This window comes from Platichthys flesus, chromosome 1 (assembly GCF_949316205.1).
Source record: "Platichthys flesus chromosome 1, fPlaFle2.1, whole genome shotgun sequence".
NCBI lineage: Eukaryota > Metazoa > Chordata > Actinopteri > Pleuronectiformes > Pleuronectidae > Platichthys > Platichthys flesus.
In genome coordinates, this window is record NC_084945.1 from 12,053,325 (window position 1) to 12,341,682 (window position 288,358).

Sequence of the window (288,358 nt, forward strand, 5' to 3'; positions counted from 1 at the left end):
TCCATGAATTTTCTCTTATTACAGTGATTTGTTTGATCAGACAGATTTACAACATGGAAAGGAAAGGCCTCTGAATTAATAAACTGTATAAATTGGCACAGAAGAAAATAAAACAGCTAACTGTTTTAATATTCTTCATTAATAGAAAATGTATGAATTAAGTAGCTGAGTTCTATGGCTCTTTGCTGCCATCTTGAGTATCGGGATAGGCATTACACATTTTAGGACCATAGGTTAATGTCCTGAGGCAGGAGATGAGTTTAACAGTTGTCAGTATATGCACAAGCAGTGCACTCCTTGAATGCTTTCTGCAGGAAGTCTGAACTCAATAACATCTGGGTCATTAAAAATTGCAAGTCGTAAATGTTTGACAAAATATTCAACATCAGCCTTTGTGCAGTCATCCGCTACCTCTGCCTCAAGGGTTTATCACCCGACAAGGATATTTTGGCCACACGAGGGGATAAAGCCCCTTCTTACAGCATGCTTATAAACTGGCTGGCTGCTGGCATACATATAAGAGACTGGAAGATGATGTCCTCCTGGGAGGTCAGTGCCGTCACCACACAAGAAACCTTTGTCAAGATCCAACTTGTACTAAAAAGGGCTCTGTATGCTCCAAAACCACTAGACTAAGTGTGGAAATATGAGAGGTTTCTAAAGCTGGTTCCTTCTACCATAATTGGATCCGTTTTTATTACATTAATGGAGTTCTTTTATTTTATACTAAGTTGTTTTTGATTTGCACTCAGGTTGATGTTCTATAGGATATATAATACGCAGGCTATATTAGATAAACATTTACATAGGAAAAGTAGAGTAGCAGAGACTAGTAAGCCAAGAAAAATAATAGCAATGGGCTATTATAACTCATGAAAGATCTTGGAAATTCTATATTCCTTTCTTCTCTTTGATATTAAAATCCTAATTTATACATTGCACAATTATAAGCCATGTGGTTCTCTCTCGCTTTGAATTTAATGTTATGCACAAAGTTCATCCTGAAATTCAACTGGAGGGGATCTAGATCACATACAAAAGTTTCATTACCACTGACATGTAAGAAGCCAAATTAGGCCCAGAAATTAGATCAAATTAAACCCAGCAGAATTGGCTGTAGTGTTCACCGTAGAACATTATGAATATAGTATGAAAGTGTTGTATTATTAAAAAAGGCTCTTCAAGCCGGCAGAATGTGTTTTTGGACCTGGGAATACTTACTGGTGTGTGGGACAAACGTCCAGACCACATTAATATATAGGCAGCCCCGGGGACAGAAGACTAACTTCAGTTTATATAATATCTATGGACTGTATGGATAAAAACGAGGGCATTTCTAAAGGGCTGGATTGATATATTGGATTGATATATTCTTGTTTGCTAACTATGACCTCCTTGATGCAGGTGGAGGCAATGGTTTAACAGAAATTTGATGGATCAGTACTCTACATATATCAGATCAGCATTAGAATTGAATTAAGACAAATACTGGTTGATGGTCAATTACCATCAATCCATCACATTTGTTAAGCTTTTGGCCAAGCACAATATCCACAACAAAGCAGAAGTACGATGAAGGGAGCAGTATTCCATTAGTTAGTAGACTGCAGACTGATAGACTGCATGTTATAACAAGTACGTTGTTGTATAATGATACTTTTTGCAAACTCAACACTGAAAACACAAACCTTTTGAGGTTTTACATGTCCCTGAAATGCAAGCAAAAATATGCAAGCGAAGGTTATTTATGTATTTATTAGCGCTGACATGAGAACCAAAACTTCTGTACCAAGCCCATGCCAAAATTCTAAAAATGTTGCATACAGTAAACTACAGTACCGGAGTACTGCAATATTGCATGTCCGGTGAACAGTGAGAGCATGACTATATATTTTGAGGATTGTTGATACTGAAAATGTTTATTAATATCCTAAATTTAATAACCATAAATAAAATATTTTGCACACAGGTTATCAAGGCACTCAACATCTTGATTGGATTAATGGTCCTGTGTGGAAACACTTGGCAAGGCAGTAAAACATTAGAGGTTTCAGAAATAACTTGAGAATTCTGCCTCTGAGCCCTTTACATTAATTTATCTTTGTTTACTTATCACTGAGAAATCCACAGGTAAATGCAACACTGCTGTTGGAACAATGCACCTGCTTTGCCACATGGTGGCACTGTAGTGCAAAAAAAAACGGTTCTGAGCACTGGTGTATTTTTATCGGAATTGCAATGTACTCAGCCATGCATTACACAGGATACAAATTTGTGTCAGTGCAAGAATAAGGCCACCTCTCGTTGCAGTTTTCGTTTTCCAGCCATCTACTAAGGTGCCATGGGATTAAACAAAACGCCAACAGTCCAGGCACCTCTAGCAGCGTTACAGCTGCAGCAGCAGCAGAAGGTAACTCCAGCTCTGCAGAAACTTCAGGCCTCACCAACATGTTTTGTCAGAAACTTGGCGAAACTCAGCGCGGGCGAAAAACATCACAGTAACAATTGCCAAGTTTATATGTAAAGACATGCGACCCTAAAATGTGGTTGAAAATCCAGGGTACCAGTTACCGAGCTGACCACAATTCTCCGAAAAGATCAACCCTGAACTGTACGAGAGTACTAAGAATGATGTGAAGATGTCAAGCTGAACAACAGACCGCTATAATGGCAACTCTGATGTCCAAGGATCTGCGAAAAGGGGGCACAGATGTAGGCACGCTGAGGGAGAGTGATATTGCCAACATGGAGGACATTGTTCAGTTGATGGGTCCTGTCAAAATGGCAACCACTGTGATGTGTGAAGAAGAACAGCCAACTCTCTCTGTAATTGCTCCTCTTCGAGCAAAACTTCTGAAACACAGCCATGCAAAGACGACTCCACCCTGGTTGCAGAGATTAAGAGGGTGATGGCCAATAACCTCTCCACACACTACAAAGGCACCCGAGATGCTCTCAACATAGGTTATTAATTTGGATTCTAAATTAAAATCAACCTTGGTTATTAGACTCTATTAATTTGTAAAACGCCAAACCTTTGAGTTTTAAGTTTTAAGTTGAGTTGATTTTTTTTCATATGGAAAGGTAAACAAGATATCTTCAATACAATTTCTTAGTTCATGGTGGCTTTACCTCATTGCTGTGCCATTTCTTTTTTTAATGAAAATACTAAAGTTTAATCTCTTGATTATTTTGTGTATGAACAGGTGGTATTGCAATGTCAGGTCAACTTAATTTAATAATGCAATGCAATACTCCTGTTCTTTAAACAGCATCAGCGTTGGACCCGCGATTCAAAGAACTGCCCTACCTGGAAAAAGAGCACAGAGAACAGGTCTATGCAAAACTGGTTCTTGAGGCACAAAAGGTAACTCTTCTCTCCTCTCCTCTTTCCTCTCTCCTCTCCTCCTTTGACTGAAAATGCCATGAAGTGGTGGAGATCATAGGAGAAAGAGCTACCACTACTTTCAACACTTGCTAAACGGTACCTCTGTATCCCAGGCACCACTGTACCAGCAGAGCGACTTTTTAGTACTGCTGGGGATATAGTAAACGCACAGAGAAGTGTTCTGCGACCAGATCATGTGGATCAGCTGATATTTTTGAAAAAAAGTCTGTAGAGTCATTGAAGATTAGTTGGTTACACCTGATCTTTTGTTCAATATTAGTGCACTGCTGTTTGTTTATTAAAATCAGAGTAGTAGCAGGTTCAACCACTGCTCATTTAACCTGAAAAGAAGTTGTTTGCACTTTATTATTGTTCTCTTTTTATCTTGAAAACCTCTGCAACAGCAGAAGTAGCAGGTAAACCCACTGTTAATTCAACCTGAAGAATGTTGGTTGCACTTTATTTTTGATACTGTATTATTTTTATGTTGAATTCAACAGCAGAAGTAGCAGGTGGTTGCACTTTATTGTGTAATGTTTACATTGAAAATGGTTGCACTTGATTCAAATAAAAGGTTAATACATTTGCCATTAATTGTTATTTGCTTGTTTATAATATCCATAATTAATTTAAACCTGATTTGCTTACAAGAAACAACAGGGATCTCTGTAACTTTGCCTGCACTGTCCAGTAAAGTTACTGAATCAATTTCAAGTCACTGAATTGAACCGAATCGTTCTAAATTAACCAAGATCGTCCTTGAATCGAATCGGCAACCATGAATCGTGATTCAAATCGAATCGTTGTTAAAATGAAATGAATCGTTACACCCCTACTTCTCCCCTATGTTACCAGAAGTTCCCTGTTGTCCCACATGTACAGAAAACTTGTAGCAACCAGCTGGCAGCCACCAAAAGTTCTCGATCTTTTGTTTAACAGATAAAATAAAAGTAAGATAATGCAGCTATCACTTTTTTCCTCCAGATGGTGAAGAGACGAAAGTGACAGATGCTCGTCCCTGAATACTCAAGAGATTTGGCAACTCAAACAGTTCCTCTGAGGCTCTGAAGGAACTCGAACACCAGCCCTTGTCTCCTTCATTAGCTGTGTTTGGGAGTTTGCACATGGCTACTCACATCCAACAGTCGCCTCATTCTCTGCTGTCTAATCAACTGAGATATGTGTTGTCGGTCAACACTCGGGAGAGCTGCAAACAGCCTTCTTCGAAACATCCAATAAAGCCATGTTGAAGTCTGTTTTTCAACATGCACTACCACACCAAGGCAATTTCCTGTATGTGCAAATATACATGGCAATAAAAAGAATTCTGATTCTGATTCTGATCATTATTATAGTATTTGTTTGTTTTATTTGTTTAACTTCCTAAAAAAAAAATTCTTCATCAGGAACATTACTATATGATAACTTTAAGTACTTAGCTGGATAACAAGATATAAAATGAAAATCAGCTAATAAGCTACAAAAATGGCATAAACTATCCAAGCTACACATGGATACCTACAGCGTCTGCCAGAGAAACAACACTCAGATATGTTTCCGCAGTTGATTGATACTTGCAGGCCCACATCAATGACACTTATTCAAATATAATTCACCACCATGGGACTAGGTGACACACCGGACATGTGACTGGAGGGGTTTCCCCTTCCATATATCACACTATTCTGATCAACATCTTATTATAATTACTATATTTATTTATCAGACACAAGGCTTTGATCTGTGCTACAATGAATACACCTCTGCGTATTACAGTTATATTCTAATAATCCCTTGTTGCTGATACTCCAAGTTTCAAAAAGCCTCCGCTCTCTGAAGAGACAACAGAATGGATGAGTGAAACAACTGGTAGAATAAGGATGTTAATTAGGGAAGACCAGCAGGCGTGAAGCTCAAGGTCTGTTAGACAAGAACTCCAGAGAAATAGTGACAATACTCAAGGGGAGTGTTAAGCATATAACAAGTGGTTCCTGGGGACATTCTTCATTCTACAAAGGAAGGTCACACCAACTGCTGTTATAAAGGAACATGTGTAAAATGGAGTTCTAACCGAGAAAACTAAAATCTGTACATTTAGTAATGTAAATTTGTGTCATGAGAGTATAGGTGCAGATTATTTACTACCACCACAGACAAAGCACCAGTGTTTTACTCAGGTGGTGTTATGTCAGGGTCCACTCACCAACTGGAATTGTTTGTCCATTGCAAATACTTGCACTCATTTCCACTTTCTGTGGAAACTTTATTGTTGGTCTGTTAGTTCAAGGCTTGACAGACAACCATCAAACACAACATCCAAAAATGTCGATTATATCATCAGGGGGCATTTCCTCCTTTAACCTCAAGAGTCCTCAGATGTCTGCTTCTCCCGCCACTAACCAAGACCAATAAAATGGCATAAACCCGGAAATATCCATCCAGGCTAACAATCTACTAGTTCTATTCCATATGTAAATCATATTTCCACCAACCAAGACACGAGATCATCATCTACACCTGTAGATAGAAAAGAGCATAAGCGCTGAGTATCCAGGCTCATGGTCTTCTACATGTTGGAGCAACTACAGAATCATGAGCCTGAAGTGATCGCTCAGGGCTCTGATCCTTTTTTAGTGAGTTTCTGGTGTTGTGTCTATAGTTTGGTGGCAGCATGAGGCTGATGCTAGTTCTCTGCACATAGACAACCTGATCCCAAAACCAATCACAATGGATTGGTCTTGTCTGACTTTCTTTGACCGCGACATTTCGATGATTATTGTTCTTCAGCTGCATTTCTAACCTTTTGTTTTAACTAAATCAAAGCTTGACCATGTCATGTGATTTACTCCTTTAGCACATAAATACTAGCAGGATCACCCCATTAACATTTAAAATCATATTGACACAATTTGGCTCTTTGATAACATGCACTCCAGCCATATTGGTTTGGCCCAGTCTTTGTATGCCTCCATTTGAATGGTGCTATGGTTTTTGTTGTAGCTGCTTGAGATACTTTGATATACATATTTGCTCAGATGAATAATTACACAAATAAGGTGAGCAGGCTGACTCACACCCCCTCAGATACATGGGGTTGATTATCTGTCAGTTGTCACTTTTTTGCACATTTAAAACAATATTTGTCAACTTAAAGATATTTTAAATATTTAAATCCAAATGTTAAATGTTGCACTTAAATGTTAAATTTAAATGCTACATCTAAATCTAAATGTGAAATCTAAATGTTTAATCTAAATCTAAATGTTAAATCTAAATGTTAAATCTAAATGTTAAATCTAAATGTTAAATCTAAATCTAAATGTTAAATTTAAATTTAAATCTAAATGTTAAATCTAAATGATAAATCTAAATCTAAATGTTAAATCTGAATAAAAATCTTCAGATTTATATCAGATTTAATCCATGTCCAAGAGTCCATTTCTCCGGATAAGATTTATTCGTTATTTGCCACTATAAACACACTCTGACCTCCTCAAGCTTTTATTTTGTTACTTCCTGTTAACGGCATTTTAATTTGCATATTAGTTAAATATTTAGTTTCACCCGAAACACTTAGATTTAACGTTTAGATTTAGATTTACCATTTAGATTAACCATTTAGATTTACCATTTAGATTTACCATTTAGATTTAACATTTAACATTTAACATTTAGATTTAGATTTAACATTTAGATTTAACATTTAGATTTAGATTAAACATTTAGATTTCACATTTAGATTTAAATTTAACATTTAGATTTAGATTAGCATTTAGATTTAGATTAGTATTTAGATTTAACATTTAACATTTAAGTGTAACATTTAACCTTTTGGATTTAAATATTTAAAATATCTCTAAGTTGACAAATATTGTTGTAAATGTGCAAAAAAGTGACTCAAAAATTCACACCAGTTTTTTAAACATGGTTTGAAGCTAAATGTGACAAAATGTTGATGTTGTTCTCAGCGTGAGCTGCTTTTCAAACGGCACCCCATACCCTTGAGCTCTAAGCAGCAGGTGTTGATTGTCTGCGCGTTCAGGTGATGACGGGATAATCGGAAAAAGCAAATCTCGACTGGAGGAACATTCACCTCAATGCAACCTTAAAGGGATGGTTCACCCGAAAGAATGACAATACACTCATTATCCACTCACCACTCTGCCGATGGAGGGTGGGTGAAGGGTTTGGGTCCAAAAATCATTTGCGACTTAACTGATATTTTGGCTAAAAAACATTGAGTCGAATTTGAATGTCAGGGCTACAGACACTTGGATGACACCGAAGAAGCAGTATGGAGGTTTTATGTTGTTTTGACGTTTGAAGAATCTGTCCCCAGTTATTTCAGTTAAATTGGAGCTTTTAATGTAAACTTGTCAAATGTTTCAATTTTGTCATTTTCAAGCTGCATGTCCATCCCCCACAAGCACCAAAAACTGGCTTTTGCAGACAACACACATGTTTTAAAGATGGGTTTTGCATTATTTACATGCCTGTTACACCTGATCCTTTGCCTCTTTCCTTTCTTTATGATGAGAATATTGGAAAGAGGTGTCAGGGTTTTGTGTAAATGCTGTTGATAAATCAATAAAACACATTTGGTTTACAGTGTCCATGTTTTTCCCACAAACCGACTTCAGAGCTAGTGATCATACCCCGGTATATGGGACTTCTCCAAGAAGCATTTGAATGGACCATTTCTTCTGTTCCTTCATTTATAATTTTTTTGTACGATTTCACAAGCTATTTTCTAGCTTGTCAGGATTAAAAAAGGCTTGTAATTCCCCACAGTGAATATGATCCACGCTGATCCTCTAACTGGTTCAATCAGAAGCAAAAACATATCTCCCTTCTCTCATCTCTTCAACCAAATCACACAAATGTATTGGTCTGAGCTCCTTTTGATAATTAATGTTATAACTAATGTAGCATTTGTTCACTTCCATTAGTTTCCACTGTGGAGCCTCTTGGGAGACAAGAGAACATCCTGCATTTGTTCATATTATGTTTGTCCAAAGGTTTAGTCTCATATTCACCTTTGCTCTGCAATCACATGAGCACTCAAGTCTTCACTGTTGTCTATGATTATCTCACTGCATACAGGAAAAATAAATGTGTAAAGTAATTCTCAGCTCCAGGGGGAGGTGCATGAGGTCTGAGAATTTACCATCAGTGACAGTAGAGCCTGACATCAGTCAGTCTGGTTGAGGTTCAGGGTTAATGGCTTTTTAACTGCTACATGTATTCTACAGCCAAATTTATTCTTTCATTAACCTAATTCAGTTGCATCACATCACAATATATTTATTAGTGTTTATCAGTATCATTGTATAAAATCAAGTATGTTTTATAGCAAGTATAGAACTTGTAAGGTGGGGAAGCAGCCAAAACCATATATTTAACTGAAACAACATACAAATTTTACTAGAAATACATTATCCTCATTTAAGACACTATGACTTCAATGGATCTCCATAGCCAATGAAAAAGCAGTGACGTGTTAGCACCACCGGAGGGTGAAGTCAGCCAGGTGTGGCCACAGTTTTTATAAAATTGATATACTTTCAACCAGTTTGGAGATGATCTAATTATGTGCCTGGATAGTAAGTATGAAAAGTGAATATCATATACAACATGGTTTTATTTTATAAGCATATCACATTATCTGTACATTTTCTAAATGATTGTAGTCAAACAAAAACACGGTCGGACATTGAAAGCCTCATGTAGCTAAAATACAATTTATTCTTGCTTTCAATTCACAGGTCTTACTACATTTGAAACTCTTGCATTGTGCATTATGATGAACGAAGAGATAGACATCAAGGCTACATACCGGGTCAGCCTCACAGGTTAAGGGCTTAACTGGCAGATGTGCATAAAAATACTTCATCAACACACTGTACAGCAGAGACAGGTCAGAAGTGCACAAGAAAAGACAAAGAAGTAAATTCTCATCTCTCTAAACAGAAGGAAATATATTCCAAGTTACAGTTAACGACAATGATACACATACTAGTCATTTCTCTGTTTTTAATCACAGATTAGAAATTAAAACTGGCATCTGTGTGGTCGCCTGAAAGCAAAACAGCAGTCCTTGTTTGCGACAGGTATTTTTTCAACATTTCTAGAGTTTGACGATGGATGATGATGCAGTTTTGTCACTGAGTGGGAGATCTCAGTCCTAGAAAATAAACAAAAGGAGACAGAAGAAACAGTTATCAAACATTGGCTCAAAGGCCACAGTAAAGTCAGAAAAGATTCAGATTTGTTTTAGGTTCTTGTGGGTCACCCGGCTTTATAACCTAATTTGACAGTATAGTGCAACAGCCACTATAGTTAAATTTCTGTTTATGTAGACCGATCGCGTTTTCCAATATTTGTTTTTATATGCATAAAGAAACTTAGTCAATTTACATGGTACAGAATGGTACATTACATTTCCGGAACATCAAATAAAATACAGTATTTTGGATTTGAAAGAACCATGATTTAGAACACAAGGCAGGTACAGTGACTTGAAAGTTTGGTGTGCTAACGTACCTTTGTGTTCCCTCTGGTGCTTAAACATTGCCGTGCCGCTTCCGTCTGCCAAACGCCTTGGCGCCCACGTTGGTGGGAACAAAGTTGTTGTATCCAAGTCCCCCCGTCCGACTCAGCAAGTCGGCCAAGCGATGGGTCACACAGGTGGATGTGTTACATCCTCGCTTCTGTGCTGTGACATTGCTTTTCAGAAAGATGATCAAACACAGTTTGTTAAGATTAGCGCAGATATCTGTTTTTTAAATATATTCTGTAGACAATAACAAATTAAACAGTGTGAGCCTTATAGACAGGCATACTTACCATTTTCTTAATTTTCACATTCATGCATGTTTTAACTGTTGAAAGAATTATATGCAGGTTTCATGTAAAGATGCATTTATTTTCTTAATTGTATTGTACAGAAATGCCAATTACACTTTAGTTGCTAATTCTTAGATCTAAATTCTCTGTCAGAATCGGATGTCAGCCAACAGCAAATAAAGCAATGATGTTTTGTAAGTAAGTCTGACGAACAGGTCCTGCATGCATCAACAGTCTTGAGGATGGATAGAGCTGGATGAAAAAGCAGCTCATGCAGACGAGGAGCAGACGGGGGGCAGCCTCAGTTGAAGGAGCTGCCGGGGTTCTCATACTGCTCAGACAGACTTCTCTTCTTGCCCGGTGTCCCCGCTCCCACGTTGGTGCGGGGATATGTTTGCAGTTTGTGAATATCCTGGGAGAGTTTGCCCAGCACACAAGTGCTCAGGCCGGTGCAGCGCTTAGTCATGGCTCTGTCCAGGCTGCCAGAGACGGAGACAAACATGCAGATACAGACTTACAGTGGATGTGGCATGCCGATAAATATGATATGTACGCGTATGTTCTCTTTTCTCTAAAAATGTCATGCTTTAACATTTCAAAGTCATGCTAACAGATCCAGAAGATTTGTAGTTTACATGCTGTACACTACTAATGTATGAGACTTATGTTTGTCATGCACATTCTCTTGAGTTCTCTGATATCATGCTGACTTAAGGACAATCTACTACAGACACATGAGTTAATACTGAATGACTCAATGAATCAATGAATGAAGTCCATATAGTGAGGGATTGTGGCAGAGAATAGATTTACATGAATTGCTCTGTGAACCTTCATAATCAATGCACACCAAAGTTGAAGCTGTTGGACTCATAAACAGAAGTGCGTTAATAGAAATAAAGATATTATATGGTATATAAAGAGAATATAGAGAGATAGGTAAGAGCCATACCTGTTCCCATCAGCTGCTCGGGGGTCATGCTCATCTGAAGTTATCTGCATCAACTCCTTGAAGGCTCTGAGAAAAGTTTGAGCGTCTTCGTTTGTTAGTGTGACTCCATCTGACATCAACTCCTGGCTTGATCTGGGAAGAAGAAACAGTATTGTTTGGAAAAAAATATATAAATACAGCAGTAATGGAAAGTTAAAAACATTTGTTCACTTTATAAAGTTCATAGGAAGCTAAATTGATTAGTTTGCATTATCAGGACGTTGCATTACTGTTGGTGATGAAGAACAAATCATATAAAGTCATGCTTGGGAAACTGAGGAAATGGAGTTGATATAAATATCTATGATTAGTAATGGTAAAAAACATTTTTTCAAATTGAAAAAGTATTGGTTATACTAATAATTATATGAGTTTTACAAGGTTCTACCTGGATGGAGCTGCCTGTGAGACGTATATCTGACAAATGATCAGCGCGTTGCCAAGAAGGAGAGTCCACAGCTTCAGCATTATCATGCCTCCCTGTGGAAAACACACACGGTATCAAACATGGTCATTTGCATTATTGCTTGTCCACAACATGTTGTACCATTAAACAGATTTTCTATCGACTTTGGTTAACATTGTTAAATCCTCTGTCTCTGTCCCATTCCATGCAGGGAGAGACGTTTTTAGTGATAAACTGATATTAGATGCTTGATCGGCAACTAGCCCATTAGCAGAATTGGCTGATAGAACAGTATATACCTCAGATAGGAAAATATCATCAAACCAGCCGAGAAGACTCTAGGCTGTGTTTATAACCAGTAGCACAAGTACAGTAACAAGATATTCAGCTTTCACCTTCCTCAAAAACCAGAGCATCGTATCTAGTATTTCTAACTGTTTAGATCAACAGTCTATGATCTAAACAAGCAGCGTTTAGTCAATACTCACCATAAGATAACAAATCTTCTGCTGATGAAGAATTAAATGATGAGACTGTATCTGCTGAGCACCTCCACAGTACAGGGTTTTATATATGTTCCCCATGGGTTTCCCTATTCACCCAGTGAGCACTTGATGATCGTCCATTGGCCAGTCAGATACTTCACCACAAGCTGCGAGCCAATCAGAAGGTCTAAGACACTCCCAGCGAGCTAATAAAAGAGCTTGTGTGTTAGTTACATGTAAATAATGTCCATTCACCAAAATCTGTAGAATAAGGAAGAGAATCTGTTTCAACACAATGAGACAGATACTGTTACTGACACTTCCACACAGTGACTGAGGGTCTTATCCACCTGATGTCCCAGCTTGGATCATTGATGCTGCTCAGAGAACATGAAGACGAGTCATCACTGCATCTGTTCTTCGAGGGAATCAATGACATTTTATTGTGGCTTCATTTCATCATCACATGTTTATGATGTACAGGGATAATGAGGGGCATGTATTCTACAGGTGGCCAGAACATATTCAGACTGGGAAGGAATCTGTTGATACCTTTAGATGCCATTATTTCAGATGCTTTTTTATTTCAGGAACAGCAGGATTCCCCTTGTCCAGGCTCATAATCAAACAGGAAACAGTTGATCCACTGGGAAACACTTAAGAAAGTGTCGGCTCCCTCACATGTTTCAGGGCACTATCGCCCTATCTGACAGTGCTGAACAAAATAACTTTGTTATATATTTTACAGTTGTATATTTATTTATGGTCATTTCTGAGTTGGGTTTCAACACAACAAAGAGTTTAGAGGAGTTTAGGATCCAGTCCATTCTGTAGAGTAGGTTGAGTGTGAGCAATTTGGTGCAGCCTGATTGAACTGAAGGAGACTAAGGACTGTCATTCTAGTTTTGTATGGGGATGACATCACTGTGAGGGCTCCATGGATTCACTGGTGTTCCTCCGGTGTTTCTGAGCTAGTTACTGGGCTACTGGTCTCTGGCCATCTTCTAATTCCCATTATGTAACCATATTGGATGATGTTTCATAAAGCATCCTGCCTCGTTTTTGTAATTTCGCGTCACAAGGAAACTCATTAGAGTTGCAGGTCCCAGACAGATACGCACGTGTGTAGCTGGAGAAAGAGGTTTCAAATACACACACAGACACAATGCTCAATATTAATAGTCTTTTCTCATTTGTGGAACTTCCAGAAACATTTTAATTCTATATATTTATCCTAAAGGTAACAATCTGAAGTTTGGAAATAATGGTGTAAATTTGCAGAAAAGGAGTGTGTCAAGTGCCAACCTCACAAGTCAAGCAGTTCAGATGCACCTTAGTTTTAGTCTAAAGAAAAGTTTTGGACTCGGAGCTGCTCCCACGCCTCAAATCACCACTGCCTGCTCTGACCCGGCGACATGAGTTTGATGCAGAGAGTTGACATTCCAAGGGGGAGAGCGTATTGTCAAGAACGCAATTAGCTCACGCTGTTCGCGTCCCCAAATTTTAGGCATGAATTGGTCTGGAAAAATAATTACAACACAGGAGAGCATTCATGACAGAGAGGGCAGCGCTACGCTCAGTGCGGCGCTCATCAGGGACAGACTCCGCTGAGTCAGTGTGACCTCATCTGTCTTGTCAGAGTTCCAGCATCTTTCTTGAGTGCAGAATTCAGTGAAAAAAAGAAAACGTCATAAAGAGAATTTCCCTCAAATCTAAATCGTCACCTTGCGTTATTTGGACAGGCAGCAGGAATCTGGCACCAGCTGAAGCAATGGAAAAGGGACAGAGTTTTGTGAAGCCTCCGGTCTGTTGAGGACGTTTCTGCATCTTCAAACAGAACATTATATTCAGGCTTGTGGATTTATAGACAGTAAATCCTCAAGCTCTCCATTAGGAAGCCAACAAAATCTAACCTAACATTTAAACAGCTGGCCAGTGGTTGCACAGGGATTACGGGACTTCTTGCTGCACCTTTTAGTGTCATTATGCAGTTGGAAAACAGAGGTTCTGGACAGCATTAGGGAAGCTCTCTTATTCGATTTTCCACATGCACTTGATGATTCTGCTTATTCAGATGGTAAATAATTTACTGCAGATCCAGGGTCGTTAAGGGACCCACACAAAACAAATAGTGTATGCACATGCCCCGCAGTATGGATAGACCGGAAGAACCCTCTTTATAATGTAGAGGCTGATTCTGTTCTAGCACAGTAACAGCATTAAACCCCTGATGCACTGATCAGGACCAAATAAAATTAACCCTGAATAGAGTTTTGCTATATGACGATATATACTGCATCCTGTGAGCCAGTATTGACTTGTTTGGCCACAACATTTATATATAGTGGTGGCTTCTATTCCAATATCTTTACTAACATTACATCTTTGTAAATATAAAAAAAACTCCGGCAATATTTGTTGAATAAACATAATTTGATCAAATTTCCAAAGGAGCCCACATTTCAATATGTATTTCACTGGTCTCCTACTGTCTCCTATAAAACAAAGCATCCAAGCAAAGTCTGAAGTTTTTCTCCCCTGACTGAATAGAAAGATGGACGTCATGACCGCTCCCTAAATGTGGAGCCAATCATCTTCATTGCCCCCTGGTGGCTGAATGTTAGTGGACTTGTTGTGGCCTGAACTAAAACGTACACATTAAATCAATTTTTCCCATAGACTGTGTCTTTAATTTTAGGTAGTTCTCAACACACTGATGCATGTGCAAGTGTTGGTGGTTCAGTTGGTTTTGATTTTTCCTAATGCTTTTTTTTTTAAATGGAATAAAACTGAATTGCGATATTTCTTAAGAACCTCTATACCACAGCTTCCGATTCTGATGCCAAAAATGCAAGATGGCGGCGCCCTTATACAGGATATTTGTACAATGGGAGGAAGTTGAGTCCATCTTTACACACAGTCAATGGTTTGTAACACTCCAGGAGATAGAGGGATCTGCAGGAAAGATGTGGGGTTTAAATATTGCGGCTGATGAGTGTGCAGGAGAGTTCTAGGGAGCAGGTAACTGGAGGCCACGCCCACCTGGATGAACACACACACAGACAGAACTACGTACCAACAGGGGACAAACCACACACTAGAACCAATCAGGAAAGGGAAACAAAGGAGAACCAGGAGAATGCAGAGTTAGGCTAACTGTTTTCATCTTGGGGTCTTTAAATAGGATAAATAAGTTAATATAAGTTCAAATGAATACCATCCAGACAAACACAATTTTGATGTGCCTCTTTCAAATACTGGCAGAATTTAGTACATGAAATATTTTGGAGATCTGATTCCGATTTGTTCTGAATGCAGGCAGTTCCACAGACAGGAAACATTCCTGTTGCTGGTTTTGTGATTAACATGACCACTAACAAGATGATGCAACAGTGAGTTGTTCACTTGATTAAAATTGACAGATTGGTTTAATGCTTCCAGAACAGCTGATGAGTCTGGGGAGCCGGCAGGAAGCGAAGAGAGTCATTTGCAAGAATGTCCTCATTAGGTAGCCCTGACAAATCTGAATGACGGGGGGGGGGGGGGGGGGGGGGGGGTCTGTCTAGGCCAGTTGAGGCTTCGGAGACAGAAAAAAAAAACATCTTCCAGCTGCCTCAGCAGGAAGGAACAGCTGGATAAACAACTTCACGTCTGATGAGGAGCAACTGATGACACGGAGAAGTGGTGAGCACGGTTTTACAAAAGTGCAAATTGTTTAAAGTTTTAAAACCACCTCAGTGAGATGGTAATTGTTACCCGAGTTAAACTCTGTGCGTTCTCTACTGCGAAGGCAGAAAAAAAAAATGAGGGAATAAACAGTTGCTTTGTCTGGGAAAGGGATCATTTTAAAAATATTTATAAAATAGTTTCTCATGTGCATCTTTATTGATTTGTCAGATTATTCAAGCTTGGTACCATTTTTTCCCCCAACACACCTCAATCCTGGGGCGTCTGGACGAGCTCAGGTTTTTGGACCGCAAGACCAAAACGTCTGGAATGTGGCTCATGCCTTAACCTTTGACCTTAACCTCTGACCTCTGAATGCAGTGCATAAACTATGGAGGTGAAGGAACCTACAGCCGCTTACTGGGGCAAAGTTTAGTTGCCTAAAAACTAAAATGGGGGAAAACACTAAGGGGCTTTATTGGGAATCCTCAGATAATTATACCTCCTTACCTGTTTTTTTTGTTATTTTGTTGTTATCCATTTAATTCCTTTAGAAAAAAAAATAATGATACAATCTAGCAATAACATTTAAGTAAAACATATATTGATACAAATGTTGTTGTGATATAATGAAAAATGAACAATATGTAAACTCGACAAAAGCATTGTTCAAAAGAGAGCCTATAAGCCAATGTATCATAACAAACAAATACAATTCAATGTTGAAATATTACAGAACGTAAAAATATATATTTCAAATAGCAATTTTAGAAATCTGTTGTGTTTTAATGGATAGTTCATATTATATTAAGATAACTTGCTTATTTATATTGTCAAAACTGCTTATATCAACGTTACATATTTTAATAAATACAAACAGATGTGGTTTATAAAATCAGCATGTTCCGAACTATCATTGTATAACAACAGACTTCATCATTGCTTTGCACGTACACACATAGAAACTAAATCTGTTTAAAACCCTTTTCCATCGTGTTCTCTTCTGCTTGGTGTTGGATTATTCCGAAAGTTTAAAATTGCATTCATGATATAATCTCTCACTTAAAGGTCTTGCTGCCAATATCCCAATTGTTTAAATACACATTACCTTGGACAGTGAGGTGTCTGTGTACAGACACATGATGGTAACATGTCCTTGCAGCCTACATGTATGGTGACAACCCGCAGCCATGTTATCAGAGAGGCGCTGATCACCTGTTCAGTGACCCCACATAATACACGGCTCATCTGTCGCTCCGATCCACCGTCCCACCGTCAGCTGGTGACTGGCAGTCAGTCTCTCTCCTGTCTGACTTTGACACTTTTGTACCTTCTTATTAATTTTATCTGCAGGAAAAGTTGACTCCGAGCTGGGAGTCGTTTGGTAACTGACAGTGTGTGACCTTCTCTCTCTGTGCTGCCGTTAACAAAAGTTGCTTTCACTGCTGCACTGATTCAACACGGTCAACACAAATCACACTTATGTCCGGGGGCATTTTTTTTTAAATATTTTTGTTTATTGGAAGTAGTTTCAAGAGATACAACAATATAACAGGGAAAACTTCCATCTTACATTTTTTCCCATCTTTTTTTTATCCCTCCCACATTCCCATCCCCAGCACCCATAACAAACCCATAAACACGAAAAAACAACCAAATATAAAAATAAATAAATAAATAAATAAAATAAAATAAATAATTAAAGGGGAAGGGTGAATTGTTATTAAAAATAAAATAAATGGGGGGGAGGGGGGGCTCAGTCATCACCATAACGCAGAGATGTCAAAGACTCAATATGACTTAAGAGAGGTCTCCAAGTCTTTTCAAATGAATTTAAGGAACCATTCAGGGAAAATCTAAGCTTTTCAAGACTCATGAACAGTAAAACTTCTTCAACCCACCTACTGTGAGATGGGGGTTGAGGGTGTTTCCATTTAAAGAGTATAAGGCGTCTGGCCAACAGGGTGGTAAAGGCAAGGACATTCTGTATAACTCTAGAGGCAATAGGCTGTAGGGGGGCCCCAAACAAAGCCAAGAGAGGTTGAGGAGAGATGGTAATGTTATATGCTGTGCTAAGAGTTTTAAAGATTTCAGACCAGAATGTGGCAAGCCCGGGACAGGACCAGAACATATGAGAATGATCTGCTGGGGATTGTTTGCACCTGTTACAGGAGTCAGTTACATTGGGATAAATTCGAGATAGCCTCAAGTTAGTGTAGTGAACTTTGTGCACTACTTTACATTGTAGGAGGCCATGCCTCGCACAGATTGAAGAGGAATGAACCAACCGTCCAGGGGCATTTTGAAGGCTAATGATATTAAGAAGTCCATAATTTGAGTGTCAAACAATTTTAGTTTAATAACCTGGCTGGATGTTGGGTGGATTCTTACCTTTTTTCAAAATGATCATATTGGTGTTCTCAGCTCATTCGTCACCTGAGCCTGTAACAGTTAAATGAATCTCTGCTCTGTCCCCTCATTCAAAGCTAATCTGCATCCTGAAATCTGCTTTATGTTTGGTCAACTGAGATTTAATCTAGCCTCTGACATTATCCGAACTCTGCTTCCCAGAAATCCTTGTTTAACTCAAAGTTCATGGTTCCTGCAGCATGTGTAACATTTAGGGTGCACAGGCAAGTCATTAAATTAGATTCAAATTAGCATTTATTATGAAAGTCCCAAAAATTTAGTTTCCTGGGAACACATGTACAAGTGATCAAGATTTCGAGCAATACACAGTATTTCACTGTGAATGATCAAAAAACCCACACAAGCACTTTTGAACTTTAACGTGCTGCAGGATTTTCCATGTACTGCTCTTATAGGAAACACGCTTCCAGACTGTGTTTGCAATGTAACACAACCCCCCCACCCCCCCCACCCACACACACACACACACACGCACACATACACAAAGACACACAGTCATGTAATATGATATATTTAAATCACTCTGCAGCAAGTCTGTGAGGCCAATTAGCGCGTCTGACAGTTATTATCTGACTTGTTGCATCTACACATTATCCTGCGCATTTGAGTCAACTTTAATAAGTTTCACGACAGACCAGTTGATGTGAGTGTGTGTGTGTGCGCGCGCGACCGGCTCCTGCAGGGCTGTTGTGCCCCAGCCCCCTCTGAGACTTTTTATTTGGGTTAAAGGAACCAAAAACTCAACCAGCACCTACAAATGATCCCCATCATTGATCGAGTGCAGAACAAAGTTCAGCAACAGTTAACTCCGACTTACTGGCCAATCTTGGCTTTAGAGGCGGGGGATAGAAAATGTGCAAGATGATACATATGTGCAGGAGTCGGTGTGAGGGAGAGCTGCAGTCAGCAGGGCTGTAGTCTGCAGGGGGACACACGCTGCACGGCTCTGTGGGGGAAAGATGGTTTCGATCAAGTCGGCGTCTCTGGTGCCGGTGTCCGGGGCTCAGGCTCTGCTCGCGGGGGTCTGCCTGGCAGTCGCCCTGCTCGCCTTCCTGCTGGTCCGGCAGCTCTTCAAGCAGAGGAGACCCCCGGGCTTCCCCCCCGGACCCTCTCCTATCCCTGTCATAGGAAACATACTGTCCCTGGCCACCGAGCCGCACGTCTTCCTCAAGAAGCAGAGTGAAGTTCATGGACAGGTAACACCCGCACACACACACGCACATGCACACACACTTATGCAAGCACGTGCACATATCCAGACGCTCGCATGCACGGACCCACTGCAGGAAAGGAACAATAGAGGCTCGCCCTTAAATCAGGCGGTCTACTTTCTTGCAGGAGAATATGTTGCTCCCAAAAAAGTAGAGCCCCCTCCTCAAAATAAACACACATCTATGGACAAAGAGTTCAGTATGATAAGATTGTATCTTTTAGAATGTAAGCAAAGATGAAGACTGTCCTGTTAAATGTCCTGAAAGTTAAAAATCAACCACACCCTCCTCCTGGCTCACGAAACACCTTAATGTTGCAGTGTTGTCTGTAACTGTGAAATATATAGATGTCTCTGTGTGTGTGTGTGAGGAACAAAAGCAGCAGCGTTTAAATCACTGTGTTCTTTTCAGATTTTCAGTCTTGACCTGGGAGGCATCCTGACGGTGGTGTTGAATGGATATGATTGTGTGAGGGAGTGTCTCTACCATCAGAGTGAGGTGTTCGCTGATCGCCCGTCGCTGCCTTTATTCATGAAAATGACCAAAATGGGCGGTAAGACTTCACCATGTGATCACAGTGCAGTTACACGACAGTTGGAAACATTTAATTGCCAGGAGTTTTATCTGTATTTCATGTGTTTGTTTTCCTTCACCGCCACTCACAGGCCTTCTGAACTGTAAATATGGCAAAGGCTGGATCGAGCACCGCAAACTGGCATGCAACTCTTTCCGTTACTTCGGCAGTGGCCAGAGGCAGTTCGAGAGGAGGATCTCCGAGGAGTGCATGTTCTTCGTCGACGCCATCGACAAGCACAAGGGGAAGCCCTTCAACCCCAAGCACCTCGTGACCAACGCCGTGTCCAACATCACCAACCTGATCATCTTCGGACAACGCTTCACCTACGACGACAGCAACTTCCAGCACATGATCGAGCTCTTCAGCGAGAACGTGGAGTTGGCGGTGAGCGGCTGGGCCCTTCTCTACAACGCCTTCCCGTGTATTGAGTACTTGCCGTTTGGAAAACACCAGAAGCTGTTCCGCAATGCTGCAGAGGTTTATGATTTCTTACTGCAGGTGATACAGACTTTCTCTCAGGGCAGGGTGCCACATGCACCTCGACACTATGTCGACGCTTATTTGGATGATTTGGAACAGAATGCCGGAGACCCCACTTCCTCTTTTTCCTACGAGAACCTCATCTATTCAGTTGGCGAGCTCATCATTGCTGGAACAGAGACCACAACCAACACCCTGCGCTGGGCCATGCTGTACATGGCCCTCTACCCCAACATCCAAGGTCAGTTGTAGTGGAAGCAGCGTCCCAGTATGAGAATATGTCATGGAGTACAAAAGAGATGTGTTTTGTTTAATGGTAATGTCATGTGAATAAATGCCTGATGGTGCCTGTTTTTCTCCGATAAGAGAGGGTGCACAGAGAGATCGACAGCGTTCTCTCCAACGGGAGGGCGCCCACGCTGGAGGACAAGCAGAAGATGCCCTTCGTGGAGGCCGTTCTGCACGAGATCCTTCGCTTCTGCAACATCGTGCCGCTTGGCATTTTCCGTGCCACCTCCCAGGATGCAAAGGTCAAGGGGTACTCGATACCTAAAGGCACCATGGTGATTACGAACCTCTACTCTGTGCACTTTGATGAGAAGTACTGGAACGACCCCGGCGTTTTCTTACCGGAGAGGTTTCTGGACAGCAATGGCAACTTTGTGAGGCGCGAGGCCTTCCTTCCCTTCTCCTTGGGTTAGTCTCTTTATGTTTCCCTCCAGCTGCAAAACTACTGCTCTGTCTATTATCTACAGCTTTGAACAAGATTTTATAAAGGATTGTTTCGTCTTGTCTCTTAAACATTTTTCCACTCAGGGTAATTTAAATTTCAGATAGGTTTCTTGTGTGCATTTTCCATGGGTCAATATAAAAGTCTCTCTCTTTTTATTCAGGGAAGCGTTGTTGCTTAGGTGAGCAACTGGCCCGGATGGAGATGTTCCTCTTTTTCACCACTTTGCTGCAGAGGTTTCACCTCCAGTTCCCTCCAGGAAGCGTCCCAAGCCTCACTCCCAAACTGGGCATGACCCTGCAGCCCAAACCCTACTCCATCTGTGCCGTCCGCCGACAACAGAGAGTCCCGTCCCCTGGAGACACTCCTTACCACAAGTAGGCAGGCAGGCATCCGTAACAGCTTGTCAGGCTGTTCAAGACAGGTTTACTATTTTGCACAGCAATGCAACCGAAATGATACGGGTACATCAGACTGTATCGCTGGAGTGTATCCAGATCCGGTGCATCTTCCCAAAGCGACCAAGGTGGCTCTACAGCCGAGCACGGGATCCAGTTTATTCAGGTACTGTTAAATTCTCTTACTGAGCAGGATGCATGTTTGCACAATGCCTCTGCAGCAGCAGGGGAGCTGACGAGACTCTGTGCTGAGAGGACATCCGAGGAACACAAGTGTGCTATTGATACAGGGCCCTAAAGCTGGGGAAATGAAATGTCTGTGAACCTTGGTGCTGCAGCGGTAGGTTTGGTGTCAATGATTGACAGTAAGTACACCCACTGTGGTTCAAAGGCCTGCCTTCTTGGGACAGCTTCAGGTCAGACAGATGACACCACAAATTTGTACTTCAGGGGCGCAACAGGACGAACAGGCTTTCCAGGAAAGTTCTGGACGCTGTACCGGGGCTGGACGAGAGCCAAGATTTACGTCACCTGGACTGACTCTGACCCCGTCTACAGGGAGAGATTTCGGTGGAAAGTCTTTCTCTGAGAAATGCAACAAATGCAACGGTGGGGGATTTCTAATAACTGACGATGCAACACTGATTTCTACTAAATGGTGCTGAGCAGTACAAACAAAGTACTGTTATATGTGTTAAGGTTAACTTTTGTCTGTCTGTTTTTGTAATGTTGGTGTTTACTTTTTGTGTCAATTCATAAAGTCTTTGTTAAGATACTGATGTCTTTTTTTTAACTACACCCTGAAATGTTACTGCTGTTCTGGGCGGAGTTTATTTTAAATGGATTTTTTGATACATTTCTGTAAGCAGGTTTCTGTTGATGAGAGCATTTAGATTGAACATTGGCCATAAAACCATAGACTGTTCATAAAGATGGACAGCACATCTCCACTTCGGCCAAATGTCCAGAAATAAGTCAAAATATCCCGGGACACATACGCTGCCATTTTGCACCAATGACAGCAATGGGAGTTAAATTCTGTGGAGCTGTGATGAGGTTCTTCCGATACATGCCCTCAGCCAATCACGAGTCAGTCTCAGCTGTCTGACGGTTCCATCCACTAACACGGAAGAGGCGGGAATTATGACCTGTACCGCAGCCAGCCACCAGGCGGCGATGAAGACACTTGGCTTCACTTTTGAGGAGCAGACATGCTGTCCATCTTTATATACGGCCTACGCATAAAACCAAAACAAAGTGCACAAAGACTCTAAAATGTTGTCTGCTGCTGCTGAAAGGGAAGTGTAGAGTTCACATTGGACATATAGATACGGTCTTGATACAAAATATATATATTTGAAATCATATATAACAACAGCTTTTAAGTGTCGGCAGCACAGCAACATCTGAGCAGACGTCTAAAAAGCTAATAACTGGAACCTGTCTGTGTTTGTATGTGTATTTCTTCTCCTGTTTACTTCGAGTGGAATGGAGGAACAACACAAAGGGGTGTTAAATAAAACAAACACACAAAGACCAATAAAAAGAACCAATGAGAGCTGCTTTAGGGATGGTGTTTTATGACAGCTATAAATAACAACAAAAATCAGTTGCCCCCACAATGTAGATAAAGGGTGAATGGTTACATTAGACAAACGTACATATATCGATGCTACATAAGGGAAACAACCATTCATAGATGTATTTATGGCACAATCATTAGAGGACACCGTGGTTTGACAGACTGCACAGTGATAAGCCAACAGAGTTCTACAACTTAATGAGTCTGAAACATGTCGGGTCGGGGGCTACCCGGGCTTTATGATCCAGCCTGCGTCCGTGTGAACAAACAGAATGTGTATGGCTCTGACCTGAGTTCAACTCCGACTCCTACCATTGTCCCTTTAAACCCAGTGGACCATTTGAATCAATGAGCTTCTCTTGTGTGAACGGCACCGGAGCCCAAAAAGAAACGTCCGCCGAATCAGCCAATCACAGCCCGGGAAACTACTGCATGTAGGTAAAGTTTGGCACTAGTTGGGTCGACAGCGATAGAGGGAGGGAGATGATGGAGAATACAAGAGTGGTTATGAAACAGAACAGGGAGAGGCTAAGAGTGAGTGACAAATCAGAACTCAAAAACCCGACAATTCCACACCTGTGAAGAGAAGCAGGTTCTAAACTCTGCGGACACAACGGCAGTTACAGGATCTCCATGTACAATATGTCAGCTGCATGTAGAAAACAGATGCATTCATTTGATTATTTCAAAAAATATATATAATTTATATGCACCTACTCTTTTGTACAGTGGCTAAACACTTGTTTGGTAATAAAATGTGCACACGTTATCTACTTTTTTGTCTTTAAATATCTCTATCCTGATTTACACTGCTTTACTTAACGTTCTGTCCAGAGATTATGATTTAATAAGGTGGGGGGGAGGCGACAACTCCGCCTTCCCTTTATTAAAAACATATTTTTCTAGTGGAATGCCAAGAGTTCTGAGAGAATACAATAGAGAACTAGTAGTTTTTTTTTAAACCTTTATCATAAAATATAGATATGTATAAACAAAACCAAAGTGACATGAAACCCTGGATCCCTTCATTACACACTGGCCGAGTTATGGGTTCGGTAACAAAACTCAAAATAAAGAGTAAATGCGGAAATGAGGAGATGGGTGAGCTCTCAAGTTTGTCTAAACGTCAGCGTGTGGTTGCTCAGCGAAACACAGACACCCAGACGTTGTGTTTGTTTAAAAACAACGCGGGGAGCGTTGAACTAAGAAAACTTGACTTGCTCCGTACTGTTGTAGAGCAACGTTGTGCAGATGTGTTGTGTTGCTGCAGGAGAGAGACTTTTGCGGTCTGCCGACGATCGAGATAAGCTTCGTTTTTTTCTCTCTCCAGTGAGGTGGTGAAAAGTTTACGCAGACAGTGTAAGATTGGCCAGGAGACGGCACAGACTGAACGCTCCTCTGTCACAGAGGATTTGAATTGCTTGGATTGGTTCGTAATCAAGTTGCTCATCGAGATATTACAAACTACTTTAGTCACCCAGATTTTTTTAATTGTCTCTGTGAAGTTTTCATTTTAATGACACAAATTCTTGCAAAATAATTATTCAACTTTGCATGAATCCTGAGTAACCTTTAAAAAAATACTTAGAATCAAAAAGAGGAAAGTGAAGAATCCATTCATTGAGACAGCACTCCTGGTCTGAATGCAACATGTTAAAACACCAGAGGACATCTCACTGGTTAGAAACCAACCATTAATGAAAGGACACAAAGACACACACACAAATTACATACTAAAATAATTAAAAATGTGCTCTCTTTCTCCCGACTCATTCGCTCCATCACATTCCCACCAAAAACATATTCACGCACACACAGACAAAATGAAGCGAGGGGAGTTAAAGGGTCAAAAAAGGAACAACAAAATAAAAGACAGGTGGTACACATGAGTAAAAGCATCAAAAATGATGCAGATATAATGCTAATAATCAGTCAACATTTCAATAATGTCTCTTTGACTGAGTCTTATACAGTGTTTCGTGTCGCCAGCAAGAAGAGAGAACTACACAAGCCTCGGCTCTGGGCCAAAATGGACTCAGTAAAGGTTCAGACAGGCACATTTGATATATATATATATATATATATTCATGTATGTATATATATATAATTCAAAAATAAACCTGACACTGAGGCTGAAACAGTCTCAGTCTCTCATCTTTCTCCGTGTTTGAACGGTTCACTTTGGTAAAGGGTATCCATCACTCGATGATGTTGCTCGCGTCATTATTTTTCCTCTACCTTTCGTTTCTTAAATAGACGGGAATTTTTTGTACCTAAGGGAGGTGTAAGCGCTTTGCATTCAAGGCAGCATCACAGCCAGGTGACCATGGGGTCGACGCTGGACCCCGTCCGCTCTCTTCCTCCGCACCCTCCTCCTCAGTTCTGGTGCTTTTCCCCCCTCTCTTTCTGTCTGGGTGCACTCGACTCTCCATGGGGGTGAAAGTGCATAGGAGTTTGGCTCCCACCGTTGCAGCAAGGATCCGCTCACAGTAGTAAGGCCTTTTTGTTTCTCCAAGATCAATGTGACTGCTTAAGTCTGCACAGTGAATCTTTAAATGTGTGTGTGTGTGAGAGAGAGAGAAAAGTGTGTTTTATGTGCATTTGTCAAATGTCTGTGTGTGTTCCTCATGTCTGTGTTCATGTCGGTGAAAGGCAGGTGGTCGAGGGACTCGTGACTCTAGCCATCTTCTTTTTTCACGCGTCTCTGTTTCTTTACTTCTTCCTCCTGCTACTGACGCTCGTCTCCCTCCTCCTCCTCCTGGATGACCTGGATGTCGTCTGACGGGGAGGCAGGCAGGCTGGCGGGCAGGCTGTCCGGCGGCTGCTGTTTGCCGAGCTCTTTGCTCTTCTCCTCCTCGTCGATGATCTTCTTCCACACCTTGTGGTTCTCCGTCAAGTGCTGCATGATGCTGCAGAACAACCTGCGGTGGCTCTTCTTCCTTTCTACAACGAGCACGTGGCAGAGAAGAAATGATTTAGCAAACTGTAGATCGTAAACACAGATTTCAAAATAAGGGTTTAAATCTTACTTGGTGCAAGCTCATCTTCTAGCTCATCTTCCTCGTCTTCATCGGTGTCAGTGTCCACCTGCCCCTCTTCTTCGTCCTCGTCTGATCCCGCCTCATTGATCCAGTGGCCGGGGAGAAGGCCAGCAGCGTCGTAGGAGTTACAAAGTGGTCCAACAATATGTGTGATGAAGGACTCCTGCAGCTTGGCCAGCTGCGGGGAGGAGCGGTCCATGAAGGGGCTGACGGGTAATCCCAGCTGAGCCTCCTCGTCGCCCTGCGGATCAATAACGAGGATTACGGATGAGAACCTTTTCCACAGAGACAGAAGTCTTCAGTGATTCAGAATGACATCAGTTGTGGTGAATCACATTCTCAATTCTCTCTCACTCGCTCTACTTCTTCCGATCAGATGACTGTCGGTAATCCAATCAGATATGGCTGTGATCTCAATAACCCATTCATGCAAAAACTTCAAACGTGTTCCGTCTCTGTCTCTCTGTCAGTCATTGATCCTCCCCTCAGTGTCCTGGTCACCTCATCTCAACTCATTCAGATCCTCAACACTCTACATCCCTCCAACCAAGACCGGTGTCCAGACACAGGGGGCTTTACATAGCTACACACAGCATCACCCATTTATATCAAATCACTTCTCACGTGCACACGACATTTTGTTTTCAAGTGAAGTTTCTCCTCATTGACCTGATATTAGTTCGGTGTTACTTTTCTGCTTCTGTTTTGAGGAAAAAATATTTTCAATATTTTCAATATTTTTGTCTTTTAAATATGTGACTATATGTGGGATATACTACAGAGGGATTAGCAAACGTCACCAATATTATTAATGTTTGACCTTGTGTATTGTATTTGTGACCTTGATTATATATATACTGTAAATGTGTTCTGTCTGAAGGTGTTTGTGGTTGGACTGGATTATTTAGGGTATAAATTATGGTTCCTTTTAACTCAAGTGTCTTTAAAAAAAATTAAAATACAATATAAAGATATAAAGAAACGACCTTTGTTAATGTAATCCACTCAGCAGTGATAGCATGCAGTCTGTACCTGCTCATAAAACTCATTGACAATTCCCTCTGTCCACTTGAGATGCAGGTCACGGACTTTGGCGGGTCCATTGATGTCTGCCAGCTTAATACACACTTGGCACACCAGCAGTCGGTCATTCTCATTGGTCCAGTCGATTCCTGGACTGTTCACATCGTTCACCTGTGAACAAACAAAGATGACGTTTTATTGCAACAGGTCAATGTTATCGTTTTTCTTTCATCTGCACTCAGAATGCTGCATGTCCAACTAAATGTCAACGTACCATCCTGCTAATAATTCAATCAAAAAAACTTTGCCAGAAATTAGAGGATCAATAAATAGATAATTATCTATTCTGATCATAAAACTCTGCAAACAGTAAAGATTTCTTCATCTCAGACCTTGGCATTGAACTCAGCCAGGAAGTCAAAGTGCTTCTTGAGGTCTGTGGCCAGTATGGCCTCGATGACGAGGAAGCGGAATCGCTTGAACTCCACGTGATCCAGGTTGACCAGGAAGTTGAACTCGGGCTGGGAGAGGTAGAGGCTCCAGGCAGAAGCAGCGTGGTGGTTCTCCAGCACCGAGCGATCGTTGTACAGCACTGCCTGCAGCGAACGAGAGGGAAAAAAGCAGAGTGGTGACAGAGGGAAAGATGACACACTAAGAAGATTCCTTCAACCTCCTCTAAAATGCCAGTAATGGACTTGCTTACATAATGGGAGTGCATACGTGTTACACAATTTGTGATGCTTTCAAAAATAGCAAGCACTAAGCAAATGAGACAAAAGGGGGCATGAGGGTATTGGTTATGAAAGTAGAAATGCAGCAGGCTCTAGCGCTGGTTACAGAGACACCAAGACAGACTTCAACGATCCTTCCAGCAGACACATGGTGGTTATCAACATCATAAGCGATCAATAGGTTCAGGGTTCCCTATCCTTTCTCTTAACCCACTTTCCTGGGACTTACAAAACCCAGACAGTGTGAGTGTTATCACTGGACATGTTGTGAAAATACAATATTTAAACAGAGGCACCCAGTTAACCTTTTCACCCCCATTAACATGGCCGACCACAATGAGAGAGGGAGGGGATAACAGACTATGGTGGTCGACTGAGGAGAATCACTGCAGGCTGAAAAATCCACTAGTTTTGTATTATTATTATTTTATTATGGCCTGGCTTATCATTATAAAGCATATAAACCTTCATTTAGTGATCCTGTGTTTCTGAAAACATGAATGATTGTGGCATTAACATCTGTCCTGGGATCACCAGCAGACACCGCCAAGTAAGGGTGTTAGGGTTCTTTGAGGACACATTGGAGATTGGATTAAGGCAAAAATTCTGATATCAATAAAGAAAATATTTTCATATCAGTTGATATCAATAGAAATCAAGATAAAAGTCAGATTATTATTGATTTTCAGTTTCAAGACTTATCTGAATTTAGGTTCTAAACTCTTGTAAATGAGCAGAGATTGACACTTGATAAACAGCTGAACATTTTACACGACTGAGTTGGATCAATAGTGAGTTATACCTCCTCACCAAGCTTTTATATCGATGTATATTTCACTGTGGTCTCAGACCTTAAGTGTAATGTGGCCTAAAACGCAACATTTGTTTAGCTCTGTGAACGCACTTGTGTGCTGGGCCACAATGACCGACGGTCTATTTACCTGACATCCTCTGAACTGCTACAGTATTATTAGGAAAAGATAATATAACTTTTATTTGTGGCCACTGGCACAATATCAACACTGATTATTTCAAATGTGTAAACACAGCGGACCAGTATGTCAAAGTCAGATAAATCAAGCAAAACAAGCCAACATCACATGGTCTCCTAAATAAATGACTTATGTCTGTGTGTTTGCATTAGTGAGCGGCTCTTGCCACATTTTTCTGTCTGAACCTGTCGAAGCCCCAGAGGAAACAAATGAGCTCCACCCGGACCTGAGAGGTCTTCTGTTTTTTTGTTTTCGAACATTAAAGGCACGTTTGGTGTTAAAAAGATCTAGACGATAGGCCAGACAAAGTGACGGAACCCAACCCAACCCCAATATCATTTCAACATTTTTGCCAGGTATCCACATGGGTAACCACACTCTAATTTAACTGTTGAGCAGAGACGCGTGAATCCGATTACAGCTCATGAGGAGACACATTCTAATGTCAGGTGTGACCTGATAACAGCTGTCCACTTGTGGATGTTAAGGCCAGGTCTAAACAGGGCCCATTGGTCCCTGTGGGCTAGAATAAGTTTGTTGAATCAATCGAACAGGATTTTAAAATACTAATAAATACTGTGGGTTACCTGATGTGCATTAGTGGCTACTAGAAAGGCATTTGTGCGACCAGGGTGGTCATAGTCGTGCATTGCAGCTGCTACATAAAGGGCCATGAGCTCCAGGGCAGGTATGTTCCAGGCCAGGCAGCCATAGCTGTCGTCTGAAATGGAGGAGCTCTTGGAGGAGGCATAGGATATCCTGCCAGGAGAGATCCCACTATCTGAATCTGGAACATGACAGCAAACAAGATGGACGTCACTGAATGTCTCACTGACTGAAAATTAAGAGAAGAGCTATGGTGCCTTTGTAAAAGCAGGTTAGAAGAGCAGTTTTTTCCATATTTAAGCAGAGAAATCACACACACACACCCATACATGCACACGCACACGCACACACACACACCCCTCCATTCTCATTTACACACTGTCACACTCAATCTCTCATATCACTGCCATGTTCTCATCTCCTTCTCTCTACGGCCCCTTATCAAATGACAGCTGCGTCAGTGGGGGACGTCAGTGGATAAGCCTCAGATCATTTCTAATAGAGATAAAATATCAGCAGAGACAAGCACGAGAATCTCGGCTTTCTAAACCCAGCCATCTGTGTTCTCTAGAAAAAAGGCCTCGTCCAGTAAAAAAAAAGAGGATAATAGTATAAGTCACAAACATAATCAGTTAGAATTAAGAGATTTCTGACATCAGGATGTGGGCGGATAATGCAGTTGTAGCTTATGCATTTTCCAAAAAGAGCAATTAGCCGGAAAGAATAATGAGTGCACACTTTAATGCAAGTTCTATCTATGAGGAAAATCACAGGGAACAACTGTACAAACTGAAACAACAATTCGGTATCACTGTTGTTTACCTGTGTCGCTTCCTGTCACATGCTCACTGTGGATCTGCTGGAACCCAGGGATTGGTCGAGTGGTCAGGTACCAGACAGCATGTAGCACATCAGTAGCATGAACGCGGTTATGATCTGTGTGTTTTTAACCACAATAAGTTTGAATTGGTTTATTATACCATGCATACCAGCAATGATTTAGAATTTAAATTATAAGTCATAAAAAAAGACTTAATTCCTTCTAAAATACAAATGAAAACTCACAGGGAATGTCCCTGTAGCCGTTCTCCAGAGCAAAGAAGTACGACATGAACTCCCTCACCGGGATTTTGAAAATTTCAAACAGACATGTATCCTGGAAAAGAGTGTACGTCACCTGAGGAAACACAAGAGAGCTTTACTGTTACTCCAATCAGAAAAGAGGACAGCTCTATCGCTGATATTCAGTGTAACATTAAAATAACTATTAAATATATATCGTTAATATATTAATAAATAAAATGAATCAATTATGTATATTTATATTTTCAATGCTGTATATCTGTAGCTTGACTCTTATTTAGACAAAGTATCTGTTGGGAGCCTTAAGGAAACTGTACTCCTGCTGATGAGCTCATTATTGAGTCAACACCACCTCTACCTGCATTCTGTTACAATCCACTGCATTCTTCTTGTTCTACGCTTTATCAGCACGGCACTTTTATAGAGATTTAATACTGCAGCTACAGGAGATGATGGTTTCAAACTAACATAGCTAAGTATGCTTCCGGCCTTCCCTCCCGTTCTGTCCACCAGGTCAAAGATCTGGAAGTTCCAGGTGTTCATCCTCTCCATGAGAGCCTCGTGGTCCTCCAGCATAGGATCCAACCTGAACTCCCGCTCACCCTGAAAACCATCAGAACATGCACAAATTGTGGAGATTAATATAAATATAACTTCCACGGAAGGCAGAAGGATTGTGGGTTCAACTCTCAAAGTGACCACAACCCTTTTTTCTACTCCGTGAATACCATACTGAACCCCTGTACTCCAAATCATGATAAGCAAGTCAAGATAAAAGTATGAGCTAAAATGTAGGAGATGCCACAGTGGCAGGTGGGTCTAATTTGGTAATTTTAAATCTGTCCCATGTGTTATGCTGCAACAGACGGTCATCGCCAGAGCAGAAGCTGTCTGATAAAGCACACCTCTGATTCCTGATTCTGCTGGTCTGTGCTTGGGCTCTTCTCCTTCTGGTCGGTCAGCCCCTGGTTCCCTGCAGCATCTGGCCTCCCGTCTCCAGACGTGTCCACCTCCAGGCTCTCCTCCCTGATCAGGGCCTCGCCGCCAAACTCCAGATCACATCCTGCACAGTGAAGGGGAGAGTATATGGATACGTGCACACACAAACCAACGCGTGAAAAAAAAAATGTATAGCATGTACCGTTCATTTACTTTTTAAATTACCTTTTGGTGCTATAATTCCTTGTGTATAGTAAAGATGTGAAAGTCTAGCTAATCCAACCAAAGCTCCATGGTTTACCTGATTACAGGCACATGCAGAGTAAAAACATCAAGTAGATATGCCTGCTAACATGACTGCACCCATAAGATTTCAGAATTTTTGTTCGAACTGCCACATTCTACTGCACCTCTGCCCTGTTTGTGTGGTTCAAATTTCTTTATAGTTGGATTGCAGCACAACACAGCATTAACTCCGTGAACTGCTTATAGAATACCAAAGCCACCACTCTTCTCCACTGTATAATGTGCATCAAATGTACCTGAGCGCCTGCGCTGAGCCTCACTGCTGAATGATTGATGAGATTCCCCTGCATCACTGCTGGAAACTCCTTTGAGCATCTGACGACCGCAGCTGCAACGGACAGACACAACAAACACAGACAAGATCAGCTGCTGCATCTATCCATGTAGAACAACCGGTAACTAAAGGAGTGGATAAAATAAGAATCAGTAAAATGACACTTCAAATCAGAAACTCTTGCCTGGTGCAGAGGGGGAAGGGGGAGCCACGGAAAGCCTGCTGGAAATCAGGGGAGCTGAAGGTGTAGCTCAGGGGTTTGTGCAGGTTCAGACTGACGCTCGGCTTTGTCAGGAAGTCGGCAGTGTCGGGGAACTCCACGGGCGACCGTGTGACGAGGGACGATGAAGAGCCCATACCTACTGCAGGGGGACTGTGGTTTGGTGAGGTGACTGGGCTCAGGCTTGGAGATGCACCTGGAGAGGATGGAGGGAGTTCAGGAGGAGAGAGAGGGACATTTTCAATCAAAATATGAACAATTAACAAACATGTAGCATCTATGGGAAGCTTTAAGGTCTCACCAGCTCTCCTCGACCCTGCGTGGTATGTGAGGGTAACAGAGGAAGACCTCTGCTTGGGAATGGTAAGCAGGTTTGCACTGGGCCCATTGCACAGACTTGAGCTGGATCACAAAAAACACATATTCAAATAACTTAACTTTACACAGTTTCTATTCTCTAAACGCTGTCTTGCAATCAGATGTTTTGTATCATTTGGTGCATTACACACTTCTGTCCACGGCTGGATTATTGTTGGACAAATCAGTCCTACAACACCTCCTAAATAAAAAATTGTATGATGATGTAAAAGTCCAAAGAGGCTCTTTAGACAACAGTACCAGTCCTGTGCTGCCATCGTGTGGAGAAGCATATACACTGCACCTCAGTGTACGCAACACAAGTATGTTGGCCAAATAAATTTAAACTGTGTAAAAGAGTTGTTTACAGTCACTAAAGAAATCTGATTTTATGTCAGTACATGTAAACAGTATCATCATCGTATTTCTGTATTTCAACTTTGTCCTTGATTGGTTAAATTGTAGATCTGTTTCTTCATTTTCAATCAGAGAAGAGACATCACAAAATTGGCAGATTCAGGGTATTATATACAATTTAAAGCAGATAATGTATGGGAGCCTTTTTGAAAACTGTATGTATTTTCTGTGTCAGTACCTGGTCAGGTTGAGGTCGGGCTGAGGTCTCTTGCCATTGTTGCGCTCCCAGCGTAAGGAGGTGGATTCCAGAGGAGAGAGCGCAGAGGAGGAGGAGGTGGAGCTCCTCCTTGGCTGAGGGGTGGGGAGGCTGTTTCTGCTGCTCCAACCCTGATCAGGAAAGAACAAGTATTTTTACACAAATTGAAGATACTGCTTATGTGGCTGTGAGCATTTGTTAAAAGCCATGTTCAGATTCATAATTGTGCAGTATAAAAACAATTGTAAATATTAAGTCATTTCAGTGAGGCCCTTAGAAGAGTCTTTACCACAATGCAAGGCAGGGCAATCTATCTATACAACACAATATATGGCCAATATAGCCAATCACTCTGTAACAAGCTTGGGATGGGAATTGATAAGATCTTATTTGCACCACTGCCACAGTTGACCGTTCATCTATGTCGGGTTTGTGTTGATTAACAATGACTGATCAATTTTCTGAGTGGGTGGGAAAAGGTAGGCCTACATTTAAATTCAGGTTTTCTTTGTCATAGAAAGAATCTGAGGGTGCATTCGAATAGTCCATTTTGATTAAGAACCTTCCTAACTGAGTGAAATGACCCGGAAGTATTTCAGTAATAATAAGAGCTGTTTGAATTCTATAAATGATCAGGAAAGGAGCTTCAATGCTTCCTAACTTATCTGCTTTATCATATGAAACATCTTGTGCATATCTTCTGTTAAAAATAAAGTTGGTTTAACACAAAAAACGCAGAGTGTAAGTGGAGTTGGTTTTTCTCTGCGCCGTGGTTCTCCTTTACTAACTCCTTACGGCTTCTCAGAATTCTTTTATTTGCCAAGTATATTTGCACATACAGGAAATTGCCTTTCACATCTTTCCATAACCTTGTGATGTATTCCATCTTGGTAGAAGAATAACGATTCGGAGAAGTAGTTTATTTAGATTTTGCGAACTCAACCTGAAACTCAACCCTGCCAATGTTATTATAACAAAGGACATTTACCCTTGGTGATGGGTGTGCGTCTTGGTTGTGAAGCAGTGGCCCTCATGCATAAAACACATGGCATTCCTGGAATTTACACCCATGGTAAGAAGAACATTGTTTTAGCAAATTGATTGTGTTCCCATTGTTGTGCTCCCAGTGCAATTTTTTAGAGATTATAATCCACCACTTATGATTATTTTTTTTTCTCCGCTGAATGAAGCCATGCTTTGGTCTGTTACTTCCTCTCTGCCAGGACTCCTTCTTGCCAGCAGCATAGACGCACACCGTGCACCGTCATTGTTTGGAATGTAAAACTGTCAGATGGTTTTAAAAAGTTTGGATCTGGTTCTTGATTCCGGCCCCTCCAACTGACATAGTTCTATTATCTACCGCACAATCATCCGACGTAAAGATACTAGAGTTCCTTACTCATCAATTTAATGTATTCACGCTGGTGCAGTTGTAATGCTTGCTCACCTTAATGGTTTTCCTGTCCGGCCTCTCTACAGCATCCTCCACCTCGTCGCAGGGGTAGAAACCTGGGAAGGGGGTGAAGGGGTTGACCCTGGGACGGCACGAGCCGGAGAACGTCCCCATGAGGCTAGAGATGCTGCGCAGAGATGTGATGGTGTGGGGCGACAGAGACGAGTCCATCAGCAGGTCCGACACCAAGTTCCGAGCCTCGTTGATGACTGAGAGATCCACGCCGTTGCCACTCACCGCGCCCTGCGGCATGCACACGAAACGGCACACAGGTTAGGTGGAGGGAAGCAAAGGAACTTCATTTCTGTATTCTCACATTGGCTCTCTTGGACGTTTTGCAGACATTTTACAAGGGGCTGACAAGAAAAGTTCTGGAGAATCACTGGAGCAACTGACTCGGACATTTGTGTTCTCCCATACAGCCCCTCGAATAATTTCCGGAAAAATGTCTGGAATTAAGTGCCTGTCTGAAAGCAGTACGAGTGTCTTTGTGGGAAAGTTTTGCCCTCACAGTTTTCTTCCCATGTGAACATGTTGGCTAAATGGCTTGAGACAGTGTTGTCTACTGGCTTCCTGCTGGAGTGTACTGTGTTTGGAATATTGGTGTTGTTGTAGATCACGTCCATGGTGCTGTTGATGACCTCTCACCTTTCTCTCAACTTTACTCTGCTCCATTTTCATTTCTTGTAGCGATCCTAATTCCCCACGACTCACTCTGCTGATAGTTTCTACCTCTAACTTCCTCTCTCACCTAGACCCTCTCCTGCTCCTCTATTCGTCTAACACCACTACTGTATATTGGGAGGAAAATACACTTAATGTAGAGAGGTGTAGTGCTACGCTAATATGAAAATGATATTCCATAAACTGTAGGAACAGTTTGCCTCAAAATAGGTGAAATTCCTTCTGTGAGGGAAAATATTCTGACTGGCTCTGTCCTGTCTAACAAGAACAAATACTGACTTTCAGTCTGTATGAGCTAAATTCTTTGATAGATTACGCAAATAATTCAAACATCAAAAGAATGTCAGAGTAAGATAAAAGTGTGGCATGACAACAATGCCAAGGTCATTGTATGCCAGATTTTACACATTGTGTATTTTGCCTAGCCACAAGTCAGATATCAGGGAGAGAACTGAATGTCCTAAAGATGACTTATGGACAGCTGCTACTCGTGGGCCACAGAGACCCTTCTGTCTGAAAAGTTCTTTATTAGCTGAATGCTGACCGAAGGAACCACACACATGTACTGTCACAACATGGAGCTGAAATACTGACCTGATACTGGGGTTTGTACCAGTGTTTCAAATCCCAGTCCCATAGGATCATCTGAAAAACACCAGAGAGACACAGAAACAGTCAGTAAAATCGTCATCACTGTATACGTCCTGCTACATAACAGAGAGTAGGAAATGTATTAATATAGAAAGAGCCCAGGCTTTGACCTGCGCCGCACTTTGAGCATATTAGGATTTTCTTTCAGTGAGGGCGCTGGCGGGTCAGAAGGAGAGCATCAGAGCTTCTGCTGTTCTATTCTGCCTGTTATCTAAACACACAGTGTAGTAACAGTTCACATTAAGGATATCCTGCGCCACATGATGCACTCTCCTACTACAGGTATGCTAATGCACGTCACTTTAGCAACAACACACCGCACTGAGAGCGGCAGCAGAAGAAAAGCAAACCACTAAAACCACCTCAGTGCGTCTACAATGGAGCAATGAGATTTTATCAGGCCGCAGCTACGTCAATTGGCAGCATTTTCATGCTATCTGCTGGTAACCAAACAGCTCTCACACATTACAGTAGTGTGCAGTCAAAGCTGGTGCAGGCTGGACCTGAAATAACCTGGTGTCATTCACTATCAAAATACAACCAGATCCTGAGAGCAATAAGCCACAAAATCATGTCCCTTATTTGTAATATGATCTGATTATACTTTGGACTATTTTAATATTTTAAATAGCTGCCTGCATTACAAAAATAAATGCCATGCACACTTGGCAGAAAGCACTGGAATCTATAACTTCTGACACAACACCTGCTATTGTAATGGTATTATGTATAATAGTAATATAATATACATATTATAATATAATGTGAGGGGGGGGGGGTAAAGCAGTTTCTCATGTAAAAGTCAAGAGAGTAAACAAATCAAGGCCACTGTGCAGTCTCACCCCTTGCCACAAGGGGGACAGACTCTGAAGCCTTATGTGAGAAGGAGCTCCACTAACACTAACCACCACAACCTAACCTGTAAACACACACCACCTTCATATAGGCTTTCATTTTTTTTATCTCAGCCACAGATCATACCGACAGTAATAATCTATCAATAATCTATCACAACAAATATGATAAGTGAAAATGTGTCAAATAAAAGAAAAAAACGTCCCACATTTAACTTATACCATGCTGTTCTGATTTTATACATTTGTGTTTTGTATGTGAGCATGTGCAACATACAGGTCATGAAATCTATAACTGTGGTTGCTAAATAGATCAGCGGCTCCCTCCCATCTCCTCTAATCAGTAACCGTTTCATTGATCAAAGTGGGATGTTGGATGTTTGTCATCAGCATCTGTACAATGCTGCCAAACATTTAATATGGCAAATAGGCCCTGCCATGGCAACCTGACATAGAGGCCAGCAAACAATGCTCCATACACCATGGCAACAGGATGGCGGGAGACGGCTGGAGGACAGAGTTGTTGGCCTTCTGCTTATTTACGGAGACACACACGAGGGGCTAAAACAGAGACGAGACTGTGAAGGAAGGGAAGGAGAGTAAAGGACAAACACAGATAAAAGAAACGGAGACACGTCTCGACACAATGTGCACTCGTCCTTCCTTTAACTCAACCAAAGGATCGTGTTCTGTTGTCAGTTCCATTTTCTACTGACGCTCGTGATCACATACGCAGCACACGCCCAGTGACACACTCAAATGTCTGCAGCGTGTCACACGCTTTACAGCCTAGTATGTGTACATGCTGTCAGCACCTAACCCTGACAGTGAGCACTCCTCTTTACCTCTAATTATCCGTGCACAATGCACAAAAACCCAGACCCCTCTCTCAGTGCTACTCTGCTCGGAAACAGGAAAAGCTGGATGAAGGGGAGACACCACCGTCCCCATTAAAGCATGTGCCAAGCAACAAATTATTTACAGTGAGGGCCTTCTGCATGTGAAGAGATTAAAATCTTTCAATGAAAAGGAGAGATATTTTCTTTAGTGGTGTTATGAAAACATGACATGAGGGCAGACACATAGACAGACACACAACTCAGCAGCTGACTCCCAGACACCTGTTCACGCATGGATACACACAAACCCACAAGCACGTCACAAGACACATTCTACTGTTTCTCACCTCCACGACATTTAGGTTGTTCACAATATGCAAAGTAAATTGAGGTTGACTTTGTTTGTATACTGCGACTCATCTCAAGTTTCTCTTCACTGTGCAGAGTAAGATTTTAATTTTTTTAAACCTAAGGTTCTATCGATATTTTAAAAACGTATACATTCATATAGAACAAAAAAATCAACTGTTTTGTGTGTAATCCTTCTCCATAGTCTTTGTGGCTATTTCTTGTTCTGAATGATGTCCATTTCTCCCATTTTTCATCCAGCTCTGTTTATTGAAGCTCTTTTAAATTAAATATGAGACCAACTTATAAAAAATTATGCATTAATGTAACATATTTAAGTATTTCTACTAATAATGGAAAAAAAATGGTCACTAGAACGTCACTCAGTAGAGTCCAGTCCAGTGTTACATAACAGATTATTTTTTTTTCATCGAGATCCATGAATTAAGAAAATTAAGAAAAAGTTCCTGGATCCATCACCTGATCTGGATAGGCACCAAAATGTTATGAGTTCTTCCTTGGTAATCAATTGTGTCATTTTTTCGTAATCCTGCTCAGCAACAAACAGACAAAGGCAGAGGTAACCTTATTTACGCAGGTTATAAGATATATAGAGATAATAATAATAATAATAATAATAATAATAATAATAATAATAACAATAGAGAATATAGATACATATTTATTTTATTTATCTATATAAATATATGGTGCCGGTATTTCATTGGAGAAATAACTGCACTTTATGTGTCCACACCTGCATGTATGAAGAGGCACAAAGCAAACAAGGACAGTGAAACACGAGTGAACCTACTTAAATGTACAGGCAAAAAAAAGAAACACGTCAAAGTAGCTCCTCACATACACACAATTATTCAGCAAGAGACAAGTCGTAAATATTTCCTCACAGGAGTCAATAAACCTGTGCGATCTATTAGACTGCTGGTTGGTCACACCTGCATGTCATATGAGCGCGGCTCTGACACTGGGGTGCGAGAGGTGCTGGAACTGATAAAAAGACGCTAATAAGAGTGTGGGGGGGTGGGTGGGGTGAGGTGGGGTGCAGAGAAAAAGGTATCAATGGCAGACAGGCGGTGCATTTGTATGGAGAGGAGCAGGGCACTGCTGACGTCAGTGTGCAGCGACACACACACCGCGTCAGCAGCCCCTCTGCACATGCACACGCTGATAATGATTGGCTCTGGCTGTCGAGGCGAGGACGGGGAAGGGAAAAGATGATATGGACAGAGAGGAAAAGAGAGAACAGGCCGGCCTGATTCTTTTAAAACCCCTGTTCAGGAAAGAGAGTTAACAAGATGAGAGGTCTGCAGAGTGTGTGTGTGTGTGTGTGTGTGTGTGTGTGTGTGCGTGTGTGTGTGTGTGTGCGTGTGTGTGTGAGTGTGTGTGTGTGTGTGTGTGCGTGAGTGTGTTTTTCTGTGTGTGTGTCCTGTTGGTCTGACATAGCTTGAAGTACTGGGATAAGGCTGGGCCTGTATCTCAGTGGCACAGCTCAGACAGTGGAGCTGAGTGTAGGCCTGCAGCTGAAGGAAGGAGCAGGGATTAAAAAAAACTGTCTCTGAACTTTTGACCCAGACTGACTCACTAAAAAAGATGTGTCCTGCTATCAAACCCGCACGAAAACCTGACTTGTATGACAAAATATATCCCAGAGATGCAACATTTTCATTTCATCCACAAAATGCACTCTGATTGATTATCAATAGTAAATTCTACAACTTCGATCAAGTGTTTTAAGCTTGTGGAATGAAACCGAATTTTTTCAAAACTTAACCGTTATATTGCTCCCTCAGTATGTGGTGTTCATAATTAAATGGATAATGTAGATAATGATAAAAGCTAAATGGTTACAAATAAAAAGGAAAGACTGGAGCAGTGAACTAAGAATGACCCCAGAACAAAGATGAAGTTACGTGGTTAAAGGTGACAAGAAGGCTCTCAGAAGGAATATGAGCAAAATGTATCAAGTGCAAATGAAAACAGGAAGCACAGATAAGAAGTCACAAAACCTCAGAATGGACCGAGAGTTATGGGCCAGTGTTTATTTGTCATCCAACAAGCAGCTTCTAACGTGACATTCAGCAGCATGACTGGGGCTCGACCTAAACAACAAGCATTCACTGCATGCATTGCTTGATGTGTATCAAAATAACTCAAACACTGTACTCAGTATTTTTCCATTTGCTCTACAAAGTCTTAATAAATGCAGAACACAATCTGGAACTCTATGATGGATTCAACTTGGTACAGAAGACGATCAAAGTATGAACTGACTGAGCAGCTGTGTGTGAAATAAAGGAGGCGATACAGATCGTCCGACAGGACAGACAATCTACAGGACCAAACACTTTTTGCATTCTGAGTTGTTTGGATCGCCACCAGCCCACAGGTCAACAGGCCCAAACTGGAAAACTCCCGGTGCTCCAGATGGCCTGTCCGCCTATAAGGCTGTCACCAGTATCGTCGGGGCAACCTGACAGGACCATGGAAAATTCTTTGACGAGGGGAAGGAGCTTGTGCAAAATGTCATCCCTCTCTTTCACACTCATCTACCACTTCACTGGACTGGTGTTGTTCAGCGTGTGCCGTGCATAAAGCCAGGATCTGCTCATCTCCTTTGGAGTATTTTTAAGTACGTCTATAACAACATTGGTTTCTTGCTATCCGTGTGGTGTTTGTCCTACTTGGCGCAAATCTCAATTAAAAAAAACACCAAACAGTAGAGAAGTTACGATAACATTTTCCCCTTCCAGAAACTTATTCAAGTAACTCGACTTTTCTTATTGGCTGATACAGAGTACCGATCCGATAAAAGTGCATCCAAAAATATACCGTTTTATATAACAATTTAACAGCAACATGCCACTAACCCTGTATGGAAGTGATGATTGCTATCATTGTTGTATGATCTGGCTCAGGCTAACCTCTTTGCAAAAACAAATACATACAGTGAATGAATAAAATATAATTTTATTTATTATCTAGTTGGACAATCATAACTGAAAAGGACCACAAATAAATATATCTAGGAATACACAACACTTTTCACACTTTTGCAGGACTTTCCAACATAAAATATTGCGAAATAAGTGGCATTTTAGCTAGCTCTGCATGGCTAACGCTAAACTAGCATGCCCGAAATCTCTTTTTGTTCACCTCTCTGAAAACAGTGCTTGACAGTGGCAGTAAAGTGCAACTGCTGTTTTTGAGCAGCAAATTAAGAAGTGATATCAGGGAGAAGGTAATTGCAGTTTTATCTGGGTGAAACTAATATGCTTATTAAAACGTGGTATCAGCTCGCCCCCTAGCATTTTAGTTATACTTATTTTGGCATCGGAACATTTCCAATGAAGTTGGTACACAGTTTTCTCCTCAACAATAAAACACGATTCGCAGCCGTGGTTGTTTTCTAAGTGTTGCAAAAAGATGCCCCACACTGTGAGATACAAAAGGGTCCATCATACGTTTTCAGTTTCTTATCACAAACGTATGGGTTGGTTACACAAACACCACCACAGAGCACATTACTTGTTCATTTCATTCAACAAAGCTTGAGTTTGTAAATGGCACCCAAGAATGCCACAGTGGAAAAAACTGAATGTGTATTTATAGAAGCTAGGGTGTTCAACGGGAAGACACTCAGGCTAATGACGAGCGTGAAACGCTTCATTTGTCAGCAACCACAACATTTTCACCCCAAAAAAATCAGCCGTGAAGAACTTAAAGCAAGGCGGCAGGCTGGGGTCAAGACTAGAAAGAGCGACGTGGCATCTTCCTTAAGGTGAAGCCAGTGTCCCAATCACCACCTGGTGGCTGGCTGCGGTACATGTCATAAACACCACCTCCTCCATGTTAGTGGATGGATTTGAGCAAAACTAAAAAGTCAAAGTACACATTTTTCTCACAAATATGGTTTACGTCAGTTTCCGTAGATCTTATCATATGGATGTATGTTAATTTGCTTATGTTGAGATTGGTCAAGTGATTGTACTGATTGGACTTTACTACTGCAGCGCCATTCCTGATCTCTACTGCGTAGACTGTGGCAATTCCAAATTTAAAAATTAACAAAAATATCAAAGATAAGACTGTACACTATGATTGTGACTACATATGCAAAATTGAAATTTAAGTAGTTTATTTTACTTTCTACCTACCATAAATGTACCTACTGCACATGTATTGAAGTTTATTCTTTTGTGGACGTCCATTTAGCAAAAAATAAACAGTGATGGCCATTTATCTTATCACAGGAGCCAGGCATGAATAACAGCATGCATGACCTTTGGAGAGTGGCAGCGAGCCCAAGTGTAAATAGTTTGAATAGTGCTTCTCAAAGTCCTTTCTGCTGACATTGATTTGCTGATCTGCAGGTTCATGTGGTTTAACCAGCATTAATGCCAGTAATTATTAAAAGGAGTATTGACCTTGTGACACACAGAATGTACAATCAGAGCCTGATGAGACCTTTGTGTGTCATCAAAAAAATTAAAGAACCTATTTCCAAAAAGGTACAACAAGTATCCAGATCTGCCTCTAACGGACTGGACTGGCCTCCGTTTTGTTTTCCTTTTCTTACAGCTCTATTTCCTCACCTTATATCAGCCCAATGTTTGGTTTCTAGCAAGCTGGGTGAAGTTATCAACCACCCAGAGGACAAAGGTGATCTCAGTGCAAATATTTTCTGCTGAAATTTTGACTGGGCAGCCTGGGAACTGGAGGATTTTACTGTCTAGAAATTAATTAACCTGATTGAACTGCAAAATGCCAAAAACTGCAGCCTCCTGGTTAATTTCTGTGACACTAATAAATCTGCAATAGGAATTTATACAGCAGCCTGATAAATTGTTAATCAAATACGGCATATGCAAATGCACATTCTAGATGGATCAACTTGTTATGTGTTGACAGATTAGTAAGGGTTAGTCGTGACTTTATGTTCCAATCTTTGAAAACCTTCAGCTGTATGCCTTATTAGTACTTTAAAAACTGAAATGGTCATTTTGGACATGTTTATAAAGACACGTCCATAAATGAAACTGTCGATGTTGATTTCAAAACACTTATGGGAAAATTGTGATATTGACTAACTAGTTACATTAATTATAAAGCAGAAATTAAAATATAATAAACATTTTGGCGAAGGAAAATATTGATGTTATTGAAAACTCTTTAATCTCAGCGTGTCAAAATGTTATCGACTGCAATTAGGTTAGTTCTATTCTGACCGAGATTCTGATAATCTGAAAACAAATAGTCCACAGTTTCCATTATCAAAGTGCAAACGTGATGCATGTCCTTCGCACGCAACCTTTTTTGACCACTGTGGAGCCCAAGAGCAATGCTATAGTTTGGCGGCTGGGATGCCTGAGTACAACAGGAAGGTTATACCTGATATGGACATGAGCGCTAGATGAGGGAGGCTCAAAGCCTTTTAAGGGAACATCTGGTTTTATCATGGAATCAGGGAAGGCTCCTCTCATAAACACAACCTAACGCCTGAGCCCTGGAACTCTGGCCAATAACAAGCATGTGAACACAAACGCCATCCATCAGAGCCGAGCAAAGGAGGGAGGAGTTCACAGGGAAGTAGAGCGAGTGAGACAGACACAAAGAACAGTGAGAGAAGAAGAGACCACAACAGAAATTGTGTGTTGAGTAAATCATTTACAAGCCAGTGACCACTACTGGCTATACACAGCTTCTCAATTACAAAAACAACAAAATACTCAAGAAGCACTTGTACATGCGTCGACTTTAGGGTCATATCAATATAGTGCCTCAGCATCTGTCAGTATGAGAGTAATTTAACACAAATTCGTAATGGTAGTTTGAGCAACTCACAGCAACAGAGGACTTGCTGCAGGTGGTCTTTTCTACTCTTCTGATCAGCGTGTGTGTATCATAGAGTTAAAGGTCAGCATCATATAGACGTGTACTTTTCAAAAGTCTTCACAACTAAAACAACCAGAATTTTTGTCTGGAAGTTTTAGCTGAATATTATTTTTTACATGGTGCGGTAGTCAGGAGAAACTCTCAAGTATCTGTCTTTATAAAAAAACAAAATATTTAGAGCCTTTTAGACTATTCTGGGTCATTTTGGCTCAGCTGCTGCATATGTAGTGTAAAGTTCAGTCCACACAGTTCACAGCTCTCATCAAGCCCTGTTTCTAGCATCAGCCAAAACGATCTGGCTCGATTGGCTGTCCAATATTTGACCAGACAATGGGGTGAAGAAAGTGAAACAAGTATTTTTTCGGGAGTCGGTGGAGACCAAACCAGAGGTTAAAGTAAAGTGCACGTTGGACTGCTAGAAACATGAAAATATAATAATAGTGTTACCTGTATGTCTGATAGCCGCCAGTTTGCTAACTCAACCATTTCTACATTATAAGACCATGTTAAAGCTGTGTATTTGTTACCCTAGTTTGGGAGAAATTCTGCAATCAAGCTTCCAGAATCCAAGAAGGTAGCTTTTAGGTGTGTGTAGGGTCTGATCAGATAATATAAAAGACATTTCTGAATGAAAAAATGCACAAGACCGTACTGTAGTTGTCTCATTCTGCTTGGCACAGATGTTTCAGGCAAAACGCCCATTTTCATTGTGAGGCAATTACATGAGTGTGCAACAATCTGCTTCCTATGGCCAGACAATGGATAACTGTTTTCCACTATGCTTTCTCTGTGGGCACACTTTTACAACAAACTTTCTGAAAGTTTGCAGCACTAGCTACTAGGTACTTCAGGTCAGGGACAAACCCTGCATCAGTGTCAGGCCAAAAAAAAGGGATTTTGTTGCAATGTCCAGCCGAAATAACTTGATGTCTAATGTGAATAATCCAATCTGGCTTGGTACAAAGGTGGGGTATTTCGCATTGTGTAGTCCCCGGTGTTTAGTGCACACATAATGAAGACTGTTAACCTGCCAAGAGGTCGTTATGCACTCGCTGACTGACACAGCAATACAGAGCAGAGAGAAAGAGGCTAAAGCTGCTTTCAGACATGCACTGAACACTGTACATGATGGGTCTGTATGTGAGAACCCAAATGTCCGAGTCAGTTGCTCTGAACATTTACAAGAACTTTTCCTGCCAGACCCCTAGTAAAATGTCTGGAAAATGTCAGATTGAGACCATGTGTGAATATAGCAAGAAAATGTTTAAGCCACTGGGCATGTTGACATTTCTTAAACGGGACGGATGCAAAACTGACAGCATTAAAATATCACAGGATAAAAAAGCGGTGCAACACTTGATGCAGAGGACGATGTCAACTTGGAAAGACAACAAGATTTATACTTTATGTCTTGCCTCCTGCATCCTCTAATCTACAAAACTCCAGAAAATATTCAGAGTTCATGTCTGAAAATGGCTGAAGAGATTGAGTCCACCTATTCAATGAATCAAAGAAGAAAAGTGAGGAAGATCAGTTGAGATCAAGAGCAAAAGAAGTGTGTCAAAGGCAAGAAATGATTTTAATGTAATATAAGCTTGCATTCTTCATAGATCAGTGAGAACAGACACATGAATCAGTCATAATCACCACCACTAACATTCAACCGAAAAAACAATACTGAAAGCTTAAGCAAAAAGTTCCCCACCACAAAGAAACACACTTTCCTTCCTGCCTTTAAAAATGATTGCATCAACAATTTTGAATTTAAATAAAACAGGGGGGCTACTTGGGGGTGACCTTCATTACAGGATACATCAGTCACTCCTATTTCTCCTACTCCGACAACAACTGAGCACCAGATATCCAGTATATTTGTATTTAATTATCTTCTGCTATTGATGCATTCAACAAACACAAATCGCTGAGCCTGCACTGTTTAATAAACTCAATGCATCCAAAAGTGTTGCAAATCAACAATTCCTTAGGCTATACTTCCATCCTGCAGTTTGAACACAGGCTGAACAGTCAGAAGAGTTGGCTTTCTGAGTGACCTTCCCCTCGATATCCCGCCTTCAGAACGAGCAGACTCGGCAGGCATCACTGACAGAGAGTGGATCACAACACAATGCTGGAACCACCAGAGATCAGCGTTTTACATCTGTGAGTACAAACTCCAGAGCTCGGCAAACTCTGCCTGCATCACCTGAGACAGATGCCACATGGCATAAATACTGGAACACTGGCTGACTGTCAGATGAGTCAGAGTCACACAGACCAGAGGTAGGTTTACTAAACAGAGCTAAGGAGAGCAAAGGTGAGGCCTACATGTACCAAGTTCGCTTTGGTTTACATGTAACAGGATTTGTGTAGTATACAATCCTTTTTTTATTTTTGCGGGAGGACCTTTACATTTCTTGGTATTAAGGCACTATGGGGTTGCGCTTAAAGGGCACCGCTGGTCATAAATACAGAAAAATAAAGTTGCAAAAAGGGCAAAAACTTCCAAAGCAATTATCAGCAAAGATAGTTGGGAAGGATAAAGTTGAGTAAGGGAGAGCTAGAAAATGTAAATTTGCTTAAATGGTTGAAGTCATGATCCTTAAGTCAAGACACTGGTGACACACAAATTTGCATACCTTACATAACATATGCAATTGTTTTAACTCAGAATTTGTGAAATAATTTATTTAATCCCATTTAAATTTGAGTTTTAATGCTTTTCTAATTATATTATATGTTTTTTTTAATGTGACAGTATTTACATCCCTGTAGGTTGTAACCCCTAGATGGACAAATCAATTAACTACAGTATCATGATATATAAATGTTCTCTTAGGGAAACAACAAAAATAAAGGTTTGTTATGGAGACTAGTGTTGCCTGAATGTGACCTTTAGTTTCACTGCTTCACTATTTTCACTGCTCTGTTGCTCAAAGACAGGCTAACAGTTAACTTCAACACATTATCTGCATGGACAGCTTATCATGTGCCAAAAACATGACAAATGATCGACACCTCCATGATACGTTTAGTCTTTGGTAGAGCTGCTCAAATTAGTTTTGACTGGACCGGCTTCGGTCTTAGCTTCTTCTCCGAATGTCAGTGAGTGAGTGCGTCTGTGAAGCCGTTTTCTGAGATGACCCCCGGAGGATCGCAGGAGAATTGGGTCTGTACGTTCTCCAGAGGTTAATGTTTGCACATGTACACAGAAAGTCCCCAGGAATTTCCCCAATTTGCTATGCTTTTTCAAAATGGAATAGCATGACCAATTTGAACTACAATGGCTCTATGCAGGTCCCTCATAAATATGTCTAATTTTTGTAATCAAGATCTATGGATTATTTCCTTTGAAATCTGTGACAATGTCAAGATCTTGCAATGTTAAAGAAAGGAAAAATTGTCAGAATCTATTCCAAAATGTACTAGGTTATTTCTATAAGAAGTTGCGTGGGTGTTATTGGACCCATTTGGTGATTATATTTGTTTAAAAAAATACCACCTGTCCAATACAGTGACATTTTGGATAGCGGCATAGAGGCACTTTGTCAGAGGCTGTGTGCGACAGACAAGAGCTGCTTTGATACATTCACTACAACGCTGAATTTATCTAGACGCAACTTGGAGGAGCTGTATACCAGAAAGCAAATGTCCGAATCAGTTGAACCGGACATTAACCAGACATCATCCTGCTTGCTCCCTGGTACAAAGTTTGTTGTGTCTGATTGAGCCGAAGTGCAAACAGATGAAGCGCTGAAAGCAGCTGACATAAGATATAATGCAAATATGATACACTGACGTCAGAAATAGGTTAATTGGTGTATTGTGGTTCCTCAACTACATCTTAAATTTTGCATGCTTAAAAAATACAATTAAGGAGCAAATGAAAGACAATTAAAGTTGACTAGTTGGCTTACTTAATGATTCAAAAGTAATTTGCATCGTTTTTGCTACTTCTACAAACACCCAACCTGATGCATCAAAATGTTTTGACGACTTAGCAACTATAACACACTGGACACAACAGAAACTTTATATATTATCTGTGTTAAAAGAATATGTTTATTCTATGCCTAAACTCTGCAAACAACTGCTGTCTGTAGCTGAACACACAATTCCTTAGGCCCAATGTCTATGGTTTGACAACAATTCCACTGTTGATCAACTTGATCCAACGCTACAGCTTCAGGACAAAGGCAGATCCGACTGCTGCAATCCACAAGCATTGTATTGTATATAGAAATAGTAGACAGAAGCTTTAATAATATTAAAAAATATTAATATGGCATCTGTGTTTGAATAAATAAATAAATATTTCGCTTGCTTAACCCTTCTGAGTCAGATGTGCCCAAGAAGGTAAAAGGGATTTAGGCTACATGAGTACTAATATTTCTTGTTTTTTATAAACAGCGTTTTAAAACTAAAATCCTCTCCATCCACATGAGTCTTTTGGCTCCGTATCAGTCATGATTTTGTTGCCTTCATTTTGAGTCTTGACTGAATGAAAGGGAATTTGGGTGATCATCTCTGTTTTTGCCCGTTCAGACTATAACTTTGAGTTTTCAAACAAAAACCGGGCAAGCAGCATTTCCATTCTTCGTTTTAGGTGCTCGGATTAATGTGGACGGCAGGTGTAAACGTAGCCCGCAGTGATTTGTTTTAAACCAAAGTGTAGTAGTGTGGCTGTAGTCAGTGTCTTTGGTTTAATCCCATTTTCTCTAAACTGCACTTAGTCTTGAAGCAAAGTCTCTTAGGCCTCGACACCACTGCTGATCAGACCTCAAACCCCTAAATATCACTTTTCTAATATTCTTATGAGCACATCTTTTCAAGGCGTTCACATGGATCGCTGACAGTTTGGGACGGGCCACGGCTCAGACTGTATCTGATCAGCACAGTGTGCATTAGCGGCAATGACGGTGTGCGATTAAACCCTGAGCTCTGCCATCAGTAAGCTCCATATGACTCGGGCCGTGTCCTCTGCTGTGTAAAGAGACTGTGCGAATTTCTGTGTCATGGCTCTACAACTTCTCTTGCATAAAGAAAAACAAGGATTCTGCCTCAGGTGTGTCAGCCAAGCACGAGCAAATCATGTTCCGTTTTTAACCTCCCGATGACGCAGATAATACAAGCATCATGCTGCAAACGAAATGTCCGGCATTCTTACAAGATAATAATAAATAACTGCTCAGGAGAAGTGAGCAGAGGAAGTTTATTTCATTCTGACAGGTCAAATTTCGTGTGCAGTCACAGACGAGAGAGGCAAGGGGGGGGCACAAGTGGGTTGGGGAGAGGGAGGATGATACAGGTCCCTGGGAATTGATTACACTGAACAATTGCGAGCAGATCGAGAGCAACCTTGGCCATATGGGGGAGATATCACACTGAAGCTCGGAGTCAGAGACCTTCGTCAGACACAAAGTCTATCTACAAAATCTCACTTACATTATGTGAGGGGAAGAGGGGGGGTGTCTGGCATTTGAGCATTTGAGCTTTTGTGTGTGTGTGTGTGTGTGTGTGTGTGTGTGTGTTGGGGGAGGGGCGGATGAGGGTTAAAGTGAGAAAGAAAGGGAGACAGCGACAGACTAAAGAAAAAGTGAAGAAAAGGGGGTGGGGATTGGCCGGGTGCAGTTTCTCCAAAAACAATTTATCTAAAACCTCATCGTTCCACTTTCACAGATTTACTTTTTTACAATAAGTACTCCAAATAAATTGTGCACAGTTATTGGAAATGGCGATGGCGTTGGTTGAAGTTCGGGTTTTCATTGCAGTGACTAATAGTGCTTCACAGTTTTGCCCTTTTCAGTGGGATCTGCCCTCAGCTGCTAAACACACACAAGCCCTCCTCTGTAGCTGCGGCTGACGTCAACCGTCACTTAGCAACAGCCTTTTGGTGTAAAAGCAGCAGTGCTGACACCATTTTCAAAAGAGGCGCACAGAGAAAGACAGAGAGAAATTCAGAGAAAATGAGAAACAGAGCGAGAGTGAACAAAATAAAGACAGGAAAGTGGAGGGAGAAAGTGAGGAAATATTTCAAAATGTAAAATAAAAATAAGAGCTTTAATAATTCTCAATGCCACAAAAAAAAAACACTCTTGTCCAAATATCCCTTAGATCATCATGTAAAAAATCTAGCAAATATTGAAAGAAGGAAGAAGATGATTTTACACCAGCAAAGTCATTTGGTGACTATTGAGAGTCAGTAAAACCTCATGTTTTACTAGCAGCATGTATTCAGTTCAATAAAAAAAAATTACTACACCCTAAACCTATTTTCTCAAGCAGAATTTCAAACAAGGGCTCCCAGCACCTATGTCATAGCGGTCTTATTTAACCACACCGCCCCTCATCAAAATCTAACCATGCTCCCTCCCTCTACTCTCACCCTGTCATTGGACTGAGCAAACAGTCAACACATGCAAGGTTCAACAACCTCATCCTGAACTTAAAAGCTAAGCCACCTGAAATGTTTGCATTGTTGGAAACCTCATGGTGTTATCAAAAGCCTGCGAGATGACGAGCCGCACATAAAATCTACTCCGCTTCCTCAAACTAAAACGCTCAATTGTGTTGCAAATGGAGCGGGCGGCTTGGGGGAACATTTTGTCATTACTTATCTTATCTAGCCACTTCACATTTGCCAATTTTTCATGTAGTGAAAACAGGCAAAGTATGGGAAGCTGATACAACAGTTGCAGGAGAACAGGAGAAGAATTAAAAAAAGGGTCTAATTAGCCCAAACTTAGTTGATGGCAATGGTTTGGTACCCCCCCCCCCTCTCCAGCCTGGGCCTCAACAGTACACAAACTCAAACACGCTTTGTATACTGATAACAGCACAAGAAGATAGACAAGATAGGACGGACCAAGGATCAAGACTAATTAGAGATAAGGAGAGGTCATGCTGAACAGTTCATAACAAGAGCTTCAAAAAACTCATAACTCAAACTCTTTTTCTTAAATAATTATAATGCGTGGACCACAAATTCTCCTTAAAAGGGAAAAAGCAAACACAAAGCCGGTCTGAATATTTAGTGAGTCCTCTTTTGATGGCGACTGCTCAGACACCAGAGTCATCAGGCTAAGCTCTGGTAGTCCTATCATGAAAACTAAAGAGCTGCAAGCTAATTGCTGGAGATGATGACGCAAACCGTTTCCAGGGTAACCCGAGTTTTGGAGTACCCGCTCCAGCGTTTCCTCATCTGTTTGCACTCACACCAGCAGGCTGACAATGCAGTCGCTGCATCCTGTTTCACTCCGCAGTCAGCCAAACACACAGCACCCCGCTCGATTTAACCCTTTCTACTGGTCCTGCCGCGGCCGACAACGAAAAAATAAAAAGCAGCTACGCAAACTAGTTCTTAAAAAGGAAGTGGGATGAGAGTGTAATCCAACAGAAGCTGTCACCAGCGGGACATCTGGGTTCAATAACAACAAGCCACATTTTGACTAGTGCAGTTTCCAAAATAACAGAATTAAATGCTTATGTACATTGGTAGAAATACAGCAGATAAAAGGTTTCTATATTAACACACAGCATTCATAAATGCTGATTCAGCTCCTGGTTTGGCATTTCACAAAATGTTTACCATTACTATGAAAGCTACCTGTGGCATTGATAGGTAGTTGCTAAGCAATGAATTAGAACATCTTGGTCTTGATATTGCAACTGTTACACAAGCTCCGAAACACTTAGGTTAGCGCCACACGTCATTCTCCTTCAGCGCAACAACAGCACAGCTGAGACTTCATTTTATCAAATAGATTTACAGTTTATAATAATGTTCAGCTCAAAGTCACATGAACCACAATTTGACTGAAGATGGCCATATGTGCAATATAATTCAAAGTCAAACAAAATTAAGACATGTGTTATTAAAAAAACATATAATAGTGTACTTTTACATTTATTTATTTTTACATAGGCTGACAAAATGTTTTATAAAAATAAACATTACCTTAAACTGTGGACGACATTAGACATATTAGCTATAGTTAATTACAGATAGATTCAATAAAGCAAAAAAAGAATAAGCGCAACCATATCAAATTCTTTCAAGTGTATGTGAAACATCCTCAGCATGACAGAGGCCAATAGTGTGTGACGGGAATACAATAAGCTTTAATTTGGTAATCTTTATACATTTAATTGTTTAAAGCAAGTCAGACTTATATCAGGTTTTTGTAATCGCTTTGAAAATGGTGCAATAAATAGTGAATGTTTAATTAACTGTATACTGGAAAATAAAAAAAAAACTGCACACAGACACACACCAGCGTAAAGACACACACACACACACACACACACACACACACACACACACACACACACACACACACACACACACACACACACACACACACACACACACACACACACACACACACACACACACACACACACACACACACACACACACACACACACACACACACACACTTTGAATATAACACATGTTGTTCAGATGCTGGTTTTGTTTTGATAATAATGAGCCAAAGGCAAAAGAGCAAACAGAATGTGTGGATGTTTCTCCACACACAAATCAGATAAAGAGGCAGAGGGTGCAAACAGTCTCATTCTCACAAAATAAATAAATAAAAGGTTTTATACCATATATTTTTTATATTTAATATCAAATTTATTATAATTATTTTCTGGATAAAAAACCTAAGTGGGCTTTAAAGTACAATTGTCCGTGACACCTTTTCCCCCCTAAAACACTCTTTCTATTGCACACTGTCCAAATACGTACAATTTCTTCCTTTCTCATTACCGCTGGAGGCAGACACTATATTCTACAGGGCGATTAATAAGACTTGGCATTTTTTTTTTCTTCTATGCAATCACCCTGTGGTACGTCACTGGGTTGTGACGTCAATGTTATATCATTCCACATGGCTTTACAGCAAGCGAACGTGACAGCTGAGAGCTGCTCTGCGTTTTCGCTGCTCTCCTTTCCAACCTTTCTCCCTGCAGCCTGCTCCTCTTGTTCTTGCCTGGATGGGGGGGGGTAGTTAAGTGTATTATTTACCCCTGCTTGCCCCATGGAGTGGTTACCAGACAAAAAAGAAGGAGTTTCTCCCTGAATTCACAGCCGGCGCTGCATCTTGGGTGTTTCTCATGATGTAAAGCTTTTAGATTTTTTGCCATGAAAGCCAAAATGCAACAATCCTACCATAAAAGGATATTATCTCCCCTTTATTCTCTTCATCTGAAAAAAGTAACAGGGTCAATAATGCATCTATGTTGACACAATTCTGGGTAAGAACAGGTTATTGCTCAGGTTGGACAATAAAATAATTTTGTGGAAAACAGCTGTTTGAACAGCATGATTCTAGCGACCCACAACCAAAATATGAAGCATAATTATTTTATATATTTCTCACTAACAAATACTAGGTCTCTATTTGTGACCCTTGCGATTATTGGACCCTCTCAAAGTGAAACAGGATTGTAATAATAAAATTGCACATACAAAATTTAGCAGAGCTCCTTCACTATCACACCTACACGATTTACTGACTTATTTAGGTATTTATTAATTCAGATATTCAACTGAAGAAGAATCTAACTCAACTGAACACAGTTAATGGAATAACTCCAGGATTCAGTGAATCCGACTCCTGGTACCTAGTCAATCCACTTTTGTTGCGCAAGATGTTTTGTATACCATAACTGAAACAGGAACCTGATAATGAGACAAATCTATCTCCTACATAAAAAGGCTGTGTTTATAGTTTTATAAGTTGATCGTTCTGTCTCTAGTCGTACGTTTAACAACGTTCACACTTTTACAGAAAATCCTCATCTCAAAATTTGGTAATCAAACTGATTAATGCTGTGTAAATACACAGGGCCTTTTACATCGGCGTGGAATGAACAGATTCGTTCATAAGCGGAGCATACAAGCCATTTAAGAGAATGTGTGACACTCGCCGATTCTGTTCTGAGGTAAGAAGAAGTTTCTCGAGGACTCTGAACATTCGGTACGAGTCATTAAGAGAAAGTCTGGTCACAAGGGGGAAAAACACACAATCAAGTGGCCTAATTCTTATGATTGGTTCATTTGATTCACAGCGGGACCATTCCATGACATGCAAATGATGCTTGTGGTTTGTTTGAATGTTGCTTTAAGATCATGAACAGACAATAGTGGAAAGGATTACTCATGTGACATTGTACAATTCAATTTAGGACAATAAGTTTTCTTCAGAGTTAACTTAGGATTCTTGATATATGTTTCAAAGAATATTTATCGATGCCACAGCACCCTTCAGTTAAAAATAAACTTAAGAGCGTTTAAAAAACTTGAACTTGAGCAATATGTGATTGACTGGTATATCATACTTAAATCCTCTTGGTGTTAAAAATACTCTAAAAGACACAGGAGATTGACATCAACGTGTTGAAACTAGAAATACAAGTGCCTTTTGAAATGTGTGCCATCACACGGTTGAATTTGAATTAGGTGTTCCAAATCTGTAGGCAATCTATGGAGCTATACAGTGTGTGGGTATTTGTTTTAACATGTAGAGCTCATTGGAAGTTCACATTCAGTTCAAATTTAGACACTTGACAACCTCACCAGAGGTATTATATAGGCACTTGGAGACAATAATGATCTATTGAAATAAACTTTCAATTGAAGGCCTGAAGGAAAAAGGTGATTTTCTCAGTTAACCCAAATGTGTGGTTCTCAATACATGTAGGCCAAGTTTCTATTTAACTCTTCATATGTTTCACCCTTTTCATTTTAAAAATTAAGTTAACCGTCATAATTAAAGTGTTTTATGTATATGAAAGAACATGCATGACATCACCTTCCATTCATGTATATGAAGTTTTGCATGTGTCTTGTTTACTTAGTACATTGTAAAATTAACACCAATTTGATTATATCTACATTTAGTCTCTCACTCAAACGTAATATACATATTACAAGTATGAAATAATTGCAAGTGCATTTCCAATTCTCCCATTCTCCGAAGTTGCTGGCCAAATTTTTTAACTCATTCAGCTTGTCCAATCATGAACTGGTAAAAAAAATTTAATCCAGAAGGTGCCATTAATCACTTCTTTTTAACTTTCATGTTAGAAATGCAGCCTGAAATCAGCAAAAAAACTGTTTTTTCTGCAGTTTGACGAGGCCCAACCACCAACAGCAATGTCCTGAATTTTTTTTTTAAGTAAGAGCTACATAGCCCATTATCACAGAATATGTTTTTTACATTCTAAAATCATAAGCCTTATTCGCTTCCTCAATAAATATTCTGGCATCGCATCTGCGGCTGTTCATACGCACGATAAAGCATTGCTCTCTAGCAACACTAGTGGCCAAATTTCTTCAGTGTAGTTTCAGAACAATTGTTGGACCCTCCTACTGAACTTAAGATCCATGGTCTTAGTTTCAGTTTATCACATTGCCGACACATTGCAGCCTGTAAAAATATACAATGAACAACTGTTAATACATTTTTGGTGGAATAATACTCAGGTCTCTGTCAACACCAAAAATATCGGGAACCTTTGATTTGAAAACATATAGGTTCATACTCATGTCCTCACTTTGAACTCTGGATTTTCCAATTACAAAAACTGGGACTGTGGTTACAAACTATTTTCTGGTACGATTGTATTTTTAGATGAAAATATTACTCAGGTATTACCAATTCATATCTGAGCTGCTGCCGCTCTTAAATCCCTTCATATACATGAGAAATGTATACCTTACACCCCAACAACATGCAAATACTAAACTAACAAGCCAACTATTTTAAATATAAAAGTTCTGATCATACAAGCGTACACTGGTTGCACATCTCTCAACCTGGAGTCTTTCCGGTCATGGGGCACATTTGTCGGAAGCAGCACTTTTAGCTTGAATATTCATGATGCCTTGGACTTGCAGTAAATCTGTATCCACATTAGCAGAGTGGTTTTGAACACATCAGATGGTTCAAACATGAATATAAAATGTCAGAATGATTCATCACAATGTGGTGAAAAGGTGAATTGTAGAAAAAGAAATGCCTCATCTTTAATATTTAACAGCCCCTGAAATCTCAAATTCGCTTATTTCCACTTACCAGTGATTTAGGAAAAAATTATGATTATAGTAATTATTGAGTGTCTTCACTTTAACATGAGTCTACATCTCTAATGATGTGCCAGTGAACAGATGAACTGGATTTTATGTATAGCGACAGTTAGTTATACCATGGTCATTTACCGTGGATAAAAAGAAAAGCTGTGTTTACGACTACACATTTTTTTAGTTTGTTGGCCATGAGTCTTGGTGAGTTTCTTCTCAGCAGCGAGACCCATCTGTTCTAGTTACAGGGCGTCAAGAAAAGCACCATCTCTGTAGTTCAACATGTAATCCACACAATTAAAGACTGATGGTAAAACTGTTGTCTTTTCCGTGATGTCCTTTCATGTGATTTTAACAAGCACCTGAGAGTTTAAAAAGATTTGAGGATAAAGCGTTTAAATTGTTTTGAAAACCACATTTTCTGCCTCTAGTTTTAAGACGTAATTCACACACCTGTGTCTGTTATCAAGACCTAACCCAACATCTTGTCTTTCATCATGATGCCTAACCATGCGTCGACAGTGATGACGAACTTGCTGTATATCAAACCACGTGTTCCTGCAACCAAAAAATACGTCCACCCCCTTCTCTGCGAGTGAAAGAACATGCGTGACATCACCAGTGAACCCTGAGTGACTCCTTTCAAAGTCTTCCTTTGTGCCTCCTTGTGCCGTTCTCTGACGCAGGAACTGATGGTTTTTTGTACAGAATTAAACATTCATATGTGGAGACTCAATATTACAAACAGTTTTTTCTTATGCTCAGTTTAAAGGTCTTCATTCGTGCACTAGATTCTTTGATAAGCAGGGTTTCCCATCAGCTAGAGGGAAAAAAAGAAATAACCTTATTAAAAGAGCATCTAACAAAGCTTTTCCCATCGTTATGAGCTATGAAAGATATAATACCATCCTGATGAGGAAGATCTATCGCCAGCATGCAGTGGCCACAATACACCTGACTGGTTGCTAGTAAGCTGCTAAATAGGACTCACCCAAAACTATCAGGAAATTCACTTACTTCAGTGCACCTGTTTGGCATTTCTCATATGACACGCAGGTACTTTAAAAAAAGTGCATTTATGTTGTTAGTCCCTTTTCGTCACTGAGAACAACTTTAAAATGTTTACTGTGAGTCTGCCAAGTGTTTTTTTAAGGACAGTGTGAAGTCGACGTGGGTGATAACAATGGACTTTGCTTATCTCTTGACTCAATACGGATTAAAATGCATGTCACGGTATTTAGCTGATAAGATGTTCACGGCTTCACACTGTCGAGAACATCTTATCCACCACTTAAGCTCAAGTGTTTGTTGTTCTTTCCATACATTTTGTCAATTTTAAACAGGATCAAAGTGGTTTAGCGATCAGTTCAGTGACCTGGGACAAGAAAATAATTAGGAATCTGAACAAATCAATTAAAAAACGATTAGCAATGGAAAAAAAATGCATAGATTGTTGAATGAAAAAAAATGTCTTTTACATAACTATCATCAAAAACAAATTAAGAATAACAAAAGGAGAGATATTACATTTATATATATTTAATGAAATGTTTATTGTCTGACTCAGAGTGACTGCTAATCTGCTAACAGCCTTAAAACAATGAGGTGGAAAAACAACTGCTGGAAACAGGACAACTGAGACAAACTGGACTTACATTTTTAGATCTCTTATCATTTCTTACTACGCTCGAAGGACACACAGACAATGTGTGTGAGCAGACTGGCATCCATGAGCAGCTGCAGGTTTTGTGTTTTAAAATGTATTGTTTAAAATACTAACTTCTGTCAATTGTCCACTTTGTCTGGACACAAATGAAGGCAGCAGCTTGCTTCAGCTCTTTCTTGTCCCGCACACATACTAGTATGCAACACGATAGTCTTCATTTGGTGTGGATATCACTCGATATAGGTGGATTGGTTTACAAAAACTAATGCGGAGGAGAAAGGAGCATCTCTCTGCGCTGGACCCTGCGAGCTACTGTATGTAAACACATTGGTTTCATCCAAGCTTGCACGGGTCCATGTGTACAAGCAAAGAAAAAGGGAAAAGAAACAAGACAGTGAATCATGGCTGCCTGTGTTCACCATCATCGTGTTTTGTTGACTGTTGACTACAGTGATGTGGGAGTGTACGGGCCACATCACTGGGTTTGCTGCTGGTGTTGTTATTCTAATGTCCGACTTATATACTCACACTCCATCGATCATGTGGTGTGTGAACTTTTAAAAAGATTATATTCCCAGCCGAACGAAGAGGAACACGACTGATGGCAAGAAAGTGTTGCAGGAAAGTATGTGTAATCAAATCAGCGACTGCATATAATGTTGTGCAATGTCTTCGTTCTGGTGAGAGAGTATTCGCAGGTCCAGTGTCATATTAGCAATGTGATGCAGGAAAGTTTATTGCTGATATTTATTAAGAGAGAAAAAGCTGTTTCATCAGCTTTACATCAAATATTCATCAAGAAATGTTTGGATGGTGAAATCTACGATTTATAAATATCAAGCAATCTTTTGCTGATATAGACTCTAATCAAGTATCGGCAAGAATGGAATAAAGTAAAATGTAATATTTAAATAATTGGGTGAAGTTTAAACTAATAAAAAGTCAATATGGACATTATATTAGTGTAAAATATAAAGTGTGTGTGCCTGGAATGGCAAAGTGAAGCCATAGTCACAATACAAACTTCTCTTTTATGCCTCCTTAACTGAGCAGTTTCTTTATAAATATCTCCTCTTGGGTTGAAGGGGCAGTTTGTCCATGCAGGTCTGTGCATTCTTTGTGTTTGTGTGTTTTCCCCATCTCGTGCACATGTGTGGCTGTGCATGGTCGCTGGGCCTGCTGTCCTTAAAAACAACAACAGCCGTGGTCCTGCAGGAGGGGATGGGGGGGTTGGGACACCTACCTGTTCTCTGGAGATACAGGGCAACGAGGGTCTGCGGGGCATTTTACAGCTGCCATAATAGCTGGTGGACGTCTCCCCCAGCGACACACAGCTGGACCTTCTCCGGGGTCGGATCACTGGGACCTTCTCCTCCGCGCCGGAGGTCCCGCTCGGCGCCTCCCTCGACGGGTAGTAACGGTCGAAGCAGAGCCCCGTCAGGGAGCCGCACACCCCGGCGAGGCAGGCGAAGAGCGGCCGGAGCAGCGCGGGCAGTCCGCTCAAACTTGTCAAGGAGACGAGCCACACGACGCTGGCGAACACCAGCACCAGCACGCTGTGTTTGAGTTTGAGAGTGGGGATGAGCGTGAGCAGACCCACGCATCCCAGCACGAACAACAACCTGCCCACCATTTGCATCTGGTGCTGCTCCTCTCCCCATTGCAGGAACCGCAGCACCAGAAAATCCCCGAGGTAGCAGGACGCGGGCAGCGAGGCGAGCCAACACTTGCTGCTGCCCTGCTTCTTCCTCCGCAGGTACAGCGTCAGGAAGAAGAAAGCACATCCGATGCTGAACAGCGGGCTGGCGGACTGCGAGAAGCCCCACAGGAAAGTCCGCAAATCCCACGGCGAGTCACTTTGCAGGCTCCGAGAGACGAGGAGCGACGCCGCGACGACCACAAAGGCGCCCACGTAGAGGGCAGAGACCTTTAACAGCGTGGAGTGGAGCACGTCCTCATTGCAGAACCTGCACACGTTGAACAAAAAGCCCCGCTCGCGGTCCTGTTTGAGGGGGGTGACGCAGCTCTTCACGTAGCCGTTCCTGAAGCCCTCCGAGCTGTTTACACTTCCAGCCCCGTCGCGGTGCCTTGTTTTGCCGTGCGGGACCTCTCCTTCCTCCCGGGCGGCCATGGCTCGACTCGTGGCTCCGCTCCTCCGACTCGAAAGTCCCCCTCTTCTTCGCAATTCACGCCGTATTAACGCTGAACTCCATGACAGCCGACGCTCTCCGCGGTCACTCTAACGTGCTCCAGCACTTGGACTAAAGGAAGAAGGTGAGATGTTGTTTTTTTACACGGGAGCGGCCTCCGTGGCGCCGCCTACAGGCCACAACTCACAAGCCCGGGGCTCTGTCATGATGTGTGGAGCGCGGGACCGATCCTTAGCTGCAGCATAACTATAACACACTCATACACTGTATATACATATAACACAATCATAGACTGTACATAAACATAACCCAATCACTATGCTGTATATACATATAACATAATCATATACAGTTTATGAATATAAAAATCAATATAATGTATAAACATATAACATAATCATAAACCATATATAATATAAATCAATATACTGTATATAATTACAATAATCATTATATAAATATAAAACATTCAATTTACTGTATACAAATATATCACAATATATGTACTGATACTGTATGTATTATTACACAATCAATATACTTGATGTGGCTGCAGGTCACCAGGGAAGGTTTTTAAAAGTTACACTCACATCACGCAGGGTCATTATGTTTTTCAGGTAAATTCCTTCTATGTAATAGGCCATGTTTGTTATGTTTTGTGTTTTTTTTATTCCCATGGATTGTGTCTAGCACTTTATAACCTTGTTCAAATGAGTGCTATAGAGATATAGTTCAAGCTCATTACGATTATTGTTATTATTATTATTATTAATAGCATAATATTTTTTTATTTGATCATTTATTTGTATTGCTTCGTGTATACATTATTACTTCTTTGTTATTAACATTTATATTCAGAGTGTTAAAAATTTGTATACCATAATTAATTATTTTCTCTTTTTTATTTGTATTTACCTATTTAGTTATCATAGTATTGTTGTTGTTGATGTTGTTTAAGAATGTTTCCTTTTATTACAGGATTTTATCTGACCATAATCTGATCTAATCACTTTCCTTGAAATGGAGATACATTTATAAGTTAATTCGACTTCCAGTGTTGGAATTGTTTTCTTTTCCACTTGTGCCTCAGTTTCCTTCCTACGAACACAGTCTAAATAAACTTGGTTTACTGTAATTGTCGTAATGCTTTAGCATCGTAATATTAATTGCTTATGTTGTGTTTCCATTGCGTGTCTCTGCATCACGTTGCTCTGGGTTCGTTTAGTTCTCCTGCCCAGGGTCGATTGTCGAGTCAACGGATCAGAAAAACATGTACATATCATGTATCCAAACATTATTCAGTTGAACCAATTCTGCAGTAACACATGAAGATATGAATTTTCACTCCAGGCATCTACATTTTTAACGATGCAATGGATGCATTCTTTTAATGAGCTACACTTCTTCTCCCTGCAACACCAACATTTCCAATAAGGGTCACAAATCCTGCTCAACTATTTTGTGGGGAAGAGGAATTAAAGAGCACACTTTGCTGTTTGCTACTGAATTTAGGGGTGTGAGAGAGTTTCATGATTAAGACATCAAGCACTTTTATGATCTGGACGTGGACTGATCAGCGATGGTGAGAATGACAGAGGCAGGTGGGCTGGGTTTGCTCCTCAAAACACAGTTTAAAGAAACATTAAACGGTCCATTCACCCTAGTTACAAAAAATACTTTCTACTCTTGTGGAAAGGTATTTAGCCTTGTTTAGATATATTCGAGGTATTCATTTCCTTACCTTACTTTGAAGCAGGTGGTGAGATAGGACATGTGCCTGGGTGGAGGTATGGACTCAGAGAGCAGCTCTCACTCATTAACACTGTGTATACAGATGCAAAGCCTCCTTTCCTGCAAAAGCTAACTTGTAAAGTAATACCTCAAATTAAAAAGACAGAAGATGAGTCCCAGCCACAGACTGTGTTCAACATATTTCTCCAAAGTAAACCCAATCAGTTCAACTGCTAATACTAACATCCATTGTGTTCTTGGGTTTGACATTGGTATCTAAGTTTAAAAGCAAACATAAAACACGTGACTTGGGTCTCTTGTTTTCAATTGTTTCCCATGGTGAAAAATGCTACCCTTTAACACTCAATAAACGTATAGCTGTAAAGATACTTATTGATATGTGTGTGTTTTCACATCTCCTTTACTTCCATAGCCAGTATAGCACTGGTGTCAATGTTTAGAGACCTCAGCATAGCCTCAAATTAATGCTTGTATAGGCATCAATAACTTTTCTATGTCATGAATTCTACAATGTTTTTTCTTTACTTTTTATTTTTTCTTGCATACTTATTTTCTTCCCCTAAAATAATCTGAGTAGTAACAACATTATCTTCCTGACTTAAGAGAAACCATGCCCACAGAACCGATCTTATTAGCAGCAAGTTAGATAAGAATCCTACAGTAAACAGTTGTGTTAATAGCATATGGCGTAGATAGAAACACAAGGTTGGCCATTGTTCTTTGGTTAACAATTCTCTGTGATGTAAACAAACAATTTCCTCTTCACTCTGACCATAAACCCTCCTTATCACACCAACTCCAATTTGAATAGGTTGTGCAAAGAGATGCTTGCAGAAGTTTGTCAGTGTCATTTAAGCAAATCTCTCAACTATCACCCTGAATCAACAATTCATGAAATAAAGCAGGCGTTTCTGAATCTCCTAACCTACTAATGCTTATTGTTTTCAAGGCAAATGCCGGTAGCTAATTCCTCTCCATGGTCATCAGAAAACATAACACACATAACAGGACCACACTGCTGCACAGCCTTTTCATTATGATCCTTTCAGGAAGACACATATGGCCAATTATTAATTGTGTATTTTGGTCTTTTTATTGGATTAATTAATAGCCATAATAAAACGATAAATGAACCCCAGAATTATTTTATTTACATATTAAAACATATAATATAACATTAAATATATTTTCTGTTGTTTAGGTTTACCATATATGATCACTTTTGTTTTTGTAAGTGAAATATGTGAAGTATGTAGACAAATACAAGTATTTCCGTGATATTTACTGTATTTGCTTAGGGGGCTTTGTCAATGAGTGTACAGAGGAGCATTGGTGTACACAGCGAGATCATGAGTGAATGAACATTGACTTTGGAACATGGTTCAACTGTTTCACCAAGGCTAAGCTTCCACTGGAGGGTGCTGCATACCATTCAAATCTGTTCGACTGTTTTGTTGAAGCAAAAATGTAATTGAACTTAAATTATATCAGTAATATGTTTTTTACAATACATTTTAAATAATAACAATAGCAATATTTATATATAGGGCACTTTTCAAAACGTGCTTTACAAAGGCAGCAAGTCATAAACACACTGGTTATAAAACATCAAGTTAGGAAGAAAGCAGGTCAAATAAATGATTGTATAAATACCAGTGCAGTGTAAAATGCTCAATAAAATAAACTAAAAGACAGCTATAAAGAAAGTTAAGAAGAAATAATTTGTTTGTGTTTGTGATACTGAAAACGACTCCAACAGCACGGCCTGATAAACAAATACACTTTGAAGTGGAAATTTGGAAATGATGGACACTCTCCAAAGCTTCAGCTGCTTACAACTGCTACTGAATTGGTAATACATGATCAGTCATTAGGGACATGACTTATATTGTGCACCTTAGCGTCATGAAGTGTTTTGGCCTTGTAAGGTCAATCTGACTGGCTACTGGCTTGTATGGTAGTACTATGAAAGCCATGTGGCCCACTCAGTAGATCAGGCATCATAACCTCTATGGCTATGCCTTTTCAAACTAAACACTGAATAGCCCTTGTATGTTCAACCACACTAATTTATGCCTACCGCCAGTTGAGGTCAGCTGATGTTAGTGACCACCAGCGGTTGTTAGGGACATGTCTTCAGTTGTACTTTAAGGCTGTGTACAGATTTAGTAAACCTACACATTTTCTGTATCCTCTTTCTTAAAATACCTAAGATAAATACACAAGTGCTGCAGTGATCACTATTTACTATTCATGGTTTATATAAAAGAGCAGTTCTATTTTTGCTTCATCTTTTGGGAACCAAATAGTTTCTAGTGGGGACCCAGGATGGGACATGAACATATAAGTCTTACCGAATTACACATATATTCTATATTCTACACATGTTATTATTTTCTATTATTATATTTATTTGTGTTTTAATGGATGTCAGGATCACATTAAACATAACTTTTTTTTTTTGTCTCTTAATCGTACAGCACCCTCATACCTTTCTGATTTTGTTATTGCTAACGTGTTCATGATCATATTTCAAGTCTTTGATTTTATTGTAACGCACTTGGAGCTGCATTTTATCTATGAAAGGTCCTGTGTAAAGAAAACGTATTATTATTATTTTATCATGCGCGTTTGGTGTCGTTCATCCGACGTATGGTCCTCGCGGCGCACCGTAGCAGTGATGTGGCTCAGCAAGTAATCTTCCACGTCACTAGGAAGTGTTGGACAGGCAGCTCGCCGAGAGGAGCTCACTCTTTACAGATGTAAATATCCAAACCCGGACACTGAAGGCCACTTCGCAGGATACAGGTCGCGCTCTTAGGTGGGTTGTGTGTCCTTGTATTCATCTACACGTGTTGTTTCCTGAGCCGTATAAACTGTTATAACCACAGCTAGCTATCGTTATCTGTCCTCCATTTCAGTGCTAGCCTGGGCAGAAGCTAACATGGAGCTAGCCGCTGTTAGCAAGCTAGCATCTCATCATATCTCCTAATCTTGTTGACCTAACGTTTGAATGGTGGACAGACAAACTGGACTTTGGGTTGTATTGAGGTTTTTTGTTGTACAGGTGCTGTTGCTAACTCAGGTGACGCCATTAACGCGTTGCCGTTCACAGTAGCTGCTGTGGTGTCCGGTGGTTTTAACGCTTCGAGTCACTATTTACTCACCTGATAAAATAACACAACATTCAACTTTAAACCAGCGTTTCGTTTGGTGTCACAGTGACAACATGTTACTGTGATGGCAGCAGCTCCGTTTTCAAGGATCAGAAGCAACAGAAAGGCAGATGACGTGTAAACATGACTGCCGGTCTGTATTAAAGTAAAACTGTTATTGCTACCAAACTGGAAATACTCCAATGTCAAAGTATTGCTGAAGCAAAATCACGTATTAGCAGAAAGATGTACTTGCAGTATCAAAAGTCAAAGGACTTTCACAATTAATCAGTTTTCATAACTCTTATATTGATAATTTATTAAACATTTAATGAACGGATCACTATAACAAATGTAATTATTACAATTGATTAATGGTAATAAGTTAAAATATTATACACGGTTGTAGTTGGGTACTTTTTTACTCCACGCATTTTAAATATTTCTCTTTGGTAAAAGTTCATGTCATTTTAGCTGACGCTTTTATCCAAAGCGACTTACATTTTTTTAGAACACTCATCATTTTATGAGGGGCCATCTAGGGGTTCAGTATCTTGCCAAGGACACTTAGGCATGCAGATGGGATAGAGTGGGATTCGAACCGGCATGGAAATACCTAAATAAGTCAAACGTGCACTTAAGGACAGCATTTTGAAATGTACTTACTTTCTTTCCACAACTTTCTCTTAATATAAACACATGATGAATCTATTGAAGTATGATCAAGCTCCTCGCTTTTTACTGTGACACTTTATACTGTTTCCTCCGGAAAATGAATCATGTATTAAGCTTGCCTCTTATTGTAAGAATCAGGTTGACTTTTGTGCCAGAAAAGGCATAAAGTAATCTGATATAACATGAGCCTTTTAGTTGTTGATTGTATTCACAAGTTTTCATGAAACCAAAATACTTGTAAAACAGGTGTTCCAGTGGCATTAATACAAAATGTACATTACTTTAACAGCCTTATTTTGTTTGAGTGTAGGAAACTGTCTCAAACAAGGTGCCCTTATGGCAATTTGAAGCGTTTTTTTATTGTTGTATTCATCAAAAGTATACATCAGTATATATCTGACTAGTTTTCAGCTGAGTTTGGCAACTAAAGTGAGTTTCAGTTTTAAGTACAAAGTTCCCTTGTGATGTTGTTGTCTCCTCTGCTGGAAAGAAGAGACACAAAGAGTTAATTCTTTACTTAACAGAATTAGGAAACTCTCTTGATTTGTCTAACTCAGACTACTGAAGTATCATCGGTCTCGTATAAGCTAAACAAAGTCTGGCCTGTGGAAACTGAGAATTACCATGTAACACAGGAAAAACTACATCTGTCGTGAGTCTGCAGAGCTGCGCAGCCAGTCAGCCCCAGCTAAGAAGTATGTAAGATGTAGACTGTGTTTTATTGAAAGCTTATTATCATTTTAAACAGCCGTGGCAGCCAGCCTGGTATGTATTGTTTCTTCCTGGTTTGTGTGTGCAGGCAGGTGAATGCCTCATCGTAAAACACCTAGTGTTGTCACCCACAGAGCTGGTTTGAGTACCTTCACAGATGTTTGTGTCTCTGAGTTTGATTTTGTCACCACACTAGTGTCACAACCACACATTATAGAGGCATACAACTTAACACGGGTGTACTTGAGTTAAAATATTAAGCTATTAAAGAAACCTGCATGTTTTTATTCTGATTTATGCACTTGATGGTGTACACTGGATTCATCTCTTTGCTGCATTTATGTTTGTGCCTATGATTTTAGTTCAACCATTTCTTAAATCTCCTTTTTTCTGTTTCTCATAGGTAATATCCTGTAAGGATCTTTCACTGGGATTATCCTAAACACATAAAAGGCCAGCAGCAAAATGACGGCTGCAGAGAACGTTTGTTACACTCTCATCAATGTCGCATCCGAGTCTGAGCCGCCTTCGGAGGTCAGCCTCAAAGCGGATCTTGGTAACTATTTTTAATGCAAAGCTATGCTCAACAGATTTTTTAATAAGCCGCAATAAAAAATTTCTAAAACATCTTGCTCCACCTCAGTATCATGGAGGTGGGTGGAATTTGAAGTGATGTGCTCATAGCAGGAATCTTAACAGAATCCAAAACAAAACATCACTTTTAATAAACATTAGAAAATACTTTCAGTGAAAACTGTTGACTGTGAGGTCTGTGTTACGAAAAGCTGTAGCCAGTTTTTCTTTTAAATAACTTAAAAAACTACAACTCCCCTCTGTTCTAATCTGTAAAAACTATAATGCATGCTTAAGGCTGAGCTGACCCTGTTCATTGTAATAATAGTTATCATCTCTCTACAGAAAAGGGGGAGATCAAGGCAAAGACTGAAGCCTTGAAGAAGGTCATCATCATGATCTTGAATGGTGAGAAGTTGCCAGGGCTTCTGATGACAATCATCCGCTTCGTGCTGCCACTTCAGGACCACACCATTAAGAAGCTGCTGCTGGTTTTCTGGGAGATTGTCCCCAAAACAACTCCAGACGGCAAGCTGCTTCAGGAGATGATCCTGGTCTGTGACGCCTACAGAAAGGTAAGATAACCAATAGTTGCGATCAACTGAAATGAGTGATCAGCTCTATCTGTACATCTCTTCTTTGTAATAATAATGTTATAATGAAAATATTGCTTTTTTGTGGCATTTCTCTTAGAAAAGTTAAAAACGTGCTTCACAAAAGGATGAAAATAACAATATAAAGTTAAGAGTGAATTTTAAACTGTTTCAAGAAGGTATGTAAAAGTTCAGGGTCCCAGATAAGGCTTCCAATAAACCTCATCTGATTTATAGTCACAAAAGCTGATTTTAGTGTTTCCTTTATCTAGTTGTAATAATAGTATAACTGCTGAAATATTTACTTGGCTATTTTGGCAAAGCAATCATCGTGTGAAATCTTTATTTTTTTTCAATTTCAGGACTTGCAGCATCCCAATGAGTTTATTCGCGGCTCCACTCTGCGCTTCCTTTGCAAGCTGAAGGAGTCTGAACTGCTTGAGCCTCTGATGCCGGCGATCCGGGCCTGTCTGGAGCACCGTCACAGCTATGTGCGCCGCAATGCTGTCCTGGCCATTTACACCATTTACAGGTACAAACAGCTCAGTCACCTTTTCTACGAGGTATCTTGTACTTCATGTATTAGCGAACTGCATCCAACTGATGATATTCATTTGTTTTAGGAACTTTGAACATCTCATCCCTGATGCCCCAGAGCTGATCCATGATTTTCTTGTTAATGAGAAAGATGCCAGCTGCAAAAGAAATGCTTTCATGATGCTGATTCATGCAGATCAGGTTTGTGGCACATTTTCTCACTATTTCTACTATTTTGTGTCACTAGACCCACAATGTGTATTTCAGAGGCCTTCCTTAAACTATGTTACTCTTATATTCACATTTTACAGGACAGAGCTCTGGATTACCTCAGCACATGTATTGACCAAGTGCACACTTTTGGTGACATTCTCCAGCTGGTCATTGTGGAGCTGATTTACAAAGTGAGTCAAGGCCTTTATTAGTCTGATTGAAATTCTTTACCCCAACAGTGTATTATTAGAAGAAGAATAGCTGTTTTATTGTCTGAACTCCTGCTGTTTTTTTTCTGTCTGCTAGGTTTGCCATGCCAACCCCTCTGAGCGTGCCCGGTTCATCCGCTGCATCTACAACCTGTTGCAGTCTTCCAGCCCGGCTGTGAAGTATGAGGCTGCTGGCACTCTTGTAACCCTCTCCAGTGCTCCCACAGCCGTTAAGGTACATCACCAAAGTATTCATAGTATTATGCAGGTCACAGACCTCAGTTATTCAGGACTGATATTGTACTATGTTTGACCGAATAGTAGGAATGTTTTTGGTTAAGTACAGTCTCTGACACATTCTTTTGATGGACTCCAGGCCGCTGCCCAGTGCTATATTGATCTGATTATCAAGGAGAGCGACAACAATGTGAAGCTGATTGTTCTCGACCGCCTGATTGAACTGAAGGAGCATCCCACTCACGAGCGTGTACTCCAGGTACTATGAAGATTTAGAATTATGGCTGTGTTTTGTGTTACTGCTAAACTTTTCTTCCTGATTAACCGCAAAGACCATTTCCCCTTGATATCAAGAAAAAAACGTATTCCTGAGAACATCAACCAAGATTTGAGCCCATATATCATTTAATATCATTTAAATTAACATAGCAACAATAAAATGTATTTGAAATATATATATATATAATTTATTAAAGAAGTACCAGTTCTCTGCACCTACAGTGTATCACCTCTGTTGACTTAAGTTGGTTGTGACCGATGTCTCTTTGTCCAGGACCTGGTGATGGACATCCTGCGTGTCCTCAGCACTCCTGACCTGGAAGTTAGAAAGAAGACCTTGCAGCTGGCACTGGACCTGGTTTCTTCACGCAATGTAGAAGAGGTCAGCGGCCAGCACAGTGCCTCCAGACTTTTGCTGTTGTTTTCATGTCCTAGAATGTACACAGAGAAAATAGGAAATCCAAGTGAATGTCATGACATTTCTATGTTTTCCAGTTGGTGATTGTTTTGAAGAAAGAAGTGATCAAGACAAACAACGTGACGGAACATGAAGACACTGATAAGTACAGGCAGCTGTTGGTGCGCACTCTTCACTCTTGCAGTGTGCGTTTCCCTGATATGGCGGCCAATGTGATACCTGTGGTGAGCTTCCCATTATTTATTCACATTGAAAAGAAGCTGTGCGTGGTTTGAGATACCCAAATGTTTGTTTTTCGATATATATTGACTGTTCTGTGTGTTAATTTGATTTACAGCTGATGGAATTTTTAAGCGACACCAATGAGGCAGCTGCTGCTGATGTACTGGAGTTTGTACGGGAGGCAATTCAGAGATTTGAAAACTTGAGACCCCTCATCATCGAGAAGATGCTGGAAGTCTTTCATGCCATCAGAACTGTCAAGTAAGCCTTTCCAAATGACATGTCACATTTTGGTTTTCCTGATGAGTTTGGATAAATAGCAAATGCCTCCTTTGTTGCTCATTTTAATTTTGGTTTTCCTTAAGGCTCTACCTGTAAACTACCATTTACAATTGGTAATTGGTTGCCTACCTTGATGATGAAGCAAAAACATATGAAATGTACAAAACATGCCAACTTTTAAATTTTATCAGTAGGTTCCATTATTCGAGAAATGGAGATGGTTGGATTTTGGTCATTTAAGTCTCATGTCGTAATAGATAATTGTCACATTTGTCAAGCGTTTAATAAATTGGTATGAGTTTTGCATTAGTTTGTATGTGTGTGACATTTGTCACTATTTTGGTATTTCAGAATTTACAGGGGAGCGCTGTGGATCTTGGGAGAATACTGCAGCACCAAAGAAGACATCCAGAGTGTTATGACAGAAATACGCAGGTCCTTAGGAGAGGTATGTTTGCCCATTGTTGTCATTTAACAAAAAGGTGACCAGTAAGTTTCATTAACTTCATTAGAATTGTAACAAATGTCTGCTATCTGTGTCTGAACTTGGATAGATCCCAATTGTAGAGAATGAGATAAAGAGAGAGACAGGAGAGATGAAGACAGAAGATGAAGTGAGTGCAGCTCCAGCCCAGAAGCTGGTGACAGAGATGGGCACCTATGTGACACAGAGTGCCCTCAGCTCCTCCAGGCCTTCGAAGAAAGAGGAAGACAGGTAAACATTACACATTGTGGAGGAGTAGCATAAGTAGCCCAAAATATTCTATTGACTAGATGGAGTTAAACTGTCCAGCTCAGTAAACAACACTGATTTGTTTTGTTCCAGACCGCCACTCAGAGGCTTCCTGATGGACGGAGACTTCTATGTGGCAGCTTCCCTGGCCACCACACTAACCAAAGTGGCCTTGCGCTATGTTATTATTGTCCAAGACAAAAAGAAACACAATGTAAGATGTCCCCCTATTCACGTTCCCAATTATTTACTCAAGTGCCACATTCCTCTAACCTCTGCTCTCACTCACCTGTCCCCCTTAGTCATTCGTTGCGGAGGCCATGCTGATCATGGTCACTGTGCTGCACCTGGGAAAGTCTTCTCTGCCCAAGAAACCAATAACCGACGATGATGTGGACCGCATCTCACTTTGCCTGAAGGTCCTTTCAGAGTGCTCACCACTTATGAATGACATTTTCAACAAGGAGTGCCGCAAATCCCTGTCACACATGCTGACTGTCAGACTGGAGGAAGAGAAGCTGTCACAGAAGGTAATGACTTAGTGGCTTGAATTCAATATATATGATCCTGATAATCGTGCACAACTGCAACATTATCGCTATTTATTATCACTGTTCATTATTTTATAAACAAGGAAACTTAAGTTTAGAAAAATGTATGACCCTACAATCAAGAATTAATAAATAAGAATCAGGGTTTCTCTTGAAACTTTGGTTAATTAATGGTGACTTAAATTATTCTGCTAAAACTGACCGTGTTTATTTTTCTAACCACAGAAGGAATCTGAGAAACGTAATGTCACGGTGCAGGCAGACGACCCCATCTCCTTCATGCAGCTCACCGCCAAAAACGAGATGACTTCTAAGGAGGACCAGTTCCAGCTGAGTCTGCTGGCTGCTATGGGAAACACTCAGAGGAAGGAGGCTGCTGATCCCCTGGCTTCAAAGCTTAACAAGGTGCACCACCAGCTCTGCACAGATCTCAGTGTACAAGACAACTGGATCATACTACAGTAATCATTTGCATTTTGTTTTGTTACTATAATCAAATATTAAATGTCTATTGTTTTTCTCCAATCTAGGTGACTCAGTTGACGGGCTTCTCAGACCCAGTGTATGCTGAAGCCTATGTGCACGTCAACCAGTATGACATTGTGTTGGACGTGCTGGTTGTCAACCAAACCAGCGACACTCTCCAGAATTGCACCCTTGAGTTGGCCACTTTAGGTTAGTCTTGTTTAGTTTCTGCTGCAGTGGAGAAATGTACTGGTTCTCTTCTGTAATGCTGATTGGAGACAGAAGCATCTGCACCACTAAGCTGTGTTTTATCTTTCCATAGGTGATCTCAAGTTGGTTGAGAAACCCTCACCTCTAACTCTGGCTCCCCATGATTTTGCGAACATCAAGGCCAATGTCAAAGTGGCCTCAACTGAGAACGGAATTATATTTGGCAACATTGGTGAGAGACATATTTTGTGTTTAAGGATAATCATTCAAGTTGTTTATGTTTAGCTTTGTGTAAACAGAGCATGATTTCTTATTCTAATATATTTAATTCATTCTGTGCAGTCTATGACGTGTCGGGAGCTGCTAGCGACAGAAACTGCGTCGTCCTCAGTGACATCCACATTGACATCATGGACTACATCCAGCCTGCCTCCTGCACTGATGCAGAGTTCAGACAGATGTGGGCAGAGTTTGAATGGGAAAACAAGGTACGGTTTAATCATTTCATCTACTCTAATAACTTGCTTTACAAAAGTGAAAACCTTGATTTACTTTGAAAAAAAGACTATATTCAACCATATTTAGGGAAAGTAAAAAATAACCATTGTTCTTTGTTTGTTGTAGGTGACAGTGAACACCAATATCACTGATCTGAACGAATACCTGCAGCATATCCTCAGATCCACCAACATGAAGTGTCTGACGCCTGAGAAGGTTGGTGTGAGATCTTACATTTACCAAAGCAACGATGGCAAGCTATGTTTTAAAGCTGGTGGAACTTACAGAAGCCCAGCAATTAATACGTTTGGAGCAGGTTCTTGTTGGGAAAATATCACATGTGGCCTTTGTAGTGATGCAATTAAAATATTCAGCATCAAGGCTATCATATCAGCTGGATGTCTGCAAGGACTGGGTTGTGATAATAAAAGTCATTCTTTTCTTTTTGTCTTTCTAACCAGGCGCTGTCTGGCTTCTGTGGCTTCATGGCTGCCAACCTTTATGCTCGTTCTATCTTTGGAGAAGATGCTCTGGCTAATGTCAGCATCGAGAAGCCAATCCACCTGGGGCCTGATGCACCTGTCAACGGACACATACGCATTAGAGCCAAAAGCCAGGTGGGTCACAGCTGCTGCACTGCAAAATAAAGGCTCGGTTGAATTGATTTGCTCTCAACTTACGCATTGCGACCAGTTTGTCTTACGGAAGGATAATAATTTAAAGTGATGCCTCTTTCAAAGAATAGGGCTTAATTTATAAGGAAAGTTGATATATGAAATAACCGGTTAGATGTGATATAACCAGTATACATCCAATCTGTTGAAATATAAATCCCCCACCTTTTTCCACAGGGGATGGCCTTGAGCCTGGGAGACAAGATCAACCTCTCCCAAAAAAAGACCAACGTTTGAGACGACTCTGATCCAGCTGATCCCTCTGACTTTGTAAAAGTCACCCTCTGTTCTCTTGTATCGCTTGTTTTACAGCCTCTTCATCACAGAAAATTCAGAACTCTATATAATCAATTGCTTCTGTGCTGTCATTATTTTTTTTACATCACCTCCGTCTAAAAACATCTCAGTAATGTCCCTGTCCTGTCTGTTTTCAATAAACATATATATTAAAATGATGACAACTGGTTTTACCCTTTATTCATAGAGTCATAGCTTTTAATGTTGTATTGGGCAATTACTTCATGTGATTTCTGGCTTGAAATAAAGAAATGTATGTCTCTAAGTTAAGTGAAAGGGGGGGCCTTGATACCTATCTTGATTTTTCGTTTCTAGTACTCAGCATCTAAGTTGACTCAACAGAAATGATTATTATCCCCACAAAATTATCAATCATTATCAACTTTTTGAAGGCTGGGGTTTGGATGAAACATGATGATGCTTTGAACAGCTCCTCCCTGGGCGCTTTCTCCTAGAAAGTTTTGCTGTACATGTGGCCTGGTGTTAGATGTTAGTAAGGGATTTCAAACAAATTTGTTAATGTTTCCTAAAGGCGGTGGGGACTCAAAGTCAGTAGAACCTGTCTGGAGCTCATGCTGTGTCCAGCTTCATAGCTCCAGGCTCTAATTAAAAGTTCTCTAGTGCCTTTGAGCAATTTGTTGCACAGTCTGAAACCGGTTGGATTTTCTTCTGGAAGTACTCAGAAATGCAAACATATGCCAGACTAGGACATAATTTCTTCAGCCTTGATCCTATGAAGTACTGTGTGACGCAGGGATTTCAAAGCAAGCTGCAAGCCTTACCGGTTCTGTGGTAAGTAGATGGAGACGGATTAGTGTTAGCATAGACCAACATGTTCCTGTCGCCCTCCTGTTTATAATTTATGAGTAAAGGGACATTCCTGGGAATGTGCCAGATTAAAAGGTCACAGCCGTGATCATACATTGACAATATCTGTGAAATCAGTCCAGAGACGAAGGTGGCTATGAGGTCTGATAGTAAACAGTTGACAGTAGTGTCGCAGCCAACTGGTGTTTTCAGCCTCTTTACATTTAGTGTAGACATCGCTCATGTGTTACAATCACAGGGAAACCCCATACGTTTAGGATTGACCTTTTGAAGCCTGTGTTTTTGTTTAGATTTTTATATGACAGGCAACAGTTAAAGCAGTCACAAACATTCTTCAATTCCTCATTTGTGTATTTGAACAGTGTCTGGAACCGGGAATTTACAGCGGCTTTATTATATGTTGTATCAAGGCCCATGTCAAAGCCACTTCTGCTTTCTATCATTTAAAGTATCTGTAACTCTATTTCTTTAGACACATGGAGTTTTACTGTAGTGTTTTTATAGATGCCTGCACTTCATTAAATGAATTGCTCCAGCTTCCTCAGTTTCTAACAAACCTCAAACCCATGTAACTGAAGTCACTTTCATGCATGGCAGCAACACTCTCAGAACTATAGACGTGTGACTACTATAAATATTAAAGATTAAAACCTGTTTATCTACCTCACCACTTATAATAAAGACTTAAAAGGGCAAAGACATTCAAAGTCTCCGGTCGTGGTTCTCTCTTTCTACACTAGGTGGCAGTACAGGTGACAAAGCCAAAGCAAGTGAGGTGGAGTTCTAATATTTGAGTTGGATTAGTCATAACATGACACGGAATTGCCGTAGTGTTAATATAACTCAAACTTAGCATAGAACTTAACATTTCAGATAAACAAGCTTGAGTCTGTACTTTGGCCTGAATTTTTTACCTCCTTGAGTTATCATGAAACCACATGATTCAAAATAAAGGTAAACATGAACGTGTGGACATATTTATGATAAAGATGGTTAGAATAACAAGGCTCCTGAAGGTCATGTTTACTATCACTACATAAACACCAGTAAGCTGATGTTGCTTTTGCATGTGCAGGCTGTGTTTGAGGACAGGAATGTGACTGCAGGGGAGCCTGATATTAGTCTCAGGACAGTGCTGCAGTGTGTGTGTGTGCGTGCGGGCCTACGAACGTGTAATCGTTCTTGTTACCTCTTTAGGGCCTTTTTTTGGGGACTTTCACTAAGTGGAGGTTATGCTCAAACTGTGTGAGCATAGACCTTAAAAGTGAGGTTATTTTAGGAAAGTCAGGACAAGGATCCTAACAAGGATAGATGCTCAAACCTGTGTCTAGGTGTGTGCGTAATTGTACTCCTGTTTTTGCAAGAACTATTTTGAGTGTTGAACTTGACTTTAGGGGTTAAGACTTGCTTTTAGTGTTGTGGTTACAATTGAGTTAAGGTTAGGATTAGGCTAAGGCTTTTAGATGTGATGGTTGGGGTAAGGGGATAAGGAAAACATTATGCCCATGATTGTCCGTACTGAGAAGCACAAAGTTGTGTGCGTGTGTTTCCTCGCTAAAATATTTTTGGGATATTTTGCAATGTAGATGGGGGAGTTGTGTTTAGGGTTAAGGTTTGGGATAAAGTTTTAGTATGGCTGACCACAATGAATCAAAGTCAACGCAGTGTCCTAAAAAGGTTAGCTACTCAAACTTAAGTGTGTGTGTGTGTATGTGTGTGTTTATTTGTTAAAGCACCGACAGTGACAAAGGCATGTCAGGCCTGGTGATTTCTGGTTTAACCGATCTTCACGAAATTCGGTAGACATGTTTATCATGACCGGATTGAAAGAAAAAGTCCCAAGCACCAATTTGATTTTGCAAGAGGAGGTCTGCCATTTGGGATTTTGTGTCTATTTTGGCCGTTTTACACATTGTGTATTGTAACAAACTCCTCCTAGATCTTTCATTAGACTGATTTCAAATTCAGTGAGTGCCGTTTTAACAAGATTGAGATTAAAAGTCATACTGTGTGTTTGTGTCACATGGTGTGACCGTGGCTTCCGATTTTGATGAATCCCCATCAAAACGCGAGGTTGTTGTAGCTCGGAAATACATGATCCAATTGACTCCTAAGAGTCCCAGCATGATGACATCTACACAGAAATCATTACTTAAAATCACAGCGCACCCTGATGAAGACAGGAAATGTCTTGCTTTTTACACGTCTTACATTGTGATGTACTCCTCCTCATCCACTGTGAGTTAACCGTGGCGTGGCGTCAAAGTTTGCCAAAAAAGAGGGACTTATTATAACTCCTCTGTGCATTATCCAATCAGCATCAAACCTCTTTCTCGCGATCATAATCCGGCCCTGAACAGATCCATATGTCAATATTGACTCATCGTCACAGCGCTACCTGCTGGGGATAGCAAGTGACATGTTTTATGGTTTGATGCACTGCTCTTGGAGTTTTTTATATTTTTTTCAAAGCATACAACATACAGTTCAAATGAGCTCAGACAAGTCATAAGACCATAGTCGGAATTGTGACATTTCCTCAAACCTTGTAAACATCGAGGTGCAGCGAAGGTTGATCCTTCATCAAAGGAGACAAGGTTGTCATAACTCCACTTTGCATAGTCTAATAAGCACCAACATTTTGAGCTATGATCACAGATTATTCATCACATCAATCTAATAATTGTATACCGTTATATTTTGAGTTTTATTGTTGATCTCGCTATGGTAAGCTAGCCAGAGAAGCAGCTAGCTAGCTACAAGCTAGTTAGTATTGTACATATGTCTCGTTCTCATTAGTAAGGATTGTAAAATGAAACTTAAATGCATTAGATATGCAAAATCAGGTCCCTAGATCGTAAGTGCTCAGGCCCGCAGTGTAGCTCGCAGCCCTAGTTCTTGTTTCCTATACCTTTACCTATACCTTTATGGTTTTGGTTAGGCTGTCCACAATGAATGGAAGTAAAGGACAGCTACTCAATTCATGTTTCTGTACTTATATCTTTGCGTGAAACATTTTAAGCATAGACCATACAGAGTGCGGACACTTTTGGTATATGAGGACATTTCACTGTTCCTCAGTTTTCAAACATGTTTGTGTATCTGTAGTTGTTTTTGTTGCCTCTTTAAAACCTTTTTTGGGACGGTCACCATGTAAACTGTGGAACTGTGATTAGGTTTGGGATAAAGTGAATGCTGTACACAATGAATGGAAGTCAATGCAGAGTTCCAAAAAGGATAGCTACCCAAACGTGTGTGTGTATTCCTGTACTTATATTTTTGTGAGGACCATGTTAAGCATACAGAGTGAGGACATTTTTGGAAAGTCAGTGATTTAGTCTTTGTGTGTATGTCTGTGTGCGTGCGCGCGTGCGTGCGTCCGTGTGTGTGGCCTGTACAAGGGCCCCTAGCGTCAGACTGGAGTACTGCCCTGGCTGACGACGACTCCCACTTCAGGCTCCGCAACGTGATCACGCAGTGTTGGTCGCGGAGGCTGAAACGCGGTGAGGCGCACGGACAGGAGGCGCTCGTAGCTCCCGTCTCTCCCCGCCGATCTTACCCTTCTTCTGACCGGACTACACCGACGAGTCCCTTGGCCCGTTACACCTGGACTCTCCCTTCCCTGTCTCTGCTGCTGCTGCTCCGGCGTCTCCTCCACCACCGCAGGGCCCTCTTCAGTTTCTACAGGAGGAGGAGAAGACGAAGCGAGGGGGTGAAAAAGTGGGTGTTTGCTGCTCACTGGTGCTTCGGCGGCGGCGGCGGCGAAGTGTCCTCGATGGCCGGCTGGAAGGACGGCTCCGTGCAGGAGAAGTACCGGCTAGTCGTGGTCGGAGGCGGTGGCGTCGGGAAATCAGCGCTGACGATCCAGTTCATCCAGGTCAGTACATGTCCGAACCTCCCTCCCTCTCTGCCTCTCTCTCCCCCGAGCCGCCGCTTTGATTTCCCCTCCCCATGTTTATCCGAAAACACACCGCGAAAGACCGGGGGTGGTGGGGGGAGGCCACACTCTGGGACCCCGTAAGCGGATACCGGGCTCCTGTTTGCCTCCCCTCCCGTCCCCGCTACTTCACCGAGGCCTACAACTTAGTTCTGGTGTTTTCTAACGGGTGAGGATTCTTCACCGTTCGAGGTCCGCTGTCACTTTAACGCCACCATTTCCGACGAATCTACTTCCACTTTAGTCGAAAGAGAAAGGAGCATGAGTTTGATCAAGTTGTTTGGCCTCAGATTCAGACTCCACGCGAAGTTCCGATTGAGTCGGTGCAGATGCAGAACTATCCAGGAAATGCAAGCCGAAAATAAATGGAGAAAAAGTTGCTCAAAAGTCCCTGTAAGAGAATATCAGTGGAGGAGGGGTGGAAAGAAAACCTAGATCGCATTAGAAACATGTGAAGTTGGACAGTTTAAATCCTTCAGGGTTGAGTGACTGTGAAATAAGCAGCAGCACAAAATGTCCAGGGAAAGATGATTAACTTTCTCAGATCGGATGGAGCTGCTGGTAAACCTCAATTCAGAGCCCTGTTAACAGCAGGCAAAATATGCACATTCTCAAGATAGAAAGAATGGTTCAGCCTCCTCCAGGATAATTCAGGGGGTTTTGCTGCATGACTATTGTGTGTCACATATAAAGAAGGCATGTAAACAGTTTACCTCCCACTATCCCTGGTTACATTCCTACACACACTCACACACCCCTGCCTCGCTTTGACCTTCCAGGCTTTCACAATAGTCACTTAGCAGAGGACACACACACTCATACACATGCACACACTCTGTAGGAAAGCGATGACAAACTTTGGCCTTTTGGCTTATGCACCCCCCCCACACACACACACCTCCTCCACCTCCACCACCACCAGCAGCAGCTCGTGTCAGTGTGTTCTGGCTTCCAGGATACCAGACTGCAGGCAGCTGCATGTCTCCACACTGTCAGACAATAGTGGCCTGACACACGTTTTTCCGAGTGGGGGTTGAAAAGCTTGTGAGTGTGTGTGTGTGTTTGTGAGTGAGTGTTGGGGCTTGTGTCTAATGAGGGTTCAAAAAGCTCATTAACTGCATACCAACTAAAAAGGGATCAGTTAGCTGTGGCACAGATTTATTTTGCCGTAGCCTAGTGACCGCACTGACCTGAAGTAAAGGGAGCCTTTACAGCCGAACATTAAGGGATTGACGAAGTACTCAATTTGATTTCCTTAAAAGTACAAATAAATATATAAAAAAAGTACCAGAGTAAAAGTTAGAGTACCTCATTAACTTTGCAACTTGAGTAAAAGTCAATAAAACTTGCTTTTAAATATACTCAAAGTTTCATGAATGTGTTGCAGGGAGTAGCTTATTACCAAATAATGCAGCAGTGTACTACATCATAAACTGTGCCTACTGCATATTCTGTTTAATACATGAATAATACAGATTCTATGGTATTAATAAAGAATGTGCAGGTGATGCTACTGAAAATGCTTAATTATCACATTAATTACTGGCTGTCTCAGCGGTGGCCTCTTCCAGACCCAGTTTAGATGTTTCTTCACCATCTTACCTTAATTCTCTGATTGGATAAATGGACCAATCACAGAAACAGTACAGATATTTGCTGATATATGTAGCAGAGTAAAAGTGAACAGTACTGGAAAATAAATCTGCTAAAGTAAAGTAGTTACATGAAACATATACAGTAATGAATTAAATGTACTTTCTAACATCCCATCACTGTGAATGGGAAACTGACCGAAAACATTCCACTTGATTTAATTAGCAAATAACAGCACTGTGGATGTCATCCTAAATATCTCATTTATAATGTGAAGTTACAACATGCTGTCGCTAATAATACCAGAGTTATCTCGAAAACTCTGTGTTTGTGGATGGAAAATTATTCTGGATACCTGGATTCAAAGTACATGATAGATGCGGCAGAAAGGATTTTATCATTGCATTAAAGTGGCGGCACATGATCACAGAGATTTTACCAATAAAACTGCGGCTTCATAGGTGGAGTCTGTTGATGTTTCCTGGCAGAATAATGGATAGTCATATCAATCCAAAGCTCATTGTTGAATCACCTGAAGCGTATTATTTCTGCTAGGCGAGTGAGTTCAGCGACATCTGCTACAGTTTCGTAGACGATATAACCAAGCTGCCTGCACTGTGTTCCTTTCATAGATTCAATTTGGGAAGTAAATAGTCTAGAGTGTATGTATCATATGTTCGTGTGATATTGCAGGAACAACCAGTTTGCATTTATTTAGCTTTTAGGGTAATCCGCAGTTTAGTTACTGCACCTGCATGACTGGCATAAGCTGGTGCCGTGACAGTGAAAGAGATGGAGATGTTGACTTAAGGAGGAGAACATGCATCCTCCTCAGAAGTTTCTAGAAGTCGCCTGCCAGGGCGGAAAGACCTAACAGCTGGTTGCGAAGTTCAGGCTTTCCCAAGAACTATGTTGAGGGAGTGTTGGTTTTTTTGGGGGGGTGGGGTGGCTGATGGTGTGTTTGTGTGGGGGGGTCCGAGTCAGCCTGGGTGAGTTAATGGTCATGGACCATGTGGAATTTGGCCCTTCGGCAAAGGAAGTCCCTCCACTGCTGAGCTTAGGACCTCCTAGTTTCGTATGGAAAAACATGACCTGCTTCCTGACTCACTGGAATTACTTGCTTGTGTGTGTGTGTGTGTGTGTTATCATGACAGAGTATGAATTTGATTTAGTGCTCTGTGTTTTGTCAAATATATAAGGGCTCGACAAACTTCTCACCAAGAGTATTACTTTTATCAAAGATGATTACATTTCAAGCCCTTTTATAAACTATTTTCTATCATTAAATAAATAAACAGTTAATGTTATAAATAGACAAGTAAGGATAGACTACTCAATAGTTTTGCAACATACTTCTAATTTTCCTGTGGAGGAATCGGTGTGTCTGTGCGTGTGCGCGTGTGCGTGTGCGTGTGTGTGTGTGTGTGGCGGCGGCGGCGGCTGTGGGTGACCGCGACACATTAATCACTTTCAGAAGCACGCTTTTTTGTGACAATTGGATGTGTTCAACACCAGAGCCAATATAATTATTTTAAATACCATCATTTGATGAACATAAACATCTTCACAAACCCCTTTTTCAATCTAACAAAGTAAACCAAACTCGTAAAGTTGCCTTTGTAACACAAGCAGCTGTACTTTATCCATAATAAAAAAAGGGGGATGATCTACACCCTGATGCCAACTACAGTTTTGGATAATACTGGATTTTGTGGATACATCTCATTCATTTTTTTTAAAGTACTGGGGTTCGATACCCAGCACTTATCCTAATAGTGCTGAGCAGCGTCAAAGACAGTATACTTGGCTGAAACAGGTTTGTTTTTTAGGGAGTGAGAAGATAAAGGATGATATGGCTTGTTATAAGCAGAGTGGCAGGTTTCTTGGATTTGCTGGCCCCCCTAATGCCAAGCAGTTGACTGAAAGCTACATAGCTGGAATAGCACTGGGATGACGTAACTTTGAGTCATCTGACAAAAGTTGTGGAGCGCAGCGAGTTGTTTAATGTGACGTCCGTGGGTGGTGTGTGTGTGTGTCTTTCAAATAATACTAGAAGGCTATTAAGTACAGTGTATACCTCAGCAAGGGCCGCCAGTTCCCATAAGAAACCTCTTTTAAGTTCATTGGATCCAGATTTTGTTATACTCCTAAATATCAGTTACCAGAAGTGTTCTTGGAGAACTGAATAAAAATAATGCAAAATGGCCGTTCTCGCAACATTAAACAAATGATAGAAGACATCCTGTATCCTTGTCTGGATCGGCACCCAAATGTATTAGATCCCTGACCCATACGCCAGCCCTCAACCCAGTTTTGTGCTAACCCGTCAGTAGTTTTTGCATAAACTAGCTAACTTACGAACAAACAAATGGAAATGTGTGAAAACATAGGCTACATACACACTACAACCTTTTCAGTTGAAAGTGGCACTCACAAACTAAAACGATCTCTGTCCACACAAGCATTTTGGCCCCATATGAGTTTATACTAAAATGCCTTCACATGTTTATCACATGACCACTCACGTATGCTGGGCATGCACATGCCAGTGTCAACAGAAAGAGTTGGATGTCTGTAACAGTAAGAGCTAGGCTACAAACAAGAAGCAGCAAAAAGTAAAATACAGATTTTAAATGCACAACAGCTCTTAGCGAAGACAACAGGGTCCCAAAGCTCTGAATTGATTAACCATATTGCGTTCTACACTGGTAGCAGAGCCTAGTGCTGGTTGTTTGTTTCCAGAAGGGCATCATGTCCTATGTGTGACGCTATCGAAAATACCCAATCAGCAAGCAGTTGGTATTGTCTACATCATCGTTTCCAATCGTTTCCATTTTGCCTAGCTGGACTAAAACGCAGAACCCAGTACATTTCTGCAGTAGAGTGGAAAGCAGGCGTATCCATTGCAGAGTTAATGCATTTTCGAATGAAAACGTTGCAGAATAAATGTAGCCATAACCTCCTTGGTGGAGGTAAAACATAACAATGATTGACTTAGTAACCAAAGAAGCAGCTGGGATGAGATGGCTCTATAATGAGCTTTTGTGTTGTCTGATTGCTGGCTGAAAAGCATGGCGTTACTTGCTCACATGATGCTAATCTTAGCATGGTGGAAGCCCCTCGGCAATGGGCAACTCGTGCACAGGAGCGAAAACATCCCTACTGATCAAGTCCAGACAGATTAGTTTAGGATTCACCGTAGCTGGATTTACAGCTACAGCACATAAGTGACTTCCTCCCTCTCTCTATACTTCTTCTTTCACGTACTGTAGCTCACATATTTTCTAACTTGGCTTTGATTACTTGGATGTGAGGTCATTTAGGAGGAATGCTGCCACAAGTAGTAGTTCAACAGAATAAACAGGGTTTTTAAGGGCAGCCAAGCTCGGGCATGTGGAGGCAAGGTAGAGTAATGATAGTAGTGCTGGAGCTCAATGTGGTGGGTGCTGTTTCATCTGCGTTTCTCAGAAACAGCCACAAGTGGTTAGGCAAAGTGTTTGCAGCTACACTTGGTGCGTGTGTGCTCGGGACTCGAGTTTAGAAGCTTTGTTACATGTAACACAGAGCACTGCATGCTCTCTGCCCATTTTTGGATGCAGGCGCTTTTGTACGTTGTCACATGCCATACTGAGTGAGTGGAAACAATTCAATTTGTTCTACGAAGGGCGTTTCTTCATCTCCTTTAAGGGAGATCAGATCTTCTTATATAACAGAAGACTGAGCTACATCAGAGTGAGCTCTTCCTTAGAGGAGGGTTTACAGCTGTGGCAGTTGTGTGCGCGTGTTCTGTGCGTGTGTGTGCCTGAGCAGGTGATGAGAGTACATTGTGTGTTTAGCTCTCTCTGAGGGTCACCTGTTGATTTCTCACACACTATAACCACGAGAGCAAATAAGCAGTTCATTGGTTTTTCACAACGGCACTTAATCTGTTAAAACTTACATAAATAAATAAATATAGGGCAATAAAACAGTATTCCAAAACATATTATATATTAATATTCTGAAATATATACTAAAATAAAAATGTTCACTATAAATGTCATCAAAATCAATACAACATCAGTCCCTTTAATTAATAACTTAAATTAATTTTATTTTTGTACCTTCAACAATGAAAAAAAAGAAAACATACAATCAACAATAATTTGAAATTTTTCATAATTATCAATATTAACTGATACAGAAAATGTTGATATAAATTGAGTCCATATCGTCTAGCCCTATGTAAATATACTATATTAACAACAACAAATATACACCAACCAAACATGACCCATCCATCGTGTCGACAACATCCACATGCACAAATATTAAAGAAAAATACTTGTCCTCTGCTAATGTGTCATATTTTCCCTTTACCACCACCAGCCTCTACCCTCATTTGACCCATGTGCTGCTACACTGATCACTGTTCTCACCCACAAATATCACTTTCCCACACAAACCATTTGGCGAGGTATCGATGCTAAGTTCCACCAGCGTTGGAACTGTAATACTATAGGATTTCCTTATAAAAATGTAATGCTAACAGCATACACTGGGTATAGATTGGGTATATTGAGTATAATTTATGCTTAAGAGAGAGCTGAAAAAGAGGTGTAGAATTAGTATGAACGTTTTTAAAGTAACTTGCGCACTGTTGCTACGAGAGAGAAACAAAACACTGAAATGAATAACATGCATTGACCCGTTAAACCAGCCACGAAGGCAAGTTCGTCCTGCATCCCTGGGTTGTTTTAAAAGGGATTTTACTCTGCAGACATAAGAAAACATTTCATAGAGAACCTTTTAAAATAAAATCACCATTGGGCCTCAGCTGGGTATTTTCTCTTCCTCTTTTTCATGTCAGCATGGAAGTGATCATACTTGCCTTTTACTTGTCAAACCTCAGTGAACATCAGACTCTAACCAGATATTTCCATCCATCCATTTTCTATACTGCTTATCCTTAGTTTAGTGGGTCACAGGAAGGGGGCTGGAGCCAAACCCAGAAAACAGTGGGCAATAGGTAGGGGTACAAAATGAGCCGGGTCATACAGGCTGTATGCGTAGTTTTTAAAACTGCTTTTTTGATATAAAAAAGTGTTTCAGGTCTGCATCATTTTATCACATGACCATTTACGCACCCGTACAGAAAAAACTAGACTCTAGATTCTAGAGTCTCCAATTAACCAAACCCCTGTCTGCATGTCTTTGGACTGTGAAAGGAAGTAGACGGAGTAAAACCCACGCAGACACGGCTGAAATATGCAAACGCCACAAAGAAAGACCCCCAGATAATACTGATAACATAAATATCTTTCTAAAAGCAGTTTTCGTTACCGATCGGGTATGAATTCACATCAGGCCTTGATGTTTGTGTCTGAGCAGCACCGAGGCAGCAGAGTTTATAGTTTTCAGGGCTTACATAACTCTGAACTGTGCGGTCAGGTACCTGAGGTGTGTGAAAGTTGACATATTATGGCACCAGAGCTAATTTTTGCTGCCCAGAGAAGAAGATAGTTTTAAATAATTTGCCTATGCAGGTTTTTTTTACTCTTTAGTGCCCCCCTCAGGCAGAAAGGCCAACTGCTCTTTTAAGATAATCTCTGTGGAAGTTGTGTGTTCATGCTTGCAAGGAAATAAACCCCATTGAACATAATGAGTCCAAGACCTTTGCTCTTGTAGCACGTTAGATGCTTATGAGATAAAGGTCTAATCAGTGTATTGTTTGTGCAATCATGTACTGTGGGATATGGAACACTGCAACACCAAGGGCCTTACCTTTTTATTCTTGTTTAACTGCATGGATGAATGTCCTGTTGGTGAGATAATTCACTTGAATCTGGAAAAATACCACACAGCACACCATAGGAATGTTCATGCAGAAGGGAGTAAGACACTCCCACCCATCTGGGAAAGCTCAGGAGACGAGCAGGTCATTCTTTTTCGCTCAGAGCTAATGAGAAACTAATGACTGTCCTTGGAGGAAGACAGCACTTAATCAGCAATAGCTAAACGAACAATAACGACATAAGTACAACATGCGATTGGATTATTGTATGTTTTTGTGGTTGATTCCCTTCTGATTATATATAATTCTACATGTGTTTTATTGTCCGTAATGAATACGATCTATTGACCATTAAAATAACTACTAGGTGTAGATTTACTGTTATACAAATGGTTTGACACATATTTATCAGTTACCTTCCTTTTGTGTGGGTACTTCCTCATTCTTCAGAAAGAAGAGCTTTACCCTTGATGTTGGGCAACACAGTGTTTTATCTGTGGCAGGCATGAACGTATGATGCCCTCCTCAAGTCAAGAAGAATGTCTTGTACTCTTTGGTGTATTATGTACTGTATCTTATAAGGTAAGGAGGAAGAAAAGTCATTATAAGGAATGCCTTGTTAGTGATCAGATGCTCTCCAAAACTGCAGCCTCCTGTCTGCTGTGTAAAGTTGTTAGCCGGAGGCGAAGGTGTGATCCAGAATGTCGCCCATCAAACGTGACTGATCTAAGATCAGATGATAATTACAGCCACTCCCAGCTCACGGTCTTTCTCTGCTGCTGCCACAGGTTAGAATAATATGATGAATAGTATAGCATGTCATCACAAGTCTGTGAGTAAAGGGCAAAGAGAGATATGTGCAATGAAGGAAAACAATGTTAAATCAGTTTCTTACAGATGGAGTGTTAACAACTCGAGTTGAACTCATATTATTTTTTTTTTTTATAGTATGTTTATTGAGCACCGACAATACAAAATGAGGACATAAAAGAGTACAATGCTCACATTTTTTCAAATGTTTACAATTAACAGTAACCCCCCACCCCCAGCCCTCCTAACACACACCCATCCATCTCTACCTGTCTCTAGGTTTCTATATGTGAGAACGGTAACGCTGATTTTTGCAGAACTTTTTCTCTCAACTCACTCGTAAAATGTCCAGAAAATGTCAGAGTGGGCTCATGTGAGAAATCGCCAGGAAAATTCACAGCTGTGGGCGTGTTGATGATGTTTCTTACCAAGAGAGACGCAAAAGGGAGAAAAAAAACCTATACACAAATATCTTGAGATGGAAAATAGGTTCCATAAACTAAATTATGCTTCATAGATGTCCACTTGGAAAGAAAACAAGTTTAATGGTTTTGTGGTTGTGAACAAAACACGTGATTTCTGCAGGAGGATTTATACGTAATTTCCTGCCTCGTTCATGCTCTACACAGGCGCCAACCCTCACCTGCATGTTCCAGAGATTTTCCTGTTATTGTGAATGCATCTGTCCAGAAAAGCTCATGTTGTCTGAGTCCAATTTTCTAGAGGTCATGGCTAGAAAATGGCTTTTGTGGCTTGATTGAATAGATTAGTTCCCAGGCATGAATTTTTTTTTAAAAGCTATTGTTGATGCTGCAGATATTAAGAGTAAATCAGCTGCATGTACAGACAGTATTTAGTATCAGAACTGTCACATCCTTAAAGATGACCACGAGTGTATGGTCATATCGACAGTATTATCTTGTTTTCGTATTCTTTGGTCTAAGTTTCTGGGCTTCATTACAATTTTAGACTTATGTATTTCGGGGAAATCCTTGAATTGACACTTGAGAACTTCTGTTTTTTCTTTGCTACTAAATATTTATTAATACGTCTTACACTACATTCGTGCACCAAAAACAAAAATTACATGGAGCCATCGTGGATTTGATTTGAATTAATTTGTGGCAGAAAGTACAGTCAGAGTAGAACAATAGGACAGTGTTATGTTCCAGTGGAGAAAATGTAATGTTTGTTGGTCAACTTGTCTCCTCGTGTGCGTCTCACATTTCACCTCAAAGCTATGTTTCCCCAGTGTACTGCACATTCATGTTGTTGTCATAGAAAACACTTGGGGATGCGAGTGGAGAGGCCGTGTGGATGCACAGCCGCAACTGCCACCAAGGACAGTGGTCTGATCTGTGTTTGCGTCCCCTTAAAGCCATGATGATCATTTGTACTTAAATTGCTCATAAATCTGTATTTTCAGGTTTGTTTTTGTGCAGCATCTTTATTTTCTTCATTGTCTTCATAATGAGGGAATGTGCTTTACTCTTGTTTATTAAGGATATTGATGATTCATTTCAATACCTAAAATATATTTAGAGATTCTAAAAATAGTCACCACATGTTTCCTGTGTTAATAGAAAACAAACAGCGACTCAGTTTCTGTTTTCTGGAAACAGCCCGACCTCAGAGCCGCCAGGTCTCAACAGACTCTCACATGGTGCTTTTTAACCATGCAATATTATATAAAGCAAGATAATACTAAATATGCTAAATACAAGTAGCAAATGTCCTCCCTTTGTCAGATACATTTCTTTGTTGCTATATTCACCTGTGATAGTCCCACTTGTTTTCCGGTCACTGCCCCTCAGATAGTCAGACAGACACACAGGGCGGCGGGTTTCCCTGCGTTGGTTTTGGCTATTGTTGTTCTGTGTCTGTTTCAGAATAACTGGCCACAGTATCGGGTCTCCCATCTCAGAGTCATATAACAACAAGTCTGACTATGGGAAACTGACGCGCCGCTTTTTTTTGCAAACCGTTCCCACCACTCTTGAACATTTAACCTTCCAATTAAGGGCACAACTTTTTAATTGAGTAGCCTAGTTTTTATTATATGCGAGCTGCCGATGCAAGTGTTGATTATGTGTAGTGTATAGTGCTGGTTACGTCTACGTTATTTGATGTTGCAGTATGAGAGACAGTGTTTCAAAGGGGTGACAATGTGCATGAAACTCAGTTGAAGTAATACAGCGAGCGGTTCTTTTTATATGTCTGGGCTTGTCGCTGATGCTGAGCCCCAAGCTGTCTGCCAGGCAGCTGGTGGACATTTGGCACGTCTCACGCAGACACTGTCCCGAGGCCTGCGGGGCACCTGCCGTCTATCAGTGGGAGGTGAGGCCCGGAATGAGACAACCCCTCAACAGGTGACGCTACAGCACGACCCACTGTCCAAATGTGCTGGTGACAATGGCCAAGTGTCCCCCGACAAATGAGCCTCTGAGTCTCTCTCACGCAGATAACATCAGATTTAGAGGGGCTGCGCAGCAAACATCAGACACATGTGTAGAATATGTCAGCTTGGTTTAGTCAGTGACTCAGCTATTGTGTGACTGTTATGTTGATCTAACCCAGACACACACACCCAGCAACTGCATGCGATTCTGTGTCCACAGCACCAGTTGGTGTTGGCAAACCCAGTGTAGAATTCTAAATTGCCACACACCAGTGCACACCAAGTCAACAGCTGCCAAAAAGGGTTTGGTATGTCTAACCAAAACTCTGCCATGCCTCTCTAGATGCTAGTTTAGGCATGCAGCGCCCAGACGCCCCCACAACCACAACACACCTAGCTTACAAACTGGCAAGTTATTTTTTAAAAGTTCTACTCAACTAGTAGGTCTGCGAAGTCTGTGAATATCCAAGTGCTAAGAAACAGGTCAACTGGACCTAGTAACGTGCTGCTAGTAGCTACATCTACCTCTTCTAGAGGAGTTAAAGGAGATATGCTCATATTCAGGTTCATAATTGTTTTTTGGGTTATTACTTGAAAAGGTCTACATGCTCTAATGTTCAGACAACCTGTCACATGCTGCAGTTCCTCTTTTCAGCCTCCGTAATACCATAACTAAAACCAGCCAAATTCAATAGAAAAACGTCCGTCTTTTCTTTTGTCTCTTTTTTATTAAAGTGAGAAAGTTAACAACCTTGCTGTAACTGGAAGTCTGCGACTGGCTGCTGGTCCACAGGGCATATGTGCACGTCAGTGTTCACCATATAATTTCTTAAGAATAAATTGGATTTGCTGTTTCAATGCGGACCATTCCGGATCTGTGACTTCAAAGACCATAGTAAATGATTAACAAGCTTTACCAAACTCACGTGTAGAACCAACATGCTGCTAAGATGATGTGTGCTCCTCACACCTGACCTGTCGGAGCTCGATTTTGAGGCCCGTACTCAAATTTCACTTACAAGAGCATACTTTATCACCCGCTCACCAAACTTCCACTTCACTGTACTGCCCCCTGGTTCAGGTCTCTGAGGTGCTTGTCGTAACCGCTGCCTGAAACAGAGTATCTTGTTTTTGTGTTGTTCTGTCTGTTGCGTTGTACTTCATGTTTCTGCCTGTCCCTGTTGTGTTATGACGTGTGGTTTACAGTGCTGTGAAAAAGAATTGGCCAGAGGGAACAATAAAGTAAAACCAACTAACTATTCTCATTCACTGTTTTTTCTCCACCAATTATTATGTCTGCCAAGGAGCTTATGTCACCATCACTGTTTGTTTGATTACACAAAAACGGATGAACCGATTTCAATGAAACTTTGTGGGGGGGGGGGGGGGCATGACCCAAAGAAGAACCCATTAAATATACAGATAAGTTGATTGATTCTTTAAACGGAGGTATGCATCTAGGTTATTTAGGGTTTTCTCATCATATTTCACCCATTTATATTTGCCTTCTAACATGAAATTGGAACACATTGAACATCATTGATTATGGTCATTTTCTGCATTGATGTTTTTACAGGTCAGGAATGCAGGATCATCAGAGAGAGAGAGAGAGAGAGGGCAGATGTTTCTATTAGGTCTTATTTATGGAGTGCTGCTAAACTAATAGCTTCTCAGCTGCCTGTGTTTTTAGGAGTGCTAGCCTAAAAGCACACAACAGTAATGCTGCTGTGTATTTGACATGATGCCAGTGAAATGCCCCATTTCCTCTGACATATCACCCCACGCTAAGAATTATAGTCTGCAGTGGTGTACACTGGTGCAGAAACACAAACTCAGCAGTTGTACCAGAGGGAAGAGAGGAGGTTGTGGAGAATGAAGTGAGAGGAATAAATCCCTGCAGGTTCTGTACAGTTCAATCTTGGTGTTTGGAAAACAAATTGGTCTTTTTAACGTAGGCGGGAGCATAAAACAATTTGTTATGGAGTTACATGTCAGTTCTGCAGTTTTCTGTTTAGTAATAAATGAGTAATGTTCCTGATAACCAACCATTTGGATCTTCTGACTGTACTGTTTTGTTTTGCAGCCCTGATCAGCATCCGATTATTTTCTCAGTCATAAGGTTTTCCTGAAGAGCATAGAATGACACACTGGCCCCTGCTGTGCATGTGTTTTCGAAAGTCACAGTAGTTTCTCTGTCTACACAGCCACTGCAGCAGCTGGTGTCCTCTAACTGAGCAGTCACAATCATGCTCTGTTGATATAAGCAAGAGCAGAAGTACTTCTGAACAGAGACGAGCAGAGGAAGAAAAACAGGATAATGAAACAAAAACAAATGCAAACAATGTATTGTCTGAGATGATGGGTCATATCAAGGGTTTAGTTCTCAATATATCACCATCAGAGACGGTAGAGATGGAAGATGCGTCACTCACTTCCTCCTGTTGTACAAAAATTAAGCTAAAATATCAGGGGATGGACTCGCAGTATCAAGGTCCTGCCGTCAATTATGACTTTTCAACCCATGATTACTTGAACATACATACAGCTTGATAAAGTCTATGAAACCATTTTATTTTGGTCTATTTTCTATCAATTAAAAAGGAGGAGGCAGGGTTTAAATTATGCTGCAGCCAGCCATTGTGGGGCGATCCAGATGATTTGGCTTCACTTTTTGGGCACTGTTAAGTGGTCCATTTCAATATACAGTGTATGATCACAATGTATTCCGGGCCAAATCTAGATGCTGCAGTTACTGATATTTATCTTGTACTGTATCTGATTTAATGCTGGTGACCTGCCCATGTTATAGCCCCTCCTCTCAACCAATGTTAGCTACCTTTTAAAGGATAAGCGGTATAGATGATGGTGGGATGGATGGATCAGGTTTACAAATGTACTGTCATTTTGATACAGCATCACATGGGTTTGATAGCTTTTCCCACATCCACAAAAGCAGGCATTGATGAAGACTCACCACAGCGAAACGCAGTCAGGGGGAATCGCCATGTCTTTTAGAGGGTAACTCTTCTCAAAATAAGTCTTTATTCAATGTCTCTCCCAGGAAAACAAGCCAGGGCCCTAGAAAAACGTCACTGATAACCCATCAATGACTGGGCTTAGAGCGGATTTAATGCAGGGAAGGTGATGTCACATGATCCTCTCGAACAATAAGGCCAGTTCACACAGTTCACCATCTTTCTGTTGTTCTTTGTGATCAGTTTGTGGGCATCTAAAATATTTACACAGGTCTCCACTCACAGTTCTACAGAATGCACTTATGGGATGGAGATAAAGCAATGGTTTATAGTCCTATAGAGCAAACAGGCGGCTTTGAGCCGAGTGATCTGGTGGAAAAAGGTCTTTAAATGGCATCACCTTTGATTCTGCGCCTTTGAGCAGGTTCAAAAGTGTTCAGAGTCCAGCACACAGGCCGATTGAAGTCTTAATGCCAGAGAGGTTAGAGGAGAGCAGGGGGTGTACTGTGCCAGGAGTTGGCCCACTTGGTGGGACATTTATCCTCTCCTTTATTCTCTGCATGCATGAGCACTATCCCCAGCTCTAAAGCCTTGAGTGCTGTAACTGGGCCATTCAGCACATATAGTATGCAACTAATTTTTATTGGAAAACACCAGCAAGTGCAAACATTTTTTAGATACATCAAAGTATAATTCTACCTAATATGAAGTTATAAATATGAATAAATAGAAATTTACAGTGTTTAACTGTACCTACTATCTAATACAATTATATTTCATCCCTGCAAACATCTCTAGAACAGAATCCAGTTAGCAGACAACCTGTTAATTCCATTGATTTTATATGAAGATGAATGACGCGTCTCCTTCTCCCACACACACACACACTTTCTGAAAATTAAGCCATCCTGGATATGAACACTGCCATCTTATGCATTTTAAGACAGAGTCTGTACAGTAGTGATTGGGGAATGGAGTCTCGACATCTGGGTCCACATCTTATCCACTTACATTCAGGACACAGGATTTATGACCTATACTTTGGCTTCACTTATGGGAGCTGTCATGTCATCCATCTTTATATACAACGTAGGATTCAACATAAATTATGAAAAAAATGAAAACCCTCAGGAAAACATCCGAAACAGTTGCCCCTGCATAGAAATAATGCATTCGTTCAATACAAGCACTGGAGGTTCGAACCGGTGAAGCTTATTGCAAAATCTAATTAGCGGTGACATTTAGCGCTGGAGCCGGAATGATTAGTCCAACAAGCAATTAGCTCACTGGCAGAAAATGAATCTGTATCGTGTGGATTAGAATCTGAACTTTCACTCACTTTTCAAGTAATACGTTTATTAATATGAATAATCTTAATATAATGAATATACTGTAGTTATTTGTTGCAGCCTGAACATTTACAGTGGATACCCTTAGCCTGTTGGATCATCTGACAACTTGAACACGACTCGACTCATCGTTTCAGAGTTCTATCAACTCCTCAATGAAGCAGAGTCAAATATAAAACCAAGGTAAATGAAGGCTCATGAACCAATTATATCAATATCATGATGCACTTTGACTTCTTATAATTAATGAACCATCATTTCATGTATTATTTTAGGTGCGTCTGTTCGACTCTGTCGTTAGACACAAAAACAGACCACATTTGTTTTGTTTAGTTATTGATCGAAGGTGTTGAGTCATCCCTCCGGATCGTTTTGGTCACTTTAACCCTGATGTCCTGGCTGTGCGTATCCCATTAGATCGAGTTGCGTGTTGCAGGTGCAGTAGAAGGAACCTGGGCCACCGCTACAAATTACACAGCTGAAGCCAGACAGTTTGTGAATGCCCGCATCAGGGAAAGTATGAACCAAATAACTTATGAGGTTTAGTCAGTGAGAGGTCATTACAAATGTTGGTTTCGGTTAATTGCCCTGCCCTATTTTTTTTAGGGGAACTTATAATAATAGATAGTATATAAGCCACTAACTTGAAGGGTTTCACTGATCTGCTGGCAGTTAAAGCCAGGGCAATGAATAAAGGGACGGTCTATTGATCTGCTGTGCATTAGGAGGTGGAGAGCTTGTAAGAGTGATGGGCACAGGTTCATTTAATCCAGCTTCGAGCCAAGCTTCAGTGCGGCATTCAGTAACTGTAAATATCCACTGATTGTGTTGTTACTGTGCATGTCGAGCGTGCAGTATAAGATCATTAGGCTTCGCAGGACGGGGTTAAAGAGTTTAGAAAATGACAATCAGTGTGCAGCGATGATGTGTTCTGTCCTAAAGCTTCCCCAGCCTCAGCAGAACTCTCCCCAGTGGCCCTTTAAGGCCCCGGACACATTGTGTGCTCCCTTTCTCTCTGTGTGTATTAGGTATTGAATAAGTGACCTTTCTGGTTTGTATGAGCTCATGGGAAAAGTGGGTGTTTCCACAGGAAGTTAGTGCCCCCCCCCCCCCCCCCGCTCTCCCCCTCCGTGTCGCCTGCACTCGCCCTCCCCCTCAAATCTTCAAGAACTCTCTAAGTGCTCAGCAGAACAATGTCGCTCACACAGATTCCTGTCAGTGTGTGTCGGATGCTGTGAAGCGTGAGAGGATGCAGTGTAAAGATGCGGAGGAACTGGTGGTCACCTCCATCTGTTTAACATTAAACCCTTGTGGTGACTGTCTGATTACTGACAGCTGCTGTTTCATCCAGCCCCAAATGTTGCTGCAAAGGTTAAGCCTGCGCCGGCTTGAGCAGGACAGGAAGTGATGCACGCATGCACCGAGTCCTTTGTAACAATCAATCAACTCATGCATTGACTCTGCATTGATTTTTTTCCTTTCCTGGGTAATTCTTTGGTAACAATGAAAAGCTTGGCTCAGACACCACAGTAGATATATGTGGATTGAGATTCACCCTAAAAGGTTCCATGTATAAAGCTACAAAACAGAAGAGCAGTTTACATTTATGTTTTTGTAACTAGTGGCAACTATCGAAATTGTACCTTACTTTGACAAATTGAGCTTCAATTAAGGTGAAGAAGTAAATTTGCCTTCATGGCATTTATTGCAACAAAATAGACGACCATAAAATATTAATTATACCTTTTGTTAAACAACATTTGTGATGTATTTACATGCTTGTAGAATCTCTGGGTCGATCTGGTCCTGTTTTGATTCTATCAGGGACGGATCATCACAATCTGTCACATTCTGCTGCCGTCTGCAGATGGAACTTGGCAGGCTCCAGACTGTCTGGCATGGAGTTTGTGTCCTTAAATGCAATTGCTAAACTTGGCTCCGCTGGCCCACAGATCAATTCTTACAAATGGCCCGTTTCACCAGTCATCAGTCACTAGTCACCTGTTGCCCCCACCCTGGCATCTTAAAGGTTGCAGGCTTCTTGGTGTTGACTATGAAGCACTTTGTATTGTTAAGTATACCCTAAACAAGGACATGTTAGGTGAAGCTTAAGTTGAACTCTCCACGTGTTCTACGGAAAATGTCAAGAAATTAAAGACACAACAACAGGAAATTATTGTCGAGCTTCTCCTGACTGTTGTAGAAGCATTTTCTCTTTGTCAGTGATAATCTTACTAGAATTTGTTTTGTTTTCTAGTGTGAGGTGACTCAGACATGACTCATGACACCTATGATCACTGGAAAATTGGATGAAATACTTTCTACTATCATGTCTTGCAGTGTGGGAAAGCTGCCTGTTGAATCTTCCACGGGCAGCTTTAGAAACCAGTGGGAGCTGAGTGCTGCGACTGACACAAAAGTTCAAAATGTTCCTCACTGTGACTAATACAATGACTCCTTCTCGTCTATTTTTTTCATGAACAAAGCTTACTGATTAAACTTGAGCAAACAATGGTCTCCCGAGAATGTGCACGAAACACTGGTTGCTCACCTGCAGTTTATTCAAAACGAATGAAACCATGCTTAAATCATTTTTCAATTCCGAGCCAGTTTTTGTTCGTCCACAAACGGTTTAGTCACAAAATCTCCTGGGGAGTGTATCATCTTTGGTAGAAGAAATTGCTGCGGTGCGCTGTGTGTGTGTGTATGTGTGTGTGTGTCTGTGTTGCAGTGCACAAGGAGGTCGGGGGAATATTTAAAATCTGCAGATGCTGACACAATTTTTTCTGGAATAACGGAATTTAATGGCCTTCAATCTACATTTCCCTTTAATTAAAGAATAACTGCCGCTAATGACTTGCAAGTCAAGGTCTGTGAATCCTCATCGGGCTCTGGGCCAAATGCAGAAGGCAATTAGCAGCATTGATGAGTATTTGTTTTAGCTCAGCACTCCCTCTCATTATGACGATGCAGGAGGCAGGTGCCTCCTCAGCTGAGTAGGTACAGTGTGTTTCTCCTAATTACCCCAGAAATCTCAGTTTAATCTGCATTGTTGATGAATCTGTGGTTTTGTGCTTTGCACAGATAGCGAAGCGATATCGGTCTAAACAGGCGGCTCATACGAAACCAGTGGGATAACTGACAGAGAAGGAAAAGGATCTATATTTAGCGTCTGTAGGGCTGTTTGTGTGGGGAGGAAGTGCGTGCATAGTGCAAGCATGATGCTGATTACACGCCTACACATATCAACCATTCTTGCTTTCCTCAAGACTGGCAACCAGTGGCTGTGCCAGACAGGATTTATTGCATCATGTCTCAAAAAGAAAGCAGTTGTATTAACATATATGTAAATATGAACACATGGCATCTTGTATCTTTTTTGAATAGTGAGATGGTTTAGAAAACATTTGATTCTGTTATCGTGATTCCATCTACAAAGGAGGAAGGTCTAAGTTATTTTAAATATTTTTTAGGAAGTTGACCAGCAGGAAGTAACAACAAATTTGATAACCAGTGAAGCTGTTTGTCTCTTTCTGTTTCCAGATGTACACTGTGCTTTGTTCATTGGAAAATTCAATGACACAAAAAGCAGTGTTGCAGCTGCAACTCATCCACCCTCTTTATGAGCGGGCCTTGTAATGTTTTCCTGGTGTGAGCTTGCATGTGCTGTGTGGGTGGAGGGCTGGGATGTATAGCTGGAATGCTTGAAAGGGAACTGAGTGATGGCTCTGGACTTTAGTGGGTGGGGCAGGGTAGCGGAACATGTCGTCTGTGACATCAGTGCCGCCCAAGGACTCGGCCCAGGCCGGCTGCCTGCTGCAGAGGTGGAGTTTCCTTCCTGCAGAACTGACCGGGGCCGAGTGTGGCCTGACCCACCTTGCCACCACCATCCAAACTGCACTGCAGCTTGGCCCTGCAGGGATTTTGATTTTTCTCTCACTGTCTTTACCCACTGTACTGATTTTCAATCCAGTTGACTTCTGCTGAACAGAGGTAAAGAACAAGGTTGTTAATTACCCTGGTTTTACAGCTCACATATGCACACACCCACCTTGGTGGTCATGTCAGAACTGGCCTAAAGATTGCCTCAGTGAAGCTTGAGTTGTTCTTGGCTTTTTGAGCATCATTCCTTGCTCCATGCAGGCTACAGAATGTTATACAGCAGACTGGCTCTGATATTTAAACAGTAGTTTTCCTCAAGTCTCTGAAGTTCCTGCAGAACTAAATGATCCAGTATCTTTTTTCATCTGCGAGGATGTGAATGTTTAACACAGATTTGACACTCACAGGTCAATTTGCAGCGTGTGTGTTTGTTAAGTTGCTGACGCCACTGGCAACATAACCTCATGACAGCTTTTCACTGTTTCATGGAAATTCGTCCAGGAATTCCGTCAGTCACCTCCTCACGTACCTGTGAAATAGTTTGGCAAAAAATCAAGCGCTCCGATGTCAGAGTTTTTCTTTGCTGCAAATAGGCTGGACATCGTTGAAATGCTTTCCATGCTTACATTATGTCAGAAAACATTTCCCCAGCAATACACAACAGCTTTTTGTTCAACTGGAAAAAACATTCTGCAACCATATTGATAACAAATTCATCATTTTGAAAATGTTTCAATTAAAATGTTCAAGCACCTCCGATTGTAGCTTCTTAAATATGATGTTGATATAGATTGATATTGATTTTATGTGTAACAGCAGTGAAATGAAATGCAACATTATGAGTAAAATCAGGAAATATCTGATACAATATAAATGATATTTGCAACTTCTGAGACAGTTTCTGGTTGTGGCATGTTTTCGTCTGTGGATCTGAGGTTTGTGGTCCTGCAGGACATGGATGTAGTTGTTTTGGGTTAAATTCCTGGACTCATTCAGCCAGATCTATCCTGTTTTTTGAGCCTGATAATTCTGATGAAGTCATGGACCAAAAGAAGGATTTATAGGTCATGTTACCGGCCGTGACTCAGACTGGCTTATGTCATATATTTATCGGAAGTCCTCCTGAGTCATGATGCACTCCCCTCACCAAGCCCATCGCTCTGTCACTCCCCAGCTGAAGTCCCTGCCAGGCCGGACTACAGGCCCTGTTAGTACTGGCTCTGGTGCTGCTGGCACCCAGTAACAGCCTCATCTATCATGGCTCTGGGAGAGTGCGGCAGCTAGCTCTGCTACCTTTGCAGAGGGAGGGAGGGTAAAACCGGAGGAGTGTGGAGCTTGATGCAGCTGCCCGGGGTTGACAGAATAGGACAGAATAGGAGTAAGAGGTGGACGGGAGGCTTTCTTTTTTCTCTCTCTCTCCTCCCCTCTCTGTCTCTGTCTGGTCATCTGAAGGCAGTGCAGTGCAGCGAAGCGAGGTCTAGGATACACAGAGTAATACTGATGAATTATTGAACAGTGGTGAGTGGATGTGACACAGGCCGGCATGCTGCAGAGCGACGGGAGAGTGTGAGGGAGAGATTACCTGCAGCTCATGCAACAACAGAGAGCTGCAGGTGGCACAAGGAATGTATATCCACTGAGCACGTAAGAGAACACACAGTACAATTAAATGCATTCACATAAGTAGAGCCATCAGTGATATTATTTTTAAGTAGACAGAAATGCTGACACTATACTTTCAGGATGTTTTAATTTGAAAACCTCGACCATAGCCCAACGGTCCCCTTATGAAACCACATTTAAATTCACAAGATCTGGATGTTATTTGAATCTTTGGATCACATTGGGAAAATGATTAATTCATTATTCATGGCCATAGTTGGAACAATCGATCAATAGTGATAATACTCATTTAATTGTGACGTATCTTTGATATCGTCACACTATGATTACTTGTTATTTATCAGCCAAAATATAAGAGGGTATGGATCCTATTTGAAGCTGTATTGGTAATTGGCAGTGGTCTTATATCAGTTGGGCTCTAATTAGAATTAAACAAGTGATCGACCTGCCTTTTTGATCTATATCCTCCATAATTCAATGTGTCAGAGATGTGTTATTTAGTGCACGTACACACAAGTCATCTCTTGCCTCCCTGAGCTGCCAAATACCAGCAAATAAGCTGTGATCAGCCCTTCGCTGTGTGAAACAACACACACGAACAACACAACTGTTTCTGGAGAGAGTTTAATGTGGCTTGTCGTTGGAACAACAGGGAGTCCTGTCTTGTTTTTTATGTTCCTGTGATTGCTCTGTGTTTTTAGGGTGTTGGTTTGACATTCCCCGAGCACTCCCCTCAGCTGTCACCACTTAACTAGTCCCCGAGGAGAGAGAGAACTAGAAAACATGGGAAAAATGTAAAAAATGCATGATTCCTCCCCTTCCCTCTCCCCCCCCACCAGTGTTCTGGTGTTGGCCTTATTCTTCTACCACACAAAAAGCTGCTTGCTGCTGCAAAAACTTAAATGATGGCTGGTAATTAAGCAGTTCAGAAGCTCATCAGAAATAATCAAATAAGTCGAGCACATACCTGCACTAAGGCCCGACAGTCCCCTTTATATTCAATCAAGCCTTACCAAATTTCAGACTCTCAGACATGAGTCACCTTAATATGTCAGATTGTACTTGTCTTAATCCCGGAGAAAATAATTTCAAAATGTCAAAAAACACCCTCTGACAATGAGTTTTCATGATGCCAAGATTTTAGACGAAAATGTGATACCGCAATGGAGACACTAGAGTCGATACCACTCTCAGGGATTGGAGGAAAGGTCCTGTTATGTCGAGCACTATTGTTCATGGAATACTTATCTTTGAAGTAATCCGTTTTGATGAACTGACTCACAGACGGTGATGTAACGGGCTTTGACTGACTCACCTTGTTTTTCTAAACTCTGGAACAAAAGTCTATCATGCGTTCTCAATCCCTGTGTACTTATAAAGTGTGATGATTATATTCTATAATTTTGTGCTGTATTTTGTCATTTATTTTGATTTCATTTCTATACTAATACGGACCTACGAGTCTGAAATAAAGCTCAACGAACATGTTTTATCGATGAATTGATTGCTACAAGGAAAAAAGAAGTAGTCAGACCAGTTTCTTTTAAATCAACAGGTTTCTTTGTAATGCAGCCTCAGGTTACGAATAAAAGTGTAGATCTGCCTCTGTATTTTTCCGATTCTATTGAAAGTGAAATTAACAGACATGGTATCATTTTTACACATGTGGTATGAAAGTGTCTGTACTTTTGACAACGCTCATCTCATCATGCCAAATTTGGCGGAAATCAAACAACAAAGCAAAGGGCGGGGGTGAAAACATAATCTCTTCTGTGAAAATAAAAAAAATTGCCTTTGCATGGCAAGTGTAGTGTTTCATTTACTGTTAGCATAATACCATAGGCCCCATTGGTGTTGCTCTTGTTTGCTGCAAAGCTCAGTGTATAGGGAATACTGCTTGAAGTGCATAGTGTATACAGTGAATACATAATTAGGTCTCAGCTTGTGTCTCTACCTGACATAATTACAGACGCCAGACAAACTCAAGGTTCTTCTCTCTCTCTCTCTCTCTCTCTCCCGCAGTCGTACTTTGTCACCGACTATGATCCCACAATCGAAGACTCCTACACAAAGCAGTGTGTGATTGACGACAAGGCGGCCAGGCTCGACAGTAAGTGCACTTTGCTGAACAAACACGAACAGCGTCAACACACACACAAAGACTCACACACACACAGGCTGTTTGTAGGTTTCTATTGCATTATATTGTACTCGAAGAACTGATCGCAAAGGTGGAATTTGCTGCAATTCTTTGTGTGTCTGTGACATCGTGTGTGTGCACGCTCTCTAGTCCTCGACACGGCTGGACAGGAAGAGTTTGGAGCCATGAGAGAACAATACATGAGGACGGGGGAGGGCTTCCTGCTCGTCTTCTCCGTCACTGACAGAGGAAGGTGAGTGACAGTTCTCGTCATGTGCAAACTCGTCTCTCACACACACACAAACACACAACACACAAACCCCCCTTCTCTCTCACACACCTCTGTTTACTGTTCACAGTTACTCACTCTCTCTCCCCCCCTCCTCGGCCTCTCACTCCACATTTTGCTCTGATGCTCTCACTTGGTGCCCCCCCGTGCTTCCCTTTGCTGTTGCTCTTGTTGTCGTTTTTTAGTTTTTGTTCTTAACACTTCCTCTCTCGTCCTGTTGTCATGAATGAGCTGCTAAAATAACAGTACTATATGTGGACTGCTGCAGAAATATATTCAGTTATGTGTAAAATGTAGGATAAACATACAAATATTTATTTCTCTCTTAAATCTATTCACTGTGTGTCAGGCTGAATTTGAAGGGAATTCAAATAAATGTTTCTATGTGACGTATTGGTACAATATGTCTTATTTATTTAAAGCTTACTTCAATTGTTACACATTATAAACTGTGACCCTTAAGATTTCGGCCCTGGTTGATTTTGCGACAGCGGTGGTAACCATGGTAACAGCAAGTGTGGTTTAATACCACAGCTACTTCTGTGTCAGAGAGACATCGAAGCAGCAACTGGTCTTTGCAGCATCAAGACAGGGCTAGTAAAAGAGTAGAGAGAAAGCAAAGAGAGCGAGCAGTAAACAGGGAAGCTGTTATCAATGAGATCAAGTTATTTCAGTTTGTATGCATGCATCGTTTCTCAGAGAACTTCTTTATGTAGCCGATCGTTCACATCCTAAAACCATCAATAGAGGATAATATAACTTTATGGGGAAATGAAAGCAGAACACGATATCACCAGGAGATTTTTCAGACAAAAATGTGATTGTTAGTTATTTTCCTGACACTATCAGGAATTAAGTCGCCTTGAAGATATTTTTCAGGTTACACTGTATTGTAAGCTTCTTGTAGTCAGACCGTCACGCCCCTTCCTCTCTGTCTTTGTGTGCCTGCCCAGCAGTGCAGTGAGCTGCCGTCCCCTGCCCCCCCACCCACCCAAAGACCCCTCCCACTGTTCAGATTGTAAACAGTCTTTCCTTCCTCCATTTATATTAGTCAAGTCCTTCCAGATTTACTATGTGCTCACCAGGCTGTCTGTGGGCCTGTGACTTTTTCTTCTTCTCCCAGATTGACATTTTGTTTGTTTACTTTTTGGTTGAAAAAGTGCACTTGACATTTATATTATAGTCGCACAATGAAAAGGTCAGTGCACTAAGAGAAATAAATGTTATGTTCCTGTAAAAGTGAGGCTGATGTTTCCTCTTTGCTGACATGTTCAACCCTTCAGTCTGATACACAGCAACGACAATAACCCCCAACTTCTGTTTGTTTTTGTCATTTGTTTGGAGGTCTGACACATACATTCATTTTCCTATAAATCTGTGCATCCATACGTAAATAACATCATAACCTGTGTGAGAAAAAACAAACCATAAAACCGTGTATCATTTCTTTACAGCTTTGAAGAAATCTACAAATTCCAAAGACAAATTCTCCGAGTCAAAGACAGAGATGAATTCCCGATGATCCTCGTAGGAAACAAAGCAGATCTGGAGCCACAGAGACAAGTAAGTCCAACACAGATCTGAACCCAACCACTGACGAACACACACACAGTGTGATCGGCTGAGATAAGGATTCACATTTGCATACTTCAAAGTGGAAGCGAGCGCTGCAGCTGCAGATATCTGCTCAGATTCAACAGGATGTGATTGAGGGAATAAAAGAGCGGCTGTATGAATGGTGGTGTCATGAGGAAGGGAGGATGAAAAGGGAGTGTGATGAAATGATGAATTTTCTGGCTGTTGGTGTGTTAGTCGCTTGTCACTTCCTGCAGTGAATCAACACCTCCCTCTTGTGGTGAAGTGGAGCCGCTTACAAGCTCAATGGAGCCATTGGAATCAGATTTTAGAAAACCTGGGATGGTTTATTACTTATTCAATTTTTATGATTAAGATGTTCAATAAGTAAATAAAAAACTGTTCCCATGCTTCCAATGTGCAACATTTACAAAATATATACATCTAAAATGAAATTTAGAGATGAGATCAAGATGCTAAAGGAGCCATAGTTCCAGCAGCTGTCTACTTTTGTGAAGACGGCTTTTATCTTTATATGGTGGTTCGTTCTCGGCCTTAAAAGAAAGCGAACATACATTGATTAGTCAAAGGAGCACTTCAGCTCACTCCTGTGTTTCATGAGGGATTGTGGAAAGTGCTTTTTACATGTGTGGGAGCTCAGGTGACATTCAGCCTGTTCTTCTTTTTTTCCTCAGGTAACCCAGGAGGAGGGCCAGCAGCTGGCCAGACAACTGAAGGTCACATATATGGAGGCTTCAGCCAAAATCCGCTTGAACGTAGACCAAGCTTTCCATGAGCTGGTTAGGGTAATCAGGTGGGTGGTTGGTAAAAGCACCGTCTACACATCGTTTACACATATGGGTGATTCAGCCTTACAAACTCTCCTGTTGTTAATATCCCAGATCACAGTGAAACCTTTGCACATTTAGCTGTTAGAGTGAATATGACATTTTATTAATTATTTGCTGGCCGGGGGTTTTAATTGAAATGCACCTGATTTGGTTACGCCAAGTAACGTTGTTGCACTTCATTCCCCACGACTTTCTCTCCTTTTGCTATCACGCACAAAGTGAAACGAATACGTTTATACAGAATAAACGTAGAACCAGTGCACTTGAACCTCGCCCACTTCAAACTAGCACCCACAGAGATCTACGAGGATCAACCCAAACGGTTCTAAATTTGTTTGAGCGCTTTTTTTAGTGTTATTTTTTTTAGAGCAGAGAGAGTTTAGTTTCCTATTTATCATTTCTGTTCGAAAAAACAAACATCTCTCTCTCCCACCTCTCAGGAAATTCCAAGAACAGGAATGTCCACCGTCGCCAGAGCCAACGAGAAAAGAGAAAGACAAGAGCGGCTGCCACTGTGTGATCGTCTGAGTCGGCCTTATCACTGTATCTCATGCAGCTACTCTCGACCACCCCGCCCACTCTGCCTGACATCACATCCCTCAGAGGATGACTGACCGCTGCCTTCTCCACGTGCATGACTCCAGACAGCCTTTTCTGAGATACTCTGACCAGGAACTGCTGTCCAGGACATCACTATGGACAACTGGCAATGCCAAAATTTTAACACCACTCTACCTTCAGCCGTAATCTAATCCACTTGAGAGAGTCCCAACACTAAACATTGCCTTCTAAATCAGCCTGACAAATTAACGTTTTTTGTACTCTGAAGGACTTCTCTTGCCTTGTAGTGACATTTGTACCTGCTACCGAGATTGAATGAAAATTATATATCTAGAATGTTAATGACTTTCTTTAGTTTCCAGAGTCTGATCAGAGCAGAGAGATTATCTTATGAAGCTTTGTGTATGTTGTGCCATATCCACCTTTACTCCCATGTGCTAATCTGCTACTGTACATAAGTGACATTTGTTGTGATTTTCAAAGTGTATTTCTAATGACTTGTTAAATCACCACAGTACAGTGTGTGAGGTTGAGTTTGGTTTTACACATATGAAAGTGAATATATATAAGGATGTATATAAATATAATACCTAGACGGCCCTTAAAGCTACAATGATGGAACTTTTTACCGTTCTGCAGTGGATTCTTTACTTTGTCTGTGGTCTCTGCTTGTGTCTCAGTTGCCAAATGTGGAGTGTCTACTGTATCTGATTTTCACATTTTAAGTCTTATAGATAGAAGGGTTTTATCCTACGCCTTCACCTCAGTGAACCGAAAGAAATTAGTCTAACATTCTTTCCACGATGGCGACAACTCCGCCTTGTTTCAGATCTCTAAGAAGCAGTTGAGGAAAAAAGGAAAACAAATCAAAACACTGAACGCTCTTCGCTCTACATTCAACCCTCTGACAAATCCATTTGTTTGCAAATCAAGTCGCTTTCAGTTTAGTTCAGATCATTCCAATGTCACGCATCATTTTCTGTCAAACATTTAGTCGACAATTTCACTGTTCTTTCATTCCAATAACACAGTGGCAATGTATCTGTTTTGTCTCCTTGAATTATTCTGCTACACAACTTTTTAAAAATGTTTTAACCCAATGGTCTGCGAGTGAGAAACCAGGACACGAGGAAGCACTGAGACGAAAACAAGTTGTGTCTCCTCCGGGACATGAACTCAGCAGACCTGCCACCTGTGGAGTCGTCATCGCCGCAGACGCCACGATACTGTTCTGCCTTCCCTCGCCACTTCTGTACTTCTGTTCGGGCATAAAACAGTAAAACAGTACTGCAGTTTGTTTTTTCATATCCTTGCCTTGTAATATGAACGAGAACATCAATGATGGAAGTAATGGACTTGATTAAATGTTTCTACTATACTTTTATACATTATTTTCTTATCAATCTAGTTATTAAGTATTTTTATATGTTTATAAGTGAATACATGTTCACAACGCGGCTGTGTATACGATAAGAGGAATTTTCAATTCTCTTTATTTGAGAATGAAGATGACTGTTGGCCCAAATCTACAAAATGAGATTTTCTTTCACCCAAATGTGACCAAGAATGTTTTTTCCTTATCGTGTCTTTAGTAATGGAGTATTAATATTTATCTGGGGGGGGGGGGATTACCACAAGCCCAGCGCAACACACCAGATCAGATGGGAGATAGAAAAGATTCTGGTGTTTAAGTGGGAGCTTTATACCACGCTAATCAATTATTACAGATTCTGAGATTTAAGCATTTTCCATCTCATCGCAAATCCTAGTGTACATCCAAATCATGTTTTTTCTTTTCTTTTTCTCCCTTTTCAGTGTCTTTTGCCCTGTGTAGAGCTTTTTGGTGCTAAAATAAAATCTGTCATTGAGCCAGATGGGGTAGAGAATCTTTGTTTTTCGAGATACAAAAAACTGCACAGGATTCGAGAAATCCATGTGCCCTCCCATCGTTATTCCCAGTGGGACTCCAAAAACACATTTCTGAACTATTTAATGATTCAGTTTTTTTTATACACTCTTGAGGAACCTGGTGTTATGATAGGGACACAGCTGCACGTCGCTATTTGGGTTTGCTTGTTTTCTGGACCCAATTTATTGAAAGGCTGAGTTACCTGAAGATTTTTTTTGTGCTATCGATGAATTTCGCTGCCAAGGTGTGAAACCTTCCAAATATAAGAGAAATATGCCCTTTGAGAGACGATGTAAAAATACATGTTTCCTCTGCTGACTATGTTTAAACACACATGAATGCAATCTCCATCTGCCTGTTCTACATTTGACCCTTTGAGAGCAAACAAATTCAGCGATCACAGTTTATTATATAAATTATACCAGAATACATAACCCCACAAGTATAAATCTCGTTATATCAGTGCAATGTTGCTGTAAGTGACAAAAAAAAAATGCTTTCTGAAATGAACAGATTGTGATTGAGAAGAATAGCTATGATGAGAATAAAATCGTAGCATTTATCAGGACGTTCATCTTTCTCAGGACACACATTGACCCCAGCCAATCATATTCTCTAATCAGTTTTTGGATGATAATTACCTCAGCCAATTGAATGTTATGTTTTCACCCCTGTTTGTTTGTTGGTGTGTAAGTTTTTGATTGTTTGTAACCATTTTGTAATTTCACAAAAACAAATTAACTGAAATCTTGTGGAGGGGTGGAACATGTTGCGAGAAAGACCTTAGGACGTGTTGAGGGTGCATCCAGGATTTTCTCTTCATTTTAATTCATGGACTTGATCGACAAAAAGCAGCATCCTAGCCAGATCTTGTACCTGCATATTTTGTGACAGTAGACATCCTATGATAATGTTTGAAAATGTTGATGTGATTCATCACACATGAGTCACATCTAAAAGGCTACAGAATGTTCCCATGTGATCTTTGCTCCACAAAAATGACCACGGATCAAGAACAGGTTAATTTAGAGGAGAACAGGCGTCCTTCAGCTTCTACTGTAATAAAGAGGCTATTAGTCAAGTCAAGTATGAGAAGGTAAAAACAAGAATCCATCATTGGCTTAGGTTAAAGATAGATTCTGTTTTGTTTGTTTTTTTAAATAGCAGCTCAAGAGGATCTCTACCAATATTTATATGTTCTCACAATATTGTAGTCGCGAGGACGCGACTACAAGGAGAAAATTTAATGATAAACTTCCATTTAATGATCATATCGAGAAGAAGCAATCTCCACTGCAGGTGATTATAAATGAGCTGTGAGTGTTTGCCTGATCCTGCGGGGAAATACAGCCGCCCCATTCTAATTTGCATTGAATGACACCCATGGCAAATTACTTCTGGAGAGTTCACGTGTCCAGGCACAATTTCATTCAGTGAAAATGAAAGGACAGAACAGAATGTGTATGCACAGAGGCCCTTAAGTGCAAATTACAATGATGACAATAGATAATGACACACAACAACAAATTATTAAAAATAGACACTGGCAAAGGAGAAAACACAACAAATAGGAAAATATAAGAGCAAATGAGAAAAACAATGACGAATAGGAAAACAACGGAAAATAAGAAAACATCGTGAAAAATAAGAACACACAACAAATAAGTAAACATTTTTAAGTGTAAGAAAACACGATGACAAATAACAAAACATGATAACAATAAGAAACCGCAACAATTAAGAAAACATAACATTAAAAAACACAACAAATAAGAAAGCATGATGACAATAAGATACACAACGAATAAGAAAACCCAACAGCAAATAGGACAAATTTAAGTTGTTTTTTCTTATTGGCTTTGTGTTTGTTTTTGTTTGCTGTCAGATTCTCCTATTTGTCTTTTGGGAGTGTTTTCTTATTTGTTGCTTTGTTTTCTTATTTGCTGGTTTGTTTTCTTAATCGTTGTATTTTTCTTATTTGTTGCTTGGTTTTCTTATTTGCTGGTTTGTTTTCTTATACGTTGTGTTTTCTTATTTGTTGCTGGGTTTTCTTATTTGTTGTGTTTACTATAAGCTGGTGAAATTTCTTATTCGAAGACTTGTGATTCGTTGCTGTGCTTTATGACATTCAGCTGTGCACCTCAGGGCCACCGTACATCTGGTGTTTACCACAGTTCCTCTGTGGCTCCGTGGGTATCGATCAGTGTGGTTCAGTGTTTGTTGCTGACTATGAGACGTCACTAATCCAGAGGACATGGACACACGGGGACCAGTGGGACGTCTGCAGTCAAACAAACCTCAGTGCTGATGATCGCGGTGAGTGAAACACATCAGCACCTGCGCGTGCACCGCGAGTCCAAGGCTCGCGCTCGAGCTCTCGGCCAATAGGAGAGCGTGTTTCCCCGCTGCTCCTCTAATTCACAGCGATTCCTTCAGTTCACGTTACTGTCAGTGAGGAAGAGGAGGAGGAGGAGGAGAACCAGCAGCACCAAGGAGGAGCCATCACTCTCCGGGCTTAACTCCCCTCAGACAGCGTTGTCTCCGCACCGAGTCCGGTCCACACGCAGCGGAGACATGGAGGGAGTGAGCAGCAACAGGAGCATGTCTTACAGCAGATGGAGTTACGACAGGTAGGAGCTGCTCCCCTCAGTGTGTGTGTGTGTGTGTGTGCGTGTGTGTGTGTGCGTGCGTGTGTGTGTGTGTGTGTGTGTGTGTGTGTGTGTGTGTGTGTGTGTGTGTGTGTCTGTGTGTGTGTCTGTGTGTGTGTCTGTGTGTGTGTCTGTGTGAGAGGCTACTTTACCTGTGTTCTGCGTTTCCTGTGTGTGTGTGTGTTAGGCCGATATTGCAAGGTGGAGTCCCACCCCCCCCCCCCCCCCCCCAAAAAAAAATAACAACACCCAAACCTCCTCCGTTCTTAAATGACAGGTGCCGATTTGGACAAGGGAGATGTGATGTGAGTTCATCAAGTAGCCTGAGCATCGTCCTGTGTCTGATGTGTTCGATTCCCTCTGTGTTTGGGTCCGTCATAAATCATCATGAATCTGTACATCACAAAAACATTCAGGATCACCAACAGCATACATGACCCATAGTGGTTGATACTGTTGTTTGTTTCCTGCGGCACAAGACAACCATCAATCAATCAATTAATCAACCAACCAACCAATCAATCAATCAGCCAATCAATCAATCAACCATCTATCTATCTATTGATCTATCCATACATACATACAAGTTTTTTTGTGGTGGAGAAGTGACAATATAGAGTATAAAAAATCATTGTCATCATGTTCGTCATCTTGATCCTCATTGTCACCTCTACTACCATCTTCATCAGAATCATCATCATCATCATTATTATCATCACGTTCATTGTTAACATCATCATCTTCTTTATTATCATCATCATTTTCTTCATCATAATCATCATCTTACTCTTTTTGTTCTTCTTCATCCTCATCTTCAGCATCATCTTCAGCCCTGAGGTTGGCAGGCTACATCTCTGTAAGTCTGATCCTTTATGATCAAACCTCAGTACAAATTCGAGCAGACGCGAGGAGCATGAACATGGAGCAGACATATTAAAACCATCCTTGGAGCCGTGGCGGTCCTCAGCCTGAGGGGAGCGGGGAGTCTGACGAATTTCTAAGAAGAAATCACACTCATGAGCAAGTGGAGGTTGCTCCGTTTTACATATGTCCATTTTGTGCGTTTGAGGCCACCAAAACATAGACAGCAAGTGTGAATCAGTCACTGAACGCTCATGACTACTGAACAGGAGCCCTGACAATGAGGAAGTACACTGTAAGTACATTCTCAGGAACAACAGCATTACATCAAAAATATTCACAGTATATATGCGGTACACTTGCCACCACTGAACAAAGCAATCATGAATATCTCCATGAGTACTTTTTTATCTAGCACACCATTCAAATTCCTCTTTAGTCATACTCCTCATTCTGGCGTACAATGGAGAGTTGGAGATGTATCTCCTGTAGCTGTTTGACCGGCGGCACAGTCGACCAAGTTTTACCATGACAACACTGCATGTATTGGCTCAGACGGTATAATTGGTATTCTAGATCTGTCCATGGACATCCCAGGAGCCTGCTGTCAGAGCCAATGGTTCTGTAGCCCTCTGAAGATTTCTCCCATTGCTGCCAGTAACAGACTGTAAGAGGTACGGTGGTCTGTGCATTTAAGTAGGGCTGTTGTGTCCTTTATACCAATATCATATCATATTTTCTCTCAAAGATAGAAATTCTCCCCGAGGTGGTTTTATCTCATGCACAGGTGAGAAGGTGCACATGAGCAGCCTCTCTGCTAATGAGCTGCTTCACCAGTCAAACAGGAGCAGATTGAGTTAGAACTGACAGTTCAGATAGATTCTTCGTGCTATCCTCCAAATAAAACAAAAGATTAAACAGTGACGTTAATGTGGTAAGCTCTGTCAGGCATCTGGGGTAAAACTCTAGTATAGACTGTTTGTCTGATCCTTATTGGAATGATTACTAAGTCCTCACTAAAACCTATACAAAACAGGAACATGGGGGGAAAAGTATCAATCAAGTAGAATGGAAGTTAGAGCTCATACCTCCACAATAGTCCCATTGACTTTAGTCAAGCTGCACCAAATTGCACACAATCATAGATGTCAGTCCCCTATATGCCCGAGTTTCTTCATCAAGATCCATAAATTGGTAAAAATGTAAAAAAACAACTAAAAACAATTAAATCACCCTATCTTGCAGGGTTCAGGAAGGGTTAAAAAAGTTCCCGGGTCCTCTTCGAAGTTTCATAGTTTTTCCGTCATCCCTCTGACAAATAAATTGATAGGGGGGAAAACATAACTTCTTGGAAATAATAATAATCTATTGAAAGTATCAATGAGGCTCGAAGCCCAATGAACCACTGGGAGATCTTAGGCTTGTTGTTGTCTCTAGCCTTGGGCAGCCAATTTGAAATGATGCATTTGCATTCGCAGTTTCTTGTTAAAGAGAAGTCAAATCTCCGGTGGCCTTGACTCTTTCTATTGGAGGTAGGAGGGAAAATAACCAAATCCATATCTGTATTAGCCTGTGCTACTATGAGGCCCACATGTGTGTGGAGGAAACATGCTGTTATATAGACACGCAAACGTCTGTCTCACCTCTTACAGTTCTCCAAATCAATATCCATGACAACCGTGTGGGATTGTGTTTACCAGTGCTTCACAGGTGCTTCATATTTTGTTTGCTCACACCTCCCCTGAGGACTGCGGTGTGTGTGTAAATTATGCTTCATAGATTTCATAGTAGTTATGTAGCACATGCTAGAGAAGGAGGGGCCACACTTCTATCTTCTGTATTTGTCCCCGATGTTAGTTTGAGGTTTGAAAACTATTCAACTTCAATCTGAGCAGGGATTTCATTAGTCTGAATAAGTGGGACTGCTGGGCATTTTTGAATTGAGACCCTAACCGTCATTAATGGTGTATACTTGGCAGTTATTGTTCTAAAAAACAGACCCCCCCCCCCCCCTCCCGAATGAATCATGTTAAAGTCGGTTTATACACTGCCAGGACAAGCAGGTGCTCAGACGTGCTCAGTGATAGTAAATAATTCATAAAACAACAGCTTTCTAACACCACTGGATGTCCAAAACTCCACAGTATATTCAACTTATCAAGTAACATGTAAAGTTGTGGGCACTCAACTAAAAAAGAGAAATATTTAAAATGTAGGCCTCCAAGAAATCTATATGAAAGTGACTCATTAAATCTCAAGTGTCAGATCATTGTGCAGACAATGAGAAAACTATTGCTTATGTATAACAACATGATCAAATTTACAAAAAATAGTAATTGCTAAATTTGTATCCATATAAACAGATCGATGATATCTTCATACTCTGTAACATATCAAGATGATTATTAATATATAACAATTCTTCATTGAAATGTCTAAAAACAACTCAACCTCTGTTATATAGTTGGTTATCTAGGGTGCTTGCATCATCCAAAATGTAGATTCATTGAAGTTAGTTATTAAGCTCATTTACCTTGACTTTGAGTACGTCCATATAATATTAATGTTTTTGCACGCATTGTTTTCCCTGGAGGAGCCGGTTTCCACTTTGACCGACACTATGTACAATCACACTGTGTGCTGGCTCCTGCTCAGTAAACACTGTCTCCTGGAGATGGAGGGGCAAGGTGGGCAGACGAGATACAATTCAAAGCCTCCAGAGCCCAGGGCAGCATTCCCAAGTTCTTTTTAATATTCAGACCAAAGGTTAGTTTGAATTTCCTTGTGTTTGCTGTATCCCCCGATAAAAAAGCACACTATGAATGAGTTTAGAAAAAGAGGATGTTGAGGCTGCTACACAGTAATTTTCTCCTTATTTTCCCAGCCTTTGTTATGGGACCGGATTATGTATTGAAAAGAGCAAAGCTCCAGCAACTGTTGTGACTGTAAAAAAATATAATTATCTAACCATTGATTCATTCTTTTGGACGTTTTTTTGGCTGCCATGATATATAAGGTGGAAATGAAATGTAATCCATCTCCACGAGTCCTGTGTCAACAGAGGACCTGCTTTCCTTACCTTCCGTAAGAGAGACGTACTGTTCAGATGTTTCAGTGTCAGTGGTGATCTTTACAAAAAAAGGCCTGATAAATTATGGAGGATGAACATTGTCCACTGTGTGGATGTGATCTGGAGTTTCTTCTGTGTGGCCTTTCATTTCGGGAGCTCTAATTCCTCATTTCACATTGAGATCAATGCTTTGCCTCAAAACCCTGCCCTCGCTCACACATGCTCTGCTCCGGCTCGAATCTGAACCTGTCTGCACTTGGACATACTGTCGCTGCACCAAGCTCCTGTGCTGTGTTCATGTTTAAGTCCTTCATGTGCTCAGGCTGCTTGTGAATGCTCACAAAACTTCATCTCTCAGACAGGGCTAGACGACTATATCAAGATAATAATGTTCAAATGACGATAACTATCACAATGACGGTCACAATTTTATTTCTTTTAAGTTTAAAGACTCATTTTTGCTCCTGAGTGAAGATTGTGGTTTGAAACTCAACTTACACTTCATATAAAGTAGATCGATTTTTTTCTGGTTTACCTCCTCACTGTGCACATTGCACGAGCTAATATATGGAACCATTGCTATTATTATTCATGTGATTTTCTTGCCCAGTCCTACTCTCTGATCTCTGCTCTCGCTCTTGGATTTTTGTCCAATTACCTCGTCAGGATTCCTTCTTGCCAATTAAATGCCAGATATTAAGTTATGCTCTCAAAATGAAAGACCACTCACTTGAATCAGGAAGAAAATTGGTTATATTATCAAGCCTGTATTATTCCTTGAATGTCATCTGTGCCCCTTCAGAGTCTGTGGCGCCGATTGAGTAGACTGAAATTACCTCTGGACAGTGATGCATAGAGCTGATTAGGAAGCGGCATGGTTGTGTGAAGCTTTCATGTGATATTGCATTGTCGGAGGCCTCCCAATAACATCTCTACACGGATTTGGTTTCAGGTCAGATCAGATGGCTTTGTCTGAGTTGTGCTTGTGTCTGTTCCGCTTGTGATGCAAGTGTGAATTGGCCCCCACGGGAGCTGTGGACACTCAGTGCTAACACTGACTCTGTGTGTGTGTGTGTGCTCTCTTTTACCTGGCAGAAGCTGCAACCGGCTTTAATGCATGTTGTCATTTATTTTGTTGTATATTAGGAATGATGCTTGTTGCTTTCTAAAAATTAGATCTTTAATCCAATGTACCAGTTTTCCAAGAAACTGTTTTCTATGGTTGTATTTCTAACACTGGTCTGCTACTTACCAAGTGAAATGGGAATTTTCTCAATGGGCCGTTTGCATAAATAATGATTCACAAAAAAATCACGTGCGTCAGTTAGAAATTGCCGACAACCACACAGATGGTGCGAGGTTGATTCGTCAGACGTTGTTATAACAGTCTTATCAGAATTAGTTTTGATATTTCACCATGAACCAGAGTATTATAAATAACTCAGTGTGACACAGCTGGAGCGGCTGGAGTGACAGCTGTCTCCAGAACAATCCTCTCCACCTGCTCTGAGTATTATTGTTGAAACTTCTTACCAGGGTGAATGGTGCAGTTTCCTGTGCACCATCTCAGTTGTTGTGGTGATGCAGCCTGTCATGTGTTACGCATCAAACCTCCTGATTCTTCAGCTCAAAAGCCTGATACGGCACTGCCTTCAATATGCAGTTCATAGCTTAGTCACTGTCCACCGGTTTCTGTAGTAACCACCACATAGAAAGATGAAGGTAGCCAACAAAGCGTCGCTGGTTTATTCTATTCTCCTTCACTTCAACTGTTGAAAATGCTGTGATACAACATATTGTGATGTTAAACCTGACAACACCTGACATGTGTTCCTCATTAGGATAAAATGTAAGGTACTTAAGCTGTAATTCCTGGTTAAGAAATCTGTCTTTGTCAGAATCTTTGTACACAGGCACAAGTAGATTTAATACGAAACAATTAAATCAGGAGAGCACATGCTATTCGCCAATTTATCACCTTATTGCATATTTGTATATAGATCAGATACGCATCCTCCCCCCTTCCTAAATATTATAACTCTACATATGCCAAAAATCTCTTCATTATTTTTCGCCCAAAAAATAGCATAATCCTGCTAACAGACAAATGTGTATGAAAACTCAACCTCCTCGCCGTGGCAATAAAGATGATGGCAAGAACAGCCACTGAATGCAGACTGTGTGTTAGTTCAGCATCTCAGATGATTAAAGTGATTTGAGATAACAACCTAAATGCCTCACAGGCACAGAAACAGAGGCTGAGAAAACTTTATACATCATGTGTCTGATGATTTACATTCAATGCCTGATACCTGATATAAGCTTCGTTGTTTTTTTTGTCCTGGCATGAATGACAAATATATTTAATATATACTCTTGTAAGTGTCTTTGGCCACATGGTTGCTTTTGAACTATTACCTGTGTAATTTGGACCAGTACCAGACAAGGTGGTGGATACAGTATATAGATAGAGGAGTCTGGTGAACAGAGGAAAGGAGGGAAGGCTTGTGGGAGCTGCTGAGTTGAAGTCTAGATGTGTTTTTTCCACTTGGAGTTCAGAGGGAGTCTTGAAGGTGTCATGGGCAGGATGCAGGCAGCTTGTCCGTCCAACCCCTCCTCTGCAGCTGAAGAGAAAAACCCTCACATTATCCTGGGACACGTTGAAGCCAACTGACCTGCCTCTGTGGTTTGAAACTGCATCTTTTATAAATTTGCTGACAAGTTGGGACTGACATCAGGTGCAGAAGGTGGCGGAGCATCCCCTCGGACATCTACCTCTGTGTGCTGCAGTGGAGATGCTTGGCAGGCCGGGAGCTATGATTAGTAATGGCCCCTTATGTGAAACTAGGTAAGCTGGCAATTTTGGGCTTAGTGCGATTTGGAGAACAGGTGCTGATTCCAGGCAACCTGCTGGTGAATGAGGCGGAGAACATGGTGTACAAATGAAGACGGTTCTTTTATTTTTTCTTGCTGCCAGAGCTGTGCTGTTGTTGTTGCAAGGAACCAGAACAAAACAAATTAGTGATTTATCCTTATGACCAGTAGCTGCCGAGGCCCCGCCAGATGTTATAGATAATATAGATCTGACTACCACATCCCACAAAGAGGCTATTTAATCTCCAATGACATTCAAGAAATCCTTTAAAAACTGATTGAATTTAGCAAATGATGAAACATAATACTTTTTTTATGGATGGATAGATGGATAGATAGATAGATAAGTCCCCTTATGAAAGCACATCTAATTACATTCAAATTGCATCCACTCGTGTTTATACACAAAATTTCAGATGATTCAGTTGAGTAGTTTTTGCATTTTTCCTACTTAAAAACAAACATATAAGCCAATAAACAAATGGACAACGGGTGAAAACATGACCTTCTTGGTGGAGTAAATTATGCCAAATGTCTGTGTAGAAAAACAATGGATTAGAAATGCTGTTGGAGCGCCACACACACCCACAGAACACAGACTTCTACTTTCCCTGTGACACAACAGCTACCACAAATTAAATGCATAACGTGAAATTAAATATGTCCAGATTTTCCTCAGCTATTTAAATGTGAGGGAACTGGTTCTCTCAGGAGGTACCGGTGGAATAAAGAGGTACTTCTCTGCAGTATCTTACATCTCTTGTTTTTTTGGAGTACCAGTCTGTATAGGGCAAGGGCACAGCTGGGATGTCGTGTGGTTTCAGGCTCCTGCTCTAAAGGCACACCTGCTGCCAAAAGCGTAATTCTACACAAATCCACTTTGATGTGAGGACACCCAACAACCTCTGCTGTGTTAACAAGACAGCAAAGGCATCAAAGTGAGGGGGCTGCAAACGCTGCCCTGCCTCGTACAGCGTCAATGATTTATGAATGGAGGAGACGCTATTCCTTTGATGAGATTGCATAAGTCTAAATATGGAATACCTGTTTTTGGTTAGAAATGCCAAGCTGATGAGATTTCCTTTTGTGATGGCATTTGGTGACACTTCACAAACAAATACTGATGGAGACCGTGGAACGCTACAAACATCACCTCAAATGGATTCTAATGTTGCTCCATTGTTACTGAATATAGATTATATAATATTAGTTCTGGAACGAGATTTGACAGAGTTGCCTTGCAGCTCTCTATTCTTTTCTCCGACAATGATTCATTGACGGAAAAATCAGTCAATGATCAGAATATGTATAATTTATTATCTAGGTCAGCAGGGCTCCATCTGATTGGCCAATTATATGGAAATGCAGAGCGTGAATGCATAGCACATGGAACACCTTTTATCACAGCTCAAGCTGTCTTTTGTGACAGAGCTCTGTGTTTAACTTCTCATGGTTTGTTTTGTGACTTTTGCAGACAATGTGATAAGAAGCTTTAATCTCTGTGAAATCAGTGAAAATGTAAAATAAATATTTTGTGTCACATTGTTAAAGACAATGAAATAAAACTGTGAATCCACAATAACTGCTGGTTGGACAAGTCTTAAATATGCACCACAAGTCCACATAGGAGGGGCTCTCAGGTTTTAGTTTTTGCGGACAGGTCAGAGCAGGTAAATGAGAAGGTTTGGGTCTTAACCTCAACCTAAATCTAACCCTAACCTTAAACCAATTATTAACTTCAAGCAGTCCTTTCAATTTGTGAGGAACAGCCAAAATGTCCTCATAATTATGGTATTGATCCAACATTTGGCCTCAAAACTATAGATAGACATGCACATGTTTATCATAATGATGAAACTGACCCGGGACAAATTAAATCCTTTGATATTTCCACAGTTAGAGGAGGCAGAGTGAGATTTGAGGCTCCGTCATATCTCTGTTTTTCAAATAATCTATTTTCTCAATTCTTTTGACAATAATTCATTGACAGAAAAACACGTCAATGATATGAATTTCTTTACTTTATCATCTAGAGTAGAAGGGCTTCATATGATTGTCCAAATATATTGACACGCAGAGTGTGAATGCTAGGCCCATTGAACACCATTTATCGCAGTTTTTGCCGCCTACACAAACCAGGGCTACGTTGTAGCACTAACATGGCCGAGCACAGGCAATTTCAAGTCTGTTGCGGCCGGTGAAGACAGAGCGATCGATGACCAAGCACACGTTTTCGCATTGCATGCGTTTTGCGCTCTGCGGCAAGGATAGACACTTCACTTCCTGTAGCGCGCAGGTGGCGCTGTGGTTTTAAATCATGATGTCTTTGTAGATGTCATCAGGTCGCGAGTCTTGTCTTACATGTCTAGATTGGACTTGATTGGACCAAATATATCCTAGATACAGAAGCTTGGGTTTTGATGGCGTGTAAACAAACTTTGATGCCACGCCACGGTAACACAGCCTTAAAACCATATGAAGAATATCTTCAAGGGGGGGATGTTAATACACACATGTTGTTTGAGTGAGATAGAACCACGAACACTGAAGTAACAGCAATTCCGTTTTTCCCGGTGAGTTGATGAACTTTAATGCCACGCCATTAATATGGCGTTTGATCAAAAATCACAGTAATCTTATGCCTTCATTATCAATGTCTTGAGAACCATTTGATAAGTTTGACATGGTTGAGGTCAGTGGATGAGGAGGAATACATCCAAGTGTAAGACATGTAAAAAACAAGACATTTACTGTTGCCACCAGGGGGCGCTGTGATTTCAAGTCAAAATAGTTTGGACTCGAGTGGACCATATAAGTCAGAGATAAGTCCATTTCCAAATACTCCAGAATCCGTAAATTTTCACAAATTTCTAACAACTTTTTGAGCATGCTGAAGCTCTTTTACTACGCTCAGAATAATCTTTACATTTTCAATAGGGCCTCTAACCGTTCGGTGCTCTGGCCCTAAATATAAAATATAAACAAATATTAAAAAAGGAAATAATATGTAATGTAAAAACATTATCGGCACCAGAGAGGGATTTTTATATATTCATGGATTGCATGATGTTTTAAAGTTATACTGTTACGTAAAGCAGCTAAAAACAATAAAGAATCATGTTTGCAAATTTCAATCATTTCCCAAATCTTATCTTATCTTATCTTATGATCCATTACAATTGACCAATATAAACAGCAGAGGGAAATAAACATAAAAATATATTGTTACTGAAATGAGCAGGCTCTGACATTTAATCTAAGTGTGGGTGGATATGAGGAGAAATCACAGCGGAGGTGAAAACCAGATAGAGGTCTGACACACTCCCTGTGGACAGCTGATAACAAGAAAGGCGAAAAAATTGATTATTATAGCACCCTCCCCTCCTTCTCTTATTCCATGGGCTCCTGATCAACCCAGCTCCCTCTCTCATTAGCCATCCTTTCTCCTCCATATCCAGAGTCTGCATAACTCAATTTATCTACCCGCTGCATTAAGCATGGACCATACATACACTGTGAATTCTTTAGGCCCTAAAAAGCAAAACCAAAGCCTCAGATTGGGAAATTGAGGTAAGATTTAGGAAAATGTTAAAATCTGAATCTAACATCTTGGATGGAAAGTGAAAGGTTCTCTCAGGGCCTGCAGGAGATTTCCACTCTGGTCTTCCAACAAGTAATTCTCTAAATTTACTTTAGATAAAATGCCTTTTTATTAAATTCATGTTCTATATTTTATTTGATTTTATCCCCCATAAAATCCAATAAAACAGGATTCTGTATTGAAAATAAATTCTGCTCCTTTTTTCTTTTCTTTTATTCATCTCCATCCTCTCCTCCATCACTCTCCACCGTGAGAGTTGCTTCTGGAGCTCGTTGCTATAGGGAATAATCATAGCATAAAATTGAGAAGTGGTATTAAGTTAGCGAGAAATAACGCTTGTGTGTGTGTGTGTGTGTGTGTGTGTGTGTGTGTGTGTGTGTGTGTGTGTGTGTGTGTGTGTGTGTGTGTGTGTGTGTGTGTGTGTGTGTGTGTGTGTGTGTGTGTGTGTGTGTGTGTGTGTGTGTGTGTGTGTGTGTGTGTGTGTGTGTGTGTGTGTGTGTGTGTGTCCATTACAAATGCAAAGATGAACATGTGCAGTCTGGTGTGGCTCTCTCCCTTCATCTCACGGAACAGAATGAATGTCAGACATATTTAGCTGTTCTATGCTGAACATATTGTTTCAAGATGAGAATATACTCATATTCTTATCCCTAAGAAATTGTAGGAAGAAAGAACAAGAACAAAGAACACTGACAGAGATTTGATATTTGTTACCTCCTCCAAATAGGTTATGATTTCTGTGGATATTTCTTTGATTTGCTTTATCTTTGAGGTTTTTGACATGTTTGTGAATTATAAAGAAATATTTAATTTCTAAAGAAGTAGTTCATGGATCATTGAGGGAACGGATTTCTATGAGTGTATAATTTTGTGCAGCCTGATTCAATTTTAAAGCAAATGTTTGGCCTTGGCAGAGGTTTACACTTGTTTGTCATTGGAACACATTTGATGGCTAGAGGAGACCAAAAATTAATGTTAAACTAGAGTATAGATACATTATGCAATAATCATATAATTTAAGACAAACACAATATTTTGCCATCAACTTAAAATCACCATCATCATGTCATTTTAAAAACCTCTTAGTATTACAAAAAGTTGTTTTATTCAGTTTTTATTTTATTACACCCTTATAACAAGTTTTTCATTTCAAAATGTTTAAATAAAAAATTAAAATTGTAACCACAGCGACAGTTTTCATAAGAAGAGATTCTCGCTAAATCAAGGCAACTCGTAACAGACCTTGAGAAACCTTTATTTGACTTGGGTCGGATTCAGATTGTTTCATTGTACACTGGACTCAAAAGCTTAATGTTAGTATACACAATATCAATCAATCAGTTAGTCTTCATTAAAGTAATAATACAAAATTGTCTTTTCTACTACCTTTCAATAACCCTGATTTAGACATATATGAAAGGTGACTTCAGTCCCAGTGGTCTGTTGATGACTCAAGAGCAGGGACCATATTGATTTGTGGAGATGAATAGATAGAAGAGGATTACTTCGAGCAGCTGGGCCTCTTAAATACTCAAACAGGTGCTGAGCAGCTCCACAGTTTGGAATCTATCCATATAACTCTTTGCTCTTTTATTATACGATCATTCATTTTATTCATTCGTATGCCCCAACTGTCCACACTGTGTTGCTTATGTTTTACCAGACTCTCTCTGAAGACGGACGAGAGAGTGAAATTTGATTTGTCTCTCTTAGGGGACAAAATGTTTCTCCTCTCTCTCGTCTGTAAAAGTCAAATAAACCTAAAACTGAAAAAGGTCCATTCATCATCTAATCCTGCTCATCCTTGTGAGGGTTGTGGGGGGAGCTGGAGCCAATCCCAACAGACACTGTGTTAGAGGCGATGTACACCCTGTACAGGTCAAACCCATACAGACCATGGACTGCATATAATGATGGACGATGCATCTCCACTGCCTCTCACCATCCAGAGATTAAGCTAGAATAACAGACTACGAAGGAGGCCTTTTGCACATTTGGAGCTGGAGTCTGCGCTGTAGCGATTAGGATGGAGACATGGTAACACACGGCAATCACAACTTAGTCTAAGCTGTCAATCATTATGTTTCAACAAGTTTTTATATCAAATAACTAATAACATCGAAGAGTTGAACATACATGATAAGAACTGAAATGACAGAAACCATCTCTGAGACAATTTTATTTGAGTATTGATCCATGTCCCATCCATTCGTATGGAGGAGATGGGATTCATGACCTATGCAGCCAGCCATCAGGTGAAGATCGAAAATGTTTCGGCTTCACTATTGGGGAACTGTCATGTCTTACATTATTACATACAGTCTATGTTGCCGACACAGGGAAAAAGTGCAAACTTCACAAAGAAAGGCTTAACTGGGATTCAAACCAACAACCTTAGTCAACAGTCCAAACCACTGCATCACCTCTGTGCCTGAACAGGGTGTCTTAACTAACAGCAGAAGAAAACAAACACACTAAGTTGTGCAGAGCAGGGGGTGTTGTTTGCGTCAACGTTTCATTTTCCTTCCAACAGTTTGATGACTGTGTTGCCTGAGCATTTGATGAGCTTCTCACTGTGTAAATTAAAAAAACCAAAGTAACAGAACAGCCTGTTCTGTTATAACGCAGTGATTCAAAGATTCATGTCTGTCAATGCCATGAGAAGGTAGGACAAATTAAAACATGTGGATGCAGCAATACTCCACTACTTAATATGCCGCCTATAAAAACGGCAAAGAGTGAGGAACCAGTAATTGTTGAGGATTGTTGTAAAGCCTGTTTACCTGTCTAGTCTTTTATTGTTTTGATTTTTCGTGTGACAGATGACGTTAGAAACAAATAAGGTTTCCAATCAATCAATCAATCAATCAATCAATCAATCAATAAATCAAATTTATAGCCCATATTGACAAGTCACAATTTGTCTTATAGGGCTTAACGAGGTGCAACATTATCTGTCCTTAACCCTCAACAAGATAATTGAGTAACTACAAAAAACAACTCATTAACAGGGTAGGAAAAAAAGGAGCAACTGCAAATGATTGTGGAGTTATTGTAGGTAAAGGTAGAGTGTGTGAGTAGGTGACGCACTTCAAGTGTGAGTAAATGATTATTTAAAGTAGTCTCCATAATTAGGGAAACACATTATTACCATTCGAGGATGCAGCTCCTGTCAGTGGAGCCCGAGTGCTGCAGACTGTGAGCTCCCCTCCTCTCACTCAGAGTGAGAAGCTGAAAATGCAAAGCCCGACAGCACCTCCTTGTGTTCGTTTGTCGTTCTACACAGCTCTGTCCGCGCTCTGTGAGTCCCCCTTCTGGTGAAGACACACAAACACAGCCACTCCCTGCAGCAACCCAGTGACAGTACATAGATCACCGGCGCTGCCAGATGTCACTTAATCACAGCTAGCAGAGGTGGTCGTCCGTTTGAGTAAGACGCGCCTGCGAGTCTCTTTCTTGGAGCAGATATTGCTAAGTGCCCCCCCCTCCCCCAGACAGCTTGTAAATGATAATTAGTTTCCACTGTTGCCATGGTGATGGCACTGAACCAGCAGAGTGTGTCAGAGGATGCGGCGTGACTCGCAGAGAGGGACATCAGCCGCTGGCTCCTCGCAGAGCTGCTGAGTTAGGATTCAAGTGTCGCTCGTGTTCATGCCGTAGAGCTCCCTTCACACCGGCCTGCTCCTGTCCGCTGAATTAAAAAACCTTCATAAGCCCTGCTCTCTCGTCCATAATAACACCCGAGAGTCACATCAACACGTCAGCTTCCTTTTACGTAGAAAGGTTCATCCACATGCTCATGACCTTATGGTGAACGTGATGTTTGGAGGAACCACGAGGCCAAGAAGAGGGAAAAAAAACAAACAGTGTCCCTTTCAAGTTGATGTTCACTGTCCTGCACGGTTTCCTCCTTGTCATTTCTGGGAGTTTTTTCCAAACTGGAGGGGATGGTCTCGAGTATTCGGCAAAAACTAACTGGAGAGCAAAAACATGAGACAGAAAAGAAGAGAGATAAAGTATTAGCATGAACAGACAGCTTTTAGAAACAGTGAGTCACATAATCCTCTAAAGATAGATACAGGGCTCACACACTGTGCAGCCACTGACAAGACGACAGTCTTGTTCAACATCTCTCTCCGGCCATTCTGTCAGCAGGGTGTGAGACACGTTTGTGTGTGCGGGGCATGAACTTCTAACGAGACACATTAGGCTGTCGATGCTTTATTTATTTATGGTCTGATAATGTCTACCGGACGGAATGAAAATTAATTGTGAAGGGAAACACTGAAAATGTTGTTATATATCATAAATATCATAATTGTCTCTTAAGAAGAAACTATAGAGTAGACCTATACATTGTAAAAGAGCATGAAAGCCCACTGTCTTAAACAGACAGCTTTTTGGGAATTAGAAACTGAGGAATTAGGGTAATTAGAAAGTGAGATCTATAGCGTTCAAACATCTTTGTTTGCTGTCGAAGAAACTGTAGAACTGTATACAAACTGTGAGCTGCATGTGTTGTAGAGGGAGGAAAACCTCAACTTCTTTTGATGAATAATACAGATAAAAATATACAACTTCAAATGTTAGATAAAACGTGACTGCAAAGACTAACGACATGATTTTGGTGCAGTTCACACCCAAGGCAACTTTGATTCAAAGAGACTATAACACTATACCAAACCATGGATGGCTCTCAAGTGCATATACCGCTGCCAAGGCACTGAGGTACCCTTCAAGCCAATTAAGGTGCACCAAATGTCACACACTTAGAGAAAGTAGTATCCCATATGTGCCAGTATTTTTTTCATGATGACCCAAGACTCATTCCCTGGGAAAATGCTGAACAAGTGAAAAAGATTCCTGGATCTGCCTCCTGATCCGGATTTGGCACCAGAATTGACATGGTTCTTCCCTGAACCCACATAACATCCTTCCATCAAGTTTCATGGTTTGGTGTTTCATTTGGTTTAAATTGACAGGTTTAAATCTTACAATGTTTTACAAAACTAATGTTTAACAAAACGAATACATCAACTAAGACTTCAACAGCTGGAAAGTTACAGTGCGAGCTGGAAGCCTGATTTTCATGTTTAGAAAACTAAATATCGGCACATGTACTGTGACGCCCCGATCGGACTGAACTTCCCGTTGTTTTTTGTTATTCACTAACTGTTCATTGACTCCAGCAGCTTCACTTCCTCCCCTTGTTGAGCATTTACACATTCACCTCATCACCCAGTACATATATATACATACATACCTGCTCACACACTACATCCCCTCCAGGTTGTCTCTGCACGTCAAGTTGAGTTTTCCAGCCCTTATTCCTCGTGCAGCCCACCTATGTTTGACCGTTGCCTGTTGTGGTTTTCGAGACTGCCAATGCCCTGTCAGTTTTGCTTCCTTTTATGTCCATGTCTTGTGATTTTGTGATTTTTGCTTGTGGATTCCCTGTGACCTTATCATCGCTGTTTTTTTTGCTGTGTATGACCTCCTCCTTGATTTTGGAGTTTTACCTGATTCCTGCATGTGAGTATGTGTTCTTGGTTCAGTCATCACACACACAGAGGGACAATCTGTCTTATGACTCATCATGGTGTTGGGTTGTGTGTCTCTCATTATACTAGGCTGTGCATCTTTGTCTGTTGCCCTTGGATACAAGTGGTTTCTAGTTTAGCTCAAGGCATAATCTTTGGGTTGCTGTAACCCTGAGGGGTTCATTCAGTTCTGAGTGTAATTGGGGCAGGCATTGTTTATGTAATGGTTGGTAAATGTCATATTTAATGTGTGTCTGGCAAACATGTTATGATCCAGTCTGGGTTCACAATTGTGTTTTAAACCAGGCTGAAATTAAATTTCTATAATGTAGGGTTAGGGTGGGTTTTATTTATAGTCTTATTCATTAGAAATACAGATCAATGTGTATTTTGCAGCTCCTGTACCTTTAGTCAGTATTTAAGCCACAGACTATATCTAAAGATGGACGACGTGACAGCCCCCATCCAAAAGTGAAGCCAAAGGATCTTGGTTGCCACCTAGTGGCTGGCTGCTGTGTAGGTAATACAACCTGCCTCCTTCATTTTAATAGTTGTACATGGAACAAAGTTAAGTTGAAGTACACAAAGATGTTTTCAGCTTTTTTAAGTAATTATATCAAACTGAAGGCTCCACCCCTGATTTCTCCAGAGCAGTTTCTTGCAAATCACGCCATTGGTGACAGATGGCAGTGTTGATACCTAGAATATTTCTTGAGTGTATCATTGAAGCCGTTTAGGAGTAGGTGGATCAAGACTGAATGGTATTTGATTGTTAACTTTAGACTTCAGCATAGATAAAGCCACTGTATATGATTTTAAGTGGGGGGTTTTTCTCCATCAGAATGAAAAATAATTTTGCAGATGTGTGTTATCAGCTCATCAAATGATCACACTGTGTAAGCAGAGAGCGTGGCCTAGGGGATAGAGCGGGTGCTCTGCAACAAGAAGGTTGCCGGTTTGAATCCCACTCTATCCCATCTGCATGCCTAAGTGTCCTTGGCAAGATACTGAACCCCTAGATGGCCCCTCATAAAAATGATGAGTGTTCTAAAAATGTAAGTCGCTTTGGATAAAAGCATCAGCTAAATGACATGTAATGTAATGTAAGCACAGGTGGCATCAGCAGACTGTTCATACATAAACAGATCCAGCTTCGCTATGAGAGGGAGGATGCAAAGGAACTACGGTGTACAGAAGCAGTCTATCTGCTGGTCTCAGTGGGACACTGGGACACTGTTTGATTCCAATGTGACATTTTCTAATCAAACCATGTTTTATGCATGCCCTCTGTTGGCCTCTGAGAGATGAGGGATTTATGTTGACTGTGTGTGTGTGTGTGTGTGTGTGTGTGTGTGTGTTCTCCACCTGCTGATTCTTTAGCATAGCTTCATGCTGTGATGAAGCCTTGAAGACAGACAAGAACACAAACAGTCTCAGGTTCCAGTAGCCCCTGGGGGGGGGCCTAACAGAATTATACATTTAAATTCTACACAATTTGTTGTGACCAGCAGAGATCACGTTAGCCACATTGGGGCGAATCAATACAAGGCACACATTAGATTCAATCAATACTGGACACGAGCCAATGTGCTCTTTCACTTTTCATTCTTTCCATGCATAGGCTAACACACACTCTTTCACTCGGCCTCTGAAGCTGTGATTTACTTTTCACACACACACACACACACACACACACACACACACACACACACACACACACACACACAGACACACAGTCCCTGTGCTTCTCGCCCTCTCTTTTCACTAAGATCTACAGCTCGCCCTAAAATAAAGATGCCACTGTTCAACAAAATCCATCAAAGCAACCTCTGCCTACTGGCTTTTTGCTTTTTTTTGCCACCTACCACTGCTCTCAAATAGGTTTATCTGGATTGTCTCTATGAATGTTTGGAACCTTTTCAAGACATTCATCTATAAATGACTGTGTCATAGGCTGGATTGTATTTGGAACGTCTGCTGATTCACTGGAGGCCTCAGTGGGATGCTTCTGGCAGAAAAATGTGGATTTTCATTCACCATAGTCCAAATGTGTAATGTATTCTACCTACGCTACATTTTATAGTACAATTCATTCTGATTTCATTGTAAAATCATTCAGTGGCGCAGCCTGGCACTATGGTGCGAATTGAGCAAGCGAATGTTATCTGATTATTACTGAGATTTCTCGAGTTGGCTCTTAGCAGAAGTTTGGATATTGATTGTAATCACAGTTTGGAAAAAGGCTCAAGGCATTTGCAGCTCCCGGATTCTGTTAAATTACCATTTTTTGGCACATGCAGAGTAGACAATAGTTTGCTCCACTTTTCAGGTGCACGCTATTGTTGTAGAACTTTCCCCTGTATGTGCACATTTCTAAAAATCTGTCTGTGTGCTGCGGTGTTCCCATGTTGGTTCGGCCCATATATGTGCAAGCGCAGCAGTTGCCTGTTACACTCTAAGCGTTTGCCAAAGAGAGGCTTTTAACCTGCAGGGCTTCCCTGCCTAAAACTGTTATTAAACACTATATATTACTATAATTCTTCATTGTCATTGACTTAATTTATTAACCAACACCAATACTGATCATAAATACCAAATATTCATGCATTTTCAGTATTTGAATCCTTTAAATTATATTGTCTCAATCAAAAAATGTCTTACATATGTGCAACTGCAGCGGTTTCCTATCACTCTCAAAACACTTGATGTAACTAATAATCCCCTTATTTTGCTTCCAACATCAAGTGTTGTGCCACCTGATATCAGTTGTGCTGATTCCTTCAACTGTTTTGCATATGCATATTTAAACAAGTGTTATTAAACACCATCCATCCTTTCAATCCTGATGCTGACGCGGCTTTTTTCGCTTCCACCCACTAATTGCCCTCAGGATCCCCTGGCTCACCTCCAGGCTCTCTGTGAAGTGCAGCACGCTCCCGTGTGTGACGTGACGTAACGTTGATCAAGTCGGTGACTCACTCCTTAGCCACTTCCTAATTGCCTCTTTGGAAGCATTTTTTTGAAGCGTCTAAAAAAGCAGCAGAAATAACATCTTTTCACCAGGTCATCCGTCACAGCTTGCTTCACAATGTCAACACATGTTGGTTATGCTCAAGGTGCATTCAGGTAGTTCTATCTATGGGATGACCCTGTATTTGTTCATCCAGAATTAGTAATTATATCACACTAACTGGACAATGAAATTGCTTCGACAAGATGTGCTGTGAATCATAAAATCCAGACCCTAAACTTCACTTCCTGTTCCTGTGGGTGAGCTGCATGTTATGATCCAGTCTGGATTCACGATTGTGTTTTAAACCAGGCTTAAATTTGATTGCTATAATGTAGGGTTTGGGTTAGGGTGGGTGTTATTTATATTCTTTATACAGATCATTGTGTATTTTGCAGCTCCTGTACCTTTAGTCAGAATATAAGCCACAGACTGTATCTAAAGATGGACGACATGACAGCCCCCCTGCCGAAGTGAAGCAAAAGCATCTTGGTTGCCACCTGGTGGCTGGCTGCTGTATAGTCACCATTTTGTGGCCTTAACCACTTAAAGTAGAACAGCAATCCACACAGTGTAACTTTTATACATGTAGTTGCCACCTTGTTTGCTCTTGCATGCCAAATTCTCAAAGATAAGTTTAAGTTTGCATAATTAAATAATAATTCTTTTGATGTCTGTGAGACAAAAACACTTTATTTGAGCAGGACGACCAGCTTTTACTCTCAGAATGCTCCAACTTTAGAGACTGTCTGAGAAAAGATACAGTTTCTGTGAGTGCAGTGAATCAAAGCTGTCACGGTGTGTTAGTCAGTCCCCTCAGACGCTGTCTTCGATCCCTTTTCGACCATGTTTGGTTTCCCCGGACTTGCCATTCTTCATCATTATATGTTCCAGCTTAGTTCCTGTTCATGTTTCAGTGTTTCTGTCTGCCTACTTCAATACTTCAATCAATTACAGCATCTCCATGGCACCTACCTGTCTTCATGTGTCTGCATTTGGCTCCAGAAACGAATTAAATGACAGCACGCACTAACCACTGTGGAACCAGCAGATACTTCTTGCAAGGAGGATTTTATTGATTTGTTGCACAAAGCCGCCAGCGTGTAGGTGGAAGAAAAACATGCAGTTACAGAGCAGCAAGGAGCTGATCTGAGTGTGGCATGTTGAGAGGCATCCTCAAAGCCGTGGCTGGACAATGCTTTACCCGAGTGGCTTATGGACTTAATAAAAACACCCTGCCAGCCTCCAGCACACTAATTCCCTGTCTTCACCTCAGTCAGAACTTCCACCGATACAACTCAAGTTTGTGAACCTGCTGTCCTGTCCTGAGCCGAGTAATTTCAAGGGAAGAACTTGGATTGTCTCGCGGACTCATCTAGCGTCCTGAGAGATCTAGGATTTGGAGCCTGTAGAAAGAAGCATGACTCTCACAGACGTCGACAGCGAGCTGCCCGGGACCAAAGAGACTCAGCTGCCTAGCAACCCTGAGCTTCTGCTGCCCGGTTGGGTCCCCAGCCGAACTCTGATTTGGCCGTCCACGCTGACTTCCTGTCTGTTCCTGCATCAGGGGTCCCAGCAGGCGTCATGTCTGTTCATGCCTTATGGTTCCCTGCTGACGCTCTGTCTGTTGCTATGTCAGAGGACCCACCCCAAGTCTCGTCTGCTCCTGCTTTATAAATCCCAGCTGACACCTCCCCACCACGAGCCTCCACCTGTCTGTCTAGACCCCGGGTCGTCCACTCGACAGCTCCTGCTCCACTCTGTTCCTGTTCTTGAGTTTTATCCCTCCCAGCATTCCTGCCTGCTTCTTCCCATCTGCCTGTTTTTCTTCAACTAAAGTGCCTTCACCTCACCTGTCTGTCTTCATGTGTCTCCATTTGGATCCAGAAATCACTGAACTGTGGCAAGAGGTGGAAGAATCCAAGCAGAGACAATGGCAGCAGTAAAAAACGCTCATCCAAATGTACATGTACTGCCAAAACCAAAAATTGAAGCTTTAGTGTTGAGCAGAAAGATTTGTACAGGGACTTTACTTTCTTCTGAAAAAGACCAGGCTTGTGAAATTGTGAAACATTTGCCATTATATGAGCTTTGGTTGATTTATTTTACTACAACCCCCCAAAATATTCTACAAACAGATTCGAACAACGGTAAATGTCAGTCATCAGTAGCTACTGATCGAGCTGCTCTATTATTAAGGCTTTGTGCTCTGCAGCTGTGTTTCAGTCAGAAAGACTTAGGCAGGCAGACACAAGCCAGAGATCCATTTTCACATCACTGTTTGCCCTGTGTGCCAGAACCATTATTATAATTACTGATACTGCTGGCCTCCTGTTACCAGCGATGAAATGCCTCTGGGAAAATTCGGTACAAAGTCTGAGCTGGAAAAAAATTCAATTTGTCAGGAGGATGTTATCGTTTGCTGTTTAATGCCATAATGGCCACGAGGCCTGAGGGGGGAAACAAAGTAGAAAGAAAACAGTCTCTTAACTCCAGTAGGAGGGAGAGTACTCTTCACTCTTAACGAAATTATATAAAAGTCGGCCTCCCTCTCACTTTCCAACTCTCGCATGACCAGAACTTCAAAGTCCTCCCTTCAGCATCAAATATTAAGCAGGAAGCTGCGCCTACACCTGTTCCTCGGCGGTGTGGCTTGTTCCATTTGCATCCACTTTCATCACAGCAGCTGATATGTAGGCCACCTACCTCAGGGATTCAACAGTTACTGTTATTGACATGACCGGTGCTTACTAACTTCCCTCTGTGCCGGATCAGTGCCTTTAAGGGCACAGGCAGAGGTGATGCTTGTTGACATTTGGGATTTGGTTTGAGGAGATGATCTCTTCTTTAGTGCTCTATCATCCTGCTTCCAAAATACTGCGATGATCGCGGTGAGGATGACTGATGCAGGTTGTTATTCTTCAGCAAACAATCTTGCGTTTGTTACTCATCCCAGTGATTGTACGATAAATTACAGAACTGAAAAAGAGCCAGGGTCTCTCAGGTTCTGTTACAGAAACAACTCTGTCTCTTTCTTTAGCTTGATGGGGGAAGACCGTGGGTTTTCTCAGAGGATGGATTACGACTCTGTAATTTGCAGGATCAGCAGCAGAGGTGTGTAGGAGAGAGATCTGACGTTACTGCCTTAATACAAACTGTTAACATGCTCCCCAGAACTGTCAGATCTAACTCCTCTTCCTATACACAGCAGAATACATTTAAATTATCTATTAAACAAGGTATATCAATACAGGTAAATTTAAGAATTACATTTGCAGCCTTCTTGAAAAAAGCGGCCCACTTGCTGGTCCAGGGCTTCATTTTGTGTAACTGGCTTTATATTTGACACGGTGGGTGACACAGTTTGTGTTTGTGTTGTTTTGTTAGATCTAATTTATGTTTGATTTGTGTTTCAGAGAAATTCAAACACCTTCCTGACCTGACATGTTTGAAAGTACATTTCAACCTGAGAAGGAAATCGATGTTCTCCTATGTTTTCAGTAAAGCTGTGAGGAGAAGGCGCCGATGCTGACTGTGACATAATGGAGAATAAAATCAATCCCTATATTATTTAATTCAACTAATTGTCAACATCCCTCAACAGGAAATGTTGTAAATATTTGGGAAAAGCGATTTAAAATTGAGTTATTGTAAAACCCCTTCAGATCTTTGATTCTACATTTCTATAATAAATTACGTATATTAAAAAATAGGGTAAAATATATGAAATACAAAGCGAAAACTTTTACAAATTAGTAGTGTTGCTCTTAGAGTTAATTACAAGCCCAGCACTGTGAATATTAAATTCCAATTATGAATTATTATTGATCATATCAGTAGATTCTGATTTTTTTCTTAATACAACAATCCTAAACTTAAAGTTTGCTGTTGACTTCACATAACTTAGACAGGAATATCTTTATCTCTCTGTTGGATTTTAGAGGCGTTTTGTTTTCTTCCCGGTGTCATTTTGCCGTCGACCACTAAACTCTACCGGAGATGTTTGTTTCAGGTGTTCAATAAATAATGAGGGGCGATGTTTGAATGTCCTTATCGGACTGTTTCTTTACTTAACTGACATGCTGCACAATGCTGGGTGCTGTGTTACGGCTTCACTGTGGGACTCATCTGTTCAGCACATTATGGGGTCTGACCTTCGGAGGATGCACTTGACGCTATAGGCTTCAACATGTGTTTATGTGTTTGTGGTTTGGTGCATTAAATGTGGTAAATCTCAGGAGTTGGTACAACACATGGTGGCTAAACTCAAGCAAATACAAGCTTTTGCCTGAGGCTGAACCAGTGAGTAATAGACCCCCCCCCCCCCCCCCCCAGAATGATTTCAGATTAAATGACTTTCTTGAAATCAGTGCACACCTAAAACTGAAATATTTGCACGCTGAAATGATATGTTACGAGTATTGACATGAAATTGGCGTCTGGTAAAGCGGCGGTTTAACAAGGAAGGGCCTCTCGTTTTGAACTGTCTAAAGATGGACTCCTGAATAACCCTGGGAGCACAGTGAGTGATGTGTGTGTTAGTGCGGGGACAGTGCGGGGCGGCCGAGCGAGGGCGGAAGCAGATGTGCGTGAGAGAGGTTCAGAGCTGTGGCACGATCACAGGGTGCCTTTGTCTGGCCGCGGAGAGAGTGTTGAATTAAAGGCTGTTAACACATAGTCTGCGCAGTCATATGCTAATGCCTCGTACTCTTAGAATAAATAAATTATGGTCCAGAAAACACATCTGAGTCCCTGCTTGAAATTCCTCATGCAACTAAACAGTGCACAAGAAAGACGCAGAAAGTGTCAGAGAGAGAGAGAGAGAGAGAAAGAGAGAGAGAGAGAGGTTGCAGCAGAGAAAATGGGGGGTGGCAATGAACAGAAATAGCATAGAAGGAATATCAAAGAGGCAAGACAAAGGGGATTCTCTATAACCTATTTTCCTTTTTTTTTTGCTTGAAGCTTCGCTCTCACCGCTGCTGTGTAGGTGATGCTGCAAGAGAGATAATGAGAGATAGATTGGACTAAGAGGTAGAGAGCAAGATTTGGACGGAGGAGACGGAGGGGAGGGGGGGGGGGGGATTTAAAGGGCAAGAAACGGAGGGAGATTTAGATAGAGCCCCTACAGAGCCAGTGCAGAGCAGGAGCAGAGGCGGTGGATGGGAGAAGAGGAGAGGAGAGAGAGGAGCGCACACATGGAAGAGAGGAGAACGGCTGTTTCATGAGCTCGGCGTGCATGACGGAGGAGTGCGGTCGGTCTGTCTGGATTGTTGGGCATCTCCGGCCCCACAGCTACAGAGGACGTACACGAAGAAGCACGGGCAGGCTGGGGGGGGGTGGGGATTTAGGGCTGTGTGCAGAGGATGAGCAGGCGATGTGGGCTCTCTGGCTGTGATCGCTGTCCTCAGACCCCCGTATAGCTTCTCACACTGGTGCCGTTGCAGGCCATTAGCCTCCCAGTTAAGGCAACAGTGAGTGATTGATACAGAATGAGCTCCAAGCTGTCCTCCGACTGGATTCCCTACAGGTACTGTACCACATTCCTGGGAACACACTGGGAAAGGGCACAGTGTTCATCTTTTGAAGCAGTGTGTGTGTGTGTGTTTGTGAGTGTTTGTGTGTGTGTCTGTCTGAGCGGGTGTTCAGTTGAATGTTGCGTCTGACGAGGAGATCAGACTGATAATTGGCACACTAAAAGCAAAAATGTGGAATTGTGGAATTTGGCTTAACATTCTTGTATCTTACTATGAAAAATGATTCTCGTGCATATATATTATATAAAGATATCTAAAGTGTATATGATGCAAAAGTAAATCACAGAATTTCATCTGCATTTCGCAATCTGGTTTAAAATTGTATTTACCCTTTATAACTATTACATTGTTCATTTGTAAAACTGTCTATAATGTCATGTAGTGCTGGGCTATCAGATTCAAAAGTTGAAATGTCATATAAGTGCACGTTTTCATTTGCTTCTCGGTAAAGTCTCTGAGGAAGTTCCTGCCTTCGAGGGTGAAGCTGTGTTTGATATGTGCACGTCTGAATCCATGTGACGTTATTCTCGATCAGGCTGAGAAAGTCCTCTTGCCATTATCGTCAACTGAGAGAAACATCCTCTCGTAAAGGACAGAAATCGCACGTTTTAAAGCCTCTTGCTGTCAAACCTATATCAGCTCTCATCCTTCCTCTAACCCAGCTGCTCTTATCTCTGATTGAAATCGGCATCGCCATGGTTTCCCCGCTTACTTTGATGCCATTGGCTCGCGGTTGCTACAAGTTACAGTTGCAATTCCAACATATTTCTGAATCAGTCTTCATCGAGACGTTTCAGTGATCTGTGCAGGAATTTATTTGAAACTTCTGGAATCCACTGATCTGCAGGAGTCACCTTTAAAAGTGAACAGCACAGTGATTCCTTACCGGTGCAGTCGGGGGGGGGGGGGGGTGGGGGGGGTGAACAAATAATGCTGGGCAGCACAAACAAGTCATTTATCACTGTTAGTATCCGACCTTGTCCATCGATGCCATGTTGGTGTGAAGGCTGTGGCAGAGAGAGTGGCGCTTTCTCAACGAGCAGTTTTTCTCATCCTGAGAAGCTGCCATGAAAAATGCATGGGCCTCTGTGCGGAGTCGGGAGAGTCAGCTGCACTGTGTAGCTCTCCTCTCTCATTAAGGACAAACAGAGCGTGCATTCACAGAGATGATCAAAATGAAGAAAAACATTTCTCACAAGCACCGAGTTCCTCAAGGAATTAGCAGCTGTTGTGCAGTGGTTCTTCTCTGTGGGGAGCACATTAGTCGGATTACTATTTCAGAGGCTGATGATCTTGAGTTTTATATTTTTCCAGGACAGAACAGGAGTCGCTATTGACAAATAAATTGTGAAAATAATACTTTTGGGGAAAATGCACGACAATTAATCAACATTTTTTCTGAAAAAAGGATGAGGTCGACTGACATTTATTTTCCATAATCTCTGAAATGGTTCTTATAATGTCACATTGTGCCAATAAGTTAACACACAAAGTCAGTGTCTGTCTGTGCTCATCAGCATAATTCTCTCAAAGTGCAGCACGCCCGCGAGAATTCATCATGTTTTCGGGTGAGTGTTCTTTGTCTGTAATTTTTTCAGCATTGACAGGAACTGCTGCAAAATCCTCAGATCCTCAAATGATTGTCACACGAACAAAAGCCTGTGATGCATATGAAACTATTTTAAATGTGTGAAGAGCAGTGTCAGTGGTTGATAACAGGCTCCACCCAGCTCTGCCAAATCCACTTGTGACTGGCTGAGTGGATGGACATTATTTTCTGTAGCCAATTTAACATTTTAATTATTTAAATTGTTTTAGTTCCATTCAGTCTTATAATAAAATATAATAAAATAATAAAATATAAATCACTCCTGAATGTCACATCATCATTGCGGGTCAAGTAGAATAAAGTATAGTTGCAATGAGGCAGCACAAATCAATTTATTCTTCAAATGTAATCAAAACAAAGATTTCAAAATCGTAGGAAAAGAAATTTTGAAAAAATATCGTAAAATGTAAAAAATCTTGCACCTCTGTCCGGGTCAGGACACGAATGGACACAGACAATGTGGGCATGCAGTTGAATAAGAATACAGATGTACCAAAACCAAATAGACATTTTCTTTCTGAGAACAATCATTGAGAGCATACACAAAAAGAATTCTAGCTTTTATTTAATGAATAAATAAACAATGAAAATGCACTTCCACATGTTGTTTGGTACTGGATACGTCTAAATCGATGGTTGTGGAAACGCATGTGCATGCGTACGTCTAAAACTGTGGGGGGGGCAGGGGCTCTCTGTCTCTGCAGATTGATTATGATTTCATCAAGTGTAAATTTACTCGCACACAATCAGTTTACTGACACAGATCGGCTGGTTACCGGTCCTGACTTATCAGGCTGAAAAATGGCCAATTCCGTCCACCTTGACTGTTAGTTAAACAAAGGGCCCTATAGGTCGTACGTGCAGTAAGCAATTACAAACCATTGTTTTAATTTGTTGTTAGGTGACGTCTTGTGGGCGTCATAATCATGATGAGAGCAAAGGACGGCATTAAATGACGCAGTGTGAAGAGCGGTAGAGTTCATGGTCGGAGGAGGTTGAGGTGGACGGGAGACAAGAGAAGCCGACTGCGTAGAATGAAAAGTGTATCTGCTAAACCATGTGTCAAGAATGGAAAACATGACAACGAAGGTCCTCTAACATGGAGAACGAGTTCATTTAGCCCCAAACGCGTTCTTTTCCATAACTTAACAAATCAGCCTTTATGAATGAATCTAACCAAACCAGGATTATTGTCATTGCTAGGGCACTGAAGGTTGTGTCATCCTGCCACTGGCTCACTCTTTGATGATCTTTGTGGTTGTTCAGGTATAGAGATGAAGATCTAATGACCAGAATCATGGCTTCAGTATTGACCCAGCAGAGCCTTTCTCTTTCATATTTAAGTACTTTGGCACTGTTGTTGTTTCATGACAGTTGTGATCTTTTCCACCTCACATTTTCACTGGCACTCAGTAGAGCACGTAACTCCACCAAGGTCCAGCAATCATCTTAAATCCAACAAAATTACACTCGCTCACAGATACCAGTCTCCTGAACATGCCAGATTTTTTATTTTTCTTATCAAGATCCATGAATTATTCCTCCGTCTGTCCCAACATGTAGTATCTTCTCTCCTTCCCAACCTTCCCTCTGGTTTTGTGGAGATTCACGGACAGGGTTGAAAAAGAACCATCTTGGTGAAGGTTATTTACCTTGAAGACAGCTTCCTATAAACCTGATCATCAGTGTGTTGCAGGGCAGGTGTGACCAGACACTCCCCTCAATAATGAGCTGTTTGACCTCCACTGAATCGGTCTCTGTTTGTGTCATTATCTTCCTGTGTGATGCCTATTCACGCACTCAGTTGCTCTGATTGCAGACACTGAGTGCTTTGTTTGTCTGTATGTCTGACAGAGTGGGGGAGGTAAATATGTTTCATTGCGTTGTGTGGGCCCAGGTCATCAAACGACAGTCAGACACGCAGGTTAAAATTCATTGACTGGTTTTTACAGGCTGTAGCTGCAGAAATGACTGTCCGCTGTCACTGTTGACAAACAACCCGCTTTATTTATGACTCCCTGTTCATTTCCTGCAGTTAAATGATTCGCCAGATTGAAAAAGAAAGAAAAAAAGACAAGCAACGCTGAGATTCAAAAACGTAATGGAAAGGCATTTTGCTTAAACTATATTTGAACTGTCAGCCCTATTATCTGTAGACAAATTGTGCAATCAACCTGTATTTAATATTCATGAAAGGTTTATAATTGTTTATTCTTTATAAAGTGTGACTAAAAATTTTTGCAAGATGGCGGAGTTCGCATTCAGGATATTTTGGCTTCATGTCTGGATAGAAGGAGGAGGTGGAGCCGCGTCGTCCCTCTTTATAGACGCACACACATCTCAGAGGGAAACATATGTAAAATACAACATCTGTACATTAACAACACATCGAAAACCCATAAAGCAGAAGATTACTGGCCTTACAAAACAAATCAATTGCACTCACAATAGTGTGAAAAAAATCAACAACCCCATGCTCGTCATACATCAGCACAAACCTCTCATCGGGAGGAAAGCTCTCATTGGCCTCTAATTAGAAAACCACTGCGGTCTCTGAGAAGCCCGGCCACACGAGCTGAAAGAACAATCAGCGGGTGTGTACACGATGGACTTGAGCTCCAGTTGATGCAGGAAACATCCAGACAAACGCTGGTGCTGTTGTTATGAGTTGTGTATCTATCCACCTCTAGTAAAAGCTGTTTATGTAGAGAAAATGCTTGATCATCTCAAGGATCTATGAGGTTCAATTCCTGATGCTTAGAGTGAATCAAATCTGTGCAGTGTTGTAAACAGGCTGAAAAACCTGACCATGTTCTACATCCATGGAAATATCAGAATTGCACAGAAGCACAAGGAAAATGTGGAAAGTGCTGTTTCCGGCACGGAGACGTCACTTAACAATATTACAGAGGAAAACCGGCATCTGTCAGAATTTAACTGTGTTTGTCAAATTCACATCACAAATAAATTCCTAATCTGATTGTTTTGATGTCGTCTTGCTCGTCCTGTATTCTCAATTGGTTCTTTTTTTGTAGCAAGATTATACAAAAAAATACTTTTTACTACAAAACTTGGTGAACAGGATCTTTCTGCTTAAGGAAAGAAAACCTAAAAGTTTGGTGTGGATACTGAACGAGGCGCAGACATTATTTCAGAGGGTGGTTCTGGACCTTTTCTCACATTCTGCAGGGAATAATTCATGGGTCGGGAAATGAGTGTGTGAAATTTGATGCCGCTTGAAATGAAGAATTTAGGGGAATTTTGGGCCTTGGCGGAGGTGAGCTCTCTGAGTGCCCTTCTATTTTTATATTGGAAATAATTATCCCTGTATGGCATAATATCTTCTAATAGTACTACATGCTATAGCTTGAGTTTATCTGGTCCTGTGTAAGTACTATAATACATGTCCCTTTAAGTTAATATTTGCTTATGTAAATGTTATAAATGCTGGACTGGACATGTTTCTTGTATTTATTTCTGTACATTTCTGCTTTACCGGTCACTTGAGGTATTCTCGTGATGGAGAGGGAATCGGAGGTCAAGCTGAAATCACTCCGACATTCATTGTTTGTGCCACACCGAGCATTAGGCATCTGCTCGGGCCACAGACATCATGTCTGTGTGCAGGACGTGCACCACCAAATCAAATGATGTTCGAGTCATTACTCGTGCTCTTGTCGAGAAAGATATTAACCAGAAACGTTTTCTCAGAGAAGCAACGTCAGAGAATCATCTCTGCTCCCTGACATCCCGTGTGCATGGTGTTGTGTAGTAAATTGTGTACGATCCTGCTGGGACACAGAGTTGTTGTGTTGTGGTTTCCTTCCATTGTTTCCTTTTGTGACATAGTGTTGTACATGTTAATAGGAGCATGTGTCAACACAAACAGGATAACTGGTGGAAAACACGCTTGTAGAGCTCACAGGATAAACACTTCAGTTCCCAATGAAGTCACATGATCTCGTTTCAAATCCCATCTCTTAACATCAACAGTGGCACATGCTCCAGTGGAGTTTTTACAATGGGTCACAGAACACAACTGGAACCATACTGAGCACACGCACTGCAGAGAGATGCATGTTTGAGTTTGAGACATTTCTGTGGATCTGTTTTCAAACTCAGGTGCTGTTCTCAGCATAGGAAGAAAGGAAGCACAAAAAGAAACAGCTGCTTTTCTGGCAACAATGGCTGAACACTTAATACTCTGAATGTCAAGTCAACTTGTGAATTGTTGTTGATACAGCCCCAAATCCTAAATGTGTCTGCACAGTCTGTGCAGCATATGACACCCAGCGTCCTCACAGCCTCTGTCCCTGTGCTTTTGTTGCGCCAGACACTGCCGCCCATGTGTTCACTCATACACTCACTGAAGAGTTCTCGAGCGTGAGCCATGAATTCAAATAATAACTGTGACAGGTTTGTTCTCTGCAGTTTAACTTTATCCCTGCACACACACTTCCAGTCACTCTTGGCTTATATGATGTCGACTTTGCACAGTCTGAGCTGCGACACTTTTTTTAAAAGCGAATGCAAATGAACTTCCAATTGACTGCCAAGCATTTCATAACCCATAATCTACTGCTGGGAAAACCGAGATGAATCCTGGGGGATGGAGGACATAGAGAGGCGTCTCAGTGTGCGGACGAGTTTGTCTGTGTGCAGAGAGGGAGACAAAGACAGAACTTTTTGAACTCACCAATTGAAACCGAGATTCTCTCAAACTGCTCCTCCTCTGTCTCTCATGTTTTTTAACCCATGGACCCGATTACATCAGTTCAACATTATGCTCAAGTAAGGTCTCTGATTAGTTAAGTGGCAGCTTTGTAAGAGTCCGCCTGGTTCTTATTATAGAAGGAAAGTTATATCTATCAAAGTTCATATGTTCTCATAAGACTGTTTCACTGCCCGATGAGCTACCAGGAGAAATAATAATAATAATCAGAAGCTATGACATTGTTATCTCAATGTGTCTGTTCCATTTTTTTAAATGAAAGGATACATTTTTTTTGTTGAGTCTGTCACCTTGCTGTAGTAAATGTAAGTGTATGTGTTCATTTGTGTGTATTTAATCAATATATATATGATTCTGTGTATTTGAATCAATATTTAATTAAAATGACCTCAATCAGAGGTGAATGAGGGAACTGGATTAGTGACTGGCCGTCATATAATTAAATCCGTACACAACTATAAGTGTCAAGATATGCAGCCGATAAACGCACGTGTCACATAAATCCTTTTTGGAATTTACCTCAAAATCACAAACAAGAGTATCTTTGCCAATACAGTTCATCATTCTGTAGTTATAGTTAACAGGGATAATGATACTATATGGAAAAAGTATAGTAATTTTTTTCATTGGTTTATAAAATATCGATTTCAGTTTTTTAATCCTCAAATATTTTTGACGTTTAACAATTGTATTGCTTTTTGTATTTTTCATATATTTTCTCTATATATTTTATATTATTTTGTTTTCGTATTTGAAGCCTGTTCAGCACTTTGGTGAACTGTGATTGTTTTCAACGTCCTTTATAAATAAACCTTGACTTGATTTTGTTTGAAGTCAAAACGTGAAGTCTTGAAACAAATGTGCACAACAATCTTCAGCACCATATGTTTAATGGTAATGACTTTAAAATAGTGTTTAATTTTCTGTTACAGTGTCAGAGTCTAGGAGCTGGATTAACTAAGAGAGTTAGGAAAATCGTATTATTATATCATGATCATCATAAACATCTGAGGAGAACTTTCTTTGCTCTTTTCTTTGCAGCACTTTAGACGATGAGGGCACCAACCTCCGGCAGCAGAAACTGGACAGACAGGTACGTTTTTATATTTCTGTTCCTCATGCATCAAGGATAACAGACAAAAACATTATGAACACACAGCTTTTAAGATAATATTTTCTATAATGAACAGTGCTTTACAGTGCTTTCCTTCCTTTGCATCCTGTAGTCATGTTTTTTTCCTCACTGTATATTTGCTTTTAATTATCAGATGGAACTGGTACCTGGAAACTGTTGGTTGTATTATAAAAATGTTACGCCTCATAGCAAATAATTAATGATGAATAAAGTAAATTAATAAATGTGAAATGGCCTAAATAAATATGGGTGAACACAGTCTGCAGGTTGAACCTTTTCAGTTGTTCTCTCAGCGCAGTGAAAGGTCTGCTTCCTGGTGTAGATGAATCATGTGAATGGAGTATTGAAGTCAACATACTTGATCAAATGCTCCTGCAGCCTTTTTCTAATTAGTCAATAATGTGACTCTCCAAGTCATCCGTCACATACAACTAAACTGTCATCCACTCTTTAATGGATGAGGAATACTTTTTATAACCTAGTTAATCACTTGACCTATGGCCGCTACGGAAAGCAATATCTTTAGGCATGTAAACTCTATAAAACAAGCTATAATTGATGGATTGCCTTATTAATTACAATCAAGTCGATGAACGTTTGGATTAATGACTCGAGACATGCTAATGTTTTTGCTCCTTAATTCTACTCTTCTGTCTCGACTGAAGACTCACACAGAGTTTAAATTACACCGCCATGCAAACACAGAACATCTTTTATTGCTTCTTACTCATTTGAATGTAATTAGAAAAAAGGAAAGAAAAGCTCGGCTGCAGCACAGAGATGTAGAATAAATCCATGCACTGTGTAAATGCCCCTCCACTGTGTTTCGTGAGCAGCCACTGGCCTTCACCCACCTTGCAAAGATGTGCGCTCTGGAGAACATACTCTGCAGCCTGACTTCTCCACTAATAGAAACCTTCAATATTTGATGAGCTCTGGTTTGAAGACATGCACAGTTAGACAGTTACTCCAAATGAATAGCTATATCTGGCCTCGGGACAAAGTGGCTTGGACAGCACGTCCCCCAACGTCTTCAGATTGGCTTAACAGCGTTGTCTGGGACTGTGTTATTGCTGCTGCTTTTAAAACCCAAACTCTGCGAGCGACTGCAGTGTGAAGATAATATGTAAAGCCTCATAAGAGATTATCACAAGACGAGTGTTTTTGTATTAAGCATCATGGTCGACGAGTTACATCTTTCACAAGAAGCCTCTCACAGCTGCTACATATTTTATTAAACATAATTGAGGAGATCTTAAACAATTAGCGTCTACATTATTACATCATCATAAAATGAGGTAATCATGTTTTCATTCCTTATGGCACTTTGCGGAGCACATTCCAGCAACAAGGCCCCAACCTCCCCCTAAATTAAATCAAGCCGCACCAAATTGCACAAACTCATCGGTATGTCGTTTTTTTCAATTAAGATCCATTTCAATATTTCCTGTGAACATGTTTTAAAATGAATTAAATAAATCTTGGATCTGCCCGTTTGTCCTGAGCAGAACCACAACGGGTTCTTACAATAACAAGTGGATGTAACCTCTTTGGCACTGTGTCATCATTATGTGTCTGTTCCTCTCCGACAGCGAGCGCTCCTGGAACAGAAGCAGAAGAAGAAGAGGCAGGAGCCTCTGATGGTCCAGTCCAACGTGGACGGGAGGTCTCGCACTCGCCGCACCAAACAAAGCGAGGAGCAGGCTCCGCTGGTGGAGTCCTACCTCAGCAGCAACAGCAGCACCATCTACCATGGTAAGAAACCCCTGTGCTGCTCCGTGGAATCACAGAAAGCTCAGAGTGAGGGTTTATGGATTGAACAAATAGCTGCTTGTTTGATCAGCCTGTTCGGAGGAGATGTTTGTTCTGTGCCCGAAGAGATAAGAGATTTTAATCTGATGCGTTTTCTGATGTGTAATTAAATAAAGAACAACACCAATATTACTCTTATAATTAAGCCAGTGCAGAAACATTACAATATTCTGTACCATCGGCAGATCAAGGAGTTTTCTAAATCGGGCACAATATACACAGAGAGGCCAATTATATGTCCAACATCCATGCCCAATTCCCAATTCAGTAAGGTGCACATTTAGGTCATTCCTTGTTTACTGCTAGTTCTACAGCTTTGATTCAAAGCCACACATCATTGAATATATTTAGAAAATTGTTCCTGCACATTGTGTAGTCCAAAAAAGCTATGGAAATAGCAGTTAGGTACTTAGTGACTAGTTTCTTTTTCTGTTTATAAAATAAAAAGACAGGACAGGAGCACTTCAGGGGCCAATCAGAATCCAGCTGTCCCGGGATCCGCCCCTGCTGTGCAATCTATTGCAGTTAGGGTTATGTTGTTATGACTGGGATTGATGAGGTCATCTTATCTGCTCACAAAGAAAACACAGATGAATTCCTCATCTCTGAAGGACACTTCCTGTTCTCCAGGCCCTGAACTGGCACAGTCCAGACACAGAGAAGATAAAATGTATTAATGTTTTGATAAAAAAAAAAACATTAATACAAAAATCATATTTTAGCACTGCAGGAAATGGTTTCTTAGTTTTTTTAGTCAGCGAACATTCATGTTGACATGTTGCTGCCATATTTTACACTCATGCACATTGTTATTAAAAAATGTTCTATGTGAGTGTAAATTCGTTTGATCTCAACCTTGTTTACCAAATTTCTTCCCTCCTGTCTGTCCTGTGTGTGCGCTGCTGGTCGTCTCCTTCCCTGTGTGCAGTGCAAGAGGCTGAACAGGAGGAGGTGAAGGTGATGGCAGACCCGCAGCCGCCTCGCTCGGCCAAAAAAGGCAAGGCATCGGCCAGCTCCACTCCGCAGACGGGCAGCGACAAGAAGGAGAGAAAGGGAAAGCACAAAGGTCAGTCCGTGGGCATTAAGACAAGCGGCTTGTCAGACAAAGTAAGAGAATAGATGGAGCTGACATGAACGGACAGGCGCGCTGCTAGATGAGTAGACTGACAGGTTGAATTAGAGAGGAGGAGGTCAGAAAAGGTAAAAGATAATGAAAACTCAAAGGAGGGTAGATGTTTGAACTGTAAATCTATTGGTTCAATATTTATTGTATAATTACACAAAAAGCATTTAGTATTTATTGCCTGCAATATTAGGATATTGAGGAGTTTTCAAACATATTGTTCCTGGGTTTTAATGCCTTCATGTTAAATCACTGATAAGCCGACTAAGTCATTGGAGGCGTCCACAGTGTGAAAGACAAGAGGGCAGATCTCTCTATAATCCAGCTGCTGCGACCGTCTGTTCCAGCCGTCTTTGCAGTCTGTAGATAACACATCTATTCAAGTCACATCTGCCAAACAAACCCAGCTGCTGAGACTGGCCTCTTAGCCAACGCTGGGGTGTCCCGCCTGTCAGGGCTCAACTGTCTGTAATGATGAACGACAGTCTGAGTGCTGCCGGCCTGCTGACACACCACAAGTGCACATATAAATCCGTCTGTAGATGGAAGAGGAAAAAACTTTCAACTATATTTACAAAGATTAAATTTGTTATATTTCAACATGTATTTTTTATTTACACCTTCAACAATTTTAAAGGGAGTAATTCATGGATCTATATGAAAACTAGCCTCAATAGAGTACTAACCTCCACCTGAGACCAACATTCCTCCAGTGACACCACATTCATATTCACAAGATCCAGATTTTTATTTGGGTCTGCACCAAAATGCACACATTCATTAATATCAGACCTAAAAATATGCCACTTTTAATCAAGATCCATGAAAGTTTCTCTTACTGAGAAAATGTTGAAAAATCTCCTCTTCCTAATTGATGGGTTCTTTACAGACTGTCATTTGATCACAATAGAGTGCACGCTCCTCTTTGTAATTCTTTTGTGCCAGAATAAAATAAAAAAAGTAAATGGGATTCCTCTGGCGTAAAAGATTAATCAAACCCACTGCTGATGGACCCGTCTGCCTGCCTGACTCTTTCACTCTCTGATTCTCTTAAGCACGAAAACACTGTTTCAGGAGATTGATTTTACGAAGCTACAGTCACACACAAAAAAACCTCTAACTGCATTACAACTACAGAATAGATGAGTTTTACTCGAGGAATAATTCAACCTGCTCCGTCAGAAATTAGATATCCAACACCAGACTGATGCAACTGTATTAATTCGAGATTAGAAAATAACAACCCAAATCTAAATGAAAAACACCGACTGGCCTCTTCCAACTTCCAAAGGCTGTAGAATGTCAGTTTGCAGTATTTCTCTCCTCCTCCATGTTTATTCTGTTTTTGCTCAAATATAATTTATGTCTGGAGCAGCAGGGACATAATGTTCTATCCTCTTTATACATTAGAGGGTAATTAAATGGTAAAAGACAGGAAAAACAAGAACTTGAATTACAAGATCAGAGTATAAAACATGAGCACTATCTATTTGATTTGTTGTTCTATCTTGATTTGGTTTGACCTAGCAGAGAATTATTTTGAGGCATTGAGTGCCTGATAAGGTGAAGATACAGATCGTTGAACAGTTGTGCAGATTCTATTCTGACGGAGTGTGTTCTTGTGGCTCTGCAGCAAGCGATGGCCTGGCGTCCCAGATGGACGACGCTCAGGTCCAGATCCTGACAGTGGGCCACTCGGCTGCGGAGGACACAGACGGAGAGCCGGTGATGAGCTGCACTCAGTCGCAGAGTAAACAGGACCTGCGCGTCACGATGCTGAAGAAAGGTACCGTCGCTGTCTGTCAGTGCGTCGCCGGCGCGGCACGGCCATGATTCTGTATTCAGACCCACGACACTCTGGTCCAGTGTGCAGGTTGTGTTGGCAGGATTGGGACTCGTGTTAAAACTTGCAACTACAAATAGAAATGCCATTTTAAAACCCAGTGTCTGAATGATGCCGAAATATTTGTCTGGAGACAGAATTATTATCACTTAAGGGGAAATAGCGTCGCTGTAAACACAATATTACTACCACATTCAGTTTTATGCCTCCACTTCCTCAGCCAGTGGACAGAGGCGATATGTTTTTGGGTTGTTGGTTCTTCCCATCGTTCTGAGCATGGTATCTCACAAACAGCCTGAGAGCATCTTCCTAAATGTAGTACAAACCTTTACTTAAACAGAAGGATTGTGTTATCTTATCTTATTGTCTAACGCAAGAGAATCTTTTAAAATAGGTTAAAAAATGTCAGTTAGAGTCATGTACCAACCGATTGTCTTTTGCTAGTCACAGGCCTTTTGAACATGATATCTCAAATAGCCTGAAGAAAGGGAATTTCTTCAGGCATAGAACTACAGGGTGGTAATTCTAGAGTAAACATAACATAATAGACTCTAAAGTTTATTCTAGCAATAGTAGTAAATTAAGATTTAGATGGACACTAGTGTCAATGACTGGTGTTGTGTAACTGTATTATATACAACCAGTATGCATCAAGTATTATATTTAGACTATTTTGTCTCATTGTTAAAACCTTCGAGGACATCGTGTACCTTCAGTGCTTCACACAATCTATTCACAGCCACGACTCACTCACCACTGGGAAACTGCTGCCACTGATACCTGATTTTTCTTATCACCGACATTTACCCAGATGTCAGGATCCATGGGAAGGTAGAGGTAGGGGATAGAGCGGGTGCTCTGCAACAAGAAGGTTGCCGGGTCGAATCCCACTCTGTCCTATCTGCATGCCTAAGTGTCCTTGGCAAGATACTGAACCCCTAAATGGCCCCTCATAAATGTTGAGTGTTCTAAAAATGTAAGTCGCTTTGGATAAAAGCGTCAGCTAAATGACATGTAATGTAATACGTTATGTCTTCATGCAAATGCTTACAAGTAATGAATAATACGTTTTCTGTGACACCACAGAAAAAAGTACTAAGAAAGAAAGAATCTCCGGGGGTCTCAGTGAGTTAAGAAACCTGGTTTTACTTATTATTTAATGGGAAACATGGGAACCAGTTCCACACACAAACATGAGACATAAGTTATTTGATTCAGACCTCAAAGTGTGACATTTTTTTTGTTCTAGAAAAAATCAATGGGGATGAAGTGGGAATGAGTTCATGTTAAAAGCTGCATTTATTTGTTGCCACATGTGATGTAACCAGTTGCAGCAATAAAAAATCCTTTCTCTCTTTCTCTGTGAAGGCATATCCAGCAGTATGAATTTCGATGAAGAGGAGGACGATGAAGATGAAATCAGCTCCAGTTCCTCGCAGCTCAACAGCAACACCAGACCAGGCTCTGCCACTAGCAGGAAGTCGTGCAAGGTGAAACTTCACCTCCATTCTTTGCGTGACATTCTATGTCACGCAAAGAGAATGGAGAATGTTACTCTTTGCGAATGTTACTCTGTTACTTTATATCTGAATAACAAGTGAGAAAACGGAGGTTCAACTTTGTCACTCAGCTGGACCCTCCACAGTAAAATACCATTATCATGCAAATAACACGCAGTTGATAATCTACAGACTATTCTGGAAGCATGTTGGGGCTTTTGCTCTTCCTGGCCTGTCATTTATTAACCACGCAGATGACTAAAAGTAGTTTTGCTTGGTGTGTTATAGTGTGGGTGGTACAGTGTGCAGGTGGTGGAACACTAATCTCATGCAGACACTGTTTTTACCTCTCACAGCTTGAAAAGGAAGAAAGAGGTCGTTTGGTTTGAAGATTCAAACAGGAAGCAAAGAGTTTTGCAGAAACACTCTGCATGTTCTCAGGGCATAAGGCTGATTGGGCAATAGGAATTACATTGGAAAACAGTATTGAGTTTAGTATTGTATGCTGTATTTTGACACTGTCAGTATTGATACATTTTGACGTCTGCAAAGGAGTTTTAATTTAATCTCGGCTCGGGTCTTTCTGTGAGGAGTTTGCCTGTTCTCTACGTGTCTTTGGGGTTTTCCATGGCTTCTTCTCACAGTCTAAACACTTGCAGATTGGAGACTCTAAATTGACTGGAGGTGTGAATGGCTGATTGTCTGTGTATGTTGGCCCTATGATACACTGGCGACCTGTCCAGGGTGTACCTGACCTCTCACCCCCCCAGATGAACCTCAGAGGATAAGCGGTGTAGATAATGGATGGATGTTTTCAGGTTTTATTCCACCTTTCAGATGATCATGGGAATGTCAGTGATCAGTTTTTTTGCTTTGTCTAATGTTTGAAGTTACGGACCGGATGTGTAGATCTAGAGGTGTGATTATTTTGACTGCTCGACACCCGTGTAGATTTCTCTAAAAACCCATCCTCTCTGCAGCTCGCCCCAGTACAAAATGTCGGCTGAGACACTACAGATAACAATCATTTTTCTTTGCTCCTCATTCCGCTCCTGTCAACTCCATCTCTGGTCCTTATTTTAGACAATGTGCGCTAATTCTCTCGGTCCCGGTGGACGATCTGATCCTCAGACTCATTACTCTGCTCTAATGAAAGTCAACTCTGATGCATCACTCGCCACGAGGGGTCTTGAGCTGTGTGGTGTATGTTCTCCTGCAGGAGGTGGCCTCAGCACCCACTCCTCCCGTCAGCGAGCCTCCAATCGATGTCGACGACCTTGAGGAGTTTTCTCTGCGACCTGCACCCCAGGGGGTCCGAGTGAAGTGCAGAATCACCAGAGACAAGAAGGGCATGGACAGAGGCATGTATCCCACCTACTACCTGCATCTGGAGAGGGAGGACGGCAAGAAGGTGAGATGTGTCACTGAGCAGAAACATCACTACCTTAAAGAAACCTAATTTAGCCAAACGGCTGTTTTCGAGGGTTAAGAACAGAGGATATCACACCTTGTTAAACCCTATGAGCCAAATTAGGATTTGTGATTATGGGCTATACGGATAACATTTGATTGATTGATTCGTGGCTCGGCTCGTCACAGGTGTTTCTTCTAGCTGGCCGGAAGAGGAAAAAGAGTAAGACGTCTAATTACCTCATCTCCATCGACCCCACTGATCTGTCCAGAGGTGGAGAGAGCTTCATCGGTAAACTGAGGTAAGTCCTCTGAGGCCTCGGCACATCGCACTAGGATGTGTGTGCACTGAGAAACTGTATATAAATCAGAAGTGCTGAACATGAGTTTGTATCTGCGTCACCAGATCTACAATAATTATTGTACTTCTATAAAATATTGCACCCTCTGTTGCATCAGTAATGCCACAATATCCTTCCAAACATTACATTTTTTAACGTTACGTCTATTCATCCAATCATAATTGGCACACTGGGCAGCGATGTATTTGTTTTTAACAAATTGTCATTGTTTTCTTAGCTAGGATCCGTGTACTAGATTTTTCCCTAAAATACAATTAATACAATTTAAGTTACTGGTACGATGCTTCGATTTTTCCAATCTTGCTTTGTGTTTCTTATTTAACTATAGCAATGTTTTGTATTGATGTGTTATTATTAAAATCGTATGGATATTTAATCTGATTTCATACATTTCCATTTGTAAATATCTAGAAAACATTGTAAATCTAGACCAATTCCCTCATTTATAAACTCTTATGAACCCTGTGACAAATTGCGTCATCAACACTTTTCAGTAACGTTCATAAAACTGTGACGGCAGCTGCAGAGGAATGAGTCGAGAACAAATCAGCATCTAACTGCTAATTTATAAACAGTCAACAAGCAGAACTTGCACAACATTATATTAAAATTCACATAAGACACGATTTAGTAGAGGAGTGCAATGTCTACCACTCCTTTTTTCAGGAATGAAAATGTTTTATTTTCATGATTGTATGGACCTTGTACTTTTATATCTCCCTCATAAATATATATTAGCCGTACATTTAATGTTTTGGATTGGCAGGAAGTGAGTGGCCACATAATCCTTGGAAACAGCCTCAGGGCTGTGTTAGTGGCTCCATGGAAACTCCTCAGAGTTTAATCAAATATGGCTGTGTGCAGCCTTTAATCTTCAGAGCCGCCTGACAGTCGGTCGATGCGCTGCTCGAACCTTTGCAATCAGAATCCCTCCTGAATGATGGAGATCTAAATTTAAATCAGCACTGACCTTTCATCCAGTGATTCTCAACTTCTTGAGGGTCCTGGTCTAATACAGGTACGGCCTAAAAGAGCTATTCAGTCAACTGTCTGGAGCTAATGACATGTGACAATTCTTCATTCAAATTTCTGAAAACGAATAGACCTATTTCGTATGATTTGTTGAAGCTCATACTTACTTTCTCAAAAATGTTTTACGAGAATTTTCTAAATCCAGAGAAATCCTTAATATTATTCAAGGTAACAGAATGTTTTAATTCCATAGTTTTGACCCGCAGCTTTGCCTGACGCATGATGAAGCCAGTTCTCCAGTCGGCTGTTTTTTCCCTCCATTGTTTGTGTAGGTCTCTTAATGGATCAGGCTTATTCTGTGTAACGGGAATAAAACTTTCATTCATGACCTCATCTGTGAACATGATGTGCGCCTGAATAGTGTTAAGGAGATTTTCTTTGGTAATGTTGTTGAACTCCCATGATCCTACTGCTTCAGGTCATCAAACTAGGTCTTTTGTTTTTGTTTTGACTGAGAGACCCCTTGTGGCCAAAGTTACATAATGTATGTTTAAAGCTGCACCTTGAAAAACAACTCTGTGACATTACTATTTATTTGTAGTTGTGACGTAGCAGTTAATACTTCTACCTGGAACATTATAATGTTGTTTGTGTTTATGGGTCTTTCACCTAAGACACACACACACACACACACACACACATGTCCTAAGTGTTATGCTTTCTCTGCAGGTCTAACCTCATGGGAACCAAGTTTACCGTATACGACAGCGGTCTGAACCCGATGAAGAGCACCACCAGTCTGGAAGCGAGTAATCTGCGTCAAGAGCTCGCAGCCATTTGCTATGTGAGTTGGTCGAAGCACTTCTCAACCCGTGAGAACCTCATCAGTTTGGACAGATTGTGCTGAAGACACACGTTATCTAAGACAAATATAATACTGTATATTATATGATACGTGATATTACAGTAATCCAGTTATCACAGAAATAGTAAATTATAAATAATAAAAAAAAACTATTTAAACAAATCTATAACATTTTGCCGTATCATTTACTGGATTAACCCAATTACTTTTGCTTTATAAAGTCCAAAACTACCTTACAAAACAGGATTTGACCATAACTCACACATTTAATACATGGAGTCTTAACTATAAAGATGATATGAATCTGGATTTAGATGCAAATTGCTTCTTAACAACGAGGCAATCATTTTAGTTAATTTTTCTCTCCTTCCTCTTTGAATTCACAAATATAAAGATATAGATAAACAGCTATAAAGAGAAAAAGAAAGTTGTCCTACTACAGTTTTGAATATGTTTAATAATATATAGAGGACGTTTTCACATTTGTCGAACACTCACAGTTTATGATTCCCTCGATCTAGGAAACCAATGTCTTAGGATTCAAAGGACCTCGCAAAATGAGCGTCATCATTCCTGGAATGAACATGGACCATGAGAGAGTTTCTATTCGCCCACGAAATGTACGTGTTTCCTGATTCCCACCAACTCAACCTCTTCTAACACGTTAGTAACTGATCGGATATGTTTGACGTCCGCGTCTCAAGTTGTTCCCTCTGTCGTCGTCCCAGGACCACGAGTCCCTGCTGGCCAGGTGGCAGAACAAGAACACAGAGAGCGTGATTGAACTCCACAACAAGACGCCAGTGTGGAACGACGACACACAATCCTACGTGCTCAACTTCCATGGCAGAGTCACTCAGGCCTCCGTCAAGAATTTCCAAATCATTCACGACAATGACCGTGAGTTCCAGACCTACAGTATATTCATTGATTTAATGTGCAATCCAGTACAAAGGTTCATGCTTTCATTACTACAGATCGGAGGGGGAAGTAGAAACTAAAAAGTTTAATTTTTTAGACAAAAGATGATAAATGATGAGATGTGATACTATTATATAAATGACAAAGATGAATGTGTAGTCCTATGAATAAATACAATAAAAATGTAATTTAAATGAAAATTTGCTAATTATAAACTTTTATTTCACTTCTTCATATCTTCCCTGTTTTAATTCCTATATGATTGTTTCATGATTACGCCTGTCTTCTTTTAATATTGAATACTTTTGTTCTTAATGATGAAGGGGGGGGGGGACATTGTTTTAAAGAGGCATAAGGACATTTGTGTCCTTGTTCTCCTCTGCAGCCGACTATATTGTGATGCAGTTTGGCCGCGTGGCAGAAGACGTCTTCACCATGGACTATAACTACCCCATGTGTGCCCTGCAAGCCTTTGCCATCGCCCTCTCCAGCTTCGACAGCAAGTTAGCCTGTGAATAGATCCCCGCCCGACGTCCGGAGGAAACTGCTCCATCTGTGCTCTAAACAAGGGCTGTTGATGTCTCCCTGGGCTGGGAGCGGATCCCTGAGATCTTCAGACCGCCCCAGTGTGTTGGAAGTCCTGCATTTCCCCAAATGCCTCACGGGACTCAAGTTGCGTATGTCTGTGTGCGTGTGTCTGTGTGTGTGTGTGTGGGTGTGTGTATATGTGGGTGTGTTGGTTGGGGGTTGGGGGGTTGGTAAGGGGGCAGACAGAATGGTCTCGGCCAGTGGAAGAAGACAAGCACAAAGAGAATTCCACTTGCAAAATCAAATCCAGTTGTTTTGATAACTATAGTCATTTTGTACTGTAACTGCATTATAAAAAAAACAGAAACTGTTCTTCATGTAGTAGTGAGAGAAACCTAACATTTCGTCATCTGTAAATTATCACTAACAGCTGCACATCTGTATGTTTTAAAAGTTGACTGGGTTTTATGTTGTTTGCCACACGGGAAAAAAAACAAAAACTTCCTCAAGCATGAAAACTGATCACATAGTTACTCAATTGCAAAAAGAACATGCATGTCACGATATTTATTTTGTTATTTATGTATTTATTACATGTTCATTTTAAGTTGTGTCGTCATTTGCATCTGCAGTATTGGCTCCACGGAGCTGCAAGCACATAAATTAACGTCTCACAAAGTGATATCTCTTGTATCCGCACATAACAATTAGGGACTTTGGACATGAACAGGGCAGAGGTCACACTGTGCTGAGCAGCATATAGGAGATTGTGCCAGTGTCATGTATGTGATTGTATGGGACGACGGTGCACTTTACTTTGAGGTCTGTTGTGGATGAGATTTAACTGTACATACATTATTGTGCCTTTGAAGACTAATTCCAGTGTTACGCTGCAGCCGTGAACTCAGCTGAGCTCGATCTGGTCTCTGCGATGCTTTCTTCTCCGAAACATGCAAAGATGTTTCTCAGTAGCTAGTTTAAATCAAGACTCCTTTTGCGAAAAATCCATTCAGACTGATTAAATATTGAGGGGTTGAAAAACACTCCAGAAAATGATGATCCTAAGTGCACGTCACCTTTGTGATTGACCGTGAATATTTAAATTATATTTTCCGCCCTCAGCACAGATTTAAGAAGTGATGAATCATTTTCATTGAGCACACACACATCTCAGTTGTTATTTGCTTTATTTTCTCCCCTGTAGTGGAGCTTGGTACATTCCTGGCAGTAAGTTCTTATCACCCGTTTATGGCTGTTCACATTTTTACTTTTTACACATATTATTCCTGTTTGCTCCTCACAGGGGCAGTATAATTTCTCAAATATATGATGGTATTTTGAATTCTATGACGGTTAGGAGGGGAAAAAAAGAAGATGATGAATGAAGGCAAAGAACAATCTCTGATACCGGTCTTGTTACTGTGGTTTATGAGGAAATCTTTATCAAATGTGTTATTCTTGTACTCAGCTGTGTTCTAACTATTTTAAATTTCTATTTTAAAATCGTTAATACTCTTGCTGTAAAGTCTGCTTTTCATACACGTGTCCAGGAGCCCAACGTTCGCTCATTTTCTGTTTTTAGTGCTTTCGTTGTAATGTACAGTGAATGGTGTACAATCTACTGTGGTGGTATAGACACAGTTATTTGATCATGGCAAAAAAAATTAAACTTGAGTAAATCAAAACATGTGTTCTGTTCTTTCCGAGACAAACTGAAAGAAAGGAAGTAGTGATCAGGGGGACAGGGACGGGGACTCATAACCTATACTGTGGCCAGCCACAAGGGGGCAATCGAGAAACTTGAGCCTCAATTTTATTTTCTCTGTTTTCTGTTGTTCATTTTCGTCCAATCAGAGAGAGGCCCTTTGACCATAGGGTTAATGAAGTCACATGCAGAAGAGGTGACATTTTACTTTAAACATATCAATCAGCATTTAAAAAAAACATAACTCATGTTGAATAAAAGATCTCCAGCCACCATTCCATCATCTATATAACTATATATAAGCTATATATGGTTTTCCTTGGAGGGCTGCAGGGGGGTCAGAGCCAATCACAGCTGATCCTGGTTCTCGGGTTGCCTCACATGCTGAGACAAACAACTACTCATGCCCACATGCAATTTAGAGTCGCCAGTCAACCTGACCTGCGTCTCTGTGTCCGCCAGGTGCTCCAGTTTCCTTCCAGCTGTCACCCTAGCTTAAAATTATAAACGGCTATATTGTCTTGCAATATGATCTGGTTGTTTGCACAAACTACCATTGGCTGGACAAGAGGTCCCATCGGTCAAATAAGTCCAAACTCCTCTGTAGCGGGTGCAGGGTTTGTAAAATAGGAACAGCATCTGTTCTTGACTTTAGAGTAACAATGTTCAAAATCACTTTTGGAAGGAAAGGGCAGATAAGTAGGTGTGTTCAACTTGTATTGTTGTATTCTCTATTCCTTTTGTATTTTTTCTGGTGAAAGTTATAAACTGCCAGTCTTCCATACTCTCTCCTCATTTCCCATTTCTGCTGTCATGTTAACAAAATAACTGAATTAATAAATAAAATATCTTTAAAATACAAAATAAAATACATCTTTATATGAAACAAGTCAAACTGCTGCTTTGCCCTGAGATGTTGATACTTTATTAAAAACATATTGGAATCATAACAGAATGTAAATTATAATAAATAACATGTTGAAATCTTAATAACCTTTATATGAATGCTGAGAGATGAGATTGTTCTTGAGCTTGTGTTCTGCGTTAACACACAAAAGATAAGAAACACTTAACAATATGAGGAACACTGATGTTTCAAATCCAGCTTTAGGTGAAGGTCATGTCCTCTACGTCTCTCTTCTGTTCCTCATCCTCAGCCCGCTCACTTCTTTGGGGACGTCTGCCTGTGTTTGACCTTCATCATCCTCGGATGTTAACAAATACTCCTCTTTATCCTCCTCTGCTTCTTCCTCCGGGTTCGGGCAACCTTCACAGCTGAACAGCAGACTCTCTGCCTCCATCACTGGATCATCTTCATCGGCCTCCTCTTCTACCTCTGTCCCCTCGTCCTCGTCCTCCACCTCTTCCTCATCCTCTTCCTCCTCGTCCTCCTCTTCCTCCTCTTCCTCTTCTTCCTCCTCGCCCTCTTTAGGATAGCGGAACACATCCTGTTGGTCGCTGAAGCTTATTTGCTTCTTCCCTCCATTCTGACACTGCAGCTCTTTGCTCACCTCCAAACCGAGTCTCTCCTGCTTCTTCTCTGCAGAGGGCCTCGATAAATGAGGACTGAGCAGCTGCCTTTTCTCCTCCTCCTCCTCCTCCTCCTCCTCCTCCTCCTCTTCATCCTCCACTTCTTCCACCACCTCTATGTCCTCCACTGCTTCCTCCTCTTCTTCATCTTCATTCTCCTCTTCCTCCTCATCTTCCTCCTCCTCTTCCTCCTCCTCTTCCTCCACTTCCTCTTGCTCTTCTTCCTCCTCGTGCACTATGGACAGCTTCCTTGCCATCAACTCTTCCTCCTCCTGCTCCATCCTCTCTGCCAGGGCCTCGGCAGTGGGCTGGTTGCGGGGCACCTCCAGTGTCATGGTGTCAAATCCCCGTCTGACACTGGGATTGTCATCGTATTCTGGGTAGGTCTCGTCCGGGTAGCCTGCATCGGTGCAAAAATACAGACATCAATTGAAATGCAGTATGAATTCTCAACTAAAATGTGTTTGATTGCTTTGAGGCCAGGATCTGATCTAGATTGGAAAGGTTATGTAAGGATTATTGAGGATTCAGATTTAGGCGTGCACCTTCCCAGTCTGCACTGTAGGGGACCTCCTCCGCCTCCATCTCCGGCGTGGCTCCCTCCAGGTCTTGCATCCGGAGGGAGATCTGTCGAAGTTGCCTGAGTAATTTCTCCTCCTTCTTTGATGTTGTAGTTTTACTCTTCCTCCTTCTGCCACTAGAGGGGAGCAGAGGTACGGAAGTCAGGTCACGAAGTTGATCTTATGTAAGATAAAATTCATACTTTGGCCATTTACTCATAACCTACATCAGTTCACTTCATGCTATAATAAGACCAAAGGATTAAAAAAAAAATAATAATGAAAGCAGCAGCATCTGTTCAGTGAAAATATGTCAGTGGGCAATTCTTTCATTTGAAGCTCTTTCATTTCCAAGCCAGGTCTGCACTCATTAAGCCCCATGTGAAGCAGTTTCTCTAGTTCTTGTGACCTATGGGCAAAGAGAAGTCTTCTCTATAGAAGGGAAGAAAATAAATCCTTTACCTCCCAGAAGCCGTGCTCTTTCGTGAGACAATCCTCTCCATCATCCTCTCGGCGTGCAGCAGCTTCTCCTGAAGATGGGCCAGCTCGTAATTCGTCGCTTCAAGATCTACATGCGAAAATAATGTTTTAGAATTTCAAAATATAATGGTGAGATTAGTATATTTGGAAATAAAATGGAGGTGTGGAAATTAATATGGGTAAAGGGATGAGGGCAAAAGTCTCACATACTGATTTTGTTTTACTCTTCCTTGGGCCTCTGAGGGTCGTGGAGGGAGCTGGAGCTAATCCCAGCTAAATTTGGGCGAGAGGCGACTCCCATCGTATCACAGGGTCAACACATTCAACCTGACCCCCAACCTGCATCTGGACAAAACCCCATGTGGACACTGGGGGAACATTCAAACTCCACAGTACGCTCCTGATCAAGATGGGAGTCGAACTGGGATCCGTCTCTCTGTAAGAGTGACAGTGCTAAACACTGGAATTGATTGTCACTACAATTATTTGTTCAGGGAAATAATCATAATGATGACATATTTCCCATTAACAGGTTAAATCATTTTGTTTCTTTTCATATGTACAGATAAATTGGTGGCTATGGCACAGGAAGTCGATGGTTTGATCCCTGTCATGTCGAAGCGTCTTTGAGCAAGATACTGAACCTTAAATATCCCCTGATGTAGTGACTGTGTGAGTGATGTATGATAGAGAAAGAACTGCACATAAGCACCATTCACGTAAACTTGCTCATGGTACTTACTCATTTGTTTCTCCACGTGTGTCTCTGTAACTAATGTATAGTTTCCTGATTCCTTCATCTTATTCTTACAAGTCAGCTGCAAACATGAAAATGGTTAAGATGGCATAACAATCATTTAAAAAAAAAAATCCATCCTGTACACAAAGCTGCTCTGAATCAGTGGAACAAGTTACAGCTGTCACAGAGATAACGCTGGTATTTCTCTCTACATGACATCACAGAGTACAGGATGATGCATCTTTCAGTTTGTGTAAAGGTGTATGATAACACTTCATATCCACGTACTGGCCTCTAAACAAATTTCACTCTATTATGTTATATTTACACTCCCACCAAGCAGTTCCCTCATAGTCATCACCTTGTAGATTATATTGATGATGTAGAGAAGGATCCCAAAGCCGTATATTGGAATCACTTGAGCCATCAGGTTGTATTTTTTGCCCCGACCGATGACCTTTACTTTGGCCATGGCATCTGCAATGTCCGTCATGGAGTACGAGGGGTCCCCCCCCCACAGCTCCGGGTCGTCTGGCAGAGACAGCCGATGCATCAGAGGAGGGTAAAATCCAGGCCCAACTGGAAGAGACAAAAATCAACCAGTCAATCAATCATGATCAATAGGTCAAGCAAAAAAAAGTGCAATAATGTTTCACATTGACTTCTTATCAATCAGTGGTTTCTCTTTTAAGAAATCCAATATGCAAATAGTCGGAGTATATACAGTGAGAACCTATATCCTGGATTGCCAGCACAGCAAGTTTCCCAAAATCATTTTTTTTTTAATCACTGACAAAAATGGCGAAAGAAAAGTGAGATCTGATTAAATTCTGGATTCTTGTACATAACAATAACTGTTTCTGAAATGATATATATATATTATGCATTGGACTTTATAAAACATGGTAGTCAGTAATGGTAGTCAGTCAACTTAGATATACTCACAAACATTCAATTATACTTTATAATAATATTTCAGTCAAGGGTCCTTTTTACAGCAAAACGGGTACTTTTACTTTGGATACTTTAGGAACATTTAGGTGATGATACTTTGTACTTGAATATTAGTAGTATATATAATGCTAAAATCACAATGATGAACCATGCATGCTGCACTTCTTCATGTTACATATTAAAATGTTCACTTTAGCTGCTTATTGCCTAATGTCACTTACTTTCCTGCATATATTTAAATGAACGTCGGTAGTTCCGGTATTGTCGGTAAATTTTAAGGAAATCGTTAGAGGGAAACAGACAGCTCTCCTTCAAAATAAGAGTTTGTGGTTGCGAGGCACGTTAGGCTGCAGCTGTTTAATTTAAGATAAACTAGATAAATCAAACAAACAGACGTTTACAGCGTTTAGAAAACATTGATCCATCGAACAATGACATAAACTTTAATGAAACCAGTCAATACTCGGCTAAGGGCACATTATTTTTGAATTGTTTCCTACATCGTGAATTAACTCGCTGCACAGACCTGCCTGCACTGTTTAACTCACTGAATGAAAACACAATGTCATTCTGAAAACGTTTTTCCAACAATGACAAGTGGACAAGGAAACACAGACAGCTCACCTGTGGAGAGAGAGGTGAGTTCAAAGCTTCTTACGGAACACAACAAACATGGCTGACCACATCTGTGGTGGCTAATGTTTGATCAGCTGTTTATTTTATTTGTTTGTTTTCTTTATCGCAGACAAAAACCACAAGAGGAAACTGAACGGATTAATGTCTCAATTTCTGTACAAGAAATGTGTTGCACTTTTTTGTACTTCTTTTGTAATCTGATACATTTATTTGCTGCATGCAAATAATTTGTGGATTTTTTGCATTCAGCCTTTTTCTATCTATATTTTCTCTATATGATGAGTAAAAACTAATTAATTTTCAATGTCTACTATCTTTTCTTTAGATTTATCAATGAAAAAAGCAGCTTTGTCTGTGTCAGTCCATAGTGGAGTTGATCAAACATAACAATGACACACAACTCTGCAGTAATATTCATTTTCAAGTGTGAAATCCGTAGATATGTTGTGTGGATATCTATTCAAAATATAAATAAATAGGCCCCAAGATATTTGAACATGTGCATGTATAAATGTTAAAAAAATACAAAACTTTATTTCTGTATTCTCCTTATCCATTGTGTAACATCATGATATACATTTTCCTTCCCAGCCTGGGCCTAACGCACGGTGCAGAGAGTAACAGCTGGACACATCAACAACAACATCAGGAACCAAAAAAAGAGATGGAGCAGGATGGAGATGGCTGAGATGGATGATGATCTGATAAGCCGCCTTACCCTCCGGCTGCTCCATCTCCTTCCTCCCTCTGGGTAAAAGCATTCTGGGCAGGAAAAGAGAAACACAGAGAACGGAGCATGATATGAGAGTAACCTTCTGGCAAGTTGTTATAGACATGTTGTCTCAGAGAGTGATTTCACTTGAACGGTAAAGCTAGTGTCCACAGATGTCATCTCTCATCTGGTGACGTTCCTGCCCAGATTAGACCAGATTAGTGCTGCTGCGTTCAAGTGCTGTTTGAAATATTAACTACAAATCCCCAGCGAGGCGACCAATAGCCACATATAGCATCATCATTCCCTAAAAGTGAGTGGATTTGGGTTTATTTTTACAGAACAATCAGACTCCCTGATGCATATTTATTGCAAATGCAATTTCAGAAAAGGTTGAACATCATCATTCAATTTAGTTAGAAACACAAATTAAATCCACAGGTTTTAATTTTTGAGTAAATGCACATGGTGCAAATTTGTTCACATAGGCAGATCTCGCTAAATTTATTGGTCTTAACACCCAGGAGGTATCAGTATATAAAAATGTTCATCCCTCAAATATGATTACCTGTTTTTAATGTTTTTTATTTTTTCTTGATCTCCATGATTTAAGGTTGATGCAGCGAGAATCTGAAGCTGGAGAATGAGCTGTGTATGCTCTGGCTCAGACTGTGGTGTAAGGTACGGCAGCTCCCTGTGGTACTGTGTGTTATGTCACGATGATTGAATGAGACGTGATTGTCAGGATAATCAGGGCTTTGCTGATTGACATGTTAGGCACTGTGGAACCTCAGTGTGCATCTTCATGACAGCTCCCAGTCAGTTAATTATAATAGGACTGATAGAAATAACAGACAGATGACTTGACTGCATCACGTTGTGATTGGTTCAAGGAGAAGAAATGACAAAGCGGGGAAGTGATTCCCAGATATACCTGCTCATGTGATATGATGAATCTGTCAAACTTTTAAAAATATGGACAATATTTTTTATTTTCCATTGGAAATTATTTCTTTAACAGACAAAACCCAGGATCCATTAAATGTTCTGCATCAAAACCTTTGAATACACAACCTGCATGTGTAAGTTTAGTATTCACGATGAGCACTTGAATACAACACGCGACCTATTGACTCACAAAGTCTTTGAGATCGCTGGTGTGTGTTTCATACCCACCAACAGCAGGGGGCAGTACAGGCTCAGTCACAGAGGAGTGGCACTTTAGAAGACAGGATACAGATTGTTTAAAGTAGACTTGATGAAAGTCTACGTGATGAAAGATAGTTTCTTGTTTGTTTTTTTCTTTCATTATTTTTTCACTAGAGAGAGATCTTCACTCCGCGCTGCCTGTGTTGCCCTTAATATTAGGGACTTAATATTTGTATTATGAGTTAGTAGGTGACATTGTAAATAAATTAGTTTGTAATAATGTATTCTCCATTGAGGAAAATAGAAAATTGTAAATGATTTATACAAATTTTAAACAAATCACTTAGCACAAACATTGAATTAGAACATAGTATATATGATGGAGAGGTTGTTACTTTTAATATGTATTGTGATATATATCTTACTTCCTCTTGTGATATTATTGTCCGATACTGTTTACGTTGATGGTTGTGTGTGAGTGTCATGCTGAGATCAGTCTTTGATGTAAGAACGGATGGAAACTCAATGGGCTGCAGTGAATTATGAAATGTTTACTTCCAACCGTTTTTCACATTAATTTGAAGGTAGGTTAACTCTCCAGTTTAGCTCATTAGCTCAAACCAACACCCACAGAGTTCACGTATAGGTGGGACATTGGGGACTTATTAGCAAAGACCATACGAGGGACGGGAACTAGCACATGTATCTTTCACAGAATTGTCAGGAGACTTGAGTTGTTTTTTTCTAAAAGGGGGATCAATGTGTCAAAGTCTAAAGGGGTCAGATGAGTAATTGATGCTGTACAGGTGATCACAGGTTGTTTAGGTGTCTTGGTTGTTTTCGTTAACAGAGAATATTCTTCAACTCCAATGTTCATCTGTGTGCATTTGCATAGATAGTCACTCCCTCTGATAACTGCCATTGTGCGTTCACGTGTGTTACTTTAAAAATAGTTTACGGTTAGGAAAGGCATGCAAATGTTGTGAAGAGGTCTGTCGATTTTTCCAGGACTCATATTTACATCATACTCAGTTCTGTCTTTATATTTCATCTTTAGGCCGGCCTTTTATTATGTAGACATACCATCAGTGTTCTGTATCATGCTTATATTATGCTGCTTCAGCCATTTTGCAATTCTGAAAACCGACAGGGATTTTTCTGTCATCATAACCATCTCTGAAACACCCAGAAGTGAACGATTAAATATATTTTCTGCAGTTAGTTTGTAAATTCCTCAATTCTTTACGTCTCTCCTGACTTGCACATGTAATCAAATCCTGCACAAACCTTCTTTTTTTTGTACAGTAGCCCCCATATAGACAAACATCCTCACACCTTTGCCTGAACGCAGAACGTTTTATCATATTTCGTACCATAAAGCTTTGCACTCTTAAATTGGCACCAAAAAAAAAGAAGAAAAATCCATTATTGCCACTTGCGTGTTCAGATGCATCAGCTTAACATTTATTTGGTACGAAGGGAACACTCATATTCTCACATCCCTTCACGAGCTACCTTTGGAATTGATTTTAAGCTCTTAGTGCATTAGAGAGTCCATATAGCCAGCACACCTCTCGAGGAAGTGCTTTAGAAAGGGCGAGTTGCCCTATGTTGGATGTATTTGTGGCAGCATTTGCAGCCGACCACAAAGCCCATGAACACACAGCGAGGAGCCATGTGCTAATTAAATGGTTATTAAGTGCTGCTTCGGCGGCTGAGGCCGGCTGTCTAGTGCTCGGTGTCCCTGTGGAATTGTTACCTCTGAACCTCTGGAGTGAGCTGCCCTGGATAACCTGTCTGAATAGTACTGCTGTGCAGTCATATCTAACGACTTTTGTTTTTCCAGTAGTTGGCCTGTAGCTTCGGGTTTGTGCTGCGAGGTCAGAGAGGGGCTAACTCGGCCACCTCTGACGATCTTTATTTTAAGATGTTGTGGGTTGTAAAATCCGGTTGGCCGTTCCTCTACTGCTAAATATAATTTTCGCTCGTGAACTTGGGCTGGGATTTCTGGTTGCATTGTGAGGCTCAGTTTTACAGTATACTTTCCTCACAGCCTTTGGTCTGCACCCATATAAAACAGTATTACTCTGAGCTGCAGCCCTCTAATGTACCCAACTGCTCTGTTCTCCTCAACTCTACAAGTCAAGTGCAGCTCTTATGTGGGTCAACCCACTATAACCGAGTGGGTGGTGGGCACAACAAGTTAATTCATTACAGATCAAATCCACCGGTGTGTTTACTACTATTCCACTATTTGTACTAGTCTAGTGTGCAGCTCACACAACAACACTTCACACACTTGCTGTGATTGACTGTACAAAGCAACAATACAACAGGGTCTAATCATTTTTAAAGGGTATTTTTTTTCTCATAGAGGATAACAAGCTGCTCATAAAAACCTTTCGATGTGGGATGTGTTGGTGTGATGAGTCGGTCACTTCAGGATTACTGGGTTTCTTGAATGTAGGGAGCGACAGAAGAAAAAATGGGTTTCTCACGATAAGTAAGGACCACTCTACTGAAAAAAGTACTAGATATTATGAGTTACATAATACTACTTCTACTAATAATAACAAACTTTATTTATACAGTGCAACGTTACAAATTGCTTCAAAACAAGATCAAATATGACAAAATACCAACCATACTTTATGATCAACAGAAAAGGAAACAGATGGGACATATTCAAAGAACAACGGTGAACAGGAACTGATAAAAAGATTTCGTAAAAATATGAATCCTGTGTCACTGAATCTGCGAGCTTCAAATCCTCAGGCACCACTGAGGCCTCCCCAGCAGCAACCTGTAGGACAACACATGGACAAGTCCCATTAGATCCATCTCAATATGGAAAATATCAATGTTGTGGACACCATGGTGATGGAGGCTAAGTGAAGAATCTCACGTCGTCATTCCAGTGATACTTTGAATGAAATACTACTTTTTTTTTCTTACCCTTCCCAGGGAGGGTGGGTTTCCACCTCTGGTCATTTGTTTGTTGATTTGTAAGAAAGATAAATCTAAGAGTGCTGAACAGATTTCAGTGAAACTTGGTGGATGGATGTAATCTGGGTCAGGGAAGAATCCACACCATTTTTCTACAGATCTGGATCTTTCACTTTCTATAACATTGTGAGATTTCATTTTGATTTTTCCAATCAAAAACTATCCAAATATATAAGTCTCGTGGCATAAATAAAAAAAACTGTATCCACAATGCAGCTGAATATTCTGTCATAGCTGGCATGGATGAACATTATTGGCCATGCCATACTCCCGCTATAAGCTTTTAATCCTGGGAAACAAATATGCATTTGTGTACCTTCTCTGGATGAATGGATTATAGATTATCACTGCCAGGCAGCATATGATGCCAACACAGATTATGGCTGCTGTATGTCGAGTAAAGCTGATACCACTATTTGGGAAATTCTGGCACCATGAACTGTTTCAAAGTAATATGGATCTGCTGCAGTGTTTGACACATAGAGGGTATTACATTTAGTTGTAAGGATTCTTTCCACAATAGGCTGCTATTTTAAAGACAGAGAGTTTTGAAACGGCCACTTTCCGCCGTTTTCTCCCTGTTTCTGTTTTCTATTCCTATTATTCCAGTCAACTCATCTGTGAACTGGCTCAAAATGTATTTCCATATTCCCCCATAATTGCAGCATTGTTGAAATAAGACTTTCATCGTTCTCATGGAAACCCCTGAGTACACATCAAGCTGTGCAATTACTCAAAAAATAAAACCCGCTAATGTCAGAGTGGTGAAAATATCAGAGTGCACTCCCCATTCCCCAAATCCAGCTGGGAAGTATTAAATTTAAATCTGACCATGTGCATATTCAAAACCACAAGCTCTTTTAAGAAATGACATTCAGACTGATGGCCCATTTTGACTGGTGCTTTTGATGCTTTGTCTTCTTTTTAGTGAAGCCGTAGTGCAGGTACATGTCCCGTTCCTTCTGCACCATACTGTTAATACCAGCACTTGTCTTTTATCTGTTTACTGTGCCTCGCTCTTATCAAGCCTTTAATTACTTAATTATTCTTCAATTAAAACACAATGGACTCTGCTGCTGCAAAAGTCAACTCTTTCAGCTCGTGCACAGCCATATACAAGGCAGGGGAGAGATAGGCTGTTGCAGTTGGCCTTCTATTATGTACTTGGAATAAATGAGATTCTGTTATTCTTTGGATGAAAGTCTGGCCTCTCTGATTATTATGCTAACAGCAAAATATAACATTGACTTTCATAAAAATGTTCATGCTCCTCGAGTCGAGTGAGGAATAGTTTCACATACATGGCAATCAAAGCACCTTCCCCAAACAAAATTACTTTTTAGAAACAGAAATCGTTTTCTTTCTCTATTCATGCAAGTGATTTGTTGCGCAATGTCACCTTACTCAATAGTGGCGGACCAGGTTTATGTCAGGTTTCTTTCCTTTTTTCTCCACTCCTCCCCATGCCTCTAAATCAGTCAATTTATTTCCAAATTGCATGTCGAGTGTAGGAGCAAGGGCTTATGGCAGTATATTAAATCAATGCACCACTGCAGTATATGTTTTGAGAAGGTTTAATTTTTTTCCTCTTTTTGCTGATATTGACTGGGGGGTGCAGCCGGCTTCGAGTGTCATGAAGGACACACTGTCACAAATTGCAATCCTATATTCATGGAAGACAGACAGTTGTGAAAAGTGAATGAGGTGGATTAATGGAGTTGAAAAAGGCTTTATAATATAGGCCAGACCTTGACAGTGTTTTAGTTGTATGGCTGCCAGTCTGCACACTTTAGTTTATTAGTGTCAGAAGGACGGACACTATCACCAGGGTTGCTATTTAAATTTGTGTTGCCTATCACAAACAAAAAGCCCCACACTTTGTGCTGTAGAAACCGTGAATACGATCTCTTCCTCATGTATGAACCGTTTTTTGTATCTGTACAGACGGAGCTACGATATTATTTCAAGTACGCAGTGTGCTGAAGGCCGCTCGAGATCCTATATATTTAGAAAGTAGCAGGTATCCACTTCTCCAGTAGATGGCACTAGATCCTACACGCTGGTCCTTTAACTTCTGCAGTTTACATGTTTAACAGCAAATGCTTAAAAGTTCATGTTTATTTTAATTTTTTATAAAAAAATCAGATTTGCTAATCAATTGGCCAAATTATTTGTTATCCCCATTTGAATAATTAAAAATAATGGCTAGTTTCTGGTGTGATCATTTGGACGACATATCGTACTAATTGAATATAAGCTGTACTAATATATATTTATTTCCATTTTTTTTGTGTGTTATTTTGTATTTTTTGCACATCAGCATCTCTGCTCTGTCAGTAGGTTGCAACGTGTCCACGAAGTTTAGTGTTGGGAGTTTTCTGCTGAAGCAAACAAAGTTCATTGTGCGGCATGATGTGTGTGCTTCATTCTAGGTATTAAACAGAGGCATGGGTCCCCTGTGTGTCTGAGGCACCTTGAATGCCCTTAACCAGCACTAATAGGAGATAATGATTGGTGCTCAACAAAAAGAGAGATTCGTTTTGAATTATTAACAAGTTAACTTTGTAGTGGAGGCACTTTATCCCCGGCGACAAGCAGCCCAAATGTTTGCAAAATATAATTAAGCCGAGGCATCTTTAAATGTCATTGCTGCCTGTGCCATGTTTCAAATTGTTCTGCATCAACAGAATTTAACGAGATGGCTAAGGAATCCATTTCCTGCAAGCATGTGATAAGCCACACATACAGTGGAGCACTTTCATTGATTGCCAAAATAAAGCATTTTGTATGCAAATGTGGGAATGGAGTGGCTAAGCTGATTCAGCCTCATGGACACCAAATAATGGTCTTTACAATTAATACTTTTACATGCTATCCATTGAAAATTTCATCTTCCATTTAATGGCTCTAAAACATTTAAACATGCCCGAAAAAGAGGGGGGGGGGGGGGGGGCACTGTTTTCCAATGGATTAATATGAAAGCCAACAAACAAATAAAGCCATGCATCCCTCCCTCCCCCCAGAGTATTGGTCCCTTTCCTGTCGTCTCATGCTCCTGCACATTTTGGATTAACAGATAATCTTTGAACATGAAGGAAGGTCTGCTAACCCCAAGGGGATGGGATGTAGTGAGTGAAAGGGAGCACGGGATTGGAGGCAGTGCAGCATTGTCTGAAGGTAATGTGCTTGTCCTGTTCTTGTAAACAAGCAGCTCTTTTTGTAGTGTTGATATGGCCTTAAATACCCCCCCTTCACTCCTGCAGGTTGTGTTACAGGAGACCCACAGGTCTGCATAGATAAAAAAGGGGCATCATGGGTGCAAGCAAAAAAAAAAGGTCCAATTTACACCTTTTAAACTGTAGATTGAAAATCACTTGTCGTCACTTAGTGTTTACATCCACAGAGCCTGCTGTTGACCTGCCTGGTCTCATCTTTTTAACAGGTTTGTAACTAACATGTGTACATGTGGATGGACTCTTACCTCAGCTCGGTCTGGAGGTTTTTAGACCAATTTGTGTCCTGTCCTGTTCTTTGTCCTGGCTATTTCAGTGTCTTATCCCGTATAAAGGAGGTTTAGTATTGAACGCCTGCTGTGTCCTTTCCTGCCCTCTGTTCTTTGTATCTTGTCCTGTTCAATATCATGTTCCGTGAGAGGCCCCATCTGTTATTTATTTTTTCTGATGAGTCTTTAAATTCATCCATTCTTTTACGCCGTCATTATTTACACATTGAGAAAACTGAATACATCTCCTCAGATTTGTAACAACTGACAAAGCTATAGACATTATTTGTTATATATCGATGCTGTATTGGTACATAGATGTGAGAAGACGGAACATCTGGTCAATCTTGGTTTAATATTGATTTAGGATTAAACATTAAATGGAGTTAATTTAAATCTCATGATTACTTCTGCAGAGGAGGTTAGTTGTCATTGGCTTTTGTTTGTTTATCTGTTAGTTGGCAGCATAACACAAAACCTACTGGACAGAAGGATGTGATGGTCACATAAAAACTATTTACATTTTTGATTATATTAAATTATTAAACCATAAAATCACTTTCTTTAACATTGTGAGGCAGGATGTTTTTCATAATTTCCCAGGGAAGAATTCATGGATCTTGATAAAAGAACGTCAGACACGTTTAAAGAAATGATACTTATGACTGTGTACACTTTGGTGCACTCTCTGCTCTTCTTGTTTCTTTTTTTCCTGTGCTGCCTTTGTTATGTTTGCTGTCGTCTTTGTCCTGCAAAAAGCTACATTTCCATGCTGCAAACTACTATGCAAACGTAAACATGTAGATTATTGTGTCAGTGAAATTGATTTTTGTGTGTTGGGTGTTAATGCAGACAAAGGTTTTGCATGAGAATGGTACAAAGAACACACATCGCACAGTGATGATTGCTTGTATCTGATGATGAAAAACACAAACAAGACAATGAGGTGGTTTCTAAGTGTTGCATGTATGTTTTTACTAGAACATACATGCAAAATGTTGTAATGGGAATATCCTACTATAGCCCCTATCAATTAATGCTCTATGTTATGGTTAAAGATCAAAGTGACATCATGGATTAAAGAAAAATGTAGACTACTTCCCCTCAGCATAGCATAGCATAGCATAGCATAGCATAGCATAGCATAGCATAGCATAGCATAGCATAGCATAATATCCTGACCAATGATAAGAATAATTTCTGTGAGAAGATTAACATAAATGATCTACAATCATAGATTTTCATTGTTGTAATTAACAGCAGTTATTATACAGTAGAAATGATTTCCTTGTTCAGTATCTGTGATATTGTTGAGTATATATTTGAGTTCTGCAAGCATATTACCTTTACAGTCAAAGACTGGTGGTTTAAGGACGTGTCGTACTTTTCTGCCATTTCAGTGCTTTATGGTTTTTGAATTGTTTTATTCTTTGTATGCATGGTTTTGTGTCTTGCCCATCAAAACGTATTCCTTGTTCAACTGTACGACCTCATCCACTGCCCTCCATCGTTCCGTTTGCACTCTTGCCCTTCACCCCCTGCAGTGTGCCGTTCTCCACAAGGTGAACCCTGTGTGGTTTTAGAGCAAAGAACAGCAACAAAAACTGTTGACAGCAGTGTTTGAAGAATATGAGAAAGCTGAGCTCTTCCAGATCTTCTGAAAAAGCCTAGAGAGTGCAAGACGGGCAAGAAGGACGCTGATGATGGGACTGACCTTCTGATCAGGGGAGCGCGAGGAGGCCTGAGGACAGAATCCCCTCTCTGCTGCCCAGGCTGGAATTTTGTGCTTGAGAAGTGTTTAACTTTCTCAAATCCCGATTGCACTCAGTGGGGAGTGTCCTCTCTCTCTCCCTTTGCCCACAGGTTTAGTGACGGCCCCCTTAGCGCCTGGGCCTGGGGAGCCGGGGGTGGGATCAATAGGATGGCAGCTCGCCTGTATGACAGAGGTGAAGTTAAGCCAGGAGAGAGAGAATGGGGTGAGATAGTGAGGGCTATAGATATCTGAGTAGGAATTATCCATGACACCTGGGCTCTCAAGCTGCAACCTTTAAGCACATGATTTAGGATCACCTCTATTTGTGGGATAGCCTGAGCACATTCAGCACATTCAGCCGCAGCCATTGTGCTCTGTTTGCTCTCACAGCTCCAAATCATTGTCAGTTATTTGTTTAGAAATGCTTTCATTGTTGAGTCCCTCTACCCACGCCGATGCAGCCAGGCAAATTCAATCTTTATTTTGCACCTTCTTTAGTCTCACTTAGTCGTCACGAAGATGTGGGAAAATCGTCTCTAAGTCATTCAGTCCATTCCCTGTATTTTTCTGCACCACTGAATTGATACGAAAATGTTCTTCTTTCAAGTGATAATATATCATTTCTAATAATCTCCGTTTGCTTGGAGAACGGTGTCAATACCCCGACATGTTAAGAACAAATGGAACAGCCGTTATCTCTGGGAAAAATCCACAGCATCTGCTTTAGATGGAGACGAAAACAAACTCTGTTTTTTACTTTTTAAACTGGGATAAACGTGGATGTGACTAAAAACGTTGGCTTTCAGGAGGCTGACATTTAGCTTTTGTAGATGTAGCGATGGATACAAGAGATGGAGCATGTTAATGGAAAACGACGATGTCACGGTTCATCTTCCGAATTGAGGCGCATTAATCCACAGTGTAATGGAAAACACTGATAAAAAAAAATGAATGCGCCGAATATTTGTAACAAGTGGCATCAATTTCCCCTTTGACTGTCAGTGAGTGAAGATTTCTGAGCAGATTACATTATTTACTCTGCTCAGAAAATCACAGAACTGTAAAATCCTTGCTAGTGTTTATATTTTCTTGGTCTTCTTGATTTTAGGGAGAGATTCCAAACAAAAGCAATGTAAATGTCACAGGTTTAAAATTCCCCAATAGTGACAAATAAGCTTATTTTTTTTCATTCCGGCAATAATTAAACTTGGCTTGAACACAGACTTTGACACAGTAATTTCCCGAACAATGGTGCTGATGGCGAACGCCGGTGAAAAATAGCTTGAGGTAATCTGAATGTTTTGAGAGAAACGCCCGGGAGCAAGTTACAGATCGTCAGTGGACCAGCACAGGGTGTGATGATGAAGGAGCATTCGATTGAATGGATTTAAGATGCACTGATACACTGACTGATGAATGCATAAAGGAACCATCATACATACAGACAATTTAGTAGGATTTATATACTAATAGCGTTTTTTGTTTTTTTTGTGGTTGATACCAGTATTAGAAATTTAAAATATAAATGTGTAATGGTTTGATTTTTTAAACTCAAGTGTTTTTGTAATTATCCCATTCATTTCATCCTGTAACATTGTACAGTTGGAAATTTTGTATTTATTTCTATGTTCAACGCTGAGACATGACCTACAATGGGATCCTAACATCGAGGCTTTGGTCGGACATCTCTCCATCCCACGTACTTGTTGAATAAAACATATGTGTCGTGCACAAGGTAACGATGACGAGAGGGTTGTGTTTGCAGAGATGAAACCCCCCCCCCCCCTCCACTCTATCCTCCACTGTGTTTGGGAGAGTTTAGCCTTGATGCATTTTACACCAGCCCCAAAAAACCCGCGTTGACAAGTTATCTGTGACCTGCGTCGAGAGCGCGAATGGCTGTGGTGAAAATCAATCTTCGCCTCTCCTCTCGCCTTAAATACCAGCAGAGCAAACAAACAGGCCTAAACAATACGATATATACCACATATCAATTACACTAAATGCCTCAGTATCTATACTTCACTGTCCCAGGCACACACCAGTTACAAGGCACACATGCTGCTGTAAGACGATAATGGTGCTGCATTGTTCCTCACCATCTGGAGGACTGATAAGGCCTGCCTGTGCATAGTTGATAATGAGAACAGGCAGAGGAAAAACTGAGTGTTAAACATTTCCTTGGCCCATGAAAAAGGTTCCATTAAGTCCACTGACCCCAATTGAATATTAATGAGCTAATTAACGGATTTATTGTTATGCGCAATTTCTGGAGGGGCGATTTTTTTTCAAGTGCTATTATTTTTTCTAATTATTTTCTGTACTTTTTATAATTGAATCTTTGTAGCTGCCAGCATCCTGTTTGTGCCTTGGCAACAAGAAAAAAAAAAGGGAAAAAACCCGTCTGGCATCTGATTCTCCTTCTTTCAGTTCGCTGTAACTACAACAAAAACAAAACAATGTTTCCTCCACGATCCCGGTGTATTTGTCACCAGGACCGCTCCTTTCTCCCACGTCAACGCTTCTCCAGACCTAAAATGTTACTCTTTAAATGCAGCATCCGGCTTATCTGTTTCAGAAATGTACAGGGCAAGTGATGTTCAGGTGTTGGATTACAAAAGTGCAATTACTTGGTTTACTGCAGGCGGCATGGCATGGAGGACTTGACAAAGGTTTAAATGGGCAGTGGCAGCTGGGCTTGATAGATAGCATAATCAGCTGATTTAGAGGATGCACTGAAGCAGTCCTCAGTGGACAGCTGGAGAGTACAGCCAACTGAAATGATAACCTTGGGAGGAATGACTACACTTTGTTTAATGGATAAATAGCATATGGACATCAGCAGAGTCAGAATCCACTCAAAAGTAGATTGTGCTCTTAATTGTGTGATTTGTGTTTACAAATCGTCACCATGGTGTATCATATAGAATTTTATTTATATTTTCTGAAAAATTTACATCTAAGCTTTAAATATGAAATAATCCCAGTTTGTAAGATCCTCCCAGTAGATTTGACCAGGAAACGATCAGGCAGGATATTGTCCCCAGAGAATAAGAGACCCTGGATGCCCTGGAGGGACTGCGCCTCCAAGCCTTCCCTGCACAGGGGTTCATCTCCTTGGGGTAGGAACAAGCTCTGGGAGGGAAATAGACATGTGAGGTGCTCTGATTCCAGATATACACTGAACTCCGGATAATCTCCTGACATTATGTGAAAGGGTTGTATGTGAGAACACAAATACCCAAGTGAGAGGCTCTGGACATTCCCCTTAAATTTTTCCTGCCATCTCCCCAAAAACCACAGATAATGTGTGAGTAAGCCCACGTGAGAACACAGCAGAAGATTCTCAAGAGGATTCAGGACGTGCATGTTAATGACATTTCTGACACGTGATGGACGCAAAACTGAAAAGACAAAAAGAACACAAATATCTCTGTGCTGTGCAAGAAACGAACATAGACGTCAAGAGAGCTTTTGGTGATCGGGGCTGAAACGTGAATCTCTGCAGTGGAATTATTACGTTGCCTGAATCCTCCAGAGCATTTTGTGTTGTTGTGAACATGACGAGAGTGAAAGGCAGAATCAGGAGAGGGTCCGTACCTCATTCTGTGGACATTCTATACTGATGGGTCACAACTCTCTTGTTAAAGCTTGAAACAAAAGACTGAAATTCAACAAGCTCTGAGTGTGATATTCACCTGGGTTTTTATAGCTGTGTTAAGGCAAACGCACAATTTTTCAGTCCAGGCATTAGTGCTATCCCAGGGCTGGAAACAGTACCTCTGTTTGAAAGCGATGAATAAGAAGCAGCAGGGGCCACTGTGATAACCTTTTAGATAACACCAACGCAATTATTATTACATTTCGCTGTCTGCATGTTTGCCTAATTCTGTTTATGACTGAAATTCGATTCCAGCTTAATAAAACCATCAATTTCTTTTGGTTACTTCACCAATATAACTTAGAGTAATGAACTCATTTTGCTGTTGTATGGAAATTTTGTCTCATTACAATAATTTTTGCCTGATCCACTCGGCGGCTGATATTAAGAGAAAGGCCCTACAGACATGGTCCGGATTATTATGCTATACATCACAAAGTGCATTAGGCTCATAAAACCTGTCAACAATAGGGTTGGAAAGTTTGTGCACGTGGCCCAGCAGGATAATATATTTCCTCCAAACACTAACTAGAAGCGTCCAAGCTTACATTGCATCTGTGCAGAGATTCAACCCCCCCCATGTGTTTGTGAGGTCGAAAATCTGCAACCCAGATTCCCTCTGCAATCGGTTGTGATACAGCCCCCTGTAACTGGAGGCTTTTTTTCATAAACATACAGAGAAAACAAAATCGGCTTGATGAAGCCTTCCGTTCGCTCAGACTCCTTGTATCTTGCAGCCGGATGCTACATATGCTCCGACCTTCGTTATTGTTTTAACGACTTAATTTAAGTTTCGATAGAAGCTATAATTGAAACCATGATTGTCCATGTGGTTGGCAAGTGAGTTGCACTCGCACTCAAGAAGCCAGAGCGGGGACAAAGATCAAACGACGGTGCGCAGTAATTGTTTTGCGAAGTGCCTGTCAGCAAGGATGCGTGGGGCTGAGGGAGCCGTCTTTGCACGGCCCTTTAAGGCGTCAAATGCGGTTCTGAAAGAGCCTGATGCTTTTTGAGAGGGTAATCTTTTGTAACAATCAATTACAATACATTTCCTCCCTCTGTCTAGGCACTAATAGCTTCTGTCTGCGCACATGGTGATGCATGTCTAGTAAATATACACTGTTTTCCTTTTAAATGTCTTATAATATGCATGGGGAACACAGAAACACACTATGATAGAAGGGTTGAGCATCAAAGCCGGAGAAGCAATTCAGCTGAGTTTCTCAGTCAAAGAAATGAGAATGGAGCCGTTTGTGGCTTTCCTCCCATTAGCCAGATTGAATTACTGTGTTTTACTTTTAAGGGCCATCTGTTCTGGTTTAAGTCATATTTCTAAATCTGTCATGTTGTGTGTGTGTGTATATGTGTGTTGAGACCACTCCTTTGAAGGGTGGGAACATTTTTTGTAATTTTTTGCTTAAAAATAAAATGACGTGTAAAGCTTGTTGTGACATCTGTGACTTGCATGGAAACGCTGTCACGGTTTGCAAACTTTTCAGGACAGAGGTTTCTCGCATTGGCTGCTTTGTAATAGGTCTGTATTGACAACCACGTGTAGTCAACATATGAATCTTCTGAAGGGAGTTGACTGCAGAACCCATTAAATTAATTTACCCATGTAAGATTCAGAAGGATAAAGACGCATACAGGCTGTATTAAGACAGAAAGAAAGAGACTGCCGCGTGATAAAAAGAGATGTGATGCTGACTGATGTGGTTCACTTAAAGGCCGTCGTGTTGGAAGCCTCATATTGAATTGCAATATGAAAAGATTATTCAAATGCCAGGCAGTGTCAGAACGAGCTGAGAGATCTGCATCGTAGTCAATGACTAATTTTCTCAATTCATAAGGATTGCTTTGTATGTTTAAATAAGCTTCTCAGGGTCTTCAGTGTCAACATGCTAGCGCAAAACTGACACTTAGATCGACCAATCACAGCGAAGCAGATCGGCATGTTGAAGAGGTAGATTCTGGTAAAGAAGATTCTGTGAATTCTTGACCAGGGTCGTTGTCATTGTTACATTGTTTACACTTGATCCGGTTGGTTTTGGTTTCAAATTGTAATTCAAGCAGCATACTTTTCCATGACCTATATACGACCCTGCTTTTGTTGACATATCTTTGGAATCAAGGTTCAACTGTTTCAAAGATTTCTGAGAAATTGCAGTGGTAAACATGCCACCACTCAGAGTCAATGGAAGCTGCATCTGTGTGGCTATGGAAAGATTGACAGGTGTAGCAACAGCAAAGGGTAGTGTTTGTAGTGAATGGTCTATTATTAGTAAGTCTAGTGCTTTTACAAGCAAATCCAAATGCCACAGAGCTCTGGTTGAAACAGTTTTGCTTTGTTCCCTCAAATATTTCCAGATATAAACACATTCATTAAAGCTCCTACAAGGTACTTTCCATTTTTGTTGATTTTGTCGCCTCTGTGGACAAAAGCGGTAGTGTTGCCTCTGTCACCTGTCATAAAAACCTCGGTCCAGACAGAATGTGCATTTTTGGAGGTATTGAGAAAAAAAAACACATAGTGCGTTCAGGACACACACCGCAGCTCTCTTTAGATTGTTTTTACTGTCGTGATATAACATGATACAAGACCTGCATCGGTTTACGTCTATCCTGAGAGCATAGGACACAATCTTATTTTGATCTCATCCATCTTGTTTGTAAGAGATGTGGAGTTGGCGAGGAACAGACTCGGAAGTGCTGGTCTGTAAGGCTTAGCCTTTAGCCTAGCCTTTAGCCTAGCCTTTAGACTAGCGCGTACCCTATCTCGCTTCTCCCGCTTCTGTTTCCTCTCCCTCTGCCTAAACATCGCCTTTTTTCCAGCCTTACTGTTGTAAATCGTTACTCTGACCTTGAGGGTATCTGCCCCAACCACAGAAATTGAGAATAGTTTATAGAAAAAGGCATTTTTACCTTAATTAAAAAAAACTCCTTGTAGGGGCTAAAATGCTGCTCTTTACGTCAGATGCATTTTACTGTATGCAGTGGATAGGTGCTAAATTTAGGCCACCAAAAAAGCTTTTAATTTAATTTGTGCTCTGGGGCATACATTTCTGTCTTGTCATGTTCTTTCTTCTTTCGGGGATGAAACGCTGACAGGATCTTATAGAATGTAGGCCTGGAAGAGCCTCTGAAATGTCAGGGATCCACTGTGCCGTTGCAAATGTGGAGGTGCATGGCTTTAGGGGACAAACCATTTCCCTGGCAGGAGAAAGACTCTCCAGAACAACCTCTTCTCAGCCCAGCAGGCCTTGCACTGTCACTGAGTCCCACGATTGAATTGAATGGTCCACAGATTACTCAATTATTTCTATATACCAGCCGTCCATGGCAGACTAAAGGCCTATTATTGGAGGGACTGAGACCATAGGAACTTATTACATGTGTGACCTTTTAAAGCCTTTCACCGTGATGGATCTCAGGTGAGAATTTACTGGAATCAATTTTTATCTGGAAGCTCGACGCTTGCTCACCGGCCCTGCCCTGTGTGAAACATTCACTTTATGAGCGAGAGAGAGAGAGAGAGAGAGACTTGACTACTGGAAATGGGCAACACCTCAAATGCCTTTGTGTCCTTTCCTCCTAAATTAAAGAGACTTTGAAATTGAGGGCTGGAGGAAGTGCTGGAGTATTGTGCTTAATCAAGGTAGAAATACAAAGACAGAGCCGGTTCCCCAAAGGTTCACATCAAAAGGTGCATCCCACTTTGTGAGCTATTTAATCAGTTAAAACACAGATGGCAGGCTGCCGCAATTAATTAATCATATATGAGGCATCCTGTACCTGCCTGCAGAAAGTATGTCAGTGCTACAGAGATCTCATTTGGATTTCATTGTAACTACGTGTCACCAGAATAATTGCTGAATATGAATAGGTTTAGCTTTGGAAGTAATGCTGGACATAATGTACTGAATTTTAACGACTGTCCTCCCTTTTCATAATTCACTATTGCTTCTTTGTAGGAGTGTAAAGGTCAGTAATTCATGTAGGAGATTTTAGGAGAATTTCCTGTTTGCTGTGATACTACTTTATCTTATTTGACATTAATATAACACTTGAGCGATATATTGAGATAGGTTTTATCTATTTAATTTTGTGGGCAAAAGCTATAGAGCTATATAGCTAACAAGCTACCTTGAAAAATTCCTAAAAATTGTTAAACAAGCCTGGAAGAGATTAATGAAATTGCAAAACACTACAAAATAGTCCCAAACAGGAAACCCACGACCATGAACTGAACCTGATATCATGAAGCCAGATGGTTTGTTACACAGAACCATCTGGGAGGGCTTTGTTTCAAAAGGCTGGCCTTTTGTAAAAATACTTGGCAGATGATTGGATGAACCATCTGTCTATCACTGTCTATCACAGTTGCGCAATCAGGCGAGGAGTGGAAATATCTTTCCCATTCTTGCCTTTCTTTGCTTTTCTGTTGGTCAAAAATACTCCTCAGTTCTGATGTAGCTGATGCTGTAGCAGCGTCTGCGCTAACCTCCTCAGGACACCATTGTTGTAAACGAACAGTAGCTTCTCACCTGTCGTCACACCCAAGACACTCACTGTGGCTGTCAGTAGTTCTTTCAACGCAGGGTGATGATTGGTGCAATCCACTGTGGTTCGGCCACAAGCAAGTAACTTAGAACCTGGCAAGATGGATTCTCGCTCGCAAAGAAATCCAGCTGCCTCCAAATGATTACACAATGTCAGGCCAAATGAATGGAGTGGAACAAAATGTCTCTCAGTCGTCTCTTCTCATTCATTCTTCATTCCTTCCAGTGTCTTCTTTCAGATTGCACTACATTAGAAAAACAGAGTGAAAATACATTGTAACCAATCAACTCTGATTGAAATTGGCTGAAAACACTTGATGCCAATCTGAAGATATCAGTAGTGTAAGACCAGCGGGGGCAAAGATATTTTTGTAACTGCATAATGACACAGGGTTTGAGTACAGGACATACTTTGGTATGTTGAATTTTATGTCAGTTACATGTTTTAGAATAAGGGAACTAGACTTTCATCATGTATCCTGTCAAGGGCCCAGCTGTTTCCTCAGTTAGTGAATATCTGTGTTTCCTGGTGGGTTTAACAGTGAATGTTTTAAGTGTAATAACAAATAGCACAATTGGGTGTTATCTGGATAATATCATAATCCAGTGTTTATCATCAGTGAAGAACAATAATTGATAATAGCGAATTAAATAATAATGCATCAACTTATTGATTATAGGCCCAAAATGTAGCATTGAGGTAGATAGCTTATAATAAGACATTATGGTCAACAGTATAAATACAAGAGCCAAGAAAATTAAATGTTAACAATGAAAGTCTTATTTTGCCAGGAAATAAAACATACTTTTATAAACTTAGATGATGTCAATTTACATTTATTTAAAAAATGTAAACACACATATCGTGAAGGTCATGGTTCAGATGATTGTGTGTGGGGAAGAAAAATTGAAAACGTTCCTTTTAAAATGTTATCTTTTTCGTGAATACTGTGAGGATAGGAAGATTTGCAAGCTCTCGAGAAATATGCAATGGATGGTTGAATTTAAAATTGCTGTGATTTCTATCAATGGATGTTCACAAATCTATGATAAGTGTGTGAAGTGAAAACTTCAACAATGGGCTGAGCGTTGAAGAACATTGAAAGAACCAGTGGTGAGGACAAATCTCTACCCTTCTCCAAACCCTGCATGTAGTTTGTGAATTATGAAGTAAAGCTGAAGATAAATGGATAAATCATTTATATTTATTCTGAGTAGTGAGTGAGTAGCTACTTTGTTCACTTGCAAACACCATTCAAAAAAATACAAACTACTCCACACTTGTATTTTCCTCTGCCACTCATTCACGCTCTCGTATACACAGAAATAGACGCCAGAGTAGCTGGTGGACTTTTTGATTCCTCATCTTCTTTTTAAATTTTATACATGAAATGTTTCAACCCATCGCCATGGTGTGTATACTTAGGAGCATACGGAGACTGCATCAAAACAAAGAGATCGTCAAAAATAATATATACAGTATACATCCTCGCTGGATCATCCATACTCAACAAGGTGATGGGCTTTTGCTTTCGCTCTCGCTCGCTGTCTCCCCATTCTTTACGAGAGGAGAAAATTGCACATGTAATAAAATCCAATTTTATATTTCATTCTGAGAACTACAATAAACACAAAACAAGCTGTAAATAAGCTTTTCAAAAAGCTGATTACCAAACCAATTTATTGCCAAGTCCAGGACTGTGTTAAGGCAGTGCTGGAAAGTGAAGGGGCCCACATTCCAAATCTTCTCTCCCCCAAGCTCTGTGCTCGCCACGTTATTAGCTGAGCTCCTTGGTGAGGAGCCAATCTGATCAACTTATTTTACCATATAACCGTCCAGCTGCCACTGAAAGCTGTTAAAAAGGATTGTGATTGAGGTCATCCTTGCATCCATCATGGTGGTACACGCTGCAGCGTTTGTTACCAAGGAGGGACTTATCTCATCGGTCAGATCTGGGGTCATAGGGTCATGTGGTCATTGTTCAAACTGTGGTTCGTCAGCTAAGCTAAGATGTCACTGAACAGGGCTAGACAGTGCATGAGTATTTCACTCATATTTTCAACTGAATGTATTTGTTTGCAGACTGTACATGAATACAACAGACTAAATCTATTAAAGGTTGAGACTCTGCTGTACCCATGACGGATGTTTCTGATATAGGATCCACAATTTGCACAAAGGGCCAATTATATGTCCAACATCTATGTATATTTGTTCCTTGTCTAAATACATTGTGTAAAAAATGTAATACAAATTGTTAATAAAATGTTTTTTTTGTCAGTAATTTACTAGTTTAATTTTTTTCAGACTACACACACGGCAGGGGAACTTCAGGGGCCAATCAGATTTCAAATGGGGCCACTGCCCCGTTGGCCCCTTCCCTGAATCCGCCCCTGCAACGTACCACTGTTGTCACTGTACCAAAACACCACATGATTTCACATGGACCACGGAGCTCGAAGCAGACGACCTGCTTACAGAAGCTGCTGGAGCAGTAAAAATTCTATTTGCCTCAACAGACTGGGCGTTTTTTTTTATCATTTAGAACTAGGACAAACTGCTGCATCATAGAGGTGTTTTAGAAAGTTCATCTTGTTTATACCCTCCTGTGCAGCTTCCAGCTGCTTGAGCCAGTGGAAATTACAAAGTGTGAATGTGAAATATTATTTTGCCACTGTGGTTTAGACACAGAGATAAACAGATTCACTAAGTTCCAAGGTTAAATGTGCTTTCTCTACACCACTGTCGATATGATATTATAGTAAGAGTAGTTTGTCAAAAGAACCACCGCCTCTCTTTTACACCATTGTTCAGCCACCTCCTACAAATCCACCAGAGTTAGACATCTGTTTTCTAGTGGATTGGGTCTCCTCTCTGTCAGAGGTGGATCTTTCCCAACTGAACTTTCTTTCATATCAGCAGTTTATCAAGTTTATATTTTTGAACCATGACCTTTCGCAGTAGGATCAAGGAGCTCACCAAAAAACGGTGTGTGAGATTAAGTCGTCTACCTCAGTGATATTTCAGTGTGTCATGTACACAGGCTATTTAATTATCGTCTAAATAATGTTAACATAAGTAATGGATATCAGAATAGGGCAGAAGCAGAAATAATTCTAAACATAGTGTTTTTTCTATTCCAATAAAATATCCTTATGCTTTAAATGCCTCCTTGTATCAACTTGGGTGATCAAGCCGTGCTGAGGTGGATCTCAATGTAGAAATGAAGGTCTGCACCTGCAGAAAATGGGCTAATGATAAAATATCCCGTCATCAGGAATCAATATGTTAACACTATTTAATAAAAGTTCTGTGGTTACAGTTACTATGTTTTTTTTTTTTTGCAAACTGATAAAACACAGCAACAATGAGAAAAATACAATATTTGCTTTGCAGCATTGTGTTGTAGGTATCTTAAATTAGCTCAGAAATTAGGTGGGGATTGAGGCAAAAAGTTAAAAGTCTGCTTGATGTTTTTGAATATAAATTGAGGCAGTGATGGCACAGGAGAAAATGTTGTGTGTGTGTGTGTGTGTGTGTGTGTGTGAGTGTGTGTGTGTGTGGGGGGGATTATTCACAGTTATATAATGTTAGGAAGAAAACCAGGCGCTTCTCATTTTGGTCACTTATCCCTCATTGTAAAGGTCTGTATATTTCATTGCTGGTGCAGCAGCTTAGGGGATACATTTCAAAGCAGCAAATAAAAACTGGCTAAACTTCCAAAATTAGCACTTCAAAGTCAAACATGATTTGAGGCGAGGGAAGGGGTGGAAGCAGTGTGACTGTGAAAGTGCGTTTGTGAAAGCTATTGCGTGTGTGTGTGTGTGTTGGTGTGTGTGTGTGCGATTGCTTGCCTACGTGTGTGTCTGTGTGGTGGAGCTGATGTTCAGAGTTCAGCATTAGGCCTTAGAACCAATTTCTAGGCAAATTGGTTTCATTTAAGAATGAGATCACAGAGTAAGCAAACCTCTTTCAGGGCAAGTTCATGCATCTGTAGCCATTTATTTCAGTTTTATATGCATTGCTCGGCACAGGCTGTTTGTAGGTAGAATATGCATAATCTTAGCCATGGGCACCATGCTATAGTTAACACGTTCATATTTACCTGTTATTACCATGAAGTTTAATAGTTTCATCCATTTTTATTGCATTCTGTCAAAAAGAGCCTCAACGGTGACTTAGTGTCGTATTCTCTATACAGTTTCTCCTTCCAGCGCTGTTGTGGCTTCGGTGCTAATCAAAGCCACATGCGGCTAATTGCCCTCACCAGTCTCCTGCACACAGCACAAGCAGGCCTATTAGGCATCAATGGAACATATGTTGGAGCTTTTGATTGAGTGTGAAAATCTGTTTATTTTTAAGGAGGAATAATGTTTGCTTCGCCACAGCCAGCGTCCCTGCTCTTATTTTTCTTTGTTGAAGGTATTCACCACGTTTTCACACTTGAGCTTCAGCTTTATCTCCGAGGCCGTGGGGTCACAGGTTGCTGTCTGTTTGAAGGCCATGGTTAATAAGTGAAGGATGTAGATCATCCAGTCAAATGGTCTTATAGTAAATATTACAAATGCATACACAAAAAGATCTCATTGGCATCAATGTCACTTAATTGGGAACATTGGACCTTTCCCAGTGCCACGTTCATAAAATGAATGTAATGTAATAAAGGCACAACACAGCTATGACTTGACGTACGTCGCCTTTTTTTCTGTGGCAAGTTGATTCCTCTCTCACTCTCATGCCTCTTGCATAATTATTTTCTCTGACAGTTAACATTTTTCACACTTGAGTCTTTTTGAGCTCATCATCTGTGACAGATGTAATTCTTGGCCCTTTGAAAGATTTTCCCCCTGGTTCATTTCTGCAGTTAAGACGTCGTGAGACGCTGAGGACTTGTTTTCGCCCGTTGTGAGTTTATTTCCTCGGTGGCAGCAGAACATGTGGCAGCAGCTGTCAGAGCCTCGGGTTAAAGCAGAGTCTCACCAAAGGCTGAATAACTGAGATGACTCACTGTAGACGGACTCAAACGCTTGTTAGCCTAGCACTACTACACCATTATATGCTACCCATAATGCAACTCTCTTGACACTGATTGGCTCCATTCAAAAATGTTATAATAAAAAAAAATGTAACGACCAATTGAAATGTGTATCACACGAGGGCCAATTAGGTTCTTTTACTAGAAATAGCGGAGATCTCTCAGTGTAGATTCTTTGGACATTTTCTTTTTTTCATTTAGAATCATTGACTGGAGTCTTGTCTGATGCTCGGGTTGTGTCATGGCACTACAAACGTACCTCTTCAAATAAAAGTCGCAAAGAGACCAGGGGTGCCTTCATTATTGCAATACTGTTGTGTATCGCTTTTTCCTGTCTCTACAGAATATGAACCTTCGGGATGAAGAGGCGTCTCCATTCTAGTCCTGTCAAGGAAGTAGCGTATTGAGGGATGGGGGTGATTGTCCAGAACTGTTATGAAGATAACATTTACAATTTCCCTCATGGCAATAATGAGGTTGATTCCTCGCCAAGAGTTGGACACCACACTGATTCAGAAAAATACGCTGGCAGGAGGTTACTTTACCTGTGGTAATCAAAATGCCGGAACCTACTATCAGCCCCTTCTCCCAAAAAAACTCTCATCCATAAAATTAAATTATAATTGGAGCTGTTGCAGTGTGGATGGATGCGGAGAGAAACACAGAATCACCGGTTTCACCTAGGAGCTTGGCAGCCTCTCCTTAAATCTGCCCTCCTTGTGGTTTTTATTCCACGTGCGCCCTTTATGACCACGCTCTGCTGACAGCTGTCCCTATGTCAATATGAATGTCTGTCAAGAGAGATTATACATCACATGAATCGAGGCAGATAATGAGCAATAGGGAAGGGCACTTTTTAACACCCCCTCGTGTGCAACATATGACACGAGCCAAGCTAATTAAGCAGATGCCATAATGCAGTAATCAGGAACACAGAGGAGGCTGGAGAATTCACAAACTTGAGTCATAACGGCGCAACATTTGGTGCTTAAGAACTTCCCCACCAACACAAGCAGATGGGAGTGCCAAGCTGCAGTGAATGTATGTGTGTGTGAGTGTGTGAGTGTGTGAGTATGCCTGTGTGTGTCATGTGCTATAATTCATGGTGAGCATGTATCTGTGTGAGCGAGCCTTGTCTGTTTCATGTGCACATGTTTTATTATATGATCAGTATTAAGATGTGCTTTGTGGGTATGTGCTATTGTATATGTATACATATAAAAGCTGGGATGTATCTATGCACACAAGTCTGAATTCTTGTGTGTGTGTGTTTGTGTACATTTACAGCTGGGGACAGTGTTACCTGGAGAGGTGTTTTCCTCATTATTTTTCCGGAAAATGAGCAATCAGCCATATTGCACGGCGCCTGATTGTTTCCCTCTGTAAATCAATCCAGGAATTGCAATTAAAATGTTCTCTTATGTGGTATAATTGATGTCTACCTAATCCTTTATTTGCACACCTGCCGGTGAGTCTGAATTTTTAATGAATTTCTAATTAATGCTCTTTGCACACTTGATTTATGTGTTAGCAAATTATATTGCTGTTCCGTGTCCCGCTGGTAGGAAAGTGCCTACGGAATGTCACACCTGGGTTGAAATCTGAAGTTCGCCTGCTGCCTCCAAAAATGAAGGAGGGCAGTGAAGCTTAGACAAACAAAGTGCTAATGAGGATTCTGCAATTCTTGTTGGACCTTTTGGTTTCCCTGATCGATATAGCGATGCGTGTGTGTGTGTTTAAAAACATGGCTGCAAATTTTAATTAAAGCACTACATTTGTCTTACATGCTGCACCGTGCACCATGAGGGTGAGAGGGCATCATGTTCTTTTCAGGGACATTAAAACATCCCACTAAATCACAGCTTGTGACGTAATATGAGGGACTGCATGTCTTTTTGGTTTTCAGGTTCCAACGTGTCACGTATGAGGTCTGGGAACATGTGATGTCATTGTACTAGAGTGAAATTAGCTATAGTGATATATGGGATATTACCCTGAACTTTGACTTGAATTAAATGGATGATATGATCTAAGAGCACTTACATTTTATGAGCTGTGGCCATTTGTATTCTGCCGATGTTCTTGTAGGAAAACACATTTTGGGATGATGATGTTTGTACTCTCTAATTTGCTGCCATTGTTTCACCATGGAAAAAAGCGGCTGGTGAAAGTTGTGCTGATATAAATGGCAGCGGCTTTGAGGTTTTAATATTTTAGAATTAATTTAAATCGACCCATAGTGGCCTGAAAATGCTAATTTAGAGCTAAAATGATAAATTGATTAGTCTGCCCTTATTTTTGCATAATTGTATTGAGAATATGTTTTATTTTTGGAGTGCTGGTCGGACAAGAAAATCAATATGAAATTGTCATCTTTGGTGCAGTAAAATTCGACATATTCTACAGGGTCAATCGATTAATTGAGAATATTATCAGATTAATCTGTAATTAAAATTAATTTCCTATTCTGTTAAAATCTAAACTGAGCAATAGTTTAATATTTCAGGCAGAAGTCAATATGGAGCTGTTCATTCCTTCCATGCTTGCGTCCACAGATGTATGTACTGTATATGTATGTATCTGTCTGTATACACACACATATATATATATATATAAAATAATAATATATATATATATTTGTATATATGTGTGTGTATTACTAGATATGTGTGTGTATATAGATTCACTACTTACCAGCATATTAGCATTATAGTTTTATAGTTTGTGTAATAAAGTCACTAACACTCATTATCACTTTAGGAATTTGATAAATATTTGACAGCTCCAACAGACCTAGTATATTGTTTGTTTGTTTGTGTGTGTCTGTGTGTATATCAAACATGACCTCATCAGAAAAACAGACTGTATTACACAGCTATATAACCAGTTAGCCCTCTCTTCAGGATGATTTAAATGACCTCAAACTCAAAGAGCATTTATTTTGTCTGGAACTTCATTTCGAGGCCAATGCTCTGACTCAGTGCCTCACAATCAGAGGATAATTAGTGAAGCTTGAATCACTGAGGGCAGGTCGGCTCGACTGCCCTCCACGACACCTGTACGCTCACAACAACACAGTTTGGAGAAGCATTCTTTTATTCCAAATAAAATCTTATTTAGTCCATTTTAAACAGCATTTCGAATACCATCAGAACTCTGCAAAATGTCACAAAACTGCTTTTGTTGCATCATGTTTTAAAGAAGGACGTCAAATATATTTTTTTTCTCCTGCAAGGCGTCTTGTACCGCTGCAAGTTTTGGAGACATAATTACATATCAATACATGGACCAACCTCCTCCAACAACTTTGGTTTTGGTACAAGAGAAAAAACCCACTATGAACATTTAAGAATCTTTAATTCACACTAGTAATAAAATTGCATTACATTTCATAAAATAAATGTTCCAGTTTATATATACAGAGAAAACAGACTGTACATACCCTCCAATGAACCATCTCTAAAAGGAGAAGAAAACAAACCTGAAATAAATTTCACAAAACATACAAGCAATACAGTGCTCAGCTAAGCAGGCACAACTGTACATCAACATTTGTAACTGCTCAGTGTTTGGGGTGTGGGAGGGGCAAAAAGTTGAACATGTACAATAGAGTCCTTAGGGACTGATAAAGGGGTCTTAAAAAGTATTGCAGGCAAGCAGACAGACGCTTGTCTTTTTCCAAGTGCAGCAGAACATCCATCTCGTGTGTAAAGTGTGGAGCCGGTCGTTGCTGCCACCAGGTTCCAACTATTGGACCTGTGTGTCGAAGCTGCCGTTCAGCTGGCCCTCCTCATAGTCCATTTGACACAAAATCATGTTGTTCTTTAGGAAAAACTTGTCCCCCACGCAAAACCTGTGGGCAGAGAGAAACGCACAAAGGCAAAGCTGTGGTTAGAAACACACAAGCGAGGTTTTGCATGATTCATCACTCATGTTGTGGGGACTAATTTTGTTTATGCAGAGTTGTCGTCCTCTTGGGGACAAAAAGCAAGTCCCCATCAGGTAAATCATTACATTTTAAGGCAAGACGTGGTTTAAGCTACAGTTTAGGAGGGTTAAAGTCAGGTTAAGGTTTAGGGTTAGGCAAGTAGTAGCTATGGACAATGCTCGAATAAGTCTCCACGACTGCCCGCGTGTGTTTGTGTGTTTTTGCTCTGCAGGTAACGATGATTAATCCTTTGCACACATTTGGCTCAGGACGTTTCACCTAACGCACGCCGTCAATGGGCCTCGTCAGATTCAAAGCTCGTTTTAATGCTCAACATGAACGTGTTTGCTCAAAGCGAGCAGACTCCAGCTCTGGCACCCGGTGAAAGACGGGTCAACTCTCCTCGTCCTGGCAAACAGGCGCTGGCACCGCAAGAGTTGCCAGTGGACCCTCCGTGCCACGGGGGTCAGCTTTCACGCACCAGTCAGTGCTGGAGAGTATTTTCCCTCTAAAATCGTGGGGAGCCGGTTGAAGAGGGGAAATGACACGCGGCAGCCTGCCCTGCTGATGTTCTTCGTCTACACGCCGCTGTTTGCTAATGTGACTGAAGGGAAGGGGAGATAAGAATAGAGTGGAGCCGAGCCCGGGCTTCATTAATGTGCCAGGGTGGTAAAACAGCCCGAGCCGTGGCAGAGCTGTGCCAGATGAGGCCTGGCGTCATGTCAGCCAGCTGAGGGGAGCGACTGCGGTCATAATTCCCTTACAGCAGGTGTTCACTATGGTAACTGAATCTGGCCCGCAGAAGGTTAATGGGCTTGTGGTGTGTGGAGGACCAGGGTCACAGCACCTCTGACAAGCATGCAAAGGACGTTCGGCTCCCGGAGTGCCGCCATTACTGACAGTATAATAATGTGGAAAAAGCAATATTTGGGCACGTCACATTGTATGTACATCATACCATAGGCTTTGTGCTCGCCTCCATTTCATAATAGTTTCTATCACTGCGGCAACGCCTGTCTAGGTCCGTTCTCCTCTGCGCAGCAACAGACCTCTGGAGGACTTCAGACCTCACAAGAGCTGATTCTACATCCCTCCTACTTCAAATTTACATATGGACGTTGAGATTTGAAATTTGCACACACAAGTACAAACTGCCGGGAGTATGTAACAATAGGATGTGATTAGCAGGGCGTTAACCTTTATTTTGAATTATTTTAAACAGGAAGACGTGCACAATTGTACAGTGAGAAAATATTATTTCATAAAATGTATCTAATATTTAAAACTATTGGGAATTTTACAACTCTATACATTTTTCTTTTCTTTTTATTGACAAAATGCAATTTTGTTGTGCAGCTATGATCCCCATCCTTACCTCTGGTTACAAAGCTGACAGGCAAAACAGTCCAAATGGTAAACATTATCTCTGGCTCTCATCACCATTTCAAAGGCTGGGATCAGTTTACTGCAGGCTGCACAGTTCCCCGTCGTACCAAAGAGCCTGAAAGACAGAGAGCACAGGCAGAGATTAACCCACCTTCCCTTTACCTTGATGTAATAAAAGAGCAAACAAAAACGTACTGACAGCAGGAACAATGAGGAGGAAGAAATGCCGCAGCGGAAAGGGGGAAGCAGAAACAACGGCAAACGCAATGCACAAATCTTTCTCTGGCACCCACTTGGTATTTTTTGTTAATGAGAGTTACAAACATAGATCTTAATTCTCGACTAATGATCTAATTAAAATGATCACATGGTTTTAATCTCCTTCTTCAAAGAATTCCCCCCCTGCACATTGCGAAAGCAGTGAAAACAGGTCTGAGGCGAAGCATTTCAGCTGCTGAGAGTTTTCAGAAAAAAAACTGAAAAAAATAAACACCTAATGAGTTTATCTCCAACCGACGTCGGCTGGATTTGGACACAAGAGGTTGTGTTCTGCGACGCCGTCACAAGTTCAAAACGATTTAGGTCACGTGGATTCAGCCTTGATCCCTCCTTCTCCGTCCTCCATTCAGAAAGGAGACTATGGTGTGAGATGTAACCTTGAAGAGTTAACTAAATGTTTGACGCTGAGCAGAATCCGCCGCTCAAACCCCACCGCTGCTTGTTTAGGCTTATTAGATGAGAACCGAATGATAAAGGTCACACACAGAGCAAAGAGGCGCTGGTGTAGATCTCCACTGAGCAAAGGAACCTCAAACTCTTATTTTCCCGCTCAGATTTACATTTTCATTTTCATTTTCCGAGCGCCTGCGCCTATGTTTAATTTGAAGATTCCCGGGCACAGATAGATTGATATATTCCGTGGCAGGAGAAGGAGTGTTTCACGGCTTCGCGAGAGGGCGATAAGGCAACAGCAGAGGCTCCCATTCCAACAGTATGTTAAACATCCTTCCCCAAACTTGTAGGGCTCAGACAGGGGAGTCACCGTGTTGGTATTCTGCCTCGTTTAAGCTGGTCCCATTCAGTTGCGTTCACCTTGTTAAAGAAAACGTCTATCCAGCAGCCCCGCTTCTAATTAGAGGCCACTGCCCCAGAGGAGAGGCAGAGACAGAAACAGGGGGAGAAAGGCTGTTATGTTCCATGAGAGGGATTCACAGGGTGTTAAACACAGACATTGTTATAACTGGTTACTGTTTCAGGAAGAGAAATACAACTGGATTTTCTCACACAGTCGACATCTGCCACCCACAGAGTACACTGTAACACGAGGAAGTTGTTTGTTTTTCCATAGAGAGACACTTAAAAAGAAAGATTTCCTCATCATAAAATTCTCACGCAGTCAGTATTGATCCAAAAATGGAGCAAATATCAGCGCTACAGAAACTGACCTTATTATTGAAATCCTACATTTATATCATTTTAGGGCCGGACGATATGACTTCAAATCAATATCATGATTATTTCAAAGTTGTACGATTAATGAATGAACATTTTATGCTTCCCCAACCGATCGTGATATGACACACAGACACAGACACACACACACACACACACACACACACACACACACACACACACACACACACTACTCAGTGCCAGTCAACAAGAATTTCTGCCCTTCTGCTCTTTTCCAATCACTCACACATAGAGCTGAACTTTATAAAAAACGATGGCTGTGCACGTCATGTTAAGTCTCATGTTGTTTGTAGCAGGTGAACTACGTGTGCACAAAATGTTGGATTTTCTTTTCCTACGTGTTTTATAAACTCTTGAGCGAATCCAACAGGCTCAAGTAAACGTTAAGTCCTGAACGTGTCCTATTTTTGTTTATTGTTCGAGTGTAAGGTGAGTGCAGATCGGTGGGGGAGTGAGGACACGTGGAACTCGACAGTTGGTGAACGCACGCATTGGGGAAAGTATTACAGAATTAACCGACATGATCAATATTAGGGTTGGTTGGATAAATAGTTGGTTGGTTTCATTTCATTTTCCTGTTTGTGCACAGAACATGTTTTTTGCAGGAAGCATGTCCTAATTTCTTGAAAATGCAATATACGATATAAAGGTTAATTTGTTCCTGTCCTTTCCTGTTGCCTCCTGTTAGATATATCAGCCTCACACCTCATGTGTCATCATGACAGTGGAGTGGCAGTGACGCCTCCAGGTTTCAACACACCTGAGCTCCAGTGTTCTAAGGGTCACACAGAGATGACTGTGTCTCTTCCTCCGGGAGCCGAGGCTTTAAATCAGCCCGTAGAGCCCTGGTCACTCACAGCAGAGACTGACATGCACAAACCTATAACAGCTTGTCGGAGTATTCTAACCCGTCTCCATTACACCCCGTCGGGCTGCGGACATGGTGCTTGACTTGATACCGGTTGTGAAAACACCCGGTGAGGGAGCCCAGCTTGCTACCGACACTAAGTTGTACGTTTGTTCAAGGAGGTGTGACATTTTTCTTTCTTTTCTCTCTCAGTTATGTCCAGGTTCTCTGCAAACCATTAATCCAAATAATGTTGGTTTTAACCTCCACGTACTTTTTTTTTTAAACCTGCAAATAAAGCAATACAAATTCCTACATTCAATTTCATTACTTTTTGAAACAAATAGATATGTTGAAGGCGTGATACAAAATTTACTATTAAGTAAAACTAGAAATTGCGGCCATACAAAATGAATTACCTCTGCAAAGGTAAACAGTCCGTTTATGAAACCATATACAAAAGATACTGATTTTTTATTTGGATCTGCACCAAATTGCACATACTGATAAATATCAGTCCTGTGAACATGCCAGATTTTTTTATAACATCAATCTCCATGAATTAGTGTCTGAAAATCAAAGGAAATGTTGAAAAACACCCTGTGTCCCTATGTTAAAGAAAGTGAATGAAATTCTTGGACCCGTCTCCTGATCTGGATCCACACCAAAGACTAATATCCTGGAAAATGGTTGAGTGGTTTTTGTGTGATGCTGCTTACTAACAAACACAGAAACACAGATACAAATATAACCTTCTCGGTGGAGGTAATTTAGAACAAAAAAAGGTTCTAACTACATCACAACATAAAGAATTGAAATATAAGTAAGCACATTGGATATGGCTCTGTTACAGTCACACAGTTCTGCAGCCATCCCTTGACGGGTCTGGGCTATAACCTGGCATCAACACACAGCCTAATTGAGCTCCGTGTGCTAAGAGGAGATTCGAGTTTGAGAGAACTGTTAAAACACATTAGCATCTTCTCTTCCCGTTCCCGTGAAGCTATAAAGCAACCAGAGTTGAGCCGCTGTACTGCAGCCGCCTCACGAGCAACAGCCGAGCGGGCGTCGCTTTTAGTAAACAAGGACGGTTTCACATGGGAAACACGATCGAGCGTCAAAGGGATTAGACGTCGGCTGAGAGACATGTTAACACAAAGTGAGCAATACAAAGGGGATAGATTCATTTAGGATTGTTAAAGGTTTTGAAAGTGGAACAGGAGTCAGCACATTTGATGACAATAAATAGAGCAACTGCTACTCTATAATAATAATGTAAAACTGTATGTAACAATTTCTGAAGAATCACAATGGTTCTATAAGAAACTATGCGCGGTATCTACAGTAATGCTCTATATACATTATTATACGCACAAGAGAACCAGACGTTAATGGAGTTTCTTGAGTTCGTTTTTCTTGCCTTTAAACTCGACAGGCTTCACAGCTCTGAAACAGTGCCTGCGACGGACATAAGTCGTGGATTACCTTTGAGCACATTCATTCATTTCACTTACAATGGATTTTCTTCAGAGTGAACAGACTCGTTCCTGCAGAATTCCCACGTATTGTTCTGACACATGTCCAGCATTGTGGATGTGCGGTGGCTCATGCACTTCAATTTCCCTGGTCATTTGGATTAAATAAATCAATATTCTCAAGAGGAAAGTGGAGGGAAAAAAAACTCAGCACTAACAGTTTTTTTTTTCTCTTCAGCATTTCTATTTAAGTGCAGTGTGAACGGCGAGTCTGTGGGAAATATGAGGGTATTCTTCATGGCTGCAGCCCATCAGGTTTTAGGTTCATCAGTCATTTGAATCACAGAAAGTCTTATTCTAGAAAAGATTAGAGGGTTTGAAGAGAGAAGAGATATTTTGCTTGAATTTGGTGTTGATAGAATTACTGATGATTTGAGATGAACCTTTGCTGCATTAAGAGTTGGCAATAGTTCCCCTCCCTTAATGGTCTGTTCTGCTTTACCCTGAGAGGGTGGGGAACATTAGGCTAGAGCTGGGGTTCACCCTCGGCTACCAATGGTCTGCTGCTTTAAATGTTTATGGATTGTAATTTTAATTTAAATTCATGAACTTGCTGACCTCCGGTGATCAATCTTTCATACCTGTGTCTCAAATTATTGGCTTAAGCAAATTAATCAATATTTGTCGTAATTGTATTTTAGTTTATCTAATTAACTGCATATTATTTTTGCTGTCAGGTCAGTTTATTTCCACTCCAAGGAAAAAAAACTCATGATGTATAATCATGAGTTTTTTTTCACAGGGTCAGGGCCAATGTGAAAATGTTCCAACCGGTCTGATGTGAGGCCAAACACCGGACTGGAACTACAAATTACAGTCGTTGTCTGGTTTGACTCAACAGATTCTCCTGAGTGGAACACGATGACACTGAGAGTTCATGACTGGCTGTCATTTACCTCTAAGCTGGACTACCAACCACCAATAATCACCAAAGAAGAAGAAAGGCGATGCAGCGCCACAACCGCCAGGGCAACACAGTGAGTTGGATCTCACAAAAAAAACTCTTTGTCTGGTTTCAAATCCAGAATGTTGCCATCAGGCATTTTCCCTGTGAGTCAGCCATGTCTCCTCTTGTCATCAATTTAGAAAAACACGTACGATTTTATTTTAGGGACTCAATGTGCATCGTGTGCATCATCCCTCCCTTTCTCAACTGAAATTTGATCTGTCATGATGCTCGACAGTAAACTGTGCTCGGCTCGTCGATTAGGAACTAATGGCTTAGTGACTCAATTTATAAACAAACATATTATTGCATTAACCACGTTGCCATATGTTCTTTATTATTGATGCAGTGCAAGTTAGATTTAGCCCAGTGACCTTGTGGCTGCTGGTTGCTGATTGGCTATTTTTGATAAAGTAAAATGTCAGTTCAGCCAGCTCACATAAGACCCAGTTTGGGCTCCCACACTGGACCAAATAGGCAAAACCAGTGTGTCCCTGTCTAATCCCTGCTTCCTGCAGTCTGCAACACATTACCCAGTGCTTCTTAAAAGAGCTCTTATTTAGATGCTATTTAACTTTGTAGCAACACCAGTGAACTTTGTGTGCTGATGTGAGTTTCTCAGAGAAGCTCAGCTCTCCTTCCTCCGTCTGTGAGTTATTACAATGGGTCTTTAGAGAAAAGAGGGCCTTCTTTAGTTCTTTCAACTGGCTGCTTTGCTAACTTCAAACCCTTAAATCTCCTTCAGTGCATCATCTGCCGCTCTGTGTTGCTTCCCTCAGATTGCGCCGTTGCGCTCTTGAAGTTCTCTACCTGTTCTCTGAGCTCTTTGAGACGTCCCCGCCTGCATTGGGTTTGTCAGATTTCATAAAATGGAAAACTGTTAATGCATGCATCGCGTGTTATGACCTTCTCAAACAGTTGTGTCTTTTTGAAAGTGTAAACCTCTCTGTTTAGATCTATCTTGCCCAGTGAACTATTACGGGAGGACAGATTTGAAAAACGGTCACATCCAGATGGAGCTATCATCCTCCCCCTGTTATTCCACTCATTTGTGGATAACTTATAATCTTCATTATCTTTAAGACAGTTTCCTCTTACAGTTAATTATACCCCATTTTGATAAGTAGACGACTATTATGTCCGCTCTATGAAATAGAAGATTAAATTATTTCAGCCTTCAAGTCCTGATGATCACACCATGACTAGATTGTCAGCCCTCTGGTGTCCTTTGATCCAGGGCCTTTGACATAAAGGAAATGCGTAATTAATCTATTATTCTACTTTGTAATGAAAGAGTGTGGCCAAGTTTAAAAAAAGAAAGAAAAAAAGGGTCTCTTGATATAGTGAACTGAACGTCGTAGAAATCAGACACTGAACTCTTTGTCGGTGCAATGCTTTAAAGGGCAGGGGAGGACACAGGCTGAGGTGTGTGCGCATTTGAGTGCTTGTGTGTGTTGAAGTGTACGATTCAGGAAAGCGTGAGTGCATTCAATAAGTTGCTAATGCCACTGAAGGACAATCACAGATGGAGCTGCTATAATAATTAATATGAGCATGGCAGGGTTCCAAACCCTGGGAAATAACCAAGTGTGTTTGATCCGCCCGCTTTTCTATAATGAAGTGCACAAAGCTAATTCAGTGCACAGATTTAACTTCATTACTGCAGGTGAGTGGAGCCTTCTTCTTGCTCCACGGAAAATAAAGGAAGGAATGAAAAGGGAAGTGGCACCGGACGGAGACCGCATCGCCCTGTACTTCCAGACAGTCTCTCTCTTTCAAACTGCCTCTTCTCTATTACGCACGGCGAGCTTTTTTAATTTGTTCCATAATAGAATTCATCTCAAGCATCTTTCGCCATTAAGTGTTCTGCATTTGTCGCAGGCTGAAGAGCAGGCGAGGGGGATGGATTTCATTAGGAGATCCAGGGCGACGCAGGAGCACAGAAAGCTCTCTGCCCCCTCTACCCTTTTTATTCTTATTTTAGTTTTCCTTACTTTATGATTTCTTATGTCATTCTACCTTTGTCATCCCTTCTCTGACCTCTATATCTTCCTGGTCTAATAATGTGCGAGAAAGTTTTGCCTCCTCCCTCGGCTGTGCTAGGACTCGGGGTTTGGGGGGGGGGGGGGGTTGCTGTCCTTTCAGCAAATTTATTTTACCAAGTGAAAGTCTGAGCTTCATCATTTTTGCCTCCGCTCGGTCAATTGCCCGTTTATTATTACCTCATCCGAACCATCTGCCCCTTCTGAGGGCAACATCATGTCTGAGTGGACCTCTCACTGCATCTTAAAAGCATTAACAGTGGGTGGGAGCTGATGAATGGTAATGGCCTATCTCGAGGTAACATCCCTAAGCACCTCTCGAGTGGGCTGTGGGCTTCTTCCAGGTCACAGGAGGAGCGGCTGTGAGAGTGAAATGTCATGGAGATCCACGAGCGAGGAAGAATCAAATGTAGTAGATCATGGCTCCGACCGTACTTCTACGTTTTCAACTGGAGTGATCTCAGTGCACAAAGAGCGTATCCATATCAGTTTTAATCCCATATCTATTCTAACACTACAGGAAAGGCATATCATGTGTGACTACTCGCGTTCACTGGGCGTGCACGTGTACTCACTCTCCTCGAACCATGTTTTGTCTCCTATGTAACCAGTTGTAGCATTGCACAATGTAGAATGTAACTGCACAACAGCTGTTAGCGGAGACAACAGTGTCTACAAGCCTTGTTAATCAATATCCGTGTTGCTTTCTACACTGGCCACCAATGCTTATGCTGGTTGTTATCTTCCGGAAGGGGGTCATGTGATAAGAACCTGACCAATCAGCCAAGGCTTCGTCGTGTCTGAAAATACTTTTTTTGGTTGTTCAGACTAAAACACTGGCCCGGAGTTTTTAAACTTAAACGGGACCAGCAGCATTTCCAAATGACAGGTGTATGTATCTGTTTAGTAGTTTGGAAATATAGCATAAAGCCCTCTGTCCTTTGGATTTTTATTGTGGTTTGAAAGTATGCTGCTCCTCAATTTCTTCTCTCAAATTAGAATGCTTTGATCCAAACATAGGTGGATATCAGTGAGGGAGCTGTGAGACAAGAAGACAGGAGGGGAATGGAGAAAGGGAAAGGGGGGAGGACAGAGCAGGACAGGGAGTGTTGGCAGGGAGGGGTTTATAGGGCACCGGCATCCCTAAGCCGACCCCTGGGGGATTCCCTCTCAGATAAATGGTAAGACCTCAATGGGAATGTGACTTAAAGCCCAGGAAATGGTCATGTTTAATTTAACAAGCAGATGGCAGGGGCATCTGACAGGGTGGGGGGGCAGAGACACTGGTGAAGCAACAAGCCTGCCTGGAGGTGTCTCACAGCAAACAGCTCTGGAGCAACGGAGAGCCTGGCTCCTCCGTGACTCAAGCCCCCAGTCCTCATGTAAACACATACACAGATGAAAATATGAACAAAGACTGTAAACAAACATGAGGTTTGAATGGTCACACATGCTGCCAGTATATATATATATCCCACGAATATATCCCTATAAAGTCAAACAAATGCATCAACCACTGAAAGGAAAAATATATAACAGTGTAGAAATACTCCACTGACATAGTGGTGCATGTAACATCCAGAGAGCTTTTAATAAGATGAATCAATTAGGGTGGTGGGAGCAGTGAGACTGTGTTTCTAATACATTGCACAACACTTATTACATTTGAATACTATTACATTTTATGCCTATTTTTTGTAAATGCTGTTGAGGAGGTAAATGGATAATTACCTCCACCGAGGAAGTTGTGTTTTTATCAGTGGTGATTTGTCTGTTAGTTGGATTGTGAAAAAACGACAGAACCGATTTCCATGAAACTTAAGGAAGTTGAACGGGTCAGAGAAGAGCCCATGACATTTTGGTGCAGGTACGGATCAGGGGACAGATACAGGAGTTAGTGTTTATATCTTTCTTTAACATAGTGACATTGGACATTTTTGTAACATAAAATAATAATTAAATTTCACTTTTAGCAACATGTATCAATTAATATGGTAAGACTTATATGGATAATTGGTAGAAAACCATAAAAAGGACAACTACATGTTTGTGCTGTGGATGCAGTGATCAAGAAATGGCATGGCAGAATAACTGATGATTTGATAGCTGCACTGGATATAAAAAAATACAGTATTTGTTATTAAAAATAGGTGGTTTTTTTTCGTCTGTGCAAAATGAGTCAAATCCTCCTTTAACAACATTACCTTCTGCTGTATGCACGCTACAAAAGAACATTACAGCGATACAAGGTAGGTTCTACATTGACAACACTGAGGGTTATTTGCATAATTCGCACTGACGTAGATTTCTGTCTTTGGGTGTCACAGGAAACAAACACAGAAAAAAACCCACAGCAAACATCACCAGGAAGATAAAACAAACAACAAATACTTTGATGCCACAGCTCTTGGATTGGCATGGCTCTTGTGTTTGTTGTGAGTGGAGAAAGGTGATTGGCTCAGTGTGAGTGTGCGTGTGCGTGTGTGTCTTTCTTGCCTCAGGTAGTCCCTGCGACAGAGGATGAGGTTGGCTTTCGTATAGAGGGTGGAGCCCACCTCCCCCAGGCGGCAGTCGCAGCAGGCACATTTGAGACAGTCCTCGTGCCAGTATTTGTCCAGGGCCTTGAGCAGGTAGCGGTCTTTAATCTTGCGATTGCAGCCAGCACACCCCTTCTGTTTCCCTTTGGGCTGGACGGAGAGCATCGGCACACCTGTAGTGATAAGGAGACAAACAGCCATGCGTGATTTACGGCCCGGGAACACGAGTGACTTTTCATGTTCTCTTTTTGATAAGCCGGCAGCTTCTCGAGGCGTCTAAGCCTGGCCTTGCGCTTGGCCACAGCACACTGCCGACCTGCTTCATATGCATTAAAGAAAAACATTCTTCCATGTAGATAGGCACACAGGTCACATTGGTCTACAGAGCCCTGACTTCCTTGTTCCACTTAGAACATGGTGTTGTACAAAAGTTACATGATCGCTTACAGCAGGCGGCGGAGGACGGGGCATGAAAGACACAATGTGAATTTTGCTTCCTGTGGTATTTACAGCGAGCTGTGTTGTGCGTTAGTTACCTACCATTTCATCAGAGCCCATTTCACTCAACTGTCCACAGCTGTAAAAGCTCCTCATGGGCTTTGTTTGGTATAGATTAACATTAACCTTTTAAAAAGCCTCTGACCACAAAAACGTTGCTACCAGACCCCAGTGAGATATGTTATGGCCTAAGTGCCTTTTAGCATACACTCGCTCGCTGTGTTTCATACACGCACACACACACAAGGGGACACACACAGACTCGCTCACACACACACACACACACACACACACACACACACACACATGTGCGGAAGCGAACCACAAACGCACACACAAAGTGTTCCCTGCTCAGAGCATTACAGCCTTTCCTCCTTTAACACTTATCTGTACTCATGTGTCTGCAACGAGCGAGCCTAAGTTACCAAACTCGCAAATTGCCCTGCTGTCACGCAGGTCCCCTTTAAGTGTGCCTTTTAGCCTCCTAAAGGACAAATAAAGTCCATTTAATAACTGCACTAAACACTAATAGTCTATGTGTGGTTGACATTTGTGTTTGGACTAAAAGCCCCCCTCAGGCCACTGCTGGTACAGAGGCAGGGGTGCGCAGCTCCCCTCTGTAGCACTAACAGGTCTGCCACAGCTGAAAGCACAAGACAACAGCTCTTAAGACACTCTCTCACACACTGAGCTATTGATCCGTCTAAAAGAACACACAGTGGACGCCACTTGCCACTCTACTTTCAAAACACATTTCTCTGTCTCTAAAAAAAAAAGAGACTGGCCACTGCATCATAGGGGGTTAGGCCAAGGGTTTGTATGTGCGGTGGAGAAATAAAGGCCCATTTGAAACATGCCTTACACTGAGTTAAATACGAAATGTCACCGTTTGACTGTTGCACTTCAGAGATGTGCACTGGAACATTTTGTCCAGAACCAGAGCGAGTCTTTACTTTCATTTCTTCAGCGGTATTTGCGACAGCGTGACGATGAGTGTGAATGGGCTCATTCTGCAGTTAGATCTGCTGCTTGACTGTAACTTCTGTGGTTCGCTCGGTGATAAACACAAACCTCAGCTGATAACAAGGGACCGCTTCACTCTGTGCACTGTTTTTCTCGGTGCAGCCTGTCAAGTTTGTTCTCTTTCACAAAAACCTTACACCACTTTTCAAAAGACTTCCTTGGAATAGACTCGCATATGTTCTGTCCCTCTCTCTCTCTCTCTCTCTCTTTCGCATGAGCACACACACACAAGCACGCAAATGGACTCACAAAGTACTTTATTGGATCCAGATTTGCTCTGCAATTTTTGGCCATCCGCACATCAATAATACTATGAATGTAATATAATTAGCATTTCCCCTTTAACAGAAAAAAGAGGTGAAAGAAATAGGAGAGCTTGTTAGTCAAATTTATGGCTTTGGTTTATATGTCAGTAAGTGCTCCGGTGGTGTTGAGCCGTCTTATTTCTTTATCAGAAGTGGAAAGGAGAGGCTAATTGGTCCGGTGCCGGTGATGGGAGCCATCAATTAGTGTTCTGCCTGCCCTCCAGCTCCCTCACCTATTTCCCCCTTCAAAACAGGCCCCTTGAAGCTGGCGCATTAGGATCACAAAACCTGCTATAAATACCAATGTTCAGTGTAAATGAAGCTAAAAAGCTTCAAATTCAAGCCACAGTGGATAAGGGCGGACTCCTCTACCTGCATTTCATGGCTTGTTAGGGGAGCTCTCTGCAGGTATGCCAACAGTGCTCGTCTGACAGGTTTCCACAGAACTAAAAACAGTCTTAATGAGGAGGGGGAAAATGCCCGCGTGTGTGTGTACACGTGTGTGCGCGCCTCTGTACTTGCGCAAAGAAGAAGAAAGGAGTTTGCTGCAGATTCCCTTGGGGATCACAAAATTCTTTAATTTGCCTTTTATGACACCTAATTAGTTATTCTACTCAAAATCTTTGCTTTAAATAAGAGAACTAATTATACAAAAAGGTCGTTCCCCCACCTCCTGAGAACTACTCCTAATTGGTTGAGACCACCACATGCCTCACACTCCTTAAACATATCACGTGTGTGTTTTACATCACATTGGAGAAGGCCAAAGCCTAACCCTATATCCTGGGATTACTTTCCGCTGCCCACCCCCTCTGTTGGATGCACACTTTGGCAAAAAAACCATGTTGAGCATCATCAAAGTGACTCCTGCGTCTCTCTGTATATATTAGTCTTCCTGCACATAGGTCCTGGTCCTTCAGGCCAGACTGTGAGAGAGATGCCTTGATGAAGGAATGCTGAATGTCTGCCTGGGAACCAGTGCACACATTCAAATGCTGCCTCTCTCTTGAAGCCATCGCAGGGAACAAACATGGGTTTGATGTCTTCAACCCAAGCAGCCTGTGGAGAACAGCTTTAATAGTAGTGTAGCAAGCAGCAGCTCAAGTCCTACTAAACAAAGAGCAGTGACAGAAAGAAATGAGTGTGTAAACTAAATGTCTTTTCAATTCCCTTAATGCCACGAGACATTTTCTTGCACCTGTCACCACTCTCCCGGCGCTCTGGGAAACCGCGCTGTAGAACAGAACCTCCCGTGCTCGCCGCCTCCCCAAAAAGAGAGGCTGCATTATGAAAGGAAGCCGCAGCCTCCACTTAATCCAATCCATTTAACAGATACAAGTGCCAGTGACCTTCCAGTGTCATTTGATGTCATCAAAAGTATGCCTCTCCACATCACGATTCATTCTCCAACAAGGGATGCATTTTACCCCTCAAAGTGGAGAGACAGCACTTGCCCTGCCAAATATCCTTCCTGAGAGGGAATTTAATTTGCCATTAGCACTGTGTGTAAAGGCCTGTCATCTCTCTCTTCTCCCGTCCATCTACTTTCTTTAAGATTGTATCGTTCAAGAATATGTACAGTTAGTTTTTCTCAGCCCAAGCAGTCTGTCAGAGCATGTATTTTCCATTATAGAGATAGCATCCGAATTCCATGTTACTCCATTTAGAGTTCCGTTTTACAGCTATCAAAAGAATCACACCAGTCTGCTAACCTTTTTTGATATATTTGAGGTTTTAAAAGAAAATACACTGCTGGTAGAAGTCAAGGCGATGTTTGCAAGTAGGAAAATACAATCATCACATTTGCTCAGACCAGGCATGAGTCTGTGAAGAGAAAGATTTGCCCCAAACCCCATTTTCATTCATTATCACTGGAATCTTTGATTAACAAAAAGGTGCTTGAGTATAATACAGCATTACAGCAAAGTTTACAGGTTTCATATGAATCCTGACGCCATCATAAACCATGTTGAGTCATTTCGTGCAGACTAAAAATAAATGTGTTGTTGCAATCAACTACTGCAAGTGCAAAACACGGCAACATTAATAATCAGATGACTTTCTCAACTCGACACTATTTACATTTCTATTTCTGCTCTCTTGTCTCGTACATACTTTTATTTAGGGACTTATTTTCATTATCGACTAATCTTATAATTAGTTTTTTTCATCTCTCTATTATTATTTTTTCTCTAAATGCTTCCTGTGTATTCCCCGCAGGGTAAGTTCATCTATTAAGTTTATTTTTTTATCCAACTAACATTGCAAAATGCAAACATATTAATTTTAGTGTTATATCATCAAAGAAAAGCTTCAAATTGTGATTTATGAGAAGCTGGAACCAGCAAATCTTTGATATTTTGGTGAAAGTGACAAAATGGTCGATACAGTTTCCTATTCTTTTCTATTGATTGACAAATTAATCGTCAACGGTTTTTGAACCAGAGTTATTTTTAAAAGTGCAAAGTTTAATGCTGATCGATAATGTTGATTAATCGACTCATGAGTTCTGTTCCAGCTTCATGTCCCAAGAACAGAATGAAGCAAATGTACATTAAAGATTTCTGCCCTTCCCCTCCCGACGACACACATGGTCTCAATAGAGCAGCTGCTCTCACAGGCACTCAGCCTTAATTGCAGAAGTGACAGTTACATCTGATTCTGTGTTCTGTTAAATGTCTTTTGATCAATTAAAAGCACTGGTGCCATGGGGTGTGAGGCAGACTTTGCTGGTTCATGGGGAGGGAAAGGATCTGGATGAGAGTCACTTGTGTCTTCCTGACATATGGGGGGGAGGGGGGTGGGCTTCACTGGGAGGTGGAAGCTGGCCATGGGTGGGCCTCCTCTCGGGGGCCCCTATAATTCCAGCTCCCAGCTGCTACGAATAAGAGAGTGTCGGCACACACAGAGATACTGCATCACCAAATGCTTGTGTTTAGCTGGAACAAGTGCATATCATCATGACCGTCATCACCATCAGCACCATCATTATCTCTAGTCAAAGCACACTTACACATGACATTAATGACCTATGAACAATCTGCAAACTGAATCTACAAACCATGTATTATGTTATGTTATATTATATTATATATTCTGGAAAATAAACAGGAAATCTAGGGTAAAATGATACAAAATAGAAAATGACCCTGTTGATAGTGATAAATACAAACTCTCAGTGAGTCTCCAGTTTAAGCAGGAGCTGATTTTGACGTCACGCTTCTTTCATGTTTCAGCCACCACTGTAAATGCTGAGGCCATGGTCGATCCTGAATAAAGTTTGTCCCAGGTCCAGGGTGTCTACCACCAGGGTTAATGGGGATCTCATGCAGATGTTTTGCCATTGTGTGCATGAATCAGTCCCTTTCATTCAGCTTCCGTCACTGCTGTAATTGAGCCCATAGACACTGTAGCTTTTGCCAAGACAAAATACAAGACATCTGGTAATAATATCTGCTGGAATACACATGCCAGTTGAAAGCCGGCTGATGAGCGTATTCTGAACGATAAGCAAAATAAAGACCGCAGTCTCGTCATGTTCCTGTCCTTAGCTGGAGCATGTACCGGGAGTAAAAGCAAGAAAAACACAGACTCGCTCGCAAATTATGTTCTAAACAAGGCCCAAGTCAATATTACATTTCATACTGGCTGTTTTTTTTCCCCTTTTAATTCTCTGTAAGAGGCTTCTACTGTTACTGTATGGCATGCTACATTTCCAGATGGTTGTGTATGAATGCCGGGGTCTGTGAGGTGATTTCTGGAACTGCATGCATGCTATGATTATGACATAATTAACACCCACACTATTTGGGAGAGCAGACATGGCTGGTGCGTACGAGGGCGGGACTGTTCACTAACGAGATGCACTCTCTCAAACTTTGCAGCTTGCTGCGGCTAATAAGCCCCGGTGAAACGGAGCTCAGTCGTCCCTTGCATTGACCCTGACACTGCCCGGGATAAGGGAGGGTTTTGTCTCCTGGAATAATTGCTCTTTTCACATGTTACAAGTGTCCTGACCCCCACGGTCGGCAGCCACTTTCCCTACCATAATTACTCCTGATCCGCTCCAAATGAGTCAGCCGCATTAGGGCTGCACTAACACTGGCCCGGCTTCAAGCGCGGCATGGGGAGTCTCAGCAGAGCAGCCTGGAACAGGACTGCCTTTTCTCTCAGCCCACGGTCATTTCCATCACGTCAGAGGTGCATTTCTTACACTTGAAGTCAGCACGAAGGCCCTGGGCCCTTTTCTGAGGCTTACAGAAGGCATTGTTAACTCCTGGTGCTTGCTGCTCACTGTGGTTTGGCTGCAGACTCCGTCCCAATTAACGGAAAACTTCATTAGGGTGTTTTTTACACACTTTCCAGCCCCCTATTATTTTTAATTTATTCACATGGGGTTAATTAAAAGAAATGTATCACAGCGATATGCAACAGCTTTCTAATTAAATTCATTGCAGCTTCTTTTTTTTTCAAGACATAAAACTGGCAGAGTTTTCAAATTATTACAGAAGGCGACTTGTTCCAACACTTGGTTGCTCAGTAGAAGGGTGAGATTAGAGCCCTGTAAGGTAAACTGTCAACGGCAGAAACCGAGTGAGAGATGGGAGAAGGAGTTAGAATGAGGAGAAAAGAATCATGGTTTTATCATGCAGGGTAACCCCAAATAAACCCTGAGAGCTCTTTGAGAGCGAGGACTCGCTGCCAGAGTGTCCATAGAGCATGGAGAGGATGTGGTGTTGCAACTAGCCAATCAGTGTTGGGCTTTGTTTGCTGTTCGACTGAGGTTTTCAGTTCCTGAAACACGTCATTATATATTTTATTTCCCTTTCCCTTGCAATGACATAGAGTCAACATCATACGTCTTCATACAGTAGTTTTGGGATCGACATGTGCAAATGAGATTGAATAAAGGAAATATCTGTCTTTTCTAGTGCTATGTACTTTTAGACTTAAAGGAGAAAATCTTATCTGCCACTTCAGGATTCCTGACAGGAAGGGAAAATAAAGATCAAACCATTAGACCTGTCGCGGACACTTTCCGCCATCCGGAACATAATAATGCACAAACACTTTTTAGTCCACATTAAAAATGCATTTGGAGAGGAATAACTGTAGCCTTCTAAAGTTTGTGTCACTCACGAGGTCAGGACGTGATGTACAAAATCCTCCCCACTCCCCAGCAATTACCGTGCACTTATTATTTCAGGATATGCCAGGAGACAGGTGTGCCATTCAGGGTCCTCAGTGTGTCGAAAAGTGGAGGGGAAGAAGGAACACCATACTGCGGTGCACTGTGTGAGGCTCTTTAATCTTGAATAATGCAAATTCCCCACAGGGTGCAGTTATTAGGCAGCACAGGCCTCGAATGTCATTCGAGCACCTACTCCCGCACCTGATGGGGTAAATAATGAGGGAGGCCGGTCGGGTGCACACTCAGGGAAGAGGTCTTCATGAAGATTTGGGTGTGACGCCACGTGGGATGGAAAACTACGCACTCTCATTGAGTGCAGCGTATATCTCAAAGCGAGCAGGAGAGGAGCCGTGGAGATAACGCCGGCTGATGTTTGATTAGAAGGATGGCTTTCTTTTAATGAAATCCTTTTAACACTTTTTATTACCTCGTAATATTAACAGCGACCCTATTTCCTCAAGGAGTAATTCTTGCCTGGCTAAAATCAAATGGCAATTCAGCTGGAGACGATGGGTCAAATGAAATGAAATGTAAAGAGATGTGATTGGATTGGGGGGGGGGGGTTGTCTGAGAAACAAGGTTGAGTCAATGCTGCGTTTAGCGGGAGCGTGCGCGTGTGGTCGAAGGCGATCGTTTCCCTCTGAAGTTGAATTGCAAACGTCGTAGTGACGCACTGATTTAATCAATAACTTCAATATCCAAAACTCAATTTACGAGCTTTAAGAGGCAAAGAAACCCCCCCCAAAAAACCTACCACCCTCTAAATCACAGACTTTAAATAGCTATTTAAGATTTGATTTGGTGAAGGTCATCCAATAAGAGATTAGTTCTCAGCCAGTTGGATCTTATTTAAGAGAGGGCACCCCAGGCTTTTCTATTTACCAACAAGATAGCTGTAATATCTTAGGAAAGTGTGAAGCCTCCATCCTTGAACTAGAATTCAGCCATAAAGAGGTTTTTTTCTTTTTGTTCACATGTCATTTCGTTTTTGCCCAAAATAGCCAGGTAAAGGTCACATTAAGTTGGATTAGAAGCTGCTGTTAAGTGTAGATGTGTTATTACTGTGATGGCAGAAAAGGAAAATTGGTCAATCAGGAGAGAAAAAACACAACATGTCTGAAACATGACTTTTTGTGGGATTCAACAACAATAAGTAAGTTACAGTTAAAATTATTTTTGGATTAAATCTGCAGAAAACTGAGCACAACAATGGAAACACTAGAGAAGACTCACTAGCAGCCCCTACAGGCTGTCCTCCTCCCTACACTTCACAAGAACTAAGTGCTTCTCACTGTCAAACCAGAAAAACCAGTGAAAATACAACAAGAAGGAATTTGGTCAATATGAAAATGTGGCGTCAGCAAGAATCCCTGTTTGTACTGTGATGTGTACACTACACAGAAAACACACCAGGCCAGTTCATGAGCTCCTGAAACTAACTTAATTCAATAATAACTGTGTTGTATTTCTGCAGGTGTTTCTCAAACCAACCACCTGCTGTATAACTTAACAGCACATGTGGAAATTGTCACCTGCTGTTCCAAGATGTGTGTTTCCACTTGGAGCTGTAACATCAGTCCACATGTTTCCACCAGAAGATGATCAAATGATATAGCTGTTATTTAACACACACACACACACACACACACACACACATACACACCCTACATCATACAGACATACACTCTGGAGCTACACTTATAAATTACACTGCATTGAATTGTATTTTAATACCTTAAATATCAATATTGGTTCTGGCTTTTGCAAAATCTAGCTAAATCACCATGCAAACAAACTGTATGTAGAGCTTTGCATTGTATCTAAACAAATATGCATCAAGAGACTAGACAAGAAATGTGTAATACTGAAAGCAACGTGTTTGTTTTTATTTGGGATGTTTAGCTTCCATAACACTGAACTCTAGTAATCAGATACACATAGGAACGAATGTTTATTCTGGGTCTGAATTACCTTTAAAATCTTTTTGCCACTTTAATATTGCCTTGAAGAAACACAAGGGGTTTTGTGTAGCATGGTATATGACTACATTAGTGACACAGTTTCCTCCTAAAGTCGTTATGCGCACACTGTGATGTATTTAGATTTTTGAACACCTGAAGCACGACACGAGCTGTGCCGATGTTGAGTTTGGATTTTCCACTGAGAATGTAATGGCTCACGTTGTCGTTACAGTTTAACAGGTGGCATGTTGTTTTATTGCTGCAGGCTCCATACTAAGGGTTTTCAGTCAAATGGGCGTTTGTGCATCTTGGCATTTCCTCTCAGCTGCCGGTCTGACTCACTGGATGTAGACTGGGTGTTAGCCTGCCATTGGCTGCACGTCTCAAGTGGCAATATCCTCCCCTTCTGTTCCCGGGCCTGTTACCATCTTTTAAATCCCCTGAACTATGGGAAACGACAACGACGAGAGCTAGCAGGCTACACGCTGAAAACGGCAAGTTTTGACAAAGACTCGGATCGTCAACGTTCCTTTTCTCACTGTTGGATTTGGAGTTTCCTTTGCTGGGGAATTATCAATTTGAATGACAGCGATCGCCGCCACGCATGTAAACGTTACAAAACAAAAATATTTGAGGGCACCGTTGCTGCATTCCAGTTTTAGCACCTCTCATTGTGATTGGTTTAAAGAAATGCAAAAAAGCCCCCCCCCCCCTCTCATGGAAGAATGATGATGAGTGCAGCCAGGCCATTTTCCAGCGCCGCGGAGGTCCGACTGTGCAAGACTACTCGGCTGCTAATGAGCCATAATTGGTGACATTGTAGTTTGGACATCGGCTCATCTCAAGAACTTTACCACATGTCACCCCTCTTTCTTTTCTCTCCTGTCTTTCCTCGCTGAGCCTGTGATGACAGATTACAGGAAGCAGCTAAAGAATCGACTTTAAAGAGAGTGAACAAACATGTCTCGCAAGTCAGAACCGGGTTCACAGTAGGTAAACGGGGGAGGGGGGGAATAAAAAAAGATCTTTTCCCATGAGCGTAGTCAACAGCAGCTTCCCAGAGACGGTGACTAGTTGCAGTGACAAATGACAGTGAGAGCTGCTTCCAACAGGTTCACACATATAACTAATGCTCTGTGTATCCCGTGCTGTATATGATTGAAGTTTAATTACACTGTTGAAGAATTCAGTCGTATTTTTACACCAGCACAGCTCTGGATGAGGTTACTGTGGCTTGTTTTTTGCCGTTTTGTGTCTGTGTGCAACATCAACATTTGTTGTGTACATGTCTACATTTGTCTCAGCGATAAGACATTCGGTTGCTCCAAGGTGCTTCGAGGTAACAATTCATCTCAACTTGTTAGCGTATTTTTGTGGGTTTTTGTCAAAGTTTTTTTTATTGTACAGTTTGATCGGTTGTGTTTTTGCCCTTGTAGCTTTGAGTTTTTCTTGTTTGTTTGTAGAATTTCTGATTTGTTCGTGCGGCACCTGCAGCAACCGTCACTCCTCCTGCACGCTTCTCTGCAACAAACCATAAATTCTTCTTGATGATGAAAAAATTATTCGGAGTGAATAGTGTAGATAACAGAGGAGGGGGGTCGTCCGTTTGGTGTGATGCAGGTGGGAGCCAGATCTTGTTGCGAAATATTCCTATGATAACATTGCTAGCATGTGGCCTCTGGCAATAATAAAAAGGGATGCTGGCGCCGCTCAAGAGTGCATAATTGAGTTTGTGTGTCACACTGATGAGTGCAGCCATCTACATTGAAGGCAGGTGGGTGCGCTTGCTAACATCTCCCAAGTCTCAGTTCAGTCCCTTTGAATTCTGCAAAGATTATGGAAAACGATACACATCTCCCGCACTCATGGATCTGAAACGATCGGGACTGATACTGATCTCCAGGTTTAGTGGTGACAGATGAAAATTGCCTCCAATGAGAATTCTGCATTTGTAAGATCAGGAAGAGATTAGATGGAATTAATCACTCAGCTGAAAATGACATAAATGTGATTTTTTTTCATCTTCCACAGCTAAGCTAAAATGATAAATCAGCTTTGGGATAATATGGATGGACAAAACACTGTGTGGTTATGTGACAGTGGAAGAGATGTGGGTATCACACGTATCCCAGGCAGATGTGAGCTCCCTGTTTGGATTCTATGAAAAATCACCTGCTTTATGCAGTGATTGTCCTCAGGTTACGAGTGTCTTCTAATATTGGTTGGAGACAAAATTGGAAATGTGCAGCCCAGGTAATGCAGGTGCCTGAAATAAAGCTTTATTAAAAAAAAAAAGAAGAAAAGATTACTGACTTAAGAAATATCAAACGAAGCAATGTGTTTGTAATATTGTGCAGGGCCCAGAGCACAAGAAGCAGACGTAATTTCAATATTTGAAATAGGCAAGTTTAATTTTGAAGTAAGAGCAAACCAATAAGCTGAGAAAATAGCAAATACGGGGGCGCAAATTGCATTCCTTTGTGAAAGTGAAAAGACTTAAGGAACATATAAAAGTAATCTCCAACTGGAAATTAGAAATCAACCCTCAGAAACCAAATAACAGAAAAGAAATATTACTGTCCACTTTCTAAATCAATATAGCATTGCTACAAGACAGTATTACCATGGTAACACCGGTAGAGAATGAAGCAATTCTTATTATTTCAAAATAAAAATCAGAGCCTGAAGCCCAAGTTTTATTACAGCAGCCGACAGATCACGAGTCTGTTTTCATCTGGAGCCTCGCTTTTCAATCACATGCTTTATGAATGTACAAATTTCACTGGACAGGACGATAACAGGGTCGTAAATTAACAAGCAAAGGTAACCAGGAATTTACCAGGAGCCGGGGGATTTTTTCTTCTGCTCAGGTCTGTAAAGAATACACACTGTTAATGTTCAGCAGAAATATTCCTTCAGTGTGGACCCACTTTCTTCTCCTGCACTTGCTGCGAAGAGGCAGAGAAAAAATGGCTGAGTTGCTCTTTCCTCTCAAATTAGACGCAAATTGGAACCTACATATCGCGGATGAAATAAAATGTTGACACGGAATATTTTCGTACATGTGTTGCTGTTCATTACTGACTATGACCTGCGTACTAGGTCATTCCGCAGAGCAGTGCCTGTATTCTTATTACAGTCCTCCTCCGTGCTCTCAGACTCGGTGCCTTAACCGCACATCACCAGTAAATACAAGTGCTGCATCATCTGGTGATTAGTCTACGATGTGTATGACATCTGACGGACAAGGTGGCTTAAAAAACTATTAAATACTTAAGGTTTATCATCGTATGCTAAGATAAAATGTAAACTTTCTGTCTCTTGATTGACTGATGTGGTGAGAAGAGATTGATAACAGGCAGATTTTTTCTCAAAGGAGCCAAGATAAGAAGGCACATAGTCTCATTTCTGGTTATTGCTTATGCAGCACAAACTGTTTTAGGCTTTTCTAAAAGGAAGTCAGAGTTCAAAAACACTCAAACAAGCAGCAGCCTCACTCTGTTGCCAACCAGGATCGCAGCCTTTGAACATGAGACGACTCACATTGACGATCTGCTTCATGGGCCACAGAGGCACAGAAATATGGACACTTAAGCAGCACGCACAAGCACACACAGGCAGAGAGTTAGTCGAGAGAAACCGACAAATATGTGTGGCCACCCCAAAACACCAACCCACACCTCCCGCTCCTCATGGGCACGCGCATATCCGTGCAGGCACTTAGTAGCCAGATTAGACAAGGAGGTACAGAAAAGGACAAGCCTATAACTTTAGAGCCAAAAAACACGAAGAATGCACCACAGCGAGAGACACCACATTCAAAGCATCTCTGTTGACAACGCGGCCAAAACTGCTGGAGCTGCTGGTCGGGTCCAGCAAATAAAGGGTGAAGCTTTTAGGCAATGAGCAGCAGGTGATCTCAGCTTTTCTGCAAGTCCTAATGTTCCTAAAAGCCACTCTCCCTGGTTCTGTAATTGGGCATCAGTAGTTAATGTAGTATTGACTGCATTACATGCTCCTGTGCATCCTCTCCCACTAATGCCATTTGCATCACCTTGTACATTTACCATATTGCTAAGCCAATAACTGTTAAAAGCAATCTGAATCATGAATCATATGGGAGGGGAACTTTTAGCAATAGACAGACATCCAAAGGAGACAATTTACAGTTGAGTTAATTTGGGTACATTAGCAGCACAACATGGATTCAGCCAGACAGACCAATTTATGTCTCCGTCCGCAATCCTTTTATTGGTTTTCAGACGTGTAAGTGAAAGGATGCTCCGCTAAGAGATATGAAATATCCATTTTCGAGCATAAATAATGGGTTACGAATGCATCCATCACATTTAGAGGAGGAGGAGGAGCCCTGGATGAACTCAAAGGTGCAAAAAAATGATAAGTAACTCCAAAAAAAAGAAGTGCTTTATGGTTGTCAGCAGGTGGTCTGAACAATGTAGAAGACACATCAGAGAGTGATTTGTTTTCAGGATAAATCCTTTACTGTCCCCATTTGATTATTATGATCCTGTTGTATAAAATGTATTTAAATGCATTTAGTCTGAGATCCGAGTGTGATGAATGCACGGCACATCTCATCATCAGTTTAATCCAAAATGGGACTTCATTAGAGGCGAGGTTTGATTCAAATTAAAATTAATTAGACTGCCTCACCCATTAACCCAAATACATTGAAATAGATAAGTAATGCAAGTAGGCCTGTTTGGATGGAGGAGTGGGTGAGTGAGCGTTGCGCGGCTGCTGCCGCTGCTGCTGCTGCTATCCATAATTTGCAATCAACTTAAAAGCACTCTGCTGTCATCTCCCATCCCGTGGTGATGTCAAAGGCTGCCTCGCTAACTTCACAGGCGCAAAAAGCACTTAAGAGCTGGAGGAACGAGGAGAGAGAGAGGAGCCACATGCACTGCAGCGTCAGTGCGTGAAGGAGTCTCCTCCAACTCCGGGATGCACATCCAAAACGTTGTGAGAAAAATGCAAAAATACACATGCAACTCCTCCAGAAAGCCGAACTGCAATCCCACTTTGCATATATGTGTAAGAGTCAACTTTACAGCACGGAAAGTGCAGGAGACCTGGAGTCTGTTGTGACTAGATTGGGGTTAAAAACAAAAAAAAGCCAATACAGAGCGGAGGCTGCGGGTGCGCATGCAGGGTTCCTGGAAACACTTAACGCGTAAAATGAAGTCAATACTTCCTCCTTGTTCCTCCGCAGGTTGTTATTCTAGCATCCATGTGCCGGGGGGATGTTACTCACCCTCTTCCTTGTCCAACACCATCGTCCTGAGGAACGGGGAGTCCTTCCCCGGGCGATCCGTCCTCGGCTCCGGCAGCAGGCTGCACCGCTCGGTCTGCTTCTCCTGGAGGTGGCTCTGCTCAAACGCGCGGCTGACCGGAGTCTACGCTAGTCCCCCCTCAAAAAATGAAACCCCAAAAATAAAATAAAAAACAACCCTGGAAAGATGAATTACCGTGTGCACGGTGGCCCCACTGCTCCTATCAATAGGCTAATAATTCACACGCGCAAATTCGGTGATGTACGCGGCGTGATCCCCCCCTCTCCGGAGCGAACTGTAATGCAAACAAATAGCGTCAAACAGCGGCGATTCCATGCGTAAAAACAGCGGCGGGCAAAACAATGAAAAGCCTTGATAAATCTAGTGTCGCCTGCGTGTGGGTGAGAGTGCGCACACGGACGGATGAGACGCGCGGACTGAACGGCTCAGCTCCCCTCGCTGTTGATATCCTCTCTGTCCTCGCTCTCATTTGCTCCCGAGCAGCAACTATACTCAAACAAATCCAAATGCAAATCTGACAACTGCTAAGAGCAAACTCACACGCCGCCTCGCTTCCAGTGTATGCGCCCGCGCTCCGTCTCTGCCGCTGATGCTGCTGCTGCTGCTGCTGCCGCTGCTACTGAATAAATGCGCGCAGTTTCCAGAGACCCTCGGATTCCCCTGTTAATTAAATCAATTCATTATGCTCAGATCTGATTAGCAGCCCTTCCCCCCTCTTTGAATCAATTATTCAATACACAAACATAATTGCTTGTGCCAGAGGTGTCTAAGTATTAGCTTATTTAACTCCAAGGACACTAATTACCCCTAGGGCAAGGGAACTTTTCTCATTAATTCTGACAAAACACAAAAGCACAGCTAAGGGAAAGTGTGTGCGTGCGTGCCTGCGTGCGTGCGTGCGTGCGTGTGACTGGTCCGCCTGCCAGTCTGAAGGTGCGCGATAGTGAGGGAGAGAGAGAGAGAGAGAGAGAGCGCATGCACGTACGGGTTGTATTGATGCACGTGCGCACGCATGCAGGAGAGAGCATGAGAGAGAGAGGGAGGGAGGGAGAGATAGAGTGAGAGTGATGCAGCTCCATTTGTGCCTGGTACAGTTGGAGTAAACATAAAAAGCTATTCTGTTGTGTTTCTTGAATGTAGGAGTAACATGCACTTGTCCCCGTGCAGCAGTTAATTAGTGTCCAGACACGGTTATCATACAGGCTGCACTTTCAAAAGAGAGACTGCACAACAGATGGGCCGCGTTTTTCTGATTAGTGGGCGAGATAGAGGGTTCAGTTTTGAATTAATATAATTGTTGCCTGTTATTGCCAAGATGAAAGTGTTGCTGTTTCATGGTGGAGCCTTAAATAGCACCACTTTCACTTGCCCTGCGGAGACTGTTAACCAATTAAGGGTGAGATCCAACAAAGATTAGCCATTTAGGAGAGAGTGTTGGGGTATAACTGCAATGGCGCTGGTCCCGTCTGCAGGCCGGCAGGCTGCTGTCTGTGGTGGGAGCCTGCTCAGTCTGTCCTTGCCTTCTGTTTAACATTTTACACCCGAGATTACAAACCTCCTCTATAAGCCCTTAATCATCAGCCTATAATTAAGTAATAGTAATTAATAATTGCACTGATACTCAAACTTCTTCAGATCAAGGGCCTCTGTGTGATCTGCATTGGACCATGCTTTAGTAGGAAGCTCATCTTTGAAATTGTGTGAACGCGATTAAAATATGCAAGTTCAATTAAGTAAAAATGACTAAATCCACACAAAAGTGCATTTATTTTTAGTTGAACCACATTTTTTACAGGCTGCTGCTAATGTGATCACGCAGCTAGAATGGAAGGTGTAAAACTCACTGTACATAGCCCATAGGGGTAATTTCAGTTCTCAGGGCAGCGGGCTGTGGTGAGATTGGGTTGGCCCTGAAATCAATGGGCTGATCCCTCTCTGTCCAGCTTCCTGGCTGACATGCTTGACTTTTCATCTCCACGGTCACATAGATTGATGACTTATGACCGAGAATGTATGTTTGCTGACCTCTAGCAAAGTGAGTGACACATAATTAATCCAATCACACAGAAAACTGGAACAGAAAAGGGGGACAGAATGGTCCAGTATCATCAGGGCTCGCCTTCAAACAGCCATTTGACATTTGAATGTAGAGAGAAAGGAGGGAAAAAGCAATATAAAGACCATTCAGTGAGGGAATAAAAAATGGTGTGTGTGTGTGTGTGAGTGTGTGTGACTGGTGGGTAATAATGGAATGAATGTACAGCAATTACCTCATGACCATTCAAGGTCTACATGTTCAAGAAGTTGCATGTATATTAAAGTTTAGGATCTAATGATGTCAGAGCAGATGAAGTCAAGACCCCGAGTCTCCTGATGTTACAGCGATCATGATGTTAATACATGGGCCGGCTGCACGGCGCCTCTCAATCAAGGCGGTTCTCATCAATATAAATTACCCACGTTACCTCTGTGTAAAGACACAAGTTTCCGCGGCGCGCGGCTCCCGTGGTGTGCTCTTCAGCCCCCGGCCCCGGTGTCTTGGGTGCGGACCCTTCCCCACTCCACATCAACAGCGGGGTCAGCACACACTAGAAACAGGCCCCTGAGTGGGCCTCTCTGATACACAGTTAATTAAAATTCATTTCTGAGCATGCATTACCCATGCCCATCTATTTATGGGCAGCTCTCAAATGCAGCCACTACAAAACAGTGCTCTGTAATTAACCCCACCTAATCAGATAGCTCACTAGTGTTGTGTTCCTATTCGTCCTCAGGCACACAGCCATTGGACGTGGGGTTTCAGAGAGAGGATGAGCCCATTCTATAGTTCAGAATGGCTAAGCAGATTAAAACCTCATATCGAACATGATATTTACAGGCGAGGCTCAGTGGAGAGTGCTCCTTTTATGTGGGATGGGGAGAGGTTTCAGGGCCGGGCTTTTAAAGCCATGTCCCTTAATTGTATTCTGGCTAAGTGGGATGAATGGTGCTTTTTAATCAGACCACTGACAGAGCTCAGTGTTGTAAATGTAAAGAGATGGTGCCTGATAGATAAAAAGCTGAATGATATGCTTTTAGTCCGAGTTTCCCTGCTTCTAGCGATATTTAGATTCATTCTAGCATCAAGCTGACAACCTGTGAACACCAGTGTGATTTCCCCTGCTGTTTGTGCCACTGCAGCAAACACTGGGTATCGGTAAGTAATTGTACAAGATAATTCATAGTGCTATCACCATCTTTGCATTGAGCTTATAGGCCTGTAACTCACAGGCAGCCATTTCCATGAATGTGTTTAATGTTTCTTTCAATGTTGTGAGAGAGAAAATTGTCTACATGAGTGAAGTTTGATCACCAGTGAGACCTCCTTTACTTTGTTACTCCGAGATTCAACGCTCTGCTCCTCCTAGTGGCAGGTCTCGGCCATTTTTTCCCCCCGTTAGGTTTGTACACAAATGGGCTTGATAGCAGTGGATTAAACACATCACAGAATAAATTGCATCCTGTTTTTTCTTCTCATCTTCGTGGAGCTTCTGGGTCAGAGGGGGGTGGGGATTGGGGGGGGAAGCTAGGAATTATTGTTATCTCTTTGTTGTGACCTGACAGACTCGTCATGTAGAAAGTTATACGACGGGTTGAGGCCCTGCTGTTCACATAGTCAATTTGAAGTTCATGACCAATCAAATGCAGACAAGGTGTCATTTGGTGGGTAGGGAAGAGGAGAGAGTGAATCCCTTTCCCAAACAGTTAATCCAACTTTAATCCTAGTCATTAGGAATTAGACATGCCGAGCTGTCCGGCCGTGCCTCTAAATTACAATCAAACGGTTACCAATTACACAAATTATTGATGGTAGATTCTCTTTTCAACTGCAAATTAAGGCTATTAAGGAAGGCTCCTTTTTAATGCAAAAGTGACTAATTAACCAGGGGATAGGAAATCTGCTGCCCAGATATCAAAAAAGTTCTCAGCACACATTGCAGAAACACAAGGGAACCAATTAGTTTAATTATCAAAACAGCTAATTAAAATTGCACAGTTCCTAATTAGTTCTTTGCTTTCGCCTCTAATTGACAGCATGGAGATAAATGGGCTGCCGATGAAAATGGGGAGAGGAGAAAAACAGGAGAAACTTCGGCGGAATATTTATGCTGACTTTATCTCCGTCTGTGTGGCAGCCCTTGAAAGTGGAAAATTAATGACCTTAATTCCCAAACTGTTTTTCCTCTAACGGTGCTCCCCTCTGCGCTCCTGGTGCACGCTCCTTTGTGTGGGCCTGCCACACTGCCAACTGCTGGAATGGGGGAAAAAAGGGTACTTGGGGGTGGGAAGGAGCCACGATTCTCCTCCTAATGTGACAGCTCCCACCTAACAATGGAGAAAGATGAAAGAATGGAGCAGATGTAACCACTGGGAGCGTTGCATCATGGGACTGCCACTCTGTTGCTCTTTTTTTTTTTGCACTTCTGTCATCTATGGGGCCACTAATTTGTCCCATGAAAAGGAAGCAACTCTGCCGGGGCAGAGATAAAAGACATTTGATGTCCTAGAAATATTTTAATGGGTTTCTTAATTTGCATTTTAGATTGATTAATACGATGCCTGGCGAGTCAACTGCTCCGAAAACTTTGCACAGACCCACACAAGTGTTGATGTTTCTAAGTGGTGTTAAGACTGCAAACATAACTGAGGACCTTTTGTTACATCCTCCAGATTTATTGTAACAGGTCTTTGTCCTTATTGGTATGATGTGTTTAAAGGTCCTTGAAAATAAAGAAGAAAGATGGATCCTCTTAGACAGAAGTGCCACACAAGCAAACCTGAACGACAACCATTTACCTCACAATTGTTGGGCGGGCGTGTGTGTGGGTGTGTTTGGGTCCTCTCTGGTGTCTATCCTTCTGGCAGACATTGTCTCTTTGTCTGTGTTCCTGCAAGGCCAACCTTGTTATGTGTAATCCTGTCCCCCTGCCTGCATGCAAGTGACATGTGGGTCCTCTTGGCACATTAGAAGATAACTATCAACTAATCAGTTTACTTTTGGGACTGTGTTAAAATGTAAATTGCATTAATGCTCAAATTATGCATCAAACTACGCAGATAGGCCAGGCCAGAGGCCGCATAATGCTTGGATCATTCAGTTAGTGCCTACTACATGCAGTGTTAATGCACTCTGATTTCCCCAGCTCTGGTTCGAATCAAGTGTGATACGTCAGCCAGTTGGTGTCTGGGAAACTGGAGGAGCTGGGTATGAAGTAGAGGAGAAAGCCTTTTTGTAAAGCTCCATTTAAAAAGGCAGTGGGGTGATAGCCGCCTGTTGGATTTCTTTTGTCTAATTCAGTGGAAAGGACTTTCTGCTCCATGTGCATTTTCACTTTTCACTCATTTTGTTGGAAACTGTGCCCGATATTAATTTACTTGTAATCTGTATGAGCAGAAATAGACTTCCCTAAGAGCATTCTGTAACATTCACAACGGGATCTATCTAAACTCACCCCATCCTGTTTCAAAGAGCACCCTGAAGAGCCTGGAGGAACCTGCTGCCCATGACCAAAACACACGTCTCACGCTAATTGATTGTCTTGTGTTTTATTTACAGTGCGGCCGTAATTAGTGGACAGCATAATGTAAGCCATTCATTAGCACCTGGCTACTACTATGGATTTCACTGCTGTGTCTCAGATGCACATATCATTAGGGAGAAACAAAGACTAGAATTTATTAGCGTGGCTTCTTATAAATATGCTTAAAGTCAGTGTGCCTTTAAGGTAGAACAGAGGCCTGTAAAACTTTTGTCAGCATTTGCTCACTGATTCCATTTGCTGCAGAATATGTTAAGGAAGAGCAGTATAAATTTAATTTTAATTGTTTTGTACACACGCCAGTGAAAAGGAACTGATTGGATACAGTTCAGAGACAGTATATTAATACGTTATTTTCATATGTTAATTGGTTTGCATAATCTCTCCCTTTGCTTGGTTTGGAAGTACCTGGCATTGAGATGGGGACTGAAGAGAACAGACGACTCCAATTTACATAAAAACAGCTCCTCTGAACATTAAATAATAATGCATCTGCAAGCTGAAGGTGTGTTCAGTTAGCAGAAAGCACATTTTTATAATTTATAGTCCAGCTGTTTCAGTGCTTTCTAGTCCATTTTCCTCCCTGCCCGCTTTTAATGAAATCTTGTTACAGGAGAATTGACTGGGGTGAATTGAGATTTTAATCCCATTGACGTTCCGCCGTGGAAATGCACACTGGTGGGAACTTTTAATGGTGGGCCCTGTAATCAGGAGACACTTGTATTCAGCCGCCTACAATAATGAATCTCATCAAATGGTAAAGCCGGGGCCGTGTGCGAGGGGCTCAAATTTCAAGGTTTTTGACCATCCCCATTTGAGAAATTCCTCAGGGAGTGTGTGATTACTCAAGTTTAGCAGTTTATTGCCTCATCTTTCAATAGCCACTGAAGCACAAAATTCTCATCTAGGTTGCTCTTTTTTTTTCTCCACTTGAAGAACAGGCCAATATAGACTGCAGCACAGCTGCTCAGATCCCGAGGAACTGCTGTTGGCACTGCAATGTTATTAGCTGCCACCATCATTGTCCACTCACTGTGTCATTTATAGAATGGAAACTAAATTCCATGACAAAGATCACTGGTTTGGTTTTAATTGTGTTTTTATACAGTGGTGTTTGTGTTTTTCACTGCTGCAGTACTCTGCAGAATGTACACTTACCTTAATATGTGCATACATATAACATGTTATGAGGAAAAGACCTTATGAAACAATATATTTTGCAAAGTATAGAATGCATAGGGGAAAAAATAAAAAAGATATTTATACATGTGTGATTGCAAGATATCATCTCCTTACCTCACTTCACCCCCAGTGGTGGATATAGGTTTTTTATAAATCAGGGGCCATAAAGGGGCCACAATTTACTCAGAGGGGCCAATATATATCCACACATGCCATCCAATAAACCGACCAGGAAGCTGCACTAAGTAACTCCTTGTTGACTATTAGCTTTATAGCTTTGAGCAAAGCCACATATCATCAAATGTATTTAAAATATGGGTCCTTGTTAAGAAAAAGCTTAGAAAATAAACATTCTTAATAAATGCTCATATTTATTGTTACTATTGTTAGTAAGTGACTAGGTTATATATATGGTTAAAAATACTACTGAGAGGACAGGGGCAATCTAGGGACCAATCAGTGTTCAGCTTGGGTCAGTGACCCCCCTGGCCCTGCCCCTTAATCCACCTCTGTTGACCCCTGACATTGGAGCACTGTAAAATCAGCGTTTACTCAAAAATGGTCTTACCACCAAGTGTTTTCACAATTCAGGGCCATTGTTTGCTGTAATTATGAAATTACGCAAGGACATAGCCTCATACGGGTGTGTTGATGTGGGTTATTATTCGTGTTGTTTGAGGCCTCAAGTTGTTAATGTCGATTTAATATCAACATGATCATCACCATCGTTTTGGGCACATTTGAGGCCAATTAATATACATTTTTATTCTACATATACATTAAGTTTCATATTCTTTTTGTCTGTTTCCTCTGAACCTCTGCTCTGCAGACGACTCCCGCAGGTCACATGGGTGCGTGGGTGAGGGTTGCTGTTTTATATTTGAATGACTAAATGTGACCTTTGAGATAAGAGGAGGAGTTGGCTTCTCAGGGGGCTGAAGAGAGTTCCCGCTGCTATGAAGCTCATGTCCCCTTTGATCCCTCTGTAATGAGACTAACACCAGGCGTTGTGGTCACTGAACACATTGACACACCGCTGGAGAGCCGACAGCTCCTCACTCTGCTACTAGAGGTGGTTGTGTGTGTGCCTTTGTGTGTCCTCAGGTACAATAGTGCCTGGGGACATGCTGGGATTTGCTACTTGGCTATAATTCGTGCCTCATACGACATTTTGCAGTTAACCTACTCTATGAATGATATATGCTAATACCCTCAATTTGTCATGCCAATTAAAATGCCTCACAGGGCAAAACCACAATGATCATACACATAGAGACATTCAATATTCTCCCACAATGACTGTATAAAATAGATGTACAACATGTCAGCTCCCTTAAAATTAAGCCAAAACATCTTGATCACCTTCTGGTGGCTGGCTGCTGTATATATTATTGAATCTGCCCCCTCCATGTTAGTATTTGGGCCAAACTATTTAATAGTAGTACAACAAATGCATTTTACCCAAAGATACTTTTTTTTTTTTTTTTTGCAGAGCTAAAAAATATATATTTATAACGGCTTCCAAAGATTGGCAATAAATCGTAGGATGTAGTTTTCAAAATATTGTGACAAAGAAAATTCCTTTTTTTGTAATAAAGGAAATATAAAAATAATGAAGAAACCTGATTTAAAGTTAAAAATAAATTAGTAAAAAGAAAAAAAAAATGTCTCCATTGGATATTTTGTAAAATAAAAGCTTTGGTATCTGCAAACAAAACTTATTTAGTGATATCTATGAAAAACTCTTATCAGACAATATTATCGCCCGACTGATAAATCGGATGTGCTGTAGTTATTTAATAGAATAAAAACAGGGTGAAATGTCATGATTGTGACTGAATGGAATTTTAACGGGCTCTTACGTCGACTGGTCCTCAACAGATACTTCAGCCCCACTTCCTGATCAACTGCTCTCACTCCAAATGACAACATTAGGGTAAAATGCAAACACATGTATTTCGAATATTTTTAGGTTTTTTAATACAGTGGGAGGAAGTTTAAACACATCGTCCATCTTTATTTGCAGTCTTTGTTCTCAGTCTGAGGTGAATGAAGTTGTTTTTTAAGGTCTCAGCTTTTTTTTGTGTTGAGTTCAACTAAAGTTTTCAGTTGATGCGATACCACACATTCAAGTTTAAGGGCACTCTCTCTGACCTGAACACAGCTCTGGTAAAACCCACTTCTCTGAGACATCTTCAGAGATCCGCTGAAGATCAATCATGACCGGCCACGTCCCCACGAGACCCTTAGTAACAGCCACTGATTGCTTTCTGCTGTGCAGGCCGTTAAGTGGAGGCTGGCAATGGGCTCCTGGACAACACTTAACAATCAATCAGAGGGCACAACCGCTTCTCATTGCGTCCTGGTTCTTCCCCTGCATTACACACAAACAATAATTCAGGTGGACACAAGTGACACTTAAGAATCACAGCCAGAGTATGCCCTATGATTTAGCTGGAGAGGGATCTGCTGGACTGTAGACAGAGACTTGAGATGTAGGATTTACATAAAACCGGTGATTGAAGACTGGTGAGTTTTTGCCCTTTGTCATCTGGACACTACTGTAAGGATATGACAACAGGCGTTTGATGCTTGACATCGAAGAAAGATTACACATTGTGTGACTTTGACACAATGAAACAAAAAATTATCCTTCTCACACATTTCTAAATACATTCCAAGTATCTCGTGACAAATATCATTTAGTCATACTTGCTATTTTCTAAATACACAAAAGGTTGAAAATACAATATAAACATCATGAAAATAAGCCTAAGGCTGTTTAGTGGTTTTTGTCTCACCCGTGCAACTGGAGATGCGGTAGATATTCTGCCATAAAAGCCTGGACTTAAAGTTTGCCTATTGATTAAGGATTCCATTGACTTAATGAACCCTCAACCCTCCATCAGATGACCAGCCAATATATGCTCTAATCTCTAAAACGCATGTCTGGCTGTGGTTCCTTTTAAATGAATTGATCTACTCAGCTCTCCCCAAATGGGGAAATGGGCAAGTATTGATATGATTCTTGACTCAGTGATGGATGTGTGTGATGGTAAAACACGAGCTACATGCGCCAGTGTGCAGCTTTACCGGTGCTCTTCAAAGACAAAGCAATATCATTTGTGTCGCTGCCAATACTCAGCCCACCTGTTTGTTGCCTTGTTTTTGAAAGGAAATTAAGCTCCAACATACAAAGTAGAAAAAAAAATCCTCTCCAAGTTTTTTGAATATTTTAATGTCAGGAAAAAGTATCTACATTTGTTCATCTATCCTGAGTATGAGGAATTATTCAAGATGGCTTGCCTTTATTTTTTCATTGATTTTTAAATTGATTTTCATTCCACTTTCGGCCGCATATCATGCCTGGTTGTAGATATTTTAGCAAAGGAGGGCCATTTTAAGTGAAAGTCACTTGAAGGCTAAGATCCATCTTGGCGGTGGAGTAAAGCAATCACAGCGAGCTTCGCAGGAGCACCACAATGGTCCTGTGTGATGTTCAGACTGCACGGCAAATATTTATCTAAGTCAGATTACACCGAAGGGAGACAGAGATGTCTGCATCCCCTCGGGCCGCCGTTGTCTCACTGCTCAGAGAAATGCGCAGGACGATTGTTTTGGCAGAGATTGGAAGTTGTAACTGTTCACTTCCTGCAACAGAAATCCATTGCTTTTTCTCTCTAGGATAATAAGCATGAATGCCATGAATAATCACCAGGGTGTCAACCAGCTGTATTGTGATCCTCAGCACTGGTAGGCCTCAGATGACATCAAATAATTTTGTCTGTCTTCCGTCTGAAAGCTTTGCATCCTCGAATGTTTGATGTCCCTGCAGTTCATTTCAAAATGCACATTCCCCCCTCTGATCTCCTTCTACTGTACATGGTTGTCAAAAACGTTCAGCTTCTTTTGACACACAATTATGACTCATCTGTCCAGGTCAAAGGGCCTGATAATTTGAGCTCTTATTTTAAAAGCTAATTTCTTGTCACTAACTGCTGTGATGAAGGCAGAAATAATAAATCAAGAAGCACATTTCCAAAGATCTGAAGATTGCATTGTAAATGTCAGCCGAGAAGGAAATTGTAATTAGGGAGAGGAAATTATTTCAGTGAAGCACTTGAATTTTAATACGATTCAAAATGAACCATGATATTATGTAAACATTTAATTATAGACCAATTTTCCTCATCCGTCTCCTTTGCTGACCCTTGTTCGTCTCGTCACCGAAGCTGTTGAATGGTGCAGGTAGAAAACATGCAACAATTCTTTTGGTCACGACCGGGATAATTATCTAAAGCATCTCACTCCACCGTTGACTTGATGTGCACTTGACTGATCACTTCACGCTATTATGCTGTTATTTTTATGAAGCCATCCATGAATACATTTTGATGTTAATGCACCAGCACACAGCTAATTAGCTATCACCATTCTAGGTTATGTTCTGTTGATGATTGGTTCCTTGGTCAATTTCTCTTCCACATGTCAGGAACTCACAGAGTGCAAATGTATTTTAGAAATGCTGCTTATTTGTTGAAATCCTCTCCACATCCCGAAGCCATCAATAAATAAAGAAAAAAAGAAAACTCTCACTGCGCATTACCGGTGTCTTCACAAACCACAGAGGCGGAGAGACATACACGAGACGATAACTTGAAGTTAGCCAATGAGTCACGGAAATGTTGGCTGCTAGCAGTGCGTGGCCGTATGATTTGGGGGCATAGCTTTGAAAAGAGGGCCGATGGGAGGGGAGTGGGATGTAATAGTTGCATTTTCTAATTGTAGCCTGCTCTTGCTAGCTTTCCCAGGATTACTCACCCTAGCTTTAACTGTCTTGGAAACAGTGCACAGAGACACAGAAGAGGAGACCATGCTGAACCCTAAACAGGAACTTTTCTTTGTGGAACCTTGCCTTTAGTATGTATGCACAGTGCTAGCCAAATCGAGCCGAGCATAGCTTTTTCTCAGGCAACCTGTTATTGACCCTGTATAAGGGGTGGAGGGATCCCACTTGAAATGCTTTAAATCAACGATTTGTGCTGACAAGTCAAACATCCTGCCTGTCATCATTGAATAGGGTAAAACATGACCTTCTTGAACTGCTGTGACACCAGCGTGACATAAAATCAAGATGCTGGTTGCAGAGGAGCAGGGGTCTTGGTAGGCCCAAGTTGTTGTACAAGTAAGCAAAGTACTAGTATTACTATGCTCTTAGCTTAATTGAATCTAAACGTGTTAACAGAGGGAACAAAAATCACGTAGGGACGGCTAACCCTGCTAAGTCCCGTCTTCTAGAGTGCAAGCTTAGCAAGTTAAAGTGACGTGTCTAATGAGGGGTCACAAAGTTGACATTGATCTCATGCAACTGTCTCTCAACTACACATCAGTCCACCACTCGTCACGCTGCCCACCAACTGAAGCCATCTTAATGTCACTGAGCAGAAAGGCATACATGCTTAGCAAACATTAATTTGATGCAAATTCAGATTGGATTGGCCCTTTGATCATGGAAACCAGACTTCACACCGCTCTCCTCGTTTTTCATTGGAACTGCTGAAATAACTTTCTTGAGCAGCAGCACCTATTGTAAATTTCAGCGAGAGGAGCATTAACTTCATGAGGATCTCCCTTTAGCACTGAAATGATGTGGAACTCCCTGAAACAGAAGTGATTAGCCATGACAGCTCCGTTCATCTATCATGTTGACGTGTGGCATTCTACCACCCCTGACAAAGAACGTTGTGGAACAGAAGGATGATCATTAAAAAATAATAAAATAATAACCATTGAGTTTTTTAATTTGTCATCAATTTAGTTATGTAAAAAGGTATCCAATTGTTGCCAAATGGCAAAATCAGAGGTATTGTTACTATTGGTCATTAAAAATGATCAGTGATACCAGTAATTGCTGGGAAACAACAAAACGTTGACCTTCACCTAAAGGTCTATTTCCTCATTTCATTGATGTTTTCTGCCCTGTGCAGTGATGTCTACAGAAAACATTGTGGAAAAACTACCTCTGTTAGTATGATACTAATGGACTTGATGTTTTTTTTGCGTGAAAAGAAAAGTTCCAGTTCTCCAGCTCTGCATTCTACTAATGTTATTGACACCTTAAACCAAGAGCTGGCCGATTGCATCTCAACAGAAGTATGGAGAGCTTCTCCAATCATGGCTAATGCCTTACAATACTCCATCGTATCTATTAACCATTGTGTTTTAATGAGCGCATATCCAGAAACCATCCTTTAATAAATCCAATAATAATTATTTTTATAAATGAAAATGTGCCATTAGAAGAAAGCAGTAGTAATAAGCTATACATGCATTATGGGATGTTGCAAGCAGTGTGTGTGTTTTCCAGTGAGGGCATGGGGAGTTACAAACCCTGTTCACAGTGATGTCACGCAGCCTCTCCGCAGACTGGCTGAGTAAGAGGAACAACAGAATTTCTACAGGAGAGATCAATTATAGATAGAAGAAAATGAATGGGAAAAGTAATTTAATAAATTATTGACTTGATGTCTTATATCATGTACAAAAGCAAATGAAAAATTAGATTGTACATTTGGATGAAGTTGGGTTTAAAGAGCTTCAAAATTATATTTAATTAAACAAAAAAGAAATGTGTCATGGGTATATGAAGTTTTACTGGGGAGGCTGAATTAATTATCACATTTGCCGCAATAGCAAATGATGTGCCAACCAAGAGTGAGACTGTCTGGAAAGGCAAGGATTGGGTGGGGGTTGTGTTTGGAGGAGTCAACACAGCAGCGGTCTTCTGTCTTTCCGTTTTCCTATTAGATAGACAGATTGGAGGGCGTGTTTCTCTTCTCTGTGTGCCCGGCACTGTTAGCACCTCACTATAGCTTCTAATGCATTACATTACATTACATTACATTACATTACATTACATTGTAATGCAGCAGCTCGACTGGTTTTTAACCAACCTAAATTCACTCACACTACTCCTCTCCTCCGCTCCCTTCACTGGTTACCAGTGGCTGCTCGCTGTTCAAAACACTAGTACTTGCGTACCATGCTGTGAACGGATCCGGTCCAGTCTACATCCAGGACATGGTCAAACGTTACACCCCACCCCGTTCACTCCGCTCTGCTTCGGCCAATCAGCTCGTTGCTCCCTCACTGCGAGCTAAACACTCATCAAAAACACGACTGTTTTCCGTCCTGGCTCCTAAATGGTGGAATGAGCTCCCCATTGACATCCCGACATCAGAAAGTCTACACATCTTCCGCCGAAAACTAAAAACATACCTCTTCCGACTTTACCTTGAATAAAAAAAAAAAAACTAATAACTTTTTGAAACTAACACTTTAGTAGCACTTAAATGGCACTTACTTATAGCACTTTGTAGTTTTGCTTTATTTGAAGAAATTGTATTTTCTTGATTCTTGTTGTCCTTGGTATGTACCCTCGGGTTTGAATGCACTCATTGTAAGTCGCTTTGGATAAAAGCGTCAGCTAAATGAAATGTAATGTAATGTAATGCATCAGTGCAACCACTGTAAAGGTTGCTAGCTTAGCATAGCACAAACCCACAGATTAATTAAAAATAAAGGAAAAACCAACATAATCCATTGACGGACATGAACTCCAGAAAATTGAGTTCGTACATTTTCAGAGTCTGAAGCAGAGGGTTCGGATCAGACACATTCACACAACAGGAAAACTACAATTAAAAAAAAAAGTGGTAATCTTTCCTGCTTAAGGAGCCGTCTATATTGAATTGATTGTGTCGTTCGAATGTTGAATCCCAAGTTTGCTGCTGCAGTACATAATTTTCTCCCTATGCCTTGTTGAAATCCTTGTGCTGTTTCTTGTGATGGTTTTTGAAACGCTGTGTTGGGAATGCTAGTGTTGTAATTGGCAACACTAGTCCCATCACTCAAAACTTAAGTCCTCTTTATGGTACATGTCACTGTTTTGTTTGCCAATTTGCAGACATTTTAATTAGCTCTGACTCCCACTAGATAGCTAGATAGCTAGATAGTTAGATAGATAATCACTTCTCCTCTGCGAGACTAACTTTAAATAATTGATTTTGGTCATATTGAAAGTGCAATAAAAAAACATTTGAAGGATAATTCACATCATGACATTTTCACTTTTGAAACTTTATGATAAAAGACAAAAATGGAAATTAACAGGATATGTGTGTTTGTGTTAAGTATATGCCTCATCACCATGTGATGCAAGAAGTTTCATTTGTGATACATTTTTTAAAGCTGCAAACCTGATATATTTCAAATATGGGATTCACGTTTGTGGGTTTGGATTTGGCATGAACATTGTTTTACAGTACACTTTTGTTTTATTATTCCAAAGGTCATGTTCAATGTTGAATTAAACATTGGTTGGGAGACTTGAAAAGCCGATACGCTGGCCCACACAGCAGCCACAGGAAAGTAAACACAGATTGTAATTAGATGGAGAAAGTTTAATCGTTGGATTTCACTCTCTCCTTTGCGTGAACCGTGATGTGATGAAGCCATGGGACAAATGCGAGTGAGAGAAGAGAGGGAGGAGAGGTGGAGGAATGAAGACTAATTTATGTGTGAGTTTCCAAATGCCGTCCCCGGGACACTGTACCCCCTCAGACTGTGTTGCCTGGTGTCTGGAGAGGCAGAATGCAAATGGAGCAGGTTTCTAGACGAGGCCGGGCACAGTCACAGGCCCATGTTGGGACCCGGCTATGCAGTTGCTAAACAAGTGTTCTTTGTCATGCTGGGCCCCCTGGGGTTGAGCCAAACAAATCCTATCATCTGCAGTGTTGTGTTGCTTAAGCAAAATACTCAAGTTTGCAGCCACTATTTATAAGATAAAAGACCCTCTTCGGGGAATGTCAGAATTAGTTTTTTTCTTCAATTAATTTGTGTTGTGAGTGTAGTTTCATGGTCTCTGCATGGGCTCCCCCGGGGTATCGGTTTGGTGTGCTGCGTGTTTGCTCGAAAGTCAATATGTCAAAACTCAAGCAATAAGGGACTGTTTACCAGCGTTTCTTGTTGTTAGATATCAAACCCAATTCAAGCAGCAGAGATCGTTCGAAAGTAACAGAAACACATCCTCAGTAGAACGCGGATCGTTCACTTACTAATGGATTTGTTTTAAAGGGAAAACATCCATGTCATCTAATGTGTTTCTCCTTCTCTTCCCCTGCCTTTGCTAATCAAATAAATTCGTACACACTGACTAATACTGGGCCCAGAGTCCTTGATGAATTAAGAAACACTGTGTTGAGAAATTGACAAAATCATTGTAAAGTAAAGATAAAATCCTCATTGTAATTGAATGTGAAGCACCATTTATCTATAGATTTGTACCAGACTACTTTATTGGATTGCTTTCCAGCGCCTGAAATATGCTTTAGCAAACTGACCTAAATTCTAATGGGGGGGACATTAAAATCAGCTAAACTCATTTTAAATTTACTTCCTTCAAATCTGTGAAGTTTTGCAGCATGTCCTCTCTAATCATGGAAGTACAGGGCCTGGAGTTGTAGTCTTCATTGTGGCGAAGGGGGAAAGCTGCGCGTTGTCAGACACTGCCACAGCCCTGGAACAGAATAAGGTGCTAATAAAAAATGTGTGACTATACTAATGAATCCGATTCTCCAATTCTGCAACTCAAGCACTTAATTATCATAAGACGTTAATGTGCTCATTCAAATGGTCCGACACTTTGCTTGGAATAAACTGTATGGCTTAATGACTTGAGAAAAGAGCCTGATGACATCCTGCTCGCTTATCAACACTTCCCAAAGACTGGCACCAGAGATTGTGGTTGGATATGATCAAACTGGCCCATAAATGAAGCCGCTAAATATTCATTCGTGTCTAATGTGGTCACGGATGCAGTGAGATGCACCATTTGACAGCCAACCCTTCATATTCTTATACGTTGATCTGGATTGAAGTGCAGACCAAGGACACTAGAATCTAAATGGGAGTCACTCTTGAGATCTAAGGGTAAGGAAGTGATGGCATTGCTCTTTGTTCTAACATCTGCCCATGAAAAGAGATAAAACGAATGGAAGCATTACAGGATATGTTCATGCGGCTTTCGCTCAGGGTCTAAATAGGTCTCCTTTGACATCCAACATCAAAGTGTATCATTATGGCAGTATATGATCCTTCCATTAGCCGCACACTCAACGCTCGTGACATTAATTGCTCCTGATGTGTATATACACATGTACGCTTGTCTCTACACGTACACATGTGCAGGTTTGCCACCGTGTATTCGAGTGGTGTGTGCCCACACTCACTCACACAGCCTGTAGAGGTGTACAATTAAATCCCTCAGTGCAGTTGCATGCAGATGATGTGCTTCAATGGCCTAGCTGCTCTTTGCACCATTGTAATTGAATAACCTACAGAAAAGTCATCACATTCCCACTTTGCTATTCCCTCTCTGTGTAACATGTAAAAAGTCCTCTTGTAACTACCTGGGAGAGCAACCCATCAACAGCTGTTAGAGCTGACTTGAAGGTTAAATATTAGGAAGGAATCCAATTTCTCTTGTCTATTCAGCTCAGCGGTGTGTTAGATTGCAGCTGGACTGTGCTTACGGAGTGTGGGATATGAAGTGGGCTAATCAATCCCCTCTGCTTCATTCTCAAATTCCTCTCATATCAGGTCCCTGCCCCCCGGGCAGGCCTTCTGCTTTCCGAAAGCCAATTCCACACGAAATAAGAACTGTGACCTGCAGCTAGAGGGTGAAGTTGAGTTTTCCCTTCATGATTAATCTCTTCTTGGGTGGTTTTCAGAAAAAAAGGAGAGGGGGAGGATAGAGCGAGAGGGTGAAAAAAAATAAGAAAACATGCAAGTCGCTGCCTTGTGACCTGCAAGTTTTTTTTCCTCTGAATGAGCCTGGTGCACTGGAGCCTGCTTATCTCCTGAGAGAAAGACAGAATTCATTTTTTGACAAGGTTTCATGTTGACATTGAGAAAATGAACTACCAGATTCTATGATTAAACCTGGGCTGTCGTAATTGTCATCTGAACTGTGGTGACGATGAAGATTTGAGTATCTCTTCCATAGCTTCTTGTTTGACGGAGCTGCAGTTCATGAAATGGAGTCAAGGATGGAGAAGCTGCTCTCAGAGACAGGGTCATATATGTTTGGCTTTGTAGTGAGAAGATAATAACCTTTCACCGTGTCTGAAAAACATCATGTAACACAGAGAAAGTCTCTTAGAGCTGGTTAACAGAGTCACAGCATAAACATGTTCCTTAAAATCTCACCTCGAAGTTGAAGTTATATTTCAAATATTACAAATCTTTGTTGATAAACATTAGTGTTCCTAATGCACCTCTTCCTCTCGCCCTAATCTTTCTCTCTCGTCTCAACCGGCCGAGGAAGATGGTCCCCCACCCACAACCTGGTTCTGCTTGTGGTCCTGCTAAAAGAAATTAGTTTTTTTTTTCACCACTGTTGCCCAGTGCTGGTTCAATGGGGAATGTTGAGTCTCTGAATAATACTGTAAATAGTAGGCTGCAGTTTGGACTTGCTCAATGTGAAAAGGCTTAATAGAACTTGTGTAACGAGTCGGCGACACATTAATAAAGCTGCCTTGACACGGTGAAGTAACGGATGTCGAACACATTGCCTACGTGACCTAAAACAAAAAAGAGCGCCCTTACAATTGAGCAGATGGGTTGCCTGAGTTGAAGGGTAAAATGACACAACCTTTAAGTGCCAGTATCACATTTTACAGGTTATAATGGCATCTGTCACTGAGAGCGGACCTGTCAGACATGACTTTCATGCAGCTGAATTGCTCTTAATGGCTGTTTCTCCTGGTTCAGACCCACTTTAAGACGCGAGGTGCTGTCTGTCTCAGGAACATTGACGTTAAAAGCACTGAACAACAGTGACACAGACTTAAGGACCATTTCTGCTCTGCCTGTGTCCTTCCTTCAATGTTTTTGAAGTAGGTTATCCTCTTTGTTAAAGAAAAACTCCCTGGAGAACAGTTATGACTTCACCGTTAAACGGTCAACTTGAAAGCACCAGCGTAGAAGGATTGCGCTCACACTGGGACTCTGAAAGGCCTGGAGAAATGTTTACATTTTTAATGTCATAATGATGATCCCACGTTCAATGTACATGTTTTACTCACCCAATCTCTTCAATTTTTTATGAGCATGGAAAAACAACCCATTTGCCGACTACCACCTACCAAACAAATTGGTCGAGAACAACAAAGTTCAATCTGTGTCTGAATATTTCTTTGTTTGTGTGTTTTCCCTCGCCAGCAGGGCACTTATGAAAGTGTTCTCTTGCATCAGGGATAAGGGGTACGATGGCCAACTGGGAGGCAAGTGAGAGTGAGTTTTAGAATATGTGGGAGTCCAAATTCCTACAGCTAGAAGTGCCTCTGCGCCAGGCTAAACAGTAGGCACAGGCCTCAACACACACACTAATGGAAGAGTGAAGTAACATACGGTGTTTGAGTGCAGGTTTGGGCTGAGGTAAACAAGGCTCTACTCACTGATGGTCCACGGGCCTGTAAGTTATTCATTAAAGATATATCAGTACAGGCCTCTGCCTATTCCCACAGTAACAGTCCCATTGTGTTTTCTTTAATTTAAGTTGGTCTGCGTTCCAATCAGACAAATTAAGCTCTGGTTATCATAGATTAGGTTTTTCAAAAGCCACAATCAAGCTTTATCTAATAAGCCTAATCTGCAAATCATCTGCACTTTGCAAATGCTTTGTGGAATGATAAGTGAAAAACAACATTAATATAAAACATGTTTTGGGAAAAAGTTGTTTGTACAGTATGTTTATGCATTTTGGCAAAAGTGATACAATGCATGTTGATTCAATGAGAGGTATAGACAGTTGATAATCAAGCCTTCTATTTTGTATATGATTTTTTCTATTCTTAGATTCAACAATTCGACATCCTATGTCAGATGATGATGTAAGTCCGACATAATCATCAAATTTTTTTTGCATTTCTGCATTTTTTTTGATATCCCAGTCTTCCAGGCCCATTTAAGTCGAACAGCATGGACAGTCTCTTGAGCTCTGCACTGGAGGAAATAAATCCAATTTACTTTAAGGGACCACAGGTATTTAAGTAAGGCAAGTTTGTGGTTTTGTAATGTTATTTTAAATTTGATCAGAACCTTTAGGCAAACTCATGCATTGAGAATTTATTCAGAAAAAGGTGAATATGATGAATAATTACTGAGTGTTTACTCATTATTCACTTACATATCATATTTTTTAATAACTATTCATCTCCATTGGTTCAACCTGGTCATTTTTATCTTGCTTACAATTTGTCAGATTCCCCAAAAACATAGTCAAGGTTTTGATTCAGTGCCGTAAAATATAATTCTATTAACATTAAATAATACAAAATAATTCCAGACCTGTACCCAGTAATTTAAGAATATTATTACTTGCACTACTCTATGTTATGAACTTTAAAGGATCCCTAACAGCAACTGCTCCCAGTATAGACCAGAGACTCACAAAGATATAAATACAAAAAGGAAAGAATGTACAACATATTGGAAGATGCATTTTAAAATAAATCATCTTCTTCTTAAACACAAAGGGTATTTAACAGGAGCTTTGGGAAAATGATAAATACTCACATCTCGTAGCCTTGTTAGCTAATTATTCAAAATTAGTTTGGCTTGATAATATTATCTAAGTATTCTTAATTTGTTTGTTAATGTTGTGATCTCGTGTTTTTCGGAGAGCCCTTTGTTTTTCGAAGCCTTGTTGACGAAACGAACAGGGTCCGAAGGTTTGGTTAACAAATGATTTACATAAAAATAACCTTTACAGGTTGTCATCTCCAATACTGATGCTAAAACTGCTTTATATTTAAATAAGGAAATGTGCCCACTTAGTGGAGATGTAGAGCTTTGCACAGATTTACGACCTTTTTTCACATGCAGCATAAAAGTTTAGCTGCAGCCCATAATGATGCGAATGATGATGTGGAAGACTGACAATTTGTCAGATGCTTTTAACCAGGAGGGTGAGGGTGCAGGGCGCGAAATGCTGCCAGGGTCCTCCTCACCTCATTGTCCTCTTGCAGGATGGAGGATGGAGTGCTGATGCCCTCTCTTTGCACCAGCTAAGACTGTCATCTTGGCCTCATTCAGAGCTCCGCAGCACTTAAGCCCCATTTGCTCTTAAGGATGTCTGACAGGACAGCAGCCACGTATGATCAAACTTTACTTTCACTGTGCACTTGTGACAGTTCATTGAGAGAGGCTCTAATGTGCTGACAGCAGTGCTCTCCACTGAGCTGCCTTGATTTACCTTCCCCATCTGTCTCAGTCAAATAGCACTAAGATGGGGATGAAAGGACGAAAGGCGTCCTGTTGATTTCACATCCTGGTATTTAACAATAATCTCACCTCATATAAGCCAAAACCACATTTCTTTTATGGACGCTTGTTGCAGTTACTGCCATTTCCTGTAAAACAGTCCAGTGTTAGGTCCACCTTAGACCTGCTACTGTTTAATATGTAGGAAACTATGACGACTTCACATAATTTCAGAACACTCCAATGCAGTAGCTTTGATTTTTAAACAGAGTTTTTTTTAGCTTCAATTGACAAACGTTCATATTCAGCAACATTTCCCATAGGTGTTGGTTGAGACCAAATATAGAGCTAGAAGGAGGTTAAATATTAAACTTTCAGCAAACGACCAGACAAACAGTTAATTGTATTTATTTTAATATTATAGTATTTGTATTTACATGCTCTATACATACCTGCACATACATAGGCTGGGGAGAACTTGTTTACCAGGGTCTTATTCCCCAGGCATTCATTTTCTTCATTTCTAATTGATGATGTTGAGTCTGTGAGGGAACTATGCCTACTTCAATTATAACTGTAAATGCATGTCCAGTACGGTTTGATTAAATGTATTTCAGCTCAGCATCTGGTAAATATTTTAGTCCGAATCACAGGATGTGAATAGAGCAAATTGTCCCCCTTCTGCCATTGTGCTGATTTTAAAAGCCATCCAGTGTAAAACAGGCTAACATTAAATATAACCTCTTTAAAATGTTTCTCACATAATGATTCCCTGCCCTTGATGAACTGAACTAAAAGGAAGGGAGACAGAGATCAGTCAGTGTTTGGAGGCTTCAAGATCTCTCTGTCACATTAGCCCGCTGGAGTGCTCATCAAAAGATGTTAATGTATCTGTTCATTTCTATCTGAGGTCTCCATTTTGCTTTTTTATGATTTCAGCTGCATTTTCCTTGGAAGTGGCTGCATTAACAAGCTGTAATACACGTTTCTTGCCTGATAAATATGAAACTGAATGAGATGCCTTTTCTCTTTCAGTTTCTCTTTCTGCTTTGATCATACCCCATCCCATGACATATCCATCGTCAGCTTTTCAACTCCTCCAGGAGTGGGCCAGGCCTAATTGGCGCTACGAGGAATAAATCAAAGCAGGAAACAGGACTTGTTCCAAAAAGAGCTCATGATGCACTAAAAACGTCTTGTGTTTCCAGTGTCTGTCCAGTGAGCGTACGTGTCATCTCATGTAACGTTTTTTTCCAATTGTGCTTCAGCTGATTTAGGGCTGTTAAAGAGTAACTGTGGTTCGACATTACACAGCCATCCTGTGAGGTACCTGTGCTGCTCTCTTGGTCCTTATTCTAATCTTATTTAACAGTCTCTGCCTGACATGCAATTCAATGCAGGCTCCCAGATTGGAGAGTTTCCAAACAATCCTGAGCTCACCCAAGCTTGGAATTGGTTTTCCGTGGAACATCTCCCTCCTCCCTTTGGGCACTTTACCAATTTGACCAAATTTGTTCCATCACTGGTTCTAAGTACCAGAAGTGTTTTCTGCCCACACTTGGACTTGTTTCTACAATTTGCACATTCTTTGCAAAACATTAACAGCTTTGTCAGGGGCTGAGCTACTGGCTGCTGTGGTGTAGAGGGGACCATGTTTCAGGGGAAACCTGATGTAAAATAGTCCTAAACATAAACAACATTTCAGATAATTTCCCATCCTGTAAATCCTAATTATACCAGGCAATGCTATATGTTTTACTCTTGTTATTTAGTGTTTATGAGAATTACTTTTACCACACAATTATGCCGATTTATGCATATATTTGAACTGTCAATGTAATTTATCTGAACACAATTACTGCTCTTTATGCAGAGAAACTATTATGTCTAGGGTTGAATGATTATGATTCATACTTTGTTGTCACTTTATAAGGTAGCAGTAATAACATATAACTTCATGCTAACTAAATGATACTCTCAGTGTGATATCAAGTATTGTAAGATACAGTAATTGGCAGATTCAAAATACACTGTGTCATTAAATATGATTACGACATAGTGTTGTCTTTCTATCTGCTTACAGCCACTTTATAGTGTCTTGTAAACCATTTATTGCATTGTAAGTGTCCTTACACTGATTATATATATATATTGGCTAATGCAGGGGACAAATAAAGTGATAACATTATACACTCTGCTGACACCTTGTAGTCTCATATTTTCTTCAATAACCATGCTAATATCATTAGTATCATTTATCTGCTGATCTTGATGTTGGAATGACATTTTTTTGGACTGCTTTGTGTCACTGCTTGATTTAAAATAAAGAGATTGGGCCACAGTAACAATATCTGTGCTATTCCACCTAAAAAGCTTTGTGCCATGTTCGTAAGTGCGGAGGCATAAAGCTCTGCATCCAGCTACAATTCTGCCTCCATGCCCTCTAATTTGAGATAAATATTATTTGGCAGAGAGGCATCTGTCCAGCTGATGCATATTGGGGAATACAATGAACCACTGAAAGTTGATATACTGTAATGGGTTTAGATAATTAGAGTTATAAAACCCTCCATAAATGCCCCATTGAGATCAAGAGCATTAGATTATTCCCACAGAAATGCACGCCCACTGATTTTTTTAATTTAAGGGATGAGTGTTAGCAGAAATATCATTTAGCAATGTGATCACATTGGAGGTGTACATACAGATAAAGACCGGGATGCTTCATAAAGCACTGCTGTAGAGTTGGATGATAAGTGCTTGCAGTCAGCTAATGTGACCGAGTGACTGTAAACTTTGCAGCAGTTCTGAGGCTCGAGCTGCTGCAGTGAACAGCTTCAGGCTCAGAAAGTGATTAACAAAAACTTAAAATAATTTGAGCTAATTCTTCTTTTGCTATCTGGAAGAAGAAAAAAAAAGCGACACATTACTGTACTGTATATGTTGATTATGAGTGGGAAAAGAACGCCTTTATCTGCAAAGTGAATACCTTATGCTGAGCCTGCTTCTTTACAGAGGCAGCTTCAGGGGATATTTTGCAATGTGACCACCCCCACACTCATTTTCATTTGTGACTTAACAGCCACACTTCACATGAAAACACTTTACATTACATGCCAGTCTTTACCTGCAGGAAACAGCCGTCTGCACTTATGTTTACAGGACTGGTTGTAACCTACGGGTTTGAATGACAAAGGCCCCTTCACACGGGGTGAGGTGTATGAAAATAGAAATGTCAAGTTTTGTTCACGTGTCAACTGTTTTTGTTTTATCTCCAGAAAGTTATTAATCCCTGCTCAGACTTGGTTTATGTTTGATTTGAGCACAGTTACATTATACACACAGAAGCATATTTGTATAATTCTGGAGGCCTCGCGTGATCCCGGCCCTGCGTCCACTGAAGCAACCCCCCCCCCCCCCTCCTGTGCTCTGCCGGCTCCCTGTGAAAGCAGAGAGGACAGAGTGAGAGCTGGCCCCATTTAATGACCTCTGATGGGCTCGGCCTGTTCTTTATCTCTCTCGGCATCATACCTCTCTGAGTGGCTGTAATAGGATAATAGGCTCATCTGTATTTGTTTTTAGTCCATTGACTTGAAACCTTGTTGATACATTTACTGTATTCCAGCAAATGCAGGTGAAGGGTGTTTTACGCCGACCTTTTATTTTCTGACATGGAATACACAAGATCACATTTTATTCAAAAAGATAAACATATTATATTTTATTTAATACCAAATAATTGTGGGTGTTATAATTGTGAGTGCTCACACATGCGTGTTCCAATCCACACATGTATAAGAAGCAATTTCAACACATGTTAAACAAATGTTCGAATGCAAACGCCACAATCTGAGTAAATATTAATATTAATACAACCAGTCATGCACAAAAACCATGTGTTCAAAGTCTGTTCCTCCATCTCTCTGTGGTTTGGATTAGTTTCAGATGGCATCCAGTTTTTCCCTCGACAAGAAGACCAAGTCTACCACCTAACAGTTCTTTATTTAAACCATATATAGGCTCATGTACAGACGTGATGATTGGTGGGGGTGACAAGCTTTTGGGTGACATTTGGAAAAATGGAAAAAAATGTTTTTCACAAGCCCTCATGTCTCAGTTCTCCAGCAGTACTGAAACACGACATTGACTTAGAATTTGTGGGAAAATAGTGAAAAAAGTTTAATATTTGTGGTTTTCCAAGGAACAAATACAAATATTTATATCCACAACTTTTCGAAAATCTCTCTCTCTCTCTCTCTCTCTGTGGTCTGTCTGTCCATTTGTTGTTTTCCATAAAAGCAAGGGGAAAAGAGAAGGGGCCCAAAATACAGCAGCTGCGTCTCATCCTGTGCGTTTGGGTCGATTATTTAGAAATAATGAATTGAGTAATGATGGCATAATTTGCAGCTTTCATTAATCTGGTGACTGGCTGTGCTAATCAGTTAAGCTCCACAGTTGGGACGGTGCATGTCCAATGAGTGAGCGCTGCTACCTGCTGTATAGTGCAGGAGAGCAGAGGTTAGACAGCAGGAAGTGGCAGGGACTTTCGACTTTCTGCAGAAAGTTACTGCAGTAAATCCAGTCTCAGGGTGAATCTACAGTACAACATTCATGTCCATGTTGTTTGTAAAGTTTTGCCCATCGTGATAGAATAGTAATACATTTGGGAAATGCCGAGGGTTAAATGAGAAAATCGATATCACTCACGTCCCTTTGAGCCAGCTACCACTTATCTGTTCTGCCTACCATAACCTCTAAAACTCCCCAATTTACACTAAGTATTACATTTGATACCTCTGTCAAGGAGGTCACGCTTTCATGAAACTTGCTGGAAGGATGTTGTAAGCTGTGACCCATTGTTTACAGCCCTTCTGCTAAGTTAGGCTAACTCTCTGCTTACTTCATATTTACAAGAGCTAATTATATTGAAACAAGCAATGGCGCCAACTGCTTCTCTAAGTCAAGATCTGATGTCAGATGGTACTGATGATGATGATCATCTTGTTAAGTCTATGCCTGGCTTGCAAAGACAACAGTTCCACCGTCATATCAAACTCAACACTTATCGCTCGCACAAAAATGGCTAGTTTAGTGGTATTTGCTATATGTGTAGGCCAGAGGGAGAGAATGGAAATTTCTTGCTGTGATTTTTCGATTTCTTGTGGCATATTTGTAATCTGCTCTGTTCTCCAAAACAAACCGACAATTTGGAAACGTTGTACTTTCTCTGGTTGCAGCAGCTCTGCAGCGGCAACAAAGCGCACTTTCAATAATCCCCTTGTGAAGGAGATTTCAGCTTCTTAGCTATGAGCGCCCCACCACAAAACCTGCCTGCGTAACATCATCTCTTTCAGAATGAGTTCTTGTGAAAGCTCGGCAACAAAATTCTGCTTATCCGGGATCATTTGTAATTCATCGAGTGTAACTGCCTATTTGCAGCTGCAAATGTTGCTCAACTTTTGTCTTCATTCCCAGGACTGCGTCCACAAACTACACACACTGGCTTGTCTTGTCTAATTGTTTGTCCCTTTCTCTGGGAAAATCTGCACGCACTTTTCTTGCCTTGAGTTGCCATGACGCTTGTCAGAGATTAAATATGAGAGTCCTGTTCACCCTAGTATATTGTTATTTTAAATTTTCCTGTGGGCCAAAGGAAATTCTCTTGCATGCCAGATGTTGCTCACCCCTAAACTATTGCAAGTATAGTTTTTAATTATGGCTTGTTAAAAAGCACATTTTGTAATGTTATTTATTGGTGAAGCTGCCGGTTGACATTGGAGTGCTCAAACATTTGGCTGACTTACTTTCAGGTAAACAATATCCAAACGATTTAGCTCAGAAGAGACACAGTATTCTTCAATTAAATGCGTATAGGTGCTGTGTAAACGCGATACATGTGCAGGTAGCAGCTGCAACGCCCCGGCCCCGGGTCCCTGCAGCCTTTTAGTGGGGATGACATGTTTGCTTCCTGGGGATATAGACGCCCAACTCAACACAGCAAACCCTACTTAAAATCTGAGCATATTCAGGCCAGTGGAAGATAACAGGATTGCACATGAGACCTGTGCTAATGTCTTCTGAAGGGCATTGGATAAACAGGCACTTGGCTGTGCAGTGGAGGGAGGGGGATGTTTGATGGAGGAAAAATGGGGACTGTGGATCAGAGATAGCCAGGCTCTTCCAGCCAGACGTCCTCCCCAACCGCAACACGGGTGAATCCTCCCTCCCCCCTCCCTTCTCTCCAACCAACTTAGGGGCCTCATTCCCTCTCATATTGTTTTGTATGAAGGCCAATGTCCTTATTTATGTTTTTTCTTCTTTTCAGTGTGGGCGCTTAGAGACTCCAGTGGTGGTGAAGTTGCCATGACTTTCATTAAAGCCGAGGCCGAATGAAATATGGATGTGCAGGGAGTGAATTAGAGTGATGGAATGGGCCAAATATTGCCTTCGTGGTGTCTCGGAAATTCAGTCTTGAGGGGATAGATACTCAGGCCAGAGCAAAGTAAAACCCCTCTCCAAGTTCAGCGCACTCATCAGCAGGCCAGAGAAGTTTGCCTCCATGCAATGTTGATGACTGCTGGGCTACTGAGTATTTTGGAGTATGACAAAAAAACGGAAAAGACGGGAATATCTGTAACCTTTAGTTGTGATGAGGGTTTGACCTCAACAATAGGAGTCTAACAAGTTTAGTGTTACCTCAACAAACTCCCTGGCACTCGAATGCCAGCGATTCTTAAGGTTGAATGTGCTCGAGGCTGATGCTGAATGACTGAGTGAAAGGAGTCAGAACAAGAAGAAGGTTGAGGAAGAGGAAGATGTCAATCTGTAGCAACAACTACTTAAGCTACTGTGCAGCACTATTGAATATATGAAACATTAAATACAATTAGTGTCTTAATCGGTTCCATTTAAAGATTTATTTGCATCAAAAGTTTAAGCTTCACACTTTAACATCCAAATTAAACACAATGCATCCAAACTGAAATAAAAAACATATTCTTTTGCAAATAATACACACAACGTTTAACCTGTCAGACAAATCGTTGACACTACATTTTACCCACTTGGTCTCAGCTTCTTGTCGTGCTGCGTAAATGAAATGCAGCAGAATCAGCTATATAATTTCATTCAGCCCAGAAAATTCCCAAACAGGCCTCCGTGTGGAAAACTTCTCAATGTGGAGGGAGTTCACCTCATGAGTTTATTCAACAGCACCAGCAGACGGCTGCTTCTTGGAGCGTTGTCACAGTCAAATGGAAACTGTGAACTAATCTCCCTGGGTTGTTTGAGGATAACAAATCATTCTTCTCTTTTTAAGCGCTCTGCACAAATACAGATTTGTTAGGGAGGTAAATCTAATTGTGTTGTTACATATAAAAAGGTCACAGGCAAATTCACTTTAGTGTATACAAGAGAAATGTGTTAAAAGCAGAGCAACTTTTCAGTGCCAAAAAGTGTGTTCTTATTGCGGTGGTGATGTGCGGAGGGATGTGGGAAAAGAAAGCTTAATTGAACAAACTAATGAGTAGTTCTTATTTCCATTGGGGATGTGCCAGGGAGATTGTTTGACAGTTTATCTGTGATAAATAAATGCTTTAGGAGCTAATTAGCTTTCTAGGCCCTCAGGGGAGGAGGGTTTTGAGTGTCCAAGTGTGTGTGTGTGTGTGTTCCTGTATATTGCCGTATCTTTAAGTCGACATCAGTCCACTTCCTGTTCTTTCACACTCCACCCTCTCACTCACACACGTACACGCTCCAAATCATTCCCCTGTTTACCCACTCTAAACTAACACCAATGGAGCAACTAAACAAGCTCAAATCAAACAAACAAAATGCAAATAAAGTAGTAATTTATGTACTCTCCATATGTAGTTCACTTTTTAAGTAATTCTTCACTCATAATGTTAGTCGATTGAAATCTATAAGAAAATTAAAGTTCAATTCCAGTGTCAAGGAATCGCAGGTGACAAACTTAACCCAACTCTCTTGCTTGTAAAATGAATATAGAGTAAAATTTGACAACAGATGCGAGGCAATAGTAAACATGCAACCAAATACCCACAACACAAGAAAATCAGAATCAGAATCAGAATCATAATTCTTTTTATTGCCATGTATATTTGCACATACAGGAAATTGCCTTGGTGTGGTTGGTGCACTTTACAAACGACAAATTAACCACAATATCGAACAATATAAGAAAACAACAATATATACAGTTAAAGAGTTATGTGCGGAAAATACCCACAACTCCACCAAAATCTTACAACACAACCAAATATAACACAATCAAATACTCAAAACCCACTCAACCAACACAATCTTTAGTGTGTTGAGCTCTCGTTGCCACCGTACTTGAGCGATGTTTATCTTTGGCCACTGTCGGTTCAACACCCGGGGACTGCTGACACATTTGTGCAGGTTTGTGTGCGTTTTGATTAAATTTGCCTTCACCTTCTCCTCGGTCTTCCACAGTCTATAATATAAAAATCTAACAACACTTAAAACACTATAGCTATAGACAACTCTTCTTCCATTAAACAGAAGAAACCACCTTAAGCTCTTCAACAAGCGATGAGCTGTAAAGACAGTCACAACATCTGGCCGACACTCTTTGAGAAAGAGTCTGATGACGTCGGATGAAGGACGCCTCCGCCCGAGGCTTCTAAATGAACAAACAGGTGGTCCAACATATGCTATTAAATTATGAGGGTGCACAACCACAGTATTTGGTGGAGTTCTCAAACATGATTTATGAATAAACGTTGCGTTTCAACATCAGCCAATCGGACCTCGAATCTCAAACTACTGCTAAAATCCTACCTCAGTCAAATTTGTAAATGATCATGGATACTGAGTCACGTAGATTTTGTCAATCCTTTAAACCTACAAGTTAATATGAAGTGATAAATCCTTTTGGGGGCTGTTTTCCGACACAGTATATACATATTTGTAATTATGTTTTTCTTCAAAGTTGACATTTATTCTTAAACTGTTGTTTTCAAATGCCTATGATGACAGAGAAATGTTACTCAAGCTTGATATTTTACAGTTTGACCATAGACTTTATTATGAACAACTGTAAATGAAAAGAAAACAGTAATACTACCAAAAGTTTTTGAATCAAGAAAATAAAGATTTCTTTCAAATAAAATGTTAATCAAAATTTTGTATTCTGTAAATTACAACTGATCGGTAAGTGAAAGAGTCATATTGGACAATTTTTATTTGGCCAACCAATACATCACTCTGTCTCCAATGTTTTTCTGATCTGTACCTCATAGTGGCTCATATACGACAATCGCTGAGGCTAAGAATTTCACCAATCACACACTGTTTTATATCTGTGTTATGTGGCAGTGGGAAGACGTATGCTGCAGCCTGTCCTGATTAGAGCATATCTGCAGTGGGAGCACATTGAAGAGTCAGAGGTTGACGGTATCTCAGTCTCTGGGCAGGCGTCAGGGTCTTGTGTCCCAACAGCAATGCACACTCGGCAAGGCAAGGTCAGGACATTCCTCCAGATCTTTGTGCTTCCACCGATTTGTTTGACATGTGTACTATAGACGCTGTGGAGCAGGTTATTTTTCATTTGCTCAGGTACTTGTGATAGTGGGATGCTCAGTTGAGTGTAAAATGTAATGTACAGTAGTCGTGTTGATAATGCATGATTAGAAACTTCTCATAATGAGTGTTACATATAGAGTTTGCCTTCTATATATGAAGAACACAGCAGGAGATTATCTGGGTGTGAGAACAACAGGAAACTCTTGGCGTGTTCAGGTGATGGTTGCGTCTGATTGGACCACGCAGGAAAAATCACATGTTTTTGTTTACAGCACATCTACACCACAGTCGGGCCTTATCTCCAAAACCTCTCAAATCGCCACATCTTTCCAAGTTGATGCCTTGGTCTGTGTCTGCTACGTGCTTGATACGAGATTCATATACTTCTGAACGATATCCTGCTGCATGGGTTCACTCGGACATTTGATTTTACGTAGGGGGCCGGCAAGGAAAACTCCGAGCAACTGACTCCGACATTTGCATTCCCATACCGAGCACCTCCAGACAATATTAGGAGAGCAGCCTTATATTATACAAGCTCTATTTTTCATAATTTCTCCCTTTTGAATGTTCTGTTTAAAAAAAAAAAAAACTTCCTGAAACACAAGTTGCAGTGTCAAGATGGTGGAGACACACAGATTCATCAAATTGGTAACCTTCATGGATTTTAAGGACTTCATCGTGCTTCAGAAACATTTTAATTCAATTACAACCTTCGCACGAGTAACGTTAACAGTCCTCCACTTAAAACTTGTCTCAAATATTCTGATATATTAGGTCTCAATCAGAGAAAATAGCTTAAGGAAGCGGAAGTCAATAACATTTAAATGCTAATTTGAGCAGGCTCATGTACCTTTTAAGCATATACACTGAAGAATCCTTAAGAAATGTCAGAAGGGTCTGAATAAGCAAAGGTATAAAGTAACTGAGAAAGTTTGTTGAAGACCTCACGAAAGATAAACGACACAAGAACTTTTGTAAGTATTGTTGAGGAATCTGATATTGTCGACCCATTAAGCAAAATACTCTGTCCACGTGCCATGGTCAAACATTGAAGAGGGTGACTGGGAATTGTTATACCGCGAGAGCGAATGGAAGAGAGAGTTTGAAGAATAAAAGGTGGAATACAATATGCATTGGTAGAATAGAACATGATAATTATGCTAAATTATAAAGTGTTGCTGACATCTGTCACCCCAGAATTTCTTTCAACAAATGAAGAGAAATAAACAGAGAACATTCCTCAGTTGTGAAGGAGTGTAATCCTCTTGCCTCCCTGTGCTCTTTTCTTCTGACAATGATAATTACAGTTTTTGTTGGACGGCTTTCAAGGATTTATCTCCGTTTTGTATTAATGGGTTTCTGAGGCTTTTAAATCCGAAAAGTTTAATTCATTGGTTCTGTATGGCCATTGTGAGTTTTCAATTTTCCAAACTTTTGTTTGAAATACTTTTAAGTTGTGCTGTGACATTCTTCTTGAGGTTCTGTCATAAAATATTTCCACAGTCCTCTAAATATACAGTGTTCAGTTTTATTTTTGATCCCAAACAGAGAGTGCACTTAAAGTTTGCCCTGGGGTCAGTCTGTTTGTGCAAACTAAATGGGTCCAATTTCAAACCCACTCACACTCGACACGTCCTTCAAAGCGAACAGAGCACAGATGAATGTTTTCTGAACCGTCGCCCTGATCAACGGGACAGTTTAATTTGAGTCTTCACAAACTGATGTCAGATCGGATCTTGTTATGGTTTGAAGTTATTGGGTTAGGCAAACAAATTCAAATTTGGGCTGAACAGCTATGGTTAAAACTTAGAGGAACTTAGAGGAACTGTTTTGCATCACAGTTCAAGGATATTGTCGCAATATTAAGAGAATAAAAATGTAATTTTACAATAAAAAAGTTATAATTGAGTAGAGTAATATTATGAGAGCAAATTTGTAATTTAATGAGAAAACCTTCACAATTTTACGACACAGATAGGTGGGAGTCATAATTCAACAAAAGAGAGTCATATATAGAACATAGACGGAACTTAATATACAGAGATAATATTATGAGAATAAATGGGAATATGCTTTGGAAATAATTTGCATTGTTTCTTGTGGGATTGTGACACTTTCCTACAAGTATGTGTGGTTGATTCTACATGATCTTAGTCTAGATATTTATGATAATGATATGCTATTGTAATAAATGTATTTTGACATTTGTGAAATGCCATATTCCTAATTTGAACAATGTCAACAGGCACATCTTCTGATATTTGTCCACTAGAATATTCGTACCATTACAATTAGGACTTCTTTCTCATAATATTATGACTTAATTCTCTTAAATGTACGACTTCTTTCTCATTAATTGCTTATTATTCACAAATTCTTTGATTTTTTTTGTTTCTTTTAAGTGGCCCACTATACCATTGTACAGCCCATCATCATTTCTGAGAAGTAAAAAGTCTTATGCTGTGGTTTATTCTTTGACGGACAGTCTTGTTAAGATCGGTTACCAACTCTATCCTAAATAAACAGGCCGGGCCTCCGTCTCTAAAATAAAGTGTGCTCCACACTTTTGTGTCTTTATTGGCTAACACACACCCCAAATTCCAAAGCCACCACTAAACTTCAGGATAAAAAATAACTCATAAACCAAAAAGGGCATTCAAATACAACAGGCCATCTGGGTTTGAATCAAAGAAAACGCCCTGCCCCACATAAGCCCTTGTTGGGCCAGCTTTTCAAGAGTGCTCTTCCTGTTGCAGTTTCGGGACAATGAGTGACAGACCACAGAGTGTATCCCCTCATTCAAAGCCTCGTCCTCATAACCAGGCTGGGTTTTAATCTGACTGAGCCACCTGTGAGGCTCGTCAGAACTTGAGCCCACAGGGGCAGAGCTGGGCTTCATTACTGCGTCGCTGGTTCTGGCCCAGTTCTCCCCTCACTCTATCTCTCTGCCTCTCCATTCTTCAGTACCTCGCAGGCACGGTTCACAGAAATGAGAGCCGACCGTTTGGTCCTCCACATCGCTCCACGGCCGCAATTTGTCATTTTTCACACAAGATGAAGCGTTTTATGTAACGAAATGAGTTTCCCTAAAATGAAGCGCCACAAAAGCCCCGTGATTAATTTGCTTGTTAGGCTATTGCAGCTGTCACCTGTGCAAGACATCTGGACAGCAGATTGACTAATGCCAGCAGTGGGGCTGGAACACAGCTTTCTATTTCACAACTTACCCTAATGTCAGCCTTTCAGTGGGCTTTTAAAGACACTACACGCTGGTTGAAATAGCCCCTTTTGAGGGGCAATTAATAAGCATTACTCGTGATTGACATGGTAATTAGTTGCATTAATGTGGTCATAAGAGGGTTTATAGGGGGGGGGTGCAGTGAACTGATGAGGGGTGGGCAGTCGACGCTCATAAATGAGGACTGAGCAGTTCAACCTCACTTAAAAGCTAATTGTCCATTACATTCCCCTCCACTTTCTGGACAGTAATTTTGTCAAAAATGGCATCTACACGCGAACAAAGTGTAATTTCAGCTTTCAGTTTACGCACCACTCACTCATGTGAGTCAGTTATTATAAAGACGTAGCATGAAAGAATGTTTTTCACTAGAGCTTTTATGTAGTGTTCTGAAAAATGGAATCGTTAGAAACCGTGCTAATGCACAGTGTGTTGTAAGCTACACGAACAAGGAAACAACGTAGAGAACTAAACGTCCCAAAGTGTGGTTCCATCCCACTAAAGTTGCTGGTGGCTGTGCTTGGGTTGAGGAAAATGGCTAATTACTATAGAGCGGTGGAGAAGTCATATGTGGTTGTGTAGCATTAGCTAGTCAAAACACGTAATGAACTTTATACAGTACTTCAGTTTTGAGCTATTTAAAGGATAGAAGAAGTTCTATGACATTCATTCTATGACACGATGTGTTTGAAGAACCCTGCATTAGACGTGGACATATAATTCCAAAGTAAAGTGAGAAAAACTTACTTTTAAATGGACACTGAACCAAAACAAATGGTATAAACCAAATGAAAACTGAAGTCGCCACATATGGTAAATGGTAAATGGTTTGTATTTATATATGATTCTCTAGTCTTGATGACCACTCAAAGCACTTCACAGTACAGTTTTACATCCAGCCATTCACACACACATTCATCCAGTGCATCTATGGTCAGTACTATGTGACACATGGCAGATAAAGACATTATGGAAAGCCCTTGTTTCTCCTAAAAGTGTAAACAGATACTTGTATACTAAGGCCTCACTTGATAAGCTACTAGGCTAATTTGTCTTTAAGTAGCCTTGCATACACGGGACCACAAGGAGCTGCACAAGTGATCAAATTACTACATACTGGCTAATGGCTTTAAAGCAATTTAACCATATTATCCCGATCACTTACTGTATTTGAAAATGAAAGCAAATGTAAATGAATCGGTTGCATTTAATAATTGCTGTTTTGCCGGCAACACTCAATACTTGAACCAGTAGTTCAACAGTGAATTACCATGGATTGATAACTATAAAGAGTAAAAGTATCTTCAAGCTATTTTCATACCACATTAGAACTGAAAGGCCTAGGAAATGTAGAAACTATGCGGTGGAAAACGGACATAGGTAATATAAAGAGTCTGTGATTGTATTATTCTCTGAGACACTCAATGATGGAGGGATTTACACTGCAAACTCTACAAGGTTTCATATTCTTCCTCTAGTGGAGCTTTTTGAGGTCTTGGAGCCCATCACAGTACATTGAGTCATGTAATGGTGAGCACGGGCTTATTTTTTAATTACTGAGGAATTAGAGGCCGGTTTATTTGTGTATCCAGTGTAATAAGGAAATGTTTCTTAGAAAACCAAGGCTTTGTTGATATAACTTTTGTTCAGTAAATTCAAAAACACAACACAATACTCTGAGATTCGCAGACCAGAGATTTCATCAGGCTATTTTGAATGGCATCGGATGAGTCCTATCTTTTTACTGTGGCCAATTCAGCTCATCGTATAACATTGAAATTCCTGAGAGAGGGAGAGGGAGAGCGTCTTAAGGACCCGGCTGCTGTCACAATAAACTGCTTTGTTAGGACAACATCGCTGAAAGACAAAGAAACAATGAGATTAATGCACACAGAATTACACTCATATCATAGAAGTACTATGTGCTCATCGGCTAATAACATTCTGTTGCTGACCTTTAGATAGAGATGTTAAAAAAGATTCAGTTTCAGTTCAAGATAAAGTATGTAATTCTTCATTAGTTATATATATATATATGTGTGTGTACTTGTGTGTTAACTTGTGAACGTTCATCCTCCAAAATGTTTCCAACAATGTTCAAACACAGATTTCATTCCGAAGTGTATTCAAGGTAATGGGACATTTCCTTTTTTCATCAAAGCCACTTTACCTGTGACTCTGCCCTTTTCTGCTTTAATGTCCGGACGTCCCTTTCAATGTTTGTACTGGTCACTCGTAATGCATCACGATCATTAATATCCTATTATTACATTACCATTAGCTACATAACATTATTATAACTTGAATACATAACCTCATTCTTGAAGATCATTGGGCCTTAGTTGCGTCAGGTAGATTTTCATCAGCAATGGTGGTAAAGACAACAACTCCCATGATCCCACACTGCTTCTCGACCTCATCAATCTACGTCTTTTGTTATTGTTTTGGTTGAGAGCCCCCTAGAGGCAGACGTTGCATATTGTATTTTTAAATGACCAAATTATCTCTGGGATTCTTGCTTTGATATTTTATTAGGGTTAAATGCAGGCCCCTTTGTGGCAGCATTTAATGTATATCTGTTTTTCTTGTGATAGTTAAAGTGGTTAAATATGATGAACAAGTCATATAAACAGACGTCACCTTCGCATGGCAGTCCTCACAACACCCCACCGCAACTGGAAAGAAGGGCATTGTTCATAGTAAATGCACTTCACGCCAGGACTAAACTTCTGCTGCTTCCCTCCAGCTGCAGCCTCAAAGTCATTTTAGACAGAAGTGACAGACTAATCTTGCCCCTCCCAGCTACTCAGTGCATTGACGCCTCCTCCTCAGACTTCAGCATCGCCGACTCCCCGTCCTAATATCTCCTCTCACAAAACGACACAACCAGGGGTACAGACACACTGTGGCAATTTGCCATGACACCAGTGTTTTCAAGATCAAATGCCCCTGCACATAAAAACCAGCATTTCCAGCCAAACACACACCCAGACACACGTACATGCAGGCACATGGACAGCTGCGCGCACACTCTCGCGCACACACTCTGCACAACAATGGCTGTCACAGGGCTATTTCACTAATCCCCAGCATGTATGTTTAATGGCGAGGGCCCAACAGGAAATGATCGGCAAATGAAACGAAGCAGCGGGTTATTGCGTACCACTCTGGTGTCAGCTCAGGCCTCACCACCATTCATTTTATTGTAACTCATTTCTGCGGCTGGAGTGGAGCAGGATTTAATGTTTCCATTCCCCACTCCTGTTCTGCATGACAAATTGTTTTAATAAACATATACTGGGTCATAATAAAGTAATAATAATCCTAGCAGTCACCTTATATCACTGCAGTTAAATTTCCCCCGTAAGCCAACACTGGTTACAATGACAATTACATGGTAGCCAATCCTCAGCAAGGCAAACACAACGGGCAGATTTAATATAGTTTGTAAATATGATTAGTGTGCTGTCGTGTTATTGCAGTCTAGTATTTACATTTCTCTTTAGGCCTTTTTACAGTAAAGGATCTGCATTAAATAAAGGCTCTGCTCTTTTTTCCCCCGTCTGCTCTCTTTCTTCTAGCAGAATGCCTCCCCCTGCTCCCCTCCACAACTTAATGAAAAACATTGTTGACCGTTAATATTCCACGGATCAATCACCATTTTTAATTTTGTGGATAAATGTGCTATTGTGAAACCTTCAAAGGTCTCTCCCACCTTGCGTGTGTGTGTGTGTGTATTCATGCATGCACACTGTTTTTGTGTGTCTGAGCTTTGGTTTCTTAGTTGCTGCTGAAAGGGGAGAGAATGTGTTCAACGTAATGGCTCGTGGTTATTTGCAGGGGCAATTTTCATGCTACATTTCAATTATTGCCTGAATTTGTTTTTAGCACCTGAAGTCATTGCTTCTACCTGCAATTTGCCCAAGACACAAACAGTGACATTAGGCACACAACGTCAGCATGGTTCTGTGTGTGTGTGTGTGTGTGTGTGTGTTGTTAAATACTGGAGCATTGTAGCTAAGCTTTGTTCTTGTACAAATAACAGTAGTAAATACAGGCCAGTACAGTATGTTCTACTGATACAGGCAATTTTGATTTGAATGCCTCCTGATAGCGTAAAGACGTCACTGTAGACTAATTAAAACATTGTAAAAACATCAGTGTACACTGTGTGGCAGAAATGATGGAGACAGCATACACGGGTTTGAGTGCTTTTTGTCTATAAGCCTCCTTTACTTAAGGGAAATCTTAATGTGACAGCATACAACAACATTTTAGATAAACAACAGTTTGGGGGAGGCCTTTGTTTCGACGTGTCAATGTCCCAACGCACAAAGAAATAATTGCTTTTTCATGGAATACCTTGAGTATCCTGCACAGACCCCTTCATCTGTACTTACCCCTGCCAGGAAGCTTATGTTTTCATCTACGTTGGTTTGTTAGTTTGCAGGATGATGCAAAAACAACTACCAATGAAATGTTGTGGAGGGAGACGAGGGAAGAATCCATCACATGTTGGTGTGGATCCGGATCAGAGGGCAAATGCAGGATGAGTTTCCTGAACATTGTGAGATAGGATGTTTTTCAATATTTCTGTGGATTTCTCAGAGAATCATTAATTTATGTAAAAGAACATGTTGTTAACCAATTACATATTACATATTGGACTAGAATGGCAGTAGAGTGCAAATCTCTGCCAAGGCCCAACCGTTCCCTGATGAAATCCCATTTAAATTCACTAGATCCAATGGGGAAATTATATATTATTTTGGTTTAGTTTACTTGTTCATTTTAAAGACATTGACAAACAATGTCCTGTCTTTTGTCACATTCAGTTTAAGTATTACATCAGTTTGCAGTTGACCTGCATATTGATATGTAATGAAAGTTTTACAATTCTTATTTTGAGTTTTGAAGGAATTCTTAGAATAGACATTGCCTCTCAGTATCGCTCTTATGTGGAGCCGTGATGTGGGCGTGTGTGCTAGTTGGATTCTCTGTGAAGTTGAGGGGCCTGAGTCGGCTTTGTGTTGTCTGTAGACCCGCCTGTCACAGCTCAAAGCAACACACTAATTGTTGTCAAATGTCACTCCGGTTCTGCTGGACACCCTCAGCAAACACATCAGTGGGAGAAAAAAAAACACCACTTCAACTCTTTGCCTATCACTCAAATGGAAGCCTCTCTCCTGCTGCTAGCCTTTAGTAGCCTCAATTTCCCCCGCACACATACCAGCAGCCCGTCCAAAACCTAGAGTGACATGAAAGGGCTCTGTTCCACCACACACATGCCATTGACAGTTGAATGAAATATTTATTTATGAAATCTAAAAACATGTATTCACCCTCAACACAAGAGAACGTTGACTTCTGAAGCACCTCGCCACCACCGGAGCCCGGCCCTCCAGTGAGTCATTTATGAGGGCTTTGAGGAATGCCGCCTCTTTCTTCAAGTGTCTACTTGGCCCTAATTTATCATCTCAGACTCTTTTCATCCGATTCTGTGCAGAGAACACGAAAACAGTCGAGGCCAGTTCTCTTTAACCTGCGCTCGGAACCCAAGTCAAACTTGACACACGTGGACTTTGATGCAGTCACTTCAGAGCTGATTGCTCCCTCCATTATCCTGTTGTTACATTGGATTCATCCACAGCGTCGTCAGGTGGTTGTTAAGTCCGGATCATTTTAGGTCTCATAAAGTGCAGCACAGATTATTTGTCTCACGGATCCGATCCTATCTTCACTAACTCTGATAATATATGAGTTGGCACAGTTTGTGCTCGCTGTGGTTTTTCCTCTCACCACCGAGACCCATCAGAGGGGACGGACGACCTTTACAAATTAATCCATATTTCTGTAATTCTGTCTATGGTGCTGTGTCGGGTTCAATTTTATTGTCCTGTTTTTAAAAAGGTAGAAGCAGAAAAAAAGGTGTCATTTGTGGAAGTATTACCGTCTCATGTTATTTTTCATTAGTTTGTCCTCTGGTGAACACGATGTGCAGGTAAGGAGACGCTCGCCACATTATTCTTCAGGGTGCAGACCGGAGGGGCCATATGTCAGAGACTTGATATGTGATTTCAAATTGCAAGATATTGGATTTCTGACAGAAACTAATGTTGGGTTTGTGGAATACCTGAAATAAATATGTATTGGAATTATTTTTTTCGTCACTGATTTGTCAGTGACATCTACTTTGAGAACCCACTTTCCCCTTTTGTATGTGGATATTTCTAAAAAGCACGAATTGTAATTGTTTTTCAAACTGGATTGTCTGACTTTGCAGATCTGTAGCAATGTAGCTGTAGATGTCTGACTCAGAATAGACACCTGCAGTGAATAGACCCTGAAACACACCAACTCTTGCAATGCTGCTGTCCTGAAAAAAAAAATCAGCTCCCACCCCTTGAGTGAATCGCAGGAAGGAAGTGAACCTTTGGAAGCTGGAACTTATTGTGACATTAAGATCCCGTTCATGAAATTACCCAGTTCTTTCATAAGACTCAGACTAAACTCAACACTTCCCATTTAATCTACGGGAATTTAAACTCGGCATCTTGACATTCATGAAAAGTAGTGGAGGAGAGAGGCTTTAGAGACCTCCCTGAAGGGCAGGCATGAAGAGAAGCAACCAGAGATGGTAATGTAGCTGTGCGCGAGGGGGGGGGGGGGGTTCAGAGGTACTTGAGGCCATCGAGAACTCATTTCAGACCCAATCCTAACTCTCTAAGTCACTCAGTCATCTCTCCTTACAACTCATTACTAAGGACTTGTGTGTTTCTCTGTCTGACACTCTATGTAACTCTTCATTATCCTCCAGCCAAATTCAACACAGCCCCTTCCCTCACCTCAGAGTGGTGCGGCGGTGAGGGCCCTCTCTGTCAGGCCTGACTCAAACAAGCTGCCCCCCCCCCCCCCCACCCCGCCCTGTGCTTTCCAACATGGCTGGAATGGCTTCCTGTTAGTTTAAGTCTCATCTCAACTAATTAATATTTTTGCTTATAGCTGCTGTAGTTCCCGTGGGAGGCCCCTTAATTAATCATTTATAAATCTACACAGCCTCCCAGTTTATTAGTCTCTGCCTTTGGCGTTGGCTGACTGCATTGGGAAACCGCAAATGATTAGTTACAGGAATGAAAGCTCCCCCCCGCTATCCCTCCCTTGTTTGCAGCTGATTAGGGCCCCACACAGAGGTATTTCAACAGCCCCGCTCTGCACTTTAATTCATTTGGAGCACCTGACACATTATTCACTCTCCCACCTCTCTGATCCTCTGCCTATTGTTTGAACCAATGTTTTTCCCCACCTACATTGAGGCATGGCGATCAGTTAAGGCTCACTCTCTGCCCGGTCAAAACAAAAGGCACGGCACCAAACATGGAAGAGGGGAATTACAACGCTATGTGAGATCACTCCACCAAAGCCTGAGCCGGGGCTTGGCCGCCATGGAGACGGGGTGCTTTCTGGTCGTCCTCCTGGGATCAGGTTGAGGGCAGGACCGGCGACGGGCACAAAACACATTGTCGATGAATTCCTCAGAGCTGAGAACTTCAAGCCACGTCTTCAGTCCTAAAGCTGTCACGCTTTTATTTGAAAAGAGGCAATATTTCCATCCATTTAACAGAAAAATAAATTAATTGAATCAACTGAAAGCAGCGTGGGAGGTTTTCATAATGTCTTTGCACTCAGAGGGAAGAACGCCTCATGCAACAGGGTTCCTTCATCCAATTAGACCTCTGCTGGCTGGCTCACACCAGCCTCACACTGCTCAACATTCCACCTCATTGCTGCCTTTTTATCCCTTTTATCATCAAAGTGACTGCACTTTACTTTGGCATATACTGTAGGTAAAGCTGGAAAAACCCTCCCAGAGAGATGGACTAATTACGTTATAAGAGTCACACTGTGCAGCTCTGAATACCCTGCTACACATCCACCAGTGGTGGTTAATCCTAATGCTGAAATGATGTGAGAGGCGATGCTCAACATTAAACCATATTGCAGAAGAAATATAGCTTAAACGTGCAATTTAACAGCAAACCAGGCCCTCTAGCTGTAAAAGTGACATCGACTTGATTAGCGGTATTTCCATTCCCTCAGCTCCCTGTCCAAATACAACTGGACCTAGTGGGCCTCATCACAGAGTTATTTGTTAATCAGCACAGCAGCACACTTTCTCTCACAGATAACACAGGCAGAAAAACATAATCATACGAGAGTGCGGGAGGGAGAGAGGGAGAGGAGCTTCACAGGCAAGGTAATTACATTCGCATTCGTATACATAGTGACAGCAAATGTGTGGCTGTTTTTGTCTGCATGAGGACCAATTACTTTTATTGAAATGTGTTGCAATTTCCCTTTTTTCCCATAGTGATGGGTCCATTACCAATGCCTCGGAGACTAACTCGATCAGAGGGAAGCGCTCTAGACAGTGCAGATAGAGCTGGACTGTCTAGAGCACTGAATGTAGACATAAGCCTCAGTACTGCTGTTACTGCGTCTATTGACGATGACATCGTACCAATGTAAAATCACTTATTAATAAACAATCTGAAATAATGAATGATAATAAGAATAAATCAGAAACTCCCCCTCGTGATTCAGTTTGAGTAAGACTAATAAAAACACAGAAAACCATTCCAGAAATAGTGAGTACTTTTTGAGCTGTGAACTAAATTTTCACTTTTCTTTGATGAAATACATTAGCGTTGGTTTTAACATCATATTTATTTTTTAATTTATTTTTAAAAACTACTTTCATGGGCTTAACATAGAGAAAAATGCCAACATCTTGGACCGGGGCCAATTCTTACAAGAGTTAATCATTTTGAATGCATGGCTCTATATTGCTATATTACTTTTGTATATATCGCAATGTTGGTGTGTGTACGATGCAGTGTGTGTGTGTGTGTGTGTCGGGGGGGAGGGGGGGAGAGACTTTATAACTACTGCGTTCTAAAGTCCTTTTTTGAATTTCCAGGGAGAGGTACATCATCAGTAAACAGTTTTGTGTAAAAACAAATACTCTCTTCAAAATCGGACCATTATGAGAGTCGTTCAAAACTCCTGTAAACCCTGTTTCTATGATAGATTTCATAACCTAAACATTCATTTATTATATAAACCACTTTTCAGGGTCACAGGAGCAGCAGAGTGAGTGAAAGGCCGAGTACCCCATCATCATCCACAGACCCAGGTGTATAGGGCGGTTTCAAAGAAACTCTAATGAACATGCTCTCTTTTTTACAGATTCCTGGTAACAACCCCATCTCCCTGGCATTATGTTTGCAGGGAAGTGTTAGCTTTTAGACAACAAAAACACCTGAAGGTTTTGTTTTTCAATATAAAACCAAGACAAGATTGTGCCCGACCTTAACCAAGTACTGTGAGTCCAATCTTAAAACTGTTATTGTGCCTTAAATGCTAAAAGAGGATGTTGCTTTTCAAAATCTTCTATTAAATGTAGTGAGCAGATGTTAAATATAAATTTAGAAAAACTGTGACCTTCATTAAAAGTTTCCTAACTTTATCCTTCATTAAATCAATTTTGGCAGTTACACATTCATCCCAAATGCGTATTTGCTCTTACAAATTAGTAGAATATGAATGCAATTTCATGGGGACTTTGTTGCTGGGAAACTACATTTTAGAATATGATTTCCAGTTCTGCTTATATTTATTTTTATCTTTATTTGAAACCAGGATCTGCTTCTTCTGCTGAACCAGTGTCCTACCCCACTGTTCATCACCTACTTGAACCAACTTCTGAGTGATCACAGACACAGCCTTCCTCGATCCCTCTGTAATTTCATAATAAGTTGAAATTCAGCGCTCACTCTTCAGTCAATCTTGATGCGTTTTGCCTTTTGTGTGCACAAGGCTGAATGATGGGTTGGAAAAGAGCAGGCGCGCTGAGAAAATAAAATGTTTAATTTGGCCGCTTGGTCCGTGTTACGTCAGATGATTATGCACTTAACTGGTGTAAGTGTGTTCAGGGACATGGCAGGTAACTGCAACACAACACAGCTGGATGTCAGGCACTGCAGAGGGGATGGACTCGATAACAGCAACACTTAGCAACACTTAGTCAGGTAAAAACAAGTGGAATTGTACAAAACTTTCCTAAAGTTGAAACCTCTCAACACGCTTTTATTTTATTCTATTTATATTGTTTTAATTTCATTTCATTCAATCTCATTTCATTTGTAATGTTCCATCTTGTATTGGGCTAGTCAAATTGACCAGACGTTATCTAATGGTGTATGAGAGAAACATTGAAGTAATCCGAGTGCCATGTGGTTGAAGCAGCTGCTAAACCTGTCGAAACATCTTGTGATAAGAGACTTAGATGCCATTGATGGGTTTCAACAGAACTCCTTCCTGTAGCTGCGTGGCCGGACTGTGTTGAATGGGCCGTATTGAGAAGGGCTGAACAGTCACAACCTACAAGCCTGTAAATCAGAAACAAACTATACCTAATTCACTATTAGAACTCCAGTCCAGCCTTAACATAACTAAGCATTTATTGCTACAGTTTTCTGTAGGACAGGACTCATTGAATCACAGTTTAAACCATATTGTGACCATAGTGTTGAGCTCCACATCTATTTTCACTTACAGTTTGTTTGGGGTGAATTATTTTGGTGAAACAAATTAGGTCTTACACACATGCCTGGGTAGTGATGTTACAAGTAGGGGCACATTTCAATTATTAATCCATCAATTAGAGAATGATCTGTTTTGGCACTTAGAGAAATAATAGATGGCATGTTTTTGCCCAAGAAACCCAAAGTACTATCGTAACGTCATCTTTTTATATTTGAATTATTTAAACCAACTATATTACATTTTGACAATAAAGCAGAAATCTCACCAGGTTTCTTTGTCTGTTCGTTTCAGCAGAGGACAGGATTGTTAACAAAGAGAGCAGGCGTTCATAACATTATTGGAACATCATGTATTATAGATCTAGTTCTAGTTAGATATAACCTTCTGAAAATGATTAACATAAGCTTAAACTGATCATGAGAGATGAATTTAACTTAGGCCGCGGTGATTAGCTTCAAAGCTAAAATAACATATTGCTTTCTGCTGAAATGTAGGACGGAGCCTTAGGTCTTAGGCTGTTATTCTCGCATCGTTGTTTTGATTAGATTTTATTTTTCAAAAGTGCACAACACAGACTTTAGCACACAACTAGAATAACTAAAAGCAATATCCTTTGGAGTGCTGCTGTCTTTGTGTACCTATACCCACCTTCTCCATTATTTCCCGCTCCGTCTTCCATCTCCCCGTCGCTTTGCTGAGCACCTAAATTAAAACACATGAAATATTGAAATTTCTTTTATGAATGATGCTGCTTGTTGCCTTTGATTTGTTTGTGCAGTAATGAAACTCTTATCACTCCTGTGAGCTATTTGCTTGTGAAATTGCTGCATCACAGACCTGACACATTAGAAGCCATGATGTGTGTTGGAGGAGGTGTTCGGTGTAATGTGAGTGTGTTGTCACTGATGTTACTTATTTGAACGCTGATAATAACAGACCTCAGGCCTGTTTCTTGAAGTGAGTTCATCGTCGTCAGAACACAAGACTAAAGGGTATTGACACCTCCTCTGTCAACCAGTAATAAAAATCACAAGCAAAAGCAGCTTGTACAATGTGAGATATAGCATGATACCACCCATATTAATGAGCAGCTGTGGCTCAGAAGGTAGAGCGGGTCATCCGTCAACTGGAGCGAAGTAGACCAAAAACAATTTTTTTGGGTTGCCTTCTCTGGACATGTATTGTGTGTTGGGTTGTTGGTCTGAAAAAGATGAAACTGTACGTAATAGCTAGCTAACTTGACGTTAGCCTCTTTCTCCGCTTATTAGGTTTTATTTCACCAGATTACTTGAATTGGCTAATATTACGCACAAGGGTAATGGTAGATTAACACTTAAAAAAAACACAGACAGAAAGCCAACTTTAGTAACTTCGCAAACAAAGACCAAAACAAGTGTGTTCATTGCTTAGTAGTGTTCCCTACTAAGACCTCTATTGTGTTGAGAGTATTTGATTGTGTTATTTCAGTTAAATCACTCCTTAAGCCCATACTACAAAAAATAGCAAATTGTAATAGCTTTGAGGTTCGGTTTTGGTGGAAAAGAATAATGTTGAAAGAGGAGTTAGATTTATTCTAATATCAAGATAGTGCTATTACAAATACTATCATTTCCTCTTTACTTCATTTCACTATCTGCCAGTCAAAACATTTCTCATTTTCAAGGCAAATAATTCAGTTCTTTGCAGCATAAACTATTACTCTAGAGTATTTGTGTAAACTAGTCTAAATGTAATGAGGAGGATTGCTGGTGACTGCTGTTTGTTTGTGACTAAGACAAAGCTCAGCAGCATTAGTCACACATGCAGGCATCAGGACAGCAGTGGTCCTCTGCAGATATTCAGTAAAACAGAAAGGGAGGAGACGTGTGAGTGACGGGCGAGTCATTCCTCGTGGCTGATGGCTACAGAAGAAAAGACAGAAAAACTTTAAGCTCTGGATTTGTGACAAGATGTCCAGTGCATTCGTCCTAATCTGCTCTAATATAATCCTCATTTCTTTCACTTAGAGATAAGAGTCGCTCTGATATGGTGCTCAGGCGTCATCTGGGGTTGTGGCCATCTCTGAAAAGCCACAGAAATATCAACTGTAAAGACAATAACAATATCACTTGGCTCTTTTCTAAGCCTTTGCAGTGTAACATGAAAGCAGGCAATTTAAGTTTTTATATGACAACTTAATGAAAGCTGAGGCTCTGTGGCAGAAGACTGAAGAATGCAGAGTAATAATAATAATAATGTTTTTTCGCAGTTAATAACAGAGGGATTGAAACAACATAAACATATAGTTTGCAGATATTGATTTCAATAATTACCTCGGACATTGAGTTTATGTTTTCACCCCTGTTTGTTAGTTTGTTGGTCGGTTTGTTTTGTTTCTAAGCAAGATTACACAAAAATCACTTTTTTTTTAATTAACTTGGTGAAAGGATGTTGTATGGGTCAGGGAAGAGGGAAAAATCCATTAAATTCAGTCGCAGTTCCAGATAAAGGGGCACATCCAGGAAGAAAAAAGAATTCTCTTAATTTAACTTTGCATTTTTTCATAATTTCTAATGATTGCTCAGAGAATAATTTACATATTTAAGGAACTATATCTAGAAGTGTGTGCAATTTGATGCTGATCCAATAAAAATCCAGATCTACTAAGTATGTCGGTTTGTAGGGGGACTATTAGGCCTTGGTTGGGGTATTTGCGCCACTGTGCCATTCAAGTTTTTTAATTTCTTAATTAAATAACAATTTTACTTACATGACAGCAAGTAGTCAATTAACTGTAAAAAAGTAAAAAAGTTAAATACCAATCCTGATCAAGTTTCTTACTGATTAATTGCTTCAGTAAATGTAATTTTATGTTAAAAACAACAACGAGTCAATTCACAGAGGGAATAATCTGCACATTTATCTGTATTCATAATATACATCTATTACAATATAATCATAATTTTTTGTATTGCATTACATAGTTGACTATAGCATTCATATAAGACCATCAAGAGAAAGTTTAACCATAAAAACCATAAAAACCTACCCACAACTGAAAACCCTACCCACAACTGAATCAGACTTTCTATAATTTTCCATCGCTCCTGGCGTTTGAGCCTGAATACACTTCACACCAGTTTCTCTTATACCCAATGTTGGAAATCATGTCAAGCTCGAGGCCGAACTCTGTGTTATCATGCACTGATGTCACCATGTCATCTATTTGGTGGTGAAACATTGTGATCACGAATGATTGAACATCCCTTTCTCTTACATATGTCTATACTTCTTTCATACAGTACATCAGGATGAGCGATGAATCAATATTTGAGGTAGCTACTAAATTATGCATTTAAAAAGGATGGTGAGCCATTTTGCACTGAGAGCTTCTACTTGTAAAGCAGAGTCCTTTCATGGGACCTTCAATGGTTTTGTGGTGTCATTGTGGACCATTACATTGAAATCAGACCATTTTGATAATGGCTTTCTATTAGTGACCTTAGGTGAAAGAATCACAGATAATCTACATCTCAACTAATGTATTGTGTCCTCACAAGGACAAATAATTTGGTTTAGAAACTGGCAGCTCCCCAGTTAGAGAGGCATCGGTTTGTCAGTGATATACACACACACACACACACACACACACACACATACACACACACACACACACACGTGCATATGCATTAACAGTATATAAACCTACACACTGAAATGTCAGTGATCAGTAAGAGGGCAGCAAATCACCCTCTGACACCAGAGGAAGAGGAGGGACCGGGTGACCTTGTAAAAGACAATTGCTGGGGCCTCTAATTAAATGAAATGGCTAATACAATTACGCGGCATACCATTCACTTAATAAGAAACAGGCATGCCCCACCTTTAACGCTATTTACCCACCTGACTATAACATAACACCGAATTGGCACCTATGTCCAGATTGAAGTGGAAAATGACTTGATAATCTGTTTAGGTATTTGGAGTAATTGGGTCTGGTGCCAGTGAGGGGGATTTCCTTGACTGTTGAAAGTCTCTGCTAGTAGTCCATTCCCGGCTCCTTGGTATAATTACTCTGACAGAGCTGTGGCCACAGGGCCTGTGAGCAGGGCTGCTTTTTAAACTGTAAATTATGAAGGATTAGCATTTATGAATTTTAAATCAGGACTGTGGTAGGAGACACTAAAGCTGCTTAGTGACTGCAAACGGCAGCGTCTAAGCAGGCGGCTCTGCACCCCTCACTCTCCAAGCTGTTCACTATGTGTGTGTGTTTGTGTTTGTGTGTGTATGTGTGTGCGAATATACTGTATTTGTGTGTGTGTGGCTGTTTATTCAAACATGGCCCTGCATAAACACAAAATGCTCAGACTGGACTCCCACTATTCGCTTAAAGCGAATAAGAATCTGACATCTTAACATCAGCCCCATCCCGGCCTAACGTGTGTGTGCATACCAGTGTGTGTCAGTGTGTGTAGAGGAAAGTGTGGGTGTGTTTGCCAACTCATGCAGGGTGCATCTCCCCTGTCACTCCCTCTCAGGCTGGGGTTCTGCTCCTCACTGGCGTGTCACACTATGCAGAATATCCAATGGGTGATTATGTTAATGTGGGACTTGATCCATGTTAAATTATGCATAATGGATTGATGTGGCACAAAGTCATCAATTAGACAGATAGCAGCAGTAAAAAAGTGTGACGCAGCATAATTTTATTTTTCGGCTGTTTTCGGTGACAGAGCGACAGTAAATGACAACAACAGGATGTCACACAAACACACACACACATAGACACACCACCTTGGACACGGTGTGTGCTTGGTTATCCAATTTGGTTGTGTGCCTGTCACTGTGTGCTTGTGCATGTGTATGTCCATCTGCCTCCCTCCTAGTTGACCTTGCTTTGTTTCAGATTTACAGTCATCACGCTCCTCAGTTGAGGTGTGAGTCCATGACTGGCATGTAGTGATATTCAGCGGCGTGTGAAGCTTCGGGACACACACCATCAGAGGCCTCATATCACACCTCTAGGAGCTGTCTACACCAGGGTCACTGAGCTGTGACCTCAGGCCTGCAGTGTTAACTGATTTAGCCAGGTGGCAATAGCAGGGGGTTGAGGGTTTCATGGGCTGAACATTAAAAACCCCAATGAGCTGATGAACCCTGCAGTGCGGGACAACACCTTCTCCTTGCCAGGCTTTGTCACACACTCAAAAAAACTCTGGTACAATTTGATACCTTCAAACATAACACTGTGTCCACATGTTTCGCCGCTGTTTCACTGAACAGTTCTTTGTCAACAAATTCCCCGACCGAGCCCCCAAGCAGCCTGTAGCAGAGCTCGTCCTCGAACATTTAAAAGACCCTTTAAAATGACTAAATTAACTCTGTAAGGGACTGCCCAAACAGCAGGAGCTCTGTCATCAAATAGAAATACAACAGTCCTTCTAAGTCTGATAAATATTCAATACCCCCCTCCAAGGCCCAACAGTCTCCTCATGAAACCACATTTATATTCACTTGATCCAAATTTATTTGGATATGCATCAAATTGCACACAGATCGCAGATCCGTTCTTCCCTGACCCACACTGCATCCTCATGGTAATCCAGTAGTTTGTGTGGAATCCTGCTAACAAAACCCTAACATATAACCTTGGACATAATACTGTGTCAGCATTCACACTAATTAGAGATCAGTGGTGGTGGTGTATTGGACAACATTATATGTAGAGGACAAACAGTTATAACATCCTCTCAACATAATGTCATTCAGCAGGCTTACAACACCACCCTCAACTATAAAACTGTAAACCAGTTAGCCTAGCTTGCTAGTTTCCATTTTCTGAGTGAGTTACATTGCAAGTCCCCTTGAAATGTCTGATTTGTTTTCATCAAGATTCATGAATTATTTTGCGAAATCAAGGAAAATGTGGAAAAACGCACAATGTTAGAGAAAGTAAAAAAAAGATATACTGGATCCGCCCCCTGACCCGAAATCACACCATTACTTGATGGGTTCTTCCCTGAGCCATAATGCATCCTTCCACCAAGTTCCGTGGTAATCGATGAAGTAATCCTTGTGGTAATGCTGCTTACAAACAAACAAATCCTTGGTGGAGGTATTGTCTTACAATTTAAAAAATATATTTATGCATAAACAAATGTGGAGTCCCCCCCGCCCCCAACACCTCAAGGACACCTCCCAGAACATTTTGTGAAATCTTTAGTGTCGGTGCGGCTTTACCACAGCAAAGAGATCCTCTCCTGCACTCTGAGGCATAAGTGGACACCATTTATTGATTTTCTTTCAAGCCGGATTGCATTGATTGCTGCAAATATGGCAGACGAATCCAGCTGGTCGTGCGTCCACTGGGACAAAGTGGGGAGGCAGACAGGGAGCTCAGGCTGGGCGTGCCACAGCAGGGGGCCAGGCTTCATTACACAGACTAAGAGCCCACAGGCCTGACACAACCCCAGCCCCGACCCCCACCCCACACTCTTCATCCTCTACTTACCCCCAAATTAAACTGAGAGCTTTTTAATTATTTATCAATACCATGCACTCATCGCGGATCAATCAGTGTGAATGGTTTTCAGACATAATGAAGGAGCCTGCTCCAATGGACTCGTGAAAATTGATCGTGATCTTTGCGAAGACGCCTTAAGTAGAGATGAGCTGCGGTGACAGTGGTGTTGGTAATTTGGGGGTTTGGGCCTGGGATGAAGTGGAGAACCCCTGGCGCTCTCCTCCTGCCAGAGCACGAGTGTGCTTCAGTAAAGCCAAACAGTATCTGTGCTGAGAGGCCATCTCGTCCTCTGTCGTTAATCAAGCTCTTAAACAGGACACCTCATCTTATCATCGCATCGCGTTGTGCTCAGAGAAGACGGCAGGCATCTTCCCGGGGCCAGAAGCACCGCAGTCCTCCTCAGAGAACACTTCTCGCAGCAAATTACAGAGATCCTCAACACTCCCAAGGTTTAGCAAAGCTTGATTCATTGGGCTTCCAAGGCCTCGGAATGAACCTCAGCAACCTTAACTTTGCCTCTCTGCCTCCATATTTCTCTCCGGGTGCATCATGTCAAGCAGAGTGAGGAACTATTCCATCCGGAATTATTAGCCAGAGACACACAATGCAATCTAATTTCATACCACCACATTCAATCACTATGAACTCAGTATCGCAGGGGCAGTAAATAAGACAAGGGGCAGCACGTATTTCAAAATGAATTAATGCTCTGAGATGAATGTCTGTACCTGAATTTTTTGAAATTAGATTCACACCACCTGTCATTCGCTTACATTTCTGTCCATTTGAGAGTGGCGGGTAAAGACTGCTATGTTGAATTTACCAGATTGTTTGTGAGGGAACAAGCCAACAGGAAGCAGGACAGTATAATGAGATTCTTATTTCATCCTTTTTTCTAGTGGGGGTGGAATTGGATTATAGGGGACTTATTTGTTTGTGATATTGAGCACTGCAAAATAAATTCACACCTATTCAAATTGAAATCAGACCTAGGTGCATCAGATAATCCTTTTTAAGATGTTATGAACTGACAGTCCAAGCCCACACACTGGAAAGAATTAATCTATCCCTAACAAAACAGATATATAGTCTACCTTGCCAAAAGCATTCCAAGATTTTTTTTACAAATATTTACCAGTCAAGTATGTGCTTGATATTTTTTTCTCCTCGAGGCATAAACAGTTGCATCCATATTCATAGCGAATCTGAGCCTGACTCCCAATCACCATGTCACAAAGAGTCTTAGCAAAAGCGCCTTCCCAATAGCTCAGTTTGTCGCTGGATCAGGAAACCTGATTTTGTTTTGAATCCCGCAACCTTTTGAGATGTCAGGCTGTATCAGCGGAGAAGCCTGTGATGGCTGCAGTTATACAGCGTGGCAGCTCCAGCTGCTCATGAATCTTTTTGAAATGGCTTATTTCTGAGGGAGTGTTGAGACATAAGCCTGAAAGAAGGACAAGGTTTAGTGTGAAGATGAGCAGTGGGTAGCTGCTGCGTGGATGTGATGTGCTGGTGGTGGTGTCAGTGGTTGTGGTGCGACTGCGAGAGGCTCTAATGTGAGAAGGGATGAACCAGAGACGGAGGGAAAGTGGTGTTGGTGGTGGGTGTGACGCAACCTTGACATGAACCCAAACTAGATGTGAGCTTCAAACACATTTCTCCTGACGCTGCTGCAGCATTCATATGAGCGGCTTAGTGCTTTAGCGTCTCACCGGCTGGAAGCAAGTTTGCCCGTGTGGCGTCCACTCCAAGGCCGTGTACACTGTTGCACCTCAGGGTCAGGTGGTGTGAGACGAAGTCTGCTGCGCTCCCCTCCGAGCCGCTCGCCCACTGTGTAGCTCCTCCGTCATCTCCTTCCTCTCGTGTCCCGCTGGAGCATGAAGACCATACGACAGAATTCTACAGGGAGCATGTGTGGACACATTGTGAAGACAAGGCCTTTTATTATACAGTCACCTTGCTCTTCTTTGTGTTTCCATGCCAGACCTTGTACATTATGTAGCATGTTGAATTTTTTAGACCGGTCCACCACCTCTTATTTGTCCACAAAGCGAAGGTCTGTAAACACATAGAGGAGGATGTTGTCCAAGAGTTTAAACATCACAGCCTTCACCCTTTTTAATATTTCAGTTTCTGTTTGTGTGTGTTAAAGGTCCCATCAGTTCTCAACCTAATGCTGTCCTCCTTTTACCTCTGTCTTTTCTCTTTCTACCTATTTTACACCAAACATGTGCGGGTATACAGGAGTAAACCTACTCGACTGCTTTCCTTTTTTCCCACGATGATTCATGTTTGACGTCACAAACTTGTGGGAATCTGAAGAGCTCCCCTTGCTGTCATGCAAGTGTTGCATCTTGCATGATGTGCAGAAAAGAAATTGCACACACAATAAGCACACAATTGTTCATGCTCATCATAACGTTGTGTCGGAAAAGGTGCAAAGTAAGTTTCTAGACAGCTTTATTCTGCATTTGCATCTATTTCACCATTACTGTCTCCATTTCGAAGGAGGCATCAAAACACCTGGATTCAACTTTTTGAGGAATATGTGAATTTGCTTTTGTGCTGAGAGTTACATGAGGTGATCGATATCTCCTGCACTCAGGAATGAAGTGTCTATCTTGGTTTGACTTAGTTAACATGCAGCTGAAGGCTCTCCAATAGTTAAACAATCACAAGTTACGCTAGCACCTTGAGAGCTGATCTACTAGTGCCTGCTCTAAACATCTCTCTCTTTCTGAAACTGTATAAATGGGCTGGAGTTATTGAGCTATGGCAAGTTAAGACCAGCTGCTGGACCCAGTTCACAGAACCTGAAGCCACCGCTGTTCACCTGTTTATTCAAAGTTCAGTTTAGCTCGACTCAGAATGCAAGACCTCAAGCTGGGGAATCAGTTGTTGCTGCCATTGATCAGTCCCAGCCGCTGTTGCTACCTAGCGCTGGTCACCTGTTTATTTAAAGTTTATTAATGCTGAACGTATTTCATGTCTAAAGATGCTCAAATTTGACACTGCACTTTCCTTAGCCAAGTGTGAAAACAATAAGATGAACGGTTCTCGATACATGCGAGCCACATACAGACAGATATCTGGAATTATTATGTGAAAAAATGTTGAATAGCTATAAAACATGACCCCTTGTCATGTTGTTTTTATATTTTGCATTTATTTGGATCAAACAATAAAGGTATAAATGTTGATCAGTGAGCTTGAGGAGGACTGATATTTAGATTCTTCAGAAACAAACTCACTGTTTTCCCCATGTTTCGAGTCTCAGTGAAACTGATCTAAGCTCCGTGTGCTTTCAGCAGCTTCATATTTAAAAGACATGAGAGTGGAATCCATCTTGTCATCTCGCTGTGAGTGTATTTCATAAAATGTTAAAATATTCCTTTAAGAGTCTGATGGAGACAAAAGAGAGACCAGGACTGAGAGAGAACAAGTTCATCACATCTGAAAAGGAGGACAACTACGGTAAACCTCTGGAGCCCTCTGTGAAAAAATCCTTGTTCTGTCTCCCGTTGTGAAGTAGCCAGCAAACACTTTGAGGAGCCCACGCCGACAGAGAAAAAGTTATTTGGGCTGTAATGAGTGACCTTTCCATGGAGCAGCAAACATGCATTTTTATGCCAGGGCATAAATAGCTGAGCTACATAACAATTAAGGTAACCTTTCTGTTTGAATAAGAGGCAATTGCTCAGAGAACTGAAATAACATGAATGATAGATTATTTTTGTAACCCAGCGCGCAGACGGTGAAGAATAAGGAACAATGAAGTGGGGGAGGGAAAAGGAGTGCTGTGACTCAATTGTAAATCCCAGTTATAATGCCTCGTTAAAAAGATTTGGGAAGGCGAAACAGAGGCAGACACAGTCTCTCTTTCTTAAAGGTAGACAGGTCTCAGTGGGATTCATTAATGTGTGTCCCGGTGGTAGTCCTCCTCTTACAGCACAATCGCCTGGGTTAGCACCAATCCTGAAATTACACCTAATTGGACAATTACTCAAACTCAGAAACCTCCTTCAATAAGCCAACAAGGCCCCTAATAAACACCTTGTCTTCTAATAAAAACAAGGAAGTCATTTGCGTCACCCAAGAGGCCCAATTTTTTCTTATCTGCGCTAAATTTATTTTAAAAATAATTGCATGCACTATGAATGACAATATTAAAGAGGCAGCTGAGAAAGGGGAAAAAAAGTGTGTGCGAGTGAGAGAGGGAGAGAAAGAAAGACAGCAATGCAAACCCTACCTGGGGGCTCAGTGTTGCAATCGACTCTTCAGGGGGATAGCTCATTTGTTCCACAGATAAGCACACTGCAAACCGCACCATTGTAATATCATTGCTGTCATACCATAATTAAATAATGACTGTTTTGACTTTCTTTCAGCGAAGCAAGACCAGCCCGTTCCTTTGCTTCTACCCCTCCCCCCACGTACATCGGTGGGAGGCATATTTTCTCCACACGTGAAACATTGATTAAACAGTCACACTGATGACACCTTTCTTACCTTTTTTTGCATTATCCCTTAAGTGGCTTCTTTGAAGTTAGAGAAATAGTTACAAATTCGGAGAAACATCAGCTTATTCACTTTAATGCTCAAGTCTGTATCTAAACTGTGAGGCTACAGTAGGCAGCCAGTTGTCAAAAGACTGGAAACAGGGGGAACAGCTAATCTGGGTTTGTCCAGAGGTAAGAGCTTCTGACTACCTGAAGTCTCCGGACCCACAACACTTTGTTGATTTTTACATTCTGGTATTTGCCAGAATGTGTGTAGTTTCTGATATTGACACCAACCATTTACAACTACAATGAGAGGTAGTTTCAAAATAAAAACATATCTTATATGTATCAGCTATGTCTGTCTGTGTGTGGATCACATATCTATAGAACCGTTCATCTTATCTTCACTGAACGTTGACATGACAACGGCAATGACAACTGATTCTTCAGTTCAGGGGTTTAACGTTTCACCGAACTTTGAAAATAAACAGGTGAACTGCTCTTTGTGCAGCCGCTGTGTCTTCACAGCTCTGCAGACTGAGTCTTTACCTGCTGCAGCTCAATAACTGCAGGTCACTTTCACAGTTACAGAAAGAAAGCTGCACCGAGAAACACCACAGGCCGATCAAACAGCCCAGTCCAAACAGATATGTTTAGAATTGCACTGCACTAGTTTCTGCAAATCAGATTATTCCACATATCTACAAGTCTCACTATATGTCTTTAATTTCAAACAAGATTGTATGTAAGGTTCATTGTGGCCAAGTGTCCAGTCTCCATCATGTGACTGACAGGCCTTTGTTCACTGGTGGTGCTGAACCTCTGCGTCCCCACCATGACCTTTCTGTGGTGTGCACCAATCTGGAAAGTGAGCCGCTATTTTCACATCTTGCTACTAACGTTAGACAAACAGACAGATGAATGAATAATCATAGTTGACCTCACACAACCAGGGACAGCGGTGTAACACCTCCACTGGCACAAGTTCACCAGGATGCCACTCTCCTGCCATCTAAAAATGACAGGGAAAACAGGAATGGGAAAAAAATAAAAATGACAGAAAGAGGGGATGAGAACCCACAAGAGGTGGACAGTGACAAATGGTGTGGAAAAAAACAACAGAGGCAGCCATCTGAAGGAAAGACAAGAGTAATACTCACAAATAATTAACTGGGTAAATATTAGAGAGCAGACTGACTAATTACTTCACACGTCTCACTGCGCTCTCATTATTGTTGCTGCTGCAGTTAACCCTTTCCCACAAGGTGTGGCTGTGCAATAGACTCCACAGCATAGTGAGTGAGTCACTTCCCTTTGAGTATTTCTTTTTATTATTCATGTTTGAAGAAAGGTGCCTTGGATGGTTCAGTTAATTTTTGGATTCGCATTTTTGCATTGTACCAGACAGATATATGGATAGAGTCTTTATTTGTCCCTATAGGGTACTTTGTTTACAACAACAATAACAGGACACACACAACCATGACAAAAACATTAGCAGACATCGGACGCCCTTGGAGCCTTGGTGGAGTGTCGCTTTATAGGCTCAATTATGCTGCTTGTTTTAACGAAAAGAGTCACGTCCGTTTCAAATGATGCAACTATCACTGGCCATGTACTTCCAATCGTCCTTTATTTGGATTAAGAACGATACATCCACTAGAGGGCTACACAGGGTCAAGAGCCTTTGACAGCAAAAAACAACAAACCTGGAGGGGGCTGTGATAATGTACGTCTAAAGAAATAGGCAAAATTAGCAGAGTGAAGTATCATTGGTGGACGTCTATAGTTTCTTAACAACTCGCAAAGTCTCTCTGCGAAAAGTTCCACCGTTGTTGAAGACAATCATTTTGCTTGACCTATTGGCTACACTGCTCCCCCATGATCTCCTGAGGTACTGTATGTTTGTCCTTATCCGCAACACATGCACAAAAATGAATGCAGAGTACGCCAGACGGCTCCATCGGTTTCTGTATACGTGTCTAACATTAAGCGTAAATGAGGCTTGTGAGCAATGTGGGCATACGAGCTGTTTGTACCTCACTGCTGGTTCATCTTAAATCCAACACACCTCAGGTAAACTGGTGGATCTAGTCACACAAGGACGTTTCTCCAATAATCTGCAAGGCGGTGGTTAATGACAGCAGCTGTGAGTCAGGCATGCACCACTTCCAAGCTGATTTAAGTTTAACGAGCCACTCCAGACTGCTATTGATTCAAATCTATATTTGACAGGATACACTGTGAGCATATATTAAAAGGATAAGAAAATCTCTTGGTCACTCTGAGCAATGTAGCATCACCAAATCGCATGTTCAGTGATCAGAGTTGTGTCGCTTTGGAATGACTTTATTTTGAACCTTGTTTTTGACATTTGACAATTTAAACAAGCATTATAATTCTTCTCTAACCTGCTGACAGCACATTTGAAAACTATGTATTGTTATTGTAATCATGCTCACTATTTCACAGATATCTCAGATTTATGATGGAGCTACAGTTAAACCATGCATGCTGCTTATTCCTTGGTTGACATAGGCAGGCCTCAAAAGAGATAATCATTTCACAAAAATAGAAGTTGCATAACCGATTTTTCTGATTTAGACGCTGCCTGGTGAGCTAGAAAAAGCTCTAAATTACAACTTTCCATGAATCATCAGTACTTCCCATTGTTACCACTTGACATCGACAGCCAAACAGTTGAGACACCAAGTCAAAATATCCTGGGTACAATTGTTGTCATTTTGCACGTTTTAGGTTTGAAGCTGCATAGTAGTGACCATCAGCTGTCAATCACAACGTTTCTCCCAGTTGTTATAACATTAAATAACTCACTAAAACCAAACCTACTGGAATAAAATAGCACTTGAACATAAATCCTTGTGATAACAACTACCAAAACATCACAGAAAACTTTGGTGTAGAGTTTGACATTTTGGTTTAGACCATGTCCCATCCATTAACACAGAGGAGCCAGGATTTATAAACTATACTACAGCTAGATACCAGCTGTTGATCACAATGGTTTGGCTTCACTATTTGGAAGCTGTCAAGTCGTCCATCTTTATATAAAATCTATAATTTAAAAAATGCTCAAAGATGGCTTTTTCAGTCATCGAAAGCTAAACTCCCCTGTTCTTATAATGGATATCTATGTCTTTTGTATTCATGCACAAATGTGTTTTTTAAACAAAAATGTATTACAGAGGTCATGCTAGATTTTCTACAATTGACAGTTGATTTGAATTATTTTTTGTTTTCTTTTAGGAGAAAATAAATTTAAACCAAAAAACAGGAAGCACTATCCAATCAAATTAAGATTAATAATCTAAAGATACAATTTATACTATAACTGGTAACCTTGGTCAATTTAGTTTCTCCATTCAGTTTCATTTTCTCAACAACAAACCTACTGAGATGTTAATCAGCTGTGAAATATGCTGTGGTTCCCTAGTCCAGCACTTCAGATTTTCCACTGTTCAAAAAATAACTAATCGATTTTGGGTCTTAATTTTGAGTTCATGTTTTTTTTCTGTTTCTTTATATATTAAATTTACATTATTTGTAAACATGATCATATAAATTCGACACAATATAACAATTATAATCTTATCTTATTCTCTTACATGAAGTGACCCAGTTTAAGTCTTACGCTGGTGCCATATCCATTTAATGAAAGTGGCATTTGAGAAACAGCTTCTTCATGTCGAGCTTCAAAAAGAGGAATATTTATATTGTTTTTACCTTGCTTTATAGTTGACAAGGAAAGCCTTAGTGTAATTAGCAGCAGCTATGAGTAGCACTAATTTTAAGTAGCACTTAGAGAAATTGCACAGATGGGTCAATAATGTAAGTAGTCAGGAGTACATGCACTGAATAGTACCTGAATCATAACCTGAGTAGAAAAAAAGAAAAGAAACCCCTGCGTTTCCACATGACAGGAGCTCCACCATCCCCAAGCCCCAGCCAGGTAGCAGAGAGTTTGAGAGACAAGAGGAAACTGGGTAATTTTCTGATCTCTATCCTTACGTCAGAACTTTTCTTCTTAATGCTAAACTGGATCAAATGAAATAAAAAAAACCTTCTTGATTATATCAATTTTTTGAAGTGAGGATAACAAATGTTATCAAAATTCACGATGAGTTGGAATCTGTTTTCCCCACCAGCCCAACTGACAGCTTCCTAATGCTGCCACATTAAAGTGGTTTTCCAGTGCGTGTGATGCAGCTTTAACTAGGTCCCGGGGGCATTGTTAGTTATCATTGCCTACTGCTGGAGTGAGCCCCGGTGAAAGCAATTTTAGCTTTCCTCCCAATCAGTGGAGCAACATGAGAGATGGCCAACGAGAACAAACGGCCCGGCTCACCACATCCCACCGCCGATCTTATCTGGAATGCTGCTCCTGTCCCGGAAGGGCCTACTAACGCAAAAGCCCACCCCCTCCCTTAAAAAGACATGAGATGGTTGGCCTGAGGCCCTCCCAATTCATGCAGATATCCGTAAATTAGACTCATAGAGACAGACCAAAACGTCCTCTGAGGGCATTAGACATGAGCACTTATGCCGCGGAACATGTGAGGGGCTTTTCAGGAGTGCAGAGGGTATGATCAAAATACATGAAAATACCATCATGAAGTCCCACCACAGCCAAGGGTTTACATGTTTCTGTTTTGGCCTGTTGTGCATGTGCGGCTACAGCATCAATACACTCGTACCTACAGGCAAGGTAAATTCAAATCAAAAATAATGATTTTTTTCTACCTGGGCGCTTGTGATGTATTTATTTCTTGCGATGGGCAAAGTGTTCTCCAGCAAACATCTCTGCCATGGCATGAGATAAAGAGCCAGAGATATATCTTAAAAGTTGTTTTCATAAGGTCCTGAAATGATGTGCTTTTAAATGGAGCACATCTGGTTATGAGGAATCACTGTGCCCCAGTGATTCCTCATAATCATGTTTGCTGCAGATATCCTGCTAACATTTGTTTCGATTGACCAAAACAACCAATTTCTGTGATTCTTTGAACTGAATCTACATGTTAGGGGAATCAGTGACAGTTGTGGTCAAAAGCATAATGTTCTTGAGTTGTCGGTCAATTCCATTTTCATGCGTGCAACATCACACCTTGAGAGATTTGTTTCAACTTTGGCAAAAACTTTCAATTAGAGTCAAAGGTTAACAAAGTACAATTTGGCGTTTAAAGGGCAAGGTCACTGTAAAACAACACTTTGTTGGCCATATCGCAAGGACTCATTATGACAAAAAAATTCACAGATGTCTGATAAGGACAATCAACTTCATAATGTTCTGCAGTAAAGATGTTCAGCACTGATGGCTCTTTTTTTTGTTCTCAACTCATGATAATATTCAAAGGTCAAACACCAAAGTGAATAAGTAACTCAGTCATGGAGGTGATGTTTTCGTCACCTCCGATGGGGCATTTTTGTTTACATTTTGACAATTTTTCCCAGAAATAATTCATTAGTCTTCATTTAAAATCAGCCACATTTGGGGGACAGCCATCTATGAATGTTCGGTGCAGCTTGATTGAATTTAAGGGGAGTGTTGTGCCCTGGCAGAGGTCTGTGCTCTACTGAGTGCCATTGTAGTTGACGTAGTGCAAAGAAGAAAAAGGAGAACAAGAAAGGCTGAGAATAGATGAGATGGATGGAGTTTTATCGGCTCCTCTTGATTTCTGCAAGTACTTGAACTGACACACTGAACTCATGTGATTTTAAAGAAATGTCCATTGTCACGAACAAGGAATGAGTCACTGACAGTTAATTTTCATACCACAGTGTCATGAACATGAACTAGTGGGTGCCTTGATAAGGGGCCTATATGCATTGGTTGACAGTAATGTCACACTGTAATGTAAGGAAGTGAAATTGGCGACAACATAAAAACACCAAAGCAAAAACACCACTTTGATCTGATAATCTGTACTCTACACATGTACAAACCCACTTTGGTGGCTTCATGGGGAGTAAAGCTCTAATTACTTCTCCTTCACCCACTATAGCTTTTATAGGCGTTGAGCCTCCTTGTCGTCTACTTCGCTCCTCCACATCCTCCTGAGTGCTGGTGATTTCACTAATATCAAATGTCAGATAGCCCAGGTGGAGGAGACAGAGAGTGGTCTCAGAGACAGGCTGAGTTATGTGGCTGTCTGAGGTCTTATTACTGGTGCACTGCCTACAGACAGGTTAGCCATTAGGGAATACATTGAGCATCGCTCATACATTAACTCAACTTAAACAGCTGATCAATACTGGGTATTTGGTGAGTTCTCCGATGTAGGAATCATTACATGACACTTACCATGTGATACATCCTGCTGCTTCTGTTTTGTTTCTAGTATCTTCATCTGATGTGGTCCTTTCAGTTCTACAGCACTCAGCACTGCACTTTCTGATATAACGTCAGCTATGGAGGTTGTTTTCATCTGCGTTTGTTTGTTTGTTAGTCAGCAGGAGTAAGCCAACACTACTGGACAGTTTGTGGAGGGGAGGGACATGGCCCAAGGAAGAGCCCCTTTGCTTTGGTGTAGATGGATCGGTGTGCAGATCCAGGATTCTTTTCCTTCTTTCTTTCTTTAACATTGCCAAAGATATATTTATTTCTTCATTTTTGTTGATTTCCAAATCCGGTGGAGGTATGAGTGCCATTCTAGTTAATAAGTGCAAAGTAGTGTAAGTGTAAAGTGTAAATTACTGAAACAGCACTCACACTATAGTTTCCCATGTTTTTCTAATTGTTGTAAATGCTGATTCAGTAATCACCAGTAGCTTCTGTATACTTCAACCAATTTCAACCATGCAAACATCAAAGTGTCCAGCTTGTTCAGGACATCGGTGCTCTCATTTTTATCTCCTTAACTCCTCTTACTCTTTCTAGAATATTCAGCTTTTTTCATTTTAATAGGGTTGATTTGATGGTGTGATTTTAATTCAAAAAGCCGGGGAAAAAAATAACATTTCTTTGATCATCATTCATTTAACATTGATTCGAAGAAACAGCTTTTAACTGAAGAGAAAAGTGTGTCAATGTTTAATAAAAATGTTTGATTGAGATGAAGGGAGCAGCAATGGCTATTGAAATGAAGGAGTTATTGCCAGTAATGGTATAGTGTGTGAGTCGGCATATTGATAATCAAGCAGTCTTGTATTCATAGTCCATTATCAACACGTTTGACAATCCACCATCAGGATCATGATCCATTACCACTATCCATGAACAGGATCCACCATCCAACATTTTAATCTAGGCCTCTACTTTGTACAATCATATATTTTCAGGTAGTATTTCAGCAACTCAGCATTCATGCTGCATTTTCAACAGGAAATGCATTTTCTAGTCTTAATCTTCAACCCACTCATGTATTGTCTCTGTTCTCATTATTCTTCGCATACTGAGACACAGCATGGTGTTCTCTTTCTCTCAACCTCCATGATGCTCTTTTAAAAGTTTTTCAGTCACCGTCTTGGCGTCTGTCGCACTTTCTTTTAAAGAGATTTACTTATGAGATGTTGACTGCTGGTCTCCCATTTATTTCTCTGTCTGCATTAAGGGGCATTTGCAGCCAAATCCAGCAGATCTCTCGCTCTGTCTGTCAGTCAGCCAGACGGTCAGTGTGGTGGGAGGGGAGGGAAGGAGACGTGGCCCAAGGCATGCCACTACACACCAAGGGGGAACAAGGCAGACACGACAGCCAGATGACACTTTCTTTTGTGTATCATATCATTTCACCAATCATCTGCATTTCATTTATGTGAGACTTGTTACTCCAACGCAAAGTGTCAGGCCTTTTGGCCTAGTTAGGCTGAGAGTGAAGTTGGCTGGGTAAGAAGCGAGCTGGCGAAGCCCATCCTGTTCGTGGCTTGCTGTCAGCCCTGGCAATCCGAATGAAAGTGGAACGGCAGCCTTATTACAGTATGTTTTATGCAGGAAATGGGGAAACAAATGTGACTTGATATCCCAGGATGCCCTTTTATTGTTGTTATTACTGCCGTTGCTACTGTCGATAATGGTGATGATAATGCCTGGTGTTTTGTTTTTAGCGCTCTCTTCTTGTCTTTTTGTTGTTCCACCCAAACAGGGTTTTGGGCAGAAGAGCGGTTAAAGCAGGGAAGAGACCAATTTCTCACAATGAGGGTTGCACTTTGTTTTTGTGATACCTACTTTTTTTAAATGTAAAACTCGAAGATTAAATCCCAAGAATTCAACTTCATCTGTCATCAGCAATGTGGTAATCAGCCAAAATCCAGATTTAAAGCAGAAAGTTTTGTCCTCATCTAGATTCAGTCTTGTTGTGATATTTCATCTTTGCAGCACAGACGACCATGCTCCGTTTGGGAATCTTCTATTTTTTAAATTATCTAACACTTGACGTTGGATTGAACAGTGGATCTTTTGAGAGATTTTTACAAACACCTTCCAGAGTGTATATTTTCAAAAACAATGAGCATGCGCCAAAAAGCGTTTTCCGTCATTTTTGATCAACTGAGGGTCGTGTGGACAGAGATTTTTCTTTAAATGGAGGGAAAAAAAATCTGCAGCAGTGTAGACAAGGCCTCAGTCACTAGATGTGTCCTTTAAGGCTGTTTGCATTCTAAAGTATAATCAGTATGATTTAGGACCTGGTCTGGCCTTTTCGGGGTGTCCCGAATGGAGGTCAGACGGTGCCTGTCAAATATTCCTGAAGTGTGGGGGGGGGGTTACAAAATATTCTTGATGCTACCAATTGACTCTGAGCTTCCCTGATCTTGAATATCTAACAGGTTTGATTTTTACTTTAACCGCGCCGACAGAAACCTGCAATAGCCAATGAGAGCGAGCTGACCAGAAGGCACCACGAACCAGAACAATGCATTTCAAACTCACACTCGCAATGTGAAATGTATACACGGCAATTCTCAGCCCCATCGTTTTTTCCTTATTTGGCTTTCACTGCAAAACAGAACACCAAACATCAGTCCTCCTCCATGTTTGTTTTTCTTCTGATATCACGTTAAATCACGTGTGTTTTCCACGCTCCAGTTCAGAGGGTGGCGGTAATGCACCTAAAAGTTGTTTGCCAACCGCCATAAAACTGGCTTGAATGTTGTATATTTTATGTGACACAAATGCACCTTAGTCTGTTGTAAGACAGCACAGATTAGCAATTAGGCCCTTTTTCACTCTTTGTTGGCACTGCTGTCGGTTTTCCATAGAGACAGGAGCACTCAGAGACAAACATTTAAAAGCTCTTCATGTAAAAACAGTCGGAGAACTCTGTCTGAAGAAGGTCTAAATACAGAAATGAATAAATAAATACAATAAAATGTGGGCACTGTTCTCATTTTGCAGCTTGGATGCAGCCTTGTCAAACGGCACTTAAAAGCAAGGGAGCTGGTCTTGGGGGAGGTTGAAATGTTTATTCTAATGGATGCCATAATGAATGCTTACGGACTCAGCCCTTGGCTTCGATAGGGGGCTCTGTGCCAGCATGGTTTTAAAGGAGAGCCGCCCCTGCAGCAGCCCTGGGCGCTTGCCACGCCGAGTTCTCCACAATCTCTCGGCACACACAGAAATGGCAGCAAGGACCTGGAGATAACCACCCGTGAAATCTCTCATCACAAGCCTTTGATTACTTGTCCACTATTTACTGTTTTTAAACCCTGAACTTCAAACACAGCAAATAAAACACAATTCCTGTGACGTCTCTCTCTCCTCATAGGGCCATGTTTATTGAAGATGCCTGTTGACAAATTGTCCCAATGTTGTGTTGTTTCTCTCTTAAGACTCTTTGGAAGCACAAAAAACTGAAATCAAATGCTGGGTTGTCACCAACTATCTAATTTGTACACAGTTTGCATGGAATCATTCAAAAATATTTACCCAACTTTTGAAAGCAGGGGCAGCTTTCTGTAGATTTTATGAATCTGTGTCTGTTTTTCCAGATTATGGTGTGTACTATTTGTATAGTGTATGCGTGTGTGTGTGTGAGTGTGTGTGTGTGAATGTGCCTGCTGGGGGTGAAGACTGAAGCGCTCTATTAAAATGATGAGAGCAAGTTCAATTTGAATCATGCAGTGCCTGTCAGTGGCTTCTCGAATTGCAGGGCTGATGAAATTGCTCTTGCGTTTATTTAAAAGCAGTTGTAATCCATCTGAAAATGCTGTGATATAATCCATTTAATTTCTTATTCCTCGCAGCAATAACATTGAGTAACAAAAATCTATCAAAGCAATGTAGCCTGGTGATTTAGTAATTATCTTTATTCTACATTACTGCAATTCAGCCAGGTTTAATTGGAGGCTTATCTGAACAGAGCGGCAGGTCACTTACCTCAATACACCACAATGTGTTTTAATCTTAATCATCAACCTCCACAAACTCAATTGTGAGCCGCTGCGCCTTGATATGATTATTTTCCAATGCATAAAATGAGCAATATCTGCAGACTATTTTACTAAAACCAACAAATATGTCAGTGTTTTAACAGTTTAATTTGTAGAAAAATATAAAACATACAAATAGAGACCCCAAAAATTGTAGACAACACAGAATGTTCTACAAAAATAATTGCAGGAGTGTTTTTTTTTACAATATTAATTTTGTGAGTGAGGGTCATTCAAAATTTCACTATATCACAATATCATAATTTCTTTCATTTTCATGATTAGACCATGTTTGGGTTGCTCATCCACATGTACTGTACATTGTCATCACAAGTAACCTCTCTACCCACATTAACATATAATCACTTTAATACGGACATATATACATTATACACACATCCACATCATACACACAATAACACACAAACAGACAACACATCAAACAGGACAAGACTACACCAACAAAGCTATGGAATTTGTGTACATTGAGCAGATCTTTTTCCGATTTTTGTTATTTAAGTGCATCTTTAATTTTCCAGTTTTGCAATATGAGCTTATTATAAACTAATTATGAAAAGAGAATTTGCTGTCCAGTTGGTACCACATTTTGAAAGAGACAAATCATTGGTGGAAGTGCATACAAAACCATCTTTCAATGTTGTTCTGAGTCTTTCTTATTTTTCTCACAGTACCAGAAGGCTTGCCACACTCTGTAGGAGCTGGTGTAACATTTGTTGATATTGTCTCTGCTATCATTTAATCTATTCATACATTTTAATGAATTATGATAATTGTTTGTGTTTTGTAAATTCCATCTTTATTCCATCTATTGTATGTTTTGTAGAATTCTTTTAAGCTTTTTTGAGAATTGTATATGTTGCACCTGTTAATAATATTTTCTTATCTCTTATTTCAAATATTCCCACTCTCAGATGCAAATGTACTTTTAAAGTGAAAGTAATTATTTTTACAGTTTTCAAATCTGCCATCTTCTATGTATTCTTCATCTTTCCACTGCTTCTTTAATAAAGTTTCCTTTAAAACTGCTATCATCTTCTTCATCATCTTTGATGGGTTTATTGACAGTAGGCAGAGATGAAATGAATGTGTTAAACACAGTCACACCTAAAAGAATCAAAGATCAAAACAAATTCCTTTGAGATCCAGGGCTTTATATTATTTTCCTTACTTCCTTTATTAATGTAGTGTGGGGTTCGGCCAACATATATACAGTACGCACATAGACGGCAACTGAATTTGAACATAAAACCATTTAATTTCTCATAATTTATTCTAAATGGATAATGCAGGAGACGGACAACAAAACGGTGAAAATCGTAAGTACTTGGTTCATCATTTTGCACAGTGCTCTGATAAACAGTCTTTCAGAGGCTATTGAATGGTGACTGATTCCAAGTTCAGTTCAATGAACAATAATGATTACATGATTCTCTAACTTCTCTTGCAGATCCACTACACTTTCCCAGGAATTTACTAGAGGGTCCTGAAAACATTCATGTGCTTATACGGGATGGTAGAATAAATGACGAAGTGTTAATTTTATGGCAGGAGGCTTTGGGGAACATTGATGATGACAATGTTGATCACAACAATAATGAACATGCAGGAGATGTGGGAGTTCAGGTTTATCAGGGTGTAGAGGATCAGGTTTATCAGGATGTAGAAGAAGATGAACCTCTGCCTGGATTATCCAGGGAAGAGGATGGACAGGACTCTGAGCAGACAGATAGCGATGGATTCAGGTGGTGGGATGAGTTTTATGACAGTTGCCCTGATTTTGACAGCACAGACTGTGACGAGCATAGCACTGACGAGAACACAAGCCCAATCAAAAGTGGAAGGGCTGAAACTGAGGTTGTTGAAGAGGACCCTCTTCCTGGCCCATCCAGGAGAAGATCAAGAGAGGATGAGACAGATGAAAATGAGAGATGTAAGAAAGATTTACGGCTGTGTCATGATTTTGCCGACGGCAACTGTGACAATGACACAGACAGAACAGCGCGCAATCTTGCTCACAGTAGTACTGTTGCTGCATATCTGGCTGAAAAGGTATGTGCTGTCGAGGTGACAGGTTGGGCAGTTCACCAACGGGTAGAGGAGGAAGTCACACACCCAGGACCACGGAAGAAGAGGTCAAGGAAGAGGTTAAAGAAGATCTCAAGAAAGACCTCAAGGAAGTTCTCAAGGAAGAAGAAGAATAAGAGGAAAAAGGGCATTGATAAGAGAAGTCACAAAAGATTCTGGTGGTGGGATCTGCTTAATTACAGCATCCCAGATGATGACAGCATTGACTGTCATGATCATAACACTGACGAAAACACAAGCCCGGTCAAATGTGCAAGTGCTGAAACTGAGGTCGAGGAGACAGGTGAGGCAGTTGACCAACAGGTAGAGGAGGAAGACACACTACCAGGACCACCGAAAAAGAGGTACAGAAAGAGGTCAAGGAAGAGCTCAAGGAAGCGCTCAAGGACGAAGATGAAGACAATGAAAAAGGACACTGATAAGATAAGTGACAAAAGACTCAGGTGGTGGGGTGAGTTAGATGTAAGCATCCCCGATTCTGACAGCCCTGACTGGAACGATCATAATACTGACGAGAACACAAGCCCAGTCGAACTTGCAAGTGCGGAAACTGATGTTGTCCAAAAGGACCCTCTTCCTGGCCCATCCAGGAGAAGATCAAGTGAGGATGAAACAGTTGGAGATGAAAGATGGAAGATAAATCTGAGGCATTGTCATGATTTTGCCGACGACCACTTTGACAACGATACAGGCACAACTGTTTGAGATCTTCCTCATAGAACTACCAGGGCTGCTAATCGGGCTGAAAAGGAAAGTGCTGTCAAGGAGACAGGTTAGGCGGTTAAACAACATGGAGGAGGAAGTCACGCAGACAGAATTACCAAGGGAGAGGTCAAGGAAGAGGATGAAGATGAGAAAAAAGCAGCAAACGTTTCAGTGGAGGGATGAAGATGCTGACTCAGACTGCAATTGACTTTAACTATGAGAGTTGGATTAAGGTTACCCCCCAATCCATCCTCTAACCGTTCTCTGGAAGCAAGATGGACAGGGGCTAACTTTTACCTTCTCTTCATTTATTCTGTGCATTCTCTCCTTATGTTCTGACTCTATCAGTGTCAATTATCAGTGTATGGGTGTTGGTTTTCCAGAGGTTCTCTGGTTTTACCCAAATCATAATAAAATTTTGAAATTAATTTTCTTGTGTAATTTCTTTCTGACTTATTTTGGTCACAACTCATGCATTCTTTGAATGATTTCCCACTGTACAACTACTAAACCTCATTCAGGACATTATTGCTCTTATTGCTCTTTTTCAAACTCCTCATACTGAATGATATGAAATTATTGTTTTTTTGGGGGGGGGGGAAATTGCGGTCAGTAGTCCACAACAGTCAGTAGCCAAATCCATATGTTTTTGGATTATGGATGTGTGTCCATACCTTTTTGCGAATGCAATATGGAGGCCTACATAGGATTCAGACCTATCTGATGAAACTCTTACTGTTCATTGCTCTCTTTTATTAGATATTCAGTGGATTTATACCTTTTGTAAAACAGCATCTCATGCTCTTCTGACTCCTGCTATTTATGTGTTTCTCTATCATTCCTCTAAATAAACAAAAGGGGGAGCAACGAGGGAAAAACACACTTGTGGTGTTTCTTGGAAATTAAGCAAATTGGGTCATTTGCTGCTTGGATGCAGTAGAATGATGTTCCTCCTCTTCAAATTTAAAAGTAAACTACCTAATAATGCCAAGCAATTAGGAAGGGCTGCCACTACACAACAGGGACTGGAGTGATTGCTAATGTGGATTAGGCTGCATTATCCAGCTGGTGGAAGGAGAGGGGTCGACACTGAAAGGTGGTGTTATACAAGCACCAAGGACAATGCCTTAAATGCCACACTTCAGAAGCGAGAAGGGATTTGTCTCTAATTAATTTCTAGAGATTTCTGTCGTCCATGTTTCTGAAGGCCAGTCTGGTGGAAACTCAACAGTGGAGTGCCCTCCAGTAGTTAAAGCCCTGAACAAATGTTCAACATCATTAAAAATATCAAGTATCTTTTGCTTCCTCCAATCTCCCACCACGTTATCTGCAGTGGATTTGCTTTTACCATAAGTGATGAAACACTTTGCTGTTGCAGTTAAAAGAGTCACAGTATAAAGACAGCATCCATTTTATTCCCTACACGAATAAGCTAATTTACAGCATTTCTTTTAACAATGGATCTCAATTGTAATGAGATCTCGTTCATCTGTTTATTAATATACACTTCACCAACTTTAAGAAAGGGAATATCACTACATTTCACCCTCTGTTTCTTGAACTACGAATGTGCTATTCTTTCATCTGAGAAATAGCTGCAGTAGGGTTTATCTGAGCTCTTCCATCTGACGAGAGGCTTTGCTGGCAATGACAGGGGTGGTTCTGGATGATAGATTTTAATTACAGGAACACAGGCGAGTGGCACTCGAATGACCAGTGGCCGCTCACCATCAGCCAATCACCACTGATAACCAGATGATGAGTGTGGAGTGACCAATTAGGTGTGAGAGGGGAACAGTGCCATAACAGCTATAGTGCTGCAAATCTTAGACGGCACAATTCAAAAGTTATCTAAATAGGCCAAAGTAAATATAAAGGCCCTTGTTTTGTTGCTTGTAATAAATGACATGTCTTTTTCGTAAAGATCTTGACATTATAACAAATACTAGTCTAGTTAAAGTTTTTAGGCAAAGGATAATGTTTTGTCTTTTCAATTAACCAATCAGGGGCAATGCAACATCAGAACTCCCTGTCCAAGTAGGCACTAAATCCACTTAAACCAGTTTCTCCCGTGATAAGGGTTAGGGTTAATTAATGTGAGTTTGTTAAGGTGTTTGCATAATTATAATTGTTAGACACATTATACACTTGCGCAAAGTTGTCAAAACTCAAGTTTGACACAGGGTCTCTCAACAAGACAATAAAAAAAAAAATGTCAGGTTTTTATTGATATGTATATACTTTAGTGGTGACTAATACTTACATATTCGCAAATAATCAATCTACCACCATCACCTGATATGCAGGGAACCTGAGGTTGTCGGAACCTCTTGCTCTGCCCAATTGGTAATCCAGCATTTTAATGGACATCTTGTCATCCAGATTAAAGCCGGGTTAAACGAATGTTACTGTTAATAACACAATGACTTTATTTCAATGTGTTTCCTGGAATGTGTTTAACATTAAAATGAAGTGAATCAAATGATGTTCAAACTGTGGTAATTTGATTCCCGATGGACCATTTTGATAGAATTCACCTGTGTCTGTATAAATTGTAGTGTGTATTTTTGTCATAACATGCTGAGGAGCAACACACTATTTATGCCTCCAGTTTTACTTGATGCCGTGTTGTCTGTTTCGAACACACATGACAGTGAATAAAATAGTTTTCTTCAAAGTGCACAACAACTTTCAACAGCCGGCTTCAGTGCTTGATCGCTCTTGAGTGTAGTTGTTGTAGCGAGAGTAGTTAATATCGTTAACTGCGATCATATTTGCTTTAGACCAGTGGTCGGAGCAGTGGTGTGACGCTCAAGCCAACAGCAGCACATTGCAGAGGCCTCTCCTGCTTTACACAGAGCGTAGAGTAGAACCCGAGCAGCTGCATTCTCGTTATTCTGTAGTCGCAGCCTGCTGGTCTGTAGATACATAAGCGTTTGAGCGAGTGGCTGAGACTAGTGCAGTGTGAATGGTAACACCCAGGACAAATTACATGGCGAGAGAAGAGGGGCCTCTCCCCCGCTGAGCCATGGTGGCATCACAGGGGCGGAAAATGACAATTCCTTGAAAAGGTCATACACGACGCCTGCACTGTGATACGAGCTTACAGCCAATCTGACAATCTTAATTCAAATCATGACATTCTTCCAAAAAGTAGAACGTTTTCATCTCGCCATGTCAGAACAGCAGTGTGACCTTTAGCATGCAAGAACTTCACTGAGTTTTAACAAATGCTAATCAGAGCCCTTCATTAACAGATCTCTTGCACGTTCCACGGACTGGCCCATTTGCAATTTAAGCATTTCACACTGAGATTCGAAAGAGTAATAGGATTTCTGATATATTCTATTAATACACCTCTGCGTACAGTACAATGAATTGATCTATCTAAAATGACAAGATGGATTTCAATATAACTAAGTGGTCAGGATAATACGAGAAACATCTTTTGTCAGATTCTGCAGCATTTAATTCGATGTGTGTAATCTCAGATTATTCATGCCAATGAGAAGTGTTTCCTGTTATTTTCCCCAGAATGAGCATTTTCCCCCTGACACTTAAAGAAAGAATTTGACAATGCATTTCAGCATGGCCACTGTCCCCCCCACACCTTAACACAGCAGCAGATGAAATGTCACTGGAATATCCACCTGCGGCGACACATACGTCAATACCCTCTGTTTGTTTTTGCTTTGCAACACAGGTCAGATTACATCAAGGATTATGTAGCAAGAATTCATTTAACAACAGAATATCCACGATATACCACGATGTAAACTGCACCATTGAGGCGGTGGTCTAGTGGCAGAAACTTGGACTATGGCCAGAGAAGGTCTCTGGTTCGTCTCTGGTTCGACTCCATGGAGAGATAACAAAAGACGAACCTGGATTCATCTGTCCAAAAATCCAAGAATCTCCATACCCTGTCTAGTGCCCCTGAGCAAGGCACCTTACTCCCCCAACATCTGCTCCCCGAGCGCCGTACATGGTCGCTCACTGCTCTGTGTGTCTTGCACCAGATGGGTCAAAAGCAGAGATTAAATTTCCCTACCTGCATGAGTGTGCTTTGCATATCTGTGCATGTGTTTGGGACTGATACATGCATCTTACACTCTCTTTTCCCAACGTAAGATTTTTAAGAAGGTTTTTACACAGAACACAGTAAGGGTTGTTCTTTTTATGGGGCCACTTAAAAAGATACAAAATAATACATTTTGACAATTTATCAAATCTGTTTGGTTCAGGTGAGGTGAACTTATGGTACATTGAAATAATGGTCCATGAGGTGCCAGTTGGTGGGTTACCAGCATATGACAAGTGTACTCACTCAAAATGCGGACACTCAATTCTCTCCAAAATCTGGTGAGACTGTTTAACTGCTGCTCTGCTGAGGAAATGCATGAACCAAAATTGTTATAATTTTGGTTCTATTTGAGTTTGCTTTTTTTTTGCACAATGTTCAGAATTGATTTATTAACTTTGCTTATTTTGTACATAAAAACATACTTTTACTTAATATATAAGTGTAATTTTGAGGTGGAAAAGTCTCAATAAAAACTTTCCAGATATGTACTCAACATAATAATGGTAATCAAGCTGTAGCCTGGAAAATATTTGCGGTTTTTGTAATTACATTATGTTTCACTCAGAAAGTGGAAGCTAGCAAGCTAGGCTAACTTTACAATTCTGTTGCTTTTGGATAATCTTCTGATATTCTTCGAGGGGGCTGTATGTGAGAACGCATCTACAAGTCAGTCAAAATATCTGAATGAATCCATGTGAGAGGGCTTAGTCTGGAGTTCCTCTCTGAAACGGCTGCTGTTAGGGTAGTAATAGGATTGAGTAACTCACTCAGAAAGTGGAAGCTAGGAAGCTAAGCTAACTAGGTTACACTTTCGTATTTATAGATGATGTTGTAGGCCTGCTGTCGAGTACTCAGTGCTAAAACATGTAGTTTGTGGGAATGCTGACACAGTTTTTTCCCCCGTTTTTTTATTACTATCTCCACCTAGGAGGTTTTCATTTGAGTTTTTGGAAACTACTAGACATATTACCTTGAGACTTGGTAAATGGGTCAGAGAGAAGAAGAAGAAGAACATTTTCCAAGATTTCTCATGGAAAATGTTTTCATAATGGGACAGTTGGGCCTTGGAGGAGGCATGCTACTCTACTAGCTGACATTCTATTTTTACTTATTCTACCTTTTTTTTTGTCACAATTTTTGGGATTTCATCTACCATCAACCCCTGCATGATTAAAACCATTCAAAAGTCAAAATGTTCAGCTCGATAAGGAAATGGTTGCTGTCATTTTGTCGACTACTCATATTTTTGGTATTATTTAACCTTTCTTGACATTTGGGGATTTTATAATTGGTGTCTATGGGAGGATTCTAGAGTGGTGACATCACACAAGGACCTGGTGACATTATCACATGTTCTCGCATTCACACTGCATTTTCATCAGGATTTGTGTCCTCTAATTGTCAACAAAATTGTTATCACTATCATTATTTTTAACATTATAAACATGGTCAAAGTATATCTTTGGTCAGTATAATTTTATTGGTTTGTAGTATATACATATATATGTATATTAATTGCCTAACAAAATATTTTTTCTATTTAACGTTTTGTGATTCTATTGGAGCTGCTAGGTGTCACCTGCAACATGGAGTTAAGCTGCTTCTTTGCATGACTTTATCTACCTCCGTGTTCATCTCCCTGCATCAAATACAGTTATTTATTGAGCTGAAAGTCACATTAAGTCACTCATATTCCTGGTCTACAAAGGGAGCTGCCATCCCAAAGTGCAGGTTCAAAATATCCGCAGAGACAGACACAATCCATTCTGCAGCGCGTTTTGATCTGTGTTACGTTGCAGTGGTCCCGAGGTTCTCGATGAAATCCAAACACGGGCAGCAATACCAGCGGGCTACTGTGTGGACCAGAGGAGATAGGGCAGCAAAGCCCTCCTCACAGCTGGGTGCCCAGATTAATAGGCAAGATAGACACAGTGTATGTGTTTACTCATCACCCTGATTGTGTCTGTCTGGGACAAAGGCTTTGTTTGAACAGGTCAGGGCTATAGATGAATGTGTGAAAAGCATTAGAAATGAAGATATGCTGAGAGAACAAGGTAATAGCGCGACGATTTCTCGCTCACTTTAATCATAAACCACATAGCAAGCTCATAGCTCCCATCAGCCCTGTCTGAACCACCTCTGCCTCCGAATGTTTAAATCTACATAACACAATTCCCAATTCTCCTCTCACCAACTATCCCTCGCTCCAGAGAAAAGGGCCTTTTAATATATGAAATGCCAGTGCTGCTGTGTCAGTTGGTGAGGGTTCAGGTTTTACAAGGAGCACCACTTCAGGATGTGACCCAGCGCCACGCTCATCCTCTGTCTCATCGTAACATTTCTCTTGCCGAGGTTAATGAGCTTGACACCGGGTGCCTTCAGCCCGAGTTACCTTGCCCTCCTCCCTCTTTTCTCTCTGCATGCCATCAACCTGCAGCCTTACATCTCCGCACCTGAAAACAGCAGTTTCACTTAGCGCATGCCAAGGCAAAGTTATCAAGCGGCAAGTGGTCACCTGAGCTCTTTCACGGCTGTTCAGCAAGGTCAGCGACTCTGCAATGAGCTGGAGCCACTTTGTCAGTAAGAGCCTTGGAGGTGTTAATTGTCCCCGCTCAGTCTCATTTCATGGTCTTTGGCCGACATGTCGATGGTTTTTCTCTTTTATTTTGCGATTTAATATATAGCAGTTCTTCAGTAAAATATCTAAAACCAACTAGACCTTAATATATATATATATATTTGTTGATTTGTGTACTTACATTATCCAAAATGTTTCCAATAATGTTCAAACCCAGACAACTCCCCAGTTTCATTCAAGGTAACGGGATGTCTCATTTTGGTTGCCTTTTGAGTGCGTCATATGGGCTTTACCCCGTGGCTTTGCCCGTCGCTTCACAACTTTTGTAGCAAATGACGTAGGAGAAAGGACGAACCCACTGCTCATAATGAATCCTGATTATTCATTGACGTTTGCTGCTCTTTTTGTTGCTAAGCTCTCCCGGTAGAGCAAACGCACAAGGTAACAAAGCGACCAAACAAGATTATGGGACAAGAAATGGTGGTGGAGACAACATCTGTGCTGCTTCGCCACACCATAAAACTATTCTTTGGTTATTGTTTGATTGAGATTGATTGCAGCTGCATGTATGTTTAAGCTGCTTGCAGAGCAGCAGAGGCCATTTTAATATGTTCTATTTTTATTTAGCCTAATTATTTGAAGAGGAGTCAACACAAGCAATTTTTTAATCTGTGACCTCGTGCTTTTTTTTATTGAATATGTTTGTAGCAATAACAGCTGAATATACAGCCAGCCTTTCCTCATGTCTCCCTCAGTACTAAGTGAAAGGGCCTTAAATTAAAAGGCTATAAAAATCAATACGGTGAGTGGTTTCCATGAGAGGGCACATATATTCGACAGTCTGTCTCCTAATGCATCACTCACCACACGTGTCTAAAAGCCTGCCTCAGATGTTGCCAAATAATAATTATGACTTTCCTGAAAGGTATTATTTGATTATTTGGACTTATTTGTAAAAGTGCTTAATGGAAATTGCAACAAATTTAGACCTGACAACCAAAGTTTGTCTCAAAACAAAAATTCTACAAACATTTTATATAGACAAAACTGCTATTCTGTATGTTATCTGGGTGTCGATGATATGCTGGAGAAGATTTAACATTATATTTGTGAACCACATCAAATAAAATTCATTTCAGAAAGAACAGTGGGGATGACTGGGAGACTGAATCTCTAAGCTTTCTGACACGGAGAGCGATGGAGGTCTGAGCTGCCCACTCCAGGTCATTTCCTCAAAACAGTTTGATACAAATTTCTTACTGGCAGGAGATTGTCCGTTTTCCTCTTCTTAAAGGTGTATTTCCTTTCTTGGTATGTATCCCTCATCTTCCTACAACTGCAGGCATTATCCTGCTTGTACACTGGAACACACAGATTTGTAAGAGAAAAATTGCGAATCTGCAGCTCCAGCAAACGAGGCTGCAGAGGACTGCATGAAAAGAACTCATTAAAACTCTGACTCACACGAAGGCGCTCCAGCTTGCACAGAGTTGAGATAATTTGGGAGTAAATCCAAGGCTGTTGTCCAACAACATATTTCTAATTGCCCCCGTGCGCACACATGCACGTACGCTCGTGCTCATTTGCAGACACCTGTGCGTGCACGCACAACGTGGCACATAAGATCTTCCCTCAAACAGCGAGAGTCAAAACTGAAAAATAGATGAGATCTTTGTCACTCAAATGGCTGTAGGTTTCTTAAGTGCTGTCAGAGTACGGATGAGGCCAACATGCATTATGGAAGACATTGGCTTGCTAAGCGCCTCAGCTCTCTGCCTAGTCCACAGCACAAAACTGTCTAATGGAGTTGAAGACATGGTAATTTCTGTAGCAACCTAAGATTCTATAATAATATCTAAAGTTAGAAGCTAATTAATCTCAGAGGTATATCACGGGTTTAAGGCCTCTCTGCACTGTCTGGGGCTGCTAATTCCTCCCATATGGGGCATTTATGGGAGTTTACCAGATTAGCCCCAGACACAGGATCTTTAAAGGGAACTGCTTGTTCTCTTCTGATTTGAGATCTGTCCTCCTTGCACCCCTTGCAATGTGGGGGATAGGCTAATAAAGCCCTATTGTATGCTTAAGTGACTGGTTTGACTGGAAGGCTAAAAATGGAACCCACTGCATGGGAGAAATTCCTTTTTTATACTGATGTGTAAAGCAGGACATGTGCAGTATTAATTTAAATCCATGTGTAGTGTGCGCCTTTCCAGTTACACTTGTATTGGACTTTCTTCCAGAACATGCACTTGCAAAAGAAGCTTATGGCCCATCGAGGTA

The 288,358-nt window shown here is 41.0% G+C and overlaps 8 protein-coding genes across 11 annotated transcripts; 4 read left to right on the top strand and 4 right to left on the bottom strand.

Annotated features, from left to right (window-relative positions):
• Positions 1–9,097: 9,097 nt before the first annotated feature.
• Positions 9,098–12,678, bottom strand: calca (calcitonin/calcitonin-related polypeptide, alpha). Of its 2 annotated transcripts, XM_062393382.1 has the most exons (5): positions 12,120–12,678; positions 11,614–11,705; positions 11,187–11,318; positions 9,932–10,114; positions 9,098–9,572 (listed from the first exon to the last, which is right to left on the bottom strand). In XM_062393382.1, the coding sequence occupies exons 1-4, from the start codon at positions 12,213–12,215 to the stop codon at positions 9,952–9,954; spliced, it is 483 nt and encodes a 160-aa protein (XP_062249366.1). In that variant the 5' UTR covers positions 12,216–12,678; the 3' UTR covers positions 9,098–9,572; positions 9,932–9,951. The 2 variants fall into 2 exon arrangements, with proteins under 2 accessions (XP_062249366.1, XP_062249358.1); XM_062393374.1 differs by lacking the exons at positions 9,098–9,572; positions 9,932–10,114 and adding an exon at positions 10,154–10,713.
• Positions 12,679–18,766: 6,088 nt separating this feature from the next.
• On the top strand, positions 18,767–22,383 carry LOC133950816 (vitamin D 25-hydroxylase). Of its 2 annotated transcripts, XM_062384956.1 has the most exons (5): positions 18,767–19,408; positions 19,835–19,976; positions 20,089–20,721; positions 20,847–21,176; positions 21,374–22,383. In XM_062384956.1, the coding sequence occupies exons 1-5, from the start codon at positions 19,172–19,174 to the stop codon at positions 21,589–21,591; spliced, it is 1,560 nt and encodes a 519-aa protein (XP_062240940.1). In that variant the 5' UTR covers positions 18,767–19,171; the 3' UTR covers positions 21,592–22,383. The 2 variants fall into 2 exon arrangements, with proteins under 2 accessions (XP_062240940.1, XP_062240948.1); XM_062384964.1 differs by lacking the exons at positions 18,767–19,408; positions 19,835–19,976 and having other exon boundaries at positions 20,581–20,721; positions 20,849–21,176.
• Positions 22,384–23,171: 788 nt separating this feature from the next.
• On the bottom strand, positions 23,172–60,161 carry pde3b (phosphodiesterase 3B). The gene is made up of 16 exons (XM_062384944.1): positions 59,115–60,161; positions 36,107–36,157; positions 34,823–35,071; positions 33,358–33,506; positions 32,707–32,807; positions 32,370–32,601; positions 32,148–32,239; positions 31,572–31,729; positions 31,135–31,269; positions 30,649–30,760; positions 30,406–30,519; positions 29,565–29,764; positions 27,647–27,850; positions 27,264–27,425; positions 26,220–26,472; positions 23,172–26,133 (listed from the first exon to the last, which is right to left on the bottom strand). The coding sequence occupies exons 1-16, from the start codon at positions 60,000–60,002 to the stop codon at positions 25,919–25,921; spliced, it is 3,315 nt and encodes a 1,104-aa protein (XP_062240928.1). The 5' UTR covers positions 60,003–60,161; the 3' UTR covers positions 23,172–25,918.
• Positions 60,162–64,467: 4,306 nt separating this feature from the next.
• copb1 (COPI coat complex subunit beta 1) lies at positions 64,468–73,463 on the top strand. The gene is made up of 22 exons (XM_062384975.1): positions 64,468–64,594; positions 66,718–66,870; positions 67,233–67,462; positions 67,843–68,012; positions 68,104–68,218; positions 68,329–68,421; positions 68,537–68,674; positions 68,816–68,935; positions 69,230–69,337; positions 69,451–69,597; positions 69,711–69,856; positions 70,229–70,325; positions 70,432–70,592; positions 70,704–70,824; positions 70,913–71,140; positions 71,387–71,566; positions 71,692–71,836; positions 71,949–72,068; positions 72,179–72,324; positions 72,461–72,550; positions 72,796–72,951; positions 73,186–73,463. Exons 2-22 carry the CDS (start codon positions 66,780–66,782, stop codon positions 73,243–73,245), a joined length of 2,862 nt encoding a protein of 953 aa, XP_062240959.1. The 5' UTR covers positions 64,468–64,594; positions 66,718–66,779; the 3' UTR covers positions 73,246–73,463.
• A 4,004-nt stretch (positions 73,464–77,467) lies between these two features.
• On the top strand, positions 77,468–105,763 carry rras2 (RAS related 2). Its single transcript, XM_062384986.1, has 6 exons — positions 77,468–78,010; positions 100,496–100,583; positions 100,764–100,866; positions 102,357–102,465; positions 103,173–103,291; positions 103,769–105,763. Exons 1-6 carry the CDS (start codon positions 77,483–77,485, stop codon positions 103,854–103,856), a joined length of 1,035 nt encoding a protein of 344 aa, XP_062240970.1. The 5' UTR covers positions 77,468–77,482; the 3' UTR covers positions 103,857–105,763.
• A 2,353-nt stretch (positions 105,764–108,116) lies between these two features.
• tub (TUB bipartite transcription factor) lies at positions 108,117–153,673 on the top strand. Of its 2 annotated transcripts, none has more exons than XM_062384996.1 (12): positions 108,117–108,428; positions 140,319–140,370; positions 142,005–142,167; positions 143,153–143,290; positions 144,981–145,133; positions 146,559–146,680; positions 147,909–148,100; positions 148,289–148,401; positions 150,163–150,277; positions 150,820–150,918; positions 151,027–151,198; positions 151,605–153,673. In XM_062384996.1, the coding sequence occupies exons 1-12, from the start codon at positions 108,373–108,375 to the stop codon at positions 151,736–151,738; spliced, it is 1,509 nt and encodes a 502-aa protein (XP_062240980.1). In that variant the 5' UTR covers positions 108,117–108,372; the 3' UTR covers positions 151,739–153,673. The 2 variants fall into 2 exon arrangements, with proteins under 2 accessions (XP_062240980.1, XP_062240989.1); XM_062385005.1 differs by lacking the exon at positions 108,117–108,428 and adding an exon at positions 132,538–132,929.
• A 693-nt stretch (positions 153,674–154,366) lies between these two features.
• On the bottom strand, positions 154,367–159,228 carry ric3a (RIC3 acetylcholine receptor chaperone a). Its single transcript, XM_062393395.1, has 6 exons — positions 159,070–159,228; positions 157,123–157,340; positions 156,765–156,840; positions 156,005–156,110; positions 155,528–155,679; positions 154,367–155,382 (listed from the first exon to the last, which is right to left on the bottom strand). Exons 1-6 carry the CDS (start codon positions 159,185–159,187, stop codon positions 154,580–154,582), a joined length of 1,473 nt encoding a protein of 490 aa, XP_062249379.1. The 5' UTR covers positions 159,188–159,228; the 3' UTR covers positions 154,367–154,579.
• Positions 159,229–184,823: 25,595 nt separating this feature from the next.
• lmo1 (LIM domain only 1) lies at positions 184,824–211,351 on the bottom strand. Its single transcript, XM_062385017.1, has 4 exons — positions 210,677–211,351; positions 196,383–196,596; positions 187,033–187,158; positions 184,824–185,582 (listed from the first exon to the last, which is right to left on the bottom strand). The coding sequence occupies exons 1-4, from the start codon at positions 210,696–210,698 to the stop codon at positions 185,477–185,479; spliced, it is 468 nt and encodes a 155-aa protein (XP_062241001.1). The 5' UTR covers positions 210,699–211,351; the 3' UTR covers positions 184,824–185,476.
• Between the last annotated feature and the right edge of the window lie 77,007 nt (positions 211,352–288,358).

Coding starts and splice junctions, on each gene's coding strand:
- calca (XM_062393374.1), bottom strand. CDS start 12,215: ATGGGGAACATATATAAAACCCTGTACTGTGGAGGTGCTCAGCAGATA. Junction 11,319..11,613: donor TCACAGGCAGCTCCATCCAG/GTAGAACCTTGT, acceptor TCTTCTTCCCAG/ATCAAGCCAGGAGTTGATGT. Junction 10,714..11,186: donor CGAGCAGCTGATGGGAACAG/GTATGGCTCTTA, acceptor CGTCTCTGGCAG/CCTGGACAGAGCCATGACTA.
- LOC133950816 (XM_062384956.1), top strand. CDS start 19,172: ATGGTTTCGATCAAGTCGGCGTCTCTGGTGCCGGTGTCCGGGGCTCAG. Junction 19,409..19,834: donor AGAGTGAAGTTCATGGACAG/GTAACACCCGCA, acceptor TGTTCTTTTCAG/ATTTTCAGTCTTGACCTGGG. Junction 19,977..20,088: donor GAAAATGACCAAAATGGGCG/GTAAGACTTCAC, acceptor CGCCACTCACAG/GCCTTCTGAACTGTAAATAT.
- pde3b (XM_062384944.1), bottom strand. CDS start 60,002: ATGGCCGCCCGGGAGGAAGGAGAGGTCCCGCACGGCAAAACAAGGCAC. Junction 30,520..30,648: donor CGGCTACAGGGACATTCCCT/GTGAGTTTTCAT, acceptor AAAAACACACAG/ATCATAACCGCGTTCATGCT. Junction 26,134..26,219: donor AGAAGATGAGCTTGCACCAA/GTAAGATTTAAA, acceptor TGCTCGTTGTAG/AAAGGAAGAAGAGCCACCGC.
- copb1 (XM_062384975.1), top strand. CDS start 66,780: ATGACGGCTGCAGAGAACGTTTGTTACACTCTCATCAATGTCGCATCC. Junction 68,422..68,536: donor TTGTGGAGCTGATTTACAAA/GTGAGTCAAGGC, acceptor TCTGTCTGCTAG/GTTTGCCATGCCAACCCCTC. Junction 71,837..71,948: donor CCTTGAGTTGGCCACTTTAG/GTTAGTCTTGTT, acceptor ATCTTTCCATAG/GTGATCTCAAGTTGGTTGAG.
- rras2 (XM_062384986.1), top strand. CDS start 77,483: ATGTCTGTGTGCGTGCGCGCGTGCGTGCGTCCGTGTGTGTGGCCTGTA. Junction 102,466..103,172: donor ATCTGGAGCCACAGAGACAA/GTAAGTCCAACA, acceptor TTTTTTCCTCAG/GTAACCCAGGAGGAGGGCCA. Junction 103,292..103,768: donor GAGCTGGTTAGGGTAATCAG/GTGGGTGGTTGG, acceptor CCCACCTCTCAG/GAAATTCCAAGAACAGGAAT.
- tub (XM_062384996.1), top strand. CDS start 108,373: ATGGAGGGAGTGAGCAGCAACAGGAGCATGTCTTACAGCAGATGGAGT. Junction 142,168..143,152: donor CAGCAGCACCATCTACCATG/GTAAGAAACCCC, acceptor CCCTGTGTGCAG/TGCAAGAGGCTGAACAGGAG. Junction 145,134..146,558: donor CGTCACGATGCTGAAGAAAG/GTACCGTCGCTG, acceptor TTCTCTGTGAAG/GCATATCCAGCAGTATGAAT.
- ric3a (XM_062393395.1), bottom strand. CDS start 159,187: ATGTCTATAACAACTTGCCAGAAGGTTACTCTCATATCATGCTCCGTT. Junction 156,111..156,764: donor ACACGTGGAGAAACAAATGA/GTAAGTACCATG, acceptor TTTCGCATGTAG/ATCTTGAAGCGACGAATTAC. Junction 155,383..155,527: donor CTACAGTGCAGACTGGGAAG/GTGCACGCCTAA, acceptor GCACCGATGCAG/GCTACCCGGACGAGACCTAC.
- lmo1 (XM_062385017.1), bottom strand. CDS start 210,698: ATGGTGTTGGACAAGGAAGAGG. Junction 196,597..210,676: donor GGTGTTGGACAAGGAAGAGG/GTGAGTAACATC, acceptor TTATCACTACAG/GTGTGCCGATGCTCTCCGTC. Junction 187,159..196,382: donor TGTCGCAGGGACTACCTGAG/GCAAGAAAGACA, acceptor TCTGTCTTTCAG/GCTCTTTGGTACGACGGGGA.